At 39.5% G+C, this 288,358-nt stretch overlaps 4 protein-coding genes and 2 long non-coding RNA genes across 7 annotated transcripts; 1 reads left to right on the top strand and 5 right to left on the bottom strand.

Annotated features, from left to right (window-relative positions):
- Positions 1–2,049: 2,049 nt before the first annotated feature.
- Positions 2,050–4,931, top strand: LOC104211244 (RAN GTPase-activating protein 2). The gene is made up of 2 exons (XM_009760273.2): positions 2,050–2,186; positions 2,946–4,931. Exon 2 carries the CDS (start codon positions 2,957–2,959, stop codon positions 4,595–4,597), a length of 1,641 nt encoding a protein of 546 aa, XP_009758575.1. The 5' UTR covers positions 2,050–2,186; positions 2,946–2,956; the 3' UTR covers positions 4,598–4,931.
- A 1,588-nt stretch (positions 4,932–6,519) lies between these two features.
- On the bottom strand, positions 6,520–16,220 carry LOC104211243 (probable ATP-dependent DNA helicase CHR12). The gene is made up of 12 exons (XM_009760272.2): positions 15,766–16,220; positions 14,515–14,671; positions 13,634–13,698; positions 12,365–12,553; positions 11,867–12,016; positions 11,287–11,676; positions 10,071–10,330; positions 9,736–9,954; positions 9,205–9,412; positions 8,934–9,087; positions 7,862–8,467; positions 6,520–7,536 (listed from the first exon to the last, which is right to left on the bottom strand). The coding sequence occupies exons 1-12, from the start codon at positions 16,054–16,056 to the stop codon at positions 6,893–6,895; spliced, it is 3,333 nt and encodes a 1,110-aa protein (XP_009758574.1). The 5' UTR covers positions 16,057–16,220; the 3' UTR covers positions 6,520–6,892.
- Positions 16,221–28,058: 11,838 nt separating this feature from the next.
- LOC104227607 (2-hydroxyisoflavanone dehydratase-like) lies at positions 28,059–205,637 on the bottom strand. Its single transcript, XM_070148610.1, has 3 exons — positions 205,265–205,637; positions 204,856–204,990; positions 28,059–28,643 (listed from the first exon to the last, which is right to left on the bottom strand). Exons 1-3 carry the CDS (start codon positions 205,635–205,637, stop codon positions 28,177–28,179), a joined length of 975 nt encoding a protein of 324 aa, XP_070004711.1. The 3' UTR covers positions 28,059–28,176.
- Positions 205,638–248,763: 43,126 nt separating this feature from the next.
- LOC104214258 (uncharacterized) lies at positions 248,764–250,283 on the bottom strand. Its single transcript, XR_707864.2, has 2 exons — positions 249,576–250,283; positions 248,764–249,112 (listed from the first exon to the last, which is right to left on the bottom strand). It is a non-coding gene; the product is annotated as an uncharacterized lncRNA (long non-coding RNA).
- A 17,250-nt stretch (positions 250,284–267,533) lies between these two features.
- LOC138870785 (uncharacterized) lies at positions 267,534–270,755 on the bottom strand. The gene has a single exon (XM_070148625.1). The coding sequence runs from the start codon at positions 270,753–270,755 to the stop codon at positions 267,534–267,536; it is 3,222 nt and encodes a 1,073-aa protein (XP_070004726.1).
- A 1,993-nt stretch (positions 270,756–272,748) lies between these two features.
- Positions 272,749–274,744, bottom strand: LOC138878661 (uncharacterized). Of its 2 annotated transcripts, none has more exons than XR_011402542.1 (2): positions 273,991–274,744; positions 272,749–273,310 (listed from the first exon to the last, which is right to left on the bottom strand). It is a non-coding gene; the product is annotated as an uncharacterized lncRNA (long non-coding RNA). The 2 variants fall into 2 exon arrangements; XR_011402544.1 differs by having other exon boundaries at positions 273,952–274,739.
- Positions 274,745–288,358: the final 13,614 nt, after the last annotated feature.

Here is a 288,358-nt window from a genome sequence, read left to right on the forward strand (position 1 = left end):
GCCATAGCTCAAGCCGCCCAATTCTAACCAATCTTTAATTAATGTGTATTATTTTTTATAAATTGTTTAATTATCAAATAAGACTTTTTTTTTCTTTTGTTATCATCATATACAACATAACAAATAAAAAAATTATTTTTAAGATATTTTACCAAAAGTTATTCATGGAGCAATTTGAGCTAAAAATTAGTCCAATTTCAAATGGGTTAAAATAAATTGGGTTAAGATAGATGGGTTCAACAAATGGGGCGGGTCACTGAGTAGCCCAACATTGAACGTGTAAGGCGGGTTAAATGGGTTTGACTCAAATTGCCACCCCTAGTTGTGCCAGTGTATTGTGAATTTCTTTAATTGTTAACGAATGTGGAGAAGATGAGATTGGGTTTCAAACATTGTGTGTAGGTAGGAGAAATTAATTAGAAAACTATTATTAATTTCAAAAGAGAACTTAACCAATAGAAAGTTGCTCCTTCTCCTTTCCTCCATGACTTTTTTTATTGTCTTCTCAACTCTTTATTTCTGCAAATCTTATGAAATCTCATATAAAGAAGAAATACTTTATTAAATTAGTTTAATTAAAGTCGCTAATAAAAATAATTATAATTGCTTCAAAACTAATTTTACTTTTATTTTAATTGTAAAGATGTCCTTTGGTAATTTGTCATTTAAAGATACTTTTTAAAAAAAAAATCTTTCAAACACAAAATGTTTTTGTAATATGAAACGCTTCTCACGTCTTTGGCTAAATACAAATTATTATAAGTTAAAATATTTTTTCGAAAAATATCTATATATTATTAAAAGGAGAGGACAAAGCCCTCTCCTCAAGCCAAGTGGCAGCATAAAAAAAAAGTCACATGACATAATTAGTTACTAATTAATTTTTTAGCTAATAATTAGTTATTAGTTATTATTTTTGAATTCAAATATATATAAAAAACGAAAATAAAAAAAATAAAAAACTACCACACACACACACACACACACATATATATATATATATATATATATTAATTGGTTACTTTATTTTAATTAATAAATATAGATATCTTATAATTAGTTATAATAAAAAAATCGAAAATATAAATGGATAAAAATTACTACCCATTCAAATTGGATGGGATTAGTTTCAAGTTGGAGTTTTTAATTATTTTAAAATAAAAAAAATTAACTATAATAAAAATACGAAAAAAGAAGAAAAACTACCCATTCAAACCGGGGAGTAGTTTCAAGTTGGAGTTTTAAAATTGTTTTAAAATAAAAAAACGAAAATAAGCAATACAAAAACTTTTGATTCAAATTATGCAGTAGTTTCTTTCTAATATTCTATATTCTATATATCTTCTATATCTATATATTATTAAAAGGAGAGGACATAGCCCTCTCCTTAAGCCAAGTGGCAGCCTAAAAAAGCCACATGGCATAATTAGTTATTTAGTTAATAATTAGTTATTGGTTATTATTTTTGAATTTAAATATCAATAAATAGAAAATTATATAAATAAACTACTTTTCTAACTATTTTTTTTTTTGAATTAATTGGTTATACTACTTGAATTAATAAATATAGATATCTTATAATTATTTATAAAAACGAAAATACAAAAAAGTATTCTACTCATTAATACCCATTCAAATTGGGTGGGAGTAGTTTCAAGTTGGAGTTTTGAAATTATTTTTTTAAAAAAAATTATACTAAATATTGGATAATATAATAAATAATAATACATAACAAAAAAAGTTATTTAATGACTATATAAGTCCCTTGAATTTAATGGAGATCTTATTCATTAAAATTCAGACAATATCTATTCTATTTATATAGAATATGAGAAGCAAATCATTGTGATAATTTCAAATGTAACATCAAAAAATTAACAAAGTGACAAATATTTTTTTAATATTGACCGCACATCTTGCGAATATGACTACTAGTTTTTTTTAAAAGATTGATTTTTTTATGTTTGGCCAAACATCAAATTATCACCATATCCTTTTGCGCCCAAACAGCGTTTTCCACAAAGCAAATTATTATTACAAAAAGAAACAAAGAGAACAGAATAAAACCTTGTTCCCACACACACATTTGGTCTCACTCCCCCAATTTTCTTCAGTTCCTCTGCAGTTTCCCTCACACCCTCTTCGCCGGCGCGTTCAATTCGTGCCTTCTCTCTCGTAGTTCCCCGGTAAGTCAGAACTTAAACTCAACAAAAGAGAAGTACAAAACGGCAAAAAGGGTTTTGTTTTTTCTCTCATTTCTAGGGTTTCTGCACATACGCTTTACATGTATCTAACTTTTTTTTTTCTTCTGTTCATTACTTAAGTTCATTTTTTTCATAGATCTATGTTGGGTTATTTTTTAATGTGCGTTCATGTGTGGTTTATTGTAGTTTTTACATGTTATTAGTTTTACTGTGGAAAGCTACATCTGCAATTGTTGACTATAAAGATTTTCTGCTTAGTACTACAAGTTTGTAGTTGTGTAGCATCGTTATATCCAAGAAAGTGTTTTTAGTGTGGTTAAATTGAATGCACCTGGAGTGCAACATTTTTTGTTTTGAATGTTATTACATTGTTGAATATGAAACTTAATCTCATTTTTCTTGATGGATGACTGTGGATTATTGGATTCAGTCGTATAAACAACATCATCATAATCTTGGCCTATAAAAGGCTATAATATATCCCGTTTCCTATGAGGAAGAATTTGAACTCTTGAACTTTTGTTTCCTTATGATTTATACTAGTTTGTATTATGTGGAGTAGGTAGGAAAAAACTTGTTCTTGGCCTGTTACTTTGTTTTGATTGTTCTGTCTCTTAAGTGCAAGAGATAATTTCCGAGTCTTGTATAAGTTAGTATTTCTTGAAAGATAATGACGTTATTTTTATATAGAAACTAAGGCATGCTTTCCCGTATATAGACTTATGCTGTCCTTGATTCTAGGTTTTCTTCCAATGGATGCCACAACGCCGAATTCTCAGCGCAGACCATTTTCAATTAAGCTGTGGCCTCCAAGTGAGAACACAAGAAGAATGCTGGTGGAAAGAATGACGAATAATCTTTCTAGTCCAACCATTTTCACCCGCAAGTACCGCAGTCTATCCAAGGAAGATGCTGCCAAAAATGCTGAACAAATTGAAGATGCAGCTTTTACCATTGCAAGTCAACATTATGAGAAGGAGCCTGATGGTGATGGGAGTTCCGCTGTGCAGCTTTATGCCAAGGAGTGCAGCAAGCTTATCCTGGAGATTCTAAAAAAGAGCCCCAAAACAGAGAAAAAGGAGACTTCAATTTCTGAGGTGGTTCCTGCTGTTCAGCAGAATCTTTTCGATATCTCGAAAGGTCAAAGAGCATTTATTGAAGCTGAAGAGGCTGAAGAACTTTTGAAGCCATTAAAAGAGCCTGGAAACCCTTACAGCAAAATTTGTTTCAGCAATAGAAGTTTCGGTCGAGGCGCAGCACGTGTTGCGGGCCCTATCTTGGCATCCTTGAAGGATCAATTGATGGAAGTTGATTTGTCAGATTTTGTTGCTGGAAGAGTTGAGGCAGAAGCACTTGATGTCATGAATATGTTCTCAGAAGCTCTAGAAGGTTCTAGCTTGAAGTTTCTGAATCTCTCTGACAATGCTCTGGGTGAGAAGGGAGTTAGAGCATTTGGAAAGCTCCTTCAGTCTCAAACCAACTTGGAGGAACTATTTTTTATCAACGATGGGATCTCACAGGAAGCTGCAAGGGCTGTTAGCGAGCTAGTTCCTTCCACCGAGAAGCTTAAGGTTCTTCATTTTCATAATAATATGACAGGTGATGAAGGGGCTGTTGCCATTGCTGAAATTGTGAAGCGCTCCCCTTTATTGGAAGATTTCAGGTGCTCTTCTACAAGGGTAGGCTCTGAAGGAGGGAGTGCCTTGTGTGAAGCACTTGGGATGTGCTCCCATTTGAAGAAGCTTGATTTGCGGGACAATATGTTTGGTCCAGAAGCTGGTCTTGTGCTAAGTAAGGCACTCAGCAAACATGAAAATCTTACAGAAGTTTATCTAAGCTACCTTAATTTAGAGGATGAAGGAGCAATTGCAATAGCTAACGCTCTCAAAGATTCAGCCCCTTCACTTGGTGTCTTGGAGATGGCAGGTAATGATATAACTGAGGAAGCTGCTCCAGCAATAGCTTCTTGTATAGCTGCGAAGCAGTTTCTGTCAAAGCTAAGCTTGGGTGAGAATGAACTTATGGATGAAGGTGCAATTCAGATTGGTAAGGCTCTCCGAGGACACAACCATCTGAAGGAAGTTGATATGAACACGAACGCACTAAGAAGGGCTGGGGCTAGAGTGCTGGCTCGAACCGTGCTGCACAAAGATCAGTTTAAATTACTAAATGTTAATGGGAATTTCATCTCAGAAGAAGGTGTTGATGAGTTGAAAGACATCTTTAAGAAATCTCCTGAACTGCTTGCATCCTTGGAAGATAATGACCCGCTGGGAGAAGATGGAGATGACGAGGAAGAGGAGAAGGAATCTGGAGATGAAGGCAAAGACGGTGAGGATGAACTGGAATCCAAACTCAAAAACCTGGACGTCAAGGGAGATGAGGAGTCTTGACGCACCAGATAGCAATTAGAATCCGGTATTTGTTGACTTCTGCATGTTGCAGTTTTGGTTTTGCCATCTTTTGTTTATGCCAAGCTGGCCATATTATGTTCCTCCAGCAGGTGCCAACATATAATTCCATCAGTCATTTAAATTTGGTGGGATGAATTGTTGCTTTATTGGTCAACTTAGGTCTAGCTAAATTATGTAGGCTACCGGAGAAAACAATTATTTATGTTGAACTTTTTGGGGTTATGTAGACTGATAATCTCACCCTTTCTTATTCCTGTATTGCATTTGACTTGTTATTTTATTGCCGAACTAAATACGTGTGCTAGTTTTCCTCCCTTGTGAGTTATGATTTTATCAGACAAGCAAGCACGTTATTGTTGGAGTCTGTAGACTGCCTGTGACATTTTTCAAGAACTTTTTCAGTTGAATTTTGTCAAGTACTAAATTTTCCCAAACCACTCTTATTTTCATTGTTTGTTTCTGATTGTTATTCTTCCCTTATGTGGACAAGGAATTGTGTCGGAAGTAAGGTTACCACTTCTCAACCTAAAAGGAGAAAAAAAAAATTGCCTCCTGGCCACTTAAACTTGCACTCAATTGCCAACCTGGTAAACAAACTTATAATTTTTTCATTTGAACACCTTAACTTGACGGAGTGAATACTAATAAACACATCCAACCGAGCGTGTATATTAATTGCACTGACATGTCAAACGCTAGACCATTTATTGCTTGACATGTGTTATTTGTGGGTCCCACTTTTAAAATTAATTTATCAAAATTTCATTTTATTTTTTACTTTCTTCTCCACTCACCTCCTCCCTCCCCCCCTCAAAAAAAAAAAAAAAACAGTAAGAGAAGCTACTACCGGAAAAGTCTCCGACCAAACCCCAAATCCAGGGAATTAGCGAGCTTCCTTCATCCATATTCTACTTCTCTTCTTATTTCTGTTAAATTCAATTAGGAATAGAATTTTTTACAACCAAAAAACCTTAATGCCTGCCTGGTTCGCCGACGACCAACCACATAACCAAATCTCTTTTTAAAAAGTCCCAAATCATAAGAGATAAGTAAAATCACACATCTTCATATCGAATCTGGCCGGAAAACTCCCAATTGCTCTCTGTCCTCGCTTAAGTTCAAAAGCCATAGCATTTCTTTACTCAAACTACTCACTATATTTGAGAAAGAATGAGAAAACGAGATGAGAAATATTTGAAAGATAATGAAGAAAAAGCTGGATAAAAAATGGAGTGGACTGATGGGAGATAACTGGGGAGGGGTTAATGGTGAAAAGAAAATGAGATGAGAGGTGAGCAGTTTGGGAAATTAGGGTAAGTTACGAAAGAGAGCGCTAAGTGTTTGGAGATAATAGGAAAAAGAAAATGAAGTTTTGAGGAGATGAAAAATGTTGTTTCCCTTTTCTTTTTCATTTTTTAATTTTTAATTTTTCTTTTGATTTTAGTATTTTTTTTAAATCAAATATTGTACTTGCGCGTTTTTTTTGCGTGATTGGCACAATTTTGTCCACATTACTCATGTTACTTCCACATAAGCACAATCAACGGTCCAAGTGGTTTAGTAACATTCATTCCGTCAAGTTAAGGTGTTCAAATGGAAAATTGTAAGTTTATTTACCAGGTTGGCAATTGGATGCAAGTTTAAATGGCCAGGAGGCCATTTTGGCCCCAGAAAAAAATTGTGTTGGAAGCAATCCCAGCTTCCCCCTGAATTAAATTGGTGAAACCATGAAAGTGAGGTGGATCCGCATTCTCAACTGAAGTTCTACAAGTGTTATTGAAGGCCTGAGTTTTTGCCCCAGGACCAATCAAAAGATCATATTACGACCATCTCATGTTCCTTGCTGTATTCAATTGGTAGGCACTACAATGCCACGCACGGGATCGGTTAAAACTCAACAGTAAATAAAGGGACTATGGTCCTTCAAAAATGTAAACTAGATCGTAACATCAACTTGAAAATATACTGTACATCGCTGCCAAGTCGCTGAAACTCGATCCAGCAGAACTCCAAACAAGAATAATAGGGAATTGTGGCAAAAACGATAATGGTACACCAGTTGATCTCCAATTTTCTCACTACTGCACAATCAACTAATAGTAAATAATAAGCTAAGAACTATGAGCTGCTAATTTACATGTAAGACACCGGACAACTTAACCCATAGTTAGCTCTGAAATGCCTGTAGCCAATTCTGCTGTCTTTCAGGGTGTCCCCTACGTCCCACAATGGCTTCACTGGCGAAAATAATTCCTAATTTTTAAAGGAGCAATCTCAAGATACTAAGCTTGATCTCTTCCTCTTGTGTGCCTTCCACGATAATCCGTCCAAACTGCCACCAATCAAGTCGTGATAATCGTTTCTCATGGAACTAGCACTCTCGGATTTGAACCTTTCAGGAGTTATTCCAAAGGTATCTTCACTTGTTGCCTCGCCCACAGACGCAGTTTCAGTCTTCAAGTCCTGTTCTTTCTTCTCCACTTCAGCTTTGTCACTCGGCAATTCACCATTTGAGACTGAGTGATGGTCCCTGTTCCTACCTTTACCTGACTGCTTAAAGAAATCATCTCCATTTTCCACAGCCTTCATCCACTGTAAGTCACTTAAAGTATCGGCATAAATCACTTCTTTTCTACGCCGCTTTCCAGTAAGATTAGCACTTTCATATAGAAACCCTTTTCCCCTTTCCTTAGCCTCAGGTGTAGCATACGCCCAATCCGGCACCTCGTGATCTTCCATGAGACGAGATCTGTAACGTTCTTTTTGCCTTCTCTCCTCATCCATTTTCTCAAACAGCCAAAACTCCTCATCAGAGCGGGCTGCAAGACGATTAATCTCTCTTTCGCTTGGCACATCTGTTCCAAGGGTGCTTGTACCTTTACGCATGATCTCTTCCAACATCTCCCTCCTCTCTTGAGCTGCATGAAGAACAAAGACAGTCAGTCGGAATGGATTATGAAGAGGATCAAGAAGCAAGACCATGAATAAAAGCTTCAGTCAGCATTCCTGAGACTAACGTGTTGACAGTACACAGGCGATTCTTGGTAAAAGCACAATTATTGCAAGTAAACTAAAGTATTAGTAGAATTTTCAGAATCTAGTTTCCATACTTCTACAGAAAAGATAATGCAATTTCTTCTTATAATTCAACCTGATTTGCTTCTTCCCCATAAGAAAAGTAAAGAAGGCAGGGGCTTGGGGTGTGGAGGGTTCTCCAAAACTAGATCTGTGTACAAGACAAACCTGTAGATGTTGTATTGAACAATCCAGCCTGGATGACCTTAGCATCAATGCCCATCTTCTGTTTTGCACGTTCCAATATGACCTCTTCAATTGATCCTACACTGATTAACACAAAAACCCTAACTTCTTTCTTTTGCCCAATCCGATGTGCCCTATCTTCTGCTTGCTGGTCCATTTGAGGGTTCCAGTCACTGTCAAATATTATCACAGTATCTGCTGTTTGCAAATTCAGACCGAGTCCTCCGGCACGAGTACTCAAAAGAAACATAAAGTAAGGTGAGTCAGGAGCATTAAATTGCTTTAGCAAAGTCCCTCTTTCCTCTGTTTTGGTTGAGCCATCAAGTCTAAGATACTTAAAGTCATGAAGCTGCAGATAGACCTCAAGAATGTCCATGAGGCGGGTCATTTGTGAGAAGAGGAGTACCCTGTGCCCTGCTCTGCGGAGTTTGGGTAGTAAACGATCAAGAAGCTCAAATTTTCCAGATGCTCTGACTATCTCCTCCTTACGATAATACGAAGAAGTATCACCCACAAATAGATATGGGTGATTACAACATTTCCTTAGCTGCATGGTGAGATTCTGTAGGCTCTTAGACTTCCCAGTTCCTGCGAAGTCACATTGTCAGCAAATTTATTCTATTTGGCTACAGATTAATTATAGCCTCAGCAATAATTTTACTAAAGCAATATCCTACCAATGTTTTTAGATTCTAGCCATTAATGATAAATTATCAGAACCTATAGATTGCTGCTTTTGCAAAAAGTTCTATCAGGGAAACAAAAAACGGGAAGAAAAAAAACAGAGCACAGGAGCTGTATAAGGCATCATTAAGGATGTTGATTTCAGAGCAATGGATCTGTAGGGGCCCAAGAGAAATAGAGGAAGAGAGGGAGAGAGAGAGAGTATTCAAAGAACAGTTGTTTTCCCTTCCCCTCTCCAGGAATTCATATCCGCCCCACCCAACGCAAAAAAAATAAAAATAAAATAAAATAAAATACAATCTTTAAGTTCAACCATGTCTAAAAGGAATGGATTAAACGCAATTCTTTCTGGACGGCAGCTACTACTCACCAGAATCCAATCCAACCCTCCCGACATCCGTGACCTGCTGGTAGTATACTTTCTGCCAAGCAGACATATCACATTTAAGAACAACTTGTGTTTTCCCAGGAAGAAATTTCTCCACTTCATCTTTCTTCCTCCTCAATATAAATGGCCTTATTACCTAAAAGTAGTCAAAAGCATTAGATCAAGAAAGCATAAAGTGCATTTGATACGGTGCAATAAATTCTAGATAGGCAGGAAAGAAGTGTATATCAGCGAATCATGAACCAAGACGTACATGGTGCAACCGGCGAATAACCAATAACTCCTCTTCGTCAGTTAGAGAGACGTCGCACTTATCAGCAAAGGGGGCATTAAACCACTCCTCGAAATTCTCCACTGAATTAAAGATGTTTGGAAGAAGAAAATTGAGAAGAGACCACAACTCCTGTAAGCTGTTTTGGATCGGGGTACCAGTCAACAGAAGTCTCCGACGAATCCGATAGCTGCAAATATTACGTACCTTATTAGAGGAACGCTTCGCATATCTGAACTTTTATCCTTGAAAATTGAACTGCCAAGAAATGACTTCCCAATTTTTGGCATATTCCCATAATAGTTTTGTTAAGATAAAACTCATTACTCATTCGATTGCGTGCCAGTGCATCAGATTATACCTTTATCAGCAAAGGTGAGTGCTAAAATTTAACTGAGAGGAGCAAATCCATAACTCATAAATAAGAAGATTGTCATAAGCTCTTATTCCTACCCCTTTTTGGTTAACATTCTTATACATTAGCAACTTAACAAAAAACTACATTTCACATACCCTGACACGAGAGTCCGTGCAAGAGCACATTCGTGATTTTTCAATCGGTGCCCTTCATCAATAATCAGATAGTGCCAATGAATTTTTTTCAGAAATGCTTTGTCTCTCATAATAAGATCATAATGCGTGATCAGCACACTGAACCTCCCCTCTCCTGTTAACTCCTCCCTCAGTGCCTTCCTTTCTTCCAGACGACCATCATAAAGAACAGCATCAATGCTGCAAGCGAAAAAATCCCATGAAATGTGATGCACAGTGCACCTTTAAACAGACAAAATCCATGTGTGTTTCCATGCTCCCTGCTGAGAGAGAGGGAGAGAGAGACCCGTGCATACCTGGGAGCCCATGTAGAGAATTCAGTAATCCAATTAGGTAGTACAGCTTTTGGAGCCACAATCAAGTAGGGACCAGTTACACCCTTGTTTTCAATAAGATAAGCAATTAAAGAAATTGTCTGGATAGTTTTGCCGAGTCCCATTTCATCCGCTAAAATTCCATTTAAATTGTTATTAAACAAAGACAACATCCACTGGAGCCCCTCCAGCTGGTATGGTCTTAATTCTCCACCCTGAAGCATAGCTGGTTGCTCCGTAACCTACAAATATGAATACTGCATTAGATTTGCAAAAGCACTAACACAAAACAAGGGATGGAAATACTAATAAGATTTCAGTTGTAAAAGGGAAAACAGCTATATTGCAATTGTCATGGAGTTAGTCATAAACGGTAAGATCCTTGTACATCAGCTTGAAGCCATTCGGCTGAGATTAGAAACAAATAAATAATGGACGTAACATGATATTTTGGGACTGGATAATAGAAATCAAGATTGGATGTGGTATAAAATTAGTACAGATTCTTGGCTTCTTAAGACTTAAAAGAAAATATATCATAAAACCTGAATGGTGAAGCTGGTCTGGAGGCAAAACAGGACGATGACACCAACACAAAGTGCATAACTAAAAAGAGGTAAGACATTCTATGGTTTAGTTAGCTCAGTTCCACAACATAAAGTAGTGGAGCTTAAAAAGAGTCTCACAACATATCCGAATAGTCATTCAATTCAGATAATTTGGCAACATGCTAGGTCTAATATTTCCATAAAACAAAGTAAGAACAGAAACTTAAGGAGCGAATCAGTTTAACCATATATTCACGTTATAGAATACAACTGATCAGAATCTAAATACTTGCACTTAATTAAATTTCATGATTAGATTAAAGATAGATTTTCTTATGTAATAACGAAACAGCAGTCATGAGTAACAAAACGCTGACGAGATCATCTGAAATAATCAACAGCAATAGTTTCTGAATATGGTAACCCTGCTATGAAATGAGAAGACACTCAATCACAACCAATATGAAACTCAAACACATTGACCAAAGAACTAGAAGAAAGGATGAGATTCTAAATCTAGAAAACCTCTGGAAGGTTCAATTTTTGCTACCAACCATGCATTCAATACCTGAAACTTAGGAACAACTTCCAACAAGACTCCCTGGAATATTTAAAGTAAAAGATAACAGAGAAGAGGCATGTCCCTTTACCTTCTCCTGGATTGAATGTACAGCTGAATTGTACTTTCTCTGACCTTCAAGTAAGTCACTAGTCTTTACATCACGGGTGGGCTCATCATCAAGAACATCCTTTTCTTCCTCAGGAAGCGACTGCCCAGGAGTTCCAGTCTTAGAAGGGGCCATTTCAGCATCTGAGCCTTCCATAGGTTCAATACCATCATGGTCAGCATCTTTTTGCCGTTGAACAGCAGCTCCCAGACGACCAAGGAGCTCATTTGTTTTCCCTAGAAGCATTGTTAATCTTTCATTCTTGCTTTCTTCCACCATCTTCATGTAAGCTTCTTGATCATCAGCTTTCAGAGCTTGTAACCTCAGTTTCTCAGCACGAGTAGCCCGTTGCCTTTGCCTTCCATGCCAAGCCTATGAAACAGAGATTGCTTCATTTAGCCAAGATAAAATCCGCCACATTCTAAGAGTATAACAGCTGAAGACTGCATCCGCTCTCTAGGTCACAACTCAATTTTGGTTCATGGCATTTTCAATTATGCACATGGAGTTGAATAAATGAATAGACAGTAGAAAAAATAGGAGAAAGTAAACAATATCATGCCTGAACACCATCGTTCCTTTGTTTCCGCCGTTTCTGAACAGCCTGTACTTGTAATTGGAGTTCACGTGCTGCGTTGAGTACATCCGCAAAGAACTTTCTTTTTGTAGTTTCCACACGGTTTCTCTCCTCTTCTTCTAATCTTGACAACCTCTGCAAAAAAATTATTGTTGTTACCAACAGGCTTCTGACATCAAATTCTGTAAAATTAGTATATAAAAGCTTCCTATCATGGAGTCACAAGAATTAAAGACAGTGGACGGATTCTTAAAATTCCAAATTCTCAGCGTAGCTCTCTTCTCAGCTTTATCAATAGATAGCAGATATGACTAAGACTATCTGTACTTTCCTATATCAAGATCAAACCCCCATCTTTGAAATTGAGAGGAAAAAAGAAAGCATCTACACCCTTTGTGCTTAAAAACATTAACTTGAGTCTGACAACTGTCGCTATCACATATATGGAACAATTGACAGGCTCCAAGGCATATATCACTTTACCTGCGCATCACGCTTCTTCCTCAAAGGATCATCAGATTCCACAGCAAAGGCATCTCCTATACCATATAAAGGGCGTCGCAATCGCGTCATCCCCCAGTCAAACAATTGCTTGTCAGGATTAGCGCAATGCAGGCGAAGCCAGTATTCAGAACTCAGTTCAGACCGAACTTTGCATTGTAAATCTGCTAACTGCAAAGTAGAAATAACAATGAGAAGTAAAACCATTGCCAACCACCTACACCACTTCTACAGCCAAAAAATAGAAGCTCAAATAGGTGGCTAGTCTGTCCACTAGCGCATATGATGCAGAAAACAAAGAATTCCTCCCAGGTTAAGCATAATGGAGATGGATTAGTTTCATAATTTGCTGAGCTACAGATGCTTGGGAGTATGGCAGGTACTAATGGGGATTAGGGCAATGAAGCACTTGAACTAAATTCTGAACTGGGAACCACTTCTGTATCAAAAGAACAAAGTAACCACTTCTGTATCAAAAGAACAAAGTTATATTGTTTTCTGGGCGACAACTGACAAGTTATTCTTATTTTAGGATATCCCAAATTTCGAGTCTATTGGATAATTATGGGCCAAAAGGCAATTATAAAAGGAAGATTTGGGATCATTATTATCATAATAACAAACTTTCTTGCTTAAGCTCAATATTGATAAATTCCTATTGTATTTAATGTTTCAGAAACTTTTTATCATTATATTGATAGGTTTGAGTAGCATGTGTATATTTGCTTCTTACTTTGATTTTGAATAGACATCAATGCTTCTGGAAAAATTCATAAGATTGTAGAACATGATGAAATATATAAAAAATGTGGACATAATCTTGCCCCCAAATTGGTGCATCATATCCCATAATCAAAATTTCTGTATCTTCATATTGTACTCATAGGTCATGCAGAGTATAACACTCGGATCCGTACCCATGCTACATAAGATAAGGGATGTACTACAGAAAATTGTAATACTATTGTTTCACTGACGACATAGTTCCAGTAAGTCATAGTTAGAAGCATACCTTTATGCTTTTTTAAAAATGTAACACAGAAAGGTCAGAAATACTACTGTTTATTTCACCGTACCTTAAAGCGGGGTGGATATCTTACAATTGATTTGCAAGATAACTGGCGTGGTTGAATACAACTTAGACGAAAATGTATATCAAAAAAGAAAACCCTTATAAACCTTTGCAATGGACAGATCATGAATAGCGGTCATATGTCTTATTAAACAACACCATGCCACATGTTCCTTTACCTTTAGTTCATAAAGCTCCAGCAAGCACTTCGATTGCAAGTCCTCGCCTCTGTTGGTTGGCAAGTCTGGTAATAGATGAAAGTATAAGCTATTTGCCACATGTATAAGAAGGGCTGGATAAAGGGCACACAGCATTGCTGAATATAAGTATATCAACAAGATAATCTTATTATCCAAGTTCTGTGCTAACAGAACACTTTGGGTTGGGCTGGGGTGGGGGTTACTTATAACTTGACAAAACCAGTAGAGAGGTGCAATGATATAGTAAGAACAAAGAGCGATGATAGTTACATTGAAAGCCAAAATTTAGCAAACAGCTAGACTCGCAACAACCAAAACCTACATTAAGCCCCAGCACACGCATAACATGCGTCAACAGGTTATGCTCAAACTTGATTATCCATTGTCAAACAGAAAAGATAACGATGCATGTTGTTCTCTCCCAAAAAGAAAAAGATAAAAGATAATGATGAAGATAATGCGGCTTTGGTATCAGGAGCTGCACGGTTGGGCATGTTCAAAGAGAGCATTTCTAAGAACTAATGAATTGGCCAATATAGGCCTTTTTCTCATAATCTAAATAGATTCACTCTGATGAATACTATGACAAAATCAAATTCGTCGAACCACTTATCTGCTAAGGAGGATGCCTACTAAGCATTTCAATAAACCTAATTATGTCACTAGCAAGAGGATGTAGCACCTCAAATTCTATAGCCTCAAAAGTGAAAGGCAAAAACCATTCTAAAAACATATCAACGCAAAAAAAAACTAATGACGCTATGTAAAAATCTCCACATCATGTTTAAAACAGCTCTAAATATATGCAGAACCATGTCAAACGATTCCACGGATATCTATTATTTCTGAGCTACACTTACCTTCAAGTTCAGTTAGGCGATGCTGGATATGGCTTTGAAAACGATCTTCCTTTAACTTTGTCAAACCAGAACCTGATGTACAACTTGACCGTTGCCTCAACAACGAATCCTCAAAATCTGCCATCAGGTCTCCGTAACTTCCCATACCTGAACCATTCTGCATATAAGGAAAAACATATTGGTAGCATTAAAGACTAAAGTAAGAGGCATAATATTTGAAAATGACTTCTTTCTTGGTCCAACTCAATCATGGTTCAGATCCCAAATTAAGCAAATAAACAAATGATAGCTTGACTACTCAGATATGCTTCATCAACAACTTCAAATTACACAAAATTTAAGAACTCATCCTCTAGGAAAAAAGTTTCTCTTAAAAAAAGATACCTATTTCTTCATGCTTAAACATACAAAAACCACATACCAATCAACACAAACTGCATACTGATATACTTCACAACCCAATTTGTTAACTTTTACCCAAATGACCTCTACTGAAACCTCTACTAAAACAACAACAGCAACATAGAGTATTTACAAGAGCGAAAAATCTTGAGGAAAAGGATTAACTTTAATAAGAAGACAAGAAAGGTAAATTGAACAGCAAATAATGTATTAAGCCTTAGTCTTGTTTTAACTTCTTTATAACCTTGAGAAAAGTATACTATGTAGGCAGTGGCGGAGCCACAACCAATGAAGAGGATTCAATTTAATCCCCTTTGTTAGAAAATTATAATGTGTAAATAGGGCAAAAACAAACATTTTTCGTCTATATAATAACTTTTGAATCCCCTTGACATAAAGGAAGTTATCATGTAGTGGCAAAGGTAGTTCAAAATTTGTTTTAGATTGCAAGTTCGCATTTTTTGAATCCCCTTGCTGAAATTCCTAGCTCCATCACTGCCTTTAGTATCTGCATCTAAACATATAGTGCATTGTGCCTGTATGTAGTACATCTAAAAGTATGGAATACCTATACATTATATGTATATATGTGTGTATAACATAAGTATGTTCGGTTCTAATGCACATATGTATGTAATGAAAAGCAAATAACGTATCAAGCCCTAGTATTGCTTTTTTTTCCCTCTAAAGCTGAGAAGATCATATACTCAGTGCCTATATGTGTCAACACCTATCACATAAAAGTATAGCGAAATGTAACAGTATTGAGTATTCTAGCACAATTACTATAATGCGAAATATTCAAAGAGAGAGAGATATTAATCTCAATAAGAATTTCTAACTACTCACTCGCATAGACACACTGTCGCGGCTGTCCACGTCAGCAGCGGCAGAGGCATCATCGTCACCGACATCTATATCATCAGCGCCGCCGTGGTAAATTGAAGAGACGGCATCGAAGACGTCAGGAGGTATTGGGAGATTGCGTGAGAGGAAATTGAGAGCGCAAATCAGCGTCTTCGTTTTCTCTAACTGCTCCTCCTGAGATTCATCAACGGCGATAGGAGAACCTCTAATTCCTCCAATTCCTCCGCCATCGTCGGCGGCAGCGACGGTGGTCTCTACTACCTGAGCCACCATGGCTGGCTCCAGTGAGGCTTAACAACTGCGCGCGAAGAGGACTGTTTTTGTATTTAATTTTTTGAGATTTTGAATTTTTGTTAAAAGTTCTTAAAACTATAAAACGAAAAACTTAAAACGAGCCTTTTCTCTCCTCCTTATCTCTCTTTCTCCAAACCCTTTCTATTCGACTCGGTTTGGGCTTCTCGTTTTGTAAATCGATCAGGTATTAAATTTACTGAAAAACCCCTGTCCAATTTTTAATGACGGTGAGCTCCTTTGTTACGTAATGACTATATTACCCCTTCTTAATTTTGGTTTGTATTATTATTATTATTTCCTTTTCATTTTTCTTGAAAAGAAAATCATATATTCGGCGCTGATTACTTAGTTTATTGATTTAAGGTAAATTTTTGTAATCACCAATTACCTATTCTTTAGGTAAAAATAATCTAATATCTATATCTATATATATATTAAAGCAAGAAAATTATCATATATAATTGACATTATGGTTAAGCCAAGTGGCAAGCTAATAAATATCAATAGTATATGGTAACTTTATTCTATATTTGACTATTTTAGTTAAATACAAATATAATATCTTCACTTGCATCATTATAAAGATAATCATTATACGGAATATATATATATACGGAATTTGAATTAAAAGATAATTTTGAATTTATAGATAAAGTTCTAAAATTCGAATTTACATTAAAAATAAAATTTATCTCTTTTTATCATGTTATCATACTTAATTCGGTTAATGATCATACGCAATCATGTTAGGAACTTTTGTTATTTTTTATAGTTATTTAAATATTACTTCGCCTTTAGCAAAAAAAAAAACTACTTCATATAACTATAAAACTCTTTCATATTTAAAATCCTATAAGTATAGTTCTTTGAAACACTGTAGCTAGATTTGAATAAAACGAAATTCTTTTAAAATAAATATAATATATATGGTACACGTCTATGTTTATCTAAATAACAAAAAGAGTTTACAAAACCAAATAAAAGTTTACTTACATATATAATAAAGTAAACATACATGCTGGAGAAAGAAACATCACAAAATGAGTCAATATTAAAAAAAATATTGTTTCTTTTTTCTTCTTGAAGAATATTTGTTTGAAGGGTCAATTTGCATAAATGGACATCAAACATGTCACGACCCAAACCGAAGGGGCCGCGACGGGCACCCGATGTCTTACTCAACCGAGTACCAACATAACATATCTTTCTTATCATACTATCATGGGTAAATGAGCCAGAAAACCCGTCATGAGATAACAAGAATGAAACATAAGGGAATACTCAACATATGACGACCCAACATGATATGCAAGCTTATACATGTGACATACGGGCCTATAGGGCCGACATGACCATTTGTAAACTCAAAACATAAGCCGACAAGGCCATACAAGTATCCATACACCTGACATCTGTCTACAAGCCTCTAAGAGTACATAATATCATAAAGGCCGGGACAGGGCCCCGCCATACCAATCAATACATATCCAAAGCATACTGACCAAATAGGCAACTCTGAAGCAAGTGGAGTGCACCAACACCTTCCGCTGAGCTGATAGCCTACTAGAAGGAATGTCAACCTGTCTATCGGGACCTGCGGGCATGAAACGCAGCGTTCCTAAGAAAAAGGAACGTCAATACGAATACAGTACTGAGTATGTAAGGCAGAAAGCATAACCAATAATAGTAATGTAAAGAGAGATAGAGGAACTATAACCTGTAACATCTGAGTGCCTCTGGGGAATACTGACATGAAATGCATAATACATATATATACATAAACATTTTTTTTAAAAACATATGCCTCTATAGGCATCATCATCGTCATATCGTACCCTGCCTCAAAGAGGACTCGATAAAAACGTACTCGGCCATCATAACGCTCGGTAGAATTGTACCCGGCCATGTGGAACTCGGTAATCCCAACTGATCAGTGGTTGCACAATAGGTGTCGTACCTGGCCGACTATAGCGCGGCTCGGTAGAGTAAAATAGATACATATATATAATGCATGTAGGACTCATTGGAATTATATTCTGAACCTTTCGGAGTGACGTAAGATCGATATTATCCGTACACCTTATTAGGAATAACTCTTCATCAAGAATCTTATAAGAATCAGGAAGTACCAACAACATTGATAACATATGGATAAGAGAAGCAACCTCAACATCAATTGTTCCATAAGAAGGGAAGCAATGTAAGTACTGCTAGCTTCTAAGAGTATAGTACCTTTGGAAGCTCGTTCATTGCATTATGTACAATCGAAGTCATGCAAAAGAAGGAAAGGGATAGCCTCACATACCTTGTATATGTACTACCCTACCTCAAGCTATGCAAATGTCAAGACTCCTTAGTCTACAATAGGGGAAATGACACTATCATTATCGTTTAAGCGTTGTAGCTATTATGTATCGATCACAGCCTATTTTACGATGAAACGGACAATACCTCCCCTATATATATGACTTCATATAAGTCAAAACAATCACCAAACAGCCCAACATACCCCTATCACTTCATACACAACACGACTACAATAATAGTGTCAAATAATCCGAAAATATTATGACGAACGATTAGCAAACAACCCTGCCATTATGTAGTGTTTCTCCCCACCCTTCCTCCTCTCAACTCCATAAAAAACAGTAGCAAAATAGACAACCCAATAGCAACGCAAAACAGCCCATAAAACAGTCCCATAAGTTCAGCAACTCAAAACTAATTTTTTCAGTTTACTTAAACACGTTTCAGCTTGTCTTTTCTTTCAAATTGATAAACACAACCAAAAGTAAATAATTATACCTATTATCCAATAAACCAGCCATGAATTCAACTTAAAAATAAGTTCACAACCAGCCAACTATGGCACAAGAACAAACAACATACTATTCTTTCGAAACTCGCTAGGTCAAACGCATAGATAATGGAAGGAGAAACATAATCTTACCTTGTACTGAGTATAACCCACAAAACCTGGTCCTTCTTCATCAAAAATCAGTTCCTCAACGCTGTTACAAGAAGGAGAAAGAGAAACTAGCAAGCTGTCCGGACTTTTCAGCACTAGAATCATGTCGTAAAACCCGAAATACCCTAGGGTTTGTGTGGGATTTTTGGGGAGGAGTTGCAGGGGTTCAATTAGGTTTTCAAAGTTTGAAATATAGGTGAAATAAATGAGTTTATAATCCCTTAAAATTCCCCTCTTGGCCGACTTTGGGGCTTTTAATTGAGTCCTCTCATTTTGGCAAGTAGGTGATGCACCTACTTGTCACTTACCAATCTGCGCAGTCCCGCAAAAATGCAAATATCTCTATACTCCGAGATTGTATTGACAAATGGTTTAATGAGTTAGAAACTTGACTCATAGATATTCAATTTGATATGTAGATCATCCTTTGATTCCAAGTATATTGGGAGAAAAGTGCAGCTACATTTGACCTAAATTTCAGCACATTATGAATGCAACTTGTGATGACCTTTGCCAACTTTTTGCTCCACAACTCGCTTGACTTAAAACATAACACATGACTATCATAAGACTAAAATAACTCATAACATAACCTCCTCATCATGTCAATCACCCTAGTCTCACCCCAAAAAGTATATGTTATAACATTCCAAACTCGTCGACTTTCGACAAAACTTATTTTCTTCAATTCGTTTAGCGTCTAAGCTTTCCAACCCTTTTGGTACTTGTTATTCATGATCTTAAAGATTTGTAACCTCCAAGATAACATGATGAACTTATGTTATGTACTTTCAAAATGATCTCATTTCTGAGCTTACATCAATTGGCTTACGACGTACTCTCACGTACGAAAACATGGGATGTAACAAAACAAATAACAAAACTTTTTCTATACAATTGCTATTATTAATTTCAATTTAGCACATTCAAGGAATTGAAGGGTATAATCTGAAACCCCTTCATTTAGCTGTAATCAAGCCAATATTGCAAGAGTATAATATTTTATTCGTTGAAGAATATTAGTTTTGAATCATTTGATTATGTGAAAGGTTTTTTTTTTCAAACTCAACAAGAGATAAATTGGTTTCTAATTGATAATTTCTATAGCGACTTTTAAGTGTAATAAAGAGTATATATAAAGAAAAAATTGGTATGACGTGAAATATTTTTTTAAAAATGTAAACAAATTATTTCGAAAAAACTCTTTACTTTTTTTAATTCAAAGATAATAAAAGATAAGATATTTTTGAACATTAGTAGAGAGTTTTAAAATTATTATAATAGAAGTTACATCATGAATAAACTCAAAAAACTGAAATCTTATGGAATATTTACATAATATCCTGCCATATTTATTGTTTACTTTTTATAGCTAATATAAATATATGATATACCAACAACACACGATTATACACATATTATATATGTGGTCATCACTTTGAGAAATAGAAATTTCTAGAGTTAAAATCTAATTATGGTTGACTTTGGTCAATATTTTGAGCAAACGGACTCGGATCTGTGTTCCGACGATCCCAGGAGATCCGCAGTAAAGTATGGGACTTGGGCGTATGCCCGAAAATGAATTCTGCGGTCCCAAGGCTTAGAAATCAATTTTTGAAAGAAATTATTTTGTTGAATTATTCATGAAATAAAGAAAAGAATTAATGTTTGAAACCATTGGTATAGGGCCCGTATTTTAGTTCCGGAGCCCGGTACAAACTTGTTAAAGTATTTAAATGATAATTGTAAAATTTGGTGAAAATGGAGTTTACTTGACGTGATTTTGACTTCCGGTCGAAGAGTTATGAACTTTAAAGTGTTCTTGGTGAAAATGATAAGTTTTGAGGTTTAATTCATAGTTTTATGTTATTTTCATGATTTGGTTGCATGAGCAAGTTTGCATGATGTTTTTAGGCCGGTGTGCATGTTTGGTTTGGAACCCTGAGGGCTCGGGTGAGTTTTGGATAGGCCATGGAGTGAAGTTTGGACTTAGGAAGTTGTAGATTTTTAGCTGGTGTGTTGCAGGCCTGCAGGCTTTGCATCTCACAAATGCGAGCTCACAAATGCGAAAAACCCATCGCAAATGCGAGAGAAGGCCTGGGCAGGGCTGATCGCAAATGCAAAGTGGCCCAGAAATTTCCCTTTGTTGCAAATGCGACTCCCCCATCGCAAATGCGAGTTCGCAATTGCGAACTATTGTCGCAAATGCAAGAATAGCAGACTTCTGAAGGGTTTGCAATTGCGAACCCTGGTTGCAATTGCGACATCTGCGACCTGCAAATTCATAACTTAGCCGAAAACCTTTCATTTTTCAAACCCTTTCAAAACTAAAACACTCTTAGGCAATTTTTCAAAGACAAGTACTCTTCCAAATCGATTGTAAGTCATTTCTAACTTATTTTTTAATTAATCTTTAACATCTTTTCTCATGATTTCAACTCAAAATCAAAGGTTTTCATGGGAGAAATTGGGTGTTTTGGGTAGAGCCTAGGTTTTTCAAATTTGGGATTTGGACCTCGATTTGAGGTCCGATTTAAAAAAAATTATATATTTGGGTTCGTGGGGGAATGGATAATCGGGTTTTGGTTCGAACCTCGGGTTTTGGTCATGTGGGCCCCGAGGCAATTTTTGACTTTTTGGGAAAAATATTAGAAAACCTATTTTTATGCATTGGAATTGATTCATTTAGCATTTATTGATATAGTATAGTAACTTCTAGCTAGATACGAGTGAATTGATGGTGAAATCAAGAGGTAAAGCAATAGTTGAGACTTGAATTGTGTTCGTGGCATCGAGGTAAGTGTTTGGTCTAACCTTAGCTTGAGGGATATTTGCTATGTGTTATTTGTTGAGTACGACGTATAGGAATGGTGACGAGTATATATACGTTGGTGTCAAGCATGCCTGTGAGTCTTATATTATGACTCTGTTTGTATTGTTCATGACTTATGTGATGGTTTCTATTGTTGAACAAAGATTGTGGAAGTAATAGTGGTATTTGAATATTGAAGAGTGGTGGCTCAAGTTGTATAATTAATTGTGGAAGTATAATTGGCAATTGAACCTTATAGAGCATTGGCTCAAGTTGTGAAGTAAATGTGAAAAAGAGAAGAGGATTATTATATTGTCTCCCTTGCCGGGATGTTGTTGCTTTTAATGTTATCTCCCTTGCCGGGATGTTTATGCCTTTGATATTGTTCCATTGCTGGGATTTGGTTGTTGAAATATTGTTCCCTTATCGGGATTTTATTGTGATTTTATTTATTTCCTTGTCCTTATTGTTTGGGTGAGGAAGAGTGTTAAAACACGAAGGGTGATGCCGTGCCGCACGATGTACAATTCCGTGACAATAATATTGATTTTATGGTGAGAACGAGAGTAAAAGCATGAAGGGTGATGCCGCGCACTTGTTTGATTTCTGATTCTTGTTGATAGTTGAGTTATGGTGGTGTTCCTTATATTTACCTGTTGTCCTTCCATTATCATTTGATGCATCCCCGCAGCATGTTCCCCCTCCCATTCATTACTGTACATTCCTACTTTTATTTTCCGTCGTATATGATTTAACTACACAGGTTTATTTGGTAGTCTGGTCCTAGCCTCGTCACTACTTCTCTGAGGTTAGGCTAGGCACTTACCAACACATGGAGTTGATTGTGCTGATACTACACTCTGCATTGTGTGCAGATCCTGGTGCAGCATCTTTTGGACCTTAGCTTGGGTGGCTGCTTTCAGTCCATACGGAGATCCAAGGTAGTCTTGCAGGCGTCTGCAGGCCCTGGCGTCTCCCTCTATCCTTTCATCCTGTTTCATTTACACATTTCAGAAATAGTGTTGCATTTATTTTTCAGACCTTGATTGTAGTATTCCTAGACCGTCTGTGAAGTTGTGACACAAGTTCTGGGTAGTATTTGTTTAAGAAATTGTATTAGAAATATTGAAATGGTTTTATTTGTTTCTTCCGCTTGTTTAAATTCCGATGTTTATAAACTGTTGGTTCCTAATTGATTAACGATTAAAAATGGAAAAAAGTAAATTGTTCAAATGGTTGGTTGGCCTAGATTTCACTAGTAGGCGCCATCATGACTCCCGTGGGTGAGAATTTCGGGTCGTGACAAGTTGTTATTAGATCTCTAGGTTATATAGGTCTCACAATTCACAAACATCCTTAGTAGAGTCTGAGGGATCGGTACAGAGAAGTTTGTATTTATCCCCTAGAGGCTACAAAGCTAGGAAAAACTTTACATCTATTCTTTCCTGTCGTGAGGTTTGGTTTCTCTATGCTAATTGAATTTCTACTATGTTCTTTCGCAGATGGTGAGAACACGCGCTTCCTCATCCACTGATCAGCAGCCCGTGCCCCCAACAGCAGCTCCCATGAGGGGCAGAGGGCGAGGTTGAGGCTGTGCTAGAGGCCGAGGTAGGGGCAAAGCTCATCCCAGAGCAGCAGCACCAACGGCGGGGTCTCAGGTTGAATTTGATGATGAGGTTCCGACCCAGGCAGTTCCGATAGGCCCAGCTCAAGTCCTAGAGGAGTTCATTGCTACCTAGTACTCCAAGATGCTCTAGACAGTCTAGTGGGCCTTATGGAGAGTGTCACCCGGGCATGCTTGCTTCCTGTAGCACCAACATCTCTCAGGCTGGAGGAGGAGCCCAGACTCCTGCTACTCGCACTCCGAAGTAGATGGCTCCCTAATTTCAGACTCCAGCAGCTCAGCCAGTTGGAGCAGTTCAGTTGGGTGTGGTAGCTCAAACCGGTGATGGAGCAGTTATGTATGCCGATGCCTTGTGGAGATTGGACAAGTTCACCAAGCTATTCACTATCACTTTCAATGGTGCATCTTCTGAGGATCCCCAGGATTATTTAGACAACTGTCATGAGTTTCTCAGGAACATGGGGATAGTGGAGACCAATAGAGTCGACTTTGCTACTTTTCGCTTATCTGGATCAGCCAAGACTTGGTGGAGGGATTATTGTTTGGCTAGACCAGTTGGGTCACTAGCTTTGACTTGGGAGCAATTTTCTCAGCTATTTCTGGAGAAGTTTCTTCCTGTCACTCAGAGAGAGATCTATCGGAGCCAGTTTGAGCGTCTCTAGTAGGGTTCTATGACTGTTACTCAGTATGATACCATGTTTATTGATTTGGCCCATCATGCTCTACTTATACTTCCCACGGAGAGAGAGAGGGTGAGGAGGTTCATTGAGGGACTCATTCAGCCTATTCGACTTCAGATGGACAAGGTGACGGGGAGTGAGATTTCTTTTCAGGAGGCAGCCAATGTGGCCAGGAGAGTTGAGATGGTTCTATCGTAGGGAGGTGGCCAGGGGTCTGACAAGAGGCCTCGTCATTCAGGCAGATTCAGTAGCGCCTCGTCTGCAGGTAAGGATTTGTATGGTAGAGGCCATCATCCTAGGCCTTTTCAGTCAGCACTTCAGGTTTCTCACGACACTTCAGGTGGTCGTGGTTCTCATATGCAGTATTCTGATCAGCAGTCCTACAATGCACCATCAGCTCCTATCAGTGCACCACCGCTCCAAAGTTTTTGGGGTGGTCATTCAGGTCATCAGGGTCAGCAGTCTCAGTAGCCGAGGGCTTGTTATACTTGTGGTGATATGGGTCATATCACTAGATTTTGCCCTCGAGCATCGAGCAGCTCTCAGCATCAGGGTTCCCGTGCCATGGTTCAGGCACCGAGTGTTCCACAACCCACTCAGCCAGCTAGAGGTAGAGGTAGAGGTGCTAGAGGTGGAGGTATAGGTATTAGAGGCGGAGGTCAGGCCACTAGAAGTGGAGGCCAGCCAACAACAGGCCATCCCAGAGATGTAGTTCAGGGTGGTGAGGCCCAGCCCTAATGTTATGCTCTTCCAGCCAGGCCTAAGGCTGAGGCTTCCGATGCAGTTATCACAGGTACGGTTCTGGTTTGTAGTAGAGATGCTTCAGTTCTATTTGATCTAGGATCTACGTCTCCTATGTGTCATCTTATTTTGCACCGTATCTGGTCATGCCTAGTAATTCTTTGAGTGCTCCTGTATATGTGTCTACACCGGTGGGTGATTCTATTATGGTAGATCATGTCCATCATTCATGTATAGTTGTGATTGGAGATCTTGAGACTCGTGTAGATTTGTTACTTCTAGACATGGTTGATTTCGATGTCATATTAGGGATGGACTGGTTATCACCTTACCATGCTATCTTGGACTGTCATGCCAAGACTATGACCTTAACCTTGCCGGGCTTGCCTCGTTTAGAGTGGAGAGGGACTCCTGGTCATTCTACCCATAGTGTTATCTCATATATGAAGCTCGGCGTATGATCGAGAAGGGGTGTTTGGCCTATTTGGCATATGTTCATGATTCTAGTGCCGAGGTTCCTTCTATTGATTCTATGCCTGTTGTTCGTAAGTTTCGTGAGGTATTTCCTTCAAACCTGCTGGATATGCCACCCGACAGGGATATTGACTTCTGCATTGATTTGGCTCGAGGCACTCAGCCAATTTCTATTCCGCCATATCGTATGGCCCCACCTGAGTTGAAAGAGTGTTGATACCCAATTTTTTCTATATATTTTTCATATGCAAAATACTTTTAAAATATCATATGTATGCATATATAAGCATTTCCAAGTGTTTCATTATTTTTTCAATTTTTAAAAGATTTTTAAATCAATTTATCGCCTTATTTTATTAGAAAAAAATCAATAATTATATCCCAAATTATCATTTTTTGGTAACTCCTTTATTGTATTCTCATACTTATACCAAAATATAGTTAAGGTAATTTTTGCACATTTTTTACAAATTTATTGAGTATTTTTAAAATTAAATTGCACATAATTGCAATTTTAGCATATTTTAAGATTTAATTGCGTTTATAATTACAAAATTGATCCCAATATTTTTAATTTAATATTTTTGTATTATTAATTAATTTATTACCTTTAATTTGTTTTCAAAAATTATTTTACTATTTTTATAAAATAAAAGGGAAAAAGTGGCTATTTAAATACTAGCCCTAACTATTTCGATTTTAGCCTAAATCAACCCCCAAATTAACCCCAATTTCAATTTCAAATGGACCAGCCCAATTCCTAAACTACCCGCCCCTGATCCAGTTAAGTTCAACCCGCCCGGGCCCCATTAAATCCAGGCCATTGATCATTTGATCAAAATGATCAATGGCCACAATCCCTCATTTTCTTTTTTAATCCACCAACACCCCTTAACCCTAAATCATTTAACCTAACCAGCCGCCTCTGAACTCTCAAACTCTCTCAAACTCTCTCGAATATTCCCAAACCCTAACCGCCTCTTACCACCACTTCTACCTTGAAACCCACCGGAATCCATGGCTTCTCAGGCTATGGGAGTTTCATACCCACCTCCTCTTGCTCCCACGCACCTGATACCTGAAGATTCAAGGCCTGACCTTGAAGGTTTGCACCCAAACCTCTGCCGACTCGAGGTTCCACGGTCATCTCCGGCCTTGCTCCGGCCTACCATGGTGATTTGAGCCTGATTCTGACCTCTCCGACTCAGAACGGTGACCTTTCAAAGCATATCTCACTTCTAGGGTTCTTCTGAAACCATAACCATTCGAGGTTTTCTCCGATTTCTTTAGATCCGTTGTGTATCTGTGCTCTCATTGAGTTTTCAAATGATTTCCCTAACTTTTCTTTCAAAAATTACTTTCAAAACTGCTTCGTTTCCGATCTAGGGTTTTCTGAAAATGTTTAAGTATTTCTCTGACTTTCTCTCCTTTTTCTTTTGTGTGTATTTGCCTCTACTATGTTCTTATATTTTTCTTTTACCACGTATGTTCTTCTACTGTGTTTTCTATACCCTGTTCTTGTATGTTCTTATACTGTGTTTTCTATACTATGTTCTCGTATGCTCTTCTACTATGTTCTAGTATTTTCTTCTACCATGTTCTATTATGTTCTGCCTACTATATTTTTCTACTGTATTCTTAAGTGTTTTTACTATTTTTTTCTTCTACTGAGCCCAGTTTAAGTTTCTTCTAGAAAACCTCTTAAGTATGCTTCTTCTACTGTTCTTATCAGTATTTTCCATTATGTTCTTTGAATTCTTCTACTGTGTTTGCATGTTATTTTGCTATCATGTTTTCTCATGAGTTTCTGTTGATGAAAGAAGCATACAAGAGGTTTCAGTTCTGAAACCTCTGAGCCTATTTCGACTACTTGCCTTCTCATCTTTGTACTTGATTCAAGGTGGAAACCCTAGAATTTGGGGGTTCCGCCAAGTTTGATTTTACAATTTGCCTGAACTAGGGGTCTTATTTCAAACCCCCCAACTCTTTTAGACCAATTCCTTATTTTCATATGATTCTGACCTTTTTACTAAACTCTTCTACTCTGGATTTTTCTACTAATGTTACAGTGACATGACAATCTTTTCTTTCATGCTTAACATGTTTGTATGCTCCTTATATATGATAGACTTCCCTTTAAATTGGCTTTTAAATTTGTGACTAGTTCATACTTCCCTCTGAATATGGTCTGATTGATTCCCTTTCCATTGTTTGCTGATTTCCCTTAAGTTAAAAACCTTTCCTATCTTTTTGACTCGGTTCATTCATACAAAATCCCTGACTGTTGATTTACTGGCTGTCAATTGATTTCCTGACCTCATTTATACAAATCGTGTATTTCAAAATTCTGTTTTAATAAACTTTTATGTATTCACCCCTAATTGCGTACTTTGCACAAAGTGTTTGGTTAATTTCTTTCCTTAATTGGTTTCATCCGTTTGAATCTGAAGGGATTCTTGTGTAATTGACCCTATAATTCAACCTATTATACTAGGATGTTAGTACTTTATTTCTCGAGTATCCTATTAGGCTTGCCATGAATAGTACTTTATTCTTCTCTATTTAAGCTGATGTTGTAAAAAATCTATAAAAGTATTTAGAGGAAACATGAATGAAAAATCACAAGTGCAGTGTGGGTATTAATTACTACAAACGTACAAAAAGAATGCCGGCAAACGAATGTGCACAAAAAGATTATGAATCAAATTTTGCAAGCTAAAATAGAGATTAAGATGACAGAAGTTAAAACGACCATACAATCAGACAGTAACACAATCTACAACATTATAGTTAAAACTCATTACTTTTGTTTGATAAAAGAAGCAAAGCGCTGTATCAAATCTTTAGCTTTTTCAGTTTCAGGATCCTCTATAAAGAAGCAATGATCTTCTCCTTCAACTTCAACGAACACCAACTCTCCATTCCACCCACTTTTCTTCACACCTTCAACAAACTTAACCATAATTTCTCTTGGAACCAATACATCTTTCTCAGCTATACCCATAAACAATTTCGAGCAGCCTAAACCTAATATACTAGGAGCCTTTTTAGCAAGTGGATTAATCATTGGACTATCAGTTGCTGATAATCCAGATTCCAATTCTGGACAGATGGTCATCCACAAATTATAAGCGTCATTGTCCTGCAAATTGGCGTTGTCGACTGGGATCATAAAGTAAGGACAAGCAAGAATGGAACCCAAGATTTTAATGTCTCCGTTTAAGCTTTCTCTACCAGCTCTCACGGCCATGTGATAAACTATATTGCCTGTTACAAAAATTATACTAACACAAAGTAAGAAGAAATTAGGTATACGAGGCGTGAAAACAACTTCAATAAAAAGATGTTACTCTATGATGATTTAGGAAAAAACAGACAAGTTTCTTCAAGATACTATATACGGTCAAAATCGAGCTTGCCCTTTTTGTATGACTAATCGAGATTGGAACGTGGTAGGCCAAGGTTCGACCTCATGTTATATCTGACCATGATGCGAAGTTAGATTACCGAGCTTGTGACCCAGAGACCGATCTAGATCGAGATCAGCCAAGATCGAGATCGAGCAGGATAGAGGTCGAACAAGATCGAGGGAAGCTTACCGAGCCAAATAGCAGAAAGCCAAAATATCCGCAATCGGGCGAGGATCTCGGCACGTATCAAGAAGATGCCGATTAATTAGCTAATCATGGAATTTCTTACTGTATTTAGAATTGTATCAAGAGTAACTCCCCTACTATATAAAGAGGGTCTGACCATTTGTAAAAAAATCATATTCACGCAATACAAAGCAATATACTGTCTTTCTCTAGTTTTCTTTATCTTGTTACTGTGTTCTTATATCAACTGAAACTTCACTTGGTTCAAGGGTGATAAAACTCGAGGGCCAAGGCCATTCGATTCGTTTGGTTTGCATTTATTTCTTTTATAGTCAATTTCGATATTAATATTTATCTTCTTAGTTTGTGCCAAGTTATATCACATATCCTTAAAACCACGTATAAATTCAATTGTTATCCGATTTTAGGGTAAACAGTTTGGCGCCCACCATGGGGCTAAGGATAATAGTGGTTACTCGGTACAAACTTTCATAACATACACTATTTTTCACTTGTTCTTTGAAGTATCTTTGATTCCAGGATCAGAATGTCGAACTCTCAGTCAGCACCCCTTAATGTTGGCAATGGTTCTGGCCACCATTGCGAGAATGATAACATAGCACCAGGGAACGACGTACCCCTGGTTGGCCTCGATGGAGTTCCGGTTGTATATTCAATCGACATCAGCTCACACATAGCACTCAACGCCAATTTGGCAGTCGACCCCGAGGGCAGCGTCTGCGGGGACAACCGATCAACTCTCAAAGTGTATGCGGCGGCGAGGATGGCAGGGTCAACCTGCAAGTGATCTTCGAAATGTTACTGGCCCAACAGGAAGCCATAGCCCAACTCCAAAATCAGAATCACACGCCAAGCAGGGTCGAGCTCGAGCTGTCCCAGGACATTGTACACATGGTCGAATCAGTTTTAAGGAAATCGAGCGAGAAAGAATCGGAGACGAATCCTGCTATCATGAGGATGCTCGAAGAACTAACAAAGAGGATCGAGTCAGGGGAAAACAAGATCAAGGAAAATGCCAAGAAGGTGGAAACTTATAACTCCAGGGTTGATCAAATCCCGGGAGCACCACCAATATTGAAGGGACTGGATTCCAAAAAGTACTTACAAAAACCTTTCCCACCGAGTGCAGCTTCGAAGCCAATCCCCAAGAAGTTCTACATGCCCGAGATTCTAAAATACAATGGGACGACGATCCGAACGAGCACGTAACCTCTTATACATGCACTATCAAAGGAAATGACCTAGAGGATGACGAGATCGAATCTGTCCAGCTGAAGAAATTCAGAGAGACCCTGTCGAAGGGTGTTATGATATGGTATCATAATTTGCCGCCTAATTATATTGACTCGTTTGCTATGCTTGCAGATTCTTTTGTAAAGGCACACGCCGAGGCCATCAAGGTCGAAACAAGAAAGTCGGACCTTTTCAAGGTAAAACAAAAGTACAACAAGATGCTCAGAGAATTCGTGTCTCGATTCTAAATGGAACGGATGGACTTGCCACCGGTCGCTGACGATTGTGCTGTTCAACCTTTCACTCAATGCCTCAACGTTCGAAGTTCAGTGGCTTTACAACAGTTGAAGTAGAATTTGATAGAATACCCAGCTGTCACTTGGGCCGATGTGCACAATCAGTATCACTAGAAGATCAGGGTCGAGGACAATCAACTTGGGGCCACTTCCGGATCCGTTTATCATATCAGACTTGTCGACAGATTTAAAAGGGATATTAATCGAGAACCAAGATCTAACAGAGATCGATACTAGCCATATAGTGGAGATCGCAGGAACAACGGACCTGGGCGAAATCCCGTACGGATTAAAAGGAGAAGTGATCAAGGTCAGAGCTCTCGAGGGATCATGATCAAGAGCGGTTTTGACAAGCCTATCGGACCCAATGAAGCACCTCGATTATCAGAGTACAACTTTAATGTCGATGACACAGCCATCATGTCAGCTATCAGACACATCAAGGATACCAGATGGCCTCGACCTCTACAGATCGATCCAGCTCGAAGAGATCCCAATCAAAGGTGCGAATATCATGGCACCCATGGCCATAGAACGGAAGATTGTTGGCAATTAAGTGAAGAAGTAGCCCAATTATTCAACAACGGGCATCTTCGGGAGTTCCTGAGCAACCGAGCTATGAATCACTTCAAAAACAAGGACTCCAACAAACAAAGTGAACAAGACGAACCCCAGCATGTCATCTATATGATCATCGGAGGAGTCAATGTTCCCCAAGGTCCAATGCTTAAACACACCAAAGTGCCGACCATGAGGGAAAACGAACTTGGGATTACATGCCAGAAGGGACTTTGTTTTTCAATGACGAGGATGCGGAAGGAATCACACAGCCCTATAATGATGCACTGGTAATATCTGTACTCATGAATAAAACTCGAGTTAAACGTGTGCTAATTGATCCAAGTAGCTCGGGCAATATCATTCGATTGAGGGTCGTAAAACAACTCGGCCTACAGGACCAGATCATACCTGCTGCCTGAGTGCTAAATGGATTCAACATGGCTTGCGAAACTACTAAGAGAGAAATAACGTTGCCGGCGAACGTGGCCGGGACCATTCAGGAGACGAAGTTCTATGTGATCGAGGGCGACATAAGGTATAACACCCTGTTCGGGAGGCCATGGATCCACAACATCAAGGCAGTGCCCTCGACCCTTCACCAGGTATTAAAATTTCCAACATGAGAGGGGGCAAAGATGGTTTACGGGGAACAACCCGCCGCAAAGGAGATGTTCATCAGCCGTTGATGAAGTAATTCCAATATCAACACTCTCATCGACAAAGTACTCTGGTTCAACAGCGAAACAAGAGGCCAAATAGCAATCATCAATGCTAGCCTCGACCCAACAGGACGAACATGGTACTAACGAAGACGATGATTACGGGGGTTCCTTGGCCCTTCATAGTCCCTGATGATTCTGACGCTACCAAATCGACAGTAGAAGAGCTGGAGCAAGTCACACTGATCGAGCATCAGGTCGATAAAAAGGTATACCTAGGCACGGGGTTAACCCCCGAGCTTAGGAAAAAACTTATTCAATTTCTTATGACTAACATGGACCGTTTGCTTGGTCCCATCTCGATATGACAAGAATCCCACTGGAAATCACCACCCATAAATTAAGCTTGAACCGGTGAAGCAGAAAAGAAGACCCTAGTCCGAGATCAAACACGCCTTCATCAAAGATGAGGTAAGCAAGCTTCTTAAAATAGGGTCCATCCGGGAAGTAAAATAACCCGGATGGTCAACATACGTAGTAGTAGTGCCTAAGAAAGGGAAGAAACTTAGAATGTGTGTAGATTACAAGGATTTAAATAAAGCATGCCCCAAGGATTCTTTTCCTTTTCCTAATATCGATCACATGATCGATGCCATGACTGGCTACAAGATCCTCAGTTTTCTCAATGCCTATTCCGGGTACAATTAAATTCAAATGGACCCGGATGATCAGGAAAAGACCACGTTCATCACTAAATATGGTACCTACTACCATAACATTATGCCCTTTGGATTAAAAAAATGTTGGTGCCACTTACCAATGCCTAGTAAATCCGATGTTCGAAGAACAAATAGGGAAATCAATGGAAATTTACATTGATAATATGTTAGTTAAAGTCCCTGTGAGCAGAGGACCATTTGAAGTATTTGCAGGAAACCTTTAGTATATTGAAGAAGTACAACATGAGGCTGAATCCAGAAAAATACGTATTCAGGGTCGGGTCAGGTAAGTTCCTTCGGTTCATGGTATCTAACTGAGGGATTGAGATCAACCCCGACAAGATCAAAGTTATTGAGGAAATCACGATAGTAGACAACATAAATGTTGTGCAGAGGCTAACCGGGCGCATAGAGGCCCTGGGGCGATTCATCTCAAGGTCCTCAGATAAGAGCCACCAATTTTTCTCGTTGCTGAAGAAGAAAAATAATTTTGCATGAACTCCAGAATGTCAATAGGCCTTGGAAGAGCTTAAACGATACTTATCAAGCCAACACTGCTTCATACACCAAGGGCAAACGAATAGTGGTACTTATATTTGGCAGTATCAGAGATAACGGTAAGTGGAGTCTTAGTTCGGGAATAACAAGGTACGGAATTTATTGTTTATTATGTTAATCGAACTTTAGGTGAGGCCGAGACCAGATATCCCCACCTAGAAAAATTGGCGCTCGCTTTGATAACCCATATGTGTTGAAACAACTTATCCACTTTGGAATACTATGCACAAACCCAAACTTTCAGGCGGTTGGCCAAATGGGCCGTAGAAATCAGTAGGTCCCTGAAAAGTCATTAAGTCTCAAATTTTGGTAGACTTCATGGATGACTTCACACCGGCCCTAGTGCCCGAGGTCGAAAGCGAGTTGTTTGTAAGCTCGGGTACATCATCGGGAATCTGGACCCTCTTTACGAACGGTGTTTCGAACGTAAAAGGGTCCAAACTCGGTATTGTTCTAAAACCACCCACAAGCAACGTGGTTAGGCAATCTATTAAAAGTTTGAAATTAACTAACAATGAGGCCAAATAAGAGGCCATAATTGCAGGTCTTGAACTAGCCAACGACTTGGGAGCGGAGGTGATAGAAGCCAAATGCGACTCCCTCCTCGTGGTAAATCAGGTTAACGAGACCTTAGATGTTAGAGAAGAGCGAAAGCAAAGATACCTAGATAAGTTACAAGTAACTCTGCATCGATATAAGGAGTGGACTTTGCAATATGTACCTCGAGATCAGAATAGTGAGGTCGATGCGCTCGCAAACTTAGGGTCATCGGTCGAGGACAACGAGCTCAATTCAGGGGCCGTCGTGCAACTCATGAGGTCAATCATCGAAGAAGGTCATGCCGAGATAAACTCTATGAGTTTGACCTGGGACTGGAGAAATAAATACACAGATTATTTGAAGACTAGAAAGCTTCCTCAGATCCGAAAGAATCGAGGGCCCTACGTATAAAGGCAGCATGATTTACCTTGTCCGAAGATGGAACCTTGTTCAGGAGAATGTTCGATGGTCCACTAGAGATATGTTTGGGACCGGGTGATACCGAGTATTTCTTGAGGGAAGTTCATGAGGGCACTTCCGGAAATCATTCCGGTGCCAAATCATTGATCCAAAAGGTAATCAGAGCCGGCTATTACTGGATCAACATGGAAAAGGATGCGAAAGAGTTTGTTCAAAAATGTGACAAGTGTCAAAGACATGCACTGATGATTCACCAACCCGGGGAACTACTCCATTCGGTCTTGTCTCCATGGCCGTTCATGAAGTGGGGAATGGACATCGTTGACCTTCTTCCATGGGCACCAGGTAAAGCTCAATTCATTTTATTTGTGACTGACTATTTTTCTAAGTGGGTTAAAGCATAAGCCTTCGAGAAAGTTAGGGAAAATGAGGTCATCGACTTCATTTGGGACCACATCATATGTCGATTCGGGATGCCATCCGAAATTATGTATGACAATGGGAATCATCTGCATCAAAGTAACCAAATTTCTTGAAGATCACAAAATCAAAAGAATCCCATCGACACCTTATCATCCTAGCGGGAACAGGCAAGCTGAATCAACCAACAAAAACATCATCCGAAATCTTAAGAAGAGGCTATCCAATGCTAAGGAAAAGTGGAAGGAAATTCTGCCCGAAGTTCTTTGGGCGTACTGCACAACATCGAAATCCTGTAATGGGGCTACCCCATTCTTGTTGGTTTATGGTGTCAAAGCTCTAATATTGGTCGAAGTCGGAGAGCCGAGTATCAGGTTTCGATATGCAACAAAGGAATCAAATGACGAGGCCATGAATACGAGCCTAGAATTATTAAATGAAAGGAGGGAAGCCGCCCTCGTCCGACTGGCTGCCCATAAAACAACAGATCAAAAGGTACTACAATCAAAGGGCCAATCTTCGATATTTCAATGTAGTGGACTTAGTGCTAAGGAAAGTCACCCTTAATACCCAAAATCCAAACGAAGGAAAATTAGGTCTGAATTGGGAAGGACCGTACCAGATCCTCAAGGTCACTAAGAAAGGATCCTATAAACTCAGAATGCTGAACAGGGAACCACTACCGAGCAATGGGAATGTAGCACACCTAAAACGATACTACTGCTAAGGTATGACCCCCTTCCGCTTCCTTTTATCTTTTGACTAACACTTGTAGGTGATCGACAAGATACAACCCGAAGTCTTTAGGTCTGAAAGCATGCGTTGCACTTTTTTTTTCCTTAGACCGGTTTTGTCCCAAATGGGTTTTACGGCAAGGTTTTTAACAAGGCAACGATGGATCGTGCTACCTTAGAATCAAAGGGCCATCATGAATTGGTATCCAAGACTGTGTTTACAGTATCCAAGGTCTCTCTACAATCAAACTCGAATACTAGGGGGGGAGGTTACCCTCGAATGTCGAATTGCTTTAGCAAGGAAGTTATTTCATAATGGATGGGGCTCGATAGGTAGGATTTGTTGTAAGGGCCAAACGGTCGAATGAACCGTGCCCACGTAGATTGTTTCGAGCCCTGGCATAAAACATGTACGCATGTATGAATATTTTTGACAAGAATAAATAGAAGTACTTTCCTTGTAACTATTTTATGTCTTAGAAAAATTTTCACTTTACGATTCCGTACTTTTGACCTCTTAAAGAAACGAACTCAAGGGCCGAGTATAACCAAAGCTCGGATGGTCACTCTCTCACTCGAGGACTACCATCCATAAATGAACTCGGGTAGATCGAGTTATTAAAACATCGGGGATGCAAGACCTATTAGGAAACCCCCAAATTTTAAAGGCCAAGGCCATACCCACTCGAGGTCTGTTATCTTAGGCAAGCCTGGGTAAATCAGGGAAGTAAGCCCATTGGGCCACAACCATATTTATACGGCTCATAGACGTCTAAGAACCGTAACAAAATACGCCTTTGAAATTTTCGTAATCGGTTATAAAGTCAAACCCTCAACAAATTGAATTATTTATTTCAGGAGAAAGTTCCCGATGACACTGAACCCAAAACGCCTCAAAACTAAATAGTGTAAAGGTAGGGTTTGTTCAAACATACACAACTTAAGTTATTTTGTGCTAAGGCACCCCGACCTTTCTAAACATCAGCAATAAAACAAAGGAAAGGTTTAAGAAACTGAAAAGGATAGAAAGCCTTGTATATATTTAAACAATCTTTTTACAAAGGCCAGATCGACCGAATACAAGAATTTACAACGGCCAAAACGACCTCAAAAAAGATACAAAAAAAGCAAAAATATAAAGGCCTAAGCAGCCTGGTCTTCATCGGAGGTAGCATCTCCATCCTCGGGATCTTCCCCGTCTTCGGACTCGCTCAAGCTCTCGGAGTCTTCCTCAAGAAAGGCCAACTTCCGCTTGATCCACCATGCTCCTGGCCTTCGCTTGGAAGGCCTCGACATCAACCTTATATTGGGCCACTTTGGCATCAACTTAGGTGTTGATCACGGCCACCTCAGATTTAGCCGCCTCAAGCTCATTGGCAAAGTTTGCTTTATCCTTGGCCAAGTTTGCTTTATCAAAGATAGCCAAGTCCAGTTGAGACTGAAGCTTCTTGATTTACTTGACCTGCATCAAGGCCTTCTCTTTTGCAGTCCTGAGTTGGGACTCGACCGACTCCAACTGTCACGACCCAAACAGATGGGCTACGACGAGCACTCGGTACCTTACTCAACCGAGTACCAACGTAACGTATTTTTCTTATTACATCATCATATACACATGACATACGGCCTAATAGGACAACATGATCCTTTATAACTCAAAACATAGGCCGATAATGCCGTACAATCTTTTACGTACACGATATATGTCTATAAGCCTCTAAGAGTACATAAATGTCATAAAGGTCGAGACATAGTCCTACCATACCAAACAATACATGTCTAAATCATACTAACTAAACACGCAACTCCGAAGCAAATGGAGTGCACCAACATTTTTTGCTGAGCTGATAGCTTACTTGGAGGGCTCTCGGCCTGTCTAACTAGACCTGCGGGCATGAAACGCAGCGTCCCCAAGCAAAAGGGACGTCAGTACGAAAAATGTACCGAGTATGTAAGGCATATAAATAAGTACATAACAGACATAGAAGAAATATGGAGTACATGACTCAACTTGTAAGTCTTAATAACTTTGTAAATCATGAAATAATTATAGTATCATGCATATGCGTATGAATGTCATGTCGTGCATAAGTACATGTTTCATAACATCATCAGCCTCTGAGAGCATCCCATCATATCATATCGGTCACTGTGGACAAAATCATCAACGTATACCAACTGATCAAGTGGTGGTGTGTATATAATTGCCATAACCTTTTCCATATCCCATATACATACATATATACGCGTATATAATGTCATCTGGTTACGGGTCAATGCATATGAATGCAATGCATGAAAAGTACGTTAATAAAATCTTTCGAATTATCATAAGACCATTTTGCCTTTGAGTAATATCATAAAATAAACTCTTCTCATCTTTCGTATTTTTGTGAGACCCATGAACAGATGATAAAATATTATGACACATGGAAATTCAAGAACATAGATATCTGTAATACTTCTATGAATAGAGTCATTTATTGAATTTGTACATTTCGTTCGTATCGTATGGATCATGCCAAAAGAAAGAATGAATATCCTTAACATACCTGGAGTAGGGAAAACTCTGTATTATATTCTTGGAGAAGATTGCACCGTACTCCTTTAGAACCGCAAAATTTTATGTTTCTACGATTCTAACAATTCTCGTTGGAATTGTTTTGTGCAAGAATTTTCGTTGGATTTCTTCTATTCACGTTTCTGTATAAAGCCTTAAGAATGGCTAATGTTCCATGGCATCTTATAAGTTCGTGAATTAACATTTCTGATAGTGAGAATGGCAAATTGTAAGGATGCTAATTATCTTGATTTTTGGAAAGTTTTATGATTTTCCAATAAAGAGGTCAAGAATTCCTTACATGTAAAATAAAGTGTCACTTAGTCTAGTGACTTATTTGTATAACTTGCCACATGGTATAATAACTTAATGAGTCATTCTTGGGTTTAAGGGGTGCTGCCACGTTGATGTTTTTATAAGGCTTATCCAAAAAATTATCCACTTATTAGTTAACTGGGTAATGTCCTGTTACCCAATAATCAACTAATTACCCGCATAATCGAGAATTATTTCCACTTACTTAAAATACTACTCATTTTTCACATACCTTATATACCTTACTATCATGGTCATGTGGTATCTAGTATGGTACTGGTCCATTAATTCTGGGTATTTTAGCTTGGGCCATATTTTATATACTAAATTTCAATGAAATTCATTTTCTTCGACTTGCTTACCCTCTCACCTTCACGAATTTATTCATCACTTACAGTCTTTATAATCTCCAAATAATCTTTTCCTTGGAATGATGTCAATTACCTTACAACAAATTCAACACACAATACTACAAGGTGCAACATCGTCATAACTTAATACTGCATAGCGTAACATCACTATAATGTAATACTGCTGTGTGCAACACTGTCATAACTTAATACTGTGAAGTGTGACATCACCGTAATTTAATACTGCAAGGCATAACATCATCATAATATAATATTGCAAGACGTAACATCATCGTAATATATTACTGTAGAGGGTAACATCATCATAATATATTACTGTAGAGCATAACATTGTCGTAATATAATATTACTGGACGTAATATCAACGTAATATTTGGGGCGTAACATCATTCACCCCTTTGGAACATTCATCCACGAATGTTGACTGATGCTCTTATCATTTTCGTAACTTATAGCTCTTGTGAATACCCTAATACTCTTCTTGCCATTTAAGCAGTTGCTCTGTGAATAAATCCAAAGTCTAGGGTATTCCCCTCTTTAGTCTTTTGGCTCATATCATGACCTGTGGTCGAAATCTTCCTAATCTTGCAACTGTTGTTACCTCCTGTCATGCAGCCTGTATGACCCTGGCTTTGTAAGTGCACTTATGTGATTCATCTTTCCTTTTTTCTTTTATCTTTTAGTCAATATCTAGGCCTTACTTTGTATATACAAAGCTTAATAGGATGCCTCTCTAGGCCTCTATAGGTATACTGAAGTCCTTTGCTCGATACTTTGTAGAACTTGCGAATATAGCCATATCTTATTTCATAGATCTGTTTATCCATTCATACGACTTTACTGCATTTACATGGGTTATACTATAACATAATTTTTACTTCAATCTATCTTTACCGAGGTATGCTTACCAAGCTCCCTGTTACTTTTGTTGTCTATCCTTTTAGGTATAAATCTCAGTCCTCAATGCTCCTTCATTACCGTTCATCTTAAGAATTATGGCCTACTCTTATGTCATACTTTGTAACTTGTATTTGTCCATTGTCGATTCACCTCAATATTGATCTATAATCCTTTACTTGCAGACTTGAAACTTCTTACGTAATACATTACTGCTAGGGCTTACGTTGCATTGAGGAATATTTGAAGTGATTTCCATAATCATATTTCACAGTGTATCAATGTGATTCACCTTATGGGGGTATCCTAATTTCGTGCTGCCAGCGAAATCTTTTCTCCCTCTTTTTTTTTCAAATCATTGTTCAAACGAAGGACCAAACATCATCCTTTATCTGTCACAATTTCACCCTCATTTTATTATCAGAGTAACATTTCATTCCTTCTAAATGCTATTAATCTTAGACTCATTTGAGTTCATTCAGGCTATACTGAACTTTCAATAACTTAGAGAAACCATCATTTCTCTTATTTCCATGGACTTAATCTTGAGGACTTATCCATTCTCGTCATCTTTCCACTTACCTTTCCTCATCCTTACTCATGTTTCCTTAAAATTTTGTTGCTCTGCCATATTTTAGCTCGCGACTTATACATATCAATTTATACTACTCGCAACATTCCTTCATCTAGCTTGCACCATAGATTTCCTTATGTTATTCTGGAACGTCAAGCGAGACGTCACATCGCCTCCAACTCTACTCTACTCTCTTAACTAGATCTCTCAGTAATTAGAAACCATAGGCTGGAGGACATGCCACTGACGATGCCACTATCATTCCCGGTTATTGGATCCCCGTACTTATAGCCTTCTATCCGAAGTATGGACTATTCACAACTTTCTGCATTTGAGTATCTCGTACGTTGTTCACTTTTACCTTACTTAAAATCTCGTATCATATCTTCTATATATTTCATAACCTCCCTTCCACAGAGGTATGATTCACACCACAACTTGAAGGTCTATTATAATACTTTCACCTCTGGTACATAAACAATCCGGTGGGAGTTTCGTACTGACTTCTTATAAGGCTGGTATTTCTTCTAGCTGGCTTCCTTGTAGAGCCATTATAGATTATGGTTGTTGTGATTTCTCTTGAACATCTGATATTAAGAGTGATTCTGTCATGTTCTCAAGCACAACTTCTATAATTTTTCTAGGTCCAATAATCAGATTCCTGATTTACTTGGGTGATGTAATTTTTTAGTTTCCTCTTCTTTCTGATCAGCCCTTACGTAGGCTTAAGCTATCTCCCGATCTGTGGCTCATGGTATCAGTTATTACCTTAGCCTTTCATGGGTGTTATGGAATATCCATGATACAATCTTCTAACAATTCAATCCTTTGTCTATGCATTGGGCTCAAATCTTTCTTTTAACTTATACCAGAGTCTTCTATGGTTGTATGATTGTCAACAAATATGCTGCCTAGATAATGCTCCAAAATCTTGAGTGTATCCATAACGTACTAATTCTGGATCATTGATCGAATAATTCCTTTTGTTCCATCTCTGCTTTCTTTAAACACATGCAATAACTTTTCCTGGTCTTTCTGCCCCTTGTTGCATGCATACTTAACTCATCCTAGTTCCCATACATGCCAGAATTTTCGTGCAACTCCTATAGTCTCGAATATTACCTTCGATATTTCTCCCCGTTCATTAGCCACGGTAGGTGCCATTTTCTTTTGGAGGGCATACAATTTTTGTTGTGAGACTACTTTTACATGACCATTTCTTCTTCAAGTTACTATGTTTAGGTTGAAGCCTTCTTCCCTATTTCCACAGCTAGTCTTCCATTGTAGTACTTAAGGAGGACTCTCTGACTCTTATAAAGATGCGAGCTTATAACATTGAATACCCGATGTAATTTTTGATGTTTTTCCTCGCCTCTAATTATACGTAGTTACTTACCTCCACGCCCTTGTGCTTGTAGGGTTGCTTCCAAACTAATATTTCGACTGTCTTCCTAGTGACATTCTCTTTTTTTCTTTAGCACTCGTACGTACATTTTTAACTTCCCCATATGAATATATCTCAAGTATTATAATGTCATGCTGTGAGGCTGAATTCCCCATGTTGGGGTTCACTCTATTTATCTTGCATGATCTATTGATTTGTATGTAGCCTCTTGTCTAGTCATGACTAGGCTCTTCCTGAATCAACTACCAATTACTCATCGACCCATTCTCATATCCATATTCTGCGTAATCTTTCTTGGGTTATTTCCTTGGTCTTAACTTACGTCTCGCAGTGGCTCCTTAATTATCAATAACATCTCGGGCAGGAACTCTTACTTCTTCTCCTTGACGTTGCGTTTGCATAATGTTCTGGAATCGTAGCATATCTGTAGGATTTGAATAAGTATACTCTCATCCCTTTCTCATTCATTTTTTATCGTATTCTTCCTTTATCATTCTATATTCCCCCTTTACGAGAGTACTAAGGCTTGGAGCTATGGCGATCTACCTATAGATATTTTAACTCTTCATTTTTGGCATACTTTCACATCATCAACGACCCTTACCTGCCTTGCGGTAATTCTTATGTACCCAGGATAACAATATTCCTCAATCGCAATGGTGGCACTTAGTGTAAGTAGCACATATAGTCCCTTAAGCTTAACTTTTCTCACATTGCTTGCTTTAAGGAAGCGTTTTCCTGAATGACCATCATCTGAATTCGTCATGGATCTCCTTCTGTTGTCCATTCTATTATTGCCGGAACGCAATCTGAAATTCTCATAATGCTGACTATTATCAAATCACTCAGTCCCTAATTCATGTTTAGTTTATCTTGTTCACCAGTCCATATTGATTTCTATTAATCTGGGGTCTAACTTTTCCTCCTGGTAATCGTGCTAGAGTTGCGAACTTATTTCTCGAAATGAGGGCTTGACTGTATGGCCTATCCTCTTTTGTTGTCCTAAGGCTTGTCATCTCTCGTCTCTTCCTTCACTTGACTATAGATTTTGTAATATTGTCATCTTTTGATCTACCATTTTTACCCATGTACCACATCTTACTCATAATGCTTCATTAACTCTTTCTTATTTCCCGCTAACATTTATGCCTATCATTTTATTCTGAAAACTTGAACAAGACATTTTTTTGCTTTTAGCTTCCCTTTGCTCCATTTAGTGGCTCTTCAAGTTGCTTAGCGTTCTCGCTTTACTAGGGATGCGAGCCACACTAAGGTAAATTTATCCCTTCTAGGTTTATAGTGCACGTCTTTGTAGTACTCATATTTGGCCGCACTATTTTAGGGTGCATCATCCGGTAGTATCACAAGGAGATCTATTAGCACATTTATAATATCCTTCGGAAATGTCAACTAACGCAAACAATTCATCCACTATTTGGGTTACTCTAGCCCCAGCTGAATCCTGATATCTCGTCCTTTTCTTAAACCATATCTGTTAGCTCCCATAGTGCATAATCGAGATGGGTGTGGCTGATTATACATACATCTATTATTGTTGAAGGTAACTCAAAAATGCTTATACTTCTCTGCTTGAATTGTAGATAATGTTCATCTCTACTAACTAAGTACCTCGTACCCCTCTTCACCTTGCTTCTTTTACTTGTTGAAACTTGTACCCTCCGATTCTTTCATTACTTTCACCATAGTGGATATGCATTCTTGCCTTAGAGATCCTTATCAAAAAGTTTGCATATCTTAGTACACCCATGATATGCTAAAGAACTCATATTTACTTATCGTAGGCATCATACAAAAATCCAATTCCTCTGACTCAGCTCTTCCATAACTATCTCTCTTTCCAACCTTCATTCCGGATATAGGTATCGTCTTATTACGAATAAAAAAAAGAATTTCGGAATTGAAATTCTTATAAGTGAGCTCTACCACACAATCTAGAGTAAGGAGAAAGAGTGACAATCCTAAATGCCTTGTAACCTCCTGCTTATAAGTGTGGTGCACAACACACCCATAAACAAGACTCTACTAGACACGGCTTGTAGACTCCCTAGTACCAAACTGCTCTGATACCACTTTTTTCACGACCCAAATCAATGGGCCGTGACGAGCACCCGACACCTTGCTCAACTGAGTACCAACGTAACGTATCTTTCTTATTAAATCATCATATACACATGACATACGGCCTAATAGGCCAACATGATCCTTTATAAACTCAAAACATAGGCAACAAGGCCGTACAATCTTTCACGTACATGACATATCTACAAGCCTCTAAAAGTACATAAACATCATAAAGGCCGGGACAGAGTCCCGCCATACCAAACAATACATGTCTAAATCATACTCACCAAACACGCAACTCCGAAGCAAATAAAGCGCACCAACATTTTTCGCTGAGCTGATAGCCTACTTGGAGGGCTCTCGACCTGTCTAACTAGACCTGCAGGCATGAAACGCAGCGTCCCCAAGAAAAAGGGATGTCAGTATGAAAAATGTACCGAGTATGTAAGGCACATAAATAAGTACATAACAGACATGGAAGAAATATGGAGTACATGACTCAATCTATAAGTCTGAATAACTTTGTAAATCATGAAATAATTATAGTATCATGCATATGCGTATGAATGTCATGTCATGCATAAGTACATGTTTCATAATATCATCAGCCTCTGAGGGCATCCCATCATATCATATCGGCCACTATGGGCAAATCATCAACATATACCAGCTGATCAGATGGTGGTGCGTATATAATGCCATAACCTTTCCCATATCCCATATACATACATATATACGCGTATATAACGTCATCTGGTCATGGGTAAATGCACATGAATGCAATGCATAAAAAGTACGTTAATAAAATCTTTCAAATTATCATAAGACCATTTTGTCTTTGAGTAATATCATAAAATAGACTCTTCTCAACTTTCGTATTTTCTGAGAGCCATGAACAGATGATAAAATATTATGACACATGGAAATTCAAGAGCATATATATCTCTAATACTTCTATGAATAGAGTCATTTATGGAATTTGTGCATTTGCACATTTCGTTCGTATCGTATGGATCATGCCAAAAGAAAGAATGGATATCCTTAACATACCTAGAGTAAGGAAAACTCTGTATTATATTCTTGGAGAAGATTGCACCGTACTCCTTTAGAACCGCAAAATTTTACGTTGCTACGATTCTAACAATTCTTGTTGGAATTGTTTTGTGCAAGAATTTTCGTTGGATTTCTTCTATTCACATTTCTGTATAAAGCCTTAAGAATGGCTAATGTTCCATGGCATCTTATAAGTTCATGGTTTAACGTTTCTGATAGTGAGAATGGCAAATGGTTAGGATGCTAATTATCTTGATTTTTGGAAAGTCTTTGCTTTTCCACTAAAGAGGTCAAGAATTCCTTACGTGTAAAATGAATTGTCACTTAGTCTAGTGACTTATTGGTATAACTTGCCACATAGTATAATAACTTAATGAGTCATTCTTGGGTTTAAGGGGTGCTGCCACGTTGAAGTTTTTATAAAGCGTATCCAAAAAATTATCCACTTATTAGTTAACTGAGTGTGCTGTTACCCGGTAATCAACCAATTACCCGCATAATTGAGAATTATTTCTACTTACTTAAAATACTACTCATTTTTCACATACCTTATACACCTTACTATCATGGTCATGTGGTACCTTATATGGTACTAATCCATAAATACTGGGTATTTTAGCTCGGGCCGTATTTTATCCCAAAATACCAAATTTCAACGAAATTAATTTTCTTCAACTTGCTTCCCCTCTCACCTTCACAAATTTATTCATCACTTACAATCCTTATAATCTCCAAATAATCTTTTCCTTGGACTGATGTCAATTACCTTACAACAAATTCAATGCACAATACTACAGGGTGCAACATCATCGTAACTTAATACTACAAAGCGTAACATCACCGTAATATAATACTGCTGGGTGCAACACTGTCATTACTTAATGCTGCGAAGCATGACATCACCGTAATGTAATACTGCAAGGCATAATATCATCGTAATATTATACTGCAGGACATAACATCATCGTGATATATCACTGCAGAGGGTAACATCATCGTAATATATTACTGCAGAGCATAACATCGTCATAATATAATACTGCGGGATGTAATATCGATGTAATATTGCGGGCGTAACACCAACTCTGCTTGAACAACTTCCCTTTTCGAGGCTAAGATGTTCATATTCTTCTTGAGCTCTTCTGCCTCGGTTCGTATGGCATCTATTTGTCTCTGGAGGCCCTTGATTTGTTTGAGCCTCTATCGTACCTGCAGAATTAGGTCGTTAGTCATTATCTCCAATTTATATTACTATCATGAAGCACTCGGAATACCTGCTCAGCCATCTCGGCATGCTCATCGCATGCCGTCACTAAATATGTTTGAAGCTTCTAGAAGCTTGTAGGTCGCTTTTCTTAGTAAGGTCCCGAACCTCTGCCTCGCACTCCTCCCGAATTTGAAGGAAAGCCTCGTGGTGCAACACCGAATCCTACAAGTAAGAAGGAAGATGTTAGAATTACCTACAACTCAAACTTTAAAAGAGATAATGGAATGGACCTCGAAGTTACTCGATTCAGAGCGTCTTGGGCCTCATTGAATAGGGAAGCGGCTCCAACCGCATTCATCATGGCTTGGTCTTCCTCGGTCACCAAGCACCTAAGGTAGCTAGCAATCCCCATGGGGGGGGGGAGAGAAGAACCGGGCATCCTCCGCGATAGAAAGCACTATGTTGCGCCTACAATCGAGGTTAACACTAGGGGCCGGGAATCGATCCACCAATTTTGGGCTCGATGAAGACCCAGTGGCGTCCGATGACGGTGCTTTCTTTGGCACCGATAAGTCACCAAGCCCGGTGACATCTCCCAAAGCGGCAAACTCTACCCCATCCAAGAAGCCGTGAATATCAACTATCTTTAAGGACCCTCGCAAGATCGACCTTCCAAGTTAGCAGCCTCACGGATCGTAGCGTCCAAAAATTGAGGGGACTCAAAGATATCAATCACTCCGAGATCGTCCCTCAAAACATCTTCAGCTATTCGAGAAGCCTCGCCTCCGATTTCTCCCTCGACCATCTTAGTTTGGAACGGAGCGACCTCAACTCTTTCTGGTTCAGGAACTTCGGGCGAAGCTCCCTCGTCAACTTCCTCCAGTTTGGAGGTATGTGTCGAAGCATTGGCCCGAACATGGGCCACCAGCTGGGAGTTGTCTTCTTCCTGTTCTTCTTCGAACTCGTCCCTTAATCGACAGATTGAATCTGAAGGCATAACAATAGCACCCCCGAGCCTCCGATACCTCCTCGCCATTCTTTTCTTCTCCGGACCTGGGGAACCCGGAGACTCTTGCCTCTTCTTCTCTTAGCCCTGATTCGGAACAGGTGGTTGAGGAAGGATTTCTTCATTACCAGATGGCGATCTCATTGCAACATCCTTCCCGAGACGTATAAAAGAAAAAGGATGAGTAAGTTTGAGAAGAAGTGTAGGCGATAGCCATTATAGGGAAGAAAATTACCACGATTACGGGCCTCTCATCAGCCATTCGACAACTCCATCCAGGCACACTCAGAATAGGGTCTCTGTGACACTAGGCCTTCGACCCATTGCTTGAGTTCCGGAATTGGTGTCGGCATCTGGGCCATAGTTGCAACACCAAAACATAGATGAGAAAAGAAGATAGAATGTAAAAACATCAAATTAAACATTCAAGGTGAAATGTACTTACATTTCATGTTCCACTTCTCAGGGAACAACATGTCTTCAGCGAGGATCAGGTCTGAAGTCCTTATTCGGACAAATTGGCCCATCTAGACTCGATCCCAAGACTCGTCTATGCTGGAGAATGGGGCCCTACTGGCGCAGCGGGAAAGCTTAATCAGTCCTCCTCGATAGAGCCCAGGATTGTAAAGGCGCATGAGGTGATCGAGGGTGAAGGGACATCCCTCGATTTTGCTTGTGAAGAAACGAATGAGAATGACTATTCTCCAAAATGAAGGGTAAATTTGGTCGAGGGTAACGTCGTACCTCTAGCAAAAAGCAACGATGATGGGGTCTAAGGGACCCATCATGAAGGGGTAAGTGTAAACACTTAGATACCCCTCCACGTGAGTGGTGATCGATTCCTCAGAAGAAGGAACTACTACATCCTTGTCCACCCAGTTACACTTCTCTTAAACCCTTTTGAGGATGTCTTTGGTGATGATCCATATACGCTTGGGCACCCTATCGGAACAAATTCCTCAAGGTGGGGCTCGTCGGTGCCTCACCACCGGTGGGTCGCGATGAAGAAGCGGTCTCCTTTTGCGATACGGTTTTGAAAGTTTTAGCCATTGATGAACAAGAGAAAAGAGATTTGGCATGATATGTAGTCTGATTTGGGTTCAAGAAATTTGGGTGTGAAAATTGTAAATGAAAGGGATTTGTTGATGAAAAAGCAAGAGTAGGAAGAACTTTGAGTGTAAAAGTTTGAATGAGGAAAGGTTAGGGTTTTATAGGTAGCTGGTAACGATTCAGAATCGGTAGTGGCCGACAACAACTGACAAACATTTAATGCCTCGGTACCCGAACCGACGGGATGTTTCAGTAGCCACTTGTCGCTGACGTCATAGTCGGGTTCTTTGCTTACGTCACAGTCCATCGAGACAGAATGGAAGAGTTCATATTGTTTCTCGTCATCTTCTCTCCGAGAAATGAGTGGACTATCTGTATACGGTCAAAATCGGGCTTGCCCTTTTTGTATGACTAATCGAGACTGGAATGTGGCAGGCCAAGGTTCGACCTCATGTTATATCAGACCATGTTGCGAAGTTAGATTACCGAGCTTATGACCCAGAGACTGATCGAGATTGAGATCATCCAAGATCGAGATCGAGCAAGATAGAGATCGAACAACATCGAGGGAAGCTTACCGAGCCAAATAAGGGAAAGCCAAAATATTTGCAATTGGGCGAGGATCACGGCGGAAATCTTGGCAGTATCAAGAAGAGACCGATTAATTAGTTAATCATGAGAGTTCTTGTCTTTCTCTAGTTTTCATTATCTTGTTACTTTGTTCTTATATCAACTAAAACTTCACTTGGTTTAAGGGTGATCGAACTCGAGGGCCAAGGCTATTCGATTCGTTTGATTTGCATTTATTTTTTTTAAAGCCAATTTCGATATTAATATTTATTTTCTTAATTTGTGCCAAATTATATCACATATCCTTAAAATCGCGTATAATTTCAATTGTTATCTGATTTTAGGGTAAACAATACTATATATACTGTAAATTATTTTGATTACTTCACAAAGAAGGCATGAATTTATAGAGTGAAAAAAATAAGCTATTCAGAATAGCATCTTATTTAGTTTCAAAAAAATGTTTGTTTAAATTTAAACTTAAATACATTTATATTTAAATTTTAGTTTTAAAAATAAAATTAAAAACACCAAATATATTACAATTACAAGAAACTCCTTCTATCAAATTTTACTTGACGAATGAATGGACAGAAAATTCAAGAAATTAAAGCAGACTTTTGACATATAAGTAAAACATATGCAAAGTACAGTGGTAAGAGTTCTACGTGTATTATAATATTACCTCTCGAATGAATTTTTATATCAAGTGAGCCCAACATGTCATGTCATTACAAGTAAAAATGAGGATGAGACAATAAAATAATTTTTGAAGAGAATATTAGGGGCCGTTTGGCCATACAAACATTTTTGCTTTTTTTTCAAAACAAATTCACTTGTTTTCGAAATTAGTATTAGGCCATAAAATTTTAAATTTTTTTAAAAATTTAAAAAACTCCAAAAGATTGTTTTTTCAAAATTTGACTTCAAATCACTCACGAAACTTCAAAGGCATTCCAAGATTGTATTCATGTCCAAATACAACTTTAATTTTCAAATACAATTTTCCTTGAATTTTTTTCTTTTTTTGGAATTTTACAATTCTTATGTCCAAACACCCACTTAGTCTAAAACGAAGTCATGAAATTTTACAACTTTAAGGTACTACATGAAATGTTTTCGTTGAGAGATATGATACTACTCCACTAAATTTTTTTGACCAAGTCAAAAAGAGTAAATTGACATAAGTAATGAGTTTACTGTTTTATTTGCTATTGCAGGTTAACCATTTTTTCGAACTTATTTTTTTCATTTTCCTTAAATTAGGCAATACGGTTACGATGCTGTAAAGAATTCTGTATACTGACAGTGGCAAAAACCTTAAATTCATAAATCATTTACACTTACTACTCGAACGAACGGGAGCTTTGAAATAACAATAAAAACGTATATATTATAGGTCCCAGTCGTAAAATCAACCATCGACTCTTGTGTCAAGGTAAGTTGTCTATATTATGTCTCTTGAGGTGCGACCCTCACTATTAAAAAATGGTTCTATTGGAACAGTTTTTTCGCAACGGTTATAGAACTGTTACAATAGATAGTATTTTGGAACGATTTTAATCGTTCCAATAAAGTGAAAATGCTTTTGGTACACTTCTGAAGCAAAACCGTTCCAATAGGATAGTACCCGTCACCATAAATGAAGCTCTGAGGACGATTTAATAAGGCGATACAATAGGGTTATTTGTGAGAACGATTTTCTGAAATAAAATATTTATTGGGACGGTTTATTTTTCCCTCCCTGATTTTCCTCCTACATATTTATTAAAAAAAATAAAAATAAATGACGACCCCACAAAAAAATAAACGAGGGTTACTAATTAAGCTTTAAAACTTAGAAACCTTCGTCTCTCTCATCAGAACCAAAATCTGACCATCTAAAGCTTTCGTCTCTCTCGTCTTCAAACCTAGACAAATCCGCCATCGACAAACTGTTTTGCCAACGAAGGAATTCCGATGAAGGACAACCATTTCGGCTGATATAAGGAAATCTCAGATGTAGATTATCAGTATTTTTTGTGTTCGATATTTTCTGTGGTTTTTCGCTTTCGCTATTGTTTCGCCGGAAAAGTATTTCACCGCTTCTTCTACTTTCTTTCTCTACTTTCTTTCTCTGATAAGATTTCATATAAACCCATTAATTTACTCTGTCCTTTGTTTGTATTATATAATAAATTTTTTGATTTCTAGTTTGTAAAACTATAATTATCTAGTTAGTGTATGAAAAAACAAGTTAAACTTTGTTTAGGGTTTTTTGAGGTATTTTCAGTTGAAATTTTTGATCTGACTAACGGAAAGGATTTGAGCATCAAAATACATGGTCTGTCGTTTTATACTATCGGCAGACTATACGAACATGGTGTTACATTAAGGGCTTTCTTATTATTTGTTGCTACTTGACTCTTCGTGTTATCGATCATATTTTATCTGTTAGTTTTATGTGTTGTTACTGTTTGCCTGTTGCATTTGCCTAATAAACAAGTGGGTTTTTTCTGGTGGGGCCATACCTTGCCTCTTGCCATTGACAAGTAATTGGATCATTTGTATCGCTGATTACTTTAAGATATTAATTTATTGGACATACCTTATGTAAGATAAGTTATTAACATCCTTGTGGAATGAAGTATCAAGTCAAATTCAGATGATACTTAATTCAGCCTTGTATATAAAGTGTCAGCACCTTTGCATTTATATATATCTTGTGAATTTAGATTTTTTCTGGTAGAAACAGTCAAACAACTTTATTGGTTGGTAGTGATCTCTTTTAAAATTTTGCAGCAATGAAATCCATATATTTTGACAATAAGTGACTTTTTTCTATCTTATTATCTGATTTTTTTTATTAAGAGTATATAAACCAATTTTATACTATTTGTTTTGGTGTCATATAGGATAAAAGTAATTTAATGGATGACGAAGATAAAAGATGGATGGGCCTTCGAAGATCAACTGATGAGTACATACAAGGAGTGAATAAATTTCTTGATAAAGCATTTGAACAAGCTTCCCAAGGAAATCAAATATTATGCCCTTGTAAAGAGTGCGCTAATTGTTTTTGGAATTATAGGAATGTGGTGGAAGACCACTTAATTTTTAATGGTTTTGTTCATGGATACAACAAATGAGTTTTCCATGAGGAAGGATTTTCCTCGAGAAAGACTCCATGCCCAAGCAGTAATGATGATGGTTCTGACATGTATGACGATGTTGATGGATTACTTCATGATACATTTTGAAATATCGAGGATGATTCGGGACATAACGGAGTGAGGGATGGACCATAAGAAAATGCACAAAAATTCTTTAAATTAGTAGAAGAATAGAAGAATTATATCCAGGGTGTGAGAATTTCTCCAAATTAGGTTTTACGATTCGGGTGTACTTGTTTAAATACATTTATGGGATGAGTAATGTGGCATTCATAGACTTATTGCAGTTGTTAAAAGAGGCATTTCCATTTGCTCAGCTACCCGAGTCTTTCTACAAGGCAACAAGCGTGATAAAAGATTTGGGTCTTCATTATGAAAGAATACATGCATGTACTAATGATTGCATATTATTTTGGAATGACAATGTAAATGCAGATAATTATTTTGTTTGTGGGTCTTCTAGATGGAAGAATGTTGTTAATGTCTTGACTAATAAAAAGACCAAAACCCCTGCAAAGGGTTTAAGGTACTTTCCATTAAAGCCTCGGCTTCAGAGGGAAGAATGTTGTTAATGTCCCACTTGTAAGTTGTTGTTTGATATTTCTTTCTGTTTGCAGAGAATGTCTAAAACTAACATTGAGAATCAGAAAAAATTGAAGAATCCTCACACTGTTGGAAAAAAACGTTTTGCTTTAGTTCTCTCTAAGTTGGTGTGTAACTAGCAAATCATGAATTGTTTTTCTCAGTTTTAGCTTTTGTTTTGTTCGTGGCAGATCAGTAGGAATGCTAATTCACTTTTATGTAACTAGAAAAACGACAAGGAAACTTCGGATCCTTTATTAGCAAAGGAAGTTTTTGTAGCTACAAGAAAAAGAAAAGCTGGTCGATTATACAAGTCCTCGGATGAAGATACAACTAGTAAAATTGTGCGAATTATATTTAATAAATGTTATATCGAGATCAATTATTTGTTTCTAATTCTTTACTTTTTATTTACTTGAATTATATTTTTTTGAATTTGCTTTGTAGGCTGAAATGGAGGAAATTGAAGCACAACAAAACGAAAATAGCAACGAGTCCGTATAGGCATTTACATCTGTCATGGGACCTGAACACCCGAGACGTCTGAGATTGTATGGACGGGGGGATTACAAGAACATCTTTGAGAGTAAAAGTAGGATGTTTTGAACCCTCTTCAAATATTTCAAATTCTATACAAAAGTTGGAGGAGAAGATACAAAGAATGGAGGAAAAAATTGAGGAACAAAAGGCAACTATCCGTCAGGAAGTTGTTGCAGATGTCCTTGCACGACTTCAGCGTTCAGGAATTGATATTAATGATAACATTATTCTAGCAGCATTGAGTGATAATTTATTGGGAGAAGCTTCATCTACTCAGCAAACAACATTGCAACCAATTTGTCGTCCATCTACTTGTACCAACAAAAAAGGCCATTTCCAGGTATTAACTCATTGAAAATTTAATAATTTTTGTGAAAGCTACTGTCTTAGGTTGGTACTTTATGTGCTGCACTTAATTATTTAAATGAGGTTGCGACTGCACTAACTGTTACTTGAGCATATTGAATAATTTAGTAGTGATGTTGTTTTGTGATGTAATAGTGTTCGAAGATGTTAAGGCGGATTGTTGCCCTAAAGATAACAGATTGGAGAGTTGTTTGATATGGTTTGAAGAGTTGTTTGATATGGTTTATTTGTTGCTGATTCCGGTTTGTTGTATGTTGTTAAATATCATTGTAACAGTCGGGGGAGTTGAAAATTATTCTTGTGTATAACGTAATGTTGTTTTGAGCCGGTTAAAATTTTATGGATAGTCGTATTCACAAGGGAAACTCTAACGAAAATTTTAAAAATTTAGAGAGTTAGAAATTTTTTGAGTTATCAAATTGGTCATTCAAAACTTTGTTATTCAATTATCTTAAAATCTTCTTTGTTTAATTTTTTTTGATTGAATTTTGTAGGTGCATCGATTGCGGATGAAAGCAGTGAAGACCTTACTTGAGTTTTGTTGATCGTTGTTAGACTTTCTATCATCATGTTTAAGGATATTTTAGTTTAGAGCTTTTTGTATGCAAATTAAAACTCATCTATTTTTGACTTTTGAATTGTTGATCAAATAATGTATTCATATTTTGTTTTTGTATATGGATAATGTGAGTTAAATATTTTAATCTTATTTCGTGGTTTCTATAAGTTATAGTGTATAAAATTTCATTGCATAAGAAAATATTTCTCATTTTGCTTCCATAAATATTAGATATTACGATAATGAATTGTTGCGATAGGCAATATAACCGTTCCAATAGATCTAGCAAAAAGCAATAGTAATCCTCTAATAATCGTTGCAATATGTTGCAATATCCGTTGCAATATGTTGCAATATCCGTTGCAATAGGATACACATATTTGATCCAATATATAACAAAACTGTTACAATATATCATGCAAACCGTCGCCATAGACTAAAAAAATCGTTAGTATAATTATAACACAACGGTTTATAACTGTTCCAATACAATAGAAACCGTTCCCATAGGCTAGTCAATGGTTGCAGTTATAACCATTACAATAGCCATATACGGAGACGGTTTTGAAACCGTTACAAATAACCGTTCCAGTTGACCTATTGTAACGCTGAATCTTGGAACGCATCATAAATCGTCCCATTAGCCCTACAGGGACGGTTTTAGTATCTATAGGTACAGTTTTAAAAGGGTTGCCGTAGGCTTAATTTCTAGTAGTGCCTATCCCAATTTTGCTTGAACACGAAATACTTCATTGTCTTTTTCTTTTTTTTCCAACAGTTATTACTTGAATATCATAAATTCATTCTAGTAGAAAAAAGAGACCAGTCGTATGTTTCATCAATCTCGTTGAACCTTTCACTTTCAACTTTCTTCTTTCTTTCATTAATGTATTTTATCTTCGTTTGATTGTCTTACTAGAAAATTGGGTTCGGCTACACAGGGTTTTGGATGTGACCCCAACGAATATTCTTTAGAAATTTGTGAATTAGCAATTTTAATGCAGAAATAATATTTTAGTTAGTGCTGAAAATGATGAACTATACAAATTATTATTAGTAGGTAAGTCTTTAGTCACTACTGGAATAAACAGGGGAATAAACTTAGTTCTGACAGTCATCGCGATACGTATTAGTCTTTCGGAGACATTGGATTAAAAAAAAGGTTGCCATACATACTAGTGAAAGATATTGGTCGGAAGAGATGATGTTTGGCTTAAAGTATGCATATTTTTACATGTATTGTCTCACATTGTGCTCATGTCTTGTAGATTTTGGATGTATAATATAATGATTTGTGCTAATTTGTGGTATTTCTATGTGTATGAATCGTTCAGATACGATTTGGGATGAAAGCACGCAAATTGGAGCGAAAATGGGAAGAAAAGGCAAAAGTGCATATTTGAGGGCCAGAGGCAGCGCGGGGTGCTACCTGTGGCACTCAAAACAGAATGCTAAAAAGTTGAGCGCCAGGGCCAGCGCCCCACGCTGCCCTGGACGCCCAAAACGTGAACATGTCCTATTTCGATCTGGACTCAATTATTTCGATCCCAAGACGTCCCCAACTCATATATATGACAACCTAAACCTATTTTGAGGGAGGAGGACGTTTTTGAGAGGAAAACACAAGTACAGAGCAAACGTGGAGGCCGGAATTCACCCAGTTCCATCTTTCTTCTACCAAACTTAGTAATTTTTATGTTTCTCTGTATGATTTATTATTTGGCTACCACGTCTATGTGGAGCTAAACTTCATGTTCTAGGGTTGTGGTTCTTGCATAACTATTGTTATTCGAATATTGATTTTGATATCTTGATTAATCATATTGGTTTATTTGTTCAATCCTGCACTTAATTATTTGATTGCTTGATCACCAATTGAATACCATCTAAGAATCTAGAATTGAACTCAGTGGGAATTCTAGATTGCATATGGATTGAGTAGAGCAAGTTTTTGAATCTGGGCATCAGAGAACGGATTCGCGGTTAGGATAGACATATACCTAATTACCTTGCTTGGTTAAATTACCGGAATTATAAATGAGTTCTTGGTAGTTCTAATTCCATGGACATATAGGCGTTAGACTAGTTTGAATAGGCGAGTAAGAACTCGACAGATTCTTATGAGCAATATTAACCCCGTTAGCCAGTAAACTAGATAAATTAGTTAGTCAATTCATTTGAAGAATACAATAGAAATATTAGATAACCCATAACTCTAGATCGTTTTCATTACATTGATATCATAAAAATCTGCTTTTCCTTTATTCAGAGTTCATTATTTATTTTCTCTATTTTAATTAGTTTAGAATCAAATATTTCTAGGTTTAACTATTGCTAGAAACTTAGGATAGTCTAATTTAGTTAATAGTTAATCACACGTCCTCGTGGGTTCGATATCTGACTTTTAATCACTTTATTACTTGACGACTGCGTATACTTGCGTGTCCGTTTGGCCGCAACAAATCTTTGGCGCCGCTTCCGATTTCTATGATGTTTGGTGTTCAAGTCATGAGCGCATTGTGACATTGAGTTGGTTTTTGAGGCTAGGATTGTTATGAACACGTTGTCTTTATTGTGAATATTGTTGAAGAATGACATAAGTAAAGGGAAGTGTAAGTGATTGCATGTTGCTATAAACCATGGTCATTGGTGTAGTGTGCTTCAAATGTGTAAATATGAAGTGCTCAAGAATAGTGTGAATTGTTGGTTGATTCGAGGACGAGCAATGATTAAGTGTGGGGTGGTGATATTTGGCTAAAAATACATTTATTTACTCATTGTTGCCTCACATTGTAGTACTTTTAATCGTTTTTTGAGTATTAATTATAACATTTTGTTCTTAATATTATATTTTATCTGTGTAGGAATAAAGCGGTGTGAAGATGAAGAGATTTGGAGCAAAATTAAATAAAATCCGAAAGGAAAGAAAAAGAAAATATAAGAATGTAACGAAGGAGACATGGTGGGGGGAGGGGACACCATTTGGTGTTTGTCCCCCAAGTGATAGAAAGAAGAATAAGAGATACAAAGCTAAGCAAAAAAATTGAAGGAAACATTACTGTTTTCTGCGCCAGGTCCAGCGGTAGGCGCTGACCTGGACGCTCGAAGCGGAGAATTTTCCTATTTTATTTGGGACAAGGTTATTTTGGTCTTACACAGTCCTAATTTATATAAAATGGGTTTTAAACCTATTTTGAAGAGGGGAGAACATTTTTTAGAGTAACTTTTGATCAAGGGAGAGCACAAAGCCACCATGGAGGCCAGGTTTCATCTTTGTTCCATCAAACTTTGTAATTTTTATGTGTTTTTGTATGATTTATTGTTTGGTTACCATGTCTATGTGAAGCTAAATTTCACGTTCTAGGATTGTGGTTCTTTCATGACTATTATTATTCGGATATTGATTTTGGTTTCTTGATTATCATATTGATTTATTTATTTAATCTTGTACTTAATTATTTGATTGTTTGATCACCAATTGAATACTATCTACGAATCTTAATTGAACTCGAAAGTGTAAATTCTAAATTTCTTATTGAATTGAGTAGAGCAAGTTCTTGAACCTGAGCACCGGAAAACGGATTCGCGGTTAGGATAGACATATACCTAGTTGCCATGCTTGGTTGATTTACAGGAATTATAAATGCATTCGTGTCACGACACAATTTCCCCTCCGTTGGGTTTCATGATGGTACCTAGTATTAAGGACTAGGTAAGCCTAATATTTACGGAATAACAACAATAAATAATAACATCTAAAATTCTTCTGGAATGAATCCTTTATACAATGAACATATTCCTAAAATCCGGTAGTACAAGTCATAAGCTCTACAGAGTTAGCTACTACTTCTAAATATAAATGTTTGGAAAAGAGTGAAAACAGTTGAATACAAGTAAGAAGGTGACTCTGAAGCCTGCTGTTACTCCCCGCAATATTACGTCAATATTACGTCCTGCAGTATTATATTATGACAATGTTATGCTCTCCAGTAATATGTTACGATGATGTCACCCTCTGCAGTAATATATTACGATGATGTTACGTCCAACAGTATTAAGTTACGACAGTATTCTACCCAACAGTATTACATTACGATAATATCACACTTCACAGTATTAAGTTACGATGATGTTGTACCCTGTAGTATTATACGTTGGATTTGTCGTAAGATAATTGACATTAGTCCTAGTAAAAGATTATTTGGAGGTTATAAAGATTATGCTATTTCACAAGTGATGAATAAATTCGTAAAGGTAAAAGGGGAAGCAAGTCAAAGAAAATGAATTTTTCGTCCAAGTTTGGCATATTGGGGTAAAATACAGCCCAAGCTAAAATACCTGGTATTTATGGACTAGTGACATGCAAGGTACTACATGCCCATACTAGAAGAGTATATAAGGTATGTGAAAAGTGAATAATATTTTAAGTAAGTGGGAATAATTCTCAATTTTTCGGGTAATTAGTTAATTACTGTGTAACGGGATATTACCCGATTAATTAATAAGTGGATAAAAACATAATAATAAGATGACTATTAGTCACCTTTAGTTAGGTGGCAACTTAATAGGTACATTATAAGTCATTTTCATGACTAATGTTTTCACTTACTAAAAACACTACGATCAGTACCTTAGCAAGAAGCTCCAACATCACATATGAACGTTCTTGTTTGAAAGCTTTCAACATTCTTGTTTGAAAGCTCACAAAATGTCAAGAATTCCATACCAACATCAAAAAGCTCCAACGTCAAATATAAACATATAGACAGAACATTAGAAATTCCAACAAGCTTCCAATGACCAAATTAATTCCAGCAAGAATTATTAGCACCTTAGCAACGTAAAATTTTGCGCTTCTAAAGGAGTACAATGCAACCTTTTCCAAGAATATCATACAGGTTTTTCCCTACTCCAGGAATGTTAAGGCTATCCCTTCTTTCTTTTGGCATGATCCATATGATATGAACGAAACGTAAAAATGCACAAATTCCATGAATGACTCTATTCATAGAAGTATTAGAGATATCTATGTTCTTGAATTTCTGTGTGTCATAATATTTCTCTTCTGCTCGTGGCTCTCAGAATAATACGCAGTTGAAAAAATTTATCCGGAAGGAATATTGAGATTATTACGTATTTGTCATGCATTTCATACATATGCATTGACCCATTACCAGATGACGTTATATACGCGTATATATGTAAATATATGTATATGGGATACGGGAAAAGGTTACATCGTTATATATGCACCACCACCTGATCAGCTGGTATATGATAATGATGTTGCCCACAGTGGCTGAAATATGACTGAAACGGCGTTATATACGCGTATATATGTATGTATATATATGTATATGGGATATGGAAAAGATTATGGCATTATATACGCACTACCACCTGATCAGATGATATACGATGATGATTTTGCCAACAGTGGCCGATATGATAGGGTGGGATGCCCTCAGAGGCTGATGATGTTATGAAATATGTATGACATGGCATTTATACACATATGCATGACGCTAAAAGTAATTTATGATTTACAAAGTTATTCAGACTTACATGTTGAGTCATGTACTCTATATTTCTTCCATGTACTTATTTATGTGCCTTACATACTCTGTAGATTATTCGTACTGATGTCCCTTTTGCCTGGGGACGCAACGTTTCATGCCCGCAGGTCCCGATAGATAGGTCGAGAGCCCTCCAAGTAGGTTATCAACTCAGCGAAATATGTTTGTGTGCTCCATTTGCTTCGGAGTTGCTTGTTTGGTTAGTATGATTTAGACGTGTATTGTTTGGTATGGCGGGACTCTATCCCGACCTATATGACATTTATGTACTCTTAGAGGCTTGTAGACATATGTCGTATAAGTGAAAGATTGTACGGCCTTGTCGGCCTATGTTTTGAGTTTATAAATGATTATTTTGGCCTATTAGGACCGTATGCCACGTGTATATGATGATCTAATAAGAAAGATACGTTAAGTTGGTACTCAGTCGACTAAGGAACTGGGTGCCCGTCGCGGCCCATCGGTTTAGGTCGTGACAAAAGTGGTATCGGAGCAGTTTTGTCCTAGAGAGTCTACAAGCCGTGTCTAGTAGAGTCTTGTTTATGGGTGTGTCGTGCACCACACTTATAAGCAGGAGGCTACAGGGCATTTAGGACTGTCACTCTTTCTTCTTACTCTAGATCGTGTGGTAGAGCTCAGTTGTGAGAAATCAATTTCTTAAACTCTACCTTATTCATAATACGACGATGACTACATCCAGAAAGATAGGTGGTAAGAGATATAGTTATGGGAGAGTTGATTTAGAGGAACTTGACTTTGCATCATGTTTATGATAAGTAAATGTGAGGTCTCCAGCAGATCATGTGCGTACTAAAAGGTGTAAGCCTCTTGGTAAGGATCTTGAGGCAAGAATACATATCCACCTTAATGGTGAAAGACAATGAGAGATTTAAAAGGTAAATACAAATGTCAACAAGTAAAAGAAGTAAGATGAAGAAAAGTACGAGGCGTCCAGTTAATGAAGGTTAACGGTGTTTATAATTCAGGTAGAGGAATATAAGCTTTTTGAGTTATATTCAATGGTAACAGAGGTTTATATAATTGTTCGTACCCATCTCAGTTATGCCCTATGAGGGCTAACAAACATAGTTTAAGAAAAGGATGAGTTATCAGGATCTGGCTGGGGATATAGTAACCCAAAATAGTAGATGGATTGGTAGATTTAGTTGATGTTTCCGAAGGATAGTGCAAACGTGGTAATGGATCTCCCTGTGAGACACCTCGATGGTGCACCCTAAAATAGTATAGCCATATATGAGTACTACAAAGACATGCACTATAAGCCTTGAAGGGATAAATATTACCTTAGTGTGGCTCGGGTCCCTAGTAAAGCGAGAACGTTAAGCAACTTGAAGATCCACTGGATGGAGTAAAGGAACACTAAAAGCGAAAGAATGCCGTATTGAAGTTTTCACAAGAAAAGGGATATGCAGAAATATTAGCAGAGTAATGAGAAGAGAGATAAGTAAGCATTATGAATAAGGTGTGATACATGGATGAAAACGGTAGAGTGTTACAGAACCTATAGTCAAATGAAGGAAGAGACGAAAAATGATGGGCCTTAAGACAACAAAAGAATATAGGCCATTAGGTTATATCCTCATTTCGAGAAATAAGTTCGTGACTCCAACGCGACTACCAGAGGGGAGAGTTAATCCCTAGAGTAACAAAAATCAGTATGGACTGGTAAACAAGATAAACTAAATATGAATTAAGGACTGAATGATTGGAAAGTACTCGACATCATGGGAATTTCAAATTTTGTTCCGGCAGTAATAGAATGGACCACAGAAGAAGATCCATGATGAATTTAGAGAATGGTCTTCAGGGAGACGCTTCCCTAGAGCAAGAAATGTGAGCAAAGTTAAGCTTAAAAGACTGTATGTTCTAGTTACGCTAAGTGTCACCCTAGCGAGTAAGGGAATTTGTCATCCTTGGTACAGAAGGATTGCCGCAAGGCAAGTAAGGATCATTGATGTTGAGAAATGACATCAAAGATGAAGAGGTAAAACATCTATAGGTAGATCCTCGTGGCTTCAGCTTTTAGTCACCCCTAAAGGGGGGAATATGGAGTGATGTGGAATTAAGTCAGAATTAAGTGGTTCTAGTGACTATGGAGTGGTAAAGGAAGAATGCGATAAATGAAAGAGGAATGAGATGACACTTATCCAAATCTTACAAATACGATACGATTCAAGAATATTATGCAAGCACGACGTCAAGGAAAGGAAGTAAAGGTTCCTGCCTGAGCTGTTATTAATAAATAAGGAGCCAGTGCAAGACGTAAGTTAAAACAAAGTAAATAACCCAAGAAAGATTACTAGAAATATTGATATGAGAATGGGCCAATGAGTAGTTAGTAATTGGTCAGGAAGATCCCAATTATGGCTAAACAGGAGGTTACAAACGAGTCATCAGATCGTGTAAGATAAATATAGTAGGACCCAACATGGGGAGTTCAGCCTCGAAGAATATTATTATAATACTTGACATATATTCAAACAAGAGTCGGGGTAGTTAAAGGTACCGTATGAGTGTTACGAGGATAAAAGAAAGTGCCACTAGGAAGGCAATCAAAATATCAGTTCAGAAGCGACCATACAAGCACAAGGGCATGGAAGTAAGCAACTATGGATGATTATAATCAAGTAAGGACATCAAAAAGGCCTGTAATAAGCTCACAGCTTTACGAGAGTCAAGGGTTCTCCCTAAGTACTACAACGAAATACTAGCTGAGGAGATAAGAAAGAAGGCTTCAACCTAAGCACAACGACCTAAAGAGGAAATGGTCGTGTAACAACAATCTCACAACAACATTGTAAGCATTCCAAAGGAAAGTGGCACCTACCATGACTAATGAACGGGAAGTAAGAATTAAAAGTAATATTCGAGATCATATGAGTTGTATGAAAACTCTGCCATGTGTGGGCACTAAGATAAGCTAAGTATAGATGCAACGAGGGGGCAGAAAGACCAGAAAAAGTAATAGCTTACGTTGAAAGAAAGCTAAGATGGAACGAAAGAATTATTTGATCAATGATCCAGAGTTAGTACGTTATGGATACACTCAAGATTTTGGAGCATTATCCAGGAAACATATTTGTTCACAATCATACAACCATAGAAGACTCTGGTATAAGTTAAAAGAATGAATTGAGCCTAGGGAATAGACAAAAGATTGAATTGTTAGAAGATTGTATCATAGATATTCCATAACGCCCATGAAAGGCTAAGGTAATAACTGATACCATGACCCACAGATCGGAAGGTAGCTTAAGCCTACGTAAAGGATAATCAAAAGGAAGAGGAAACTAAAGAATTACATCACCCAAGTAAATTAGAAGTCTGATTATTGGACCTTGAAAAATTATAGAAATTGTGGATGAGAACATGACAGAATCACTTTTAATATCAGATGTTCAAGAGAAATAACACAACAACTATAATCTATAATGGCTCTACAAGGAAGCCAGTTAGAAGAAGCACCAGCCTCATAAGAAGTCAGTATGAAGCTCCCATCGGATTGTGTATGTACCAGAGGTGCAAGTATTATAATAGAGCTTCAAGTTATGGACGTGAATTACACCTAGGTAGAAGGGAGGTCAGGAAAGAGATAGAAGATACGATGCTAGATTTTAAGTAAGTAAGGTAAAGGTGAACAACGTATGAGATACTCAAAGACAGAAGATCATAAATAGTCCATACTTCGGATAAAAGGGCCAGAGGCACGAGGATTCAATGTCCAAGAATGGTAGCAGCATCTTCACTGGCATATCTTCCAGCCTACGGTTTCTACGTATCGAAAGGTCTAGTTAAGAGAGTAAATAAGAGTTAGAGATGATATGATGTCTCGCTTGATGTTCTAGAATAACACACGAAAATCTATGATACGAGCACATTGAAAGGAGGTTGCGAATAGTATAAATGGATATATGTAAGTGGCAAACTAAAGTATGGTAAAGCGACAAGGTTTTAGGAAGTCAGGAATAAGGATAAGAAAGGGCGACTGAGAATGGATAAGTCCTCACGATTAAGCCTATGAAAACAAGAAGAGATTATGGTTTCTCTAAGGTATACAAAGCTCAGTATAACCTGAATGAACTCAAAGGGGTATAAGACTAATGACATTTAGAAGAAATGGAATACTGCCCTGGTAGTAGAATAAGGGTGTAATTGTGATGGATAAAGAATGACGTTTGGACCTTTGATTGAGTAATGACTTGAAGAGGATTTCACAAATTTTATGGGATTAAGATACCCACGTAAGGTAAGTCACTTAGAATGCTATGAAATATGGTTATGGGAGTATAGTATCAGCCTAGGTTGATCAGAAAAATCACTTCAAATGTTCCACGATCAACACAAGACCTAGTGATTACATAAGAGGTTTCAAGTTATCAACAGTACATTGTAGATCAATATTGAGGTGAATCAACAATGGATGGACAAAAGTTACAAAGTATGAGATAAGATTAGACCGTCATTCTAAATATGCACAGTAATGAGGAAGCATTAAAGGACTTAAATTTATACATATGGAATGAGCAATGAGAGTAAGTTCGAATTTGATAGTAGACCTCAGCAACAATAAATTAAAGCAAAAAGCAAGAGCTATGGCAGTAAATTCATACGGATGGTTAAACGGACCTATGCAATGAGATATAACAATATTCGTGAATTCAACCAAGTACCGAGCGAAGAACTTCAGTATACACATAAATGCCCAAATGGACATCTTATCAAGCTCTACATGTGAAGCCTAAAGATTGGGCACAATTACAAGATCAAAACTATACAGGCTACATGATGAAAGGTAGCAACAATTACGAGATTGGAAGGATTCTGACTACAAGTTGTGGTGTGAGAAGGAGGCCTAAGGGGGATGCCCTAGACTTTGTACTTATTTACAGAACAGTCGCCTAGATGGAAAGGAAAGTTCTAAAGTATTCGGAAGATATAAGTTAAGAAAATGATAAGAACATTAGTCAATATTCGAGGACAAATGTTCCAAAGGGGGGGAATGATGTAACACCCCGCAATATTACGTCAATATTACGTCCCGCAGTATTATATTCCGGTAATGTTATACTCTGCAGTAATATGTTACGATGATGTCACCCTCCGTAATAATATATTACGATGATGTTATGTCCAGCAGTATTAAGTTACACTGTGTTCTACCCAGCAGTATTACATTACAGTAATGTCACACTTCGTAGTATTAAGTTACGACGATGTTATACTTTGTAGTATTGTACGTTGGATTTGTCGTAAGGTAATTGACATCAGTTCAAGTAAAAGATTATTTGGAGATTATAAAGATTATGCTATTTCACAAGTGATGAATAAATTCGTAAAGGTGAAAGGGGAAGCAAGTCAAAGAAAATAAATTTTTCGTCCAAGTTTGGCATATTGGGGTAAAATATGGCTCGAGCTAAAATATCTGGTATTTATGGACTAGTGACATGCAAGGTACTACATGCCAATGCTAGAAAAGTGTATAAGGTATGTGAAAAGTGAATAATATTTTAAGTAAGTGGAAATAATTCTCAATTTTTTAGGTAATTGGTTAATTACAGGGTAACGGGACATTACCCGATTAATTAATAAGTGAATAAAAACTTAATAATTATCCTCCCACCCCGCGTGGCAGCAAGCCACTTTCCATAAGATGAGTATTAGTCACCTTTAGTTAGGTGGCAACTTAATAGGTTCATTATAAGTCATTTTCATGACTAATGTTTTCACCTACTAAAAACACTACAATCAGTACCTTAGCAAGAAAGTTCCAACATCACATATGAACGTTCTTGTTTGAAAGCTTTAAACATTCTTGTTTGAAAGCTCACAAAATGTCAAGAATTCCATACCAACATTAAAAAGCTCCAACGTCAAATATGAACATATAGACAGAATGTTAGAAATTCTAACAAGCTTCCAACGACCAAATCAATTCTAGCAAGAATTATTAGCATCTTAGCAACGTAAAATTTTGCGGTTCTAAAAGAGTACGGTGCAATCTTTTTCAAGAATATCATACGAGTTTTTCCCTACTCCAGGTATATTAAGGATATCCCTTCTTTCTTTTGGCATGATCCATACGATACGAACGAAACATGCAAATGCACAAATTCCATGAATGACTCTATTCATAGAAGTATTAGAGATATATATGTTCTTGAATTTCTGCGTGTCATAATATTTTATCTTCTGCTCATGGGTCTCAGAATAATTCGCAGTTGGAAAAATTTATTCGGAAGGAATATTGAGATTATTATGTATTTTTCATGCATTTCATACATTTCATACATGTGCATTAACCCATGACCAGATGATGTTATATACGCATATATATGTAAATATATGTATATGGGATATGGGAAAAGGTTACGGTGTTATATACGTACCACCACCTGATCAGCTGGTATATGATAATGATGTTGCTCACAGTGACTGAAATATGATTCAAACGGCATTATATACGTGTATATATGGATGTATATATATGTATATGGGATATGGGAAAGGTTATGGCATTATATACGTACCACAACCTGATCAGCTGGTATACGATGATGATTTTGCCCACAGTGGCCGATATGATATGATGGGATGCCCTCAGAGGCTGATGATGTTATGAAACATGTACGTATGTACGACATGACATTCATACGCATATGTATGACGCTAAAAGTAATTTATGATTTACAAAGTTATTCAGACTTACAGGTTGAGTCATGTACTCTATATTTCTTCTATGTCTCTTATGTATTTATTTATGTGCCTTACATACTCGGTACATTATTCGTACTGACGTCCCTTTTGCCTGGGGACGCTGCATTTCATGCCCACAGGTCCCGATAGACAAGCTGAGAGCCCTCCAAGTAGGCTATCAGCTTAGCAGAAGATGTTGGTGCGCTCCATTTCCTTTGGAGTTGCTTGTTTGGTTAGTATGATTTAGACGTGTATTTTTTGGTATGGCGGGACTCTATCCAGACCTTTATGACATGTATGTACTCTTAGAGGCTTGTAGACATATGTCGTATATGTGAAAGATTGTACGACCTATGTTTTGAATTTATAAATGATTATTTTGGCCTATTAGGCCCGTATGTCACGTGTATATGATGATGTAATAAGAAAGATATGTTACGTTGGTACTCGGTCGAGTAAGGTACCGAGTGCCCATCGTGGCCCATCGGTTTGGGTCGTGACACCTACGAACGCAGCAACAGGTTTACCTTGAGTTTCCTCAGCAATGATCCGCATAGCTACTAACGATCAATACCTGGTTCTGCACAAAAAAAGTGCAGAAGAGTAGCATGAGCACACCACAGCGGTGCCCAGTAAGTATCAAGACTAAGCTCGATGGAGTAGTGATGAGGAACAGTCAAGATACCTGCTGGTCTAATAAACTGTACAAATATAAGCATAGGGACAACTAGACATGATGTATATATAAAGACTACATGATATGACTAACAATACAACAATCACAATAAGGGAAGAAAACAACAAGTAATAGCAGAAATACCATAATAATGACATAGAAGAGCGAACGAAAACACAAAGCCAAATCCTAAATCATAAATATAGTAAAGGTAAGCAATAACTCAGAACCAGCGACATTGTTCACATCAGGTCTTAGCCAACGAACTCTACGAAGTACCGAACCTTGGACAAACTTATAGCTCACGAGTCCCAAAGCCTGAACCCTAACACTTGGCATCCTGTGCCCCTATCACGCCTCATGGTCATGTTGACAACTCACTTGCTAACTAGAGCCACTCTCACATGTGTGACAAGTAAACGAGGGTGTACATCTATATTTAGCAATATCAGGAGAACTTCATATCCAATAGGAGTGTTAAACTATGTGCAGGCTTGTGCAAGTGCTCTAACATAGTTCCTACATGCTGATAAGCATACAGAAAAGAACGGATAGTACGTAAGATGTTTTCTCACAACTTCACGAGACAAAACTCATACAGGTTAGCATACCACAACACAATATAAAACTACAAGAATGCCCCCAGTCCATCACAAATCATCACCATCAATCCCTGACATAGCCCACCTGTCTCGCCACGTTTGCAATAATAATATAGTGAATGCCCGCCTTGTTTTGCCACACGTGCACCATAACTTTTCCACCTTGTCTCGCCACATGCACAACCCACATTTAAGCATATATTTATATCCCTCCATGTCACGATGCATGTGTAAAATATCAATAGTAGCAATAGCATGACAGAAACCTTGTACAACCCTATAACAATAACCGCACGGTAGAGATCTCGTGCAACCCTATAAAAACAGCTGCACGGCAGAAACCTCGTGCACCAACACAGCCAGCACAATAACAACAATGACAGTAATACAAAACACAGCGTGAATCCACTCCAAAACTTTAAATCATAAGGAAACAGTAGAACCAGTTCACAAGGAATACCCATAGTAAGGAAATGAAAGGCATAAAGGGAACAGTTCAACGAAAGGGAAAACTAACATGTAGTAACGATCCCACAATATACAAGTCAATAACAAGGAAATCAACCTGAGTCCAATAGTTCCAAATAAAGGCAAGTCAACGAAGATATAGGTATTTAAACTCCTTTTAAGGTTGGAAAGTTACGAGAATATTCGACAATTCGATTAAGGAAAGGTGATCATAGCTTCAGTTAAGACTAGACAATTATAGTAGGGATGATAATAAATCTCAAATAAAACAGGCAATTATGAAAAGGTAGCATGAAAATAAGAGAGACGAAATTCTTCAGTTAAATCAAATAGGATGACAATGAAGCAATAAGCGCGAATCATGAAGAAACTAATTCCAATTAAGCATGTAGAGATGAAACTAATAAGCAGGAACTAAGTCATATCAAGAATAACTCCATACATAGTGAATATAAGAACCTAAGAACACTAAAAGGCCAATTCCCCATAAATAAGTCCGAATACGCGCTCGTCACCTTGCGTAGAGGAACTATAATCAACACAGAAGACTCAAATCCTAAGGGGAAGTCCCCCCACAAGGTTATGCAAGATACTTACCTCAAAGACGACAGAAGGATACTCAAAAAATGCACTTCTCGGGTGAAAAGACCTCTGGACAGCTCAAATCCAACAAAAATAACTTTAAAGCACAAATAAAACACATAAGAAACTATTTCGGATCATAAAGCCTCAATTTTTAACAAAATTCAAAAATTACCCCCGGGCCCGCACCTCGGAACCCGTTAATATTTACAAAATCCATATACCCGTTCCAATATGAGTTCAACCATACAAAATTTATCAAATTCCGATACCATTTGGTCCCTCAAATCATTATTTTTTATTTTAGGAATTTTCTTCAAAATCCAACATTTTTCTCAACCTAAAACACTAATTAAAAGATAAAAATGAAGATAGATTCATGGAATATGTTAGATTCTAGGTTAAGAACACTTACCCCATCAATTTTCTTGAAAAACCCCAAAAGAAGCTCCCAAATCCGAAGTTTAAAACTCAAAATATGAAGAAAATGACTGACCCTCGATATAAAGGATTCTACCAGGACTTCCGCATCTGCGGTCAAGAAACCGCATTTGCGGGACCGCATTTGCGAGAAAGAGACCGCATTTGTGAATTTGAGCTAACTGGCCTCGGATTGCATCTGCGGATATATAGCCGCACCAGTGATGCCGCAGAAGCGAAAGGGAACCGCAAGAGCGTAAATCCTCCACAGGTGCGATCGCTGGACCGCAGAAGCGGCCATCACACCTGCGTGCCAGCCTTCACAGAAGCGTGCAAGCTCCTAGGAATCCATGACCTCAGAAGCGACCGGGCTCACGCAAAAGCGAAGCCGCACCTACGCTCCAAGGTCGCAGGTGCGAAACACCAGAACCAGACTTGTTCCAAAACCGTGCAAACATCTAAAACTCGTCCGAAACACACCCGAGGCCCCCGGGACACCGTCTAAACACACAAACAAGTTCTATAACAAAAGTTGGACTCGCTCGAGGTCTCAAATCATATCGAACAATGCTTTAAATACACCTCGCGCCAAGAATCGAACTATGAACTTCCAAATCTTCCAACTTTGAAAACTTGTGCCGAACCCAATCAAATCAACTCGGAATGATGCCAAATTTTGCAGACAAGTCCAAAATGACATAACAGAGCTGCTCCAACTCTCGGAATTGTATTCCGACCCCGATATCACAAAAGTCAACAATGGGTCAAACTTCTCCATTTTCAAAACTTCAACCTTTTCAACTTTCACCGAAATGCCTCAATTTACCCTACGGACCTCCAAATCCGAATCCGAACGCACTCCTAGTACCCAAATCACAATACGAAGCTGTTGAAATCACCCAAAACTCATTCCAGAGCCGTTTACTCAAAAGTCCAATGCCGATCAAATTCTCACTGCTAAGCTTCCAAGACTAGAGTCCTTTTCCAATTTCGACTCTGAATCATCCGTTATCTGAATTCAACCATGCACGCAAGTCGATACCCATATTATGAAACTATTCCATACTTTACGCCACTGAATGGAGCTTAAATTCTCAAAACAACCGGTCGGGTCATTACATCCTTCCCCTCTTAAAACCAACATTCGTCCTCGCCGTGCCAAGATTCGCCTCGAAGTCCTCAAGTTGTTGAATGCACACTTCCAACATACACACGCGGGTGATCCCACGTCAACTAAATCCACAAAATCCTGACGACACCATCTCAACTAAAGTTTTAGCCTTTCTAGCAATACCAATAAGCCTTAGAGTCAGAATTCTCACCCTCTATTAATTTCCAAAAAACTCTATAATCTATGTCCGGTATCAGTCTCAACCAGCTGCATCAACTCATGCTATCACCCATAGAGTACAATCACACAACATGACACATCACACATAGGCCCACAATAACATTTCTTATCACAAAATCTGCCCGAAATCAAATACAACACCGACCATAAGCCTCATATTCAATAGGAACACATTTCAAACCCTCGCAACACTGACAATGATACAAGGGTTACGAAAATCTCATAACTAACACCCGAATCAACAAGCCACAACTAACACCACTGTACACACACCCCGCAAATGCAATAATTTAAGAAGCACAAAACGAAAATGAATAGATATGTAAAGAGGAACACATAAGAGAACTAACAAACAAGCCCGATTGGCACAATTCTCTATCAGTACTATTCTACGAAACAATATAGCAAGACAAAAATTAAAGCATATGAACAAATCACAAGGACTTCATACTGACATAACTTCTACCGCGGTATATAACCCGGTTCAAACATATCAAATTACATGAAATCACGAGGGTCCCGCCCTCAACTCTAGATCACAAGTAGGGTATACATCAAACCAGCTGGACTAGATCAATTCCATCACAATTTACAACAAGTGCTAGCTTCCACACCGGTGGAGCACAAAAATCATAGCTCATAGCCAAAATACTGAGAAATCACGCCAAACCTACCGTAATGGACAATAGGAATTTACTGCTAGTCTCATAGCTTTCAATAATGAATAAAAACAGACGATAGACACGACTATCACTCATAGAACCTCCCAACAGGGAAACACATATCATAGTGCTAATCATGAAACACACTCATAAGCGGAGCAGCAAATGGGGAAACTCGCCCCGATAAGCAGAATTGCAATGAACTACGGATGGTGCTCCTCTATAACCAACCAAAATCATACCTGAATGACTTCAAGCATAGAGGCCTCGAGCTTACTACATGAAACACATCAACGGGTCGAGCCTCCCCCTCTTGGGCGCCCTCTACTTGCTTGGATACCTCGCTATGACACATTGGCCCGAAGTCTGGGACAATCTCTCACCATATGGCTAGTATTTACACACTCCAAGCAACCTCGCTGCTGATGTGGCTATGGGGACTAGGCGGTATGGGTACTCCGAGACCCATGAACACCTGAATCACTATGCGAAGCCTGTAGTGTGAAATGAACTGGCTAACCCACAAAACCTCCCATGTTGCACCCTGCCTCCAAAATAAGGACCAACAGATCTCCTTGGTCTATAGGGCATCATCGCCTTCTCAAACTCTCTCTCCTGATCTCGTCTGCCCTCTCTCTCTCATGGCCCCGCCTGACCTCACTCTCCTCTCTTACTTGAGCCAGCATGCCCTTTACCCTCCTAGCAATACTCACGGTCTGCTAATACAAAATATCCATCTCCAACTCCCGAGCCATGCTAGTCCTGATGCTAGGATGGCATCCCTCAATAAACCAGCGGACCTTCTCCCGAATAGTAGAAACTAAGGTCGGTGCATGTTTGGCCAAATCACTAAATCTGACGGCGTACTTTGATACTGACATAGGGTCCCGGAAAAGCTGCTCAAACTCCGCACGCCATGCAACCCGAAGGGACAGAGGTACGAACTCTCACAGAAACATCTCTGAAAATAATCCTATGTAAGTGAAACTGACTCGGCCGGGCTACCCAACTCTTATACCCCCCACTACTGATAAGCCGCTTCCTTAAGCTGGAATGTAGTAAAAGCAACCCCACTCAACTTAAAATACCCATAATGCGGAGAATGCGATGACACTCCTCCAGAAAACCCTATGCACTCCCTGAAGCCAAACCAGTGAATGTAGGAGGGTCGTACTTCTTTTACCTCTCAAGCCTAAACTGTTCTTCTTCAGATGTTGCTGCCCTGACTACAGGCTGAGCTGGAACCACAGGCTGCGCCACCATGACGCCTAGAACCTGACCAACATGGACTTGCTGCTCTGGAGTGTGGGTGGAGGGAGTCTGTGAAGTAGCTGGTGCAACCGGAATTAACTCCGCCTAAGCCAATGTACCAAACATGCTCAGGAACTGTGCTAAGGTCTCCTGAAGTCTGGGGGTAACAGTAGGGGCCTCCGGTACCTTCCCTCCAACTGGAGCTACTAGCGGCTCCTCAACAGCTGCTCTAGTAGGTTCTCTAGTTGTGGCACGTACTCATCGTCGGCCTCTGTCTCTACCTTCAGCGACCCCTGCTCCGAGAGTAGCATCATCGATAACTACAGCGCATGTCCTTATGATCTGTGAGAGAATGGAATGATAATAGTTCAGACACCAAGATCAATAAGCTCGCACGATAGGAACAAAAGAAGTGAGATTGTCCTAATAGTTCCATAGCCTCTAAAAGATAAGTACAGACGTCTCTGTACCGATCCGCAAGACTCTGCTAAACTCGCTTATGACACGTAGCACCTATGAACCTAGAGCTCTGATATTAACTTGTCCCGATCCAATTTCCCCTCGGTTGGGTTTTGTGATGGCACCTATCTTTAGGACTAGGTAAGCCTAATAGAATAACAACAATAAATAATAACATCTAAAATTCTTCTGGAATGACTCCTTTATACAATGAACATATTTCCAAAACCCAGTAGTACAAGTCATAAATTCCATAGAGTTAGCTACCACTTCTAAATATAACTATTTGGAAAAGAGTGAAAATAGTTGAATACAAGTAAGAAGGTGACTCCGAAGCCTGTGAACGCAGCAGTAGGTTTACCTTAAGTCTCCTCAACAATGATCCGTACAGCTACTAATGATCAATACCTAGTTTTGGACAAAAACAATGTGCAGAAGAGTAGCATGAGCACACCACAGCGGTGCCCATTAAGTATCAAGACGAAGCTCGGTGGAGTAGTGACGAGGAACAGTCAAGACACCCACTGGTTTAATAAACTATACAAATATAAGCATAAGGACAACAGAACATAATGTATATATAAAGACTACACGATATGGCTAACAATACCACAATCACAATAAGGGAAGAAAACAACAAGTAACAACGGAAATACCATAATAATGACATAGAAGAGCGAACAAAAACACAAACCCAAATTCCAAATCACAAATACAGTAAAGGTAAGCAATAATTCAGAACCTACGACAGTGTTCACATCAGGTCTTAGCCAACGAACTCCACGAAGTACCGAACCTCAGACAAACTTACAGCTCACGGGTCCCAGTGCCTGAACCCTAACACTTGGCATCCTGTGCCCCCATCACACCTCACGGTCATGCTGACAACTCACTTGCTAACTAGAGCCACTCTCACATCTATGACAAGTAAACAAGGGTGCACATCTATATTCAGCAATATCAGGAGAACTTTATATCCAATAAGAGTGTTCAACTACGTGTAGGCTTATGCAAGTGCTCTAATATAGTTCCTACAAGCTAATAAGCATAAGGAAAAGAACAGATAATATGTAAGATATTTTCTCACAACTTCCCCAGGCAATCGCAAATCATCACCATCAATCCCTGACATAGCCCACCTTGTCTCTCCACGTGTGCAATAATAATATAGTGAATGCTCGCCTTGTTTCACCACACATGCATCATAATATTCCCACCTTGTCTCGCCACATGCGCAACACACATATAAGCATATATTATATCCCGCCTTGTCACACCGCATGTGAAATATATCAATAGTAGCAATAGCACGACAGAAACCTCATACAACCCCATAACAACAACCGCACGACAGAGACCTCATGTAACCCTATAACAACAGCCGCATGGCAGAAACCTTGTGCACCAACACAACCAGCACAACAACAACAATGAGAGTAATACAAAATATAGCGTGTGAATCCACTCCAAAACTTTAAATTACAAGGAAACGGTAGAACCAGTTCACAAGGAATACCCACAGTAAGGAAATGAAAGGCATAAAGGGAACAATTCAATGAAAGGGAAAACTAACATGTAGTAATGATCCCACATTATACAAGTCAATAACAACGAAATCAACCGAGTCTAGTATTTCCAAATAAAGGCAAGTTAACAAAGATATAGGTTATTTAAACTGCTTTTAAGGTTGGAAAATTACGAGAATATTCGACAATTCGATTAAGGAAAGGTGATCTTAGCTTCACTTAAGACCAGGCAATTATAGGAGGGATGATAATAAATCTCAAATAACACAGGGAGTTATGAAAAGGTAGCAAGACAGTAAGAGAGACAAAATTCTTCAGTTAAATCAAATAAGATGATAATTAGGCAATAAGAGTTAATTATGAAGCAATTATTTCCAATTAAGCATGTAGAGACAAAGCTAATAAGCAGGAACTCAGTCATATCAAGAATAACTCCATACATAGTGAATATAAGAACCAAAGAACCCTAAAAGGTCAATTCCCTACAAATAATTTCAAGTACGCACTTGTCACCTCACGTACACGAACTACAATCAACACAAAAGACTCAAATCCAAAGGGGAAGTCCCCCCACAAGGTTAGGCAAGATACTTACCTCAAAGACGGTAGGTCGATATCAAAAAATGCACTTCTCGGGTGAAAAGACCTCCGGACAGCTCAAATCCAACCAAAATAACTTCAAAGCACAATTAAAACACATTAGAAACTATTCCGGATCATAAAGCCTCAATTTTTAACAAAATTCAAAAATCGGCCCAAAAGTCGACCCCCAGGCCTACACCTTGGAACCCGACAATTTTTATAAAATCCGAATACCCATTCCAATATGAGTTCAACCATACAAAATTTATCAAATTCCGATACCATTTGGTCCCTCAAATCATGATTTTTCGTTTTAGGAATTTTCTTCAAAAACCAATATTTTTCTCAACCCAAAACACAAATAAATGATAAAAATGAAGATAAATTTATGGAATATATTAGATTCTAGGTAAAGAATACTTACCCAATCAATTTTCTTGAAAACCCCCAAAAGAAGCTCCCAAATGCGAAGTTTAAAACTCAAAATATGAAGAAAATGGCTAACCCTCGATATAAAGGATTCTGCCAGGACTTCCGCATCTGCGGTCAAGAAATCGCATTTGCGAGACCGCATTTTTGAGAAAGATACTGTATTTGCGAATTTGGGCTAATTGGCCTGGGATTGCATCTGCGGATATACACCCGCACCAGCGGCGCCGCAGAAGCGAAAGGGAACTGTAAGAGCATAAATCCTCTGCATGTGCGATCGCTGGACCGCAGAAGTGGCCATCGCACATGCATGCCAGCCTTCGCAGAAGCGTGCAAGCTCTCAGGCCTCCATGACCGCAGAAGCAACCGGGCTCACGCAGAAGCGCATCCGCACCTATGCTCCAAGGTCTCATGTGCAAAAACACCAGAACTAGACCTGTTTCAAAACCATGCGAACATCTAAAACTCGTCCGAAACACACCCGATGCCCCCAGGACCCCGTCTAAACACACAAAAAAGTTCTATAACCTGAAATGGTCTCGCTCGAGGTCTCAAATCATATTGAACAATGCTAGAAATACACCTCGCGCCAAGAATCGAACTATGAACTTCCAAATCTTCCAACTTTGAAAACTTGTGCCTAACCCAATCAAATCAACTCGGAATGACGCCAAATTTTGCAGACAAGTCAAAAATGACATAGCGGAGCTGCTCCAACTCTCGGAATCGCATTCTGACCCCAATATCCGAAAAGTCAACTATGGGTCAAACTTCTCCATTTTCTAATCTTCAACTTTTCCAACTTTCATCGAAATGCCTCAATTTACCCTACGGACGTCCAAATCCAAATCCGGACGCACACCTAAGACCCAAATCACAATATGAAGCTATTGAAATCACCCAAAAACCATTCCGGAGCCATTTACTCAAAAGTCCAATTCCGATCAAATTCTCACCGCTTAAGCTTCCAAAGCTAGATTCATTCTCCCATTTCGACTCTAAATCATCCGTTATTTGAATTCAACCTTGCATGAAAGTCGATACCCATATTATAAAGTTGTTCCAAGCCTTACATTGCTGAACAGAGCTTAAATTCTCAAAGCGCTTGGCCGGAGTCGTTACAGTTCTTGTTAGTTCTAATTCCAAAGACATATAGTCGTTAGGTTAGCTTGAATAGGCGAGTAAGAACTCGACATATTCTTATGAGCAATATTAACCCTGTTAACCAATAAACTAGATAAATTAGTTAGTCAATTCAATTGAAGAATAAAATAGAAATGTTAGATATCCCATAACCCTAGATCGTGTCCATCATATTGATAATATAAAAATATGCTCTTCCTTTGTTTAAAGTTCATTAGTTATTTTCTTTTTAGTTTCATTACTTTAGCATCACTTCTTTTGGGTTTATTCTTTGTTTAGATAATTAGGATTGTCTAATTTAGTTAATAGCTAATCACAAGTCCTTGTGGGTTCAACATACGACTTTTAGTCACTTTATTACTTGACGACCACGTATACTTGCATGTGCGTTTGGCCGCAATAAGTTTTGGCGTTGTTACTGTGAACTTAGAAATTAACTATTTTTCTAGATTAGACATTTTTTTTATCTATTCATTTTTGGTTTGAGTTTAGTTAGTATTTTTTATTTATTTTAACATGGCATCTTGGAATAAAAGTTATTCTAATGATGGTTATTCTTATTTTGACGATCCTTGTCCATATTATGGAGAACCTCACCGGTGAAAAAATTGTCAGAATGTTCCCGGGAACGAGTTGTGCGCACAATCTCAATTCTTTGAGTGAAATATTTGTAATATGTGTGGTTGTCAAGATGGTCATTGGTATGGTTGTCCCAATTTCTTTTCATCCTTATCTGAACCCTTATTATGATCTTTCTAATGATATTTGTGAGTTTAATAGGGGCAATGAAGTGCATGATATGAAATCTGATACATATATTAGGGCTATTTTGAGGCAAGTAGCAGAGTAACATGATGAACTCAAAAAAGATAAGGAAAGAATGAGGGCAACAATCACAAGAATGAAGGCCAATATGGAAGAATTGAATGAAAGGTGCGAGTACCAGCAAGAGGAAAGTTTTTAAAAAGAGGGGATTTCGAGTCAAACTTGGCTAATGGAACAAGCTGAAAGATTAGAAATATATGAGGCTCAACGTGAGAAAATTACAGATGGGATGAAAGACTTAATAGAAGGAAGAGCTGAACTGGGACAAGAGATTGATAAATTTGGCACTGTTATTCACGACTTAGAGGCTCAATCGAATGCAAAGGTTGATGCGTCTAACGCCCAAACAAGGTAGTAATGAGTTGTGTGAAGTTGAAAATGAGCTTATACTCCAAATTGAGGAACTAAAACGAGAATACCAATCACTAGACCATGTTTTTCTTGAGGATGCCAATGTTGTGAAAAGTTCTCTAGAGTCATATGAGAGAATGGATAACATTACTTTGGGAGACTTGAGTGTGTGTATATATGGGGATGTAAATAGTAGTACAATTCATGAGTTAGGGTGTATTAAACCTCATTCCAATTATTTTTCCACACTGTGTTTAGATAGTAAGATAGTAATCGAGCCATTTGAGCCTATGAGGGAGTCAAAGAGTGAGGATGAGAGTGCCTATATTCTTGAATTTGTTATGCCAAAAAGCAAAAATAACATTCCTCATCTAAAGACCAAGAAGTGCAGAGTGAAAAATTTATTACTTGGCCTAACTATCTTTGTAGCCCCACCACTAGAGCATAACAGATGGCTTGAAGCTAAATTAGGGCTCAATTCATAAGTTCGAGGTGGAGGCAAAAAGTGGTTCAAGTTGTGCCGCAACGTTAAATTAGGCGCTTGTTAAGAGGCAACCCAACTTTACTACTTTCTTTTAGTTTTGTTTATTTTCTGTCATTTTTGTAGTATTATTTTATTTTGTAAGATTATGAGCATAGGAAGAAAGCTATTGGAAGTGTGCAAATTTGAGCTAGTCGGTTGGAAATAGTGTAAGGTACCTGCACAAAGGACCATCCTTGGGAGAAGTCTGAGTATCGCGTAAGCTGCTATTGCTTAGGCCTTTGGCTTTTTAGGGAGTTTTTTTATTTACCCTTATTATTTTTGCTTTATTTATGCATTGGGGACACTACACTCTTTTAAGTGTGGGGTGGGAGAATTTCTCTAGATAATTAGTAGTGGTATGTTAGTAAAAGTGTTAACTTCTTATTTTGATTTTAGCTTCTTATTTTTTTATTTTAGCTTATTATTTTTTATTTTGTAGTTGTGTAGTAATTTAGTAGTAGTTTTAGTAGCCTAATTTTTTATTCTTTTTTGAAAATGTGAAACATCAAAAAAATAAAATAATTTTTTTTAGACTTTTCCCAATGATGGATTTCCTAGGCAGTTTTCTTGAGGGATTAAAGTCTAACCAAAAACACAAAAAAGTAGAAAAAATTCAGTTTTTTATTTTGTTTAAGTAGTAATAATCCCCCGTGGTTTTCCTTTGTGCCTCGGTTTTTTTCATGGGATGTAGTTTGAGTCGGGTAGTAGTAGTTTTTTATTTTCACAAATTACATAAGTTACCACTTGACCTATGACCCAAATCCCCCTTACACACTTTATGTGGACGATAATACATTACACACGCAACCTTTCTAAAGTGTATCTAGTACACACCTCCTTTGACTGGGTCTAAGCGTGTGTAAGACAAAATGGTATAAGCGCGTGGACAGTAGAAGTAGATAACTTCTGACTTTAATCAATGGCCATAAACAAATCCCAACGGCCAATTTTAAAATAATAAAAGGGCCTTAACCCATTTCTTCTCAGATTGGACCCATATTCACCTTCTTCTTCCTCCTTGAAAGCTTGAAGTTGCAGAAAATTTCTTCTTCTTGATCTTCTTATGCATTTTTTTGTTGAAAATATTACAATATTCTTTTGCTTCTTCCTTTTCTTAGTAGACATAAGGGTTCAATTTCTAGGGTTCAATTTTAGGGTTAGGGGAAATGCATAATCTGAGAAAATTTTGTTATTATGGTGAAGAAGCTTTGGTGATACAGTCATGGAGTATTGATAATCTAGGTCGTCGATTTTACGGATGTCCATTTTATGAGGTAAATATCAATTGTACTTTCATAATCGATTTTATATTTCTTAATAATTTTTTGTAATGACCCAGCCAGTCGTTTTAAGAATTAATACCCCGATCCCCTATTAACTGCTTTCCCCTTATTTATTTCTACTATTGTGAGTTGCTGGGAGGATTCGTTTGGAGTTTCGGAGTGTTTTGGGACACTTAGTCCATGAATTAGAGCATAAGCTTTAGAATTTGGACTGTAGTCAGAGCAGTGTTAAGACGACCTCAAAATGGAATTCCGTCAGTTCTGTTAGCTCCATTGGGTGATTTTGGGCGTAGGGGCATGTTCAGATTGTGTTTTGGAGGTCCGTAGCTTAATTAGTCTTGAAATACCGAAAGTCAATTTTTTTAGAGTTTCTAGTTCGATAGTGAGATTTTGATATTAGGGTCGGATTGGAATTTTGGAAGTTGGAGTAGGTCTGTTGTATCTTTTGTGACGTGTGTGCAAAATTTCAGGTCATTCGGATGAGGTTTTATAGACTTTCTAATCGAAAGCGGAATTTGGAAGTTTTGGGAATCCTCAGGCTTTGATTGGAGAGCAATTTTGTGGTTTTAGCATTGTTTGACGTGATTCGAGGGTTGGAATAAGTTTGTATGATGTTTTAGGATTGGTTGGCATGTTTGGTTGAGGTCCCGGAGGCCTCGGGTGAGTTTCGGGTGCTTATCGGAAGTAGAATTGGACTTAGGAGAAATTTGAAGGTTGTTGAAGTTCTGTCATAACCGCACCTGGGGTTAGGGGACCGTAGGTGCGTGGTCGAAGAAGCGATTGAGGAGCCGTAGATGCGGCTACGCTCTTGGAAGCCAGATTCTGTAGGTGCGATAATTTGAGAGTACATGAGAGTCCGCAAGTACGGTAGAAGAAGCGCAGGTGCAACCCAGTGCAATTAATGAAATCTCGCAGATGCGCACCTAAGACCATAGGTGATGGTCCGCAGGTGCGGAAACTCTGGGCCAGAACCTATATAAAGGTTCAGTCGCAATTTTTGCCCATTTCTTCACCATTTTCATACGGTTTTTTAGCTTTTTGGGAGGTTTTTGAGAGAGAATTTAAGGGAGCTTTGAGGAGGTAAGATTCTTGGAACCCAATCTCGTTATTATGTTATTATTCTACTGATTTGGGAAGAAATTTATGGAAAATAAGGGTTAAATTTGGGGGTTTAGGGTTTGAACTTGGACACATAGAATTGGGGATTTGAGGGGTTATTTGTGGTCCGATTTTCATGTATTTGGTATGTATAAACTCGTGAGAGTGTGAGGATTCTAGTTTTGCGAATTTTATCCGATTCCGAGACATGGGCCCCGAGGACTTTTTGGGTGATTTTCCTAATTTCACGTGTTAGCTTCGAATTAATTTGTGGAATTGGTTACTTGAAGTTATATTTACATTATGTAATTCATTTAAATAGATTTGGGCCATTTGGAGTTGGGTACTCATGGTAAAAACGTAATATCGAGGTTATTGAGCCGGTTCAAGGTACTTTGGGACTACAGATCGGTATTCCGGTAGATCCCCCAGTACATTTATGATTGGGACTATGGGACAACACCCGGTAAATTCCCTATACTTGATATTTACTTTGGGACTATGGATTTGGTATTCCGGGAGTTTTCCTTGCACATTTATGATTTGGACTATGGGACGATATCTCGGGAGATCCTCTAGACATTTACGTTTGGGACTGCGTGACATTTTCTCGGGAGATCACCTGTTGCTATTTCTGTGTACTAAGTTAGATTCTTTCTGTGTTTTTATTTGTTATAGGCTGTTAACACTTTCATTATATTGTCGTATTCTATACTATTTTACCTTGTTTTTCATCTATAATCAGTAGGGCCTTAACTTTCCTCGTCACTACCCGACCGAGGTTAGGCTTGGCACTTATTGAGTACCGCTATGGTGTACTCATGCCCTTCCTGTGCATGTTTTTCATGTGCAGATCCAGGTTCTTCGGCTCAGCCCTACCATCCTTGAGGTGAGGCGATTCTTCAGAGACTTCGAGGTATATCTGTCGCGTCCGCAAACTGAGGAGTCCCTATCCATTCTCTCTTGTAGTTATAGCTCTTCTGTATTTACTTTAATTTAGACATTCTGGAGTTAGAACACTATGTAATATCCATAGCTTGTATTTCATGAGATTCTGGGTTTTGGGAGATCTTTTCAGTTGAGAGTGTGTTTTTTGTATATGCCGAGCGGCATCTTAAATGTTTTCATTATGGTTATCCACAGTTTCTATTAGTTATTATCTATTATTTCCTTTTTGTGCAAATTGTTAGGCTTACCTAGTCGTAGAGACTAGGTGCCGTCACGATAGTTCACGGACAGTGAAATGGGGTCGTGACAAGTTGGTATCAGAGCTCTAGGTTAATAGGAGTCATGAATCACAAGCTGGTTTATTAGAGTCTCACGGATCACTACGGAGACGTCTGTACTTATCTACAAGAGGCTATGTAACTATTAGGAAATTTTCACTTCATTTGATTTCCTTGTCGTGCGAGATTCTTGATATCACAATTCTAAACTTCTGTCTTCTATTCTCTCACAGATGGTGAGGACACGTGCTACCAGAGATGACCAGGCGCCCGTGCCCCCTACTAGAGCCGTCAGAGGTCGGGTCCGGGGTAGAGGTCGAGGACGCGCTCGTGGTGCAGCCAGAGCACCCACGCAAGCTACCATAGAGGAGCCACCAGCGGACGCATGACATGTAGAGTTTGAGCATTTGCGCCAGTGCACTATGACTATTTCAACATATGCTGTCCATTTCACTGACTTGGCTAGGCATGCACCAGCCTTGGTTGCTACAGTTCGTGAGAGAGTTCACTGGTTTATTAAGGGGCTCATTCCCAGCATCAAGTCTAACATGGCTCGTGAGTTGGAGATGGATATTTCTTATTAGTAGGTGGTGAGCATTGCTAGGAGAGTGGAGGGTATGCATGCTCGGGATAGAGAGGAGAGGGAAGCCAAGAGTTCTCGAGAGTCGGGCCATTATTCTAGTACCCGTGCTTCAGCTGCAGTTCATCATTGTAGGGGTTATATGTGTCGCCCCGTTCATTCAGCTGTTCTAGTATCCAGTAGTATTCCAACTCCTCCTAGACATCAAGAGCATTATTATGCACCTCCGGTATCTAGTGCACCTCCTGTATGGGGTGATTTCAGTGGTCAGTCCAACATACCTGGATCGAGCCAGTCACAGCCACCATGTCCTCCCAAAGCTTATTTTGAGTGTGGTGACACATGCCATATGGTGAGGGATTTCCCCAGACTTAGGAGGGGTGCACCTCCAATGAATCCTAAGCCACAATGTGCCTCGCAGAGTTCCTAGGCTATAGTTCCAGCACCAGTTGTGACCAACCTGCTCATCTAACTAGAGGTGGAGGTCGGGAGGTAGAGGTCACCCTAGAAGGGGAGGCTAGGCCAGATATTATGCCCTTCCTGCCCGTACCGAGGCTATCGCCTTTGATTCTGTCATCACAGGTATCATCCTGGGTTGTCAAAGAGATGCATCAGTTCTATTCGATCTAGGCTCCACTTATTCTTATGTGTCTTCTTATTTTGCCCCACATTTGGGCGTACCTCGAGATTCTTTAAGTTCCCCTATTTATGTTTCTATTCCTGTGGGGATTTTCTTGTTGTGGACCGCATTTATCGGGTATGTTTGGTTGCTCTTAGTGGTTTTGAGACTAGAGTCGATTTATTATTGCTCAGCATGGTAGATTTTGATGTTATCTTGGGCATGGATTGGTTGTCGCCCCATTATGCTATTCTTGATTATCACGCCAAAATCGTGACGCTGGCTATGCCAGGTGTACCGCGAGTAGAGTGGAGGGGTACTTTATATCACACTCCTAGTAGAGTTATTTCTTTCCTTAAAGCTTAGTAAATGGTTGAGAAGGGGTATAACACATATTTGGCCTATATGAGAGATGTTAGTGTTGATACCCCTACAAGTTATTTAGTCCCAGTAGTACGGGACTTCGCTGGTGTGTTTCCAGTTGATCTTCCGGGTATGCCACCTAGCAGAGATATTGATTTTGGCATTGATCTGTTGCCGGGAACTCAGCCCATTTCTATTTCTCCGTATCATATGGGTCCTCCTTAGTTGAAGGAGCAGTTACAAGAATTGCTTGATAAGGGTTTATTTGGCCCAGTGTATCACCTTGGGGTGCTCTTATCTTGTTTGTGAAGAAAAAGGATGGTTCTATGCATATGTGCATTGATTATCGCCAGTTGAATAAAGTTACAGTGAAGAACCATTATCCTTTGCCTCGTATTGATGATTTGTTTGACCAGCTACAGGGTGAACGAGTGTTTTCTAAGATTGACTTGCGTTCAGGTTACCATCAGTTGAAGATTCGGGAGCCAAACATCCTGTAGATTGCTTTCAGGACTCGGTATGGTCATTATGAGTTCCTTGTTATGTCATTTGGGCTGACCCATGCCCCAACAACCTTCATGCATTTGATGCGTAGTGTGTTCCAGCCATATCTTGACTCGTTCATCATTGTCTTTATTGATGATATTCTGGTATACTCCCAGAGTCGGGAGGATCATGAGCAGCACCTGAGGACAGTGCTTCAGACTTTGAGGGAAAAGATGTTTTATGCAAAGTTCTTGAAATGTAAGTTTTGGTTGGATTCCGTGGCATTCTTGGGTCACGTGGTATCGAGTGAGGGTATACAGGGGGGATCAGAAGAAAGTGGAAGTAGTGCAGAGTTGGCCCAGACCATCCTCAGCTACAGAGATTTGCAGTTTTCTTGGCTTGGTGGGTTATCACCGTCAATTTGTTGAGGGGTTTTCATCTATTGCAGCACCTATGACCAGGCTAACCCAGAAGGGTGCTCTGCTCCAGTGGACGAAAGAATGTGAGGCGAGCTTCTAGAAGCTTAAGATAGCTTTGACTACAGCCCTAGTTTTGAAATTGCCTACAGGTTCAAGGTCTTATACTGTCTATTGTGATGCCTGGAGGATTGGCCTTGGAGCGGTATTGATGCAGGACGGTAGGGTGATTGCCTATGTGTCCAGACAGTTGAAGGTATATGAGAAGAATTATCCTGTCCATGACCTCGAGTTAGCTGCTATCGTCCACGCCTTGAAGATCTGGCATCATTATTTATATGGTGTTCCATGTGAGATCTATACTGATCACATGAGTTTAAAGCATCTATTCAAGCAGAAGGACCTTAATTTGCGCCAGAGAAGATTGTTAGAGCTACTGAAAGACTATGATATCACTATCTTGTATCACCCGGGCAAGGCCAATGTAATGACCGATGCTTTGAGTTGCCAGGCGGAGAGTTTGGATTATTTACCAACAGCGGAGAGGCCCATGGCGATGGACATTCAGGCCTTAGCCAGCCAGTTTGTGAGATTGGATCTTTCAGAGCCTACTCGGGTTCTAGCTTGCGTGGTCTCTTGGTCTTCCTTATTTGATCGTATCAGGGAGCGTCAGTATGATAACCTTCATTTGCTCGTCCTTAAGGACAAGGTTTTGCACGATGATGCCATAAATGTACCTATTGGTGATGACGGGGTATTAAGTATGCAAGGCCGGGTATGTGTACCTAATGTTGATGGGCTTTAGGAGCTGATTCTAGAGGAGGCCCATAGTTTGCGGTATTCCATTTATCCGGGTGCCGCGAAAATGTACTAGGATTTGAGACATCACTATTGGTGGAGATGGATGAAGAAGGGCATTGTTGGGTTTGTAGCTCGGTGCCTTAATTCTCAGCAGGTGAAGTATGAGCACTAGAGATCGGGTGCGTTGCTTCAGCAGATAGAGATTCCGAAGTGGAAGTGGGAGAGGATCACCATGGACTTCGTAGTTGGGCTCCTAAATACTTTGAAAAAGTTCGATGCCATTTGGGTAATTATGGATTGGCTGACCAAGTCCACGCACTTCATTCTTGTGTGTACTACCTATCCCTCGGAGCGGTTAGCGGAGATTTATATCCGGAAGATTGTTCGTCTGCATGGTATTCCAGTTTCCATCATTTCAGACAGAGGTACTCAGTTCACATCGCGATTTTGGAGGGTCGTACAACATGAGTTGGGCACTCGGGTGGAGTTGAGGACATCATTTTACCCCAAGATGGACAGACAGTTCGAGCGCAGTATTCAAATTTTTGAGGATATGCTTCGTGCGTGTGTGACGGAGTTTGGAGGTTCTTGGGATCAGTTCTTGCCACTAGCGGAGTTTGCCTACAACATCAACTATCAATCCAACATTTAGATGGCACCGTATGAGGCATTATATGGTAGGCAGTGTAGATCCCCAGTGGGTTGGTGTGAGCCGGGTAAGGCTAGATTATTGGGCATAGACTTGGTTCAGGATGCTTTGGAGAAGGTTAAGGTGATTCAGGATAGACTCCGTACAGCCCAGTCCAGACAGAAGAGTTACGCGGACCGGAAGGTTTGTGATGTTTCCTATATGGTTGGAGAGCGTGTCTTGCTTCGGGTTTCACCTATGAAGGGCATTATGAGATTTGGGAAGAAAGGGAAGTTAAGTCCGAGGTTTATTGGTCCTTTTGAGATATTGCGACATGTTGGGGAAGTGGATTATGAGATTGCCTTACCTCCCAGCTTGGCAGGGGTTCATCCGGTATTTCATGTTTCGATGCTCCGGAAGTATCACGGCGATCCGTCGCACATTTGGATTTCAGTTCAGTCCAGTTAAACAAGGATCTATCTCATGTTAAGGATCCAGTGGAAATATTGGACAGGCAGGTTCGGAAGCTGAGGTCAAAGGACATTGCATCAGTGAAGGTTCAGTGGCGGGGTCAGCCGATCGAGGAGGCAAATTGGGAGACCGAGCAGGGTATGCACAGCCGTTACCCTCATCTTTTCACTACTTTAGGTATGTATCTATGCTCATTGGAGGACGAATGAATGTTTTAAGAAGGGGAGGATGTAACGACCCGGCCGACCGTTTTAAGAATTAAAACCCCGATCCCCTATTAACTACTTTCCCCTGGAGGATTTGTTTGGAGTTTCAGAGTCTTTGAGACACTTAGTCCCTGAATGAGAGCTTAAGCTTTAAAATTTGGACAGTAGTCGGAGCAGTGTGAAGACTGCCTCGAAATGGAATTTTGTCGGTTCCGTTAACTCTGTTGGGTGATTTCGGGCTTAGAGGCATGTTCGGATTGTGTTTTAGAGGTCCTTAGCTTAATTAGGCTTGAAATCTTGAAAGTCGATTTTTTTAGAGTTTCTGGTTCGATAGTGAGATTTTGATATCGGGGTCGGAATGGAATTCCGGAAGTTGGAGTAGGTTCGTTGTGTCTTTTGTGACGTGTGTGCAAAATTTCAGGTCATTCGGGCGAGGTTTGATAGACTTTCTGATGGAAAGTGGAACTTGGACGTTTTGGGAATCCTTAAGCTTGGATTGGAGAGCGATTGTTTAGTTTTAGCGTTGTTCAATGTGATTCGAGGGTTGGAATAAGTTCGTATGATGTTTTAGGATTGGTTGGCATATTTGGTTGAGGTCTCGGGGTCCTCGGGTGAGTTTCGGGTGCTTATCGGAGGTAGAATTGGACTTGGGATAAATCTGAAGGTTGCTGAAGTTCTGTCATAACCGCACCTAAGGTTAGGGGACAGCATGTGCGTGATCATAGAGGCCATTGAGCCCGCAGATGCGGCTATGCTCTTGGAAACCAGATTCCACAGGTGCAATAGTTTGAGTGCAGCTGCGAGACCGCAGGTGCGGTAGAAGAAGCGCAGGTGAGGCCCAGTACAATTAATGAAATCTCGCAGATGCGCACCTAGGACTGCAGGTGTGAGGAAATGGCCGCAAGGGCGGAAACCCTAGGCCAGAACTTATATAAAGATTCAGTTGCGATTTTTGCCCATTTCTTCACCATTTTCATCCGGATTTTTAGCTTTTTGGAAAGTTTTTGAGAGAGAATTCAGGGGATCCTCGATGAGGTAACATTCTTGGAATCCAAACTCGTTATTATGGTATTATTCTACTGATTTGGCATGAAATTTATGGAAAATAAGGATTAATTTGGGGGTTTAGGGTTTGAACTTGGAGACTTGAAATTGGGGATTTGAGGGGTTGTTTGTGGTCCGATTTTCGTGTATTTGGTATGTATGAACTCGTGAGAGTCTGAGGATTCTAGTTTTATGAATTTTATCCGATTCCGAAACGTGGGCATAGGGACTTTTTAGGCGATTTTCCTAATTTCTCTTGTTATTTTCAAATTAAATAGTGGAATTGGTTACTTGAAGTTATATTTACATTATGCAATTTATTTGAATAGATTTGGGCCATTTGGAGTCAGGTACTCGTGGCAAGAACGTGATATCGAGTTGATTGAGCTGGTTCGAGGTCAGTGGCTTGCCTAATGTTGTGTGGAGGAACTCCCCTTAGGATTTGGTATTGTTGATATATGAAATGCCTTGTACGTGAGGTGGCGAGTGTGTACATGTGCTAATTGTTGAAAATTCTGTTTTCATTAAGTAACTATAACTATGTTTTTCTTCCTTGTTGTACATTACTTTCAATTTAAGCCTACTGTTAGTTTAGGGAAGCATATCTAAGTGACTTAATTGCTTTACTTGTTCAAACTGCTTTATTGAATTATGTGCAACATGCTAGGTTAGAAATACTTGTATTACCTTGGTATGGAATTGGTTTGAGGTGAATATTCTTTGTGTTGTAGTTGTGTGTTTACTTTGGGACTACAGGACGATATCCCAGGAGATCCCCCAGCTTATTTATTTTTGGACTATGGATCGGTATTCCGGTAGATCCCCCTACACATTTATGATTGGGACTACGGGAAAACACCCGGTAGATTCCCCGTAATGGATATTTACTTTGGGACTACGGATTTGGTATTTCGGGAGTTTCCCTTACACATTTACGATTTGGAATACGGGACGATATCCCAGGAGATCCTCTGGACATTTACGTTTGGGACTACGGGACGGTATCCTGGAAGATCCCCTGTTGCTATTTCTGTGTACTGAGTTAGATTCTTTCTGTGTTTTTATTCGTTATAGGTTGTTAGCACTTTCATTATATTGTCATATTCTATACTGTTTTACCTTGTTTTTTTATCTATAATCAGTAGGGCCCTGACTTTCCTCGTCACTACCCGGCCGAGGTTAGGCTTGGCACTTACTAAGTACCGCTGTGGTGTACTCATGCCCTTCCTGCGCATGTTTTTCATGTGCAGATCCAGGTACTTCGGCTCAGCCCTACCAACTTTAAGGCGAGGCGATTCTTCAAAGACTTCGAGGTATATTTGCCGTGTACGCAGACCGAGGAGTCCCTCTCCATTCTCTCCTGTAGTTATAGCCCTTCTATATTTACTTTGATTTAGACATTCTGGAGTTAGAGCACTATGTAGTATCCACAGCTTGTGATTTCATGAGATTTCGTGTTTTGGGAGATCTTTTTAGTTGAGAGTGTGTTTTTTGTATATGCCGAGCGGCATCTTAAACATTTTCATTATTGTTATCCGCAGTTTCTATTAGTTTTTATCTGTTGTTTCCTTTTTCTACAAATTGTTAGGCTTATCTAGTCGTAGAGACTAGGTGCCGTCAGTATAGTTCACGGAGGGTGAACTGGGGTCGTGACATTTTTCTGTTTGATTTTTAGAGGGACAGTCGCTCGGCATGTAAATGTTTTGTGTGGTTTGATCCCCCATCTCCAGAACATTTGAAAATTGAGATTTTTGGGGCTGCTTAAGAAGAAGAGGTCATTTGATGCATTAATGAAGGAAAATAGGAATCAAAGAAATTGGAGGAGATTGTATGTGCTGATTTTAATTGTAATTGTATTGAAGTTGATTGTGTTTGGTAGTTCTAAATATTGCTATATAATGTAAGAAAATTAATGATGCTTTTTGGTAGATTTTGGATCCCTTTGTTATAAAATTAAATTTTTTGCAACTTGTAATGTTGTTTTGTTTGTGGTTGTTGCTCTGTGACCTGAAAATGCATATAGTAGACTGCCTGCACAGTTAAATAGTGGCTGAAACTGCTGCCTAAAATACAGCTCAAATGCTGAAATACTAAAGTAAATTTACACTAAAGAGAAGAATCTAGCTAGAAATTTTCAATTTAAAACACATTTCAGCATAGAGTAAAGGTGTTCATTACAGTCACCTAATTGTAACCTTCTTTAACAAAAATATAGGTTGAAATCTTTACAGCATACCAAAATAACAGCAGACTGCCTTAACAAAATAACAACATTCAATACACCACTAAACAACAGTTCCAAAATAACTTAACAATCACAATAACAACATTCGATACACAACTACATATAGTTGTTCTTGGATGGTTGGGATGATGAACTTGCTTGACTTAGATTTGAATGGGATGTAGCAGTTCTGGAATGAGATGCAGCAGTTCTTTCAAGTTGTCTTCTAGTAATGATTGGTCTACCATTCTATTTTACTCCACTTGTTGGTTTGTAGGAACATTCATGAATATCTGCCGAGGACCTCTTTTCACCACCATGAGAAACCTCTCTTAGTTTACCTCCACTAGACTGCCAAAACAGAAAATATTTAGTGAAGTTGTTAAAGCAAACAAGATATAAAGTTAAGTTTGAAGTACTTACAAAAAACTTGTGAACCCACTTCTTGATTGAAACAACCCAAACCAGAACTTCTAGTTCCTCTTCCACTACCTCTACCAATTCCTTTTCCTATTCTAGGGGTAGAAGTAGTTGGAGCTGAAGGAGTATTACTTCCCCTACCTCTACCAGTTCCTCTTCCTCTGCCAGCAACAGTAGGGGCAGTTGATGTTGAAGCTCTAGGAGTAGTTGTTCATGTTCCTCTTCCTCTGCCTCCACATCTTTCTCTATATGAAGCATTTGCAGGAGTAGAATCTGCAGGCCTTGGTTTATTGGGGCAACTCCTTTTGTTGTGTCCATAGGCACTACAGTTTGAACATGTCATCTCCATACCCCTTCTTAAAAGCTTTCCAGAGTTAGGATGTTCAGTTTTTTCTCTTTTTCTCTTCTTTGGTCTGTCAGGCATCTTTTTAATTGGTGGGGGTTCAATTGATGGATTGGTAGATGTTGGCCACATCTGCATGTTTGGCACATGCTGGATAAATGTTGAATATGCCTTCAGATAAGTGGATTTGTGGTACTAGTGAGATATGTAGTTAATTGGCTCAATGTTCTTGAAATGCATAACAGTAATTGCATGAGAACAAGGGATACCCTTCAGCATCCATAACCTGCATGTACAAATCTGAGCTTGCATATTCACACAGTGCTTCAATACCACTCTTAATGAGGTATCCTCAACCTCATAACCATATTCACCATTCCATTTGATTGTACACCTCATAGACTGGGCCATGTTATCCTGGTACACTTTTATAGCAATTGGGGATATATCACATATCCATGTATCTGCAAATTCCCTCAACTTTCCTATTCTCTCCATCATCTTTACTCCGATTTCCTCCAACATTGTGATGACTATCTTGTGTCTGGTAGCAAGTATCCAAGCATTAAAGGTCTCATACATATTATTGTCAATTATATCACATTTCCTGTCACAGTTGAAGTATGTTCTGTACTAGGTTTCCCTGTTATACCTCAATAAGCTCTAACATATCCCATTCCTAAGCATATTCAAGATGTCCAGGCGGTAATTCAATTCAGCCACACATAATGCTCTAGAACACCTCCAAAAGTTGTTTCTCCTCTCTAATCCTCTCCAATCTTTAGACCAGTTTGCTAATATATGTTTGGCACACCACCTATGTTCACTTTTAGGCAACACTTCTGATACAACTCTAAGCAATTCCTTTAACATAAGAAGAATATATTATTTTCCAAGCAATGAAATCACCTTTTGCGTATCAGACATGATAGTGAGATCCTTTCCATCTTGAAGATCTAAGTCACGAGTCACACATTTCAGAAACCACGTCCAAGTGAAACTGTTCTCAACCTCTATGATGGCCTAAGCAATAGGGAACATCTGATTGTTTCCATCCTTTGATACTGCTACAAACAGTTGACCCTTGCAAATGCCTTTCAAAAAGCATCCATCAAGGCCAATTATGATTCTGCAACCTTCAGACCATCCTTTTTTCATAGCATAGAAGCACACATAAAATGAATTGAAGACAATCTTGCTTACCTGGATTTGCCTATAACAGAATGTATCTATAATCATAGAGTCTCTTGAACTCAACATTCACATCACCTATTATCTCCTTTAGAATTTTTGCTCTAGCTATATGGATAGTAAACCTACTAACATACATGTCCAGTTCATTCTTAATGAGTTTCTTCAGCTCCTAAACTTTCATATTTTGTGGAGACACAATCTTATCCATGTAATGATTTGCAAGGTATCTGGAGTTGCAAAGCTTGTTTTTATTTGTTCTATAACAATTGTGGACATGACAATACTTTTTACCTTAAAATTATTGGATCTGCCATCTTTGCTTGCAGCCAACAGCCATGGACATTTTTGGTGCATGCATTTTACCCTCACCCTACCAGGTTCATAAATATACTTTTCAATTCGAACTCTTTACCGAATTGCATAACTAGTAACAGCCAACCTAAAATCATCAACACTCTAAAAAATCAGCCCCAACTCCCAGGTTATTTTCTTGACAGTTGGATCAAATATCAGGGCTTTCTTCCTCCTCTTGGCAGCCATTTTCTCCTTATGTTCTTCATCAAATTCATCTTCAGCATCTGAAGGAAAACTTTCAGCATCAGAAGACCCAAAATAAGGCTCATCTGTCCTTGCTAAACATGTGTACCTATTTTGCTTGCTACCACTTCTTAATTCATCAAAACCAATATCAACTCCTGCATTACCTAGGTTAATATCACCCCTATCTTTTGGCCTTTCACTCCTTTTCCTCCTATATTTCCTCAGTTCATCCCTACACTCAGCAAATTCTTTATGAACATCCGATCTATAATCATTATCATCAGGAACATGTAAATCTACTCCATCACTCTCATCACTATCGGGATTATCAAAGTCTGAATCATTCTTATTGTCATTCTCACCCTCATTATCATCTGATTCACTATCTACTTCACTCTCTTGTTCTCTTGAAGGTGCAGGAGCAGGGGTAGGGGCAGGGGCAGGGTTAGGTGTAGGTGCATCTTCAAGTTCAGGTTCACTATCTTCTAAGACAACTGTGCTTTTAAAAGCTCCACTATTACTCCCACCGACCCCTTGACTAGCCACATTTATGTCAACAACATTTAAAAGGGCAGCATGCGTCACATAAATATCTAAGGTATCCCCATTTTCCAACTCATTACAAATGTCTAATATATCATTGTCTGTGAGAATATTTACCAACTTATTTGTTCTATCCATTGGACAAATATACAGCTCAGCCACATTTTTAAATTCATATAACATAGTATAGTTCATTTATTAAATAAAAGACAGTAAATTCGCATCTACATCTAAAGTCAATGTTTGACTACCACCCACATAACACGCAAAGCTACCTAGAACTAAGACCCATCATGGTACCACTTGAGTGTAATCAATTTAAAAAACATTTTCTGCATAAAACAAGGGGACAAATGAATGGACTGCCACACGCAATAACTGAAAATAAAGAAATACAGATGAAATAGAAAAGTGGAGACAAAGACAAGAGAATATCACATAGTTTAAAGTAATGCTATTATAATAATCACTTAAACCCTAACTTTACACACGGTTTGCAAACACAAAGTAAATCTTTTTATAATAAAACTATCTGTAAAGGCAACAACACGACAACTTCACAATAATATCGACAATGACTTCCCCTTTTAAAAAGACCGAAAACCCTAAAGCCAATATAATAAATTTCAAAAAACAAAACCTAGGTTCAACACACCCACTACTAAAATAAGCGGGTAATGCAAGGAGAAGAAAATTACTAACCTAAAACCGTATAAATCCACCTCCCATACAAGACGAAAACCTTGCTTGAGATAGTCGCCGGAATCGCCTTCACTAGAGCTCCTTCAAGATGTATCGAGAAATGAGAGTTAATTTGGGGTAAATTAGTTTTAACCCTTTTTAACTGATGGGTCGGGTAGGGTCGGGTTGGTTACTATAATATAATGGGTTAAAATTAAGTGGGTCAAGTTTATAAAGTAAAGTCAAACGCGTGAAATACACGGATGAATTTTTTACGGGACCCGATCAAAAGAGGTGTGTACTAGATACACTTTATAAAGGTTGGGTGTGTAATGTTATTATCGTCCACAGAAAGTGTGTAAGGGGGATTTGAGCCAAAGGTTAGGTGGAAACTTATGTATTTAGGTATAGGAAATAAAAGGAGGAAGAATGATGAACCTAGACGCCCTTGACTTGTTTGATATTAGCATATTTTGGCTTTGGCATATGTAGTATCTTCCCTATGATGTGAAATTTTTGATGATGCCTTGCTTAGTTGGATATCATATTTTTTGATGCCTATGTCTCATTTACTTAACTTATGTTCACTTTGTGCTTAGTGATTAATATCTCGTGGCTTTGTGAATACTTGCATTAGTTTGAGATTCGGAATGAGACCATCCTTAGTGTGTCATGTGCCATGTATGGTGTGTTTTTGTGTAGTTCATGTATTGTATTTATGTCTAGAACTTGCTCGGTATGTGAGCTAAAGCGAAATTTTAGGTTATGTTCAATTTAAAAATGATTTTAGGCTTTCTTTGATATTTTTGAGCTTAATTACTTATCACAAATAAAATCTATCCCTAGTTAAACCTTTTGAGCATATAGACTTTTATTTGGCATCCACATTACAAAGCCTATATCCCTTTTGTTCTCAATTGATACTTTTTGATCCTTTTACCTCTTAAAGTACTTTAATTGTGAAATGAGTGCTTAAAAAAGTAAGAAGGGACTAAGTGTGGGATGGCCTTTTAGTGGAACCAATGAAAGGAAGAAAGGTGCACTTGTTTTATAAAAGAATACGCCACTAGCTAAAATTGCAAAAGAGAAAAATTAGTTTAAAAAAAGAGAAAGAGAAAGAGAAAAAAAATATGTATATGATTAAATTGATACCTTGTTCTTTCTAGTGGAGTATAAATGACGATAGTGCTTATAGAACAAGAGAACATGTTTGGGGGTGATTTTGTTTATGAAATTGAAGTTGGGATTAAAGAATTTGCGCTTAAAGTTGATTATGTGATGTGTTAAATTGCTTAGGAGGGTGAACCACTATTCCTAAATATATCCTACCTGTACCTTAGCCCACATTAAAATCGTGAAAAGTCCTTGTTGATTTTAGATCGAGTGATCCTGCATTAGTAGAGATTCACATTAAAGGCAAGCCTATGGTACCAATTGTGTGCATGTGACTTCTTTGTGAGAGTGAGAGAATTTTATATATATAAGTGAGTCCTTAAACTTAATTTGATCATGAGATTCGACTCTCTTGTTCTTGTTGTGAGGGCACATGGTTTTACGAGGGATATGTTACATTATTAGCTTTCTGTATGATGTTGGGTGTTCAAGCCACGAGTACATTGTGACATTGAATCGGTTTGTGAGGCTAGTATTGTATGAGTATGTTGTCTTTGTTTGAATATTTTTGAAGTATGACATAAGTTAAAGGGAAGTGTGTAGTGATTACATATGCTAGAGTTTAGTTGTTGCGATCAACCATGGTCATTGGTGTAGAGTTGTGACGACCCAACCGATAGTTTTGAGCACTTGCACTTTGCTTGCCAGTTCTCAGGCATGACTAGCCCTGTATGATGTATTATGACTAATGTAAATCATTGGTAATGGTTTTCAAGTTAATCAGAATAGATATGGAAGAAAGATCCTCAGTTTGAAGCATTAAATATGAAAGATTTGACCAAGTTTTGACTTTTTAGTATTTGACCTCAGGTTTGAATTTTGATGACTTTATTAGCTCCGTTAGGTGATTTTGGACTTAGAAGCGCGTCCGGTTTATGTTTTGAAGGTCCGTGGTAAAATTAGGCTTGAATTTGACGAAATTGGAAATTTGGCGATTTTTGGTCGACAGTGGAAAATTTGATATCAGAGTCGGAATAGAATTTTGGGAGTTGGAGTAGGCTCTTAACATCATTTGTGAAGTGTGTGCAAAATTTGAGGTCATTCAGACGTGGTTTGATAGGTTTCAGCATCGATTGTGAAAGTTTGAGGCTTCAAGTCCATGAAGCTTGAATTGATGTGTGACTCATGTTTTTGTTATTGTTTGAGGTGATTCGAGAGCTCGAGTGAGTTGGTATGCTATTATAGGGCTTGATGGTACATTTGGTTGAGGTTCCGGAGGACTTGGGTGTGTTTTAAGTGAATTTTGAACGAGTCCGGGCATACGGGAACTCAAGCATGGTTTTGGTGCTTAATTTTCATTGAGGGTGAAGGAATTTTCGCTGAGGGCGGAATTTGGGGCGCTGACAGCGAAAATTGGGTCGTGGAGGTGCTCTAGGGAAGATCTGCAGATTCGCTGGTCCGACTTCAGAAGCCTATATCGTTTGATCTACAAGGAATTATGAAATGATTCAAAAACGAAAGTTATATCCCTTCGTGTCTAGTTTCCAGAAAGATAAAGAAATAATCATTTGGATTTCTGTAGAGAAAGTTATGGCCAAAATACTAAGGCATGTTTGTGCATCCACCAGAAGCGCGAACCACGCTACTTTTTCGCGACCGCGGAGGGGTGAGCGCTGTGGCAGTAATTTTGGTGGTCAGCAGAAATGGGAATCCGAGAAATACACTATAAATATGAGATTTAGAGTTTTATTTCATATTTTGACCTAGAGAGCTCGGATTTAGAGCTTGGACTTTGAAAGCCGATTCGAAGCCGGAATTGAGTGAAACTAGTATGGTTAGTCTCGTAATCACGTGGGTTGTGTGATTTTGTGACTTTGGTCGGATTTCGAGACGTGGGTCTGGGGCCCGACTTTTGAGTTGACTTTTTGACTTTTGACCTTAAGCTTAGTACTTTCTTATGGGATTGGTCCCTTTTGCTCATGTTGATTGTATCGAATTGTTTGTGGCTAGATTTGAGGCATTTGAAGGCCGGTTCATGAGGCAAGGGAATTCCGGAGTAGAGGATTGACCGGGTTGAGGTAATTAATGATTTTAAATCTTGTCCTGAGGGTATGAAGCCCCGAATTTCACATCATTTCACTATTATGAGGTGATGCACATTCTAGGTGATGGGCGTGTGTGCGTGCACCATTGGGAATTGTCACTTGGTCCATCCCGTAGCAATTATATGGTTGTGTATTTGACTGAAACTATTTGATACTTATGTGATTTAGAAAGAACTTCCTACAAATTGAGCTGAATGCCATAATTGGGCCTTGTGCGAGAGCTGTTTGGACCCTTAGGGGTCTTTTCTTATTATTTCCTCACTGTTTTGATTTAAGATCTGTACTCAGCCATGCTATGTTTTACTAATTTCATAACTCAGTCTTTATTACTCCATTTTTATGCATAAAATGATATTTTGGGCTGAGCATGATAGCCCGAGTGGCTTGTGATGTTGATGATTGAGAGAGGCCGAGGGCCTGATTGTGAAGATTACATATCTATGGATCGGGTTGCATGTCGCAGCGATATATATATATATATATATATATATATATATATATATATGTATGTATATATATGTATTTATATATATATATATATATATATATATATATATATATATATATATATATGTATGTATATATGTATGTATGTATATAGATCGAGTTGCACGCCGCAGCGATACAGCGCTTGGGCTGTAGGAGCCCTCCGAAGTCTGCACACCCCAGAGAGCACAGTCGACTATATATATTTATGGATTGGGTTGCATGTCGCATCGGTTATTATAAGATACCTATTGAGAGTGAGTGGTGATTGATGAGAGTTGAGTCATGAGTGACTGAGAGGCTTGCCCGAGGGTCTATATATATATACAAGTGATTCTTTGCCCGAGGGGCTTGTTTTATGAAATTACTGTTTTCACTCCTCTTTATACTGAGCCTTTATTGAAAATGTTTAAACAACTTTTATTGAAACTGGAGTTTTTACGAGATGTTCGAAATTTAGTTACTGCTTTGGCCTTGTTATTTCCTCTGAGATTTTTATGTTATGAGATGTATATGAGTGACTGAGAGGTTTTCCCGAGGGGCTGTTTATGATTCATGTTTTCCCGAGGGGCTGTATACAAACTATGTTTTGCCCGAAGGGGCGAATTATGATTTTCATCACTTTTACTATAGACTGCATTGAACCTCTATTGAAACTGATGGAAATCATCTTCAACTGATTTTTACCAAAAAAATGGATCTTAAATGAGATGATTTGATTCTTATTCTGATTTGAAAGCATGTTGTGCTTACTGAGTTTATCATGATGTGGATTTTAATTGTTTCCTACTGCTCAGTCTCAATTTACCTTTATTACTTTCTGAGTTGGTGTACACACATTACTCCCTGCACCTTATGTGCAGATCCAGGAGTTGCTGGACGCGTCAGTATTGTTGATTTCATCCGTTGCGGATCTGTTGGTGTTAGCAAGGTACCTGCATGGCGATCATAGCCCTGCTCTTCCCCTTCCTATCTTCCTATAGATTATTATTAGTTATCTTCCAGACTGTATATGTCTTAGTATCAACAGACAGTCTTTGATAGATCCTCATGACTAGTGACACCCCAATGCCGACTTTCTTTCCGCACTATTGTTTTGATTTATACACTTTATGAAGGTTTATTGTTAAATAGTTGTGAATTTTATATTAAGAATGAAAATATTGATTGGTTTTGGAAATGTGTTGGCTTGCCTAGTACCATGTTAGGTGCCACCACGACCGGGTTGGTTTTGGGTCGTGACAAGAGTGTTCAAAGATAGAGTTATTTGTTGGTTGACTCGAGGACGACCAACGTTTAAGTGTGGGGTGTTGATGTTTGGCTTAAAGTATGCATATTTTTACATATATTACCTCACATTGTGCTCATGTCTCATAGAGTTCAGTTGTAATATAATGATTTGTGCTAATTTGTGGTATTTCTGTCACGACCCCAAACCGGACCCAGTCGTGATGGCGCCTCTCGTTAAGACAAGGCCAGCTGACACAATTCCCAAATTCAGTTTTTAACAATTTAATAAGTCAATTTAAGTCATTTATTAGGATAAATCCCAACAAGTATAGATGCGAAATAAACAAGTGCAGAAATAAATACAGCCCGACATCGGGGTGTCACAAGTCACGAGCATCTACTAGGGTCTAAATACAACGGAAAAGTCTGAAATATACTAAACACAGTCTAATGAAATCAAGAGGGAGAAAAGCAGTGCTGCGAACGCCGACAACTACCTTGCTAAACTCCGATGACTCTGCCTCCGATTAACCAATACCCGCTACCGGGTTTAGAAATACCTGAATCTGCACACAAGGTGCAGGGAGTAAAATGAGTACTCTGACTCAGTGAGTGATAATCATAACTAAAGACTGAGTGATCAGAAATCACGAAAAATACATCAACATGTTGTATAGAGTAGTACAAACCATTAAGAAAGCAATGAAGCTATGAAATCTCTTAAAGCATCTTTGCTCAGCTTAAACTTCTTTAAAATGACTTTTCAACAGTTAAGCAATTGAATGCAAGCAATTAGAACAGATAAGCACAGAAAATCTGCCCCTCGGGCATAATTACACAATTAAACAGGTAAATGATAGGCAATAAGGAAAATAAACACATAAAGGTTCACCTCTCGGGCACAGTATCAACAAATCCGCCCCTCAGGCAATATCTGAGAACAATACCATCCCCTCGGGCAATATCTCAGAACAATACCAGCCCCTCAGGCAATATCTCAGAACAATACCAGCCCCTCGAGCAATATCTCAGAATAATACCAGCCCCTCGGGCAATATCTCAAAATAATACCAGCCCCTCGGGCTATATCACACATCACAATGGGTACCCGCGCTCACTTGGGGTGTGCCGACTCCTGGAGGGGCCCCTTCCGGCCCAAGCACAATATCAATCCATCTCGTGGCATCATCACTGGGATCTCGACCTCATATCAATCAAGCCACCTCATGACATACACATCTCAGGCCCTCGGCCTCATAATCATAATCAGTGTATCATCGCTGCGGCGTTCAGCCTGACCCAAAAGTATCCTCACAACATAGGACCTTGGCCTTACTCAGTCAAAATCACATATGCCACTCGGGCAACAGTAAAACATGATGCTCAACCCAAAATATTATTTGAAATATCATTTGATATATTAAAACAGATTAAACATGGCTGAGTTATGAAAACAATAAAATATAGCATGACTGAGTACAAGTTTAAAGTCAAAACAATGAGGAAATATCAATAAAAATCCCCGAAGGGTTCAAATAGTTGGCACGAGGCCCAAATGTGGCATTCAGCCCAAAACATGATGATAGCAAATAGTTTCCAATCAAATACGCAGTAAAACAGCCATTCGGGATGGACTAAGTCACAATCCCCAATAATGCACAACCCCACGCTCGTCAACCAGCATGTACGTCACCTTAGTATAGCACAATGATGTACAATCAGAGTTTTATACCTTCAGAACATCATTTACAATCATTGCTCAGCTCGATCCAGTCCAAAATCTTGCCCGCAATATGTTTGCTCACACGAATCGACCTCCGGATGCTCCAAAATCTAGCCACAATCAGTACATAATCATTAAAATATGCTAAGGGAAAAAAGCCCCCTCGAAAATATCTAATTTACATCAAAAATACCGAAATTGCTCAAACCCGGCCCCCGGGCTCACGTCTTAGAATCCAATAAAATTTACATCAATAGAATCCTCGTCCTCTCATGAGTCTATACATACTAATAATATCAAAATCGAACCTTAATTGCCCCTTCAAATTCCCAATTTACACTCTCCAAAGTCAAGCCCTAATTTCCCAATTTTAGGCTTTAATTTCCACACATTTCGTGATTAAACAAGTAAGAATCAACATAAGATTGAGTATTGAGTTCACAAATCTTACCTCTAGGTGTTATATTTTCAATCCCTCTTCGAATCCTCTTAAAAAGTTCCAAAATCGCCCAAAAATGGTGAGAGATAGCCCCAAAATCGCGGACAATGGCTCTATAAATAGTTTGCCCAAGCATCAAAAACCTTCTTCGCGAACGCGGGATAACCATCGCGTTCGCGATGAAAAAAAACACTAGCCATCAAAAATGCTCTATACGTTCGCGGCACCAGCCTCGCGAACGCGATACACACTAGATACCGAGCTATGTGAACGCGTCCCAAGACTCGCGAACGCGATGAAGAAAGGTCCTCCAACCCAGCTCTTAGCCCGACTCTGTGCGAACATGATATGCCATATGCGAATGCGAAGAAGTCCTCCCCTAACATTATACGAAAGCGGGACACACTTCGCGATTGCGAAGAGCAATTTGCTGCTGCCATGAGAATACACTACGCGTTCGCGACACGTGCCTCGCAAACGCGATGAAGGACTGAGGAACCAGATATCAGCAAAACACAACAGTGAAACATGAAGGAAAAATACCCCGGAATCAATCTGAAAACACGCCCGTGCCCCTCGGGACCCCAACCAAACATGCCAACATATCCCATAACCTCTTTCGAACTTGTTCCAACATTCGGAACACTCAAAACAACATCAAAACACCAAAATCACATTGGATTCAAGCCGAAGAATTCCAAGAACTTCCAAATTCCTCTTTCGATCAAAAAGTATCAAACCTCGTCCGAATGACCTGACATTTTGCACACACCTGTGACGACCCGGCCAGTCGTCTCATGAGTTACCACTCTGTTTCCCCCATTTCAAGTTCTAATTTCTTTGTAATGGTTCTATATGTGATTGGGTTGATTGGTTAGGGTTCGAAAAGGATTTGGTAAGGTTTGAGACACTTAGTCTCTTTTAAGGAAGTTTAAGTTGAAAAAGTCAACAAGATGTTGACTTATCTGTTAGAGGGCTCAGATGTGAGATCCGATGGTTTAGTTAGCTTTGGAAGGTGATTTATGACTTAGGAGCGTGATCGGAATGAGTTTTGGAGGTTCGGAGTAGATTTGGGCTTGAATTGGCGAAGTAGATAATTTGGTGATTTCCAGTTGGTAGGTGAGATTTTGATATAGGGGTCGGAATGGAATTCAGAGAGTTGCAGTAGATTCGTTGTGTCATTTGGGATGTGTTTGCAAAATTTCAGGTCAGTCGGACGTGGTTTGGTTGGGTTTTTGATCAAAAGCGGAATTTGGAAGATTTTAGAAAATTTGGCTTAAATCTGATGTGTTTTGGGTGATTTGATGTTGTTTGAGGTGTTTTGATGATTGGAACAAGTTTGAATAAGGTATTAGGATATGTTTGTGCTTTTAGTTGAGGTCCCGGGGGCCTCAGAGTGATTTTGGATGGCTAACGGGAAGTTTAGATTGTTGTTGCAGCTGCTAAATTGCTGCTTCTGGTATTTTAGCACATGTAGATTAAGGATCGCAGGTGCGACACCGCATATGCGAGAGAGTGGCCGCAGAAGCAAATTTTGGGGATTTGTCAGGGAGCGCAGAAGTGGCTAAGAGGACCGCATATGCGGAGTCACAGATGCGGAAGGATGATCGCAAATGCGGATGTGGCCAGTTTAGTAATTTCCGCAAAAGTGGAGTAATAACCGCAAATGTGGTACTGCAGAAGTGGGTATTGTGCCGCAGATGCGAAAAGGTCTGGGTAGAACATATAAGTTATTTCATTTCGCGAATTTGAGCAATTTCATCATTTTTGACTTTCGCTTGGGAGCTTTTTGGGCGATTTGAAAGAGGGATTTCAAGGAAACTTCATTGAGGTAAGGGATTAGGACTTAAAACTTATTCATATGCTATTATTTCACGTATTAAAGCTAGAAATTATGGAAATTTAGGGTGAAATTTGGGGAAACCTAGGGTTTAGTATTGGAGACTTATGATTGAGGATTTGATGGACCATTTGAGGTTGGATTTCTGAACTTTTGATATGTATGAACTCGTGGGGAGATGAAGAATCTATTGGTGTGAAATTTATTGAATTTCGAGACGTGGCCCAGGGGGTCGGGTTTTGGTAATTTCAGGATTTGTGCTCTTTATTGATTGTTTTCGCTTGGGCTTTGTTCCCTTAGCATATTTTGACGTCCTTGTTCTGATTTTGGATAGATTAGACGCTAGTGGAGGCCGATTCAAGGGGCAAAGGCATCGTGAGCTGGAGATTTAGCCGGTTCGAGGTGAGTAATGATTGTAAATGATGTTTTGAGGGTTTGAAACCCAGGATTTGCACATCGTAGTGCTATATTGAGGTGAGACACACGCTTGATGACGAGTGTGGGGTCGTGCACTATTGGGGATTGTGACTTGGTCCATCCCTATTGATGATTTTACCGCGTATTTGACTGAAATCTATTTGCTATCATCATTATTTGGGCTGCCATATTTGGGCTTCATGCCAACTATTCGAACCCTTCGGGGATTTTTCTTGATATTTCCTCACTGTTTTGGCTTTATACTTGAACTCAGTCATGTTATTTTCCGCCATTTTCATACTCAGCCATGTTTACTCAGTTTTAATTACTTAAATAATATTTTAAATGATGTTTGGGTTGAGAAACTCTGTTTTACTATTGCCCGAGGGGCTTGTGAGTATTTTTGACTGAGTAAGGCCGAGGACCTATGTTGTGAAGAAACACTAATACTGATCTGAGGACGAGGGTTTGAGATATGTATGCCACGAGGTGGCTTGACTGATATGAGGCTGAGTGCCTAGTTTTGATGCCACGAGATGACTTGTTATTGCGCTTGGGCCGTAAGGGGCCTCTCTAGAAGTCTGCACACCCCCAGTGAGCGCGAGAACCCATTGTGATGTGATATTGAGCCCGAGGTGCTGGTACTGTTCTGAGATGTTGCCCGAGGGGTGGATTTGTTGACACTGTGCCCGAGGGGCGAACTTCTATTTGTTTACTTTACCTTAACTACTTGTCAATTACCTGTTTACTTGTTGAAAAAGGATTTTTACTAAACTTTTCACTGGCTTAGTGCTTTTAAATGGTTTTACTGCTTCATTATAAAATGCCTTGTGCCTTAGGTGTGTTCTTACTTTTAGTCGTTATTTACATTTGTTATTCACTAAGTTAGAGTACTCACTTTACTTCCTGCTCCCTGTGTGCAGATTCAGGCGTAGTTGGTCCCGTTCCCGAGTGCTGATTCATTCCAGCTTGAGGCGGATCTCGAGGAGTTTTTAGGTAGCTGTTGGCATTCGCAGCCCGGAGCTCCTCCCTATCTTTTTTCCTTTGTGTCCTTAGTTCAGTATTAAACTCTATAGATACATTTGAGTATTCAGTTTTGTAAGATGCTCGTGACTTGTGACACCCCAGTTATGGCTTTGTTGGGTTGTACTTCCGCATTTTATTGTTATTATCCGCTACTTCGCATTAACTATTTATGTCTTAGACTGTTTTATGTTGCTTAACTATTTTAAAAAGTGAATTGGGTTTAATTGGCTGGGCTTGTCTTCACGAGAGGCGCCATCATGACTGGGTTTGGGTTTAGGGTTGTGACAAGTTGGTATCAGAGCCTAGGTTACATAGGTCTTACAAGTCATGATCAAGTTTAGTAGAGTCTCGCGGATCGGTACAGAGATGTTTGTATTTATCCTCGAGAGGTTGTAGAACCTTTAGGAAAAACTTCATATTCTTGAAATTCTTGTCGTGCGAACTTGTTGATCCGAGTACTATACTTCTGTCATTCTATTCTCTCACAGATGGTGAGGACACGCGCTATCGGATAGGATGGACGACCACCAGTGCCACCAACTGTGGTCACTAGAGGCCGAGGATGCGGTTGTGGTCGTGGTAGGGGCAGAGCAGCTAGGGCAACACCCACAGATCTACCAGCTACCCTAGTTGAGGACAAGGTCCCAGCTATGGATGCTCCAACAACACCAGCTCAGGCAGCAATTGTGCCCATCGTGATTTCGGGTCTTCAGGAGGCCTGGGCTCAGATCTTATTAGTTTGCACTGGCTTAGCTCAGGTAGTTTCAGCCACTACAACCGCAGCTACTTCAGAGGCCGGGGGAGGCAATCAGACTCCCGCCGCTCGCACACCTGAGTAGGTCGTGCAGGGACTTCAGATGCTGGGGGCGCATCCAGCCCAACTAGTTGCAGCTGCTCAGGACTATGTAGTTCCTATCATGCCGTAGGATGAGCAGTGTAAGTTGGAGAGGTTTGGTAGATTGTAGCCTCCGACCTTCAGTGGCGCAGAGGGCGAGGATGCCTAGGGCTGTTTGGACAAGTGTCAGAAGATGCTTCGTACTGTAGGTATTCTGGAGACCAGCAGGGTCGCTTTCACCACTTGTCAGTTTTCAGGAGCTGCTTTCACTTAGTGGGAGGATTTTGAGAGGTGTAGGCCTGTTGTTGCAACACCCCTTTCATGGCAGCAGTTCTCTGTTCTATTTCTGGAGAAGTATATGCCGCAGTCTCACAGAGAGGAGCTGCGTAGGCAGTTTGAGTGGTTGCGTCAGGGGGAGATGACCGTGTCACAGTATGAGTTGAGGTTCTCTGAGTTGGCTCGCCATGCCATTTGGTTGGTTCCGACAGATCGGGAGAGGATTAAGAGGTTTGTTGATGGTCTCACTTATTAGCTCCGTATTCTCATGACCAGGGAGAGGGTATCTGGTGCTATGTTCGAGGAGGTTATGGATATTGCCCGGGATATTGAGTCTGTTCGTTGCCAGGAGCGAGAGGAGAGGGAGGCCAAGAGGCCTCGAGGATCTGGTAGCTATAGTGGTGCTCCTTCGAGGGGTCAATTTCAGCATGGCAGAGACCGTCCATTCAGGCCTGCTCAGTCAGTTCGCCCAGGTTATCGTGGGGCATCATTGGGGCATGGACCCCACAGTTCACATCAGGGCCAGTCATCACTCAGTGCTCTTCCATCTTATAGTTCATCCCGTACTCTACCTGTCCAGGGATCTTCTATGCCGAGTGCATCTTCTAGTCACTCCGGTGTGAGGGATTCCCTTCAGTCTCCTTCTCCAGCACCTAGGATTTGTTATGAGTGTGGTGAGATGGGTCACATGTGGAGGCAGTGTCCTCATCGTTTTGCTAGTTTGTCCCAGCAGGGGGGGTTAGTCATCGGCTTCAGCGCCAGTTTCTTCACCACCACCTACCCAGCCAGCTAGGGGTGGAGGTCAGTCAGCTAGAGGTCGCCCTAGAGGGGGAGGTCGATCAGGGGGCGGTCAAGCCCGTTTCTATGCACTCCCAGGCAAACCCGATACTATTATTTCAGATGCTGTCATTACGGGTATTATTTTAGTTTACCACAGAGATGCCTCTGTATTATTTGATCTTGGTTCCACCTTTTCTTATGTGTCATCATACTTTTCTCATTATTTGGGTATGTCCCGTGAGTTTCTTGCTTTACCTGTTCATGTATCTACCCCGATGGGTGATATTGTTGTTGTAGACAGTGTGTATCGATCGTGTGTAGTGACTATTGGGGGTCTGGAGACCCGAGTGGAACTATTATTATAGGGCATGGTGGATTTCGATATCATTTTGGGCATGGATTGGTTATCTCCGTGTCGTGCTATTCTTACTATCATGCTAAGACAGTCACATTGGCTATGCCGGGTGTGCCACAGATCGAGTGGCGAGGTGTGACTGATTATGTTCCTAGTCGAGTGATCTCTTTCTTGAAGGCCCAGTGTATGGTCGGTAAGGGTTATCTTTCTTATCTAGCATTTGTGAGGGATGTCGGAGCTTAGACTCCTAGTATTGATTCTATTCCAGTTGTGAGGGATTTCGCGATGTGTTTCTTGCAGAACTGCCGGGCCTGCCACTGGATAGGGATATTTATTTTGGTATTGACCTGGTGTCGGGCACTCAGCCCATTTCTATTCCGCCGTATCGTATGGCACCAGAGTTGAAGGAGCAGCTTCAGGAACTCCTTAATAAAGGATTCATTCGGCCTAGTGTGTCACCTTGGGGTGCGCCGGTTCTATTTATGAAGAAGAAGGACAACACAATGAGAATGTGCACTAATTATAGGCAATTGAACAAGGTAACAATTAAGAACAAGTATCCCTTGCCTCGCATTGATGATTTATTCGACCAACTTTAGGGGGTGAGGGTGTTCTCCAAGATTGATCTCCGTTCAGGTTATCACCAGTTGAAGATCAGGGATTCAGATACTCTTAAGACAGCTTTTAGGACCCGATATGGTCATTATGAGTTCTTGGTGATGTCTTTTGGGCTGACCAATGCCCCAGCAGTGTTCATGCATTTGATGAACAGTGTGTTTCGGCCTTATCTCGATTCGTTTATCATAGTCTTCATTGATGATATTCTGGTGTACTCGCGTAGTCAGGAGAAGCACGCAGAACATTTTAGAGTTGTGTTACGGAGATTGAGGGAGGAGAAACTTTATGCAAAATTCTCCAAGTGTGAGTTTTGGCTCAGTTTAGTGGCTTTCTTGGGGCATGTGGTTCCCAGTGAGGGTATTCAGGTTGATCCGAAGAAGATAGAGGCGGTTCAGAGTTGGCACAGACCATCCTCAGCTATAGAGATTAGCAGCTTTCTTGGTTTGGCAGGCTATTATTGCAGTTTGTTCAGGGATTCTCATCCATCGCATCGCCCTTGACCAAGTTGACTCAGAAGGGTGCTTCATTTGTATGGTCGGACGAGTGTGAGGAGAGCTTTCAAAAGCTCAAGACAGCTTTGACCACAGCTCCAGTGTTGGTTTTGCCATCAGCTTCAAGTTCATATACCGTGTATTGTGATGCTTCGAGAGTTGGGATTGGTTGTGTGTTAATGCATAAGGGTAGAGTTATTGCTTATGCTTCTCGTCAGTTGAAGCCCCTGAGAAGAACTACCCCGTTCATGATTTGGAGTTGGTTGCCATAGTTCATGCATTGAAGATTTGGAGGCATTATCTGTATGGCGTATCTTGTGAGGTGTTCACTAATCATCGCAGTCTTCAACATTTGTTCAAGCAAAAGGATCTTAATTTGAGGCAGCAGAGATGGTTGGATTTACTTAAGGATTATGATATCACTATAATGTACCATCCAGTAAAGGCCAATGTGGTGGCCGATACTTAAGGATTATGATATCACTATATTGTACCATCCAGTAAAGGCCAATGTGGTGGCCGATGCTTTGAGCCGAAAGGCAGTGAGTATGGGGAGTTTGGCATAAATTCTAGTTGGGGAGAGACCTCTTGCAGTTGATGTTCAGGACCTGGCCAATCGGTTCGTGAGGTTAGATATCTCGGAGCCTAGTCGGGTATTGGCTTGTGTGGTTTCTCGATCTTCCTTATAAGATCGCATCAGAGAGCGCCAATATGATGATCCGCATTTGCTTGTCCTTAAGTATAGAGTTCAGCATGATGATGCTAGAGATGTGACAATTGGTGATGATGGGGTGTTGAGGATGCAGGGCCGGATTTGTGTGCCCAATGTGGATGGGCTTCGAGAGTTGATTCTAGAGGAGGCCCATCGCTCGCGGTATTCCATGCATCTGGGTGCCGCGAATATGTATCAGGATTTGAGGCAACACTATTGGTGGAGAAAAATGAAGAAAGATATTATAGGATTTGTAGCTCTGTGTCTCAATTGTCAGCAGGTGAAATATGAGCATCATAGACCGGGTGGTTTGCTTCAGTAGATGGATATTCCAGAGTGGAAGTGGGAGAGGATCATTATGGACTTTGTTGTTGGACTTCCACAGACTTTGAAGAAGTTCAATGCTATTTGGGTGATTGTGGATTGGCTGACCAAGTCCGCGCACTTCATTCCTGTGTGTACTACCTATTCTTCAGAGCGTTGGCAGGGATCTATATTCGGGAGATTGTTCGTTTGCATGGTGTTCCTATTTCCATCATTTCAGATAGGGCACTCAGTTTACTTCGCAGTTTTGGAGGGCCGTGCAGAGAGAGTTGGGTACTTAGGTGGAGTTGAGTACAACTTTTCATCCTCAGACAGACAGGCAGTCCGAGCGCACTATTCATATATTGGAGGACATGTTACGTGCTTGTGTCATTGATTTCGGAAGGTCATGGGATGCGTTTCTACCGCTTGTAGAGTTTTCTTATAACAACAGTTACCAGTCAAGTATTCAGATGGCTCCATATGAGGCTTTGTATGGGAGGCAGTGTAGATCTCCAGTGGGTTAGTTCGAGCCTGGTGAGACTAGGCTGTTGGGGAGTGATTTGGTGCAGGATGATTTGGAGAAGGTGAAGGTGATTCAGGAAAGGCTTCGTACAGCGCAATCGAGGCAAAAGAGTTATACTGATAGGAAGGTTCGAGAGTTGGCGAGAAGGTTCTGTTGAATGTTTCGCCCATGAAGGGTGTTATGAGATTTGGGAAGAAAGGGAAATTGAGTTCACGGTTCATTGGACCTTTTGAGGTGCTTCGGAGGATTAGGGAGGTGACTTATGAGCTTGCTTTGCCACCCAGCTTGTCGAGTGTGCATCTGATATTTCATATTTCTATGCTCCGAAAGTATATTGGGGATCCGTCTCATGTTCTGGATTTCAGCACAATTCAGTTGGATGATGATTTGACATATGATGTGGAGCCAGTAGCTATTTTGGGTCGTCAGGTTCGGAAGTTGAGGTCAAAGGATATAGCTTCAGTGAAGGTGCAGTGGAGAGGTCGGCCTGTGGAGGAGGCTACCTGGGAAACCGAGTGGGAGATGCAGAGCATTTATCCTCACTTGTTTGAGGCTTCAGGTATGTTTCTTGACTCGTTCGAGGATGAGCGTTTGTTTAAGTTGGGAACGATGTGACGACCCGGCTAGTCGTCTCATGAGTTACCGCTCTTTTTCCCCCATTTCTGCTTCTAATTGCTTTGTAATGGTTCTATATGTTATTGGGTTGATTGGTTAGGATTCGAAAAGGATTTGGTAAGCTTTGAGACACTTAGTCTCTTTTAAGGAAGTTTAAGTTGAAAAAGTCAACCGAATGTTGACTTATGTGTTAGAGGGATCGAATGTGAGATCCGATGGTTCGGTTAGCTTCGGGAGGTGATTTATGACTTCGAAGCATGATTAGAATGAGTATTGGAGGTTCGGAGTAGATTTAGGCTTGAATTGGCGAAGTTGATATTTTTGTGATTTCCGGTTGGTAGGTGAGATTTTGATATAGGGGTCGGAATGGAATTCTGAGAGTTGCAATAGCTCTATTGTGTCATCTGGGATGTGTGTGCAAAATTTCATGTCATTCGGATGTGGTTTGGTTTGGTTTTTGATCAAAAGCAGAATTTGGAAGATTTTAGAAAGTTTGGCTTGAATCCGATGTGTTTTGGGTGATTTTTTGTTTGAGGTGTTTTGATGATTGGAACAAGTTTGAATAAGGTATTATGATATGTTTGTGCTTTTGGTTGAGGTTCTAGGGGTCTCGGGGTGATTTTGCAGGGCTAACGGGAAGTTTGGATTGTTGTTGCAGCTGCTGAATTGCTGCTTCTGGTATTTTCGCACTTGCGGATTGGGGACCGTAGGTGCGGCGCCACATATGCGAGAGAGTGGCGCAAAAGCGGATTATGGGGATTTGTCAGGGAGTGAGAAACGGCTAAGAGGACTGCATCTGCGGAGTCGCAAATGCGGAAGGATGATCGCAGATGCGGATGTGGCCGGTTTAGTAATTTCCGCAGAAGCAGAGTAATAATCGCAAATGCGGTACCGCAGAAGCGGGTATTGTGCCGCAGATGCGAAATGGTCTGGGTAGAACATATAAGTTATTTCATTTCCTGAATTTGAGCTATTTCACCATTTTTGACTTCGGCTTGGGAGCTTTTTGGGCGATTTGAATGAGGGATTTCAAGGAAACTTCATTGAGGTAAGGGATTTGGACTTAAAACTCATTCCTATGCTATTATTTCACGGATTAAAGTTAGAAATTATGGAAATTTAGGGTGAAATTTAGGGAAACCAAGGGTTTAGTATTGGAGACCTATGATTAAGGATTTGATGGACCATTTGAGGTCGGATTTCTGAACTTATGATATGGATGAACTCATGGGGAGATGAGGAATCTATTGGTATGAAAATTATTGAATTCCGAGACGTGGCCCTAGGGGTCGAGTTTTGGTAATTTCGGGATTTGTGCCCTTTATTGATTGTTTTTGCTTGGGCTTCGTTTCCTTAGCATATTTTGACGTGCTCGTTCTGATTTTGGATGGATTTGACCTGAGTGGAGGCCGATTCGAGGGGCAAAGGCGTCGCGAGCTAGAGATTTAGCCGGTTCGAGGTGAGTAATGATTGTAAATGATGTTCTGAGGGTTTGAAACCCCGGTTTCGCACATCGTAGTGCTATATTGAGGTGAGACACACACTTGATGACGAGCGTGGGGTCGTGCACTATTGGGGATTGTGACTTAGTCTGTCCCGATTGATGATTTTACCGTGTATTTGACTGAAATCTATTTGTTATCATCATTATTTTGGCTGAATGCCATATTTGGACTTCGTGCCAACTATTTGAACCCTTCGAGGATTTTTCTTGATATTTCCTCACTGTTTTGGCTTTATACTTGAACTCAGTCATGCTATTTTCCGCTATTTTCATACTCAGCCATGTTTACTCAGTTTTAATTACTTAAATGATATTTTAAATGATGTTTGGGCTGAGAAACACTGTTTTACTATTGTCCGAGGGGCTTGTGAGTATTTTTGACTGAGTAAGCCTGAGGGCCTATGTCGTGAGGAAACACTAATACTGATTTGAGGCCGAGGGCCTGAGATATGTACGCCACGAGGTGGCTTGACTGATATGAGGCCGAGGGACTAGTTTTGATGCCACGAGATGGCTTGTTATTTCGCTTAGGCCGTAAGGGGCCCCTCTAGGAGTCTGCACACAACCAGTAAGCGCGGGTACCCATTGTGATGTGAGATTGAGCCCGAGGGGCTGGTATTGTTCTGAGATGTTGCCCGAGGGGAAGATTTGTTGACATTGTGCCCGAGGGTCGAACTTCTATTTGTTTACTTTACCTTAACTACTTGTCAATTACCTATTTACTTGTTGAAGAAGGATTTTTACTAAACTTTTCACTGGTTTACTGCTTTTGAATGGTTTTACTGCTTCATTATAGAATGCCTTGTGCCTTACGTGTGTTCTTACTTTCAGTCGTTATTTACATTTGTTACTGACTGAGTTGGAGTACTCACTTTACTCCCTGCACCCTGTGTGCAGATTCAGGCGTAGCTGGTCCCGCTCCCCAGTGCTGATTCATTCTAGCTTCAGGTGGATCTCAAAGAGTCTTTAGGTAGATGTTGGCGTTCGCAACTTCTCCCTATCTCTTTTCCTTTGTGTCCTTAGTTCAGTATTAAACTTTGTAGCTACATTTGAGTATTCAGTGTTGTTAGATGCTCGTGACTTGTGACACCCCGGTTAGGGCTATGTTGGGTTGTACTTCCGCGTTTTATTGTTATTATCCGCTACTTCGTATTAACTATTTATGTCTTAGACTATTTTATGTTGTTTAACTGTTTTAAAAAGTGAATTGGGTTTAATTGGCTGTTCTTGTCTTCATGAGAAGCGCCATCACGACCGAGTTTGGGTTTAGGGTCGTGACAACTCGTCACAAATGACACAACGGAACTATTGCAACTCCTTGAATTCCATTCTGACCCCTATATCAAAATCTCACCTATCAACTGGAAAACGCCAAAAATCTCATTTTCGCCAATTCAAGCCTCAACCTTCCACGGACTTTCAAAATGCATTCTGATCATGCTCCTAAGTCCCAAATCACCTAACGAAGCTAACCAAATCATAAAAATTCCGATCCGAGATCATATACCAACAAGTCAAATCTTGGTCAAACTTTTCAAATTTCAAGCTTCAAACTGAGAACTATTCTTCCAAATTCATTTCGATTACCCTGAAAACCAAAACCAACGATTTACATAAGTCATAATCCAACACACGGGGCAAGTCATGCTCGAAAACTGACGAGCAAAGCGCAAAACCTCAAAATGACTCGTCGGATCGTTATATCCTCCCCCACTTAAACTACGTTCGTCCGCGAACGTGCCCAGAGTTGTTCCGAAAATCATCGAATTGCTATGTAACCTTACCATGCACATACCCGGGGGTGATCCCACATCACCCTGTCTCACATAGGTCTAATAACACAATGTAACTGAAATTTTCACAATCCAACCTAGCCCATAAACCTTAGAACCACATTTCTACTTCTGAAATCATCCACAAGATCCGAATCTCACATCTATACTCTGAATAAGCCCGAACAAGTAGTAGTAACCCATACCTGTAACCTCAGGTGCAATTACATGATACACTACATAATTCAAATACGTGTAGTGATAACTTCTAATCATAGTAGCTGCACAAAACAACTGAATACCGATAGAAAACCTCTTATCAACTAAAGTTTTATTCCAACACTTTCATATACTGCCAATGATAAATGAAACACGTAGTAAGCCATAACCATTTCTCAGAACAACCATTCATGAAGCCACTTCTCTTTTTGGCAAAGACTATGACAAATATTTCAGCCGAACCTCGATATTATCCTTCCAACATGCTGAAATCGAATCTGTTCGTATTTATCAATGATCCCAACGACCTCATCTAATCCAACACAATACTCTAGTGACATGACATATCAATACAAGCTAAACCCTCAACTTATGAAATTCGCGCACCAATAAGCAACAATCCGAACATACTCGAATCATAAAAATGACTCAAATGAAAGAGTTGTATCGTAAGCTCACCAGTGCCACCACAACACAAGGCTGAGAACCCGTCTCACATCATAGAAACAGAACACGCGAATCTAACCCGCAAGGTCATACCTCCACATAACTTCGCTGCAATGCGCGACCCTATCCAGACACTGGTCCACATGAAACACCTCGAGTCACTATGCTTAAAATCGATAACCATGCGCAATATAATGTCTAAAACCAAAGAAATCATCATGACCACTGCGAAGCAATTGACATAACATTACACAACCCTAAAGGACATAACCGATACGCCATCCACCGAGCAATACCCAATACTCTTCTTGCTCGAATTCCACTACAACACTCCAATAGAACCGCACCACATATACCCATAACCAACAAATTCCAATGCCTTGCAGCACGTAAAGGTAACTTATAGATCCTCTCAGAACACTAATAGCTCAATAACAATTGAATCAACACATCCCTAAAAAATGGCAACTCGAAGTCAAGAAAGCCATCTCGATGCAGAACATACATCCATATAGGTCCACTAATGAACCCTTATCAAGGAGTTCCTGAAGTTGATCCTTCAACTCCTTTAACCCCCGCCGGTGCCATGTGCCTCGGAGCCTGGCAACAAATCAATACCAAAATCAACAACCTTGCATGGCGACATGCCCGGCCACAAGAACACATCCGAAAAAGTCCCTCACCACCGGAACTGAATCAATGGTAGGAGTCTCTGCACTGACATCCATAACGAAGGCCAAATAGGTAAGACAACCCTTCCTAGCCCTCCGTTGGGTCTTCAAAATATAAAATCGCCCTACTAAGAACATAATCCATCGAACATCTCCACTTAATCCGTCGCATTCCCGACATATCCAACATCGCCGCCTTAACGCATAGTTCAGAATAACACGACACGAAGACAACCAGTCTATACCCAATATTACATCATAATCTAACCTACCAAGCAACAAAAGATCCACTCGAGTCTCCAAACCCCGATAGTCACTAAACAGTGCCGATACACACTACCCACAACCAGAACATAGCCTGAATGTGAGAGCTCCCAGTCTCTAACTCCATATAACACACGAATTACCATACCTGATCCCAGTTACGCTACCAGAATACATACCACACCTCTAATACCCAATCCTTCCATGAGAGATACTCTAAAATTCTTCTGTGCCACTAAACAAACTCGAATATCAGCAGCCGACCTAACAAGAGAGTGCCACAATACTACCGAAGTACCATCAACTTAGTCACATTGCCTTTTTCTGAAACATATACCCTCGTCAAATCACCCCAATCAGCAATACCATTTCCTTAATAATGTAAAGATCATTCCCATAATCATCTGAAGCTCATTTCTCTAATTATCTAAAGCTCAATTCTCTAATTATCTGAAACTGCCCATGTTGCCTAAGAATTGTGACCTTCCTTTCAGAACTGATCCGTGACCTTACACCTGCAAATCTAAGTCTTGCACAACATACTGCATATACCATACCATCCTAAGGTAAATATGAGAACTTCATATCCATTCCGAGCCACACACAACTACGTACGCAACTAGCTAAGAACATTTCCATTGGACCTCATTTGGGAGAAAATCACTATACATCCCATGCTCCTCATGCCCGTGGAAAATATACACCTCTAATCATGGTACTAATAATCAAGAACTTTCCGAATTCCATTCGTACAAAACTAAACCGTCAGAACTAAATCCTTCTAACTCAACCAAGCTACGCAAGCCACTAAAAACCCAAGAGAATTGCCGTGAAACACATGCAAAAACTCATTACCTGGTAATCACCCAAAGGACTAATCATAACTTTACTATGCCGATCCGGCCTACTACCAAGCTATCCTATTGATCCTAGTTCTAAATTACCTTCAAATTGATACTTCTCCTTGCCGTAACACCACAATTCCTCAACCCAGACTCACCACATGAGACCCAAGCATAAAACCACACCGTCTAAGGCTCACTAGCCTCCGAACTCTCTCTTAAATATTCCCAACAACACCACGTTCAAAATGCTTACCCTGAAGCGACTTCCTACGAATCCAAAGCCATTACCTTCACGTTTCTGATACTGATATATAGAATCCAATAATTAATATAGAAAACACCACAATTCCTGACATCTTCCAATGAAAACTCAGTTTCTAGCCACATATACAACTTGAAAATACCCAATTGTTACATGTAAAATCTTGAACACATTAGAACCATTCTCGAGAGTCATTCACTCTATTTGAACTGCAATTAGCCTGATCAAATGAACATGACCACCCGTGCCTCAATAGCACTCCGACACTACAGAGTATAACCTCATCCTAGAGCAACCAAGCAACTTCCTGCTCTATGCACCGAGCATCCATTACCAACAATAACTCAAGACAATCCGTGATTCTTATACACCTATGAAGCATGACATAACCTTTATCAAAATTTTCCTTTACTCGATCCATCCTCGGTCTCAATCTCCATAAGCCATAACTGATTCACCCACATGCCTCAAACTGGAGCCAACATAGCACATAACCGTGTAATCGACTAATTAATAGTGGACTCCCCCACTTGGCTCGAAGCCATGGACCAAAACATACACAATAACTCATAACGCATATACTTTATTGTGCCATAATACCATAGTGAGATTAAACTCAATCCTTCATAAGCTCGTGGAATACAGAACATCTGGTACTTTATATCTTCTGCAAATCTCGCATTCACTCTCGTAGTAGTCAAGCCTACTCTCTTGAGCAACCCAAATTCAAATTGTAAAACATATATTTCCCTGGTAACAAAGATCTTCCAATAAACGACACAAGGGAGCACAAACTTCAGATCAATCCGCAAGAGATAACCCCACCTGCTTTGCCTCAAACTAACATTTCTGTATACCTTCAACCGTCATAAACATTACGTAGTCACTTAATCTTCCTAAGTCTGAACTCATACCGCAACATGAAATTCATTTCACTCCCAACTAGAACACATGAAAAGATTCTTCACGCACCCATAACTCGGGGCTGTACCTTAAATCGAGATGAAAATCAAGTACCTAATAGTTCTTCTATCCTCCAGTAAACCCTTCTCATCGTTCCCAAATCAAATGGATACACCTCGCAGTCATAACCTACTCATCACGTAGCTATCCAGTCATTATTCCCCTTAATAGGGACACAACAGAACATATAGATCCAGAAGCACGCGCTCACGAAATCAACAGCTCAGGGCTCGAGCTATAGGCAAAAAATCCAGCCTCAAGTCTTCCCGACTGGCCCAACATCAACACACAGAGATCATATCTCTCTCCTTGATCGGGGAATCACAAGCCATCGAGGCATATCTAATTCTGAGTGCTCATGCACACATACGAATGCGTGGGAGGAATTCAAAGAGTTACTTTCAAGCTGACTCAAGGACACACGATAAGAATTCAAGAATGTGAAGTTTTTCCTAAAGGTTCTGCAGCCTTTCGAGGATAAATACAGACTTCTCCGTACTGATTAGCGAGACTCTACTAAACCTGCTCATGAATTGTTAGACCTATGTAACCTAGGCTCTGATACCAACTTGTCACAACCCCAAACCGGACACGATCATGATGGTGCCTCTCATGAAGACAAGGCCAGCCGACTTTCCAAATTCAGTTTTTAACAGTTTAATAAGTCAATTTAAGTCATTTATAAGGATAAATCCCCAACAAGTATAGATTTAGCAAAATAAACAAGTGCGAAAATAAATATATCCCGACATCAGGGTGTCACAAGTCACGAGCATCTACTATGGTATAAATACAATGGAAAAGTCTAAAATATACTAAATACAGTCTAATGAAATCAAGAGGGAGAAAAGCAGTGCTACAAACGCCGGCAACTACCTTACTAAACTCTGATGACTCTGCCTTCGATCAACCAATACCCGCTACCGGGTTCAGAAATACCTGAATCTACACAGAAGGTGCAGGGAGTAAAGTGAGTACTCTGACTCAGTGAGTAATAATCATAACTAAAGACTGAGTGATAGGAAATCACAAAAAATACATCAACATGCTGTATTGAGTAGTACAAACCATTAAGAAAGCAATGAAGCTTTGAAATCTCTTAAAGCATCTTCGCTTAGTTTAAACTTCTTTAAGATGACTTTTCAACAGTTAAGCAATTGAATGCAAGCAATTAGAATAGATAAGCATAGAAAATTCACCCCTCGGGCAATGTTACACAATTAAACAGGTAAATGACAGGCAATTAAGGAAAATAAACACATGAAGGTTCGCCCCTCGGGCACAGTATCAATAAATCCGCCCCTCAGGCAATATCTTAGAATAATACCAGCCCCTCGGGCAATATCTCAGAACAATACCAGCCCCTCGGGCAATATCTCAAAATAATACCAGCCCATCGGGCAATATCTCAGAATAATACTAGTCCCTTGAGCAATATCTCAGAATAATACCAGCCCCTCGGGCTATATCTCACATCACAATGGGTACCCGCGCTCACCGAGGGTGTGTAGACTCTTGGAGGGGCCCTTTACGGCTCAAGCGCAATATCAAGCCATCTCGTGGCATCATCACTATGCTCTCGGCCTCATATCAATCAAGCCACCTCGTGGCATACATATCTCAGGCCCTCGGCCTCATAATCATAATTAGTGTATCATCGCTGTGCCGTGCAGCCCGACCCAAAAGTATCCTCACAACATAGGCCCTCGACCTTACTCAGTCAAAATCACATAAGCCACTCGGGCAATCGTAAAACATGATGCTCAGCCCAAAATATTATTTGAAATATCATTTGATATATTAAATCAGAGTAAACATGGCTGAGTTATGAAAACAGTAAAATATAGCATGACTAAGTACAAGTTTAAAGTCAAAACAATGAGGAAATATCAATAAAATCCCCGAAGGGTTCAAATAGTTGGCACGAGGCCCAACTATGGCATTCAGCCCAAAACATGATGATAGCAAATAGTTTCCAATCAAATACGAAGTAAACCAGTCATTCGAGATGTACTAAGTCACAATTTCCAACAGTGCAAGTCCCCACGCTCGACAACCAGCATGTGCGTCACCTCAATATAGCACAATGATGTGCAATCCGGGGGTTCATACCCTCAGAACATCGTTTACAATCATTACTCACCTCGATCCGATCCAAACTCTAGCCCGCGATGCCTTTGCTCACACGAATCGACTTCCGGATGCTCCGAAATCTAGCCATAATCATTAAAATATGCTAAAGGGAACAAAGCCCATTGAAAATATCCAATTTACATCAAAAATTCCAAAATTGCTCAAACCCGGCCCCCGGGCCCATGTCTCAGAATCCGATAAAAGTTACATCAATAGAATCCCCGTCCTCTCACGAGTCTATGCATACCAAGAACATCAAAATCAGACCTCAATTGCCCTTTCAAATTCCAAATTTACGCTCTCCAAAGTCAAGCCCTAATTTCCCAATTTTAGGCTTTAATTTCCACATATTTCATGATTAAACAAGTAAGAATCAACATAGGATCGAGTATTGAGGTCACAAATCTTATCTCCAGGTGTTATATCTTGAATCCCTCTTCAAATCCTCTCAAAAAGCTCCAAAATCACCCAGAAATGGTGAAAGATAGCCCCAAAATCGCGGACAAAGGTTATTTAAACATTCTGACCAGGTATCAAAAACCTTCTTCGCGAACGCGGGATAACCATCGAGTTCGCGATGAACAAAAACACCAGCCATCAAAAATGCTCTATGCGTTTGCGGTACCATCCTCGCGAATGCGATACACACTGGATACAGAGCTATGCGAACGCGTCCCAAGACTCGCGAACACAATGAAGAAAGATCCTCCAGCTCCTAGTCCGACTCTATGCGAACGCGATATGCCATACACGAATGCGAAAAAGTCCTCCCCTAACACTATGCGAACGTGGGACACACTTCGCGTTCGCGAAGAGAAATTTGCTGCTGCCATGAGAATACACTACGCATTCACGACATGTGCCTCGCGAACACAATGAAGGACTGACGCACCAGATATCAACAGAACACAGTAGTGAAACATGAAGGAAAAATAACCCGGAATCAATCCGAAAACACGCCTGAGTCCCTCGGGATCCCAACCAAACATGACAACATATCACATCACCTTATTCAAAATTGTTTCAACCTTCAGAACACTCAAAACATCATCAAAACACCAAAATCGCATCGGATTCAAGCCTAAGAATTCCAAGAACTTCCAAATTCCGCTTTCGATCAAAAACTTTATCAAACCTCATCCGAATGACCTGAAATTTTACACACACATCACAAATAACACAACGGAACTACTACAACTCTCATAATTCCATTCCGACCCCTATATCAAAATCTCACCTATCAACCGGAAAATGCCAAAAATCTCATTTTTGCCAATTCAAGCCAAAACCTTCCACGGACTTTCAAAATGCATTCTGATAACTCTCCTAAGTCCCAAATCGCCTAACAAAGCTAACCAAATCATAAAAATTCTGATCCGAGATCATATACCAACAAGTCAAATCTTGTTCAAATTTTTAAAATTTCAAGCTTCAAACTAAAAACTGTTCTTCCAAATTCATTCTGATTACCCTAAAAACCATAACCAATAATTTACATAAGTCATAATCCATTACACAGGACAAGTCATGCCCGAGAAATGACGAGCAAAGCACAAAAGCTCAAAATGACCGGTCGGGTCGTTACAATTTCTATGTGTAGGAATCATTCGGATGCGATTTGGGACGAAAGCGTACGAATTTGAGCGAAAATGGGAAAAAGGTAAAAGTGCACATTTGAGGGCCATAGGCAGCGTGAGGCGCTACCTGTGACGCTCAAAATAGAATGCTAAAAAGTGGAGCACCAGGGCCAGCGCCCCACGCTACCCTGGATGCTCAAAACTTGAACAGGTCCTATTTCGATCTGGACTCAATTATTTCGACCCCAGGACGTTCCCAACTCATATAAAAGCCAACCTAAACCTATTTTGAGGGAGGAGGATGTTTTTGAGAGGATAACACAAACACAAAGCCGTCGTGGCGGCCGAAATTCATCAAGTTCCATCTTTCTTCCACCAAACTTAGTAATTTTTATGTTTCTCTGTATAATTTATTGTTTGGCTACCACGTCTATGAGGATCTAAACTTCATATTCTAGGGTTGTGGTTCTTGCATGACTACTGTTATTCAAATATTGATTTTGATACCTTGATTTATCATATTGGTTTATTTATTCAATCCCGCACTTAGTTTTTTCATTGCTTGAACGCCAATTGAATACTATTTAAGAATCTAGAATTAAACTCAGTGGGAATTCTAGATTGCATATGGGATTGAGTAGAGCAAGTTCTTGAATCTGAGCATCAGGGAGCGAATTCGCGGTTAGGATAGGCATATACCTAATTGCCTTGCTTGGTTGAATTACATGAATTATAAATGCCTTCTTGTTGGTTCTAATTCCATAGATATATAGGCGTTTGGATAGTTTGAATAGGTGAGTAAGAAGTTGACAGATTCTTATGAGTAATATTAACCCCGTTAGCCAATAAACTAGATAAATTAGTTAGTCAATTCAATTGAAGAATACAATAGGAATGTTAGATAGCCCATAACCCTAGATCGTTTTCATTACATTATCATAAAAATCTGCTTTTTCTTTATTCAGAGTTCATTATTTATTTTCTCTATTTTAATTAGTTTAGAATCAAATGTTTCTAGGTTTAACTATTGCTAGATACTTAGGATAGTCTAATTTAGTTAATAGTTAATCACAAGTCCTCGTGGGTTCGACATCCGACTTTAGTCACTTTATTACTTGACGACTGTGTATACTTGCGTATTTGTCCAACAAGAGATGAACTAATTTGATAAAAGAATAGGAAGTAAGATAGGGCAAGTTGGATATATGATTCCTTTCCAAACTTAAATTGCCAGTTAACCTTCAAGTTTTAATTATTATTATTTAAAAGACTTTCTTGTTTAATTAGTATTATTGTGTGATTTGGGTTAATAAGAAGATAAAGGTACAAGTTCAGACAGCAGCGCCAAAGTTTTACTTATTACAAATTGACCTAACCTATATTAATTTGTTATTACCAAAAGCAGTAAAAACCCCAAAATCCACCTAGGTTTGCTGCCGCCCTAAACCACTTCTTTTTCCCATTCCGGTGCGAACTTCATTTTCTCTCTTTTGGCTCGCATTCTCGTCTGTTTAACGCATACAGCTCAACAGTAACTTCTTCCTTCTTCTCCCTTTCAACTCAAAGCCACATTCATAGTGAACAATTAGATTTGAAGACAAAGCTCAAATTTGTTGTTTTATCTATTTGGACATAGAATTGGCAGGATATTGCATTGAGCATTATTTTTAAGGGTTATATTGTGTGAATTGTTCATCTGATAAGCGGTTCCATCTCATCTTCTTCGTCATTGTGCATTATGGGTTCTATAGATTTGAGCTGTACTGCTCTAATTGGTTTAGTCACTCGACCACTTACACAGAATAAACCATAATTCATAGACCACTGGTTCACAGTAAACTGATGGAAGACTATATATTAGCACGCAGTCTTTATTTTGTGTGAATCAGTCGAAGGTTAAAATAATTGGACTTAAAATTTTGATATAAAAGCAACAATACCTATCGTATGCGTACCAATGGTACTCATAATGATTCTGTTGATATTGTCATTAAATGTGGCCAATTAACATGTTCGCTGAGGCACCTAAATATTAGGTACATGCTTAGCTTTGCATCAACGAGGGACATGATTCCTCCTTCGTTTATAAAAATGATGAGGATTTATGTTCGTATCTTCTTGATATTACAAAGAATGGTATGAGACCATGCTTAAAGATATTTGTGACTGAAGAAGAGATTGAAGAAGCGGTTGAAGTTCCATTTGACAAGTCTCATCAAGCTTCAAATATCGCAGCTGCACCACTACCACTACCACCACTACCACCTCCACATCCACCAATTTTAAAATTAAATAGGGAAAAATGGTGAAGAATGAGTGCAGTGGATCAGCAATGGATTGGATGTTATTGGTGAAAATAAAATAAACTTGTACGCTCCAGAAGATATAGACGGAGCATACGATGGAGTAATTATCCAATCTCATTGGAAGGACGGCCGCCTGGATTAATTAAGTCGGCAAAAGTACTTCCACCCGACATCGAGATAAAAAAAGAAGGAAAGGTAGACTAAGCACTCGCTAGGTGTTTCGGGATCTTGTGTGATCTGGAAAAAAGGAAAATATAAATGTTCCGTTGTCACAATCCAAAACCCATCATAGATCGTAATGAAGCCCAACACTACCGTTAGGCAAGCAACCAATTAAATCAATACATCAATAGTTAATCCAAATGCATTTCGAAACAATTAAAGAAATAAAGGTTAGAAATTGTTCGTTTTTGAGGAACTAATAGATGTTATGATTTTAAATATTCAAATGTGGTCTAAATTAAACAAAAAAATCATAACAGAATACAACCATAAATAAAATCTAAATTCTCAAAACCTGATGTCTCATGTGCTTGAGCATCCAATATTACTACATCAACTGGCTAGAACAAAAAGTAGACAAAATACAGTAAATGGATATGACAGGGACTCCGTATGCTGCGGATCGTAACATAGAGGGCAACTCACCACAAAGTCTCCTCAGCAGTTACGCCTATGCGCCAAGGTGACCACCAAATGTACCTATCACATTACCTGTATAATTGGTACAAAACTGTAGTATGAGTATATAAATCAGTGTGTACCTAGTACGTATCTAGCCTAACCTCGAAGAAGTAGTGATGGGGGTCTACATAGACACTTACTAGTGGTCCAATAAATAAAGTACAATAAAAGTAGATAAAATGGAGCATGGAAAGTAAAATAGTGAAGATAAATATAAGTACATAAAAACGATCCTCAACAAATGATTAAAATAAAATCCCCGAGTAACGAATATTACCGCGAATGGAATATATGTCACGTCGATATCCACTAAAATATCATATCTCCGATCATATAAAATCATAGATACGCTAACTCCTTATAGAATATTACGCACGATTTTGCCGAGGTGAACAACCCGATCCTCTAAGAATATGTACTCTTCCGAGGCGAACGACCCTATACCGTAGGAGTGTGTTACATGATACTGTCGAGGCGAACGACCTGATACCATAAGAGTCTATTACATAACACCGGCGAGGCAAACAACAGGATCCTATAAGAGTAATTCTGAGGCATTCAGCCCGATCCCATTAGAATATGAAACTTTGATGGGTCACTGGCTCTGCTCACGAATATATGTCTGAGCTATAAAATCAAGAAAACAGATTGACAAATACGCACAACGTAGAAGAAATCCATAAAAAGGAAGTATAATGTCCACCACAAATTAAGTAGCTCGTCAAGTATTCTAAAATAACAAGTCTGATACTTACGCAAGTCTAGTATCAGGCCAAAATATAATTAAGTCATTTAAATATCACGACCCGAATTTCTAACCTTGGGACCGTGATGGCGCCTAATATCCGCTTGCTAGGCAACACGACGTGACTAAAATAATTAACCAATTTTTAATAGTTAAAACAAAGTAACGATATTTAATGAGAAATAAATTTCAAATTTAATGCAGTGTGAATATAAGCAACGTGATACTAACTACTCCCAGAAATTCGGAGTCACAAGTACACACTAGAATACTACATATATGGTCTGGAGCAAATACAACTATTCGAAACTAGATAAACCGTATAGATAGGAAATGGAAGGGGACTTCAGGTCTGCGAATGCCGGCAGATCTACCACATGTTTATGAAGTGAAAGCGATCTGAGCCGACGCACCTCTAAGCACCGTTAGGACCAATACCAGTATCTACACAAGAAGTGCAGAACTGTAGTATGAGTACAACCACCCAATATACTCCCTATTTGTCAAACCTAAGCTTGACGAGGTGGTGACGAGACTATGACAAGACACCCATATAAAAACCCCGTACATGTATATATAAATATATGTATATTTATATAAAGCAACAAAATAACAAGAAGAATGATAAAATATTAACCGGGAGAGGACATGTGAAAGGGGAGATATCATAGAAACTACAAGTACGAAATCACCAAATAACATCCTCTGAAATAAACAACAATGTAACCAAGTAAATCACAAAATTGGAAACAAAACAAGGCAGTGAAATAAGGATGAATGGCACGATATCACCCTTTGTGCTGATAATCTCGTCCTCACCATGTAATATCATGAATATAATGACACGACATCACACTTCGTACTTTTACTTACCGCACGACATCACCCTTCATAGTTTTACTCTCAATTCTCTGAATATATGATAACGAATGCAAATAAGGTACGTCAACACCTTTCGTGTTTTTCTCTCTTCCTCACCAAACAACAGTACAAATATGAATAATAAAAATAATGACAGGAAACAATTTCACTTCAATTATAGTACCACGATATCAAACTCAACTTTCAAAATATACATCTTTTAAATAAACAATAAATACGAAACGAATAATTAAAAAGAGTAATAATCTAACCTATGCATGGATAAAATAATAAACGAAACAATTTAAATCAAAGGAACAATTTCCACCAACATGCTTTAACCGAATGACAATGCATAGATACTCGTTACCTCACATATACGTCGTCTCCACACATACAACACGTAGCAAATAGACCGATAAGTCCTAGTCCCTCAAGTCAAGGTTAACCACGATACTTACCTCACTCTACAACCAAATCAATGCTCAACCGCGACTTTTCCTCTAGATTTAGTCTCCAAAGCAATCAAATCTAACCAAATATAGTTCAAATAACTCAAAATAAGCTTTAGAAACTACCCACGAGTGAAAAAGATTCAATCTTTAATGACTTCGGTAAAAGTCAACCCCGGGCCAGCTTGGTCAAAACCCAAGATTTGGACAAAAACCCAAATACCCATTTACCTCGAGCCCGGTTATATGATTAGATTCGAAATCCGACCTTAATATGAGGTCTAAATCTCAATTTTTCAAAATCCCCAATTTCTAATTAAATCCTTAATTTCTACCGTGAAAAATCATAGACTAAAGGTTAAAACCAATGGGTGCTTGTGGAAATATAAGGAAACAAATTAAAATATACTAACCTATAAAGTTGGGATGAAAAATCTCTCCAAAATCGCCTTTATGTCGAGCTCAAACTTGAAGATGGTGAAAACTGAGAAGATATTCCAATTTTGAAAATTTAATTCACCAGGCATCAGGTGTTCTTTGCGTTCGCGAGACACCTAAAGTGATTGTGAAGCATTAGAGGCCTGAAGGCCTTCGCATTCGTGAAGCTTGCTCCCCCTGCCTTCGCATTCTCGAGCCAACGCCCGCATTCGCGTAGGGTAATCACCTGCCTTCCTCAGAATCCCCTTAAGCCTCCATGTTCGCGTGTGAACGCTTGTGTTCGCGAAAGGTAATCCCTCCACTGTTTCGCGTTCGCGACTGGTTCTCCGCACTCGTGACTAGTTATCTACATTTCCATAGAAGAACTCCACCACTTTCCCAATTTCCCATTCGCAATCGTGAAGCACGTTGCACTAGACATCGGCAGATAGATGAACCATCAATTATTTACTAAGTTCAAATGGTTCGTAGCTTATCCGAAACTCACTCGAGACCCTCGGGATATAAACCAAATATGCACATAAGTGTAATAATATCATACGAATGCGCTCGCATGATCAAAAGACCAAAATAACTCCTAGAACTACGAATCACACAACAAAATGCATGAAATTGTCGAAGAAACTGAAGAACATCCAAATTCACAACCGAGCGTCCAGATCCTATCAAACCAACTCCACTTTGCACCAAATTTTCCAGACAAGTTTTAAATAGCAAAATGAACATGTTTCAAGTTTCGGAACCAAAATACGAACCCGGTAGCAATAAAGTCAACCAACGGTCAAACCTACAAAATCTTTAAACCTTTAAGTTACTAGTTTTCAACAAATCATGTCAAATCAAGTTAGTGACTTCCAAATTCAATTTCGGGCATATGCCCAAGTCCAAAATTATGATATGGACTCAACGGAATCGTAAAAATACCGATCCGGGATTGTTTACACAAAATGTTGACTTTAGACAACTCAAGTCATTTTTAAAGTTAAAAATCATATTTTCTTTAAATTTTCACATGAATCTATCCGAAAAAAGACATGGCGTGCACACACAAAGTGAGAATCATGAAACAGAGCTAATCGAGTCCTTGAAACATGAAAATAAGGGTTAGAACTCAAAATGACCTATCAGGTCGTCCCATTCTCTACCTCTAAAAGATACGTTCGTCTTCGAATAGAAATAGAAAAGTACCTAGACTATTGAAAAGGTGGGGGTATCTTCTCCGTATATCAGACTGCCACGACCTAAAATCCCACCATATGCATCGTGATGGAACCTAGTCTCTAAGACTAGGTAAGCCGATTGCTTACAACAGTTAAACCAATTAGATATGATATATATATATATATATCTCATATATCATGTCTACATGGTGATACAAGCCTACATGGCGATAATCACAATAACCTCCCAAGACTAGTAATACAGAGTCACGAACTCTAGCTGAATACATAGAAAGATCTCAAAAATCAAAATACAATACTATTCGGATAAAAAACTGTCAGTACATTAAAAGGGAAAGGACCCCAAGGGACTGCGACGACCAAGCAACTCTATCTTGAATCCTCGCGATCAAGAAGCTAACTCTTCCTAAGTCTGATATCTCAAATACCTGGATCTGCACAAAAATGTGCAGAAGTGTAGTATGAGTTTACCACGGTCGGTAACCAGTAAGTATCAAGACTAATCTCGGTAGAGTAGTGACAAGGTACAAGTCAAGACACCTACTAGTCAAAATAGCATGTGCAGTATAGAAGTACAAAGCCAATAATGAAAGTAAGAGTCAGTAAATGGCAATAAGAATCAACATATGATATAAATAGTAAAGTAATAAAAACTTCGTTGAAGTACTAATGAAACTAAATAAGGAAAACAAATTACAACTAATTTATCATGCCATTCTAACACAAGTGTCACGACGAAACTACTCCGAGATACCTAATCTCCTAATCACAAATCACGAGTCTCAAACCACAAATCATATGCTCACGGCATCTTATGCCCACATTATTAATCACAACCGCATGGACAACTCATGCGCTAATACCAAAATCCACCTAACATGATCACAAGCTCAATACCAAAATATGCCTGGCATGGTGATATGCTCACTATCACAAAGGAAGCAGATAATACAAGAACGCATAGGCATGATCAATGAATATCAAGTTTCATACTCCTGAACTGGTATAAGTGTCATGCTACGATGTATGCTTATGCAAGTTACTATCATAGTTCAAGAAAACCAGTAATATCAAAGACATCGAGTAGCTCATGAAAGCAACACAATAAGTCACGTAAGGTGCATGACATACACAAGGAAAAATCACACCATCACATGAATATCATCAACTTAATACCCCTGAGGCCATCACAGATCATCCCTAACATAGCCACCCTTATCTCTCCATATTGATAACATCATAATAGCCACCCTTATCGCTCTGCCTAGACATTAACACAATAGCCACCCTCTTCTCTACGATAGCCACCCATATCACTCTTTATAATAGCCACCCTTATCGCTCTGCCTGGATAATAACACAATAACCACCCGTATCACTCCACACAATCAACAACAGTGAAATGTCACCCTTATGCTCTGTGTAACAACAATAGCGATATGCCACTCTTATGCTCCATATAACAACAATCAATCTATACAATAAATTCACATGTGCTCACATCAGAACAACACAACATATCAAATCATACCACAAGTTCCCGTAGGCCACAACCTTTCCAAAACAACAATACAAATATCACTACAACACATAGACCACGGGTCAAACACGATGTGTACACAATCTCAATGAACAATACCCCATTAAGAAACAAATTCAACAATAGTGGGTCAATAACTTTTAATAAGTTCAACTTCAATTAATTGCTTAAGCATAAACTCAATAATGAAGGGTTTTCCATGAAATGACAAACTTCAAATTCTACTCTATGAATTAAGTTAACAATGAAAGAGATGACATGAACTAGAAACTATATCTAAATGCATGAAAATAACCTGACAACGAAAGAATATCATGTAACTACAATATCAATTAAGAATAACTCAATAAATAAGGAGATTACATTACAATAAAAGAGGTAACAACTTCAAATAAAGTATATGAGAGTAAACTTGACAAGTAGAGGATATGGCATGTGCTAATAACTTCAAATAAAGTATGTGAGAGTAAGCATGTCAAATAAAATATATAACATGTGCTAACAATTTCAAATAAATATATGAAAGAAGCCTAAGAGTTTAAACTGGTCAATTTCGACATATAAGCCTGAGTATGCACTCGTCACCTCGCGTACATGTCTTTCACATAATTCAAATAACACAATCAACCCAAATCCTAAGGGCCAGTTTTCCCACACAAAGTTAGGCAAGATACTTACCCCAAAGAAGCTATATCAATACTCTAACAAGCCCTTCCTATGTGAAACAACCTCTAGATGGCTCGAATCTTGACAAAATAATTTAATATCATAAATAAAAGCCGTAGCAAATAATTTCGGATAATAAAGCTTCGATACTTAATGAAAACCAAAAAGTTAACCCCAGGCTAATACCTCAAAACCCGACAAAACGTACAAATTCCGAACACTCATTCCGATACAAGTCCAATCATACCAAAATCATTCAATTCCAACATGAAATCGACTTCAAACCATCAATTTATGTTTTAGAAAGTTTTTACTAAAATTTAAATTATTAATCAAACACTAAATCGAGGTTGGATTCATAAAATAGTAACAGATCTGAATAAAATATACTTACCCCAATCCAAGTAGTAAAATTCCCTTCCAAAATCGCCTAAAACCGAACTCCAAAATCTTGTGAGAAAAAGTAACTAAATTCCAAAACAAAAAATATATAGCACCTGTCCCAGCTCGATTTAACTCCTAGTCCTAAAAACTCAAGTTTGATAAGCCCAACATGATCCTTATGATATTACACCCAAGATAGCCTCTTAAATCACTCAATTTGGCATTAAAATGAGGGAGAGATAATATTTTGAAGTTTTAAAAGATATTTGAAAATTTCAATGTCATGTTCGTATTTATTTACACCAGAAAAAAATCAGCAGTAGAAAATCTTCTTTTTAGAACCCAAAACTCATTCGGAACGTCCCAGACACATACGATATATGCATTTCAATCATAAAATATGCTACGAACCTGCTTGCGCATTTAAAACACCGAAAAGAGATCATCTTAATCCGATATTGACCATGGTCAAACTTCAAATCCTTAACTTAATTAGTTTGTCAACCAAAGGTCCAAAATACACTTGAGACCCTCAGAATTATCATTGTTGTAGATTAAGGTGCGAAGAGGCGAGTTCAACTTGGTGATTGAAAAAATTGTGATAAGGTATGTTAAGGCTAAACCCTTCCTTCATTTTGGCATGATCTCCTAACTACATGTGTTTGATAACGAGACATAAGGAGAAGTCCCTACTCCTGAATTTATGTACATTATCCTAGTCTCATAAGTTACAGTATTCTCCCTTATCGGGTATTTATATTCAGTTAATTATTGCTTTCTTCTAGTTAAGAGAGCAGATGGTCTCTCTCTCTCTCTCTCTCTCTCTCTCTCTCTCTCTTATATATATATATATATATATATATATATATATATATATATATATATATATATATATTTATAGTACTATAATATTTTCACCGCCATCGAGCTATAATTGGCGGGCAGGTCCCTATTGGTCAACCTCAGATCAGATGGTAAGTTATATGGTGAGTCTACTATGGCCGAGTGCCTATGAGCGAGCCTAGGATGGGCGAGATACCTAGCCTACTATGGTCGAGTGCCTATGAGCGAGCCTACTATGACCGAACAGTTACATGTACCGAGCTTATAGGCCCGAACATTTATTTTACTTACTATATTGAGAGAGTTAAATCAGTATCCGCTGGTAAGTATATCTCTAGATCATTTTTGACTTCCAGTTACTTTTAGTTATTATATTATCAATTCAGTTTCTGCTTTCAATTATTTTATTGCCTTACATACTCGGTACATTATTTCGTACTAACGTCCTTTTTCTGAGAACACTGCATTTCATGCGTGCAGGTTCAGATAGACGGACGGGTAGACCTCCTTAGTAGATGTTGCTCGAGTTCAGCTTGATCGGTAAGCTCCACATCCTTCAGAGTTGCCAAGTCTAAGGTTTTATGTACATATTGTGTATATATGTTACGGGTACGTCGGGACCCTGTTCCGATCATAGTACATCCATCAGTTAGGCTTGTATATATATCATATCAGTTAGTGCAGTATGTTGTGCTTGTAGGCCTTGTATGTATATTTTGTTGGTTTGTCAGCTGTAGTAGTTATGACGGCCTTGTCGGCCCAACTTTTTATTGATGTTAGTCAAAGCTAGTTACCGTTCAATTTTATATTTTGCTTTGCAAATTGTCTTGCAATGTGGCCCCATGGCCAAAGTATGATATGTTAACTAAGGCACCGAGTGCCGGTTTCGCCCCCAGGTTTGAGGCGAAAGCCTCAAAATACCCACGAAAATATCACAACAAAGAATCGAGGCTCAACCGAATAGAATTTCTCCTAAACACTTCGGATTACTTTCAAACTTTACACATAAGTTCAATTCAACTATATAGACCTATCCAAAATCTCAGAACGCCAATTGGAATCCAATAACGTCAAAGTCAACTCTTGGTCAAACTTATGAACTCTTAAGTTCTTCAAATTGCTAACTTTCGATAAATAATGTTGAATTCTTCTAGGAACCTTCGAAACCAAATCCGAACATACGTACAAGTCCAAAATCATCATATAAACTTGTAGGAATCATCAAAACCCGATTTCGAGTCTGTTTACCAAAATGCAAACTTTGGTTAACTCTTCCAACTTAAAAGCTTTTAAAACGATAATCATTCTTCCAAATCAATCTCGAACCGCTCGAAAAATGACACGCAAGTAATAATACATAATATGAAGCTACTCAAAGTATCAAACCACCGAATGGAGCGCTAAAGCTCAAAACGAGCGATCAAGTTGTTACACGGACTCAGACTCCCACGTAACTGCCTCGATCGACTTACCTCTCAACTGCACTCTAGCAGAAGGATAACTCTTAGGCCTCAACTTCCGGACCTCCATGCTATAATAACCACCGTCTCCTCCTCATAAGTAAAATCCTTGTCCAATTTGACTGAGCTGAAATCTAATACATGGGACAGATCATCGTGATACTTCCGAAGCATGAAAACATGGAACACCGGGTGTTGATACCCAATTTTGTCCTCATATTTTATGAAGCATCACTTTGCACTATCACCCAATTTACAGGGGTTATGTAAATATTTGTTATAATTTTTAAAGCTTTAAAATTAATTTTTTTGCATTTAAATTACTCAAATATTTATTAATTATCCCTTCAAATTATTTTTGGATGATTTAATAATTTAAATTTATTATTTATACCCACACATGTATTTTATAATATTTTACTTCACTTCATATAATTACATTTGTATTTTTGAACTATTTACGTATTTTTGCAAAAATAGCCTATACTTTACAATTAATTTCATTTTTAACATTTTATTCAGTGTCAAAATAATTTTTTTATTTATATAATCCTCTACTTTTATTTTAAAATATTAAGTTACATAAATATTACTTTTTTTGTACTTATTTAGCTATTTTATTAAATTATTTTTCCCTTAATTTCTTTTATTTAAAATCTGGCCCAAAACAAGCCAAATTTTGGACGCAATCCACCAGACCACACCCTAAACTCTAGCCCAATACTAGAGACCCACTACGCCATACCTATCCACTAACCAGATCCGCCTCACATTAAATACTGACCATTAATCTCTCAAGATCAACGATCCACAAGCCATCTCCTATCTTTAAACTACCCAACCCCCCAAACCCCAACCCATTTCCTTTGAGACGCCACCCCAAAACAGTTCTTATCCTCTTCTTATCCTCTCTTGTAAAATCTAACAACCGCCTTCCTTATCCTCTCCAACTCCGACCCTAATATGGAATTTCTCCGCGATTTTCCTTTCATATATGCTATATCTCTTCTTTACCTACATGGTTATGGTATCACTTTACTTGCCTATTTTTGGCAAGTACCACGTCTTGAATCAAGTACAACCATCCTCAATATTCAAGATCTGGATGGTTTTTCATCTTTATGCATTCATAGCAAGGTTATATGGGTTTGATTTAGTGAGATTCTTTGACTATTTTCTTCTACGTCTGGCCCTAGGGTTTGCCCAATTTTTCTCCTAAACTGATTTTAAATCAATTTTGCATGGTTTTCTTTCCTTGTTTATATTCGATTGACTATATTTCCTTATTTGTTGATTATTTTTACTACGATATAAACCCCCCTTTTCTAGTTTCCCTTTGAAGACTTAACAACAATTGTTATCACTACTGTTCTCTCACTCATGCACTTTCTATACTATCCTACACTCTTGATTGTGGCCGGCTAAAAGCGAATGCCACCAGAGTCTTTTCTATCGACCTCCCTACTGCAAGCACTGCTTAGGGCTCATTTGAAGCTCCTATGAACTCTGACACACTAGGATTTGGGTCTTTTGGTTGTTCTCTCTGCTGCTGTTATTTAAGCTATTTCTGACTCTTGCAATTCTAGATTATTTTGCTTGTGCTCAATGTTCTACTTATCCATGTCGTTTGAATTTTGTGAATTAACAAGACTTCAACATTGTGTTATTTTCATTGGCAATTTTACTTGCTTTGAAGCTATTCTGTAGTTCTGAATCTTCTGGTGTCACAACCTGCCTAGATTTTTAAACTTCAATATATGCTCAGTTTGATTAATTTTCTATATCTTTAAGTCTGCTCTATTATTCTATTTGTTTATTGTGAGTTTTAGTCATGCCTTGTCTTGGATTCCCTCACTGAAATTCTTAGGGAATCATCTCCTACCCAGAACATGCTTTAACTAACTTCTCTTGGTAAATTATTTATGTGGACTCTACTTCTTACATGAACCCTATTATTGTCATAGTGTTTTAACCGACCTTGTTGCTTTGCTGAGAAATGTAATGTGGTGTTTGGTCAATCTTGCATTCTTTGGTATTGCTTATGCTTCTAGTTTAATTCCAATACATTTAGATCCTATGATCATGCTTAGTCGACTGGCTTATGTTTTGAGTCTGGCTATTTTTTTAACCTTATGATAATATGTCTTCCTACCATGACACCTTTGGACTTGGGGATCTTTGTTTTATACTCAGCATGATTAGGCTTCTTATTGATTGCTTGCTTGCATGTTTTTTATGTGTATTTTTTATTCCCTGACTATGACTCTATTTGACCTCATAACTTAGACTCCTAGGTTCAAAATCCTTTTTAGGCTAACTATAGATCATGCTTTATTCTGAACTCACTTTAGAAAGCTTAGCATGTTCATCTCGTATGTGTCTAATATGTTTACCCTGTTAACTCCAAATGGCATATCTCCCTACCTCTCTTAATGTGTTGTTTATGCTCAACATGGTATCACCTGCTGAATGATTGGACTTGTAGTTTGCCATATCAAATTTACCATGTTGAAACTAAGCGCTACCCATTCTCCGAGTTTTTATTTTAAATCAATCTTGTCACTCTTGCTTCTAAAATGTAAATACACTTTCCTGTAGATCCTGTCATCTAGTCTCTATGGGAGTTGCTGTTAGTAGGTTCCAGAATCATTTAAGTACTTGCTATGTGTGGTTTGTTAGTTTATGTAGGTAAGTTGTTAATCTGCAATTGCTGGGTAAGTGGGACTTCCATCTGGGCTTTATATAGGTCCAAGTATGGGCCTGAGCTATGTAATCGATACAATCCAATGCTGGAGCTGAGTTTGGGTTTGGGTCTGCTACTTATGTGAGGAATGATCCTTTTGAACGCCCAAGCAGTACTGGGTTATCTCCTCTTGGGCCTGCTCTATTTATTGGCTTGTAATCATCTCGATTATGTAATATTTGAGCTTGTTTTATCTTTGGGCATGTAATAATTTGTAAACAAACACTTGGGGAGTTTTTGAAATAGAGAAAGCGGGTATACTTTAGTTTCCACCTAAATTGGTAGAAAACCTATCCATAGGACTTCTGTGCTTCGTCTTCTATTTGTTTAACGATTTTTAATTGTGTACAATAATAGAAATAATGCCTATAGAAAATCACACACTTCACTTAACATGTCTAATACTTGTACACTATCTAAAAGCATGTCGCTAGAGTAATTGCTTTACCTGCTTCCATGTCTACTTCTACGCGCCATTAGACAACATACCTATAGGAATCGAATGTCAATAACTACATGCATAGTTGTGTGATTGCAATATGATTATTAGATAGCATGCCTATATAGTGCAATAATACATGCCTTTGCTAATGCTCATCTAGATACCATGTCTATAAGGCTTTAATTAATTAATCAACTGCTTCTATTGATCTCATTACACTGTCCACCTAGATAATATGCATATAGGAACAAACATGATAAAATGCAGTTCAAATACCAACTATTAGAGATTATGCTTATAGAATACTGTTACTCGCCTAGAAAACATGCCTATATGATCAAATACAAATAATTCTGAGTTTTGTAATAGCTTTCACTACCCCATGACACAAACAACTTAGAGATCATGCCTATAGGATTTATTATACCTGTAATCTGCAACCAGTAGCACTGTTTGTAGGACGTTTAAAACTAATATCACATAGAAGTCATGTCTATAGGAAATCACACACTTCACTTAACCTGTCTAATACCCATACACTATCCAAAAGCGTGTCGGTTAGTAATTGCTTTACCTGCTTCTATGTCTACATCTATGCGTTATTAGACAACATGTCCATAAGAATCGAATGTCAATATCTACTTGCTTAGTTGTGTGATTGCAATATGGTTATTAGATAGCAAGCCTTAGGATGTAATAATACATGCATTTGCTAATGCTCATCTAGATACCATGTCTATAGGGCTTTAATTAACTAATTAACCGACTGCTTCTGTTGCTTTCATTATACTATCCGCCCAGATAATATGCCTATTGGAACGAGCATGATAAAACGGAGTTCAAATACGAACTATTACTGATCCTGCCTATAGGATATTGTTGCTCACCTAGAAAGCATGTCTATAGGATCAAACACAAATAATTCCGAGTTTTCTAATAGCTTTCACTGCCCCATGGTACAATCAACATAGAGATCATGCCTATAGGCTTTATAATACTTGTAATCTGCAACTAGTAGCACTGCTTGTAGGATGTTTAAAACTAATATCACATAGAAGTCATGTCTATAGGACTGAACGACTTTAAAATTCCTCAATTTTGAAATCGTTTGCTGCCTAATATAAAAGATTTGCCCGTGTGCATTTATTGCTTATTTGTGGAGGTTAACTTGAAGCATCTACTGTCCTTATGTGTACTCCTACATGTTTTGAATGTGCGACTAGTTTTATCATTTTTGAGAATCCTAAGTAAGTCTAGAACCATTCAAATAGTAGGTCCAAAGCCTCCTGGACCATAGGTATGGAACAGGTAGTGCACGCATAGAACACAGTTTAGAATTGAATTAGCGCGCTTTAGGTAAACAACTTTAACATAGTAATTGGGTAGCAAGAGATGATAGTCTGTGTCTGCTAAATAATATGAGCAACCCCTACCCTAAGAGAGTACGAAGTATTATTTATGTTGCACGAGGTGATCCTTTAGGCTAAAAAACTTAGGACCCCCCTCCTTTATATGTTTATTATTCGCACTTTGTCTCTTGAACTTAGAACAATTGAGTTGTATCCTGTAGCCTCTAAAGACTTGTACTGATTTTTTTTTCAACATAAAAATGGTGGATCTTGGGTTCGAATATACGACCATTTGCAGAGTTGACCCCGCTTGAACCATCTGACCAAGCACTGCTTTGTTGTACTAATTATTCAGTTAATTCATGTGCGTTGTTCTTCACACTTGTTTATGTCATAGTAGAACTTATAAACTCCCTGTCTTCCCTCACTTACATGATCACATAGGACAATTATAATCCAATAATCCCACATAGCGTAAATTTTAGCTAGGACACATAGTTGTAGAACTTGAAGAGTGCCTAACACTTTCTCTTTGAGGCAACTTGAGCACTTGCCCAATCTTTTGTGACATAGACTAGTTAAATAGAGTTATTTGTGAATAGGTTCCCTAACGCACTTTAAAATCGTTAGGTGGCGACTCTTCTCTTTTAAAACCCATCAAAAAGAGTTGGCACATGTCGAAACCCGCTTTCGCGAGAAAAAGGAATGTGACAGCATGGCGACTCTGCTAGGGATATACTTAGGCTCTTACCATATGAAGTTGGCTTATGTGGATTAATGGATTATTTGATGACATGGACATCCCTTCCCTATTTCCCTTACTGGCTTAAATTGCTATATCATGTACATCATCTTCCTATTTCCTATATTTGCTTACTCTACTATGACACTTACGTCCCTTCCATATTTCCTTTATCTTTGTTTAAAACAACCATATCATGTCTCTCCTTCCCCTATCTCCTCTTTTTCTTCATTTAATTATGTTCTCACAGATTTTCATGAGTTAAACTAACTTCTCTCTTTTTTCTTTCCATTTCTTATTTTCTTTAATCTTTTCATATTATTTACTGTTTTTACGCATTTTCATAATGAAAATATATGGCAACGTGTTATTGTTTTTGCATAAAGCATGCTTTCAACATCATACTCCACTCATGGTTATTATAAACATAGCGACTCTTGATGAGTGTCCGTGCTTTCTTGAAAACCCCCCTTTTAAATTGGAAAGGCTTATTAGCGGTAGACTAGTTGATCAGCGGTGTAGTCGATGGTCCTGTGCCTTTCCCTCTCAAGTTGTCCACTTGGGAGTACCAGTCTAGACCCTTCTAGAAACCACACTCTGATTTGAAATGTACATGCATCATGCTAAACCAAGTATGGATTGAGACATCATTGACGCATCACCGCTTAGATAAACGTTGTCCAAAGTCCAAAGGGATTTCCATAAACCCAAAGACACCATAATATTATGTGCATTACTTGGAGAAAGCATACCAAAATGTTGATCATTACTGTGCAAATAGTTGAATCTGGAGGGGGGAAATTGCTAACTTTATTTGTTTGTAGAAAATGAAGCACGAAATCCCTAGATTTGGTATGGTCAAGAATATCCCACCTCTGCTAATTGACTGGTGGAAAGACCTTGCACTATGTGATAAAAAACATGTGAGGAGAGTACTGGGTAACTTGCCATCTTTGTTGAATATTAAGCTCAACAGGGGACTAATCTAATCGAGGAAGCTACAATGTTCTGGGATGAAAAGAGAGTTGTTTTCCGATTTGTCAATATAGAAATGACTCCTCTCCTAGAAGAAATATGGGGCTTCGCCAAGTTACCATGCGATAGTTCATGTCTATTGGCATAAGAAAATCACACCCTACGCGATTTTCTAAAGATGCTGGATTTTAAGAAGCACGATGAACTTCTCTGCCTGAATAAATTATTTATCCCCTTTGAATTTCTCTACGAGTGGTATGGGCATAGCAAATCATATCTCCTACATCATGAGGAGCTAGCCATTACCTTTTTGGGATGGGTGCATCGCCGGGTCTATATTCATAGTCTATTTCTTGGGTTTATTGATCTTTCTAATGCAAGGGGGAAAAATTCACACTCGCTTAGACATGGTCGTCAGGACCTTAATGGAGGGCATCTAGGGGCAGAAATACACTATCATCCCAATGATCTTAGTTGAGATGTACTGTGCTTTGGATCGGTGCAAGCATGGGTTCGGACACTTCGAGAGTTGTAATCTCTTACTTCAAATTTGGCTGCTGGAACACTTTCAGAGGGGTGATTATCGCTAGGAGCTTCTGTGCAGGCTATTGAATGACTACATAGCCAATCATCATCCAAAGAAGATGACATTCCTTCCAAACAGGTTCACAAAGCTTGAAAATGGTGGCTGGGTGTGTTTCTTCAGCAATTTGACAAACGAGCAAGTGCACTGGATGTTTGAGTGGTTTCCTAGTAGAGAGTTCATCATCAAGTCCAAAGAGACCACCCAGTTAGTACTAATTGAGCTGCAAGGCATCTACCCTTATGCTCATATAAGGGTAATGACGCAAGCTGGAAGGAAACAAGTCATACCTTGGGTTTCCAACATGGTTCAATATAAAGAAGATTTCAAAGGAGATGTCATCCCATTCATGTTTGAAGCTCAACACATGTGGAATCAAAAGATCATTGTGGAGGGCGAGACTATTGAGGCAAACATGTATCACATTAATCATATGTACTACTATCTCTCATGGTTGGAAGACGACATAGTCGGGGACATCAAACTGGGGGTCAATTTGAAAGATAGGATCATAGATGAAGTGGCTGAGGCACAGGTGAAGTACAAGAGGCTATGTAAAAGAGTGTTTGAGTCTGAAGCTAAGCATATGGGAAATGTGATTGATGGAGTCAAAAGAGCCAAGCACGGAGAAGGTCCTTCAGGGACCAAGTAGACTAGGATATAATGTTATTTATTGCTTTCTAGATTAAATTTCACTAGATTTCGATGTAATAAGGCTTAATGACATTAGTGACTTTATAATTATTATTTCGATTTAGTGAAAGATTGATTTGGCGTATTTTTGCACTAATGGAATGAGACAACGTTGGCATGAATTTTCTCTAAGTCTATGTGTCTCTTAGGCCTACTTCAGGCATAATGAGGTCCCCAAATTAGGACACAAATTATTGCATGACCTTACTTGATACCTTTTTAAATATTGCAAATACTCTTTCACTTCGTCTTACTGACTTGGTTACCTTTTGCTTTTCTTTCTTTTGATTACTCTCATTCCCAAAGGTTGGTTCGTGCATTCTGGCATCATCAGCATACCACACCAGATCCGAAGGTCCTCCACCTAGTGACCCGGAAAGCAAAGGAAAAGGCAAAGGGAAGATGGATGATCTAAGGGGTAATCGAAAAGACAATGTTACCATGGCAAAGAATGTTAAAACCTCATATGGAAGAAGTATCCTAGGACAAAATGAGTTGGTCCTATGAGAGTCTAGAGTGCTGAAGGCAGGAAGGGTGCTGAAGGTTTGAACTATGAAGACTTGTGTATCTAGCCAGATGTGGAACTGCCGAAGGGTTACAAACCTCCTAAGTTTGTGATATTTGATAGCACCGGTGATCCTAAGGTGCATTTGAGAACCTACTGTGGAAAGCTTGTAGGAGTGGGCAAGAGCGAACAAATCCACATGAAACTATTCATGCGAAGTCCCTTATCTAGGTATATTAGCCATAATCCAAAGAAGTGGGGGGACTAGTTAAGCATGGCATCCGATTTCATGGATAGATTTAGGTTCAACATAAAGAATGCGCTAGACATTTTCTATATCTAGAACCTTAAGAAGAAGCCAACGGAAACCTTCTGCGAATATGCTACTCGTTGGAGATCAAAGGCCGCCAAGGTGAGGCAGCCATTTGAAGAAGAACAAATGAACAAGTTCTTTGTCAGAGCTCAGGATCAGAAATATTATGAATGATTGATGGTAATAGAGAATTTAGACATTACGCCAGACTGATATGATTTAGGGATCCGAGGAAGATGAGATTTTTTCCATCATAAGGAAGCTTTTTTGGACGAGGAAAATATGGACTGCAGTTCAATCTTAGAGGAAGAGGAGGAAGACCTTACCATTCAGATAGTGGGAGAACGAGTTGTTCTCAAGAATTGGACTGTTGCACTATCCCGAGCTCACCGAGTACTTGGGTAGCCCTGGAAGAATTAACATGAATTATTTTTAAATTGTTTTTGGCATTTAAGACATTTTCCGTATTTTGTTTTGATATAATTACTCGTCGAGTCGTACTTGTTGACCATTTTAAGTTTTATTAATGCATTGTCACTTTTCATTTATTTATTATTATCTTTCTACATTCTTTTTATACATAATTATTACATATCATAATGAACCTATGACTGTGATGTGTAATGACACAATGCAATATAATGAAAGCGATTCAGAATATTTGGAAAATGATATAATACCTGAGGAAATTGGCAAAGAGATAGAGAATCTTGAGAATAAACTAAAGTCCAATTTGGAAGAAACTGAGGTATTTAACATAGGGGATTCTGAAATAGCCAAAGAAACTCTCATTAGCGTTCATCTATTGTAATCAGAGAAGGAAGAGTACATCAGATTTCTAAAAGAATGTGAGGATATCTTCGCATGGTTCTATGATAACATGATCGGGTTAAGCACATCCATAGTGGCTCACAAGTTACCTACTAACCCCATGTGTCCGCTGGTAAAGCAGAAGCTCAGGAAATTCAAGCCAGATATGAGTCTGAAAATAAAGGAAGAGTTTAGCAAGCAGATCAAAGCCAAAATCCTTTGAATGGTCGAGTATCTAACTTGGTTAACCAACATCGTACCAGTTCTGAAGAGGGATGGAAAGCTCAGGGTGTGCATTGACTATCGAGACCTGAATAGAGCAAGTCCCAAAGATGATTTCATATTGACCAACATACATATATCGATCGACAACTACGCCAAGCATGAACTCCAATCCTTTGTGGATTGCTTCACAGGATATCACCAGATTTAGATGGATAGAAGACGCCGAGAAGACAGCCTTATCCTCTCAAACACTGACCCTTGTATGGAATCTCTCTGTGATTTTCCTTCCATATACGCTATATCTCTTTGTTACTACATGGTTATGGTAACATCTATTACTTGCCAATTTTGGCAAGTACCAGGTCATGAATCAAGCACAATCGTACTCGAATCTCCAATATCTAGATGGTGTTTCGTCTATATGCATTCATGGATAGGTTATATGGGTCCGATTTAGGGAGATACTTTGACTATTTTGTTTTCCTTCTAGAACTGGGGATTACTTGATTTTTCTCCTAAGTTGATTCTAAATCGATTTTTCATGCTTTTCTTTCCTTGTTTATGTTCGATTAACTGTATTGCCTTATTTGTGTGATGATATTTACTACTATATAAACCCCCTTTCCTAGTTTCTCCTAGAAGACTTAACAACTACTATTACTACTACTATTCTCTCACTCTTACACTTTCCATACTATCCTTCACTCTTGATTGTGGTTGGATGAAAGCCAAGGCCACCAGAATCATTTCTACTGACCACACCAGTGTGAGCACTGCTAGGGGCTCATTTGAAGCTCCTATGAACTCTAACGCACTAGGATTTGGGTCTTTTGGTTGTTCTCTCTGCCGATAATATTCAAGCTACTGCTGGCACTTAGTCTTCTCTTCTATTTTGTTTGTTGAATCTGCAAACTGGTGAGTATCTCGACTCTTGAAATTCTATCTTCTTTTGTTTGTGTTCAGTGCTATGCATATACATGTCATTTGAATTTTATAAACCAATATGACTTCAACATTATGTTATTTTCATTGGCAATTTTACTTGCTTTGAAGCTATTATGCAGTTCTAAATATTCTGGTTTCACACCCTACATAGATTTTTAAACTTCGATATATGCTCAACTTGAATGATTTTGTATATCCTTTACTTTGCTCTGTTGTTCTGATTGTTTATTGTAAGTTTTTCTCATGCCTTGTATGATTCCCGCACAGAATGTCTTAGGGAATCATCTCCTACCCAGGATCTGCTTTAATAAACTTCTCCTGATAAATCCTTTATATGGGCTCTACCTTTTACCTACTTACATGAACCATATTGTTGTCACAATATTTTAACTGAACCTGTTGCTTTGTTAAGAATTGTAATGTGGTGTTTGGTCATTCTTGCATTCTTTGGTATTGCTTATGATTCTATCTGAATCTCAATACATTTATTTCATATGATCATGCATAGTCGAGTGGCTTAAGTTCTGAGTTTACCTATTCTATTTAACCTTAAGATAATATGTCTTCCTGCTATTTCACCTTTGGATTTTGGGATCTTTGTGTTATACTCAGCATGATTAGGCTTCTTATTGATTGCTTGTTTGTATGTTTGTTAGGTGTAATTGGCATTCCCTAACTATGACTCTGTTTGATCTTCATTACTTAGACTCCTAGGTTCAAAATCCTTTTTAGGCTAACCATGGATCATGCTTTATTCTGAAGTCACTCTGGAAAGCTTTGCATTTTTATCTCGTATGTGTCTAGTATATTTATCCTATTAACCCCAAATGGCATTTCTCCTTAACCCTCTTAATGTGTTTCTCATACTCGACATGTTATCACCTGATGAATGATTGGACTTGTAGTTTGCCATGTCAAACTTACCATGTTGAAACTAAGCCCCACTGATTCTCCTAGTTTTCATGTGTAATCAATTCCTTCAGTCTTTCTCTAAAATGCAAATACACTTTCCTATACATGTCCTCTAGTCTCTATGGGAGTTGGTGTTAGTAGATTCCAGAATCATTTATGTCCTTGCTACGTGTGGTTCGTTAGTTATGTAGTTAAGTTGTTAATATGTAATTACTGGTCAAGTGGGACTTCCACCTGGGCTCTATATGGGTCCAAGTGTGGGACTGGGTTGTGCAATCAATTTACTCCAATGCTTGAGCTGAGTTTGGGTCTGGGTCTGCTACTTGTGTAAGGAATGAGCCTGTTGAAAGCCCACACAATACTGGTTATCTCCTCTTAGGTCTGCTATATTTATTGGGCCTGTAGTCATCTCGATTCAGTAATATTTGAGCTTGTTTTATCTTTGGGCCTATAATAATTTGTAAACAAACAATTGGAGAGTTAGTGAAATAGGGAAGTAGGTATACTTTTGTTTCTACCTAAATAGGTGGAAAACCTGTCCATAAGACTTCTGTGTTTCACCTACTATTTATTTAACATGCTTTAATATTGTACACTAATAGAAATCATGTTTATAGGAAATGACACACTTCACTTAACCTATCTAATACCCATACACTATCCAAAAGTGTGTCGGTTAGTAATTGCTTTACCTACTTCTATGTCTACATCTATGCGCTATTAGACAACATGTCCATAAGAATCGAATGTCAATATCTACTTTCTTAGTTGTGTTATTGCAATATGGTTATTAGATATCATGCCTTAGGATGCAATAATACATGCCTTTGCTAATGCTCATCTAGATACCATGTCTATAGGGCTTTAATTAATTAATTAACCGACTGCTTTTGTTGCTCTCATTATACTATCCGCCCAGATAATATGCCTATTGGAACGAGCATGATAAAACGGAGTTCAAATACGAACTATTACTGATCCTGCCTATAGGATATTGTTACTCACATAGAAAGCATGTCTATAGGATCAAACACAAATAATTCCGAGTTTTCATAGCTTTCACTGCCCCATGGTACAATCAACATAGAGATCATGCCTATAGGCTTTATAATACCTGGAATCTGCAAACAACAGCACTGCCTATAGTACGCTTGTTTACCGTGAAAATGGTAAGAACAATTAAATTTGATTTAGTGGTTCTAAAAATACGTGATCTATTTTTATGCTAGTTGTTAGGCAATTGATGCTATGTGAAAGACTTAGAAATGAGGTAAGAGCTTAGAGACTAGATGTTAATCAACCGAATCGCTGCCAATCGGGGGCTCGAGCTTACCTATTCGAGGGTCGAGTCTAGTGCTCGACTGGAAGTTATCGAAAATGATTGATGGAGACTAATAGTTATAAATAAATCAAAGACGGATCTTTATGGACAATAATAAGCAATAAATGAATACAATATATAGAACAGAATAAATATGAGCAATAAATGAGATAACGAGGCCAAGAGAATATGTTAGAGAGCTGGGAAAATATTCTAGTATATTTAGTATGGAGCAGCAGATGTTTACAAAATGACAAGGATTTCCTTTATATAAGAGGGGGAATCCCAACATAGTACAAGTACATTTATTACAAAGATATGGAGATGGGACACCTAGTTAATTCCACGATACGGGCTCAGACTAGCCTGACAGGTTTTGTCGGCTCTAGCTTCATGCCTTGGGAACTCCTCATTTTCTTCCTGTAATTGTCGGTCTCATACTGTCTCGAGGTCGAGCGTCGATGGCCCTTGAGGGATGAAACTCGACCATGATTTCAAGCCTTTGAGGCATCATAATGATGGAAAATTAGACCCTCCGATTTTATCGTATACAGATAGTCCCTGCGTTTCATAGAGTAGAATGACAAGAAATGACCTTGATAACCATCTTTTCGAATTTCCCGCAATAAAGTCATACTAATGACGTCATACTGATGACACAACTCTCCATGATAACCGTGATGTCCCATCGTTTCACCTCCCTAGAATCATTCAAATCATTGTCGTTTCTTATTCTTCACGGCAATAATATCGCTGCCGGTCCATCTCCCAAGGATGTATTGAATGTTCCTGTCAATACGTATTTCGAAGACAATAATGGTGTCGTTGATTATGCTGCCTCCTTTTCTATAAATGGGAGCCTCCTCGAACAAACTTTCTATCCAAGTGTCTTCCAATATCTTTCCATCCTTTTTTCTCACCATCCTCATCCATTGCTATCCAGCATGTTTAAGGCCCATGGCCTTAAAATTACATGGAGGCGTTCTCATCGGCCACACCATGGCTTTTTTCCTGGGTTTTTCCCTACCGAGCGAGATCACATCAACTCGTTGATGTTGTTGTTGTTGCTGTTACTGCTATCATCATTGGCTCGAGACAAGGAGATAGGGAGGCCGATTTCCTCTAACTCAGGGAAATGTTTGGACTCTACACTGCTACTTACCTCCCCCATCTACCCGATGCGGCGCCTCACTCCTTTTGCTTTCCGTGGAGTGAGTTGATACTATCTACTAACTTTTGCATACTGCAGTGGTGTGACGCCTCAAGAAGTGGCTTTAAAATAGTGGTTCTGGCGAGATTCATACTAGCCAGATTTTTCACCCAACCACTTCTTCATACCCTTCTGCGTCACTTTCCTCTTCTCCATCACTTTCCTCTTCTTCATCTTCATCTTCAAGGATATCATTCTAGATGATCGAGGTGGGACCCCCGAGGAGGTGGCGGTCCAAGACACTGCCGCAAAGGAAGCATACCCGAGGGGATGGTCCTCAAAGATATTATCGCCGAGGATGAACCCTCGAGCATAGATTAGACTCTAGGCTTTTCTTGCATATGTACCTTTTTTGCTTCTTTGTTTTTGTGTAAGGACACCTCGTGGGCTTTTGTAATTGAATGTTTATGAATGAAAAATGTTTCTTTAATTTGTCTCTAATGCATACTATTTTCCCTTTATCTATGCTTGTGTAGAATCTAAGTGCATGATCCCCTCGGTTGATGCAAATATCGAGCCCGGGTTGGACTGATAAACTTAGGTCGTCGGGACCCTAACTTCGAGTTGAATGAGAGTAGGGCTTCGAACACCCAAATTGATACATAGCCTTTAGACCCTATGATAATCTTCGAGGGGGGATTTGCTTGGAAGATTGAGAATGGAAACTGCCTTTAGGCTTTCGAGAGCAGTCCTCGAGTGGGGGTTTGTTCGGGCCGCCTGGAAACTTGTCTTGAACTTAGTGTAGATAGACTTAAGGCATTGTAGATAGATCCCAGATGAGGGACTGCCCAGGTTTAGATGGTACCCTGAGGCCAAGCCCATATAAATAGAGTTTTAAATGCTTATTTTTCTCCTTGAGAGGAGCCTTCGAAACTAGGTACCATCTCGAGTCTTGTAATGATGTCGATGGCCCCTTGGAGAGATCCCCGAGATCGGGTCCCATCTTGGGTCTGGCGATGATGCCAAAGGCTTCCTGGAGCCTAACTTCTTTTTGATGGAGGTCTTCGAGATCGAGTACCATCTCGGGACTTGTAGTGATATTAATGGCTTCTTGGAGCCTTTCTTCTTTTTGGTGCAGGTCATCGAGATCTGGTACCATCTCGGGACTTGTAGTGATATTAATGGCTTCTTGGAACCTTTCTTATTTTTGGTGGAGGTCCTCAAGATTGGGTACCATCTCGAGACTTGTTTTGTGTGGGGGTCTCCAACCCCAAAACATCATACGACGTTCGTCAAATTGACGACATAGCTACAAAGTGACCGAGGCAATCCTGCTGGCAAATCTTCCCAAAGTGATTTCGGCCAGCATTTTAATCGGCCTCTGAGGTAGGTGGATTGTCGCATCTTTCTCCATATATACGGTCGTTTCTACCTTTTTGGAGATTCCACCATTCTGAGTAGTCACACTTGTTTTTCCTTCATTAGGCCTTTCACTATTTCAACATTATCGCCCTTGTCTAAATTCATGCTCCAGTTCTCTAATTTAGTTTTAGCCATGACTGCTACATCAGCACCCGTTCGGTAGGGAGGAAAGAGTTCCGCTTCCGGTTTTAGCCATGCTGGCTCGGGGCGTTTTGCTTCGAGAGGGGACTTTTTGCCAGAAAAGTGCCCCAATCCTCAGGACCAACGGGAGCGTACCTTGAAATTTACTTCTTCGATAGGAGAGGGACATCTTGAGTCTGTGAGGAAAGACTGTGGATGGGGGAAAAGGTAGTACTGCAGGTACCTTCCCCGGATGAGAGTATTATGGACCGTGCCGAGGGGTTTCTAAATGTGTTCACGTATCCTTTCACACTGGGCCCCCTTGATAGGGTTGTGCTTGAATTCTGTCAAAAGTATCAGGTTACCTTGGCCCAGATCCATCCGTCATTTTTGCGGATAGTGTTGATGGTAAGGTTTTTTGCGGAGAGGGTAGGGCTTGAATTTACGCTTAGCCATCTTATCAGGGTATACTAGCCCTTTCATCATCGAGGTCTGCTAACCTTACGATGCAAGTCAACCACGCCTTTCATTGTAGATGATGAAGAAGACAAAGGTCGGGAGTGGATGAGTCGATTCGTCCGAGTACGAACTGTTGATATTATCCCCATGGATTTTGTGCCATTCCTTGAGGAATAGAATTATACACGTAAGTGGTACACTCGTGCCCTCGCAGTTTTTCAATTATGGTGAAGGGGTGTTATGTAAATGTGCCTTCTTTTCTTTTTCTGCAGTGACTTCGTGGATGCTAGGCGAGGTTCCCGATCTGCCGGATTAGGTTCGGAAGTTGGCGAACCCACTCGACTAACAATGAGCGTAAGTGGCGAGCTTTATCTAAGGATAGGTGGGAGGCAAAATACCATGGTATGTGCTGTGAGATCTGTTCCCTTCTCTTCTTTTAGTTGGAAAAACACTTTCTCTTTCTGCGTACTAACCCTGTTATTGTAGGCATTTGGGAGCCTTCTGAGGCGAGGTTGTGCCCCATGGGGGCGAAAGAGGATCGCTAGCTTCTGGGCCAAAGAATGATAATAATAAGCAAGAGATACCTTTGTAGGGTGATGGTGCTCGAAGTAAGGCGAACCTGAACTGGGGGCCCGGAGTGGAAGTATTGACTGAGCCTGCGGCGCCCATGATTTTTGGTTTTGGTGAGGTGGTTTATCCTCCGTTATCGTCTTCTTTTTTCCGTTGGAGGTACTTTGAGGGATACTCGAAACCCAGGATCATATGCACCGAGCGACCATGTCTTGGTCGGGGTCGACTCTGTCGGAACTGAGGTATCTAGGTTAGCAGATGTGCACTCGACCTTTGAGGAAGCACAACGGATTCACTCTGTGCTGAGTTTTTGGCACATGCCTTTTGAGTTTGGCGCCTTCCCTTCCTTGTTGAGTTTTCTTTTGCAGGCCTTCGACAAGCTTAAGTCTGAGCTGCTTCACCGTGAGTCTGAGCTGCAAAAAGCTCTGGATTAGGAGAAATCCCTTAGGATCCTTTGCGATGAAAGGGATGTCGAGTTGGCATATTTACGGTATGAGGCGAGTCAGAGCTTGAATTATGAGAGCTACTTGAAGGAGAAGGTAGTTTTTGTTCCGAGCGAGTGTGTGTTCCTCCTTCCAACTCCTGAAGCTAATGTTTTGTTTATTTCAGTTGCAAAAAAAGGCGGAGGGCTTGGAGCGCCGTCGGGATGAGGTTGGTTGAGCCAAGCGCAAGTATGATAAGCTAAAGGCTTAGGCGGACGCTCAGCCTTCGATGGAGAAAGGTGATTTGGCTAAAGCTTCCACCCTTGAGGTTTAACTTTGCTTTGCTCGCAATAACAACTTGGCTTGAATAGATATGATTAGGAAGCTTGAAACTGAGCTCTCGAAGATGAAGGACGAGGTTTTGGATGTCCGAGCTGAAGCTGTAATGAGCCGAACTAAGGTTGACCAGAAAGTGGCGGTCTATTTGAAGTACACTTCTGATGCTCAAGCAAAGTTGAGAAAGATCCTTGACCGCAAAGATAGGAGCAAAGAATATGCTCGGTTTATATCTCAGAGGAAAACCCTTAAGGAGATCCGCGATAGGGGATTTAACCACTCAGAAAAGTTGACACAAGCGAGGGCGGATGAGCGTGATGCTCGATTGCTTCTATCCGGCACCGAGGATAGCGAAGGTGAGGCCAACAGGCCATATCCCTTAGGGGGAATGTAGATTTTCATTCTGATTTTGCATATAGTATTCTCAAAGCACGTTTGTAAATAGAGCTTGTATTTTGCGCATGTATGTATAAAGAAGAAAACTTGCGGTTTTGTTTCTCCCGCCTTTCTTTTTGCCTTGATTTTAGCCAGATGAAATGGTCTTTGAGCTGAGGGGAATCCTTAGATTCACGGTATGGCCTTGAGGCTGATTGCGCTGGCTCGTAGTCTCTTACGCGCTTTTGCTCTTAGGCATATTTAGGCTATCTGTTTTGGGATCAAGTCCCCGAGTCGGGCATCGACTCGAGCTTATTTTTCCCTCAAGTTGTCGAATTTTAGTCTGGCGACAATGGCTCTTATGCTTTTGGTCGATGCAACTTTTTAGTGTATGTGGGCTGGCAACCATGGCTCTTACGCTTTTTCCCTTAGGCATATTCAGTTAACTCTTTTGGGTTCAGTCTCCAAATCGGGTTACGACTCGAGCTCATTCAACCTTCAAGTTTTTGAATTACAAGCTGGCCCTTAGGCTCTTATGCGTTGGGTCGGTACGACCTTTTATTTATGTGGGCTGGCGACAGTGGCTCTTACGCCTTGGGTTGATGCAACCTTTTATGTTGGATTTATTTTTCCCACGATAAGGATTTTTTGAAATAGTGATTGCCTGACTCTTCGATGGTTTAATAAAAGCCCTCGATTATGAGTCGTTATATGGCGATGATCGAGTACCTAGGGAGGTTTGGCTCGAAGGCTAAGTATCTCGAAGCCAGTGTGAAAGATAACTTGTGTTTGTGTAATGAAACCAACAATAAAATAATCACTATTATGTTTAGCCCCACGGTGGGCGCCAAACTGTTTACCGTAAAAATGGTAACAACAATTAAATTTGTAAATGGGATTCTAAAAATACGTGATCTATTTTTATGCTAGTTGTTAGAGCAGTTGATGCTAATGATGTAAAGTTTAATGATGAAATACAAGCTAAAACATGGCAGTAATCAAACCGAGGGGCTTGCTGCCCGGGCTTTGGACTGATTCGATGAATGGCCTCGGGGTAGTTATCCGGCTCGAGCTCGAGCTATGGGGGGTAACCGGGAGAGGGATAACAGTTAGAATATAATTAAAAAAAGTCTCTTTATGGCCAATATCAAGCAATAAATGAAGAACAAATATGAAAGCAATCAATGCTAAGAGTGGCCTCGAGCAAGTGAGAGCGAGTAGGTTAGAGAGAAGAAAGAGAGAGATATTATTGATCTTGTGGAGAATAGTTGGAGCAACATCAGCCCCTTACAAGGTGGTGAGAGTTCCCTTTATTTAGGAGGAGAAACTATTTATAGTACAACATACATTAATTATAAAAGTATGGAGGTGGGACGGCTAGACGTAACGCCTCGACACAGGCTTTGGGTAGGCCGAGTCTACCAGACTTAGCCGCGTGCCTTGGGAATTCCCTTTTTTGTTCCAGCCTCGATCTTCATCTTCTTTAAGTCGAGCCTCGACGAGCCCCAATAAAGGGGACTCGGTCGCTACTCCACGTTATCAAGGTCTCGAGGTGTTTTCTGAAGCAGTTTGATAGCAAGAAATTAAGCCCTCTGATTTCGCCGCATACAGATAGTCTCTGCATTTCCCAGAACGAAGCGATGGGAAATGATTCTGACACCTAACTCTACGAGTTTCTCGCTGTGACTTCATATCAATGATGCAACCTATGGTGCAAGCTTTTGCGACAAGCGAGATGTCCCACAAACCTATGTATTTGACATCATTCAATGCACTATCCATTCTCGTTCTCCAAAGTAAAAGTACCGCCATCGATTCGGCTCCTCAAGAAAGTGGTAATTGCATCCGCCGGTCAGTCTTCCAAAGCCTCGATGATCGCATTGCTTCCCCTATAAATGGGGGTGCTTTGGTGTTGTTTTTCTTATCCAAGTACCTTCATCTGCTCATTCGCCCATTTCCTCTTATCATCTTCCTTTATCATTGATCATCATGTTTGGGGCTCGTGGACTCAAGTCCGTTTGGTAGAGCTCCCGTAGGCTGTGCTGCGGCCCTTTGCCAGAGCTCGACTATGTTGTTTTGTTGCTACTGCGATTGTTATTGCGTCTGTTGTCGCTGTCTGTATTGGCCCGAGACAACGATAGACGGGGAATCAATTTTCCCTTTTGTAGATAGTCATTCGGACTATGCATCGCTGCTCACTCTCCTACGGAGTCCTAGTATGGCACTTCATCCCTTAGGTTTTTCCTTTCCCAAGGGATAAAGTGGTACCCCCGGTCGTTGAGGCTGGGGCCCGCCGAATCTTCAACCTTTGGCTTCGGCGGGCTATGTCTCTTTTCTCTACCTCCTCTGCATCCCCTCCTTTTCCTCTTCTTAATTTTTTCTCTCGGCGAAGCCCTTCCGCAGGATTGAGCTGGGAACCTAGAGGAGATGGTGGCCGAAGGAATTGCCTTCGAGGATGCGAGCTCGAGGGGGCGGTGCTCGAGGATGTTGATACCAGAGATGAACCTTCGAGGATGGGCTGGGTTCTTGGGCTTTAATCACATGTACATCCTCCTGCTTCTCCGGTTTTGTGTAGAGGTCCTCTATAGGCTTTTGTAATCATATGAGAGGGCCCCTTGAAGTCTGTTGTATATGTATATTCATGAATATATAGATACTTCCTTGATTCCTGTTTTTGATACTTGCCCTGTTATTGTATGCTCTTGTATGCCATGAGGCTTTTGAATGTTTTCCTTTGCTTCTGCCTTTGATTTTTGTCGTGTTCTCGTATACTCTTATGCGTTCGCGAAGATTTTGAATGTATGCCTCTATTCACGATTGCCGATATTTTTCTGGCCTTTGGTCGACAGAAATGGCTCATTTATGAGCTTATCACTGTTCCCGGAATCAAGCCCGAAGCGATATGATAAACCTAGATCATCGGGGCCCTTGAACCCAATAGAGATAGAGCACCGAAGCAAAAGTCAACTTCAGGCGCTTGAAGCTTTTACTTTGAGCTTGGCGTAGATAACCTTTTGTGATGTTGTAGGCAGGATTCTGAGGAAGGGGATATTCATATTTAGATGATTTTATGCGGTCGAGCCCCCGTGGGCGTAGCTTGAAGTGCTTATTTTCATTTTTAGAAAGGAAAACCACAAGACCGAATACTGCCTCGAGCTCTATGATGGCGTTGAAGGCTTTCCGAAGCTTGATTTCTTTTTTTTGGAGGTCCTCGAGGTCGGGCACCACCTCGAGACTTGGAGATGATGCAGTTGGCTCATTGAAGCCTAAATTCTTGCCAATGAAGGTCTCTAGGGTCGGGTACCACCTCGAGATCTGTACCGTGACTGTTGGCCTCCTGAGGCTCATCTTGGATAGGCGAATCATCGCTGCTTCCCGTATATATGTGGGGTGGCTCTTGCTTCTTTGGAAAATCTCATTATTTTAGATAGCTATCCTTCCACCTTTGCATCAGGTTCTTCGTTTCCTTAAGCGCAAAAGTGTTGGTATAGGCCCCTGCTTCAGTCTGCCAATTCTACCGTAGCCATGGCAGCTACTTCAGGGCCGACCCGGCAAGGAGGGGAGAGTTCCACTCCCAGTGCTCAAGATCCACGGGAGTTTACTCTGAAGACCATATCTTTGATAAGATAGGAACATCTGGAGATGGCGAGGAGATACTGTGGATGGGGTGAGGGGGTAGCGTTGCAGACGCTTTCCCTGGATGAGAGTATTACGGACTCTGCTGATGGATTCTGAACATATACTTATACACTTTCGCACTAAGCCCCCTTGATAGGGTTGTGCTTGATTTCTTCCTGAAGTATCATGTTACATTGGCACAGATACACCCATCGTTTTAACGAATAGTGCTGATAATGAGATTCTTTGCGGTGACGGATGGGCTTGAATTCACGCTTAGCCACCTCGTCAGGATGTTCCTGCCCTTTCATCATCGAGGCCTGCTAACCTTGCGGTGTCATTCGTCCACGCCCTTTATTGCTAACGATGAGGAAGCTGAGGATCAACAGTGGGTCAGTCAATTCATCTGGGTTCGGACGACTGACATTATCCCCCTGGAGCTTATGCCATTTCCCAAGGGATGGAATTACGCGCGTGAGTGGAGTGTCTCATGCTTTCTTATATTTTCTTATTGCGAAAACCAGTTGAGTGATTACATTTCCTCCTTTTTTGCAGCAACTTCATGGATGCCAGGCGAAGTTCCCGATCTACCCGGCTGGGTCCAGAGCTTGGTGATCCATTCGACTTGCGACGAGTATAGGTGGCGAGATGTGCCCCGTGGCAGATGGGAAGCAAAATACCAAGGTACGCGCGTACGCTGCTTTTACCTTGGTCTTCATATATTTGAGATGACATTTTCCAATTTCTTTTTGTACTGGCTTTGCCGTTGCAGGTATCGGACGGTCCCTTGGGGCGAGGCTATGTTCCTCTAGATAGGGGGAGGAGTCGTCTACCTCTGAGCCAAGGGATGATTATGGTAAAAGAAACTTACACTCGCAGTGCCATGGAGCTTTTACCGGGCTAAACGGGCTCAAGTCTTTGGGGAGAGAACATCGCCCGAGCTTGTTGTTCCTGAAGTCTTTGCTTCCGGAGCGGTGGTTCCTCCGAGTGATTATGCCTCGACTGAGGTTGGTTCTTCCAGGGATGTAGGGGCTGGGCCAACAGGAGTATGCTCGGCCTACGAGGAAGTATACTGGCTTCACTTCGCGGTGAGTTTTGGCGTATTCCTTATGCATTTCGCGTCTTCCTTTACTTATGGAGTTTTTCTTTTGCAAGCCTTTGATAGGCTCTGGTCTGAGCTGCTCCGTCATGGGGTTAGGCTTCGGAAAGCTCTGGATGAGGGTGAGTCCCTTAGGCTCCTCATGAGGAGGCGGAGGTTGAGTTGATGCACTGGCGATATGAGGCGTACCAGAGCTCGAATTTCAAGAGCTATTTGATGGAGCGAGTAACCTTTCATCGTACGCATTTTGCCATTTTGACCCTTAATGTTAATCCTTTTGCCTATCTTAGTTGCAGAAAAAGACGGAGGCTCTGGAGTACCTTAGGGGAGAAGCCGACCGAGTTAACAATGCTTGTGGTGAACTGATGGCTCAGGTGCAGGCTCAAGCTTTAGAGGAGAAAGGTGCCTTGGCTAGAGTTCCCGCCTTCGAGGCCCAACTCCGCTTGGCTCGTGACAATGCTTCAGTTCAAGTGGATATGATTGCGAAGCTCGAGTCCGATCTCTCGAAGGTTAGGGCTGAGATAATCGATGCTCGGGCTAAAGTAGCATTGAGTCGGACTAAGGCTGATCAGGAGATGGCGATTCATTTGAAGGATGCTACTAATGCCCAAGCCGAGTTGAAGCGGGCCCTCGATCGTGAAAAGAGGATCGAGGAATATGTTCGTTGCAGATCCCGGAGAGAGGTACTCAAAGAGATTGGTGTTAGGGGCTTCGTTCTCTTAGAGAAATTGGCTCAAGCGGAGTGGATGAGCGTGATGCTCAGTCACTTATTGCTACCATCACTGAGAGCGAAGCTAGGGCTGGTAGGCCGTAGCCTTCTGAGGCAGAGCGTAGATTTCATCATTTTGACATTTTTTATTTGACATTCGCAGAGCATGTTTGTAGATGGAGAACACACCTTTTTTGTATGTAAATAAAAGAAAGATTAAAGCTTTATCTCTTTTGTATCTCTTTCTGCATTGCTTTCGAGCAGGCGGGCTGGTTCCAGCGATGGGCGGGCCCTTATGGATCCGGAGCTCATTAGATAGGCCCAAAGGCTCTTTCATGCTCGGTCAAGTGTGACTTTTAACACAAGTATGCATTTAGAGCTTTTGTTCTTTGCCCAGTTGTTTTGGGTGTAGTCTCCGAGTCAGGCTTCGACTCGAACTTACCTAACCTTCAATCCCCTGTGCCTGCATGGGCGGATGATAAGGGCTCTTGCACCTTGCCCTTGGTCATTTGTATTTTAACTATTTTGGGTTCAGTCTTCGAGTCGCGTTGTGACTCGATCTTTAATTGACCCTCAAGTTTTTTGTGCATGCAAGGCTCTTTATGGCCAATATCAAGCAATACATGAAGAACAAGTATGAAAGCAATCATTTCTAAGAGTGGCCTCGAGCGAGTGAGAGCGACTAAGTTGGAGAGAAGAAAGAGAGAGAGATATTATTAATCTTGTGGAGAATATTTGGAGCAACATCAGCCCCTTACAAGGTGGTGAGATTTCCCTTTATATAGGAGGAGAAACCGTTTATAGTACAACATACATTAATTATAAAAGTATGGAGATGGGACGGTTAGATGTAACGTCTCAACACAGGCTTTTGGTAGGCCGGCTCTGTCAGACTTAGTTGCGTGCCTTGGGAATTCCCCTTTTTGTTCCATCCTCGATCTTCATCTTCTTTGAGTCAAGCCTCGATGAGCCCTGAGGGAGGGGACTTGGTCGCAACTCCATGTCCTCGAGGTCTCGAGGTATTTTTCCAAAGCGGCTTGATAGCAAGAAATTAAGCCCTCTGATCCCCCCGTTTGGTGTATCATGGCTTCTCCGAGTAGGTGACCTTCCGGGGGGATGGCCCCCAATATTTGAGGCTGGTTGCAAAAGAAGCCTTGAATACTTGTTAGATCTTACTTAGGTAACATATAGATGTTTCCTCGTTAAAAACCTTGCCGGTAAAGCCTTTTTTGGGATAAAAACCCGGTCGAATGAAAAGAGTGCAACGTATGCTTCTTGAAACCTAAGGCCTTCGAGTTGGAGAGTGCTTTGGATACCTGCACTCAAATTAGCATAGAATATAATATAAAGAGAGAGGATATGGCCATACCTTAGCGTAGAGTGTGCCGACAATGTTTTGGGCCCTGATACGTTTCAGTTGCCCATGATGAGGATGCGGTATGGTTCCCCGTTTTGCTTAGTCGGGGACAGCCGAGAGCGTAGTTTGTTATTGTTATTTTACTGTTTGTTTATACTTTGACTTCTTCGAAGGTGGAGGTACCGGTGCCGGGGCCACATCGTGTACCGCAAACATTTCTTTCGCCGCATGGTAATCACTGTAGATGGTCTTAATCCCATCCTTTGTGGGGAATTTAATCATTTGATGGAGGGTGGATGGTAATGCTCTCATGTAGTATATCCACGGCCTTTTCAGAAAGGCGTTGTACCTCATTTCTCCCTTGATGACATGGAATTTGGCATTTTGGATTATGCCAGCCACGTTGACTGGAAGGGTGATTTCCCCTTTTGTTGTTTCGCTCGCCATGTTGAATCTGTTGAGGACTCGAGAGGCTAGTACGATTTGGTCAAGCAGTCTGAGCTGCTCTACCACCCTCAACCTGATAATGTTGGCCGAGCTACCTGGATCCACAAGTACACATTTAATCTGCAATGTATTTACAAGAAAAGAGATTACTAGTGCACCGTTATGGGGTTGAGACAAGGTCTCGATGTCCTCATCGGTAAATATGAGGGCATCCTTGGGTATGTAATCCCGAGTTTGCTTTTCTCTGGTGATGGATATTTTTGTTCTTCTCATCATGGGCTCTTGTGGGGCATCGATGCCTCCCAAGATCATGTGGATGACATGTTGGGCTCATTTGTTTCATTCTTCTTGGCCGCCTCTCTTTCCTAGAACTGGTTTTTGGCCTAATCGCTAAGGAATTCTCAGAGGTGATCTTTACTGAGCAGTCTGGCCACTTTCTCTCGGAGCTGGTTGCAATCATCGGTCCTGTGGTCGTGCGTGTTGTGAAACTCACAAACTAAGTTATGATTTCTTTACGAAGGATCTGATTGCATAGGCCTGGGCCACCTGGCGTCTCTGATTTTACTGATGGCGAACACGATGTCTGATACATCTACGTTGAAGTTGTACTCTGACAAGCGAGGTGCCTATATTGGCCCCATGTTCCTGTTGAATCCGGCTCTATTGATGAATCCCCGGGGATTTTGGCCTCAGTCCATCCTTCAGTCATTGCGGGGTATGTTATGCCTCGGGGCGTTTCTCCTATCATTGGTGTATGGCTGGTACCTTTCCTTGTTTGGCTTTGGCTCTTTCGGCAAAAGCCTGCTTGGGTATATCGAGCCTGAGGGGGCTCCTAGTTGGTCGTCCTTGGCCCTGATTTTTGATTGATATCGATTGTGAATGTCCGACCAGGTCACGGCGGGATATTCGACCAACACTATTTCAGTTACTTCAAAGTCATCGAGCTTCACTCATTCAGACCATGAGTGAAGGCCTGTAGTGCCCAGTCATAGGAGATTGGTGGTAGTTCCATCGGTTCCATTTAAAAGCGAGATACAAACTCTCGCAGCTTCTTGGTCTCCCTCTACTTGATTTTAAAGGTGTCAGACTTCCTTGTTGCTACTTTGATGGCACTAGCAACTTCTTCGAATCCACACCTTTCAGGATTGGGGGTGCGCCCGGAATTTGGTCGACCCTGGAGTTGTAGGTCTCGACCATTTTATCGTTGGCTTCTATTTTCTTCTCGCCCGATTCGATCCTCTTTGTAAGGTCCTAGAGCATCTTTACGATGGCAAGGTCGGCTACCAGCCCATTGTTGCTTGACCTCTCCAGTACCTGCTCTGCCCGGGGAGTCGTCCCTGGCACTACCCTGCTGGGAGTATTTTGGTGACTTTGCAGCTGAGCAATCGCTAGCTACCTGCAACATTTCAAAAATAATATGAAGTCTAACCTCACGTTCTTCCCTAGCTGGGGTTTCCTGGGCTTCTTGTTGGACTCCTTGGTGCACGCTCCTATTAGTGTGGGAGCTTACATCGGCATATTGAGCATCACGTGAGACCGCGTCGACAAAAATCGATTCTGGTGCGTTCTCAGGGTTTCGTGGTTGTACACTAGAACCTGGAACATCTACACCATTTTTTCCATAGTTCTCAAGATTTTTGTTTACTGAGTCAGACATTTTGACCTGAAATCAAAGATCTTGGGCAAGAAAAAGTGTGAAAGATAGCTTGCGTTATGTAGTTAAACCAACAATAAAATAATCACTATTATTTTTAGCCCCACGGTGGGTGCCAAACTATTTACCGTGAAAATGGTAATAACAATTAAATTTGATTTGTGGTTCTAGAAATATGTAATATATTTTATGCTAGTTTTTAGGCAGTTGATGCTATGTGAAAGACTTAAAAACGAGGTAAGAGCTTAGAAACGAGATGTTAATTAAACCGAATCGCTGCCAATCGAGGCCTCGAGCTTGCCTTTTTGAGGGCCTCGGGGTCGAGTCTGGGGCTCGGCTGGGAGTTATCAAAGATGATCGATCGATGCTAACAGTTATAAATGAATAACAATAGATAGAACATAATAAATATGAGCAATAAATAAGATAACGAGACCAAGAGAATGTGTAAGAGAGCAGAGAAAATGTTCTAGTATATTTAGTATGGAGCAAGAGATGTTTACAAAATGACAAGGATCCCCTTTATATAAGAGGGGGAATTCCAACATAGTACAAGTGCATTTATTACAAAGATATGGAGATGGGACACCTAGTTAATGCCACGATACGGGCTCAGACTAGCCTGATAGATTTTGTCGGCTCTAGCTTCACGACTTGGGAACTCCCCATTTTCTTCATGTAACCGTCAGTCTCAAACTGTACCGAGGTCGAGCGTCGATGGCCCTCGAGGGATGAAATTTGACCGTAATTTTGAGCCTTCGAGGCATCATAACGATGGAAATTTGTACCCTCCGATTTTACCGTATACAACATTTAAAACTAAGATCACATAGAAGTCATGTCTGTAGGATCGAATGGCTTTAAAATGCCTCAATTCTGAAACTGTATGCTGCCTAATATAAAAAATCTGCCCTCGTGTATTTGTTGCTTATGTGTAGAGACTAACTTGAGCCATCTATTGTCTTTATGTGTAGTCTTACATGTTTTATAATATGCGGTTAGTTTTATCATTTTTGAGCATCCTAAGTAAAGTCTAGAACCACCCAAATAGTAGGTCCAAAGCCTCCTAGACCATAGGCATGTGACGGATAGTGCACGCATAGAACACAATTTTGAATTGAATTAGACGCTTTAGGTAAACAACTTTAACATAGTAATTGGGTAGCAGGAGATGATAGTCTGTGCCCGCTGAATAATATGAGTAACACCTATCCTAAGTCAATTGCGAAGTAATTATTTATGTTGCACAGGGTGATCCTTTAGGCTAAAATACTTAGGACCCCCTCCTTTATATGTTTATTGTTCGCACTGTGTCTCTTGAACTTAGAACAATTAAGTTGTATCCTGTAGCCCCTAAAGACTTGTACTGATTGTTTATGTATAGGTAATTCTTCTGCGATCTTCTCTACACTTGTTTACATCGTAGTAGAACTTTTAAATTCCCTATCTTCCCTCACTTACATGATCACATAGGACAATTATAATCCAATTATCCCACATAGTGTAAATGTCACCCGGTACCCAAAGTTATGGACCTCGAAGAGTTCCTAAGACCTTCTCTTTAAGGTAATTTGAGCCCTTGCCCGATCTTTGGTGACACTGACTAATTAAATAGAGTTATTTTCAAATGGGTGCCGTAACAAACCTTAAAATCGTTAGGTGGCGACTCTTCTCTTTTAATACCCATCTGAAAGAGTTGTCACATGTCGAAACCCGCTTTTACGAGAAGAAGGGGCACAACACTGGGTGAAATGCTGATAAGCTAGGTGGCAATACAAGCTTGTAGGCCACCTTACAAACTCTCTTAGGGATCTCAAAAGGTCCAATATAATAGGGCTCAACTTGCCCTTCTTCCCGAACCTCATCACACCCTTTATGGGTGAAACGCGAAGCAAAACTCTCTCTCCTACCATGAATGAAACATCACGAACTCTCTGATTGGCATAACTCTTCTGCCTAGACGATGTCGTACAAAGCCGATCCTAAATCATCTTGACCTTTTCCAAGGCATCCTAAACTAAGTTAGTACCCAATAATCGAGCCTCTCCCAACTCAAACAAACTAACTGGCGAACGACACTACCTCTTATATAAGGCCTCATAAGGAGCCATCTAAATACTCGATTGGTATCTATTGTCGTAGACAAACTCTGCAAGAGACAAAAACTAATTCCAAGAATGCCCTAAATCCATAACACTAGCGTGAAGTATAACCTCCAAGATCTGAATGTTGCGATCGAATTGCCCGTCCGTCTGGGGGTAAATGATGTACTCAACTCAACCCGGGTGCCTAAATCACGTTGTATGGATATCTAGAAATGTGATTGACTTTTGTGCCTTGATCACAAATAATGGACACCGACACACCGTGAAGATGAACAATCTCATGGATATAGAGCTTAGCCAGTCGCTCTGAAGAATAGGTAGTTTCCATCGGAATGAAATGCACCGACTTGGTCAATCTATTCACAATGACCCATACTACATCAAATTTGTTTGACGCCTATAGGAAAATCTATGGTAATGCGCTCCCACTTCAACTCGGGAATCTCAAGTCTCTGAAGCAAACAGCTAGGTCTCTGATGCTCGTACTTCACCTATTGGCAATGCAAACACCGAGCCACATACTAAACTATATCTTTCTTCCTTCTTCTCCCCCATAATGATGCCTCAAATCCTGATACATCTTTGTAGCACCCAGATGAATGGAATGCTGCGAACTATGGGCCTCCTCAAGAATCAACTCACGAAGCCCATCCATATTGGGAACTCAAATCCCACCCTACATCTACAACACCCCATCATGTCCATTAGAAACCTCCTTGGCATCACCGTGCTGCACCGTGTCCTTAAGGACAAGCAAAAGGGGTTCATCATACTGACGCTCTCTGATGAGCTCATACAAAGAAGACCGAGAGACCGTGCAAGTAAGAGCCCGACTAGGCTCCGAAACATCTAACCTCACGAACTGATTGGCCAAGTCCTGAACATATGATGCTAGTGATCACTCACTAACTGGAATATATGCAAGGCTACCCATACTCACAGCCTTTCTACTCAAGGCATCGGTCACCATATTAGCCTCCCGGGGAAGTTACAAAATGGTAATATCATAGTCTTTTAACAGCTCTAACCACCTCCGCTGCCTCATAGTTAAATCTTTTTGCTTGAACAAGTGATATAGACTCTGATGATCTATGAATACCTCACACGAAATGCCGTAAAGGTAATGCCTCCAAATCTTCTATACATGAACAATAGCTGCCAACTCTACATCATGAATAAGGTAATTCTTCTAATAAACCTTCAACTGACGAGACCCGTATGGAATCACCCTACCATCATGCATCAATACTGTACCAAGACCAATACGTGATGCATCATAATACACAGTGTAGGATCCTGAACCCGTAGGCAACACCAACACTGGAGCTGTAGTCAAAGCATCGTTGAGCTTCTGTAAGCTCAACTCACACTCATCGGACCACTTGAATGGGGCACCCTTGTGGGTCAATCTAGTCAATTGGGCTATGATACACTAAAATCCCTCCATGAACCGGCAATAATAACTCTCCAAACCTAGAAAGCTCTGAATCTTTGTAGCTGAAGTAGGTCTAGTCCAGTTATGAAGTGCCTCAATATTCTTAGGATCCACCTTTATACCTTTGGACGATAGAACATGGCCCAAAAAAGGCAACTGAATCCAACCAAAACTCACACTTTGAAAACGTAGCATATAATTGACTACCTCTCAAGGTCTGAAGTACAATCCTAAGATGCTTCTCATGCTCCTCTAGATTGCGGGTGTATACCAAAATATCATCAATGAAGACAATCACAAAAGAATCTAGATAGGGCTTGAATACCATGTTCATCAAATCTATAAATGATGCTGGGGAATTTGTTAAGCCAAATGACATCACTAGAAACTCATAATGGCCATACCGAGTTTGAAAAGTTGTCTTAAGGACATTCGATGCCTTAATATTCACTAATGGTAGCCAAATCTCAAATCAATATTTAAAAACACTTTGGCACCCTGAAGCTGATCAAATAAGTCATCAATCCTCGACAAAGGATACTTGTTCTTGATAGTGAATTTGTTCAACTGCTGATAATCAATACACATCCTCATCGTACCATCCTTCTTCTTCACGAACAACACTGGTGCACCCATGGTGAGACACTAGATCTAATAAATCCCTTATCATGCAAATCATGCAACTGTTCCTTCAGTTTCTTCAACTTAGCTGGGGTTATACAATATGATAGAGTAGAAATGGGCTGAGTGCCCGAAGCCAAGTCAGTACAGAATTCAATATCTCTATCGGGTGGCATCCTCGGCAAATCTACAGGAAACACCTCAAGAAACTCATGCACAACTGGTACTTAATCCATGGAAGGAATCACCGCACTAGGATCACGAATATAAGCCAAATATGCTAGACATCCCTTCTCGACCATATACCAAGCCTTCACATAAAAAATAACCTTGCTAGTAGAATGGCAAGAAGTCCCTCTCCACTCTAATCAAGGCAACCCCGACATGGCTAAGGTCACCATCTTGGCATGATAGTCCAATATAGCGTGATAAGGTGACAATCAATTTATGCCTAAGGTAACATCAAAGTCCGCCATATCAAGAAGTATGAGATCTACACTAGTCTCAAGGCTCCCGATAGAAATCACACACGAGCGATAAGCATGGTCTACAATAATAGAATCCCCCATAGGCAGTGAAACATATATAGGAGCACTCAAAGAATAATGAGGCATAACCAGATATGAAACAAAATAGGATGACACCTAGGAATAAGTATAGTCAGGATCAAATATAACTGAGACATCTCTATGGCAAACTGGAACAATACATGTGATGATGGTGTCAGATGACTCTTCCTCAGGTCTTGCTAGAAATGCATAAAAATGGGGTTGGGCCCTACCACTATGAACTCTACCTCTCGGACGACCTCTAGCTGGTTGGCCTCCACATCTAACGACCTGCCTGACCTCCACCTCTAGCATCCTGACCCCCAGCTCTAGTTGGATAAGCAGGTGGTGAAGCAATCAGTGCTGAAACAATAGCACAAGAACTCTGATGTGGCATGCCGCCCTATGACCTAGGACAAAAGCTAGCAACGTGCCTCGGATCTCCACAAGTAAAACAAGTCGTCAGCTGTTGTGACTGCTAACCATGGAACTGGCCCTACCAACCTGGATAACCAACCTGATAACTCTAGATCGGAGGTGCACTAATAGGAGTTGATTGTACACTGTAGGCTAGCTTCTCAAGATAAGACACATAAGAACCATGACTACCCGAATCACCGTGAGGTGCCTGAAGAGTTGACTGAAATGGCATGGGTGGATAGCCCCTATTGCCTTAAGATGAGGCACCACTGAAACTACCAAAATGATGAGGCCTCTTCTTAGATACTGCCTCCCTACTTTGGCCACGAATCATCTCGATCTGTCTAGCAATATCTATGACCCTCTAAAAATAAATATCATTCCTAGTCTCCTTGGCCATGTATATCCTAATACAAAAAGTAAGTTTGTAAATGAATCTCTTCACTTTCTCCCTATCAGTAGGAAGATTGATAACTGCATGGCGAGCTAGGTCCACAAATCAGATCCATTACTGAGTAACACTTCATGCTACCCTACTGAAGGCGCTCAAACTACATGTGGTACTCCTCTCTCAAAGTGAAAGTAATAAACTTCTCTAGAAAAAACTGCAAAAACTGCTCCCAAGTGTGTGGCAGTGAGCTAGCTGGTCTACTCCGCACATGATCCTACCACCATCTCTTGGCCAAACCAGTCATCTAAAACACTATAAATTCTACTCTATTGGCCTCAACAATACCCATTTTGCTCAGCACCTCGAAGCAAGGGTGAAAATAATCTTGTGGGTCCTCAGAATATGCACCACTGAAGTGAATAGGGAAGAGCTTCGTGAACTTATACAACCTCATCAATCCCTTAGAAGGCATCGCATGCCTCTCCCCGGGTTTTTAGCAACAACAGGAGGAACTACCCCATCTGGCTGGACTACTAGGGTCTGATATATGGAAGCTATCTGCTACGGAGTGTGAGTAGCAGGAGTCTATGGTCCTCCCCCATCTTGAGAGATAGCTGGTGCCACTAAACATGCACCGATCTGGGCCATACTCTCCATAAGGCCCATTGAGCGGACTAGAGCATCCTACAGTAATACTCGGCTATAAATACCTCTGGGACCTGAGTGGGTTCGACTGGTGCAATCTGAGCTAGGATTTCCTCCTCATGATCAATCTGAGGTCCACAATGGGTGCTACTACACGAGCTCTAGGCTCAGCTCTGCCTCTTCCTGAACCTCTAGCTCAACCTTAGCCTTAGCCTCGACCCTTGGTAGTGGCTGCATCAATAGAAGTACCTACTACCAACTTGCCAAACGAGCGGACATCTGAGCTAAGCAGCGCATTTACTATTTGGAGATGGATGGCGCCAGACAGGGTAAAAAGAAAGATTTTTTTCATTAGCCAAGGAAAAAAGTAGCAATGGAATACCACTATTGTGGGAAAAAAAGAAAAACGTAGGATAGGAAGCTTTATTTGATTGAATGGATTATTAGGCCCAGAAAAATTTTGCTAAGTAATTTAGGGTTTTGTGGTGCCAAGGTAGGCTAATTATATTATTTTGTGTGCAGAGGAGGACTACTAATATGATGTATATCAATTGGATATGGTAATAAGTGTACGAGGCATACTATAGGTGATTTGGGGTCTAAGGAGAGGTCTAAGTCTAAGTCAAGTTGAAAAGTTACATAATAGACTAAAATTCCAAATAAGTACGCATAAGACTAAACTTTGGAGGACCATATCTACATTTATATAAGGTGTTAAGTGATTCAGAACCTATAAAATGAAAGATCTTCAAGTCTATTCTTTAAAGTTTCAAATTGCTTATCATTTGGACACTCTACAAAAGGTTATGACCACATTACCAAAAGCTGGCAAAATTCGATTTTGTGTCCGCAGAATCATTCTGCGAACCGCAAAATGGTCGCAGACCTTCCCAGTGCAGACCACTTCTGAGCACCAGTTTTATGATCCATTCTGTGACCGCTGACCTAATTTCAGAGGCTTCATTTTCCTATTTTCATAACCTGGTCCCATTTTGATAAATAGCCTTTGGGGCTTATTTTGGGACATTTCCCTAATATTTTTAGAGAGAGGTAAGAGCAATTTAGAAAGAGAAGGGGGAAACCTAGAATTCCAATATTCCAATTTTTCTCAAATCTTCAAGAATCAAGGGAGCTGGCCACTAGATTATTATCTATCTGGGTAAGTCCTACTCCTAAGCTTTCATGCAAGAGGTTAAGAGTTCAAATATATTGTAGGGTTGGGAATAGGCCATGCATGTGACCCTAAGTTGTAGTATGTGGGATTAATGAACCCTTGTGGGTAGTTTCTTGTTGAAATATGTTGAGGGAGGAAGGGATCCCCATTTAAGATCCTTGTAGTCTATTTTTCATGATAGGTCCTTGACAAAATACCTAAGAGAGTTACACCGTTAGAATACTTCTAAATACTAACCGATTTTTGCTATCTTCCTATAGATTGTTATTGCTAGAAGTAATGGTATATTGTAGTAACATAAGGAAAGCTCAAACAAGATATATTAGCTAAACTTTCTCTCTTAGAATCGAATTTCATAAATGTTTCCATAATTCAAGTATGGTTGGCTCAAAATTCCTAATTTCTATATTCCGGGTTATTACCTATAAATTTGACTATTCTGAAATGAGCCTTATGACCAAAGATTTATATTCAAAGTATTGGTTGCGTATTAAAATGTTATGGCTTGAGCCATATTTCAAATGAAAGCTAGTAATCCAACTTGTGTGAGAAAAACTCGATATGTTTAAGACTTATAATTGCTCCTATGTGTACCAAAATCTTGATTGAAAATGTCTTGGTTGATAATCTATAAAGATGCTCGAAAATGAAATAACTGAATTGGGGATATAGGGTGGGGCCAACGTGCCAAGAATTTAAGTTATGATCGTGGCTAGTAGTATCAATGAGATGAGGGAATGTGATGAAGAATATAAAATGAGCCTCAACTCAACTGTTTAAAAAAAATGATCTCAAAGATAGAATTGCCTAAACGTTTTTATACTCAATTCATGCCCATAAGTGGATTTTTACAACTAATGCTTTGCTTTATAAATATATCCGGGGTGATTTGAGATCTTACATACTCATGTATTTAAATTGTACATTGTCATTTCTGGGAAGGAATATTGCAAGACTAAATGGTGTATTATTTGTCTATGATTTTGATATGAGTTTTTATTGATTGTTGGTGTGCCACATTCCTTGGGAAGAAACCTTTTATGTTTAGAGTTTTCATTATAAATGAATTTGAGGTATGTTGGCTAAACCCCCTTCTGCTTAGAATCGAATCTCCCGGTGTCATGTAATTGGTATAAGTCTCAAATTTATCATCATAGAATGGGCTATTTCGAATGAGTTTGTGTTGAAGAACACATGTTCAATATTTATTTTAATGCTTGATCATGTCATTTTGCCATTTGAAGATGTGTTCAAAATGTGGAATGTTTGTTGAGAAATGTTAAGACTTCATGTCAAGATGAATTAAGGTTGTTATGCCAAAGTGTATGAAAAAACACTATGTGCTTAGGATTCCCAAATTGCTCATATGTGTGCTAATGCCTTAATTGATAGGCCTTAGTGTTATTGATGATGATGATAATGTTGAATGTAAAAAGAGAAACTGGGATTGTGAAATTCTGCCATGGGTTTTCGACTTCCACTAAGAGCCCGGTTAGAGAATTATCGTCCTCGCTTCGCTTACCGCCTTTAGTGCCAAGAATGACTTTATAAATGAGGCTACCCTTGCCAATGTATTGAATATATAGGAATGAAACATGAAGTGAGATGATTGATTGAAAGGATTATGTCTCAAATGAGATGGCCTATCTGATCGAGCCATGATTGGATGCCATGCCGTACACATGGTGGTAACTCTATTGGAAATTGGAATTGGAATTGCAACTGTTGTTGATGTCTCTTATGAGATGGCCTAGCCGATCGAGCCTGATCGGATGTCATGCCGTACACATGGTGGTAACTGTGCAAAAATGGTAATTGGGATTGTGGATATGTTTAATGTCTCTTATCAGATGGCCTAGCCGATCGGGCCGTGATCGAACGACATGCCATACACATGGTGGTAACTGTGTTGGAAATGGTAATTGGAATTGTGGATATGGTTGATTTCTCAAATAAGATGGCCTAGCCGACCGGGTCAAGATCGGACTCCATGTAAGAACCAGGCAATATTGTGGATTGTGCCATATAAACACTAAAGATCACCCAACCTAATAACGTGGAAATTGAATTGAAAATCTATGTGATCCTTAACTTGACGTTTTAGTGTTATTTGAAGCTCATATTACATTCTTGATTGTTACCCTTGTATTACTATTCATTCTATTGAGATGGTTTTTAGTTTACATACTAGTTCTATTCGACGGCACTAACATCCCTTATGACGGGGGTGCTGTATCTTTAGATGATATAGGTGGTTCCACAGCAAGCGACATCGATCTGTGATAGCGGTATACTCTTTTCAGCTGACTTGGAGAGCCCACTTCATCTCGGGGTCCTGTATCTTTTATTTCTCATGTACTTTGTATTTTGAGGTATAGCCGAAGCATTGTTGTCAGTATTTTCATATTACTCTTCAGTTGTACTTAGATGCTCCGTAGACAGGTTGTGGGTGGTGGTTTATGTGGGGAGTCAAAACTAAAAATGTTGGTATTTGACAAACACGTTTTTCATCTTATCTATAAACTTGAAATATTTTGGAAATTGTGAATGAAGTTGCTAATGAAAATGAAATGGAAGTTGTTAATGAAATATTTTCAGAATTTGATCAATGGAGTACATCTCCTCTTTATTCATGAATTAGTTTGTGTATAAGGGAATCTAACAGGCTTGCTCGGCCGGGTTCACTCGATTTAGCATTGGTTGCGCTCCCCAAGTTTGGGGCGTGACAAACTTGGTATCAAAGCTTAAGGTTTTAAAGTATCCTAGGATGTCTCATAGCCGTGTCTGGTAGAGTCCTTATCGGTGTGTTGTCGACCACATCTATAATGACGAGGCTACTTGGATATTTAGGAATTTCTCACTTCTTTGATACTCCTGATCATGCATTAGAGCTCAAGATAGGAAGCTAATTCCTCATCATGTCTCATTTTCCATACGAGAAACCTACGGGTTCAAGTCAGCGAGGGAATGAAAGAACCAGTTATTAAGAGAAGTGTCATTGTCCCTATTAATGTTATCGTGCCATTAGATCATGTGGTAAGAGCCCCTATGAAACGAATGAGGGTTGTTTGTACCAATAAGCTGGAATGTTTGATTTGTAAGAAAAACCACTTGGGGATGTATTGAATGACTCTTAAAATACGTTATGGTTGTGGAGTCGAGGGGCATCAAGTAAGGTACTGCCCTGTCAATCTAAAGTTACCAAGTAAGTCACTCCTTGCTATATCGATTTTTCCTTGTTTTATATGTACACCCATATTGAAGAGTTCTCATAAACACGGTCTTAACAAGATTTTGAATCACAAAATATTTCATGTACCTACTCTTTGAACGAGATGCATTATTCGTGAATCCACTCTATCACAAATTCTCTTATTTACAACCTCTTATTGAATTGAGCTCTATAATTATGTCCTTGAATTGAGTTATAACTCTAGGATTAATACTTCCCACTTGCTTTTCTAAATTCTCAACAAGGGACTATACTTGATGAATTTCTTAAAGAACCTTTTTATTTAAATGGATAACATCTGCTCACTTGTGTGTATGCATGCACCATCGTAAAGTTTACCTATTGTCACGACCACAAACCCGGAGTAGGTCGTGATGTCGCCTCTCGTGAAGACAAGGACAACCGACACAATTCCCAAATTCAGTTTTAACAGCTTAATAAGTCAATCTAAGTCATTTATAAGGATGAATCCCCCAACAAGTATAGAATTAGCAAAATAAAACAAGTGCAAAAGTAAATACAGCCCGACATCGGGGTGTCACTAGTAGGCACCTTGGGCAAAACATAGTTCGTATACAACCCCTCGAGCAAAAACAGAAATTTATACCCATTTCATAAAAAAAACTTTAGTTTGAATGGAAGTTGTTTAAAGCATTTGTTCAACATTTTCAATAGAGGCTCGATCTAAAGATGAGAGAGAGCAGTAATTAAATCAACATAATTAATAAAAACTCACTTTAAGGAGGAGTGAAAAATAGTAAGTTCATAAACTATCCCCTCAAGCAAAGCATTACTCAAGTACATGTATGTCTATAGCCCCTCGGGTAAGCCTCTCAGTCACTCGAGACTGAACTCTCATCAATCAGCGCTCAGACTCAGCACTCACACTCCATAAGTACCATATAGTAACTGTTGTGGCATGCAACCCGATCCATATAGCGCTGCAGCGTGAAGCCTGATCCATATATATATATATATATATATATATATATTTGTGGCGTGCATCCCGATCCATAGATATATAATTCTCACAACCAGGCCCTTTGCCTATCTTAGTCATTAACCTCACAATCATACCCTCGGTCTATCTCAGTCATCAACCTCACAAACAGACCCTCTATCTATCTCAGTCAGCAACCTCACAATCACCCGGACCATCAGTAAAATAGGGAACTCAGCCCAAACAATTTTCACATTTTAAAGAAATAAAGTGATAAAACCAGATTTAAACAATAAACAGGTAAAACATGACTGAGGATATGCTTTAAAAACAAATAGAGTGAGGAAAAAATAGTGAAAGTGCCCCTAAGGGTCTCAACTGGTCGGCACAAGGCCCCAAACATGTCATACAACCCAAAATATAATATAAATCTCTAGAACATGTAATATCATAAGATTTCAAATCAAATACGTGACTTAACAGTCGTACGGGACGGACCAAGTCACAATCCCCAATGGTGCACCACTCCACGCTCGTCATTTAGCATGTGCGTCACCTCAAAGTAACACAACGATGTGTAATCCGGGGTTTCAAACCCTCAGGATAGTATTTACAATCATTACTTACCTCGATCTGGTCCAAACTCTAGCCTGCGATGTCTTTTCCCTCACGAATCGACCTCCGGATGCTCCAAATCTAGCTTGAATCAGAACATAAATATGAAAATATGCTAAGAGAACAAAGCCCACTCGAAAATATCCAATTTGCACCAAAAATCACGAAATTGCTCTAACCCGGCCTCTGGGCCCACATCTCGGAATCTGACAAAATTAACATCAATGGAATCCTCATCCTTTCACGAGTCTATACATACCAAGAACATCAAAGTCGGACCTCAAATGGCCCCTCAAATCCCCAATTTAACTTTCTAATTTCAAGCCCTAATTTCCCCAATTTTGCTACTGATTTTCCATAGATTTCAAGCTAAAAAATGTTAAAATTCATCTTAGAAACAAGTTTGGGGTCCAAAAATCTTACCTCCACGAAATCCTCTTGAATTCCCTCTTCAATTAGCCCTCCCAAGCTTTCTCCCGAATGAAATATGGTGAAAACCCTCTCTAAATCGCGAAGGGTGAAATATATACATTCTAACCCAGACATTTTTCGCACCTGCGGTCAATCCACTGCATTTGCGGTCAATTACCCGCTTCTGCGGCTTTCACTTAAACTCCAAAAATCGCATCTGCGACCACGTAGCCGCACCTGCGCCATTGCAGGTGCGGTCAGCCAACCGCATCTGCGGCTCCTGCACTTCTCTTCCTTGACCGCTTTTGCGGTCATTTCCTCGCATCTACGGCATCACACCTGCGGTCCCCAATCTGCAGGTGCGAAAATACCATAACAGAAAAATCTGCAGCTTCTCAAATTTCCCAAACTCTCTGACAACCATCCGAAATCACCCTGAGGCCCCCGAGACCTCAACCAAAAGCATAAACATATCCCATAACCTTATTCAAACTCGTCCCCACCTTCGGAATGCTAAAAACAGCATTGAAACACCAAAATCACATCAAATTCAAGCCTAAGATTCCAAAATCTTCCGAATTTTGCTTTTGATCAAAAACCCAACCAAACCACGTCCGAATGACCTGAAATTTTGCACACACATCACAAATGACACAACGGAGCTACGGCAACTTCCAGAATTCCACTCCGACCCCTATATCAAAATCTCACCTATCAATTAGAAAACGCCAAAATCTCAATTTCGCCAATTTAAGCCTAAACCTTCCACGTACTTCCAAAATGCATTCTGATCACGGTCCTAAGTCTCAAATCACCTAACGGAGCTAACCAAATCATAAAAGTTCTAATCCGAGATCATATACCGACAAGTCAAATCTTGGTCAAACTTTTTAAATTTCAAATTTCAAGCTTCAAACTGAGAACTGTTCTTCCAAATTCGTTCCGATTACCCTGAAAACCAAAACCAACGGTTTACATAAGTTATAATCCATCACACGGGGCAAGATACCATGTCCAAAAGCCAACCAATTGTTGAATAACCATACCATGCATATACCCGGGGGTGATCCCATGTCACCCTATCTCACATAGGTCCGATAACACAATATAACTGAAATTTCACAATCCATCCTAACCCATAAACCTTATAACCACATTTCCACTACCAAAATCATCCACAAGATCCAAATCTCACATCTATACTCTGACTAAGCCTGAACAAGCTGTAATAACTCGTACCCTCAACCTCGGTGCGATTACATGATATACCACATAACTCAAACGCTTGCAGCAATAACTTCTAATCAATGCAGCTGCACACAATAACCGAATATCGATAGGAAATATTTTTATCAACTAAAGTCTCATTCCAACACTTTTATATACTGCCAATGATCATGAAACATGCAGTAAGCCATAACCGTTTCCTCAGATCAACCATTTATGAAGCCACTTCTCCTTTGGCAAAAACCATAGCAAATTTATGCACCGAATCTCGATGTTATCCTTCCAACATGCTGAAATCAAATCTGTTTGCAGTCATTAAAGATCCCGACAATCTCGTCTAATCCAATACAACTACTCTGGTGACATTGATACATCAATTTAGACTAAAGCCATGACTTGTGCAATCCATGCACCAATAAGCCACAATCCGAACTTAATCAAATCATGAAAATGACTCGAATGAAAGCGATGTACCACAAACTCACTAGTACCAACACAACACAAGGCTGAGAACCCGCTACACATGGTAGAAATAGAACACACAAATCTAACCCGCAGGATCATACTTCCACATAGCTTCGCTCCAATGTGCGACCTCATCCAAACACTGGTCCACATGAGACGCCTTAAGTCACTATGCTCAAAATCGACAACCATGCGCAATATGATGTCTAACACCAAAGCAATTATCATAACCACCGCGAGGCAATTACATAACACCACACAACTCGAATGGACATAATCGATACGCCATCCACCGAGCAATACCCAGTGCTCTTCCCACTTGAATTCCACTGAGAGGCCCTAATAACACCGCACCACATGTGCCTATAATCAATAAATCCTAACTACTCGAAACACGAAAAGGTAACTCATAGATCCCCTTGATTACTAATAGCTCAATAATAACCAAATGAACACATCCCTCACCAATGGCAACTCAAAGTCAACAAAGCCATCACAATACAGAACACACATCCATATAGGTCTACCAATGAACCACACATCAACTCTAGTCACCCACAACAGATAAATGACCCTCCGAAGGTTCACAATGACTGAATCATAGCACACACTATCATCTGACTAACTTACCCACATCTTTGTCGTCCACAACCATGAGCTAACCTGTATATGAGAACTTCTAGTCTCCAAGTCCATAAAGCACACGAATTACCATATCAGATCCCAATTCCGCCGCTCGCATATATTACACACCTCTAGTACTCAATCATCTCATGAGAGGTAACATCTATAATTCTTCTAAGCCACCAAGCAAACTCGAATATCATCCGTCGATCAGACAAGATAGTGCCGCAATACCAAATAAGCATCCGTAACTCGAACACATCGCCCTTTCTGAATGTTATACCCTCATCAAGCCACACCAATCAGTGATCTCATTTATCTAGTCACCTGAAGTTGCCATGATATCTAAGAATTTGTGACCATCCTTTCAAATCTGAACTGCGTCCTTACACATGCAAATCTTAATCCTACACAACATACCGCATATCGTACCATCCTAGGATAACCACGAGAACTTCATATCCTTTTCGGGCCACAAGAAGCTACGTATTCAATTAGCCAAGAACTTTCCATTGAACCCATCTAGAAGAAAATCACTACACCTCCCATGCTCCTCATGCTAGTAGAAAACGTACACCTCCAAACCGTGGTAGAAAGCCATCAAGAACTCTCCGAATTTTATTTACACAACTAAACCGTCAGGACAGAATCCTTTTAACTCAACCAAGCTACGCAGGTCACTAGAACCTAATAACATTGTCGCTAAACACTTGTATAAACTAATTACCTCACAAGCATCCAAAGAACTAATCATATCCTTACCACACTGATCCGGGCCATGTTGATACCCAATTTTTACCTGTATATTTTAATATTCAAAATACTTTCAAAATAGCATATGTATGCATATATAAGTATGTCCAAATGTTTTATTATTTTTTCTAACTTTTAAAGAGTTTTAAATCGATTTATTGCCCTATTTTATCCATAAAACCCCAATAATTATTCCCAAAATTATCATTTTGGTGATTCATTTATTGGATTCTCATATTTATGTTAAAATATAGGAAATAAAATTTTTGCATATTTTTACAAAGTCATTTAGTATTTTTAAAGTTAAATTGTATATAATTACAACATTAGCCTCTTTTAATATTAATTACGTTTATATTTATAAAAATTAGGTCTGGTATTTTTAAATAGTTAATTATGTGCTATAAATAATTTTGGTACCTTTAATTTATTTACAGAGATTAATTTATTATTTGTTATAAATTAAATAGGGAAAATTGGTTATTTAAATGTTAACCCAATTTCATTTCAATTATAGCGCAATTCTGACCCCAATTGAACTGAATTGAAACCATTTGAACCCCCGACCTAATTTTGATTTAATCCGACCAAACCCATCTTTATAACCCGCCCACTCGCCCGTTTTGATCCAGGCCGTTGATCATTCAGATCAATGGCCAACAACCATCCTTGCCTTTTTAATTCAAACGACCCCTAACCCTAGCCTCATTTCCAAATTCTGCTGCCTCTGAATCCCCATCTCTCTCAACTCTCTCTCAAATGCTCTCAAACCCTAGCCGTCGCCATCAACTACAACCCTAATACCTCCCCAAATCTATGGTTCCCAAAGTCATCAGAGATCTATATCCACCTCACATGGCTTCTACGTGCTTGATTATTATGGTCTCGAGGCTAGATCTCGAAAGAGCTTGGTCCAGGATTGTTCGATTGCAGTTCATGACTGTTCTCCGGTCATCTCCGACTTTTTCTCCGGTCAACCATGGCTATTCGAGTCAGACTCTTGACTCTCCTGCTTAGATCATTGGTTTTCAAAGCCTTTCTCACCACTTGGGGTTCTTCTGAAACCTTAGCCTTTGAGGCTCCTTCGATTTCTTTTTAGATCTATTTCAGATCTGTGTTTGCTTTGAACTTCTATGTGTTTTTCTCAAATTTTCTTTTAAGACTCTGCTTTCAAAACCCCTTATCTTTCCGATTAGGGTTCCTGTTAAGTTATTTCAAAATGTTTCTCTGATTCTTTGACATGTTTGGCTATGTTTGCTTATATCGTTCTTCTACCTGAGTTTGCATGTTAAAACCCCCAATTTCTTTTAACTATTTACTAAACGAATGTTTGTTTGCCTGAGTTTTGTCTGATTTGTTTCCTTATTCTCTTTTAAAACTCTCCTATTGTTGAAAATCCTAGGGTTTTGGGTCTGAGACTATTCGTTTAAGTGCATGACTCGATATGAAGTTCTTTATTTCGAAATCATTTGCTCCCTTTGTGTGGTTCTTTTGATTGCTGGGTTTCTATATTTTCTAAAACTCAAATATGCTCGAAACCCTAATTTTTCTAAAGGATTTTTCCTCACCTGCTACTGTGAGACCTTCGCATGCTTTTGATATTCTATGTTTTCTTCACTACTTGACCTACTGGACTATCATGCTTCGAATGTTGCTATCTACTGAATCTTTGTGCTACTATTGTATGCTATTTCTTCTTGCCAACAGGCCTAATCTCGCATGTATAATGTTTACGCACCCTATTTATATGCTGAGTCTCCTTCTTTGACTAATTTTCAAACTCGTGACTAAGTTTAAACTTTTCCTTTGTGAGATTCTGATTTCACTCACCTATTAAGGTTAATTGATTTCTTTCCTGTTTTGCCTTACTGAGTCCTTTCCAAAATTAGAGTATCTTTGTACCTAGACTCGAATTGCTTGCTTGTTATTTACTACTTCTTTTATGGCAACTTTCAGCCTACTTTTTAATTGATTGCTTTCCTTATTTTGAACCCGACACTTCCTGTTAAGCAAGTGACCCCTTAATTAAGGGAAATCACTTGTATAATTGATTCTGAATCATGATTGTTTCCATGTTTGTAGCTTATTGCCTCTTTCTTACTCGTTTTCAAAAAACTATAAATACCCGTTACTTCTTCTCTTTCAAAAACACGAACACTTTTAGTGCTGAACTCACACTTACACTCAAACACTATCTCATGCTTTACTACTACTTGTGCTACTACCTGTTTAGTCGGCTGAAAGACAAGGCTATATTTCGAAGTCCTGCTACTTTTCTTTACTGCACTTTGCTTCTTTGACTGGTATGTTCTAATTAAGCTTTTCAGCACCAACAACAAAATGCTTACTTACTAATTTTGCATTCTTGTCTGCCTACTGCGTATTTAAATCAGTACCATTATTTAGCATGCTGTAATTTTCTTTCTCCTATTCTGAATCAATATATTATGAATCCTAAATCCCTACCCCAATGTGATTAATACTTGTGGTTAGTTTGGGGCATGACAGCATTGAATATTGCTGAGCATGACCCAAACTTGATCCTCCTAAGATCATAACGTCCATGTTACCCTTATATGTTGTGTGTTTTGGTTGATTTACAAGCATGACATCACTCTCTATTGTTGTGCATGCCCAAAATTAACCCATGCCTAAGTATATAGGCCCCCTTGCAATGGATTCCCAATCCCCTGCCCCTTTGCGTGAAGTTATCAATTCTTTAAAGTGTTAATGGTTGACTCCGCTCACCCTTTCCCTCTTTTTTATTCCCTCAGTTCTTAGAACTCAGTTTCTCACTTTTCACTCTCTTCTAAGACTTAAGTTCTGCCCCCCTCATGTGAGTCTTGCCTTGGGACACATGAGCTCCCTCTGAACTGGACACATGAGGGCTGGCATTTTCTACACTGCACTTGTCCCTATTCTGGTTATGAAACTTGGGTATGAGCACTGCCCGGGGTCCTATTGAGGCCCTTAGGGAACTCTGACATACTCAAGACTGAGAAAGGCTTTGGATCAATGGTATTTTGAGTTGGTGTATATCATAACTCAGAGAGGAAGTCAAGAATCAGGTTTCCTCTGGTTGTAACTTTTCTTTGTACTTTTTCTGATGTAATTTATTATTCCTGGTTTGTAATAATTCGTAATGAACATTTAGGGTTGGCTAGTGAAAAAGGGGTTGGGAAATTATGCATGCCCAAGGGTAGAAAACATGCACATAGGACTGGATTCTCTATTGGTTCAAATCGCATTTAGAAAACATGCCTATAGGACTGCTCCAATTTTGCATATTCACATTACATTTAGAAACCATGTCTATAGGACTTACTTGTTCAACATCACATCTAGATAACCTGCCTATAGGGATTGTCTAAAATTCTGCACATTTGTCACCGTTTAGATATCATGTTTTTTTTAGGGCCCAATTGGTTATAACCTAGTAGCATGCTGAAATCAGTAATACATAGAGATCATGCCTATAGGGGTTTTTAAATAAATTTGAGTCGTTCCATTCACATTCAATGTTAGATATCATGCCCATGCGGATTAGAGTCAGTAATAGTATATACCACTATCTGCAGAATTTGGAACTAGTCTAATTCGTCTATTCTGAACCTCTATTTAATAATTACTTTAGTTTCAACAAGGTTTAGCAAGCATGCCTATAGGATTTCAAGCAGTACATTTTAAGTTATCACTATTTCACCACCTTCTAAATTAAGTAGATATAATGCCTATAGGACCTCATCTAAACACTTAGGCAAAATTTAGAGTAATAATTATAAAATTGAATCTGCCTTTATTAATTGTTACAACCAGCAGGCAGGCCTGATTCGGACTTCTTATCTGAGTTATGTAATAAACTAATCTGCCTCAACAATTAACTTCCCTCATCTATATGTTCTTTAAATTAGACCTAAAAAGTATGTGCAAGTCATGCTAGTTATGTGCTTTTGTTTTGAGGAGGTATACATGAGCCTTTTGTCTGTTTACCCCTTTATATGCCATATTATCTATTTTTGTATGTCGCCTTAGATTTTTATCCTTTGAAACCAATCAGCCTAGTATCCCCTTCCTTTAGGAATAGTAGTCCTAAGTGCCTCCGGGACTGATATGAATGGGACGGGTAATAGCATGCAATAGTAATCGAGACCAATCCGCATTGTAATACCTTAACGGGGTGGGAAGGGTAGATATGGATATGATGACCAGTGCGCTAATGCCACGTGTAACCCCTCTTTTGAGGAGTGATTACGGGGTATTGCATTGATGTGATCCATATTTTTTGTAAACCTAGGACCCCCTTTCTTTATTTCCCCCTTCTTTTTTTTAAGCATTTCCTTATTTAAAATCAGCTCTTTTAATTGCTCTTTCAAACTTTGTTTACTTTCAAACTATTGTGCATTGAAATCCCCTCTTATTTGAGCCTTATCTGCTTATATGTTAATTGCACCCCAAAATCACAATAACTGTCTGGCCGGGAACCACACTAGTGGATCCTGAGGGATGCCTAACACCTTTCCCTTGGGATAATTTCAAGCCCTTACCCAATCTCTGGTTACCTAAACAAACTTAGAATTGAATCTCTATTAGTGTTCTAATGCACCTTAATCAATAGGTGGCGACTCTTCAAATGCAAAAATCCAGTTCCTAAAAGGAACGAGTTGTCCTTCCAAATGTCATAAACCCGATTTCGCGAGAAAAAGAGGGCGCGACAGGCCACTACCAAGATATCCCATCTATCCGAGTTTCCTTCTTACTTACCTTCAACTTGATACTGCTTCTTGCTATAACATCACAGTTTCTCAACCCAGACTTACCACACGAGACCCAAGCACAAAACCACACCGTCTAAGACTCATAAGTCGCTGAATACTCTCTTAAATATTCCCAAAAGCACCACCTTCAAAATACTTTACTCTGAAGAGATTTCCTACGAATTTAAATCTGTTACCTTTACCTTCTTGATGTTGATACATAGAATCCCATAATTAATATAAAAAAACCACAAGTCTTGACATCTTCCAATGAAAACTCAATTTCTAGCCACATATACAACTTGAAAGTACCCAATTGTTACATGTAAATCTTGAATACATTAGAACCATTCTCGAGAGTCATTCACTATATTTAAACTGCAATTAGCCTGATCAAACGAACAAAACCACGCGTGCCTCAATAGCACTCTGATACCCCAGAGTGTAACCTCATCCTAGAACAACCAGACAACTTCCTGCTCTATGCACCGAGCATCCATTACCAACAACAACTCAACACATTCCGTGATTCTCATACATCTATGAAGCATGACATAACCTTTGTGAAAATTTTCCTTTACTCGAGCCATCCTTGGTCTCAATCTCCGTAAGCCATAACTGATTCACCAGTACGCCTCACACTAGAACCAACATAGCATATAACCATGCAATCAACTCATCAATAGCAGACTCCCCCACTTGGCTCGAAGTTGTAGACCAAAACATACACAATAACTTGTAATGCATATACTTTATTGCTGCCCTAATACCATAGTGAGATTTAAACTCAATCCTTCATAAGCTCGTGAAACACAGACCATCTGGTACTTTGAATCTTCTGCAAATCTTGCATTCCTCCTCGCAATAGTCAAGCCCACTTTCTTAAGCGGCCCAAATTTAAATTTTTCAACACTTATATTTCACTTGTAAATGAGATCTTCTAACAGACAACATGAGGATCACACAACCTTAGAACACTCCGCAGGAGATAACCCACATGCTTTACCTCCAACTAGCATTCTTGTATACATTCCACTATCATAAACATTACGCAGTCACTTAGTCCTCCTGAGTCTGAACTCATACCGCAACATGAAATTTACTTCACTCCCAACTAGGAAACATGAAAAGATTCTTCACACGCCCATATCTCGGGGCTATACCTCAAATCGAGATGAAAATCAAGCACCCAATAGTTCTTCTATCCTCCCGCATACCTTTCTCGTCGCTTCCAAATCATATAAATACATCTCGCAGTCACATCACACTCATCACGTAACTATCCAGTCATTACCTTTACCAATAGGGCACTACCGAATATATAAGTTCAAGAACACTTGCTCACACAACCAGCACCTCGATGCTCAAGCTATAGGCAATATCTGGCCTCGAGTCCTCCAAACTGGCCTAACATCAACACATAGAGATCACATCTCGCCCCTCGATCAGGTAATCACAAGCCATCGATGCACATATGATACTGAGTGCTCATGCGCACATGCGAATGTGTGGAAGGAATTCCAAGAGTTACTTTCCAAGCTGAATCAAGGACGCACAATAAGAATTCAAGAATGTGAAGTTTTTCCTAAAGGTTCTGTAGCCTCTCAAAGATAAGTACAGATGTCTCCCTACCAATCCGCGAGACTCTACTAAACCTGCTCATAACTCATGAGACCTATGTAACCTAGGCTCTGATAAAAACTTGTCACTGCCCCAAACCCGGACCCGATCGTGATGGCTCCTCTCATGAAGACAAGGCCAGCCGACACAATTCCCAAATTCAGTTTTAACAGCTTAATAAATCAATCTAAGTCATTTATAAGGATGAATCCCCCAACAAGTATAGATTTAGCGAAATAAAACAAGTGCGGAAGTAAATACAGCCCGACATCGGGGTGTCACTAGTCATGAGCATCTATTAAGGTCTGAATACAACTAGAGTCTAAAAATGTACTAAATACAGTAATGAAAATGAGAGGAAGGAAGCAGTGTTGCGAATGTCATGCAACCACCTTGCTAACTCCGATGACTCCGCGTCTGTGCAATCAACACCCGCTATCGGGTTCCAAAATACCTGAATTTGCACACGAGGTGTAGGGAGTAATGTGAGTACTCCAACCCAGTAAGTAATAAGAGTAAATAAAGACTGAGCAGTAGAAAAAAATGAATTCACAATTATGATAAACTCAATAAGCACAACAGGCTTTCAAATAAGAATATGAGTCAATCGTCTCATTTAAAATCCAGCTTTTGGTAAAAATCATTTGAAAATGCTTTCTAACAGTTTCAGTAGGGGTTCAATATCATTTATAATAAAATAAATGAAAACCATAATAGGCCCCTCGGGCAAAACATAGTTCGTCTACAGCCCCTCGGGCAAAAATAAAAATTTATACCCATTTCATAACAAAAAAACTTCAGTTTGAATGGAAGTTGTTTAAAGCATTTGTTCAACATTTTCAATAGAGGCTTGATCTAAAGATGAGTGAGAGCAGTAATTAAATCAACATAATCAATAAAAACTCACTTTAAGGAGGAGTGAAAAATAGTAAGTTCATAAACAGGCCCTTCAGGCAAAGCATCACTCAAGTAGATGTATGTCTATAGCCCCTCGGGCAAGCCTCTCAGTCACTCGTGACTCAACTCTCATCAATCAGCGCTCACACTCAGCACTCACACTCCATAAGTACCATATAGTAACCACTGCGGCGTGTAACCCGATCCATATATATAGTCGACTGTGGTCACTGGGGGTGTGTAGAATCCGGACGGGCTCCTACAACCCAAGCGCTATATCGCTGCGGCGTGCAGCCCGATCCAATATATATATCGTTGCGGCATGCAATCCGATCCATATATATATATATATATTGTTGTGGCGTGCAGCCCAATCCATAGATATATAATCCTCACAACCAGGCCCTCGGCCTCTCTCAGTCATTAACCTCACAATCAGACCCTCGGTCTATCTCAGTCATCAACCTCACAATCAGACCCTCGGTCTATCTCAGTCATCAACCTCACGATCACCCGGACCATCAGTAAAACAAGGAACTCAGCCCAAACAATTTTCACATTTTTATGAAATAAAGTGATAAAACCAGATTTAAACAATAAATAGGTAAAACATGACTGGGGTTATGCTTTCAAAACAAATAGAGTGAGGAAAAAATAGTGAAATTGCCCCTAAGAGTCTCAGCAGGTCGGCACAAGGCCCCAAACATGGCATGCAGCCCAAAATATAATATAAATCTCTAGAACATGGAATATCATAAGATTTCAAATCAAATACGCGACTTAACAGTCATACGGGACGGACCAAATCATAATCCCCTACGGTGTACCACTCCACGCTCGTCTTTTAGCGTGTGTGTCACCTCAAAGTAACACAACGATGTGTAATCCGGGGTTTCAAACCCTCAGGATGATGGCCTTTGCATCGAGGGATGCCTCTTTGAGGTATTATAAATTCGAGTTTACATACTCGAATGTGTTGACTGTCGATGACGGTCCCTGAATATTCGAGGTGTATTTGCATTTTGGCCCTTGAGCCATTTCTCGTGGAACCACAAGTATGATGTTTGTATAGTAGCAAGTTTCTTTGATACACAAAGTGTTTTGATATAGAAAGAATACTTCTTTGGATAATTGATACATGCATACATTCTTTGCCATGGGGGCTCGACTATTCTATACGGACGCGGTTCATCTGACTGTTAGGCCCATTACAAAATTTCCCATCGAGAACCGATGTCCTGAAGTGATTTCATTGCAACAAAGTAGACATTCGAGGGTAATGCCCTTCAGTTGTCGAGGCTTATTGTAGGGAACCTCGGATACCGTTGAATTGCTCTAAGTTAACACGACAATGGTTTCCTCATTAAAACCTCACAGGAAAAACCCATTTGGGACAAAAACTGGTCTAAGGGAAAAAAGAGTGCAACGCGTGCTTTAAGGTCCAAAGCTTCGTGTCGATCCTTGTCGAAAACCTGCAAGTGTTAGTCAGAAAAATAGAAAGGATTGGACTGGGGTCGTACCTTTATTAGGACGTTGGATATCTAATGTGTTCTTCTTCGGCATCAAGCCCCTGTGAATTTTGACCTCGATCATTTTTCCTCTCATTTTGTGTGAAGCTTTACCCAGACCCACTGTCTCTGTGATCTCCATTATATGGTTGATATCGATCACTATTCGACCTCGGCTCTCGATCGATGTCATTTTTGATCCTATCCATAGGCCTGCTAGGGTAAACGAACCCCGAAGGAGTCCCTAATTGATCATCCTTGACCCTAATCTTCGACTGATACCGGTTATGTATGTTGGTTCAAGTGACAGCCGGGTACTCGAGTAAACTTTGCTTCAACTGCATTGAAGCTATAGAACTCTGAGTGTTGAGACCTTGAGTGAAAGCTTGATCAGCCCAGTCATCATGGACCGGAGGCAAATCCATTCTCTCCGCTTGGAACAGAGATACAAACTCCCTGAGCATCTCGTTATCTTTCTGCCTTACCTTGAAAATGTCCGACTTTCTCGTTGCAATTTTAATGGCTCCGGCATGTGCTTTTACAAAATATTCTGCAAGTATAGCAAATGAATCAATAGAATTATGGGGTAAGTTATGATACCATATTAAGACACCCTTGGATAGAGTCTACCCGAACTTCTTTAGCAGTACGGATTCAATTTTGTCATCTTCCACGTCATTTCTTTTGATGGTGCACATATACGAGGTGACGTGTTCATTTAGATCGGTCACCCCGTTATACTTGGGAATCTCGGGCATATGGAACTTCTTGGGCTTCGGAGTCACAATAGGGGGGGAAGGGTCTTTGCACGAACTTTTTAGAGTCTAATCCTTCAATATCGGCAGTGCCACTGGTATTTGGTCAACCCGGGAGTTGTATATTTTCACTTTTTTGTCGTTATTCTCAATCCTTTTCTCCCCGGACTCAATCCCCTTGGTGAGTTCCTCGAGCATCCTTATAATCGTGAGGTCAGTTCCCGAGCCATTACCATTTGATCTCTCTGGCACTGGCTCAGTACGTTGAGTGTTCCCTGGTTCGACCACACGACATTGAAGTTGAGTGATGGCAATCTATTGAGCTTGTATCAACTCGAATATTGTTTGGAGGCTGATTCCCCCGTCTCCTTTACCCTGTGTTCCTTAGCCACCAGATCTAACTTTCCTGCGACACTTCCCCTTGGGTCTGCGCCTAAATTCGCATTTAAAGCAATGTGTGAACTAACATCGACTAGTCTACATTTGTCACTTCTCCAGGGTTAATCGGTGGTACACCGGCTCCCAGAGCAGCTACATTGTCATTTTCCCCATTAAATCCAAGACCGTCATCACCGTGCACGGGCGCGTTTTGCGAGTTTGACATGTTTTAACCTGAAAACAAAGAACCTTTGACAAGAACAAGTGTGAAAATAGCGTGTGTTATGAGAATCAGTAATGAAATAATCACTATTATCTTTAGCCCCACAATTGGCGCCAAACTGTTTACCTCGAAAATACGAGTAACAATTAAATTTGATTTGTGATTTTAAAGATATGTGATTTAGTTCAATACCAATTAATAATCAAGAAATATGAAGTAGAAATGAAAGAAATAAGTGAACCAAACCAATGTTACTCAATAGTGGTGACCTCGAGCTTAGTAGCCTCTAGATGAACTAAGAGCAATAAAGTAAGAACAATAAATGTAAAGGACAATTCTGATGAGCAGTAAGAGAGAAAAGTAAGATAGTATATTCTTTGCCAATGATTAGATGATGTTACAAATGATTGGGGTCCCCCTTATATAATGGGGGAACCTTAAATAAGGTATATTTTCATTTACAGTAAAGAATCTTATTGGTACAACTGTCTAACCCCCTAGTACAGAATCATACAAATATATTCCGGAATTTACGCTATGATCTTGGGGACGTGGCGGGAATCTTGTCCTTCTTTAACAAACACATAACGGCACTATTTCGGAGTCGGTCGTACTTGGCTCCGATGTTCCTCGAGCACTTAGGTCTTCGAGCCTCTTATGCTACCTTCGAGCCTGAGCTTTGTCTATATCAAACTTTTGACCTCGATGCGACTTCTCAAGCCTACAAAATCGGAGGCATAGGATTTTAACCGTATACATTGGGCTCGCTCCTAGTCTATTTCAATCTCGCTCTTGAAGTGACCCTCGAGCCCACGAAATTGGGTAGCCCCAACTTCTACCATGTACGAAATGATTGTTAACACTATGTATATTTGAAAACTTAGATGTGTCCTTGTTGACATGTGCTTTACTGCCTTTGCCTAAATGATATAAGTGAATTTTGAATATCCGATGATTTTAAAAAAAACTTGATATGCAAGCATGTTTTTCTATTCAAATCCCAGCTCAATTTTGCTCAATAGGCCATCTCTGTGTGTGTCTTTCTTTGTTGAAATCAACCCAATATATTGGCAAGTTGGAGCTGGCAGCGAAAACGTCAAATCCAACATGCTTCCCTGACCCTACATATCACATTGCCCGACTAATTTGTCATCCCTGCTTCATAAACCATATAAAATTTTTGACATGTCTTCTTGAGTTCCCTCAATGAGTTGCATGAAGTATTTCACACATAATGATCATAAATGTCAATTTTCTTTGATCTAAAACCTCAATTTTTAATTGGTACCCATTAATCTGAGTAACACAGAATTGTGCTGCCTAAGATTCATTAAAAGGAAAGTTTTTCCTAATAGGAATTTATCTAGTCTCAAAACTAAAAAATGAAAGTTACAGTATTGGGTGGAGGGATCCATCTATCTACCACACTCCTTAGTAATTCGATCTAAAATTTCACACAATCACGCTGAAATTTCCTACAATTAGATGCTTCCTAAGAAATTTTGTAATTGTGGAAGTGAACACTTAAATAGAGGAAAGGGAAGAGAAATAGAAAGAAAAAAACACTTGAGTAGCTATTAATAAGATCACTTTTAGACAATTTTTTTTGTTAATTTGGTGATTGTTTGCATCCTCAAAAGAAAATATTACCAACTGAACAATCAACTTGCAAAAAAAGGAGTTAGTTGGAATTTGATAAAAGCATTGTGAACTATGAAGTAAATGAGGAATTCTCGGAGAAATTTTACCAACTTTTTTTAGAGTCCGGAACTTAAATATTTTTTTTTTTTTTACTCAAATTACATTAATAGATGTTAAAAAAAATACATATCTATATATAGCGTGCAATTACAAAACGCTATACCTTAATGATAACGTCTGCCGTTAAGGTATAGCGTCTAAAAAAAAGACTATACCCTGATTATGGACCCACCAATAATTGACCGACATAACAATAATTTAACTGTGTATAACGTGTAATAAAAGAACGCTATACGTCAAAAAAATTCCATATTCCGGGCTAGCCATTTTCTATATAAAGTGGTTAGAATTTTAGGAAAATTCGTTCACATAAAATTCTAACTCCCGTTCAATTTTTTCTTATTGTTAAATTCTGAAGCATTTTTTCGTAATGTTTGAAGAGCGTAGAATAAGAGTTTCATTATATTGAGGGGGTGAGGTTATGATGGAGAATAACTCTGTGAGGTATAGTTTATCTCCATAGGATCATGTTAAATTACCACTTACAATAGAGTACGATAAATTGATATCAATTTTATGCAAAAAAAATGGGTGTGAGGAAACGTTCAGTGATACTTAAAGTAACCGAAAGATATCCGTATTCCGTCACTCCGCAAGGGCTGCTTTTTACTCGAAGTTAAACATCTACGATGATGAAACTTTGAGGAATTTTCTGATGACTTCGAATAAATACTGGGAATATCTTGTAATCAAAATGTTGGATATGTACGTCAAGCTCAAAGATGTTACAAACAATGAGGTTGCCATATAGGTTTCGGATAACCCCCAGTCATCGGGTGGCTATTCTACAGGAGTTTTTGCCGGACAGGTTCCGGATGAAAGAGTTCTCCTTGATTTAAAATTATCCCTGCCTGCTTTACATAATTCACAAGACGAGTGGTAAGCTTCAATTGTCCTTTATGTTACGATGTACATTATTGTTGTATTGAATTTGTATTAACGCTCATATATTTAACAGGGGGTACAGGCCGGATATGAATTTTACAAATTCTGAACCCAAGCATAGTTTTGGTGTGTTGGATCATAGTGGTCCATTTGGGAGCCATCACCTAAATGAAAATGTCCATCATGGAATTTCATCATATTACGACTTGTAAGTGAAGTGATACAGCTATATGGAAAGTATTTATTAAATCCATTATCTTATTATTTTGTTGATTGTGCAGTGAAAACGAGCAAGTTGAACCAAATGTACTCACTCAATTGCCCGAAGATGACGTATTAAATCGGGATCTGGCAGATGCACAGAGTGAGGAAGAGAATAGTGATTACGACAACAATGCTGATGAATCTGGAGACGAGACACCCTTTCCTCGTGAGGATGGTGATGAGGAGGATGAGAAGGAAGGACCAGATTTGACGAGAGAGTATACTTTCCGCCCTAGATGAAGCGTGTACGAGTCCCAAGTGTCGTTTCATTCAAGGGAGATTCCTTACCTTAATAACTTGCCAAGCATGCTGGATGTGGAAGTTCTCACAAGGGATTTTGATGAAATTCAGACATCAATGTAGGATGAGTCTAGACCAATGGTGCTGGCAAAAGGCATGCTTTGTCCTGATAAAGCGCGCCTAAGCAGGGCTTGTAAAATGCACAACATAAAAGAGTGTCGTGAGATGACTGTATGGGAGTCAAGTCCGGTTGTATACAAGGTTGTTTGTCGCAGGTGGTTTTGGCCATGTCATTGGATGTTGCATGCGAGCAAGAAGACGACAGGTATGTGGAAAGTGGGTAAATACATTCCTACCCACACATGCGAAATGGACATATTCAACAGGAATCACTTCAACTTGGATATTGACTTGATTTCTCTTGTTCTTATTCCACACATCGAAGTGTCCATAAGGTATAAAATCAAAGAGTACATTACAACAGTCTACCAGGAACATGGCCATACCATTACTAAAAGAAAGGCATATCTCGGGCGCAAACAAGCGTTTGAAATAGTCTATGGTAATTGGGATAAGTCATTTGCATATCAGCCTAGGTACATGGTTGCACTGCAATAGTTTAATCCCGGGATAGTTGTTGAATGGAAGCTATAGCAGATTCCGGGTAAAGCAGAATATATATTCAATTACGTGTTTTGGGCTTTTAAACCAGCAATTGATGGTTTTTCGCATTGTCGGCCTGTAATATCCATAGACGGCACTCATGTCTATGGAAAGTACGATATCAAGCTATTGATAGCCGTGTCAGTAGATGCTAATGGACAAATATTTCCTCTAGCTTTTGCTATTTGTGCCAATGAAAGCCAAGAGATGTGGACGCTGTTTTTGAACCGCTTGAAAGAGCACGTTGTCAAACAGCGTTCCGGTATTTGTCTAATATCTTATCTGCACGGTGGTATCTTATGTTCTGTGGAGAACTTGCCTAAATGGCAAGAACCTTATGCCTACCATCGTTACTGTGTTAGGCACCTTAAAGCCAATTTCCAGAAGGCATATCTCAACAAGGATCTACATGATTTGATGTGGATGGAAGCAACAGACCACCAACAACATAAATTTCGGAGGCACATAGAATATATCAGGCAAGAAGACGAGGCAGCCTATCGTTGGTTAATGCGACATGACCCTGAAAATTGGACTTTACATGCGGATGGTAGGAGACGATGGGGAACTCTGACTACAAATGTGTCAGAGTCTTTCAACGGGTTATTGAAGTCGGCAAGAGAATTGACTGTCACAACCATGGTGTGGATGTCATTCAAGCAGATAGCGGAGAAGTTTGTTGAAAAGTCTGCAGCTGCAACGTCACTAATGGAAAGGGGTGTTGAATTTATGCCAGTGCCGATACAGAGATTTGAGAAATACAGACGGCGAGCGCATTGGCATTCATTTTTGTAGTATGATAACAAAAGAAATGTTTTTGAAGTTCGCACCGCTATCTACCAAAATTGAGGTAATAATGTACATACTGTAAATGAATCTACAAGGTTATGCTCTTATGGGAAATGGTCCATCTACCACATGCCTTGCTCACATGCCATCAAGTGCTTTCAACAAGTTGGTTTAGGTGTAACCAACTATGTTGATCAACAATATAGTGTTGCGAAGTACCTAAACACATATAGTGGGCAGTTGCAGCCAGTGGGTGCTGAGCATTATTGGCCGCCTAAACCATTTAAAATGGTATATAACAAGTCCTATTTGCGTCGAATACAGGTGAAGAAGATAACGCGTATATGGAACCAAATGGATGTTAGTGATACCGTTTATGCGCGCAGATGTGGTATATGCTCGCAAACAGGACACGACCGTCAAAAATGACCTTTGGGTGGCAATAGTAATCAAGCTCGTGGTGGGTGTTCTTCTATTGTGCCTAACTATCAATGAGTTTGTGTTGTAATATTTAGTTGTTTTGTTTATATTGCAAGATTTATAAAATAAAATTATGTTTGTTAATTATGAGTTGAATTTCTCCATTTCAGTTTTTAATGATAATAAAAAAAATTATATATTTGGAAGAACTGGAAACAACATTGAAATTTCATAAATCTGATTAATTTATGTGTGTGTGTTGTCTTGTCGATTTGATAGAGCTGCCCAATTGACATAAAGCTGTTTTGTACCCGTCGGAATATTTAACACGCAAGGCATATCGCGGGTAAATACTACGTTATGTCTATGTATAGCGCGGTTAAATAGTACGTTATGTGTGCGTGTGTTGTCTTGTCGATCTGATAAAGCTGCCCAACTGACATAAAGTTGTTTCGTACCCGTCAAAACATTTAACACGCAAGGCATATCGCGGGTAAATACTACGTTATGTCTATGTATAGCGCGGTTAAATAGTATGTTATGTGTGTGTGTTGTCTTGTCGATCTAATAAAGGTTCCCAACTGACATAAAGTTGTTTCGTACCCGTCAGAACATTTAACACGCAAGGCATAGCGCGAGTAAATACTATGTTATGTCTATATATAGTGCAGTTAAATAGTACGTTATGTGTGTTGTCTTGCCTATAAATGACGAGCTCATTCTACATATTTTCTGCGCTCAAAAATAACTAATAGCAAATCTTTCAAGAAAAGCAAGTTTTTTTAACAGAAAAATGTCTCAACCTCTTTATGTACCAAGGTGCAAGTGCGGAAAAAAATGCCAGATGCAAAGTTGTTGGGATAATGGTGAAGCTGGACGCCGCTTCTAGGAATATTTGAACAAGTTTTGTAAGGTTCCTGGCGAACCTATTTGCGATTTTGAGGTATGGATTGATGAACCCTGTCATCAGGAATACTACAAAGAATTGTTGAACGATCTTAATGATTTGTGTTTAAAATAGTAGGAACGTGAAAAACAACTTAAAAAAGAGGTTATGGAGTTGAAAGCGAAACTTAAAGAGGTAGGAGAAGAAAAAAAAGTTGTTAGAACAATTTAAGTGGTTGGAGCAGAGAGTAGGGACGGTAGTGACTAAATGTATGTGTTTAGTGTATCAATTTATCTTTATGTTTCCTGTGTCGTGTTTTTTTAAAGTTGTGCTGAATTTTAATTATGTTAAGTTGCTATGTTTGTGTTCGTATTGTAGTATTAAACTAAATTTGTTGTAATGAACTTTATTTTCATTCATTGTAATGGAATTTAGGTTTTTACGACTTGTGTTTGTGTTGTAGTACGAAACTAGCTAATTAATAGAGAAATAAAAAAAGTAATGCACATATTATATAAAAGTTGTTCTTAATGTATATACAAAAATATTATTTACATATAATACAAAAAAAAAAGAATAAAATCAATGTGTCCCGCATCCAATGTGCTTCAACGTAGCCACTGGCCTGAGGCGCATCGCATCCCGCGTGGGTATGCTATCGGGATCGTCATCATCAAGTCGCCTCCTTATAGCCGAATGCGCCGCTGCATGATAATCAGTGGTGCTGATAGGAATAGTAGAAGGGGTCGTCAGTCCAGTAGAAACCTACATAAAAATAAAAAGCTCAGTATAGCAAAGTATATAATAAGTCACAACAATTTAAATTGTCGTACCACTATCTCGTCGAGCTCCTAAATGTAATCATCTGTCGCAGCCATGTCAACATCGCGTTCAGCCTTAAAAAGGAAATTAACAAAGTTATGGAAAATAAAGACAAATTCTAATTCAATACTATGAAAACCATACCTGCGCCTGTGATGATGAACCATAACTCAGCCGGCGCCCACTATGTAAATCTCGGGTCGGCCGATCCTCAGCAACAGTAGACAAACCTAGAAAGTATGTCACGACCTAAACTGGAGGGCCATGACTAGCACCCACCACACTTGTCGAGCACCAACGTACATTTCATCTAACCTTCATTATTATCTTTTAGGGCTAACGAGATCAATATAAATGGTAGACCTGGATCATGGACAACCAACAATAAAATATGACGGCATGAACATACATAGCATGGGATGACCAGACAATCAAGAAACTACATATAAGGTATGAGCTACCACGCTACTATGAAAGACTATACAACAAAAACTAGCCGATAAGGCATACCAAACTATACAAGAGTCGACACCTGTCTGTGAGCCTCTAAAGGAACATAAGTGCGGCAACATAGCCGGAACAGGGCCCCAACATACCCATAATGTCTATAACAAATATGCATACCAAGACCAAGGCAAGTCCGGAAAAGGGATCTCGCCAATCACCGCTGAACTAGACAGCCTACTGTGGTGGGGGAGTTGTACCTGCCTGTCTATCAGGACCTACAGCACGACATGCAGCGTCCACAAATAAAAGGACGTCAGTACGAATAAAGTACTGAGTATGTAAAGCAGGGAACCATAAATACGATCAGTAATGTAAGCAAGGATAGAGAATATACAACCTGTAACATCTTAGTACCACTAAGGGCTACTTACATGAAATGCATGATACATATGTATAAATACATAAACACTTAAAACATTCGCCTCTGTAGGCATCGTCATTATCATATCGTACCCGGCCATAATAGGCTCGGTAAAAAAAATGTACCCGGACATCATAAGGCTCGGTAGGATCGTACCCGTCCACGTGGAGCTCGGTAAAACCCAACTGATCAGTGGTTGCACAATAGGTGCCATACCCGGCCAACTATAGTGTGGCTCGATAGAGTAAAATAGATACATATATATAATGCATGCTCGACTCATGGAATCACATTCTAAACCTTTCGGAGTGACGTAAGGTCGGTATCCTATGTACATGTTATTAGGACTAACTCTTTACTATGAACCTTATAAGAATTAGGAAGTACCAACAACATTGATAACATAAGAATAAGAGAAGCAACATTAACATCAATCGTTCCATAAGAGGGAAAACAATGTAGGTACTGCTAGCTTCTAAGAGTAGAGTATCTTGGAAGCTCGTTCATTACATTATGTACAATCGGAGTCGTGCAAAAGAAGGAAAGGGATAGCCTCACATACCTTGTATATACTGCCCCAATCTCAAGCTATGCAATTGTCAAAACTCCTTAGTCTACAATAAGAGAAACGATACTATCATTATCATTTAAGCGTCATAACTATTATGTATCGACCACAACCTATTTTACGATGAAACGGACAGCACCTCCCCTATATATATGACCTCACACCATTCAAAACAGTCACCAAACAGCCCAAACAACATCAATAATAAATATATTGAGCCTCCCAAAATAGTCCACACACATCCTAATCACTCCATACATACGACGACCACCGTAGTCGTGTCAAATAACCTGGAAATGTTATGAATAACTATCAGCCCATAACCCTACATATATATGGTGTTTCTCCACACCCTTCCTCCTCCAAAACTCCACAAAACAGTAGTAAAATACGCAGCCCAACAGCAACGCAAAACAGTCCACAAAACAATAACATTACTACCAAGCCTTTCGATATATATTTCACAAGTTCTAGCTTCAATGGCTTAGCCGCAACTTGGATAATCTTAAATACATATAGAGTAAGAGGTTCCTTACCTTTATACAGAAATAAAAACTCCAATTTGACCTTAAATTTCCATGAAATATCCCTCCAATGCTGCCACAACAACAAAAAAGCGAAACTAGCGATCAATTAGTGTTTTTCGGCACTAGAATCACTTTAGAAGGCTTGAAATCACCTAGGATTGATATTAAGAACATGAGGGAGTATTTAAAGAACATAAACCCTTTAAAACAACCTCCCACACGAGCTGGAACGACACAAAAATGAGCAACAACAAGAAGAACAAGAGACTTACTAGCGCCACGGAATTCCCGACACTTGATTTGTGTTGTTTGCCCTTTTTTGGGTCTTGAATCTTGAGAGAACCTTGAGAGGATGTTCCTAGGGTTCTAAGGTCTGAAAATAGTGAGAAGAAATGACTTAAAACGGGTTGGAGGCATCCTATATAGGTCCAAATATCTTAAACTGCCTTAGTGGGCCCCATAGAGAGGTGCTTAACGCAGTCTCGCAAAAATGCGAATATATCTCTACTCCGAGATCGTATCGATGAACGGTTTAATGCATTGGAAACTAGACTCCTATATATTTAATTTGGTTGGTAGATCACCCCATAATTCCTTGTAAATAAAGATAAAAGATTAGAAACATTTGACCTAATGTTTAAGTAAAATTATGAACCTAAGTTGCGACAACTATTGTCGACTTTTGTTTCATAACTCGTTTGACTTCAAGACTTATGATACGGATATTATATGATTAAAATACCTTAATAAATGACCTCTTGAGTGTATTAAGCACCGCTAGATTACCTGAAAATACGAGTTACAACATCCTTGATTCGTTTAACTTCTAATACTGGTTAATCACCCTTATACACTCTTGTATCACTTAAGACCAATAGGATTGACTTCTTATCATCTCAAAGATAATTCCTTCTTGGATTTATGTTAACTAATATATGGCATGAACTAACACATGTGGATATGGGTTGTAACACCCTCCCCCCCTTAGGAACATTCGTCCTCGAATGTAAGGGTTTATGGGGAGTTTAAATCATCGTGGATTCCAATGGAAATTTCCGATCAATTTTCCCCTATAAAATGGTCACTAGCAAAACTTGCAAGTAATTAAGCCCAACATATGGCTTCACAAGGCTACACAAAGCATTATGCGTATTTACATTATCTACATATCACCATTTTGTATTAAGGAGGAGTATTCTCAAATTATTGCTTACCTCATAGAGCCGTTTCACCTTCCAATGTATCCTGTCTTCCACCAGCATCCTTGTTATCTTCATTCTGGAATAAGTAAGGGTATTTAGACTTCATCTCCTCTTCTGCTTCCCATGTCATTTCTTCCATATTTTTGTTCCTCCACAATACTTTGACGGAAGCTACATCTTTTGTTCTCAGCTTGCGGACTTGCCGATCTAATATCGCCACTGGCACTTCTTCATATGATAGGTCCTCTGTAACTTGTACATCTTTGATAGGGATGACTCGAGAAGGGTCTCCAATACATTTTCTCAACATAGATACATGGAATACCGGGTGGACAAATTCCAATTCGGATGGCAATTCTAACTCATAAGCAACCTGTCCAATCCGTCGAAGAATTTTATACGGCCCGATATACCTTGGACTCAGCTTACCTTTCTTCCCAAAACGCATAATACCCTTCATTGGTGAGATCCTCAGGAAAACCCAATCACCAACCTCAAACTCTAGATCACGACGTCGGACATCAGAATAAGATTTTTGCCTGCTTTGTGCCGTCCTCAATCGCTCCTGTATCACTTTCACCTTCTCAATAGCTTGGTGAATCAAATCTGGCCCATATAATTCTGTTTCACCGACTTCGAACCATCCAACTGGTGATCTACATCTCCTCCCGTATAGTGCCTCGTATGGGGCCATTTTAATACTGGAATGGTAGCTATTGTTATAGGCGAATTCTATGAGTGGAAGATGATCATCCCAATTCCCCTTAAAATCTAGAACACATGCTCGTAGCATATCTTCCAGTGTCTGAATGGTACGTTCAGCCTGTCCGTCAGTCTGCGGATGAAATGCAGTGCTGAGATTTACTTGTGTGCCTAAACCCTTCTGGAAAGACCTCCAAAAGTTAGCCGTAAATTGAGCTCCTCGGTCTGATATAATAGATATGGGCACACCATGAAGCCTAACAATCTCCTTGATATACAACTTCGCATAATCTTCAGCCGTGTAAGTTGTCTTTACTGGCAGAAAATGGGCACATTTTGTAAGTCGATCAATTATCACCCAGATGGAGTCAAACTTATGATAAGAGCGAGGTAATCCAATAATGAAGTCCATATTAATCACCTCCCACTTCCAGGTCGGAATCTCTATATTTTGAAGCAATCCACCGGGTTTCTGATGTTCTATCTTTACTTGTTGACAATTGGGACACTGGGCTACAAATTCTGCAATAGACTTCTTCATATTATCCCACCAATACTGCTCCTTGACATCATGATACATCTTTGTCGAGCCGGGATGGATGGAATATCGGGATTGATGAATCTCATTCATAATCTTCTCTCGCAACCCTGCCACATTAGGCACACACAATCGGCTCTGGTATCTCAGTGCCCCGTCTTTTCCGATCCCAAAAGCCATACTTTTACACTGTTGAATGCTTTCTCTTAATCGTACTAAGATAGGATCTTCATATTGTCGTGCTTTTACCTCGGCTACCAAAGATGATTCTGATGTATTCTGTACAGTAACACCTCCGTCATCAGAGTCTAACAATCTGATTCTCATATTGGCTAGCTGATGAAGCTCTTTAATCAACCCCCATCTACCTGCCTCAATATGTACTAAGCTTCCCATTGATTTACGGCTGAGAGCGTCTGCCACAACATTGGCTTTACCGGGATGATACAATATCTCGACGTCGTAGTCTTTCAATAATTCAAGCCACCTACGCTGCCTCAAATTCAACTCTTTCTGCTTGAAGATGTATTGTAAACTCTTGTGATCTGTGTAGATGTCAACATGGACGCCGTATAAGTAGTGCCGCCATATCTTCAAAGCATATATTACTGCAGCCAATTCCAAATCATGGGTTGGATAATTCTTTTCATGCTTCTTCAATTGTCTTGATGCATAAGCAATCACATTCCCACGCTGCATCAATACGCACCCCAAACCTATACCTGAGGCATCACAATATACCACATAACCTTCTGTTCCTTCAGGAAGAGTGAGCACTGGTGCAGATGTCAATCGATTCTTCAACTCCTGAAAACTACGTTCACAAGTGTCAGACCACTGGAATTTGGTAGCTTTTTGTGTTAACTTAGTCAATGGTGATGATATAGAGGAAAATCCTTCTACAAACCGCCTATAATATCCTGCTAGCCCTAGGAAGCTGCGGACTTCTGATGGTGTTGTAGGTCTCGGCCAATTCTTTACTGCATCGATCTTCTGAGTGTCGACACTAATACCCTCATCAGATATCACATGGCCAAGGAATGCTACTGAGTTCAGCCAGAATTCACATTTGGAGAGCTTAGCATATAACTTACGATCCTGAAGCATCTGTAATACTATCCGCAAGTGGCCCGCATGTTCCGCCTCCGAACGAGAATACACTAGAATGTCATCAATGAATACAATCACGAACACATCAAGATAGGGCCTGAATATAGTATTCATGAGATCCATAAAAGCTGTTGGGGCATTTGTTAGCCCGAACGACATCACCAAGAACTCAAAGTGCCCATATCTTGTCCGGAAGGCCGTCTTTGGAATATCCTTCTCCCTAACCCTCACCTGATGATACCCTGAACGTAAATCAATCTTGGAGAAATACTTGGCACCCTGGAGTTGGTCAAACAGGTCATCAATTCTTGGAAGTGGATACTTGTTCTTTATAGTAGACTTATTCAACTGTCGATAGTCGATACACATCCGTAACGACCCGTCTTTCTTCCGCACGAATAGGACTGGTGCACCCCAAGGTGAAGTGCTAGGCCTAATAAAGCCCTTATCTAGCAAGTCCTTCAACTGCACCTTCAACTCTCGCAACTCTGCCGGGGCCATTCTGTATGGAGGAATAGAGATCGGTTGAGTGTCAGGCAACACATCAATGCTAAACTCAATCTCCCTTTCAGGAGGAAGGCCTGGGAGTTCATCTGGGAAAACATCTGGGAATTCGTTGACCACAGGGATTGATTGTAAAGTAGGCGGTTTCGCCTCCGCATCCCTAACGCGAACGAGATGATAAATGTAACCTTTTGAGATCATTTTCCTTGCCTTAAGATAGGAAATAAACCTACCTTTCGGTGTAGCAATGTTCCCTTTCCATTCAATGACGGGTTCACCCGGAAATTGGAACCTAACCATCTTCGTACGACAGTCAACATTTGCATAGCATGAGGCCAACCAGTCCATTCCCATTATCACATCAAAATCAACCATTTCTAACTCAAATAAATTTGCCGAGGTTTGACGACTACAAATCATCACAGTGCAACCTCTATATACCCTTCTAGCAATCACAGAATCTCCTATCGGAGTAGATACCGCAAGGGGTTTACTTATCAATTCAGGTTCAATGCCAAACTTATTAGCCACAAAGGGTGTAACATATGATAATGTAGATCCCGGATCAATCAGCGCATATACATCATAAGAAAACACAGATATAATACCTGTAACAACATCTGGAGACGACTCGAGATCCTGTCGACCTACTAGAGCATAGGTTCGATTTTGAGCACCACTCGAACTCGGCACTGCACCTCTACCCCTACCACGACCTGTCGACTGCTGAAAACCCCGTGCTGGAGGTCGAACTGATGAGGAAGAACCAGACACAGATCCAGTCGGCTGAGCCATACCATCACCTCCTCTATTAGGACAATCCCGCATCATATGGCCAGGCTGCCCGCACGAATAGCATGCATCAGAACCTCGACGACACAGTCCAAAGTGGGCCTTGCCGCACTGATCACAATGTGGTGTTGGGGGTCTCATCTGACTAGTATCCCTGTGATGTTGCGAGCCAGATGCCCGCGAACTCTGACCTGGACCAGAATAGGATCGATCATATCGAGGCCTCTGAAACTGTGGAGGAGCACTAGCTACAGGTGGCGCCGAACTCCTCGAAAACTGTGGCCTGATGCGGCCTCTGAAGTCATCAGAATACCCTGCAAATCTCGCCCTCTTATGCTGGCCCCTATCCTGCTCCCTAACTGCCCTCTGCTGGCGCTTACGATCCTCTAGGGTCTGGGCATAAGCTTGAATACGGGAAATATCCATGCCCTCCACCAAGGAGGCTGTCGTACACTCATTTATCAGATGTGGTCCCAACCCATTCACGAACATATGCACCCTATCACTCATCTCGGCCACCATATGGGGAGCATACCTTGCCAAAGAATCAAACTGCATATTGTACTCTCGCACACTCATATTACCTTGTCTAAGGTTCAAGAACTTATCAGCTCTAGCTCGTCGTATCTCAACTGGCAAGTAGTGACGAAGAAAGGCCTCAGAAAAATTCCTTCCACACAGCTGGAGGAGGGTTCGGACCCCTGGATCTCTCCCAACTATCATACCAGAGAACCGCTAAATCCCGTAGCCGATAAGAAGCCAACTCTACTGCCTCTGTATCACTAACATGCATAACCCGAAGTGTACGATGAACCTGGTCAATAAAAGTCTGTGGGTCCTCCTTGGGGTCTGATCCGGTAAACACTGGAGGGTCTAAATTAATAAAATCACGAACTCTTGTACTAACTGGTTTCTCAGCAGCACCTGTATTCTGCCTCTGAGCCTGAGCAGCTACCAAGCTAGTCAATAACTGCAAAGCACTCCGCATATCCTGGTCTGGAGTGCCAGACGGAGGAACTGGAGGCGCTGGGTGCCTTCTAATATCCTCTGGAGGAGATGGAGTAGATGAGGTATGAGAGGGCATCTCACTCTGAGCCTCACTTTGTCCTGCTCTGACTTGGGGCACCTGACTGGTACCCTCTCCCGCTGCTGTATCAAGCCGTCTACTAATCGTTTGCTTCCTAGTCGAAGGCATCACTGAAAAAAACAAGGTGAATATTAGAGACGAACACTTACGACTCAACTCTACGCACGATCTAGATTCAGGAAGAAGGTAACAACCCTAGATGTCATGTAGCCTCCTGATTATAAATGTGGCGCGCTACACATCCATAATCAAGAATCTACTAGACACGGCTCATAGACAACCCCTAGGACAGACTTGCTCTGATACCAAGTTTGTCACGACCCAAACTGGAGGGCCATGACTAGCACCCGACCACACTTGCCGAGCACCAACGTACATTTCATCTAACCTTCATTATTATCTTTTAGGGCTGACGAGATCAATATAAATGGTAGACCTGGATCATGGACAACCAGCAATAAAATATGACGGCATGAACATACATAGCAGGGGATGACCAGACAATCAAGAAACTACATATAAGGTATGAGCTACCACGCTACTATGAAAGACTATACAACAAAAACTAGCCGACAAGGCATACCAAACTATACATGAGCCGACACCTGTCTATGAGCCTCTAAAAGAACATAAGTGTTGCAACATAGCCGGAACAGGGCCCCGACATACCCATAATGTCTATAACAAAAATTGCATACCAAGACCAAGGCAAGTCCGGAGAAGGGATCTCGCCAATCACCGCTGAACTGGACAGTCTACTGTGGTGGGGGAGCTGCACCTGCCTGTCTATCAGGACCTGCAGCACGACATGCAGCGTCCACAAATAAAAGGACGTCAGTACGAATAAAGTACTGAGTATGTAAGGCAAGGAACCATAAATACGATCAGTAATGTAAACAAGGATAGAGAATATACAACATGTAACATCTTAGTACCTCTGAGGGCTACTTACATGAAATGCATGATACATATGTATAAATACATAAACCCTTAAAAAATTCGCCTCTGTGGGCATCATCATCATCATATCGTACCCGGCCATAATAGGCTCGGTAAAAAAATGTACCCGACCATCATAAGGCTCGGTAGAATCGTACCCGGCCACGTGGAGCTCGGTAAAACCCAACTGATCAGTGGTTGCACAATAGGTGCCGTACCCGGCCAACTATAGCATGGCTCGGTAGAGTAAAATAGATACATATATATAATGCATGCTCGACTCATGGAATCACATTCTAAACCTTTCGGAGTGACGTAAGGTCGGTATCCTCTGTACACGTTATTAGGACTAACTCTTCACTATGAACCTTATAAGAATTAGGAAGTACCAACAACATTGATAACATAAGAATAAGAGAAGCAACATTAACATCAATCGTTCCATAAGAGGGAAAACAATGTAAGTACTGCTAGCTTCTAAGAGTAGAGTATCTTGGAAGCTCGTTCATTACATTATGTACAATCGGAGTCGTGCAAAAGAAGGAAAGGGATAGCCTCACATACCTTGTATATACTGCCCCAATCTCAAGCTATGCAATTGTCAAAACTCCTTAGTCTACAATAAGAGAAACGATACTATCGTTATCATTTAAGCGTCATAACTATTATGTATCGACCACAACCTATTTTACGATGAAACGGACAGCACCTCCCCTATATATATGACCTCACACCATTCAAAACAATCACCAAACAGCCCAAACAACATCAATAATAAACATATTGAGCCTCCCAAAATAGTCCACACACAGCCTAATCACTCCATACATACGACGACCACCGTAGTCGTGTCAAACAACCTGGAAATGTTACGAATAACTATCAGCCCATAACCCTACATATATATGGTGTTTCTCCACACCCTTCCTCCTCCAAAACTCCACAAAACAGTAGTAAAATACGCAGCCCAACAGCAACGCAAAACAGTCCACAAAACAATAACATTACTACCAAGCCTTTCGATATATATTTCACAAGTTCTAGCTTCAATGGCTTAGCCGCAACTTGGATAATCTTAAATACATATAGAGTAAGAGGTTACTTACCTTTATACAGAAATAACAACTCCAATTTGACCTTAAATTTCCATGAAATATCCCTCCAATGCTGCCACAACAACAAAAAAGCGAAACTAGCGATCAATTAGTGTTTTTCGGCACTAGAATCACTTTAGAAGGCTTGAAATCACCTAGGATTGATATTAAGAACATGAGGGAGTATTTACAGAACATAAACCCTTTAAAACAACCTCCCACACGAGCTGGAACGACACAAAAATGAGCAACAACAAGAAGAACAAGAGACTTACTAGCGCCACGGAATTCCCGACACTTGATTTGTGTTGTTTGCCCCTTTTTTGGGTCTTGAATCTTGAGAGAACCTTGAGAGGATGTTCCTAGGGTTCTAAGGTCTGAAAATAGTGAGAAGAAATGACTTAAAACGGGTTGGAGGCATCCTATATAGGTCCAAATATCTTAAACCGCCTTAGTGGGCCCCATAGAGAGGTGCTTGGCGCAGTCTCGCGAAAACGCGAATATCTCTCTACTCCGAGATCGTATCGATGAACGGTTTAATGATTTGGAAATATACTCTTAGATCTTTAATTTGGTTGGTATATCACCCCGTAATTCCTTGTAAATTAGGAGAAAAGATTAGAAACATATGACCTAATGTTTAAGTAAAATTATGAACCTAAGTTGCGACAACTTTTGTCGACTTTTGTTTCATAACTCGTTTGACTTCAAGACTTATAATACGGATATTATATGATTAAAATACCTTAATAAATGAACTCTTGAGTGTATTAAGCACTGCTAGATTACTTGAAAATACGAGTTACAACATCCTTGATTCATTTAACTTCTAATACTTGTTAATCACTCTTATACACTCTTGTATCACTTAAGACCAATAGGATTGACTTCTTATCATCTCAAAGATAATTTCTTCTTGGATTTATGTTAACTAATATATGGCATGAACTAACACATGTGGATATGGGTTGTAACAAAGTATGTATCCCAATCCACTCCAGAAAGATCCGTGCCCGTGATCAATAATTTACCTGACGGGGTCACCTGCGAAGTCCCTAGAGTGAGATATATCCCAAGGTTGTATGACGGAATGTCCATCTCATATAGGCCACCCGGCAGATCAGCAGCAACATAATCAGCAGGGGCCTCAACGCCCCGTTGCAGGGGACCACCTCCTCTCTGCCCACCGCCACGTCGTTCGGCACCCCTGCCTCATCAGGCACTACCACCTCGTCGGGCACCTCCACCTCGTCGGGCACCACCACCTTGTGCCATACCAGGGCCTTACTCATACTTTTTTGGCTCTACATAATCAGGCATATGTGACAAACGTTGATTCTCCTGAGTTCGCTACAGTGTCCGGGTTGCCAACTCTACAAATTGACGGTTGTAATCCTGCAAGGCATCCGCAGGATCGCCGACATAATCCTACATCTGCAGTCCTATTTGATACACTATATGTAGTCCAATAGCCTGCACAACGTATAAAATATAAACTACATATACTGCACTAAAATAAAACATATTATAATGAATAATAATAGGACATACCAGCGCCTCATGTCGCCCGGCGTATGGAATGTACCGACCGCCAGCCTGATAAATAAGGTTCCCGAAAAAAATTTGGGTGATGTGCCGGTACCAGGAAATATACCTCTGAATAGCTACCTCCTAGATCTATGTAGGTGGGGGCGGAATCATTTGATCTCGATGGTCCCAGATATGGATCTGTGCCGCTAACCATGCCATAAATGCGTCGTCCGCCCTGCAACGATCATCCCTCTAATAATGTGTAGGCTCCCATATAGGCCCACTCGGTATATATTGTGGGGAAGAAGTGCTCCAAATCAATCGGTCGGCCGAGCAATAAGCTGGTAAGGAAGCTATCAAATTGTCGCTGTATGGCATCCAGATGAACTATCAAATAAGAACATGAAACGTGAGTATGCGCAACACTAAATTAATCTACACCAGGTAAGCTTAGGTACATATTTACCAGTGCGCCCTCTAGCAGATCCAACACATCCCTGCAGATGGAGAGATTATGATGAGCATCATACTCTCGTGAAAGTGTACGTCGGAGAACCCACCTCCTGGCTAGAGGGAGAAACAAAGGTGCTACATTAGGAGTTAATTGTGCTCGAGGTGGCTGAAACTGCAAGAACCGCTCCCAGGCCCAAACCTAACATACAAAGTTAATGTAAGGTTTAAGATAAATTCTAACTAGGTAGAGTTGGAACTGATGAAAAGATTATTTGAATATGTTGTCACCTGTAGAAGCAGCATAAAACCATAAAACATCTCTCTGAGTGCCCATGCTCGCCGGACACATCTGCCTATACATGTAGCCGAGAACAGCAGCACCCCAGCTATAATAGGATAACTCATCTAGCAGCTGAAGATGATGCAAAAATCTCAGGCTGACTAGGTTCCCCAAAGTGTTCGGGAACAAGACCCCTCCAAATAGAAGAAGCAACAACAACCTCGTATACATGGTGATATGTACCTCCTCTGTATCGTCGGTGATATCGAGGTGGAGTACCTCCAGGTACTGTCTAATAGGGGTCAAAGTCAACCGACTAGCACCCGACGATGCAGTCTCGTCCTGTGGCCTGAACCCCTTGAGCTGATGTAGCATGTCCAAACAAGCATCACGCGACATATATCTCATAGCAATAGGCAGTGAATCGGCCATGCCATCAACGGGCAAGCCATATAAAACCTCTATGTCCTGCAGCGTGATGGTAGCCTCGCCAATGGGCAGGTGAAAAGTGTGTGTCTCCAGTCGCCACCGCTTAATCAACGCCATGATCAAAGCCCAATCAACCTGTATCCGCCCGATCTCAATAATCCTATAGAATCCCGTATCCTGGAGGCGATGGACTACACGCTCATGGAGATCGCTGTGCCTCAGAAAATCCCATAGGTCGTCCACTCTCCTAGCGCGGAGAGTCTGGGACAGTAACTCTCCCTCCCATATATGGGCGGACCTATGATCGCCTTGAATCACTAATAGCTCACGAGAGTAAGGGATGGGATCTATAGGCGCGTCCATGTCGTCAACTGTAAATTAAACAACATTAATTGTATTTTTAATTATTTGATTGTACAAAGTATATATAACAATTGGGTTCTAGGCTCAATATTTGAGGCCCAGTAGCACCAAACTATCATTAATATTTATGTGTGTCAAATTCAATTTTTTGATTATTTTGTATGTGTTTGTTTTATAATTTAAATTCTTAATTTTTAACTATTTGATTGCACAAAATATATATAACTATTGGGTTCCAGGCTCGATATTTGAGGCCTAGTAGCACCAAACTATCATTAATATTTATGCGTGTCAAATTCATTTTTTTGATAATTTTGTGTGTGTTTATTTTATAATTTAAATTCTTAATTTTTAATTATTTGATTGTACAAAGTATATATAACTATTGGGTTCCAGGCTCGATATTTGAGGCCCAGTAGCACCAAACTATCATTAATATTTACGCGTGTCAAATTCAATTTTTTGATTATTTTGTGTGTGTTTGTTTTATAATTTAAATTCTTTATTTTAATTATTTGATTGTACAAAGTATATATAGCAATTGAGTTCGAGGCTCGATATTTGAGGCCCAGTAGCACAAAACTATCATTAATATTTATGCGTGTCAAATTCAATTTTTTGATTAGTTTGTGTATGTTGTTTTATAATTTAAATTCTTATTTTTTTAATTATTTGATTGTACATAGTATATATAACTATTGGGTTCCAGGCTCGATATTTGAGGCCCAGTAGCACAAAACTATCATGAATAATTATGTGTGTCAAATTTAATATTTTGATTATTTAGTTGTACAAAGTATATATTTTCATCTACCAGTATAAGAAGTACTTAAACTACAGGGATTCTACGCTAAAATACTATACAGTTTACTATGCTAAAAGTTTCTACATTTTACTACGCTAAAAGTTTCCGCATTTTACTACGCTAAAAGTTTCTACATTTTACTACGCTAATAAATAAACTAAATATAAACAACAAATACATTTTAATCACATAACATTCAAAAAAAATACATATAACATACTAGTTTCGCAAATAAAACACAAAACAACATGGAAACACTAATATCTAAATTCGGATATTAACATAAAAAATTAAATCTCAATTTTACATTTTTTAAGAACACTAATATCTAAGTCTGGATAAATATAACATACTAGTTTCGCAAACAAAACACAAAACGATATGAAAACACATTCAATAGGCAGTGATATAGATTATTATACAAGTTTGGACATAAAATAAATCGAAATACCTCGATGTAGTGAGTGTTTTGTGTGAAAATTTAAAGACGAAGGAGTTAAACCACAATAATATAATGCTCTACTACGATGTGGGACCTACGTTCTTAACCTTTTGTGTGTGGGGGGGGGGCACAATTTTTTTTTTAAGATCGAGCAGTGGGGGGGACCAGAAGTAGGGGGTTTTAAAAAAAATGGGGGAAAGGGTTCTAGTCGGAGAAGAAGACGAAGGGCAGTATTTAAATGGGGGTATAGCGTATGAAAAGAAAACGCTATATATAGCGTACAATAACAAGACGCTATATATGACAGTCAAATCATCATGCGATATAGCGTATGAATACAAGACGCTATACCTTAACGGCAAACGTTAACGTTAAGGTATAGCGTTTTGTAATTGCACACTATATATAAATATGTATTTTTTTTAACACCTATTAACGTAATTTGAGTAAAAAAAATAGTATTTAGGTTCCGGACTCCTTTTTTATTACTCATTAAAAATTAAAACTAAAAGAAATAAAAAGGATGGACAACAAGTGGAATTAAGAAGATAAAAACATCATACAAAGAGTCACACACAGGAGAGTTTGACAAAATCAGCAATTCCTTTAATCAAATCTTTGGCCTTTTCAGTTTCAGGATCAAAGACCTGAAAGCAATGATCTTCTCCTTGCACATCAATCAACTTTATTTCCCCTTTCCACCCACTTTTCTTCACAGCTTCAACATACTGAATCCCTATATTTCTCATCTCATCCTTCTCTGCAACACACACCAAAATGTTGGACACCCCAATCCTGATAAACTGTGAGCTTTTTCTACAAAAGGATTAATTCTTGGATCATCAACTCCATCTTCAGCTGATGGATTCACAAAAGCCCAAATCCTACCAGGCAAACTATCTTCCTTAAATTCACTAGATGACAAAAAGTAAGGAAAACAGAGAATAGAACCCAAGATTTTAACTCCCCCATTCAAGCTTTCAAGACCAGGCCTGAGAGATATATTGTGAACTATGTTACCTCCAGCACTATCACCCCCAATGAGTACCTTCTCAAAATCACCATGGTTAACTAACCATGGTTCCTTTTCGAATCCGGGTTTGTCAAGAACATGTGACGCAACCCATTGAAGTGCAGTCCAAGAATCCTCGTAACCTGGCAAAAACATAATTAAGTAAATAAAAATATACTCTTTCTAGTATTTTAAAATTTTAAATGAGATACAGTCGCACAACTCAACATAGTATGAGTATAATAGAAGTCATGGATTCATGTTATGCTATCACTGATTCCTAAAAAAATATTTACTTCTTTGGCTCATAAAAAAAAAAATTAATCCCACCATACTCAAAGTAAATAAAAGTGTACAGTTTCTATTAATTCAAACTTCTATATGAGAGGATCTCGCTGTTCAAGGTAACCTACTTACCTACAGGAAGAGGATGTTCTGGAGCAAGACGGTATTCTACTGAAATAGCAACAACATTGGATTCGGAGACTATAAGGTTAAGGTAACGTTGGTCGAGGAAAGAGAAAGCAGATTCGAGACAAAATCCACCGCCGTGATAATAGACTAAGATGGGGAATCTTTGGTCGGTGTTTTTTGTTCTGAGCTTTGGGAGGTAAATTCTGGCTCTGATTTCTGGTGAAATTTCTATGTCTTTTGAGGCAACGCCGGTGGCAGGATCTTCCGGGATCGGCGGAACGATAGGTGAGCCGAAAATACGCTCAACACGGCCATTCTTGTAGACACGGAGGAGTGGGGAGAAATCAACTATCACCTCATTGTCGCCGGAATCCATGGTCTATAAGTGATTCAATGGTTTTGGAGGTGCAAAGGAGATATATATAAACAGGAAGTGTTGAACATGGACAAGAATGAAAACACGAGATGAAAATTTATACTAATGGTAAAGAAATATATTTCTTATTATTTAATTGGATAGTAGAAATATCATTTTCCATGTGTTGGGGAGGTTGAAGCTAAATGCATATGGAGAAAGGTGGTCCCGCCGGTCATAACTTCTTTATAGTTTCTTCTTAATATGAATATATTCTTTTATATTTAGAAATAAATTAACTTTTATTTTTATTTTATTAATGTGTGAAGGTAAAATAGGGGATAAAGTTACCCCAGATTTTTCGGTAAAGAAACAAGAGGACATCACGACCCGATATGGTCTCGGGTAAAGCCGAGGGCTCCCACAGATCAGTCCGGGGAGGACGAATGGTGCACCAAGAATCGGACACGGCCAAGCATGAGAAGAATTGAGCTCGAGCAAAGTAAAGAACCGAGGCTAAGGGAAGACGGTTAGACAGGACAAACGAGGGGCTGAAATATCCGCTATTAACCAAATATTATGGCACAAATGTCGCTCGATATTAACTGTGTATCACTATTTACTAGAAGAGAAAGCTTTTTACCTTATTAGACTTGTACTAGGATTAAAACTACTCTACTATATAAAGGGGAGAACCATTTATTTATAAGATCACCGCTGGTACGTATACAAAAGCTATACAGTTTATTTTTGTTCTTTGATTACTGTTCAAAGTGTTCTTCAGCTGATTGTATATTCAATTGCAACTGGGCCCATTCGAGGGCTTGATCGGAATCAACTTTCAGTATTCATCATAAAACCATGTCTAATCATATGTCGTGTTTGGTTTGATTGTTTGGTTTTCCTTCAATTCAATTATTTGGTGTTCTTAGATCATTCGTGTTAAAATTAAATTATGTATCCTTTAAATCATGTATAAATTCAATTGTTACTCGTTTTAAGGGTAAACAATTTGGCGCCCACCGTGGAGCTAAGGATAATAATGGTGATTTAATATGAATCTCCATAACACACCCTATTTTATAATTGCTCTTTGAAGTTTGATTTCAGTTTTACTTAAAATATCAAATTCTAAGTCTGCTCACTTGAACGTTGACGCGGAGTCAGGCCACCACGTTGAAAACAATAATGTGCTACCAAGCAATGACGTACCCCCCATTGATCCTAATGGTGTTCGAATCGCTGACTCATTCGATGCCAACTCACAAATTGCCATCAATATCAACCTGCAGACTGTTCCTGAAAATAACATTCACGTGTCACCCCAGCCATCATCTCGAGAAGCGGCCGAAGGGGAAGGTGATAGAGTTAGTTTCCAATTGGTTTTTGAAATGCTATAAGCTTAGCAAGTGGAAAAGCACAACTCCAGAGTCAAAATCCCACACAGAACACAGTCGAACCCAAGCGGGTTAGAGAAGACGCTCGGAGAGACGAACGGATTGTCGCAAAACTAGATGAGTTCAGACCCGAAGAGACTTCCAAGGTAATGAAAATGCTCAAAGCACTAACAAAATGGGTGGAGTCTGGCGAAAAGAAGAAGAGGCAAATCACTAGAAGGTGGAAACTTACAATTCAAGTGTCGATAAGATCCCGAGAGCGCCTCCAATATTGAAAGGACCGGATTCCAAAAAGTTTATTCAAAAACCTTTTCCCCCAAGCACGACACCAAAGCCAATTCCAAAGAGGTTTCAAATACCCGATATTCCAAAATATAATGGGACCACAGATTCGAACGAGCATGTGAACTCCTACACGTGTGCAATAAAAGGCAATGAACTAGAGGATGGCAAGATCAAGTAGATGTTGTTGAAAAAAAATTTTGAAACCTTATCTAAAGGGGAAATGATATGGTACAAAAACATACCTCCATATTCTATTAATTTATTTGCTATGCTTGCAGATGCCTTCAGTAAAGCCTATGTCGATGCTATCAAGGTCGAGACGAGGAATCTTCAAAGTCAAGCAAAGGGACAACGAGATTCTTATGGAGTTCGTTTCGAGGTTCCGGATGGAACGGATGGACCTACCCCCAGTTGCAGATGATTAGGCCATTTAGGCATTTACTCAAGGGCTCAACCCCCTAAGTTTCATTGCTTCTCAACAATTGAAGCAAAAATTAGTAGAGTACCCGGTGGTTACTTGGGCCGATGTTCATAACAGGTACCAGTCAATGATCAGGGTCAAGGACAACCAACTAGGGGCCCATCGGGGTCTTTTTATCCCAATAAAGTGAATTACATGTATAAACGAATTATGGACTAGGAGCCAATGTCGATCCGAGATCAGTATCAACCATACATCTCGGATAAAATGGGAAACAGACCTAGTCACCACCTAGCCAGGAATGACAGGAGAAGAGACCAAGGTCCTAGCAACCAAGGTCTGATGAGTAAGAATGGTTTCGATAGATTACTTGGGGTCACAGAAGCCCTGATACTACTGGAATATAACCTCAACATGGATGCTGCGAGTATAGTGTCAGCCATTGGTCTCATCAAGAAAAGCAAATGTCGAAGGCCACTTCAGTCCGATCCCGCACAAAAGGGATCATATCTAGATACGTAAATACCATGGTACTCATGGTCATAGGACCGAAGATTGTCGATAGCTAAGGGAATAAATAGCTTATCTATTCAAGAATAGGCATCTTCGGGAATTCCTAAGTGAGCGAGCCAAAAATCATTTCAAAAGCAGGGACGCCAACATACAAATTGAGCAAGACAAGCCTCACCACGTGATCAACATGATCATTAGGGGATTAGATGTCCCACAAAGGACAATGATAAAGTGCACCAAAGTTTCTACCACAAGGGAAAATGCACTCGGGACTACATCCCAAAGGGGTCCATCCCGTTCAATGATGAGGATGCCGAGTGCATTATTCAACATCACAACGATGCGTTGGTAATATCCGTACTTATTAATAAATCTGGAAATAAACATGTGATAATTGATCCAGGTTGCTCAACCAACATCATCTGATGGAGAGTCGATGAACAATTAGGATTATTGGACCAAATCATAACAAAAGTACGAGTATTGAACGGGTTCAACATGGCATGTGAGACAATAAAAGGTGAAATAACCCTACCGGTAAACACTGTTCGGACCACTCAGGAAACAAAATTTAATGTAATAGAGGGAGACATGAGATACAATGCCTTGTTCGGGAGGCCATAGGTCCACAGCATGATAGTGATGCCTTCGGCCTTACAACTGGCGCTGAAGTTTCCCAGCCCAGGCAGAATCAAAACTGTCTACGGGAAATATTCGATCGTAAAGGAGATCTTCGTTGTCAAGAAGGTGATCCCGATGCCATATATCACAACATCAAAAGGCGAGGGATTGGTTAAAGATAAAGCCACCAAATATCAATCACCGCTCCCGACCCTAACAGGGCAGATAAACAGGGAGAACACCCAATGAATGACGACAATGATTTCGAGATCTCGAGATCCTTTATAGCACCCAATGATACCGATGCCACCAAATCAACGATCGAAGAATTGGAACGGGTCGTGCTGATCAAGTATCTACCAAATAGAAAGGTATACCTGGGCACAGGGTTAACCCCCGAGCTTAGGAAAAAATCTTATTGATTTTATTAAATCTAATGATGATTCTTTTGCCTGGTCCCACTTAGATATAATAGGGATACTACTAGAGGTGACAACTCACAAATTAAGCTTAGATCCAGAATTTCCCTCAGTCAAGCAGAAGAGGAGGCCACAATCCGAAATCAACCCGCATTCATCAAAGACAAGTTATTTAAACTCTTGAAAATATGTTCCATTCGGAAAGTTAAATGCCCGGATTGGCTAGCTAACATAGAGGTCATACCTAAAAAGGGAAACAAACTTAGAATGTGTGTAGATTATAAGGACCAGAACAAAGCATGCCTGAAAGATTCATTTCCTTTGCCTAACATCGATCGAATAATCATTGCTACGACCGGGCATGAGATGCTGAGTTTTCTCAATGCCTATTTCGGGTACAACCAAATACGGATGGACTCGGGTGCCCAAGAGAAGACTTCTTTTATAACTAAATTCAGTACCTATTGTTATAACATAATGTTGTTTAGGTTAAAAAATGTCGGTGCCATGTATCAACGCCTAGTTAACAAAATGTTCGAGGAACAAATAGGAAAATCAATGGATGTATATATCAATGATATGTTAGTTAAGTCACTGCAAGCAGAGGACCATTTAAAGAATTTGCAGGAAACCTTCGACATACTGAGGAAGTAAAACATAAAGTTGAATCCGGAGAAGTGTGCCTTTGGAGTCGGCTCGAGTAAATTCCTCGGTTTCATGGTGTCTAACTGGGAATAGAGATCAATAGACAAGATAAAATCCATAGACAATATCACCATAGTTGATAACATCAAGGTAGTATAGAGACTGACCGGGGAATTGCCGCATTAGGCCGATTCATTTCGGGGTCATCTGACAAAAGTCATCGATTATTCTCATTATTGAAGAAGAATGACTTCTCTTTGACCTCAGAATGTCAGCAGGCTTTAGAAGAATTCAAACGATACCTATTAAGACCTCATTTGTTGTACACCCCGAAGGCAAACGAGTAGTTATACCTCTACTTGGTAGTCTCCGAGGTAGCAGTAAATGGTGTCTTGGTCCAGGAAGAAGAAGGTACGCAGTTTCCTATCTATTATGTTAGTAGAACCCTAGGTGTCGCGCCCCTTTTTTTACTCCGTGGAGAAAGTCTGGGTTTCGACATTCATGGGGGTAATCACTCATTTTCTTTTAGGAATTGGGTATTTTGAAGAGTCGCCACCTAACGGATTATGGTACGTTAGGGCACCTAGAGCGATTAACTCTTGGATTGGTTTGAATTACCAGAGATTATGGTAAGGGCTCGAAATAACCTTGAAGGGAAGGTGTTAGGAACCCCTCTCGGTCCACAATGGTGGGTCCCGACCGAACTTATATTTATGAATTAGTCCATTAACAATTAAGTAGTTGAATTAAATAATTTGCAAGTAAAACACGTTGGATATTGTATAACTCAAATAATAAGACAAAGGTTTTGATCAAGTTGTTTACAAAATTTTAAACAGAAGGGATTTCGGAAAGGGGGAGTCCTAGGTTGGTTAGCCTATAGGATCACCCCACAAAATGTCTGGTAAATACTCTTCAATGAGGGGCTACACGTGACATTAGTGCATAGTCATCATATCCCATATCTATCCTTCCCACCCCCTTAGTGGTCATTAAAACGAGTGTTGATAGCGATCTCAATTGCGTGCAGTTACCCATCACTTCTTAATGGTCCTGGAGGAAATTTAGGACCTCTACCTATCAAAAGTTCTAGACAGACCATTAAGGTTTAAAGGAGAAATACTAAGGTGACAGGCAAGCACAGTTAGGACCTTAGCACATAAGGCAGAAAATAAGCAATTAGAGGCTCAAGTTTATCTCCACAAACAACACACATAAGCAGCACGACTCAAACACAAATAAAGGCCTTATTGTTAAACAGTATCCTAAGACATGATGTTTAAGTGAATATCAAGACATAGAACATAGGCAGCTTATTCAATAAACTCAGCAGTAATGACCTTATCAGTTTGCCTACTGATTTTAAGCCTATTAAATCAGAACAACATTAAGTAGCAGAAACAGTTTCAGAGTTACAGGATTTGAAAACGCCCTATAGGCTTACCTACACGCGGAATAGTGGTGCCCTAAGAGCATAATAACTATATAGTAAAATAGTGGGCAGAATTTAAAACTGACTCTTAAGTCCCTATAGGCATGCTGTCTAGTGATTGATTAGGGCAGTATTTGAAAGAATTCATTTCAGGGAAAACAAACCAATAATTTGACTAGTTTCAAAGTGAACTAATCGTAAACTGGATTGGCTTATTTAAACTAAACTGATTTTTAGATCTATAGGCAAAATTTTTGATGTTTTTCCCTATTGTCATGATATCTAATTGTTAATAACTGATGTTATAAACTTGTAGGCATGATACCAAATAAAAACACATATAATTACCCGTTATAACAAAAGTTGAACTGGATCATATTCTATAGGTATGGTATCTACCTGTGAGGATGATTTTAAGACCTATAAACATGATTTTTATTATTGGAGCCACTTGAGACCTATAGGCATGGTTTCTAACATGGTAAGGCAAACATATCAAATATAACATCCTATAGGCATGGTTCCTACCCATATTACCCCACAAATATGTAACTACCCACCCTTTTCACTAATCCCCCAATATTTGTTTACAAATTATTACAAACCAGATGAATAAATTACATAAATAAAAATAAAAAGAAGAAGCTACACCATAGGGAGCCTAAAGCAGGCCCAAGTGATTTCCCATGACCTCCATGTGACAATCCGGCCAGTCGACTCATGAGTTACCGCTCCATTTCTCTCTTTTCTTATTGTTACTGATTTGTATAAAGGTTCTATATGTGATCGGGATGATTGGTTAGGGTTCGGAAAGGATTTGGTAAGGTTTGACACACTTAGTCTCTTTTGAATAAGCTTAAGTTGGAAAAGTCAACCGGATGTTGACTTATGTGTTAGAGGACTCGGATGTGAGTTTCGATGGTTTGGTTAGCTTCAGAAGTTGATTTGGGACTTAGGAGCATGATCGTAATGAGTTTTCGAGGTTCGAAGTAGATTTAGGCTTGAATTAGCGAAAGCGGATTTTTGGCAATTTCCGAGTGGTAGGTGAGATTTTGATATAGGGGTCGGAATGGCATTCCGAGAGTTTCAATAGTTCCGTTGTGTCATTTGGGATATGTTTGCAAAATTTCAGGTCATTCGGACGTGCTTTGTTTGGGTTTTTTATCAAAAGCGTAATTTAGAAGATTTTGGAAATTTTAGGCTTGAATCCGATGCGAATTTGGTGTTTCGCTGTTGTTTTGAGCATTCTGAAGGTTGGAAAAAGTTTGAATAAGGTTATGGGATATGTTTGTGCTTTTGGTTGAGGTCCCACGGGCCTCGGGGTGATTTCGGATGGTTGACGGAGGAGTTTGAGACTTGGTGAAATTGCAGATTTTTGCTGCTTCTGGTATTTCCTCACCTGTAGATTGGGTACCGCAGGTGCAACGCCGCATGTGCGGAAAAGTGATCGCAAAAGCAGAAGCTGGGAAGATGGCAGGAACCACGGGTGCGGTTGTGGGACCGGACCTGCAAAGGCGCAGGTGCGGAGTGCTGACCGCAGATACAGAGTTGGCCGTTTAAGTGATTTCCACAGAAGTAGTTCAAGGACCGCAGAAGCGGGTATATGGTCGCAGATGCGAAAATGCCTGGGCAGAAGGTATAAATTGTGTCCTTCGCAATTTTGAGCTATTTTCACCATTTCTAATTCGGCTTGGGAGCATTTTGGACGATTTTGAAGAGGGATTTTAGGGGAACTTCAATGAGGTAAGGATTTTGGACCTAAAACTCATTTCCATGGTATTATTTCGCGGATTAGGCTTGTAATTTATGGAATTTAAGGATCAAAGTTTGGATAAACTAGGGCTTTGAAACTTAGACTTTTGATTGAGGATTTGAAGGACCATTTTAGGTCGGATTTCAGAACTTTTGATATGTATGAACTCGTAGGGGGATAAGGAATCTATTGATGTGAATTTTATCAAATTTCGAGACGTGGTCCAGGGGTCAGGTTTTGGTAATTTCGGGATTTGTGTCGTATGTTGATTATTTTCGCTTGGGCTTCATTCCCTTAGCAAATTTTGACGCAGTTATTCTGATTTTGAATAGATTCGATGCGAGTGGAGTCCGATTCGAGGGGAAAAGGCATCGCGAGCTAGAGATTTCACCGGATTGAGGTGAGTAATGATTGTAAATGATGTTCTGAGGGTGTGAAACCTCGGATTCACACATCGTTGTGCTATATTGAAGTGACGCACATGCTAGATGATGAGCGTGGAATCATGTATTGTTGGGGGATTGTGACTTAGTCCATCCCGAATGACTATTTTACCGCGTATTTGACTGAAATCTATTTGCTATCATCATTATTTGGGTTGAATATCATATTTGGGCTTCGTGCCAACTATTTGAACCTTTAGGGGACTTTTATTGATATTTTCTCACTGTTTTAACTTTATACCTGAACTCAGTCATGTTATATTTCACTATTTTCGTACTCAGCCATGTTTACTCTGTTTTAACACTTAAATGATCTTTTAAATGATATTTTGGGCTGAGAATCATATTTTATTATTGCCCGAGTGGCTTGTGAGGATTTTGACAGAGTAAGGACGAGGGCCTATGTTGTGAGGAAACATTTGATATTGGTTATGAGGCCAAGGGCCTGAGATATGTACGCCATGAGGTGGCTTGTTTGGTATGAGGCCGAGAGCCTAGTGATGATGCCACGACATAGCTTGATATTGTGCTTGGGCTGTAAGAGGCCCCTCTAGGAGTCTGCATACTCCCAGCGAGCGCGGGTACCCATTGTGATGTGAGATATAGCCCGAGGGGTTGGTATTGTTCTGAGATATTGCCCGAGGGGCGGATTTGTTGATACTGTGCCCGACGGGCGAACCTTTATGTGTTTATTTTCCTTAATTGCCCGTCAATTACCTGTTTAATTGTTGAAAAAGTCTCTTTCATGAAGTTTAATTTGAGTTAAAGGATTTTTACCTATCTTTCATTGAATTACTGTTTTTACTGGTTTTACTGCTTCATTATAGCATGCTTTATGCCTTACGTGATTTCCTACTTTCAGTCTTTATTTATGATTATTACTCACTGAGTTGGAGTACTCACTTTACTCCATGCACCCTGTGTGCAGATTCAGGCGTATCTGGTCCCGCTCCCGAGTGCTGATCATTTCCAGCTCAAGCGGATCCGAGAAGTCTCTAGGTAGCTATCGGCGTTCGCAGCCCCGAGCTCTTCCCTATCTTATTACTTCATGTTCTTAGTTCTGTATTAAACTCTGTAGTTTTCTCTGAGTATTCCGGATTTGGTTAGATGCTCATGACTAGTGACACCCTGGTATCGGGCTGTGTTGGGTTGTATTCCGCAAATCATGTTATTAACTACTTAAACTTTGGTTTATTTTATCATGCTTTAGACTGTTTATTACAGTTTAACTGTTAAATAGTATAACGGGAAGTGTCAGCTGGCCTTGTCTTCACGAGAGGCACCATCATGACCGAGTCCAGGTTTAGGGTCGTGACATTCCAATAGCTTTAAATGCCACTTTCATAGATAATATCATTGTCTAGGTGCGTCAGAGTTCCCTAAGGATCTCAAGGATCCCAGGCAGTGCTCACACCTAGACTTTGTAACCAAATTGAGTAAATGCAGTGTGGAAGGGCCAGCCTCAATGTGCCGGAGTTAAGAAGGTTCTCCAGAGGATCCCAAGGCAGTACACACACTGGAGGGGGCAGAACCTAGGGACTTAGGAGTAGAGTGAGAGTGCTTGACAGAGTTTGAAAAGGTTTTAGTAGGAAAACAGTGTTAAAAGAGATTTGCTTGAAATAGTTTTGTAAGAAAGAGGGTTGTTTAGTAAAACAGCTTTTGAGAACAGTCATGCAACTAAACAAACAGCAGGTCAGTCAAGCAAGTTCAGCAAACACTCAGGGAACAAATCTCCACACAGGGTCAATTAGGGTTGGGGACAAATAGGGCAGGTATGATGAACACATAACCGGCAGAAGTCCTTTACACTTAGTGTAGGTAGTAAGGCATAGATTCAGGAGTGTTAATTAGAACACAGTTACAGAACCAGAGATGCCTAGGGGGATTCATGGGAGTTGGGAGATAGTAGAGTATAGGATTATACTAAACATGGCTGAGCATAATATTAAAAAAACTTGGGGCAATAGCCCAATAAGTGCATACTAGAACTAGTAGACAAGCATTAAACAGAGCAGAGTCAAGTTACTAGTTCATGAGAGCATACTGAAGCAAAGAGATTAACTACATGTTGAACATCAAAACCATAGGTAAAACAAATCAAGAACATGATGAACTGAAGTAGTAAAAGAAACATATTATTTTTGGGGCTTGAATTGAAATCAGAGCATACCAGTATAGAGATAGTAAACACAAGGTGAAGAATATGAGAGCACAACAGTTAGCCTTGGCTTGCATCCGGTTAACTCAGAATAACCGCCAGTAACCAAAGAGATAGTAGAAAGTTTTTGAGTGTGAAAGAGCTTTTCGAACCAAAAATGTTCGTGTGTTTGTGTTAGTGGGAGAGTATGTATATATAGTAGTTCGAAACTAGGTAAAATAAGGCAAGAATCACAATAGTATAGTAATTATGAAACTCAGAACCAATTAGAGAAAAATCAGTACAAGTACTTCCTTAACTTAAGGGAATCAATTCAAACAGTAAGAACAAGTAACAAATAAGGAAAGATTTCAAATTCAGTAAGTATAGGGTAAAAAATTAGGGCAAAGTTCAGAAAACTCTAAGTGAGGAGATAGTCAGTAAGAATAAAGTACCAATGCAGACAAGGTAGGCGAATCAATCAATTTGAATAAAAAGGGTAGGAATCGAGCGTTTAAAGGAAGGTCTTTCAATCAAACCATGAAATAGGGAATCTAGAACCAATCAAAGAAAAAGTCATGAGTCAATGTTCTAGCATATAAATAGAGTGAGATAAGAATAACCAGACACAACAAACATAAAGGTTAAACAATACTAATAGAAAAGGCAAGTTTTGAACATCCAAGATGAATACAAGCATATACAGTTGATATAATTTATGCTAAGAAACTTAATAGAAACATATTCGAGGCAAGATAGTCACATAAATTCAAACAAGAACTTATCAGTTATGCTAATACACAAAACCAAACGAAGAAACCTAAAAAATTAGGGCTTTCAACATAGACGAGTTGATGAGCTAGTAAATCATAGAATCAATCAAAAATATGCAAGAAATAGAAGTTTAAACACAAAGAATCAGTTGAACAAAATTTTAAAAGAAGTTCTGAAACCCTAATTTTTAGAAGAAGGTGAAAAACACTTTAAACCAACGATTCTTGTAAAAGAGTTCCAAGGATAGTGTAAAACATTATAGAGACAAACTCAAATCACCCTAGATCTGTACAAATCTAGGAGATATAGGCAGAAATTAGGGTTTCAGAAGAAACCCACATAGAGATGAAAGAACCTGTCTAAAATCCCAAGGATCGTAACAAATACAACATGATTTTGCTCGAAATCACACTGGAGTAGCCAAGAACAGACAAGTGACGAACCCTAGATGCAAGTCGGCATGGCCCTGAGCCCTTGAAGACCTTAGAGAAGCATACATGGCATGGGAGAAGCCATTGGAGGCTTAGGAGACGATGAGAAGTCATGGGAGATGACCGAAAAAGAGAAGTCGACAGTTGAAGGGCTAGGGTTAGGTTGAGAGTGTTTTGAGAGAGGAGAGGATCTTAGGGCGGCGGATGTGGGAAAATGGTTAGGGTTGGGGGTCGTTTGGAATAAAAAAGGCAAGAATGAATGAGGGACGTTGATCTTTTAGATCAACGGCCAGGATTTGATAAGTTTTGGGTCTGGTAGGGGTAATTAGGACCTGGGTCGGGTTATTTAATCCGAAATTGGACTGGGGTGTTGGGTTCAATTGGGGCTAAAATTGAAATTCAACTTGGCTAGATTTTAAATAGCCAATTTATCACCATATAATTTATAATAAATAATAGATAATTCCTAGAAAATAATATTGTGTACTAAAATGATTTAAAATATATATTTAACATTTAAAAAATATAGAAAATCAATTTTATGCATATAAATGTAATTATACATTAACAAGACTAATATTGCAATTATATGCATTTAGCTTTAAAAATACAAAATACAATTATAAAAATTCACTAAAAATATTTTAACAATATTTTGGCATAAATATTGAATTTAAATGACTAAATTACCACAAAAATAATTTTAGGGATAACTACTGAGGATTTTATGAGTAAAAAGGAGAGTAAATAAATCATTTAAAATCTTTAAAATTATAGAAAAAATTATAAAAATCTTGTGCATGCTTATATATGCATGTATATGCTATTTTAAAGTATTTATGCATATTAAAAATATATAGGAAAAAATTGGGTCTGAACACTAGGTGATGCCGAAACAAGGTATCCATACTTAGAGAAATTAACACTCGTCTTATTAAGCGCATTTAAGAAACTAAAACCGTACTTTCAATGTCACCCCTTATGTGTCGTGACTTCTTATCCGCTAAGGAATGTCATGCATAAACTCGAGTTCTCAGGTCGACTGGCCAAGTGGGCTATAGAGGTTAGTGGGTATGATATCTAGTACAAACCCTAAACTACTATAAAGTCTCAGATTTTGGTAGACTTCGTGGTCGACGTTACGCCCGCCATGAGGACTAGCTTAGCAGTTTGGACCCTATTCACCGACATTTTTTCTAACGTGAAAGGGTCCGAGTTGGGAATCATATTTAAACTACTTACAGGAAACATAATAAGGCAATCTATTAGAACTACGAAATTGACTAACAAGAAAGCCGGATATGAGGCTATGATTTTAGGTCTAGAACTAGCTAGGAGCCTAGGGGCTGATGTGATCGAAGCCAAGTGCGACTCCCTCCTCGTTGTTAACCAAGCAATATGGACGTTTGAAGTAAAAGAGGGTCAAATGTGGAGATACTTGGATAAGTTGCAAATGACATTGCATCAGTTAAAAGAATGGACATTATAGCAAGTACCCTAAGATCAAAATAATGAAGCGGATGCGTTGGCTAATCTAGGGTCATCAGTCAACTCCGATGAATTCAATTCTGGATCGATGGTGCAGTTAATGAACTCGGTGATAGAAGAAGGACATACCTAGTTAAACACAACAAGCTTGACTTGGAATTGGTGAAACAAATACATAGACTACCTTCAGAAAGGAAAATCGCCGCTAGATTCAAAGAATTGAAGGCCATATGAACTAAGGCTGGTAGATTTTTCTTGGTTGGAGGAAAATTATACCGAAGATCATTTTTCGGGTCGTTACCAAGGTGCTTGGGTCCCGGGGAGACCAACTACGTGATGAGGGAAGTACATGAGGGTACATGTGGAAACCATTCGGGAGTAGAATCCTTGGCCCAAAAAATGATCAGAGCCGGTTATTGCTGGAACGAGATGGAAAAGGATGCGAAATACTTTGCTCAAAAGTGTAACGAATGTCCGAGGCACACCACGATGATCTACCAACTAGAGGAGATACTCCACCCGGTCCTTTCCCCTTGGTCGTTCATGAAATGGGGAATAGACAGCGTCGATCCCTTGTCATGGGCACCCGGCAAAGCCACTACATATTACTTATGACTGATTACTTCTCTAAGTGGTCGAAGCATAGACGTTCAAGAAAGTTAAGGAAAAGGAGGTCATAGATTTCATCTGGGATCATATTATATGCCGGTTTGGGGTATCGGTCGAGATCACATGTGACACTTGGTGACAATTCATTGATAGCAAGATCAATAAGTTTCTTGAAGATCACAAAATCAAAAAGATTTTATTGACACCATACCAGCCAAGTGGGAACTGTCAAGCGAAGTCAAATAAACAAACATATACAGGGGAATCTGAAGAATAGATTGATCGACTCAAAACGAAAATGGAAAGAAATTTTGCTCGAGGTCCTATGGGCGTATTGAACAACTTCGAAGTTGAGTACCGATGAAACACCATTCTCTCTAGTCTATGGCGCAAAAGCTTTGATACCGGCCAAGGTTGAAGAACCGAGCCTAAGGTTCCAATATGTTATGGAGGCGTCAAACAATGAGGTCATGGACAAAAGTTTGAATTTAGTAGATGAAAGGCGAGAAGCCGCCTAGTCCGGTTAGCGGCCCAAAAATAACTAATGGGGAGATACTACAACCGAAGGTCAAACCTTCAACACTTCCAAGTCAGGGACTTGGTATTGAGGAAAGTTACGTTGCATACAAAGAAACCAAATGATGTGAAATTAGGCCCGAACTGCGAAAGATCGTACAGAGTCACTGGTATTACTGGGAAAAGCTCATACCACCTCGAGTCCGAAAATGGTGTGCGACTACCCAACATTTGGAATGTGGCACACTTAAAATGGTACTACTGCTAAGGTATAGACACTATCACGCCCCAAGCCAGGGGCGAGACCGGCACCTAGTGCCTCATCTATCCTTGCGTACCACTTGCAACTAAGAGACTCTGAACATGTAATGTCATACTTTGGCTATAGGTCACATTACAAGATAATGTGAGATACAAAAGATAAACTTAAATGGAGACTAACGCTGACAAATGTCAACATAAAGCTGGGCCGGCGAGGCCATCATAATTACTACAACTGACAAGCCAATAAAATATACGTACAGGGCCTACAAGCCCAACAAACTGCACTAACCGACAGGATATGTCTACAAGCCTCTGATGATATATGTACTCTGATCGGAATAGGGCCCTGGCCTACCCATAACCTATCTACAAATATACACAAGATATACACCACATTTCTAGACTCGACAACTCCGAAAGAAGGGGAGCTTACCGATAAAGCTGAACTCGAGCAACACCTACTGAGGAGGTCTACCCGTTTGTCTGTCTGAACCTGCATGCATGAAATGCAGCGCCCCCAGAAAGGGATGTCAGTATGAAATAATGTACCGAGTATGTAAGGTAATATACTGAAGCTGAAACTGAAATGATAATCTAATAACTGAAAACAACTGGGGGTCAAAGAAAATCTGAAGATATGCTCACCTGCTGATACTGACTCAACTCTCTCAATAAAGTGAGTAAATAGCTGTCCGGCCCTATAAGGCTCGGTATGCATATATATTTTCTCTATGTAGTAGGGTCGCTCATAAGCACTCGACCAGACTAAGCTCTATATATCGACCAACAGGGCTCACTCATAGGTGTTCGGCCACAGCAGGCTCGGTATATAACTTACCATCTGATCAGAGGTTGCCCAATAGAGGCCTACCCATCGATTATAGCTCGATGGTAATGAAAATACTTTTAATACTGTATATATGTAAACTATCTACTCTTTTAACCGGAAGAAGGAAATACTCATCTGAATATGCAGTCTTAATAAGAAGAATATGGTAACTTACAAAATTAGAAAAATATATATAATTTGCGAGACTAAAAAAATATGCGCAAATTCCGGAATACGAATTTTTCTTTATACCTCGTTATCAAACTTGTGTAATTATGATATCATGCTAAAATGAAGGAAAAACTTAGCCTTAACATACCTTATTTTGCGAAATGTGAACGAAATTACACCTGAATTCCTTAACGAATTTGTTCTGCCTTGACGATTTTGAACCAAAGAACGGATTTTAAATTTTTAAGCTTGTTCCAACATTTTAAAGCTTCTATTTCCTAGTGCTTGGTTTCAAACCAAAATAATGAAATGAAGCTTAAAGGCTTTTAAATGATGTTGAGGGCAGATTCTTGGAATAGACTTTTCTAAGTCTTTATAAGACTTTAACCTAAAGGCTTACGTTTCTGATTCTTGCTTTTGGAAAGAATGACATCTTTAAGTCATTTTTCTGGCTCACATTTAGACTTAGGCAAATAATTTAGTTAGTTAGCCAATTTTGTTTATGCCTAGGTGGCAAATAAGTGACTACTTAGTCACTTCTTAACTTAGTGGCTTCTTGCCACGTGGTTGGGGGATAACTATTAAGTTTTTATCTGCTTATTAGTTAATCGGGTAATGTCATGTTGTCCTATAATTAACCAATTACCCGCATAATTTAAAAATTATTTGAATTTACTTAAAATTCTACTTTTCTTAATATACTTTATACATTATACTACCGTGGTCACATGGTACCTTGTATGGTACTAGTTCATAAATATTGGGTATTATGCTCAACCCGTATTTTATCCCAAATCAACAACCTTCAACAAAAATCTTTTTTTTTTAATTTGTGTACCCTTTATCCTTCATGACGCTTACTTATTGATTGTTATAAATAGCATAAATATGCTAACTTCGAGATAATCTCATCCCCGAGTCTATGCCAATTAACTGAAGAAGAAATTTTAACGTACGAAAAATGCGAGATGTAACATCCTTCCCCTCTTAGAAACATTCGTCCTCGAATGTCTATTCTAATACTTTGGGAAAATTTTGCCGGAGCCTCTTTCGTACATTAGACTAAAACCAACCTGTACGTAGCCAGAAAACTTACTATACATGCTACACATGGCCATTGTCTATAAATAGCAACACTTGGCTCCACATAACTGTCCATTATAAATCTTGAGAGTTAAAAATGAGCTTACCTGATGACCTACTGGCCTGAGAGTTTATACCCTCGAGTCATATCTTCAGTTTGAAATAGGTGGGGGTATTTAGACTTCATTTCTTCCTTTGCTTCCCACATCATCTCTTCAACCTTCTTACTTCTCCAGAAAACCTTCACGGATGCTATCTCCTTATTTTGTAGCTTGCGGATTTGTCGGTCTAGGAATCAGAATTTCCTCATATGACAAGTCCTCTGTAATCTGTACATCATCTATGGGTACCACTTGGGTAGGATCGTCAATGCACTTTCGTAACATAGATGCGTGAAAAACGGATGAATAGACTCCAATTTCGAGGGCAATTCTAATTCATAAGCTACTTGGCCCACTCTCTGAATGATCCTATAAGGTCCAATATACCGTGGGCTAAGCTTGTCTTTCTTGCCAAATCTCATCACATCTTTCATAGGCGACACCTTTAAGAATACCCAGTCATTAACCTTGAATTCTAAATGTCGTTGCCGCATGTCAGAATTTGACTTCTGACGACTTTGAGCTATCAACAGTCACTCCCAAATAAGCTTTACTTTTTCTATGGCCTGCTGAAGCAGGTCTGGCCCATGTAACCCATATTCTCCAACATCAAACCACCATATGGCAGATCCGCACCTGCGCCCATACAAAACCTCATACAGAGCCATCTGGATACTTGAGTGGTAACTGTTATTACATGAAAACTCGATAAGAGGTAGATGTTTATCCCAACTTCTTTTAAAATCCAGCACACATGCTCGTAACATATCCTCGAGCGTCTAAATCGTGCGCTCGGCTTGTCCATCCGTTTGTGGATGAAAAGTTGTGCTGAGATTCACCTGAGTTCCTAGACCTTTCTGAAATGACCTCCAAAAATGTGCTATAAACTGGGCCCCACGATCAGATATAATAGATACAGGCACTCATGTAGTTGCACTATCTCTTTAATATATAATTTTGCATAATCCCATGTTGTATATATAGATCTGACCGGTAGGAAATGAGTTGATTTCATGAGCATGTCGACTATCATCCATATGAAATCAAACTTACGATGGGAACGAGGTAAACCTGTGATAAAGTCCATATTTATCGCCTCCCATTTCCATGTCGGGATCTCTATAGTTTGCATTATCCCTCCGGGCTTCTGGTGCTCTATTTTCACTTGCTGGAAACTAGGGCATTGAGCGACATACTCAGCAATGTTCTTTTTCATATCGTTCCACCAATACACCTCCTTAATGTGATGATACATCTTCGTCGACCCAGGGTGAATGGAGTACCATGAATAATGTGCCTCTTATATAATCTTGTCTCGTAGCCATGCTACATATGGAACACATAAACGACCCCTGTATCTGAGAACCCCATCTCCTTTGAGTTCTAACAATGGCTTCTTCTGTTGTGGAACCCTCTCTCTCAACTTGACTAACTTTGGATCCTCGTACTGCCTCTCCTTTACCTCAGCCATGAGAGATAATTTTGTTGTATTTTGGAGTACAACTCCTCCATTGCTAGAGTCTACTAATCGAACCCCCAAACAAGCCAATTGATGAATATCTCTAGTTAATTATCTTTTTTGGCCTCTACATGTACTAAGCTACCCATAGATCGGCGACTTAAGGCATCTGCTACAAGATTAGCTTTCTGTAGATGGTAGATAATGTCAACATCGTAGTCTTTTAATAACTCAAGCCATCGCCTCTGTCGCAAATTCAACTCTTTTTGCTTGAAGATATATTGCAGGATTTTATGATCTGTGAACACATCAACATAAACACCATATAAATAATGCTGCCATATCTTAAGTGCATGGACAACCGTAACTAATTCGAGGTTGTGGGTCGGATAATTCTGCTCATGCTTCTTTAATTGTCGTGAAGCATATACAATTACTTTCCCATGTTGTATCAGGACACATCCTAACCCGACACCTGAGGCATCACAATACATGGCATAACCATCTAGACCTTCTGGAAGTGCTAGAACTGGCGCTGAGGTCAACCTATTCTTAAGCTCTTGGAAACTCTGTTCACAGGCCTCTGTCCACTGAAACTTAGTAGCATTCTACGTCAGCTTTGTTAATGATGCTGAAAGAGAAGAAAAACCCTCTACAAACCTCCGGTAATATCTTGTTAAGCCTAGAAAGCTACGAATATCTATTGGAGTGGTAGGTCTAGGCCAGGGACTCACAGCCTCTGATACCACTTTGTCACGTCTCGAGTCCGGGGGCGAGAACGGCACCTAATGCCTCATCTATCCTTGCGTACCATTTGCGACTAAAAGACTCTGAACGTGTAATGTCATACTTTGGCTATAGGCCACATTACAAGATGATGTGCGATACAAAATATAAAACTAAATGGAGACTAATGCTGACTAATGTCAACATAAAGCTGGGCCGGCAAGGCCATCATAATTACTACAACTGACAAGCCCACAAAATATACGTACAGGGACTACAAGCCCAACATACTGCACTAACCGACATGATATGTCTACAAGCCTCTACTGATAGATGTACTATGATCGGAATAGGCCCCGACCTACCCATAACCTATCTACATATATACACAAGATATACACCATACTGCTAGAGCCGACAACTCCAAAAGAAGGGGAGCTTATGGATAAAGCTGAATTAGGGCAATACCTACTGAGGAGGTCTACCCATTTGTCTGTCTAAACCTGCATGCGTGAAATGCAGCGCCCCCAGAAAGGGATGTCAGTATGAAATAATGTACCGAGTATGTAAGGTAATATACTGAAGCTGAAACTGAAATGATAATATAATAACTGAAAACAACTAGGGGTCAAAGAAAATCTGAAGATATGCTCACCTGCTGATACTGACTCAACTCTCTCAATAAAGTGAGTAAATAGCTGTCTGGCCCTATAAGGCTCGGTATGCATATATATTTGCTCTGCGTAGTAGGGTCGCTCATAAGAGCTCGACCAGACTAGGCTCTATATATCGACCAACAGGGCTCACTCATAGGTGTTCGGTCATAGCAGGCTCGGTATATAACTTACCATCTGATCAAAGGTTGCCCAATAGAGGCCTGACCATCGATTATAGCTCGATGGTAATGAAAATACTTTTAATACTGTATATATGTAAACTATCTACTCTTTTGATCGGAAGAAGAAAATACTCAACTGAATATGCAGTCCCGATAAGAAGAACATGGTAACTTACCGAACTAGGAAGATATATATAATTTGCGAGACTAGCAAATTATACGCAAATTCCGGAATACGAATTTTTCTTTATGCCTCATTATCGAACTTGTATAATTACGATATCATGCTTAAATGAAGAAAAAGCTTAGTCTTAACATACCTGTTTCTGCAAAATGTGAACGAAATTACACCTGAATTCCTTAACGAATCTCTTCTGCCTTGAACAATTTTGAACCAAAGAACGGATTTTAAATTTTTAAGCTTGCTCCAACGTTTTAAAGATTTTGTTTCCTAGTGCTTGGTTTCAAATCAAAATAATGAAATTGATGCTTAAAGGTTTTTAAATGATGTTGAGGGCAGATTCTTGGAATAGACTTTTCTAATTCTTTCTAAGACTTTAACCTAAAGACTTACGTTTCTGATTCTCGCTTTTGGAAAGAATGACATCTTTAAGTCATTTTTTTGGCTCACATTTAGACTTAGGCAGATAATTTAGTTAGTTAGCCAAATTTTTATGCCTAGGTGATGACGTCCAAATCCACAGCTAAAAACTAAATGGACACGGTCGCATGCAATATAATTTACCCAACTATGAGTCGGGGTCGAATCCCACAGAGAACAATATGTAGGCGATTAGGAATGTAAGAGAATTATCATTTGTTATGCAATGCCAAACACTTAGAATTGATTTGAGAAAATAATTTTACCTAAATGCGGAAATGTAAACTAACCTAGAAAGTAAGTGAAATGATCAATGGCTACAAGGATGGATGCATCGGGCATTACACTCAAGTAACGATCCAATGCATTTTACGATTTTACTAATATAAGCGAGTTTATGTTAATTAGCCACAGATAATAATTCTTAATTAGCTTCTTCCAAAGACTAATAAGACTTCATAATTGAATTATCCCTAAAATAATTAAGAGATTAAGCACATCCGGAATGGCTACAAGTAGTTCAATCATATCCCTAGGTAGAATCTATAAAATGAGGGTTAAAACCTCAAGTTCTTGTTAATTAATCTTTTCCAACCCCAAATTATCTTTTCCAAAATTAATTCGGAGTTAATGGGAGAGTCCGAGGGTTAGCTAATCCCTTTGGAAACATTAAAAAACAAGAATAATTAAAGTAACAATACTCACTTCATAAATGGATAAAAATCATTCAATACATAAGCACAACAAGGTATTTAATCCACACTTTAAACATAAATATTTCCATAAACAAGATTCAAGTGTTCAATAAAATACTACACACTTAGATTTACAATACGAAGCAAGGAAATGAAGAAATAAACATAAATGGGTAAGAAATCCTTAACAACAAGTTTCAAATCTTCAAGACCAAAGTGTGTGTGAAAAACCCTAGCTTCAAGACATGTTCTCTCTAGTCTCTTGGAACTGAAAATAAGCCAAAGATTAGCCAAAGATCTTTTACAAATGAGCCTAGTCGGGTATCAAATGGTTTGGGCCAAAAATGTGAAATTCCAGAATTGCCCAGGTCTGAAGCTCGAATTTCGCATTTGCAAACAAAGGTTCGCAATTGCGAAGTATGGCTATATTGTGCATTTTCGCGTTTGCGAAGAGGACTTCACATTTGTGAAGTTTGACTCCCCTGGTTGACTTCGCATTTGCGAAGTCTTTTTTGTATTTGTGATGACTGCTTAGATCATATTCCTTCACAATTCCCATTCTTTCCTCGCAATACCCAAACATGTAATCTTTGCAATTCCCAGGCTTATGTCGCAATTGCGACCACTGAAGGCATTGCCCAGATTTTCCTCTTTTTAGCTTCTTTTTGACTTGTTTCACTTGGTTTCTTCAGCATCACTTCTAAATCAGATAGAACCTGTAATATAGAAGTAAATGGCATTAAACACATGATTTAATCACATCAATCATAGAAAAAATATAAGCTTAAAGACAAGATAAGTTGGTAAAATACCAACTTATCAAACCCCCAAACTTAAACTATTGTTTGTCCTCAAGCAATGAAAGCGACAAAATCTCTTCCCAAGTGTTTAACTCAATATTGTATCCTTATCATGCCAAGCCAAAAAGGTCTACTATAAGCACAAATGCATGACTTCGATTGGTACCAACAGTTAAACCAATGCATATGAATTGCCGAACACTTTTCATGACTTTTGTTACATTTCAAATGCTCAAGCATTATACAAATCAAAGTAGCAAATCAAGTCATGACACTAAAGCTTCAAAATTTGCCTATCTATCATAGTTATCTTTCTTTGGTAATTTCTTCCAATTGAAAATGGGATTAAATTCACAACTCAAATTTCATGTGGCCTCACATTTAAGAGAGGATCCCACACTCATAAATCTTAATTCAAAACAAAAATGGGATATCAAATGGAAAGAATTAACTATCTCTCTCTCTCACCAAGGTATTGAAATGCATACAAGTAGTACCATAGGCTTGCCCTTCATGTATCTCTCCACTAATGTAGACAACTTGGTTCAAAATTAATTAGAACTTAAAGGGTTGTAGTTTAGGCCTTTGGTTAAGGTAGGGCACAATGTTGGTTAGAGTGACTCAAAACCTCCCCAAGCACTACAACATTTACAATCAAAGTCCACTTCCTTCGAAAACATTCTCCATCTTTTTTCACTTTTCATTCCACACCTAGTCTTCCCTTTATTCACAACTATTATCATTTTATTCTATTTTTTTTTCTTTTTTCTTTCCTTTTCAAAATCAAGGAAGGTTTCACTTTTTTTTCTCTACCTTCCACATTTTTAAACAACTTCCATATCACAACTTTTCCAACCTTCACCCCCAAACTTAGGCTTTTAGCCTATATTTACACTTTTAAAGTACTTAGGGAGGTAGGGTACCAAAAGGTATATCAATAAAGAACAAAGGATTAAAGCTTGTAATATGGTTGCTAAAGAATACGATTAAAGGCTCAAAATGGGTTGACTAGAGAAAATATTCAAGGATAGGAAATTTAAGGTACAAGCGGTCCAAGGAAGGCCTAATATCATTTTTCAAACCAAGTTAGTCTATGATTTCGCCTTGAGGCACATTCCGGGCAAGTTCTAGACTACAAGTAGTTCAAAAGAACGCATAATAAATTTCATCACACATGGCACATGAACACTCAAGTGGAATACAAATCCAAAATCCAATTGAAACCAATGACTCAAAGAGGTTACATATAGCATAGGAAGCTATTTATTGAATCAAAGAGCCAAAATTTGAGTCTAAAAGTCATGACATCTCTACATCAAGTATTTTTCTTTTTCAACAACCAAAAATTTATATGCCGAGGTTTAAATCATGTTGGTACCAAGCAAACCACAACTTGGTCAATGGGCACAAACTCCAACTCAAACCATTTATTCTTCCTAATATTAACATAGCTATATCTAAACTACAAAACTAATTCCCTTAAGAAAGTTGTCTATCTATCCATCATCGGAAAAAGTTGACAAAAATTTACTAACATTTACCCGGTTCAAGAAGAAAATTGGCATCCTTGGAGAAAGAACCGTGGTATAAAGAAAACCAAGGATATTGCCACTAACATAAAAATTCTATATATAAAAAAATTTTAAGAAGTTAATAAACATCAAGGAACTAAAACATATATATATATATATATATATATATATATATATATATATATATATATATATATATATATATATATATATATATATATAACGACAAGAAATTAAGAAGCTACTAAACATAATAATATCACACATCATATGAAAATATACTAACAACAAAATGAAAGCAACTACAGTACCAATCTTCCAGAACAATAGTTATACAAGAAGCCACTCCAACGAAAGATGTTGCAATGTCCCCAATGCAACAAAACATGATAGAGTAAAATGGTGGAAAGTGCTCCCTGAATACTGCATCAAGTGCTCTCCTTGCTGTCTGAGTCAGAATCATCCTCCTCTCTTTCTTCCTCGGACCAATGAATAGGAACATCATCATCATCTACCGGCCTAGTCGATGGAATTGGGTCCTGAGGCTTTAGGACTTTCCACAACCCCTTCACACCCTTCCACATGCGAGTAAAGAATATGTCTATTTTCTACTCCCTTTTCTTCATTTGAGTGTGTGCCTTTTCTAGATTGCCATGTGAACTGCTCAACTCACCATGCTTCTTGGCCAGATCAGTGTATGCCTTCTCCAGTGCCGTAAGGTGATCCCCCTACTTCCTCTGATCCTCAAGGTATTTTTGTAAATCTTTCTTTGAAATGTAAGTGGGTCCCTCAGATGTCTCCCCAAGTCCCTGTGGAAGGCCAACTACTAGCTCACGAATCACTCGCATCTCCTCACTAAGCATAGCCAATCATCCTCCTATAGAGGATGATGGCTGACTACTCAGATCAACCTGATAAGAAGAACCCATCTTTCTCTTTTTGCTCTTCACCACCCTCTCCTCTCTTCTTCAATGGATTTAGAGGCTTTCCCGGTTCTATCCAATTGTCCCCCGGAGCCTCTTCCACCCCAGCAAGCTGGCATAGCTCAGTGATAAGCGATGGGAATATCAATGATGGACTATTCTGCATCCAATACTCTCTCAGTTCATTGATGAAGATTTCACCAACATTAAGCGAAATACCATCAAGGATGCAGGCTATCATCTGATCTCTTGTGACCGGGACGTTCCATATGTTCGACACAGGGAGATACGACTGCATATGATGTCCAGTCATATCTTTGCTTCGACAGTGAACTCTTTGGATGCGATCCCTCTCTTTTCAGCTCCCCATGGAACATCTGCACCTGGGCATAATTTGGACACCAACCACTCCCCTAAAGCACAGTCTTTTGCCCTGAATGGGGCCATGTCGTGGTCTGGCAAATGATAGAAGTGATTCACAGTTTCAACCCCAAAGTGCACCATTTTGCCTCGAATTCTCATTTTGGGCTTTTTTAGCCTGATAGCTGGGAGGTTGGCAAAAAATTCCCTCACCCATTGCTCATTTACTCGGCAAGGTTGAGGGGAAAAACAGTTCCATCCCATGGCTATTAGCCTTTTATAGAACTTGGGAAGACGTTCCTAGACGTTGTCTAGCAGTATACCACTTTCCAGGAGCACCTTCTTCGAGATCAGGTTTTCAAAGTACCGTTCTTGACATTCTAATGACAAGAACCGGTGTTGGTCAAAGTGCTGCTCAGCTCCCAAGGGGTTGTCACTTGTTGATCCTTCAGAGTTAGAGCTCATTTTCCAATTATAGTGCCTGTCAACAAATGATAAGAGTGAAAACATGGTATGGCTATGAAGAATAGTGAAAAATGAAACAAATATGCCAAAGGAATGATCGGACAGTTAAAACTTAGCCTTAGAAAAATTTCAGGATTTTCAGATTTTCAAATGTCTACTCTCTGATATGGCAATTCCCAAAAAGTCATCGCAATTGCGATGTTATCAGAGATGGAAATTGCGATATATTTCTCGCAATTGCAAAGAACACATACTTCTGATAAGCTCGCATTTGCGATGAAAGTTTCACAATTGTGAAGGTTGCTGGAACTTGGGTTTTTCGCAATTGCGACAGCTTTTTCGCAAATGCGGAAGCGCAAATGCGAAAAGGCCTTCGCAATTATGATTTCATCGTCCCCAGCCTCACCTTTTTTAGAGAACAATTTTTAAGCCCTACCATTTTGGAATCTAAGCCATTTTCAATTAACCCAACTACTTTTTAAACATAAATCATGCATTAAACTTCATAGATAACCATGAATTAACAAAAATATCGATGTTTCGGCCAAGAATCTCATTCGGGCCTTTCGTCGATCACACAAAAAGAACAAAAATTTCACTTCTATTTGACAAGCTTTGGGTACTCAGACTTTCCCAAATTTTTAGCAAAGAACAAACAAACACTCTCAACCAACCTCACCCGGAAATCGACATAAGTTTTGAACAAATTTTTGAACACTTTCAGGCAGAGAATGATACCCATTTCAAATTAGGTTTCAGAGAATCGAAGAGAAAAAGAAAATGAAGAAGAAGAAGAATGAATGATTAAGCTTTCATACCTGAATCCTTGAAATTAGGAGTGAGAGTTAGTGGAGTTTTACAGTTGTGAGAGTGAGAGAGACGATGGTTTGAGAGCCTTAGACTTTTTCTTCAATTTTTGTTCAAAATGAGTAAATGACTATTTTTACCTCTCTGATGTCGCAATTGCGACACAGCCTTTGCAATTGCGAAGGTCAATGAACCTGATGTTGTCGCAATTGCGACAAAAATTTGGGAATTGTGATGGGAAAGTTTCGCAAATGCGAAGCCTGTCCCTGCACGTTTCAACAGCTACTAACGTTCATGCTCTCCATCTCCCCGACCTACTCAAATTAGCTCCAAAAACTATGAAACTTGGCAGATTGGTTAGAAACAATATAATAAGCTATTCTAAAAAAGAAAATTTCAAAAATGACTAAAAATTTTGAAAAACGATGGGTTGCCTCCCACCAAGCGCCGCATTTAACATCGTGGCACGATGCAACTCAACTTTACCACTTTTCTCGCCACTTGGATGTTATGAACTGGGCACCTAGCTTGGAATCAAGCTTGTGACCACGAGCGATGGGGGTGGTAAATTGAAGATCAAGCCAAGCCTTAAATTCTTCATTTTACACTTCTTGGCTCTCATGTGAGGAATGTCATTTTGTTTTCTTGTTCCCTCAAATTGTAGGATGTATGGTATGAGTTTTTCCTCCTCGCACTCGTTCATTGATTCATATAGTTCAACTTCCATATCACCACACAATTCTAATGTTGAAAAATGCTTGTCATGTGACTTCAAACCTCCAAATTGCAATGCTTCCCGGATTTTGACATCCTCTTTTTCCCCCGAACTAGAGTCAATATGAACCATATTTTCATTTACACTGGTTGACTCTAATTCCATATTTTTCTCGGCATCATTAACACTTATGGAGTCGGTTGGCGGATATTCAATTCTTGATTCCTCAAAGTATAGCTCACTTTTTTCCTCGAAATCGGACTCTTCTTGACTTCCTTCCACACTCTCACGTTGGTGGGCATAGTGAGCCTCAACCAATATTTTCATTTGCTCTTCCAAAGTGTGGATATGTTCATCATTGTGAGTCAAGCCTTGATTTAAGTCCTCGAGTGCAAAGTTATGCTTCTCCTCATTTTCAAGAATGGTTTCCAACATGAGCATCATCTTCTCATTTTGAACTTTTGAGAGTTCTTCTTGGTTTTGATCAAGTGCCAAGGGAGGATTTCCGGCTTCCACATCTAAGGAAAATTCTTGGCTATCATTAACTTCCGAGGATTTTTGGACCTCTAAAGCTTCGAGCATTTCCCCCATTTGTGAGTGCAACCTTTCAAGTGCCAAGTCATTTTGGAGACTATTTTCCAAAATCTCCTCCAAGGCACTTTGCTCTTTGTTTCCTCCTTCAAGTAGGCACTCTAACATGAGCTTGAACTCTCCATTTCGGCCATGCTAAATTTCTTCCACTTCCATAGCCCTATAATTTTCATCAAAAAAAGTAGAATCATCATAGCGGGGGCTTGGGGAAGAGAAGGACAAATAAGTGTAACACGTGATTTTTGCCCTATGAAAGAATCACTCCCAAAAAAAAAATTCCTTTGTGTGCAATTTTGAGAATTTTTGTGGCATTTTAGGATAATTATTTGTATCTGTCCATGCATGATTATTTGTTAAGTTAATAAAAAATACAAAAATATGTCGCATTTGCATTTAGGATTTAATCCTACAATTAGGAGTAATTAAGTTTGTTTTACAAGAATAAAAATTACAAAAATATGCATCATTTGCATTTTTAGCATTCAATGTCAAATTGTGCAATTTTGTTTTAATTGGTGTTTAATTATGTATGATAAATGTTTCTAGGAATTAGTTAGTATTTTTGATTAGTTAATTTAGTTTATAACTTAATTTAGAATTTTAATTTTAGAAAAGTAAAAGAAAAGAAAGCAAAAAATAAAGGAAATCGGAATTGGGCCACCCTAGTTGGACCCAAATCCAGGCCCAAAACAACCCCCTCAGATCCGGTCCAATTTGGTCAAGCTTTGAGGCACCTCAAACGGCGTCGTATTGGCCCTTTTAATCGGAGCCGTTGGATTAAATCAATCCAACGGCCAGGATTTCATCTCCCTACCCATTCCAAACCCGACTCATTACCCGGTTCGAACCGACCCCCCAACCAAGGCCAAACGGCACCGTTCCATTAAGTGAATGATCCTGGCCATCGATCTCACTTCATCCAACGGCCAGGATCAAACCACCCCCTTACGTATATAAGCGTAACCCTTTCACCCCACGCCCCCAAACCAAACCCCCCCCCACCTACTGTTCACCATCCTCTCAGAGACGAACCTAACATCCCGTTCCAAACCCTAGCCGCCACCCTGCACTCTCACCGTAAACACGGCAACCACGACGCCGGTGACCACCAAAATAACACCCCTGATGCACCCAACCACCCTGAACACGAATCTGTTAGCATCTTGCCTCGAATCATTCCCCATCGTCTCGATCTTCGTTTGAAGGTTCGAGCAAAACCCCGATCTACACCAACCCACCCCAAATTCACACCGGTCACTGCCCTGGCCTCACTCGTGACAAAACCAAGTTTGGTTTGGTCCGAATCTACCCAGAAACCCTCAAGCCCCAAATCAGACCATGTAAACCCTAGAACACAAAGCTTTGGGAATCCGGCCAGTTTAAACGGAGGGTTGTGGTCTAATAGACCTTAATCGAGGTGTTCTCGGTTGAGAACACTTCGATTAAAGTCCGTTCGACCTCAAATGGTCAAATCCAGTTCAAGCCTAGGTCGTTTGTTGTTGAGCTTACAAAGTAAGTTTTCTTTTTCCTTTATGTCTTTGTTTGAATGCGGTTTGTGTTTGTTAACATGTTTAGTTGGTTTGTTGATTTTACTGATATTTTCTTTCAATCTTCTCCATCTTCGTAAGACCTTTTTATCTGGTCGACTATTCTTCTGTCCATTGTCAAATACGTGTGGTAAGATACGTACTCGATTTGATTAATATCGTCGAGTGTTTCATTCATGTTGTTCCCCTGTTTTGTGCAAAGCTGCTTGAAGTCATTTGATGCCCTGTTCATTTTATTTGTTTATCGACTGATTGTTCTATGTTATAGCTAGTATAGTCTATTGGATAAACGTCGTCGATTAGTTTTATAGGTTTGAATGTTCTGATAGCCTCACATGATTGATCGAACCATTGTAATTTAGCTGATTGTTTGAATTTATCTGTGAATGGTTTGTAGCTGCAGTGCAATTAGGAAAATAGCTAGAACTCAGTCTGGGGCAGTTGTTGAGTATGAACTTCCATAAGTTCAAATTTCAGTCTGCTGAAGCTTAGGGTAAAACAGTAGTACACAGGGGTTAAAGGGGTAGTTTGGGGTTTGAAAAGATCAGAAAGTGGTTAGTTTAAGTGGGCTGACAGTAGGGTATTAAAATACCATCAAACTAATATATTGTTTAAGGATAGTGGGGAACAAGATTTAATGGCATGGGGAGGTTGATTAAAATAAGTTAAAACACCCATAACTTTGATTAAAAAGAGAAAAGCATGCGGTATGGGGAGTCTGTCACGAATGTCATAGGCATTTCTATATAGTTTTAAGGGGGTATGGGCAAAGGGAAAAAAGGCAGCGGGTGCTTGCCCTTTTTTGGCTATAAATAGGCTCATTTAGAACAATAGATGGGACGGACTTTGAAGGATAGAATAGATTTTTTGAGGTGAGGACTGGTTTGGAGGTTAGGAACTGATCTTTGAGGTTAGAAAAAGGGGAACTGATTTTGAGTTTAGGAGACTAAGATTTCAGATTTGGGAGAAGAGCAAAAACTGGGCTGTTATTTTTGATCCGGAGAGAAAAAAGGCAAGAGTATTAAGGTTGGTTGATCCTAAATGCTGGCTAAGCTCTACATCAAAGAGTTTCAGCTCGTCTTCGCCCTTTGAGTGTTTGACAAAAATTAGAAATCACTGTTTTTCTTGCATCTCTCTGTGCCCTGTTGGTACTGCTAGATTTTCAGTTTGTTAATTCTTAGTTTTCTATTGGTTTGAGCATTGTTCTATTGGGTTACTGCTGGATTTCTGTTTTGGTTTTAAGAATCTGTCGTAGGTTCCTTTGGTTGCCCCCTACTGGATATTATTACTGGTTTCCCTGGGTACTGTTGTGTTATTGGATCTGTTGTTGTGTTACTGCCACTACTGCTGACCCCTCTTCTACTGTATCTCTGTTCTTCTACCAGGTACACAACTTTATCATGGCTGGTGTAACTCTGAAAATTTGAAGCATGAATATGAGCTGAAGAACTGAAATTTTAACGTTTAGCTTTGTATATTCTGAAATTTTAAGTTGTGCAAAAAGGGTAGTTATTTTCATTTGTTAGAAGCATGTAGTAGCTTGGCTATGTACAATTGAGTATCGAGCAGCAATATTGGATAGAATGCCTTGCATGTTATTCTACAAGAACCAATAATGTAATGATAGCATTCTGTTATTTCATTTTACTTCTTCGCAAAGCACGTTTCAAATACGTATAAAGGCTTTAGGCTAATTAGTCAAGTAGTTTAAACTGTTTTAGTTAGCATGTTTATTTAGAGTCATAAAAGGAGTTTTTTTAGTTGTTGATTCCATTTCCGCCTTATTGTGAAAACCAAAAGGGTAAAAGTAAATAGCAGGCCGGACGTAAAAACAAAATGGCCCAGGTCCAGTTCCGCGCACGGTATGCTGGGCCTGGGCCTACACTGTGCTGCCTCATGTTCCCGCCTATCTTCGGTGACGATTATGTAGGTTCGAAATTTTTTATAACAACTCGCAAGCATGTAAATAAATTAGGTATTTTTCTTCTTTTATTCTAGAGACAAACGAAATAGAAAACGTAGTCACTTTAGGATACCTTTTAAAAAACAAATGAGTTGCGCCTCTCCAAATAAATCATAAATTGTGGGGCCCTCAATAAATGTACATTTTAACTACTCAGACTTCGGGAGGAGCCGTTTAGCAAAACTTCACGGCCGTCCCAAAAATAAGAACGCGATAGGCTCTTTAGGCGCGTATTTAATAATCTCACCTTCTTAAATTTGGGTGTGCATTTCATGCAACCCAAATCCAAATCCCAAAACGTCGAATCAGATGTGTTTAGGATTGCGGGTTCATTTCATGCGACGCAATCCAAAGACATGTTTTTAAACGATGTTCACATTCTTTAAAAATATAATAATAAAAGCGGTAAAAAGTTAAAACTTGCACATGAGCTTATAATTGTATAAAATCAGATAAACAAGCCGAATATGACAGTTGAGCGACCGTGCTAGAACCACAGAACTCAGGAATGCCTAACACCTTCTCCCGGGTTAACAGAATTCCTTATCCGGATTTCTGGTTCGCGGACTGTAATACAGAGTCATTCTTTTCCTCGATTCGGGATTAAATTGGTGACTTGGGACACCCTAAACCTCCCAAGTGGCGACTCTGAAATAAATAAACAAATCCCGTTTCGATTGTCCTTTAATTGGAAAAAACTCCTTCACCCCTTATGGCGGAAAAAGGAGGTGTGACAATAAGTACAATAATCCCAATGACCATTTTGAAAACCACATTTATCACAAATACTCCACTCAAGGGTTTGAGATTGTGCGCACAATCCACCCCCGGGAGAATTTAAACAATTTTGCCACGAGTGTGGTCCTCCACAATAAGGACAAGGGTCATCAAAGTATGAACAACTACCATCCGATCAATTTTCATTCTATGATGCCATTTTTCAAAAATAAGAAAATAAACAAGAAAAATAGATCAAGGTAAGAAAAATAATTACACAAATATTCACAAGTTTGGACCAAAGCACTTACGCTTATTTCTCAACCAACGAAAATTACGCCAAGTTGTGGCAATGGCGCCAATTTTGATGACGTCCAAATTCACTACTAAAAAGTAAATGGACACGGTCACATGCAATATAATTTACTCAACTATGAGTCGGGGTCGAATCCCACAGAGAACAATATGTAGGCGATTAGGAATGTAAGAGAATTATCACTTGTTATGCAATGTCAAACACTTAGAATTGATTTGAGAAAATATTTTTACCTAAATGCGGAAATGTAAACTAACCTAGAAAGTAAGTAAAATGATCAATGGCTACAAGGATGGATGCATCGGGAATTACACTCAAGTAACGATTCAATGTATTTTACGATTTTACTAACATGAGCGAGTTTATGTTAATTAGCCACAGATAATAATTCATAATTAGCCTCTTCCGAAGACTAACAAGACTTCCTAATTGGATTATCCCTAAAACAATTAAGAGATTAAGCACATTCGGAATGGCTACAAGTAGTTCAATCATATCCCTAGGTAGAATCTATAAAATAAGGGTTAAAACCTCAAGTTCTTGTTAATTAATCTTTCCCAACCCCAAATTATCTTTTCCAAAATTAATTCGGAGTTAATGGGCGAGTCATAGGGTTAGCTAATCCATTTGGAAACATTAAAGAACAAGAATAATTACAGTAACAATACTCACTTCATAAAAGGATAAAAATCATTTAATACAAAAGCACAACAAGGTATTTAATCCACACTTTAAACATGAATATTTCCATAAACAAGATTCAAGTGTTGAATAAAATACTACACACTTAGATTTACAATACAAAGCAAGGAAATGAAGAAATAAACATAAATGGGTAAGAAATCCTTAACCACAAGCTTCAAATCATCAATACCAAAGTGTGTGTGCAAAATCCTAGTTTCAAGACTTGTTCTCTCTAGTCTCTTGGAACTGAAAATAAGCCAAAGATTAGCCAAAGATCTTTCACAAAGGAGCCTAGTCGGGCATAAAATGGTTTGGGGCCAAAAATGTGAAATACCAGAATTGCCCAAGTCTGAAGCTCGATTTTCGCATTTGCGAACAAAGGTTCGCAATTGCGAAGTATGGCTATACTGTGCACTTTCGCATTTGCGAAGAGGACTTCGCATTTGCGAAGTTTGACTCCCCTGGTTGACTTCGCATTTGCGATGTCTTTTTTGCATTTGAGATGATTCCTTAGATCATATTCCTTCGCAATTCCCATTCTTTCCTCGGAATACCCAAGCCTGTAATTTTCGCAATTCCTAGGCTTATGTCGCAATTGCGACCACTGAGGGCATTGCCCAGATTTTCCTCTTTTAGCTTCTTTTTGACTTGTTTCACTTGGTTTCTTCAACATCACTTCTAAATCACATAGACCCTATAATTTAGAAGTAAATTGCATTATATACATGATTTTATCACATCAATCATAGCAAAAATATAAGCTTAAAGACAAGATAAGTTGGTAAAATACCAACTTATCACTAGGTGGCAAATAAGTGACTGCTTAGTCACTTCTTAACTTAGTGGCTTCTTGCCACGTGGTTGGGGGATAACTATTAAGTTTTTATCCGCTTATTAGTTAATCGGGTAATGTCCTTTTACCCGGTAATTAACAAATTACCCGCATAATTTAAAAATTGTCTCAAATTACTTAAAATTCTACTTTTTTAATATACTTTATACATCATACTACCGTGGTCACATGGTACCTTATATGGTACTAGTCCATAAATATCGGGTATTATCGCTCAGCCCGTATTTTATCCCAAATCGACAACCTTCAACGAAACTTATTTTCTTTTATTCGTGTACCCTTTATTCTTCATGGCACTTACTTATTGATTGTTATAAATAGCATAAATATGCTAACCTCGAGATAATCTCATCCCCGAGTCTATGTCAATTAACTGAAGATGAGATTTTAACGTACAAAAAATGCGAGATGTAACAGACACAATATTCTTTTGTGGTTTATTATGCTATGAACTAACCCGTACAGGTACACAGCCGGAATCATATCTAAAGATTAGGTCTGAAAGCACGTATTGCACTTTTTTTTCCTTTGACAGTTTTTTTTCCGAAGTGGGTTTTACGTCAAGGTTTTTAACGAGGCAACAGTAAGCGTGCTACGCTAGTTTTAAGGAAAGGTCTAAGACCGGGGATTGCAGATCATCCATATCAGATCGATAGTATTCGAACCCTCAAAATTAAGTCTCGAATACTAAGGGGCTATCACACCCTAATTCACGAACCAAAGTCCTAAGTTTGGGAATTTAGAAGTGTCATGACCCAAATCTCCCTCCGTAAGATATCGTGACGACACCTAGTCTCTAAGACTAGGTAAGTCTAACAGTTGCGGAAAACTTGAACAACGGCAGACATAACTACTAAACATTAACAATAATTGGTGTGTGTGTGTATGTATATATATATATATAAAAAGCTGGAAAACAGTCACTCGACATATGCAAGTGAAACCAACAATTTTTGAGCATAAACAACTCCCTAACGACCCGATAATTACAAGTCACAAGCTCTAAGGAAAACTTTAACTGTCTTTATACATCAGTGTTTTGGAAAAATTAAGAAGACACAACATAAAGGATAGAGGGCGACTCCAAGGTCTGCGGACCCTGGCAGATATACCTTGAAGTTTCCGAAAGCCGCAATAATACTCTCGACTAATAGCAGGGCTGGTAGGAGGTACCTAGGTCTGCACACAAAATATGTGCAGAAGAGTAGCATGAGTACACCACAATGATACCCAGTAAGTGCCAAGACTAACCTCGGTAGAGTAGTGACGAGGTCAGGTCAATGTCCTACTGGAATATAATAATTTAAGGCAGAAAATATAGCAATGCAATAAGATACTGGAAATTAACAAGGAGAAATTACAGAAGATAACAACACGACATATAGGGATAAACAACAGGGGTGCTCCCGAGATACTGTCTCGTAGTCCCAAAACTAAATGCTCAACAGGGGATCTCCCGAGATACCGCCTCGTAGTCCCAAAAGTAAATATGCAACGGGGATATCCCGAAATATCATCTCGTAGTCCCAAAAGTAAATATGCCACAAGGGATATCCCAAGGTACCGCCTCGTAGTCCCAAAAGTAAATATGCAACAGGGGATCTCTTGAGGTACCGCCTCGTAGTCCCAAAAATAAACACACAGCTCGAACCTATGGAAACAACAATTATAGCATGAAATTCTATATTTTAATACTAAATACAAGTCATGGAAAAACAGGAAAATCAACTAAGCATGTTGTAGAGGTTTCAAATAAGCAATTAAGATACCTGGACATGCGACATTAGGCTAAATAGGATAACTACACATGCTGGTATAACTCAATTAAGATGTAACATGTTACTGCTCAGTAAAACCCGGATTTTACAACAATTAGCCCGTGTATGCACTCGTCACCTCACGTACATGACACTCCCATATCACAAAATTATCACAACAGTACCGAATCCTAAGGGAATTTCTCCCACACAAGGTTAGGCAATCCACTTACCTCAAACCAAGCTCAATCAATCAACAAGAATGCCTTTTCCTTGACTTTCCAACTCCGAATGTACCAAATCTAGTTAAAAGCAATTACATACTATAAATATAACTATAGAAAACCAACATATTTAATGAAATCAAGAATTTAACAAAAAATTAGAAAATTGCCCCAAAAAGTTGACCCGGGACCACATCTCAAAATCGGGTAAAAGTCAAAAAATACGAACACTCATTCAACCGTGAGTTCACTAATACCAAAATTACTCAAATCCAATACCAAAATCTCAATCAAAACCCAAAAATTTGGTTGAAGAACTTTCTCACTTTTTCCCCAAATCTTAAATTAGAAGATGAAATTAACGATAGATTAGTGAGATATAACTAAAAACAAGTCAAGAATCATTACCCAATCGATGCCTCTAAAAATCCCTCCAAATCTTGCCCAAATCGGAGATCTCTATCTCAAGTTATGATGAAAATGGCAAAACCCTCGATTTGAATTATTTTATCTGCCCAGGTAATTCCTTCTTCGGGAACGCGATTTCACTCTCGCGTTCGTGTAGCAAAAATAGCTACTGACCAAAAACTCCTTCTACACAGACGCGACAACCCTCTTGTGAACGCGATTCATGACTGACCCACCTCTTCGCGAGCGCGACCCCTACTATGTGAACGCGTAGAACAAATGCTTTGGAGTCCCAGCTGCCTCTACTTCCTCTGTGCGAACGCGATACCCCTCATGCGTTCGCGATGCACCACTGCTCAGACCTTCGGGAACGCGGCTCCCTCTTTGCGAACGTGAAGCACAAATCATCACCTGCCACCAGCACCCCTTCGCGAACGCGGAACTCCCCTCGCGAATGCGAAAAAGGAAATCAGCAACTGACATACCAGATTTTCTGCAATTCCAACAAGTCCAACTCTAGTCCGTTAACCACCCGGAATCCACCTGAGACTAGTGTTGTATTCTGGGTCGGGCCCGGGCTTAAATGGGCCAAACAGGCCGGGCTTAACGGGCCTGGGCTTGGCGGGCCTGGGCTCTGGCGGTCCCGGGCTTCGTGGGCTCAACGGGTGGAACCAACCCGTGACGGGCCTAAGCCCATATGGTCCTGGGCTAAACGGGCCGGGCTCGTGGGCTTAGCGGGCCTAACGAGCTTTTTTATTTCCGGGTTTTTATTTTTTTATTTTTTTTGTTTAAGGCAATTTCTTGTAAACCATACCATGGCTATATAAAAAATATATATGTAGAAATCTAATTATTAAAGTGCTTGACGAAAAAGTAAAATAACAAAACAATAGTAAAACTAAATTGCCATGCATAATAAATTAATAAGAAAGTACAACATGAAGCATAAATACGTCTAATAATTTTAAAATAACACAAATTGTTGAAATATCTTAAAGACGAATTTGCGGATAAATACCATCAACACAATACGTTATATGCCTCCTTAAAATGTCTGTGGTACACCCTGAACGAAAATTTAAGACTCTTCCACAGTTCTTGCATTTTAATATTTGGCCTTCTTCATTTTCTTCAAGCAGTTCATAGTAGTGCGAAACAAATAAGCGCACTCTTTCCGAACGAGGCATGATGTAACTTGAAAATTAAGATTGAGACTTGAAGTCTTGAAAATTGGAGATTGAGAGATTGAGAGAAATTTAGATTGAGAAATGAGTATTGAGTATTGAAATGAAGAAGAGGGAGGGGGTATTTATAGTGTTAGAGAAGGTTAGTTTTGTAAATAAAAAAAATGGCTATTTGTGCAATATGACCGTTGGTGGTCATTGGGGGTGGGGCCCTCATTTTGAATTTTGAAAAATCTTGTTTTGTAGTATATATAGTATACTAGTATAGTATAATATATATATATATATAGTATACTATATATAGTATGTTATGTATATATATTTCCAAATATAATTTCTTATAATGTTTTGTAATATATATATATATATATATATATATATATATATATATATATAGAGAGAGAGAGAGAGAGATTTTCTTGTAGTATATATTGTATGTTATGTATATATATATATATATATATATATATATATATAGATTTTCTTGTAGTATATATTGTATGTTATGTATATATATTACCTTATATATTTTCTTGTAGTATATATTGTATGTTATGTATATATATTATAGTCTATAAATAATTGCAAGTTAAAGACAAAAAAATATGCAAAAAGATATTCAAGGGCATGTATTATAATTTTTATTACCAAAAATGGCATATCTTTCTTAGTCTTCCTCCCCCAATGGAATGAGCACAACAAGGTACTAATACCACCATTAAAAGGGAAAAAAACTAAAAGAAGATATGCCAAAGTACAAGTTACTCCATAATCTACATTGTATCTCTAACAAATTTTATAAATCCTTCAAGGTTCGGAGGCGGTTGCGTTGGTGGTGGTGGAAAAGAAGCTTGTTCATCACCACTTCCGGGCGAAGCAGCATCCTCCGCAAGTTCTGCCATCATTTCTTCATAAGCTTCATCTATCGCCGGTTGTGATTCCGCAATTCCAAAGTTTCTTCTTTCCGAGCAGATCCAATCTCTGAACAGTACAGATTTTTCCAAGCTCTCCCTCATTGACGCTCTATGATCACCTATTTGAAGTCTTGCTTGACTGAAAGCACTCTCTGATGCAACAGTTGAAGCTTGAATAGATAAAATATCCCGAGTCATCCTTGCAAGAACCGGAAAATATTTTTCCCTTGCCTTCCACCATTCCAAAAGATCAAAAGTGTCGTCTTGATTTTCCTTTTCAAGTCCCTGCGACAAATAAACTTGAAGCTCATTTAGATGTGAAGTTTCATCATAATTATCACCTTGAGAACCCCTGAACTCCGTCCAAGATTTAAGTGCTTTTAAGCCCGCAGCTCTTTTAGACGATTGTGAACTAGACGAAGTAGGGGTTGGAACATTTGGCCTAGCATGCTCTAAGGCAAGTTGATAATCATTATAAATTGTTTGAGCATTAATTTTAATTGAGGCTTTTGCATCTGCAAGTGTAGCAAATTCCTCATTTGAAAGATCTAAAGCCTTATAAATATTTGAGTACCAAAAATGAGGACCTCCTAATTTCATTGTAGGATTTAACATTGCAGCAACACCATAAATAGGAGGGATAGGGAAAAAATATTTTTTAAACTTTTCTTTCATTGCATTTATAGCAAGTTGATAAATTTCCCCACCCTCCGAAAATTCAACAAACAAATCACATAGTGCTGCAATATAAACTAAATAGTTTGAAATAGTAGGATAATATTGCCCAGAAAATGCATTTGTAGCAATTTGAAAATGTTCTAAAAAATCTATAAGAATTTTAACATTCGTCCAATCTTGAGTAGTAAGCATTTCATCATCATCCTCACCACCTACCCGAGCATTAAACGTTGCATTAATTGGGTTTCTATATTCATATGCAACTACTAATTACCCTTACCACCAAAAATATTTTTCAAAGAAAATGTCATATTAATTATAATTATACTAAATAAAACTAACAAAACTATAATATTAAAACTTAAGAGTTGGAACGCGTTTACCGAATTGCCGAACAACTTCTTGAAAATTGAAAATCGTTGAAGACTTGAATACTTCAATTCACCAACTTCACAATTTTTTACGAAATTTCAACAATAAAATAAGCAATTATAGTAGAGAGATTGAGAGAGATTGATGAATTGGTGAGTAAAAATGAAAGAATGAGGGGGTATTTATAGTTGAGAATTGAGAAAAAGTATAATTATATAAAGTTTGGGGGCCAAATGGCTATTTTCTAAACATTCAAACGGTCAAAATTGCAGCCCAAACGGCTACTTTTTAAATTTTGACCGTTGGAATTTTTTTTTAAAAAAAAAAAATTTTAAATAAAAACTAGCCGTTAGGCCCGGCCCAGGCCCTCCAGCCGGTCCCGGGCTCGTGTGCTTTCTAGGAAGAACCGGCCCGCCACGGGCTTTAAAGAACCGTTAGGACCGCGGGCCCGGTCCAGTCCGGTTCAGGCCTGGCCCACAGTGCACCATTACCTGAGACCCCCGAGACCTCAACCAAACCAACCAACAAGTCCTAAAATATCATACAAACTTAGTCAAGCCCTCAAAACACATCAAACAACAATAAAAACATGAATCACACTCCATTTGAAACTTAATGAACTTTGAAACTTTAAACTTCTACAACCGATGCCGAAACCTATAAAATCACGTCCGATTGACCTCAAATTTTTCACACAAGTCATAATTGATATTACAGACCTACTCCAACTTCCGAAATCGGAATCCGACCCCGATATCAAAAAGTAGACTCCCGGTCAAACTTCCCAAAAATTCAACTTTCGCCATTTCAAGCCTAATTTAGCTACGGACCTCCAAATCACAATCCGGACATGCTCCTAAGTCCAAAATGACCCAACGGAGCTAATGGAACCGACAAAACTCCATTCTAGAGTCGTCTTCACACAATTCCAACTACGGTCAATTCCCTAGAACTTGAGCTTCCATTTTAGGGACTAAGTGTCCCATTTTACTCCAAAAGGAAAGATAAAACCTCCCGACAAGTCACATAAGAATAAAATGATACAGGTGAAGCAGTAAATAGGGGATCAGGAATAATACTCTCAAAACAACTAGCTGGGTACATCCTCCCCCTCTTAAATAATCATTCGTCCTTGAATGAGCATAGAGACATACCTGAAGTGGTGAAAAGATGAGGATAACAGCGGCACATATCATGCTCGGTCTCCCAAGTCGCCTCCTCGACTACTGACCTCTCCACTGAACCATCACGGAAGCAATGTTCTTTGACCTCAGCTTTCGAACCTGCATGTCCAAAATAGCCGTCGACTCTTCAATATAAGATAAATCCTTGTCCAACTGGACTGAGCTGAAATCCAACACATGAGACGGATCGTCGTGGTACTTCCAGAGCATAGAAACATTGAATACTGGATGAACTCCTACTAGACTGGGAGGCAAGGAAAGCTCATAAGCAACCTCCCCAACTCGTAGCAACATCTCGAATTGGCTAGTAAACCTTAGGCTCAGCTTGCCCTTTTTTTAGAACCTCATGACACCCTTCATGGGCAAAACCCGGAGCAAGATCCGCTCCCTAACCATGAATGCAACATCGCGAATCTTCCGATCCGCATAACTCTTCTGTCTGGACTGGGCTATGCGAAGTCGATCCTAAATCACCTTAACCTTCTCCCAGGCATCCTGAACCAAGTCTGTACCCAATAGCCTAGCCTCGCCCGGCTCGAACCAACCTACTGGAGACCGACACTGTCTACCATACAAAGCCTCATTTGTGCCATCTGAATGCTCGACTGACAACTCCGCAAGTGGCAAGAACTGATCCCAAGAACCCCCAAACTCCATCACACATTCCTAGAGCATATCCTCCAGTATCTGAATAGTACGCTCAGACTCTCCGTCCATCTGAGGATGAAATGTTGTGCTCAACTCAACCTGAATAACTAACTCATGTTGTACGACCCTCCAGATCCGTGATGTAAATTGTGTACCCTGATTAGGGATGATAGTTATCGGTATACCATGAAGCCTAACGTTCTCGCGGATATAAACTCAAGCTAGCTACTCATAAGAATAAGTAGTCATCACAAGAATGAAATGAGCTGACTTGGTCAACCTATCCACAATCACCCAAACAGCATCAAACTTTCGCTGAGTCCGTGGAAGCTCAAAAATGAAATCCATAGTGATCCGCTCCCATTTCCAATATGGAATCTCTAGCTTCTAAAGCAATCCACCCGGCCGTTGATGCTCATACTTCACCTGCTGCCAACTTAGACAGTGAGTTGCATACTCTACTTTGTCCTTCTTTATTCTCCTCCACCAATAATGATGCCTCAAGTCCTGATACATTTTTGCGGCACCTGGATGGATAGAGTACCGCGAACTGTGAGCCTCCTGGAGAATCAACTCACGCAAACCATCTACATTGGGCACACATAGCCTGTTCTGCATCCTCAATGCACAATGATCTCCAATAGTTACCTACTTAGCATCACCATGTTGAACCATGTCCTTAAGGACAAACATATGGAGGCCGTCATACTGACGCTCCCTGATATGATCATAAAGAGAAGACTGAAAGACCACACAAGACAAAACTCGACTCGGCTCCAAAATATCCAATCTAACAAACTGGTTGGCCAAGGCCTGAACATCTAATGCCAATGGCCTCTTTGCTGTTAGTAGATATGCTAAGCTCCCCAAACTCTCCGCCCTGTGACTTAAGGCATCGACCACCATATTAGCCTTCCCGGGACGGTATAGAATAGTGATATCATAATCCTTAAGCAGATCTAACCACCTCCACTGACATAAGTTAATATCCTTCTATTTGAACAAATGCTGCAAACTCTGGTGATCGGTGTAGATCTCACAAGGGGCACCGTACAAATAGTGCCGCCAAATCTTTAAGGCATGAATAATAGCTGCTAATTCAAGGTCGTGGACATGATAGTTCTTTTCATGTACCTTCAGTTGTCTAGACGCGTAGGCAATCACCCTACAATTCAGCATCAACACCGTACTGAGACCAATACGCGACGCATCACAATACACAGTATAAGACCCCAAACCTGTAGGCAATACCATTACTGGGGCCATAGTCAAAGTTGTCTTGAGCTTTTGAAAGCTTTCCTCACACTCTTGTGTCCATTGGAATGGAGCACTCTTCTGGGTCAGCCTGGTCATAGGTGCTGTAATAGATAAGAAACCCTCTACAAATCGCCGATAATACTCCACCAAACCAAGAAAACTCTTTATCTCCATCGCTAAGGACGGTCTAGGCCAACTCTGCTCTGCCTCAACCTTCTTTGGATCCAACTTAATCCCCTCACTCGACACTTTGAGAATTTTGTATAACTTCTTTTCTCTGAAGGTCTAAGCACAGTCTCAAGTATTGCTCATGATCCTCCCGACTCCGGGAGTACACTAGAATGTCGCCAATAAATACAATGATGAATGAGTCAAGATAGGGCCGTAATACGATGTGCAACAAATGCATGAATGCTGCTGGAGTGTTGGTTAGTGTCACACCTCCTTTAGGGAGTTTTTTTTCCAATTTAAGTGACAATCGAAACGGGATTATTTATATCAAATTCAGAGTCGCCACTTAGGATATTTTATGGTGTCCCAAGTCACCGGTTCAAATCCCAAATCGAGGAAAGATTGACTCTATTTTACAGTCCAGCGAACACAGAAATCCAGGTAAGAAATTCTGTTAACCCGAGAAAAGGTGTTAAGCATTCTCGAGTTCCATGGTTCTAGCACGGTCGCTCAACTGTTATTATTGGCCTAATCATCTGATTTTAAAACACTTTTAAGCCTATGTGCATTTTTAAATAAAACTGCTTTTAATATTTCAGGAAAATTCAAGGTTATTTAAAACACATCGTAAGCCACGCTACATGAAATGCACCCGCAGTTCACGACACGTTCTATTTAACCTTGTTGAAAATTAGAATCGGGTCACATGAAATGCACACCCGAATTTATAACAATTACAAATCACAACTACGTCACAGGAACCGTACCTGTAGCCATGATAATCATTAAACGCGCCTAAAGCAAACTACGAGTATATATTGTTTGATTGTCTTAAAGTTCAGGGTTGCATGTGAGGTATTAATACTATGGAATTCTACGGGATTCGACCAACTTTTTTAATTTAACAAAAGCTATTGAGAAAGAAGAAAAATTAATTTAACAAAGCTATTGAGAAGGAAGAAAAATATAAAGTTGGAAGTAGATATTTCTCCATTAAGGATTTCAAGTTTGTCCAGTTATAGCTCAATCAAACTAGGGAAAATAGCTGAAAGAAGCAAATGAAATATAGACATAGAACGAAACAATCCAGATTGCAATCTACACCGACTAAACTCGTGCACATCGATGCTTACTGCTCAAGTGGTATTTTGATGACGAACTTGATTTCAAATTGCTACATGTGTATTTAGAATAAGAGTACAACTTTTGGAAGATGTCACAAACTTACACCAACAGTTGGTGCGCCAAATTAGTACACAATTCGCTTGATCAAATTGCCTTCCACAATCAAACACCAAATACATGTCGAGCATTTATTTAGAAGGAAAATAGATGCGGGATTCCAGAAGACGTGGACAATGGAAATACGAATAAATGCAACATCGCGCACTCGGTTCTTTCACAAACACTCGCAATGAACACAGAATGGTACGAAAAATCAGCCACTAAATCAATCAAAACTAGAACAGGGAGGTTAATTACACAGATTCCATATTCATATGTAAAATTCCAAGCAAACCTAATACCAATGTTCAAACTTAACAAGGTAAACAAAACCAATTTCATGAAATCGAAAACTAAGGCATTGCCGTCTCGAACCTCGACATACACAGAACGCAACTTCTTCAATGTTTTATCACAAAAGTATAGATCGATCTGTACATCGCCAAACATACAATCGACAGGGACTCAAGATCATTTCTCAAGTCAAGCTAACAGAAACAACCTCCAAATATTCCAAGAAGATCACGAACAATGACATCGATATTTCGTACCTAAAATGACGACAATGATCAACCAAACTGATTTAAGCACAACGAGACATGCTTCAAAATGTTGGAATGACTAAACTAGTTCAACAAACACATAAAGAATATCTAGTGACAGTCTAACAACTTAAAGTTGACACGAACATGCCGAAACACTTATGAAAATTGCAAGCAAGTCATCACTGATTTCATGATCCCTCCAATAACTACGTTGCCATGCCGAGCTCGAATCGATCATATAAAACATAAGCGTTCAGATCTGAAGCAATATATTAAAACACACAAAAAAAAGTCATGTAAGGCACAACAACAAACTCATATCCAACCTTAGTTAATCCATACACTTCAAAATTCAAATACTTCTCAAATCAAATTTCAATTAGCTCAAATGCTCTCCAAATTGATTTAATCCTAACACTTATCATCCTTCAATTCACTGGAAAAATAGAGGAAAAGATAGAATATGGACCTGAAAGTGAGATTTCAATTTATTTCTGCTCGGAATCACCTCAAGTGAATACAACAGCGAAAAGTCGAGAGAAATCAACAATAAAGCCAAAGAATGAAGCTGAGACCGTGAACCAGTTGGCGAAACTCGATTTGGCAATGGAACTCTCCAATCGGTGAACGAACTCAGAACCAAACCTCAATCGAAGTCCGTCTAGAACTTTTCTCCTCTCCCTCTATCCCGATTTTCTGTCTCTCTCGTGAGTATATGTGTGACTGTTTTGTGAAGAAGGTGTGGGCTTGGAGCAGTGTTCCACTGAGTTTTTCCGGTGGGTTTCGGAAGGGTGGCGTGGCTGAAGATGATGACAGGGGTGGTCGCCGGTTTTGTTCTTTCAAAATTAGGAAAAGAGATCCTTCATCTCTATTCAAAGAAGAGATGACTGTGACATTTGATTTTTGAGAAGGAGATGGTTCTGATGTTTCTAGGAAAATGAAAGCTCTCTAGGTTAGAATCAAACGAATGGTGCTTGTCTTTCATTGAAGAAGAAGAAGAAGCTCGGTGGGGGAGGGGTCTTTGTGTATTAGCGGCGGTCCTAAGATTTTGCTTTAGAGATCTCTTTTGTTGTTCTTTTGTTTTCAAAGAATAGGAAGAAGATGAAGAGTTTTTGTCCCCTCCTAAAATCAAGAAACCACCGATCTCTTAGGTTCTCCCATTTTTGTGTATTTTTGCTCTTAGGTCTTAGGCTCTCATTTTTTGTATTCTCTTTAGTTGATCTTTTTCAGAGGAAACGGCGCTAATTGTCCTTGTCTGTATATCTCCCCATTAGGTCTAGGTATGAGGTATTTGTAGGATTTTTTAGGTTAAGGGGTATGAGCCTAGAAATTATGGGCTGGGTCCAAAATTAGTTCTAGAAATGGTTTGCTCGAGCCCAAATTTTATTCTTTCTCCACGAACGAAACTAAAATACGACCTTATTTATTAATTAGTCCTACTTAAGTAAAATAATTATTAAAATAAGACTGGTCGTTAACACAAAACTATTTTTGGTATTTTTCAAGATTAAAAATGACTACAAAATATTAATAAAACTATTTTTTGTACTTTTTATTTTCTTGTAATAAAATAAAGTAAAAGAGCCAAAATTAGTTGAAATAGCGATATTAAGCCTAAATTAAATATTTTGATGGTAAAATATAAAAAATCTTGGGGAGGGTCAAAAATCACATGTCTACAGCTGCTCCTCTTTGACTGGAAACACGCAGAGTTTTCGGACAAAGAACGACTAGACAGATTTTTTGACCCGACCCTTATTTAAGGAGACGAAAACTAAGAGAAAAAGAGAATGTGACCGAGCCCTGGTATCTGAGATGCCTACATATCCTTGGATATAAAGGAATCAGGCCACGTGTAGTTTAGAGTTAAATGAGATGATGGAGTATACCGAGGTGGAGAGCCGGTCGAGGTGCCGTTCCGTCGAGGTTCCGGTCCGCGGTCTTGATGTTACATCAAAATTTAAAAAAATGAAAAAGACTAAGTCTGTCAACTATGAGTTACAAGATTCCTATCTATAAGTCTTCTGAAGCTTGATCTTGAGTTTTGAATGATTCTTCATGCAGACTTTGGATTTGAACCTTGATGCTTGCTAGTTGCAGGTGCTAGTTCATTCTTCTTTAGCTTTTCGGATCAAAGCCAGACACACCATGCTTGTGACTTCAGTCATGTCTTGAGTAGCTCACATCTTTCATCAACTTCTGCATGTGGATTCACTTTTTGCCTTTCTTCTACTTCTTTCTTTTTAATTCTGGATTGTGACTAACTTCCATTGATCATCTCGGACTGTTGACTCGCATTCTTGCCACGAGCTTCTTTCGTTGTTGACTCGAATTGCATTCTGAAGTGAATTCTCTTATTCTCCAGGTAGGCAACTGATTGCCAATATTCGAACTGTCTTCCTTTGAACCTTGTTGTTTTCCCTTTGTTCTCCAGGTGAGCTCCTGATTACCAACATTTGCACTGCTTTTTCCCTTGAGACTTGAAGTGCTTCCCTTTGTTCTTAGGTGGGCTCCTGATTTCCATCACTTGTACTGTTTCTCCTCGAAACTTGAACTGTTTCCCTTTGTTCTTCAGGTGGGCTCCTGATTGTTGAACTCCTTTGAACCTTGCTGTTTTTCCTTTGTTCTCCAGGCGGGCTCCTGATTGCTGAACACTTGAATTGCTTCTCCCTTTGTTCTCCAGGTGGGCTCCCGATTACTGAACTCCTTTGAACCTTGCTGCTTTCCCTTAGTTCTCTAGGTGGGCTCCTGATTGCTGAACACTTGAATTGTTTCTTCCTTTGTTCTCCAGGTGGGCTCCTGATTACTGAACCTTGATGTTTTCCCTTTGTTCTCTAGGTGGGCTCCTGATTGCTGAACACTTGCACTGTTGTTAATTGAAACTTGAACTGCTTCCCTTTGTTCTCAAGGTGGGCTTTTGATTGCTAAACTCCTTTGAACATGTTGTTTTCCTTTTGTTCTCCAGGCGGGCTCCTGATTGTTGTCTTCCCTTGAACACTGCTGCCTTCCCTTTGTTCTCCAGGTAGGCTCCTGGTTGCCGTCTTCCTTTGAACACTACTGCGTTCCCTTTGTTCTCCTGGTGGGCTCCTGATTGTTGTCTTCCTTTGAACATTGCTGCTTCCCTTTGTTCTCCAGGTAGACTCCTGATTACCGACACTTGAACTGTTTTTCCTTTGTTCTCCAGGTGGGCTCCTGATTACCGACACTTGAACTGCTTTTCCTTTGTTCTCCAAGTGGGCTCCTGATTTCCAACACTTGAACTGACTCCACTGAAACTGCTGCCTTTGAACCTGATTACAACAACAGACAAAACAAAAGAAATTTTTCTGCCCCAGTTTGATAGTTGAGTCATGCTCTCTTCCTAGAGGATCTCTGTAGAACGAACAAAATTCCTTGCCCCTGAACCATGCTTTTCCTCATGGAGGGTTCCTGTAGATCGAACAAATTTTACTTTCCCCTTCTCAAATCGCTTTTGTGTTGACAAAATTTGGGCACGACACTTGAAAAAAATTCAAACCTCCAAGCTTTGATTTGGACACAATTTTCGTCCTTGTTTCAAACAAAAAAACTTGTGAGTTTATAAATATGGTATTTGGTTTGTAGCCTTGCCTTTGAGGGCGATTGCTCCTTCACTTCCCATGATAACCTCGATTTCAACTCGAAAGACCTTGCCTGTTTATTGACTGACCACTTTCTCTGTTACCCTTATCACGAAAAATACCTCTAATCCGTTCAAACCCAATACCATTCATCTATTGCATTGTGCTCAGGCATTGACATATACTGAGCCTTTGTGTTTCACATGAATCCCAAAGCACGTCAATTGTCACCCACTCAATGTGCATGTTATTCTTTCCTGACTTAACCCACTAGCCTTGGCCTTGAGATCTATTGCCCCTTCACTTGCCATGATAACTTTGATTTCTGCTTGGGAGACCTTGCTTGTCATTGGTTAACCATTTTCTCTGTCAACCTTATCACAGAAAGTACCTCTGATCCGTTCAAACCCAATACCCTCTATCTGTTGCATTGCTCATGAATTGACCCATATCGAACCTTTGTATTTTACATGAATCCCAAAACACATTGAGTGTTGCCAACTCAGTGCGTCTACTATTATTTCTTTGACTTATGCCACTTTAATGTGCCAAACATATTCCGTTTATGCAATTAGAAAGCTGGTAGCAAATTTTGTAGTCATTTATCACTTGTTCCGACCAAACAGACTCAGGAAAAGGAAGCAAACAAGACAAAAGGAACAGAGTAAAGGACAATGGAAGGAGATGATTCCTAAAAAGAAAACTACAAAGTAGAAACTTATCGGATATGGATACCAACTCTAACGACCATGACATGTATTTTTGGATTAATGACCTAATCTGTCAAGAGAGTTTAATGTTCAACTCTTGTTGTACCTTTTCGCCGTGAATCTGGGCTTCAATGATCTGATTATTCTATCTGATTCACGATCCCTATTCGACTTGTGGTGCCCAAAGAGTTTTCACCATCAAGCCTCTCTCATTGTGTTCCTTCTCTCAACTCACCATCGCCCTATGGTACCTGTGAAGGTTTTCACCAATAACACTCTCTCATTTTGTTCTTTTCTTCTTATTTTCTCTGATTCTGCAGATGACAAGGCATTAACCATGGTAAAAACATCATATACTCTTGGCATGTCTAAACTCAGCACTCTCAAAGATTATCTGAGAGGTCTTTTTTGGACTGCAATATGGTCTTTGGACAGGGTTAGAAAGAAAAGATATCATAAAGGCTCAAAATAATTAAGACAATAGGGTTAATTTATCTACAACTTTTTGAATCCATTATAAAAATTTTGCCCCAATTTCTAAAACAGGGAAATTTGAATATATTTTTCCCTCTTTTGTTTTTTAATTTCCCACTCTCGACTTCGTGGGATTATGAAATATTTTATTTGGTATGACCGAACCCTAAGGCCGCCTACATATCTTGTGGTGACAAGAATCAGGTCAAACGTAGTTCACAAAACTACCTTTTGTTACTATTTGCCTTTTCTTTTCCTTTTCTTTCTTTTCTCTTTTTTTCCTTTTTCCTTCTTTTTTTTCTTTTTCCTTCTTTTTTCTTCTTCTTCTTTATCTCTATTTTTATCTCCTTTTTTTTTGAATTTGCCTTTTGGAATGAACTTTGTAAAATAAACCTATGAGGACATGAGTTCTTCCCTTTTTTTTTCGTATGACTCTAACTAGATTCCAAAAGAGGGGAGGTCAAAGAAATGAGTACAGACTCAAAAGGGTATCAAATGGTATAAGTGTTTGGGTAGCTGAAAGAGGGCCTCCAAATCCCTAAAAATGCCAAGTACAACACATGCAACTTAAAATGAAAATTGAAGATCATGCACAATATTTCTTTTGCGGCTTCGGCATTGATATTACTGATATGCCTTCCACTCTTCTTTAGCGCCTTGTCAAGTACAAAACTCTCGTTGGGTGATTCCCTTTTCACAATGGATATCCTCCGTCAATTCGGAAAAAACTTCCTTGACTTTATTTTTGAAACTTGAGATGCATTTGAACTCAAAGTTGCTTGCTTCAAATCGTCCGGGATGCACTCTCCTTTAACGAATTATTGTCACCTTATTAACTTCCCAAATTATCTGCCCCAATTTCACATGGTTCGGGCTTCAAATGATCTCAAAATGTCAAATTTGTACTTATTTCCGTCAAATGTCCATATCATCTTCAAAATTGTTTCATTGCTTCATGATTAAACTAACTTTAAAACCAGGCTTAGAATTATGCGTGCATGTCATGTCACTAGAGCCAGCATGAGGAAAAAAACTATAAAAGGAGAAGAGAACTAAACAAAAAATGACCAGAAATAACAGAAAACAGGAAATTGCATTAGACAGACGGTGAAAGGGTTTGAACAACAAGACAAGCAAAATAAACTGGGGCACAACCCTGGAACAAAACCAGACAACACTAAACGAGCTACTACGACTAAACAAACTAGGCAAAATAAAAGGATAGAAGGGTTTGAGTCACAAGACAATATCCGGATTACAACCCTAAAACTAATCCGGACAACAGAAATGACAACGAAATAAACCACCACAACTCCTCCCCGGGCTAACCAAGAATGGAGCGTCTTTCCAATTACCAAGCACGGCATCTTGGCCACTAGGTTTCGCATCACCATTACTAGGACCTTCACAAGTCTTCATCATATTAACTTTAGCGAATTGTGTTTGGGTCCCTTTTGCCGGCTCGTTTTTAAGATCAAACTCTGATAACGCTGAAAGCTTCGCAGCATGTGGACCTCCGAGGACCTCAGAAGAATTCTCATATTCCTTTTCAAAACAAATCATACCCACCATATGCGTCTCATTATGAACAGGTGATGGACTTTGGCTAGTGTCCACTGCATCTAGATTTTGCATGACAATGTCACATGTATCAATAAGCTTCTGAATTGCTTTTTTCAGGTGCCAACACTTTTCTGTGCTGTGACCCGGGGCATCGGAGAAATATGCGCACCTTTGAGAAAAATCAAACTTCTTTGGCAGAGGGTTTGACATTTTTTATCTGAATCGGCTTCAACATGTCCAATTGCCTCAACCTTTGGAACAAACTGACATATGATTCTCCAATAGGAGTGAAAGCCTTTTCTTTTTTCTGTTGTCTTTTCAGTTTGTATTCTAACCTCGGTTGGAACCTTTTGCGGGCAGGTGGCTGATATGCTTGAAGGGGCGGGTAAGACATTTGGGGAAGTGGTGTGGGCCATCACAGGCCTTGCGGGTGTGGAGCATATGGTGGTGCATTGTGGATAGGGTACTGGGAAAGTGATGTACGACTTTGGGGTTTCTGTGGAGAGAAGTAGCATTGGGAAGGATCATCTGGTGCACAAGGATATCCATGGGGTTGATGTCGAGGCTGAAAGCGTTGAGTAGGAATGCCCAGCGGATCATCTTTTCTATTTCTCTTTCTTCCACCCAAACTTACTAGGATGTTCTGAATGTCTTCCGTAGTATCTTTCAATGCCGAATAACATGATTTGCCTGACTTGATTCCCTCTTCTACTATATCCCCCATTTTTACCACATCATTGAAAGGTTTACCCAAGGTCAGAATCAAATTACTGAAGTAGGTGGGCCCCTAGGCTTGTAGGAAAAGCTCAACTATTTCTTCTTCACTAATCGGAGGGTTGACTCGAGTAGCTTGCTCTCTCCATCTGAGCCCAAACTCCCTAAAGCTTTCCTCCAGTTTCTTTTCCATCTTAGAGAGGGAGGAGCGGTCTGGGTAATGTCTAATTTGTATTGAAAGTATCGAACAAAATCTTGAGCGATGTCGCCTAATGTATGCCACTTACCGACATCTTGATGATTATGCCATTCCAAAGCTTCCCCAGTCAAGCTCTCACTGAAATACGCCATCATCAAATCATCTTTCTCGCCAACACTTCTCATTTCCCTGCAATAACCCCTCAGATAGGCTACCGGATCTCCACGCCCCTCATACAAATTGAACTTTGGCACTTTAAACCTCGTAGGCAGATGAACATGAGGGAACATATGAATCTGATTTCTCATCTCTTGCATGCTCCTTAAGGACTGTTCTTTACCTTTCAGCTTCCTCGATATTTCATCTCGCTCTTCTTTTCCTGTGACCTTTTCATTTTCAGTATGAGGCTCATTCCGAGGGCTCTTCTTGTATGAGTCAAGAACCTTGTGGGCAACCTCTGAGGGGTAGTATTGGGCATCATGAACTTTGAGTGGGTATTCATTGTTGGGGATAGTAGATATGACAGGAGGGCAATTTTGGGGAAAGGTAATTGGAGGACGAGTGATAGAGCTATTAGGGTGGTTGGGAAAGCTGTGATAAGCGGGAAAATCTGGAGATTATGGGGAATCAGCACTATGACCGGAGTTTGGGTAAGGGTAGCATCTAGGAAGGTAAGTGGTGGCGGGGGTGGTGCATTCCCAGTCATCCAAGCCCGATACATGTCCGCCATGTGTTGTCTTAACATCCTCACCTCTTCGACCAACCCATTGTCCTATTCAACCAATTGCTTTTGGGCACCCGTATCAACCAACTCAGTTCTGTTGTCATCTGCCATTGCCTTTCAACTGTATGTTGTAGAGAAGAATTACCACTTTAAGAACCACAAACCAACCACCTTGCTATAATGAAGATAACAAAAGGAACAAAATGAAGTCATCACGTTAGCGTTAGGGAATTTAACGTAAGATAATCCCATTTTATCTGCAATGCACCTAGCCACAGTTATCGGTTCTAAAATGACTTCGAGGGTACGAAGGTCAGGTGGCATCATCCCAATTTGTTCATCTCAATCCTCTCTTTTCTTTCCTTTTCTAGCACTTGCTTGCTCATTTTCCTTCCTCTTTTTTTTTGGCTAATTATCACTCTCTTCTTTCCTCTCATTTCTCACGTCCCACAACTTCATCCCTTTTTTTGTCTTTTCTCTTTTTTCTTTTTTTTTATTTTCGTTCTTTTTCTCTTTTTTCTTTTTTAATAAAAATTATTCGATCGAACCTTATGTAGGTTGCCTACGTATCGTGACGCCGCATGAATCAGATATTTGCGTAGTTCGGGAAGATCGGGAATAAAGTAACAAACTAACGTTCTCAATTTTTTCTTTTTTTTCTTTCTTACCTTAATGACTACTCTAACGAGAAAAAGGAAATAAAAGAAACAAATCTCTTCTTTTTTTGAGTTTTTTAGACTTAATGTTCTATAACATATTCTAAACTCAAGCTTAATGGATTTTTTTTCTTTTTGAAACAAACACTCTACGGGAAATTATTAAGGAAAAAACCCTACAAGGAAAAAATATTTTTTTTATTTTTTTTTCTTTTTAGGAAGGAAATCTAAATAATAAACCAAAGAAAATATTTTGAATTTTCATTTGATATCCCTGAAGAAAGATTTCAAACGAGAAATGAACAAGATAAATTTCTTTTTTGGATTTCAGTGTTTGATTACCTAAAGAAGAAACTCTAAAAATAAACCAAAGAAAAAGTATATTTTTTTCTTCTATGTACAATATTCTAATGTTCTAACGAAAATAAGAAAAAGTTTTTTTTTTCATTTTTCATTAATTTCCCAAAGAAGCACATTGAAAGAAAATCTTTTTGGATTTTGGAATTAATACCTTAAAGAAAACTTTTTTAAAGAGTTACTAAAAAAAGTTCTTTTTTTTTGAATTTTTAGTCTTAATGTACCGAGAGGGAATATAAAAGCAATTTTTATTCTGAGTTCTAAATATCAACTTCGTAAGGAAAATCACCTCAAAATTTTTATTTTTTAATTTCTAGAATTAGTATTCTAAAGAAAACATCTAACAGAAATATAAAAACGCAAAATCTCTTCTTTTTTTTGATTTATTACACATCTTTTTAAAAAAAATATAAAATAGGAAATACAATAACAAAAGACTCGACATTACTGTACAAAACTAGAATGTAAAAGATGACGTAAAAAAGAAAAACATACTCAAAATATAAAATAAAAAAAATCTCCTTAAGCCACTTCTGATCGAGCGATCCTAACTAGATGGTCTTGGGGCGTCTCATGCTCAAACCCCGGTAAGTAAATCCACACCTGTATGAGAAAAAATTAAAACCAAATAAGTTAAAGACCAAAAATGCTATGTGAGACAATAACCCTTCCTGTTGGACATATGCAAGGCATGACTGAGGCTATTTTTGCAAAACGGCTTATTTGGCCAAAAGGTGGCTAGAAGTGCAAAATTTGGCTAAGACCCCGCAAAGTCAAGAACCTAAGATTTACTAGGAAGACTGGACTTTATGTGGGTTGTCTACGTATCATGCCCCGAAAGACGAGAATCAGGTATGCGTAGTTTGGGCCAATTGGGTACGGGCGAGAAATAAAAAAAATAACTAATTTAGAGAAAATATATTTTTTTTTGTCTTTTTTTTTTTGAAAAATGATGAAACATGTAAAATCTTTTTGGATTTTCTTTTCTCATTTTTTTTTGATTTTTTTGAAAAAAAATGATGGGGAAAGTGCAAAATCTTTTTGGATTATTCATACTTTTTTTCTTTTTCTTAAAAAAAAGTGTGAGAGAAAAACATAAATGGGCTTTACTTGCTTTATTTTCACACTTTACACTCTTTTTTTCTCATTTACCCCCAGCCATCATTGGTCTGCCAAATGACCCTTTTACCCTTGAAGAAATGCAACATGTAGCACATATGATGCATCAGGATGATCTTTTATTTTTTGGGTACACCCGTCCTAGACGGACCCAACCCCTGTGTTGAGTCCCCAAAGGCAAATGCACATTATGCAAATAAGCATTCCTACTAGGGATCCAGCATGAGGCTGAGTTATTCTAAGTTTAAAACCTGGGTGCATTATTCTATCCCTGGATTACCCGATCGGACAACTCGAGCTGGAGGGGGGGGGGGACAGCGTACCGGTAACCAAAAGATCATCCGGCTTTACAACTTGTCCGATCCTCGTTCTAAATTGGGATATGAAACTAACAGAAAGAAGTCACGCCAGCGTGCACTCCTCAGAAGATAGAAGAGAGGGGTCTCATAGCAGTTTATATATACAGTTCAGATAATATCAAAGCGGTAAAAAGCAACATTTAGCACATTAGGCCCAAACATGTAAATAAAACCAGATAATAAATCAAGTCAAACTAACAATTATTCTAAGCTCGAATTCTTTAACCCTGAACTAGAAGTTCTGGGTTTTGGTCCCCAGCAAAGTCACCAGAGCTGTCACGCCTCCTTTTTCTACCCCGAAAAGGGTATAGGGAGTTTTTTCCAATTTAAGTGACAATCGAAACATGATTATTTATATTAAATTCAGAGTCGCCACTTGGGATATTTTATGGTGTCCCAAGACACCGGTTCAAATCCCGAATCAAGGAAAGATTGATTCTGTTTTATAGTCCGCGAACACAGAAATCCGGGTAAGGAATTCTGTTAACCAGGGAGAAGGTGTTAGGCATTCCCGAGTTCCGTGGTTCTAGCACGGTCGCTCAACTGTTATTATTGGCCTAATCATCTGATTTTAAAACACTTTTAAGCCTATGTGCATTTTTAAACTTTAAAACCGCTTTTAATATTTCAGAAAAATTTAAGGTTATTTAAAGCACATCGTAAGCCACGCTACATGAAATGCACCCGCGGTTCACGACACGTTTTATTTAACCTTGTTGGAAATTAGAATCGGGTCACATAAAATGTACACCTGAATTTATAACAATTATAAATCACAATTACGTCATGGGAACCGTACCCATAGCCATGATAATCATTAAACGCGCCTAAAGCAACTACGAGTATATAATGTTTGATTGTCTTAAAGTTCAGGGTTGCATGTGAGGTTCTAATATTATGGAATTCTACGGGATTCAACTAACTTTTTAATTTAACAAAAGCTATTGAGAAAGAAGAAAAATTAATTTAACAAAGCTATTGAGAAGGAAGAAAAATATGAAGTTGGAAGAAGATATTTCTCCATTAAGGATTTCAAGTTTGTCCGGTTATAGCTCAATCAAACTAGGGAAACTAGCTGAAAGAAGCAAATGAAATATAGACATAGAACGAAACAATCCAGATTGCAATCTACACCGACTAAACTCGTGCACATCAATGCTTACTGCTCAAGTGGTATTTTGATGACGAACTTGATTTCAAATTGCTACATGTGTATTTAGAAATAAGAGCACAACTTTTGGAAGATGTCACAAACTTACACCAACAGTTGGTGCGCCAAATTAGTACACAATTCGCTTGATCAAATTGCCTTCCACAATCAAACACCAAATACATGTCGAGCATTTATTTAGAAAAAAAACAGATGGGGGATTCCAGAAGACGTGGACAATGGAAATACGAATAAATGCAACATCGCGCACTCGGTTCTTTCACAAACACTCGCAATGAACACAGAATGGTACGAAAAATCAGCCTCTAAATCAATCAAAACTGGAACAGGGAGGTTAATTACACATATTCAATATTCATATGTAAAATTCCAAGCAAACCTAATACCAATGTTCAAACTTAACAAGGTAAACAAAACCAATTTCATGAAATCGAAAACTATGGCATTGCCGTCTCAAACCTCGACATACACAGAACACAACTTCTTGAATGTTTTTCCATAAAAGTGTAGATGGATCTGTACATCGCCAAACATACAATCAATACGGACTCAAGAGCATTTCTCATGTCAAGTGATCACGCCCAACTATGCCTTATAAAAAGGGCAATGCGGACGTTGCAAATATAACCTGAGTATTACGCTCAGGGTCGAATCCACAGAGAGTTAACCTATCAATCACTATCTTTAGACCCACTAAACTCTTCAGAACCAGCTTCCCAAATATTTGAATCACAAGTTGATGGTTTCTACAGTAACTAAAATTGCAAGTAAATAAACAGCTGTAAACTAAGGATGCTAAGGTTGTAAACAAAGGTGAAAAAAAGCTAAGGTAAAGATTTCTCCTATTGATGGAATCCCTTATGTTTATGCGTCATACAAATTTACCAACACACCTCTATCAATCATGAACACTTTTCTTACCGTAAATCTCTCCCGAGTAATCACAGTAATATACTATTGCACTCTCCCGAGATACACTAGCTAGCTTTAATTAACACAGTTCACTTAAGATTGCACCCAAGGCTTCGTTATCCCTAATCCCGCCTTTAAACCCGCAGTTATAGATTCCTCTTATACTTTAGGAGTGGTGTTATTCAACAATAACCTAAATATGCACTCTCTCCCGAGTTATGCACACTAAATAGGCACAGCTAATTGAGGATCCTGTCAATTAACTACAACAAGAACATAGTTGAATAAATAAAGATTGAAACTAGCAATTTGTATTCACATAAACAAGAAGTTCATCCCCCAATAGGTTCCATCAAAACCTTAGACAAAAGATTTAGCTACTCATAACTATGGGTAAATAAACTAAAACAATGTTCATCATAAAACTTGCAAGAAACATAAAGAGAAGAAGAAACCAAGATGTTTTGGGTGATCTCTCACACTTGTTCTTCTTCCAAAACTACTCTCCAAAACAATACATGCCTCTCTTGGGCGGAGTCTAGTGTTTAAAATAGGGTTTGAGGCTGAAAATCCCGTGTTTTGCACTTTAGTCCCTGAACTTTCCGCCTCTTGCCGCGGTTCTGCCGCAGTCGCGGTAGAACCGCGACCAAACATGGCCTCTGATCTTCCTTCTATCCGCGAACATCCTTCACCGCGGTTCTACCGCGGTCGCGGTGGAACCGCGGTAGACTCAGTTTTCTGATTCTTCAGCCTGTTTTTGCGTGGTTCACTTGGGATATTTCATGGTTGGCCTTTCTTTCTTCATTTTTCACTCCAAAAGTGCTCCCCAACCTTCCTTAGTCATATATAACCTGCAAATCATTAAAAGCACTAATAAGAGCATTTTGTTATCACTTTTATTATCAAAACTATGCCAGAAGGCGGTTATTTAGGGTCTGAATAAAGTTAAATTCACCTATTATCAACACCCCACACTTAAACCTTTGCTCGTCCTCGAGCAAGCTAAACCACACTTCTAGGCCTACCCATTTGACGCATTACCCCATGTATGTCACACCTTCCATTTTGACAGAACAGCCTAAGAAATGTGCCGGTCACACCCCAGTTGTAGACTCTACTGCCATGACACACTTGCGCTCACTCTAGTTACTCTAACAGAGGTGAAGACTTACTTTTTCTTCCTGAGTCACATTCCCTCACATTAAAAAAAATCTGAGAGCATTTCCACATGCATAAAATTTAAACACAAGGAATCGAAGATATCAAGAATTCACTCACTCTCAAAAATAACATTCATATGCCACAAAAGATGCACCATAAGCTTGCTCGTAGTGTATTACTCTACTAATGGAGCTCATTCATTCTAGGATCAATTAGGACTTTATTTGGTTGTAATGTAGGCTGAGGGACGGTTAGGATACATTTAGATATAAGAGTGACTACACCTCCCCAAGCACTTTAATACATACACTTTAATATTTAAAACCACACTTATGTCAAACCAAAACTCCACCTTCATATCAATGTATATTAACTCCATATTTCTTTAAGCACAATTACATCAAAAGTCACCGCCACAAGAAATATTCTTCACAACAATACAACTTTTTTTTTTCTTTTTCAATTCAAGTGGCTCTTACATTTTTTTTAAGAAATAGTGCACCTTTCTCCTTATTTCATTAGTTCCGCTCAAAAGCCAAACCAACCACCCCACACTTTAACTTTTATAAAGTTCATAACAATTCAAGTGCTCATGAGAGGTGAAAAGGTTCAAAAGATGGTTAATTCAAACAAATGGGTAAGGCTTGTAATGTGGTTGCCAAAGAAACAGGATTACAGGCTCAAAGGGGTTAACTACGATACATAACAATTAGGCGGGTAAAATATAGATATCTGGCTCAACAAAGAAAATGCCTATATCACTTCCAAGACTGAACAAAACTACTATTTCGCTTTGCAAACACACGGGGCAAGTTCTAGGCATCAAATGCAATGCACAGAATACAACAAACCTCACACACACATGACACATAACTCATTCTGAATCAGTTTATCAACACACTCATACAAGCGTTCGAGCAAGGCAAGATGTGCAATATTAAGGCATAGATTTATAAGTCCACAACTGAGCCCAGACTTCACACTCTCAAGTTCGTTTTAGTTGTTTGCAGGTGTGTGCATCACGGGTAGAATTCTAGCCTTTACCTATCTCAGTTCTAACTACAAACGGAAAATCTACCTAACCCGGTTCAAGCAAAACCCTTGGAAAAGAACCGTGGCCAAAAGAAAAACCAAGGGGGACTTGCTACACTACCTAACTAGAGCAATACACAATGCTTATGTACAGTACACATATAACTAGAGCAAGTCTCCCACCCCACACTTAAAAATAATGGCATGTCCTCATGTCATATCAAGAAAGTAAAGAGCAGAAGGGTAAGAAGACTTCCCTGAGACTCAATCAGAGTCGGAGACGGTGTGGGGATCCACATGGCAAGCTCTCCCCAGAGCACGGAACCAGGCCATGAACTTGTTCTAAGAGAGGGCCTGCCTCTGAGACATTGCATCCATTCGTGTGTGTAGGCCATCCACTGAGGCGTGGAGATTCGCGACCTCTTCCTCCATGGAACGCAGCATAGGCCTGGTAGACTGAGATCTGGCGAAGCCTTCCCCAGTATGGGGGCGCCGAGAGGGTCCCGCACTGTCAGTCGATCTCCTGGACGGTGCACTCGGAAATGGGTCAGCATCCTCATCATCTATCACAATTGTAGCACGTGTACCCCTGCCCACTCTGATGCGTGAAGCGCGGAATGGTGTTTCAGGTGCCAACTCTCCATCGGCAGGACCTGTGGGGACCCCCCTCCGCAAGCACAGTGCAGTCACCAAGGAAGGGAAGTAAAACCCCTTTGACAGCAGCGGTCCCCGCAGTACCATTTCGTCACTAATTACCCGGGCTGCATCAAAGTCCTTCTTCGTCACGAAACACCATGTCAATAATGCTCTGTTGAAGTTCACATCAGTGGTGTTGCTGGATGGCATGAACCGGCTGCAGATGATAGTCAACCAACACTTAGCCAAATGCGTGAAAGAATTGGAATTCAGGGTGCTTTGGTCTTTGATCCAGGTGGGGTGCCCCCCAGCACAAAGTACATCCGTCATAGACTCCCACGTGACACCTGGTCTGTCATGGTAGAAATCAACGTCGCCCATGAACTGGGGCAGCTGCAATACCTGTTGGACAGTCACAATAGAGGCATCCACCACTATGCCTCGCACAATCACCTCCCGCAGCATATGTGCAGGGCAGTTCGCGTAAAACTCCCTAACAATCATCCGGTTCACCGGGCCGAGCGGATCAAAGAGGAATTCCATTTCCCTCCTCCGAATTTCTTCATACATGTCCTCTTATTCCACTCGGAGGGCTTCCCGGTCAATTTGAATCTCGTGAATGAAGTTCTTTCCAGCCTTCGCATTAAAATCATCCTCAGCTCGTTCCGATTCAAACCGGGACTCGTCAAATGTCGGCTGGAGGGATGTGCCCGCCCCTCTCCTTTGCCTTTTACGTGCCATAGTACCTGCAGGGAGTCAGAAAAAAAATCAACTTCATCGTAATTAGTGCCAGTCAGATGGGTACGCAGACATCGCCACCGTATGGCACCAAAACAATGCCCCCATATAATTTTTCATGACAACTAGCCGCACAAGCGGGGTAGTGAAGGTCATAACCTCCATAGGCTTCACAACAGAACTACTTACCACATTCTGCCAACACCACCCCACACTTACTCCCGTGCATATCTTTCCAAACATAAACAACACCCCCTATCCTTGAGTACAACACTCCCCAATTAGGGGTGGGTAGAACCCGCTCCGCAATATCACAACAACTCCAAAATTGTGGCCCACATGGTGCCTAACAACAACTATTCCCAAAAGATTAGATTTTTTTTTTTGACTAAATAAATCACAAACACCATGAAGCCTCAAGCACCTTAACACCGACCAAGTTCATGACATTATCATTCAACAACGAAAATCAAGAACAAAGCGAAAATTGACAAAAATTATATGAAGCCTACCTAGGTTAAAACTAAGTAAAAGTATTCTAGATTACACAAAAATAGAAGATTAAGTAGAGAGAGAAAAATAAAAACTTACTAGTGTGGTTGAGTAGAAGTGGGTGATGAAGGTGGATGGCAAGGGAGGGTGATAATGGGGTTTTGGGAGGAGAAGAGTGGAAGAGAGAAGATAGAGAGAAGATGGAGAAGAAGAGAATGAGAAAAGAAAAGGGGGGGTTGTGTTTTATTGTGCTGGGCAGATGGGGGGATTAGTGGTAGGTGGGTGTGTGTTATTTTTGGGTAAAAGGGTTTATTTTTTTATTTTTATTTTTTTTTTAAAAAATCGGACCTGGACCCGATCTGTGTCCGCCGCGGTTCTACCGCTATAGCGGTGGAAACGCGGTAGACCAAGTTCAGAGGGTCGTACTTACCGCGACCGCGGTGGAAACGCGATAACTTGGGTTCCAGAGAGGGGTCAGTACCGCGGTTTGACCGCGATCGCGGTAGAACCGCGGTCTGACCGCGTCTCTGATTCAGACACCTTTTTTTTTATTTTTTTTATTTTTATGTTTATGTTATGCTTACAACAATTTCGTGAGTTGCCTCCCACGGAGCGCCTGATTTAACGTCGCGGCATAACGCAGGATGAGCGCATTTAAGGCTCGCTCGACCTCTGTGGTTCAGTCAAGTGTAGTTCAGACCCTTCCTTAAGCTCGCTCATACCCACATACAACTTCAATCTCTGACCATTGACCCTAAATGTACGAGAATCATTCTCAGTGGCAACTTCAACCGCTCCTGACGGGAAAACTTCAACTACTCGAAATGGTCCCGACCATCATGACTTCAGCTTGCCCGGGAACAACCTTAGTCTTGAGTTGTATAGCAATACCATGTCCCCAGGTTTGAAATTTTGCTCGACAATGTTTTGATCGTGTAGTTTCTTCATTCTCTCTTTGTACAGCCTTGTACTCTCAAAAGCAAGATACCTGAATTCCTCGAGCTCATGCAATTCTGTGACTCTTGATGTGCCCGCAACTTCCATATCTAAGTTTAGTTGCTTTAGTGCCCACCACGCTTTATGCTCAAGTTCTATAGGTAGGTGACATGCCTTCCCAAACGCTAACTTGTATGGTGACATACCAATTGGTGTCTTGAAAGCTGTTCTGTAAGCCTAGAGTGCATCATCTAGCTTCCTTGCCCAATCAGTTCTTGTGGTGTTTACAGTTTTTGTTAACACACTCTTGATTTCCCTGTTGGATACCTCAACCTGTCCGCTAGTCTGCGGGTGGTAAGGAGTAGCTACCTTGTGGCGCACATCGTATTTCATAAGCAACTTCTCGAAGGCTCTATTGCAGAAGTGAGTGCCTCCGTCGCTAATAATCGCCCGTGGTGTCCCAAAGCGGGTGAATATGTTCTTCTTTAGAAATCCCACCACCACTTTCGCATCATTTGTGGGCAATGCTACAGCTTCCACCCACTTGGACACATAGTCTACAGCAACAAGGATGTATTTATTGCCATAGGAGCTGACGAAGGGACCCATGAAATCAATCCCCCAGACGTTGAACACTTCTATCTCCTGAATTGGGTTCATGGGCATTTCGTGGCGCCGGGAAATGTTCCCTGTGCGTTGACATTCATTACAACCTTTCACCCATGAGTGCGCATCTTTAAATACAGTCGGCCAGAAAAATCCGGCCTCTAGCACCTTCGCTGTTGTCCTGATCCCTCCAAAGTGTCCACCATAAGCCAATGCATGACAAGCCTGCAAAATAGAAGATTGTTCTATCTCGGAGACGCATCTCCGGATCATGTATCCAGGCATATTCTAAAGAGATAGGGCTCATCCCAATAGTACAAGCGGCTTTCGCGAAAAAATTGTTTCCTCTGGACCGATGAAAGGTCGTGAGGGACTATACCACTGGCTAGGTAATTGGCCAAGTCTGCATACCATGGCGCTTCCTGATGAGTGGTGGCGAGCAGTTGCTCGTCTGGAAAAGTTTCCAGAATTTCCTCAACTTCAATTGCATTTTCAGATCCCTCCAGTCGTGATAGGTGATCAGCGACTTGATTCTCAGTGCCCTTGCGGTCACGTATTTCAAGATCAAACTCTTGCAGAAGCAGCACCCAACGAATCAGGCATGGCTTAGAGTCTTTCTTTTCTATTATTAAGTATCTGAGAGCAGCATGGTCAGTGTATACAATTACCTTTGATCCTATCAGGTAGGACCGGAACTTGTCGAATGCGAACACCACAGCTAGCATTTCCTTTTCAGTCACCGTATAGTTCAACTGGGCTCCACTCAGCGTTCTACTACCATAGTAGATTGGGTGCATCAATTTATCTTTTCGCTGGCCCAGCACTGCCCCCACTGCGTAGTCACTAGCGTCACACATTAGTTCGAACGGTTGCTCCCAGTTGGGGGCAACAATGATGGGTGATGTGACCAGCCTCTGCTTCAGCTTCTCAAACGATACCCTGCAATCATCAGAAAATACAAACGGGTGATCTTTCTCTAATAACTTACAGAGAGGATTGGCGATTTTGGAGAAGTCTTTTATGAACCGCCGATAGAAACCGGCATGTCCAAGGAAACTCTTAATTGCTTTGACCGAAGTTGGTGGAGGCAGCTTTGCTATTACATCAACCTTTGCTCGATCTACCTCTATTCCCTTGCTTGACACACGGTGCCCCAGAACTATGCCTTCTTGTACCATGAAATGGCACTTTTCCCAATTCAGCACCAGATTTGTCTCGATACACCTTTTCAGCACACGCGTTAGATTCACCAGGCACTCATCAAATGAATTCCCCACCACTGAGAAGTCATCTATGAACACCTCCATTATATCCTCAACCATGTCAGTGAATATGGCCATCATGCACCGTTGGAATGTGGCGGGTGCATTGCATAGGCCAAAGGGCATCCTCCTAAAGGCATAGATGCCATAAGGGCATGTGAAAGAGGTCTTCTCTCGATCCTCAGGTGCAATGGAAATCTGATTGTACCCTGAGTACCCGTCCAGAAAACAAAAGTGTGACCTCCCTGCTAATCTATCCAGCATTTGATCAATGAAGGGAAGTGGGAAGTGGTATTTCCGGGTGGCTAGATTCAACTTTCGATAATCCATGAAAATTCTCCAGCCTGTGACGGTTCTCGTTGAGATTAGTTCATTGTTGTCATTCTTCACAACCGTCATGCCACCCTTCTTAGGCACAGATTGAACTGGGCTAACCCAGCTGCTGTCAGAGATTGGGAAAATAATTCCCGCATCTAGCCACTTTATCACTTCCTTCTTCACCACCTCCTTCATATTCGGGTTCAGCCTCCTCTGATGTTCCCTGGAAGGTTTGTGCCCCTCTTCCAGCAGAATCTTATGCATGCAGTACGCGGGGCTGATCCCCTTGATATCTGCCATGGTCCACCCAATGGCAGTTTTGCATTCCTTCAATACCTGTAGAAGCTGTTGAACCTGCACATCTAACAAACCAGATGAGATAATAACAGGTAGAGTGGAGTTAGGTCCCAGAAATTCATACCTGAGGTGGCCTGGCAATGGCTTTAGTTCCAGCTTCGGTGGTTCTTCAATGGATGGCTTAGCTGGAGGAGTCTCCCTCTTTTCTAAGTGTAGGGGCTCAAACTCTAGATTTCTTTCCCAAAACCCTCTACCTTCTAATGTCAACACCCATTCTGCCAAGTCCTCACCGTTCACTTCCTCCAAATTCGTCAAACATGCAGCGAGGGGATCCTCAATCGTCAACACTTCATCATCAGACTGAACGATTACATCCACGGCATCAATAAGAGAGCAACTTGCGAACTCACTTGGGCGCCTCATAGATTTCTGCACATTGAATATAATCTCTTCGTCATTGAGCCTCATCTTAAGCTCTCCGGTCTCACAATCAATAAGAGCTCTCCCTGTGGCTAAGAATGGTCTTCCTAAGATGATAGGAATTCCTTCATCTACTTTGCAATCCAATATCACAAAGTCAGCAGGGAACACGAACTTCCCCACCTGAATAAGTACATCATCAAGGATCCCAAATGGACGCTTCACAGTCCTGTCAGCCAGCTGCAACAACATAGAGGTGGGTCTAGCTCTCCCAATGCCCAACCTCTTGTAAATGACCAGGGGCATAAGATTAATGCTGGCCCCTAAATCACAGAGTGCTTTCGCAAAAGCAAAGTTTCCAATAGTACATGGAATAGTAAAACTCCCGGGATCTGAGAGCTTTTCAGCAACAGGTCTAGTTACCACTGCACTGCACGTCTGAGTAAGTGTCACCGTAGCCAAGTCTTGGAAGTCAAATTTTCGGGACATTAAGTCTTTCATCATTTTTGCGTATCCAGGCATCTCCTTTGAAGCTTCGATCAATGGAATATTTACCTGAATTTGCTTGAGCATCTCAAAGAACTTTTTGTATTGCTCCTCCTTTTGGTGTTTAGCCAGCCTCTGCGGAAATGGTGCAAGAGGTCTTTTCTTCCCAATCACTTGGGACTTTTCTTTCTCAGCTACTATCTCTACTACTGGATCTTCATCTGCTTCAGCAACTTTCTCGGTCTTCTGCTGAGTATTCTTTTCTTCCTGAGCAGGCTGGACTGTCACTTCTATCAGCCTTATGGATTCATCCAGCTCAATGGGTACTTGAATAAGTGTCTCAGCCTGTATATTGTCACGAACTCTCTCCTGCTCTTCATCGAGATCCCTGCCATTACGGAGACTCACCGCCATCAGCTGCTTCGGGCCCTGATCTTTAGGATTGATTTGGGTATCTGCAGGTAGCGTTCCTTGAGGACGATTATTCAGAGACATTGAAATTTGGCCCACCTGCACTTCAATATTTTTGATAGCTGCGTCATGTGCATCTACTCTCTCATTTATCTTCGCAGTGGACCCAATAACCTGCTGCATCATTGCTTCCAGTCTTGCAAACCCGTCGTCCTGTCTTCCACCATGCTGTTGCTGAGGCGGGTGGTACCCCTGCTGCTGATTGTTGTACCCCTGGGATCTAGGATACGGAGCCATGTTGTTGGGGGGGTCTCATACCTCCCATGTTTCCGGCGTTATATTGTGGCGGAGGTGGTCTGTACTGTTGTTGAGTTTGCTGACCCCAGTTCTGATTTCCCTGTCTCTGACCCCCATAGTTAGCTACATAGTTCATATCTTCAGGGTGATGATGATGATGATCAAGCTCTGTATTCCAAGGATTACCAACTGGTTGACTAATGCAAGATGTGCACAAGCCCCCATTGGTAGTGTCTACTATGTGTACCTGCTGCTTCTGTCCTGATTCCTCCACTTTTTTGGTGAGGATGCTCATTTGTGTCAGGAGGGTCGCCATATTTTTAGCCATAGCGTTCGAAGGATCAAGGGGCACTGAGTGTACTACTGGAGTGATGGGTGCATTCCTGGATGTTCATCCCGAATTTTGTGCCATTTTATCAAGTAAACTCTGACCTTCTCTCCATGTCTTGCTCAAGAATGCCCCACCAGCTGAAGCATCCACAATATTCTTCAAGCCATCCGACAGTCCCATATAAAATCGTTGTCCCAACATCTGTTCTGGAATACCATGATGTGGACACATAACCAACATTCCTTTGAACCTGCTCCATGTTTCATGCAGTGTCTCCATTGGTTTCTGCTTGAAGCTCACGATCTCATCAATTTGTTGGGCAGTTTTGTTGGGTGGATGAAACTTGTTATGAAACTGCTTGACTAACTCATCCCACGTTGCTATAGAATTTATGGGGAGTGAGTTTAGCCAAACCTGTGCAGCTCCTGTCACCGAGAATGGGAACAATAATAACCTGATAGCCTCTGGAGTGACATTGGGATGCCTTTGGGTCTTGCAGATCGACAGGAAGTTCTTCAAGTGTTGCTGAGGATCTTCAAGTTGTGTCCCAGAAAAAAGTCCCTTGTTTTGCAATAAGTGCAGCATATTATTTGTGATCTGGAACGACTCAGCTTGTATTGCAGGCACAACTATGGCAGTAGCTAAATTGTCAGCTGTGGGTTGTGCCCAGTCATACAGTGCACCCTCGGGCACCAGAGGTGCTGCGTCTCTGACATTCAAGTTGATTTGCTCATGCCTGCCGTTTCCGTTAGGGTCGATTGCGTCTCTCATGTCAGTTTTCGAATTTGTCTGTTTGTTGAGGTGGTTGAAGTCTTCTGTTGGCACGGTTAAATGCCCTAAATATTTTCTCAGGGTCTGCGAGTCCTTCAAGTAGTTCTCCAGTCCTCGTAGAGTTTCTAGGCATACACCTGTGCAACCAACTCAACAACCGTCAAAAATTAGGTGTAGAGAAACTGCCTACGCGAAGAATTTTTGTATTTCTAGCAATGGTAATTGATAATTCCGTTAACTCCCCGGCAACAGCGCCAAAATTTGATCACGCCCAACTATGCCTTATAAAAAGGGCAATGCGGACGTTGCAAATATAACCCGAGTATTACGCCCAGGGTCGAATCCACAGAGAGTTAACCTATCAATCACTATCTTTAGACCCATTAAACTCTTCAGAACCAGCTTCCCAAATATTTGAATCACAAGTTGATGGTTTCTATAGTAACTAAAATTGCAAATAAATAAACAGCTGTAAACTAAGGATGCTAAGGTTGTAAACAAAGGTGAGAAAAAGCTAAGGTAAAGATTTCCCCTATTGATGGAATCCCTTCTGTTTATGCGTCATATAAATTTACCAACACACCTCTATCAATCATGAACACTTTTCTTACCGTAAATCTCTCTCGAGTAATCACAATAATATACTATTGCACTCTCCCGAGATACACTAGCTAGCTTTAATTAACACAGTTCACTTAAGATTGCACCTAAGGCTTCGTTATCCCTAATCTCGCCTTTAAACCCGCAGTTATAGATTCCTCTTATACTTTAGGAGTGGTGTTATTCAACAATAACCTAAATATGCACTCTCTCCCGAGTTATGCACACTAAATAGGCACAGCTAATTGAGGATCCTGTCAATTAACTACAACAAGAACATAGTTGAATAAATAAAGATTGAAACTAGCAATTTGTATTCACATAAACAAGAAGTTCATCCCCCAATAGGTTCCATCAAAACCTTAGACAAAAGATTTAGCTACTCATAACTATGGGTAAATAAACTAAAACAATGTTCATCATAAAACTTGCAAGAAACATAAAGAGAAGAAGAAACCAAGATGTTTTGGGTGATCTCTCACACTTGTTCTTCTTCCAAAACTACTCTCCAAAACAATACATGCCTCTCTTGGGCGGAGTCTAGTGTTTAAAATAGGGTTTGAGGCTGAAAATCCCGTGTTTTGCACTTTAGTCCCTGAACTTTCCGCCTCTTGCCGCGGTTCTGCCGCAGTCGCGGTAGAACCGCGACCAAACATGGCCTCTGATCTTCCTTCTATCCGCGAACATCCTTCACCGCGGTTCTACCGCGGTCGCGGTGGAACCGCGGTAGACTCAGTTTTCTGATTCTTCAGCCTGTTTTTGCGTGGTTCACTTGGGATATTTCATGGTTGGCCTTTCTTTCTTCATTTTTCACTCCAAAAGTGCTCCCCAACCTTCCTTAGTCATATATAACCTGCAAATCATTAAAAGCACTAAAGCATTTTGTTATCACTTTTATTATCAAAACTATGCCAGAAGGCGGTTATTTAGGGTCTGAATAAAGTTAAATTTACCTATTATCATCAAGTTAACAGAAACAACCTCCAAATATTCCAAGAAGATCACAAACAATGACATCAATATTTCGTGCCTAAAATGACTACAAAGATCAACCAAACTGATTTAAGCACAATGAGACATGCTTCAAAATGTTAGGAACGACTAAACTGGTTCAATAAACACATAAAGAACATCTAGTGAGAGTCTAACAACTTAAAGTTGACACGAACATGCCAAAACACTTATGAAAATTGCAAGCAAGTCGTCACTGATTTCATGATCCCTCCAATAACTACGTTGCCATGCCGAGCTCGAATCGATCATATAAAACATAAGCGTTCAGATCTGAAGCAATATATTAAAACACACAAAAAAAAGTCATGTAAGGCACAACAACAAACTCATATCCAACCTTAGTTAATCCATACACTTCAAAATTCAAATACTTCTCAAATCAAATTTCAATTAGCTCAAATGCTCCCCAAATTGATTTAATCCTAACACTTATCATACTTCAATTCACGGGAAAAACAGAAGAAAAGATAGAATATGGACCTGAAAGTGAGATTTCAATTTATTTCTGCTCGGAATTACCTCAAGTGAATACAACAGCGAAAAGTCGAGAGAAATCACAATAAAGCCACAGAACGAAGCTAAGACTGCGAACCAGTTGGCGAAACTCGATTTGGCAACAGAACTCTCCAATCGGCGAACGAACTCAAAACCAAACCACAATCGAAGTCCGTCTAGAACTTTTCTCCTCTCCCTCTATCCCGATTTTCTGTCTCTCTCGTGAGTATATGTGTGACTGTTTTGTGAAGAAGATGTGGGCTTGGAGCAGTGTTCTACTGAGTTTTTCCGGTGGGTTTCGGAAGGGTGGCGTGGCTGAAGATGATGACGGGGGTGGTCGCCGGTTTTGTTCTTTCAAAATTAGGAAAAGAGATCCTTCATCTCTATTCAAAGAAGAGAAGACAATGTCATTTGATTTTTGAGAAGGAGATGGTTCTGATTTTTCTAGGAAAATGAAGTCTCTCTAGGTTAGAATCAAACGGCTGGTACTTGTCTTTCGTTAAAGAAGAAGAATCTCGGCGGGGAAGGGGTCTTTGTGTATTAGTGGCGCTCCTCAGATTTTGCTTTAGGGATCTCTTTAGTTGTTCTTTTGTTTTCAAAGAATAGGAAGAAGCTGAAGAGTTTTTGTCCCTTCCTAAAATCAAGAAACGACCGATCTCTTAGGTTCTCCCATTTTTGTGTATTTTTGCTCTTACGTCTTAAGCTCTCATTTTTTGTATTCTCTTTAGTTGATCTTTTTCAGAGGAAACGACACTAATTGTCCTTGTCTGTATACCTCTCCGTTAGGTCTAGGGTATTAGGTATTTATAGGAATTTTTTAGATTAAGGGGTACGAGCCTAGGAATTATAGGCTAGGTCTAAAATTAGGCCTAGAAATGGGTTGCTCGAGCACAAGTTTTATTCTTTTTCCGCGAACGAGACTAAAATACAACCTCATTTATTAATTAGTCCTATTTAAGTAAAATAAATATTAAAATAAGACTGACCATTAATACAAAACTATTTTTGGTATTTTTTAAGATTAAAAATTACTACAAAATATTAATGAAACTATTGTTTTGTAATTTTCATTTTTTTCTAATAAAATAAAGTAAAAGATTCAAAATTAGTTGAAATAGCGATATTATGCCTAAATTAAATATTTACATGCTAAAATATAAAAAATCTTGGGGAGGGTCAAAAATCACATGGCTACAGTCAGCACAAATGACATCACAAGAAACTCGTAGTGACCATACCGAGTCCTGAAAGTCGTCTTCGGGATATCTGGTTCCCGAATCTTCAACTGATAATAGCTTGAACGCAAGTCAATTTTGGAAAACACTCTGGCACCCTGTAACTGATCAAATAGTTCATCAATACGAGGCAATGGGTGCATGTTCTTCACTGTAACTTTGTTCAACTAGCGATAATCAATGCACATACGCATATAACCATCCTTCTTCTGATAGAAACAAGACTGGTGCACCCCGAGGTAACACACTAGGCCAAATGAAGCTCTTATCAAGCAATTCTTATAACTACTCCTTCAACTCCTTCAACTCAGAAGGAGCTATATGATATGGAGGAATATAGATGGGTTGAGTACCTAGCAACAAATCAATATCAAAATCGATATCCCTGTCGGGCGGCATGCCCGCAAGATCAGCTTGAAATACATCTGGATAATCCCTCCTTACTGGGATTGACTCAACTATAGGGGTATCAATACCAACATCTCTCACATAAGCTAGATACGCGTCACACCCCTTCTCAACCATTCGTTGAGCTTTAAGGAATGAAATAACTCTGCTGGGAGTATAATCTAAGGTACCTCTCCACTCTAATCGTGGTAATTCTGGCATAGCTAGTGTCACGTTTTGGCGTGACAATCAAGAATAACATAATGGGGCGGCAACTAGTCCATGCCCAAAATAATATCAAAGTTTATCATATTGAGCAATAATAAACTGCCTCTAGTCTCAAAACCACTAAGAACAACCAAACATGACCGTTACACACGGTCAATAATAATAGAATCTCCCACAGATGTAAACACATAAACAGGAGAACTCAAAGAATCACGGGATATGCCTAAATATGGAGCAAAATAAGACGACATATAAGAATAAGTGGAGCCTAGATCAAATAAGACTGGCGGATCTCTATGACAATCCGGAACAATACTTGTAATGACAGAGTCAGATGCAACTGCCTCTATACGAGCAGGAAGGGCATAATACCTAGTCTGGCCTCCCCCTCTAGGATGATCTCTACCTTCCCGACCTCCACCTCGAGATGGCTGAGAAGGTGGAGTGGTAGCATGTGCTGTAATCATAGCTTGAGGACCAGGTGGAGCAAGCAATGCTTGAGAAGTCGGCAGAGGTGCACCCCTCCTAAATCTCGGGCAATCCCTTACCACATGGCGAGTGTCACCACACTCGAAACAAGCTCTCGGAGGGCGTTGCTACTGCGACTGGCTCGGGCCAGGTCGAGTGGACTAACCGCTGAAAGCATCCCGTGCAGGAAGTGCACTAGACACTCACAGTGCATAATAAGGTTTCTAGGGCCTAGGAGTGGCCGGAAAACCACTGGCGACTAGAAGTGATGAGTGAATAGGGCCACTCACATAGCCCCTACCATGACGAGCAGTTGCTGGGGCACGAGTACCACTATAAGTGGCAGACTCTCGTGACCTCTTGGCCTCCCTCTCCTCTCTCTCCCGAGCAAGCATACCCTTCAACCTCCTAGCAATCCCCACAACCTACTGGTATGCAATATCCATCTCCCACTCCCGGGCCATGCTAAGCCTAATACTGGGGTTGAGCCCCTCGATAAACCGATGAACCCTTTCTCGAGCTGTAGCAACCAAGACTGGTGCATGCCTAGCCAAATCATTGAAGCGAACCGCATACTCTGACACAGTCATAGAACCCTGGCACAACTGCTCAAACTCTGCGCGCTATGCATCTTTGAAACTTTGGGGAACATACTCCCTCAAGAACATATCCGAGAATTGAGTCCAATTGAGTGAAGCTGCCTCAGCCGGATATACTCCCGCTATTCCAATTTATGTAAATATGTTTGATAGGACATGAAATTTAAGAAAAAATATAGACCTTTGGAATTTGTGGTGTTAAACAAGCCAAAAAGGGTTTCAGAGTATTTGTGTGGTTATAAAAGCTTCTCATTAAGGGTAGAATCGAAAGTTTAAACTAAATTGTTTTTAAATTTAGAAAAGGGTCATTCTTTTTGGAACAGACCAAAAAAGAAATTAGTTCACATAAACTAAAATGGAGGAAGTATTCGAAATCGTAATTGGTTAGTTCAACCTGCATATTCTGAACGGGTAATTTAGAGTGAAACCAGCGAGTAGTATTAAGGATATCAAGATTTTTTTTTGTTTAAATTGTACTCTCACTGTTCCAATTTACGTGAACCTATTTTCTTTTTGGTCCGTCCAAAAAGAATGACCCTTTTTTAAATTTGGTAATAATTTAGCTTAAACTTATAATTATACCCTTAATGAGAAGCTTTTATATCTACACAGATACACTTGGCCCCTTTTTTATTTGTTTAGGACTATAAATTTTAATTTTTTTATTTTTTTAAACTTTGTACCCAATTAAATAGAATCACATAAATTGAAACGAAAGGAGCAGTAGATAAAACGAATGTGATGATAAACATGATACGTACCAACTGTCAACTAAAAATGATTTCTGTGTCGGTAGGCTTTGGGGTTCACTTCCCGAGAGCCCAAATGTGGATGACCTTTAACTTTGAAAACTAAAGCATTGAGAAAACATCTAAAAATGATACGTACCGGATGATGTCAACGTATGTCTAATTTTTATGAATATATTTTATTTTTGGTCCGTTCAAAAAAGAATAATTTTTTTTTAAATTTAAAAATAATTTAGTTTAAATTTTTAATTTTATCCTTAATGAAATACTTTTATAACCAGACAAATACTCTGAATCCCTTTTGACTTGTTTATGATTATAAATTTCAAAACTTTTTATTTTTTCTTATACTCCGTATCCAATCAAATATATTCACATAAACTAGAACGGACGGAGTAATACACTTCAACCTATTTCTAAAGTATCCTCTAAGTTTCATCCAAAATGTTATAGCTCCTCATCCAATGAAAGGACTAATCACAAACAAACAGGTCTTTTCTTTTATACTCTTGCCAATATATAGTTAGTCACATAAGTTATATGAAGTACTTTAATACTTATACGTGATTTTCATGATATTTTAATTTGGCAGAATAGAAAATTTTATGTTAATTGGAGTTCGCTGTTAAATTAGGCAGTTGTCAATCATTTCGCTACATTATTACTTGGGAATAGGGAAAAAAAGAAGAAGGGAGTTTATACAAAAATTTAAGATGGAGGAAATATATTCTTACGATGAATTTATAGACATTCAGTATTAATCCAAGAATCAACTCTCTATATTTTATTTAACTACTAGTCTTAGGGTACACGCGCAATCATTGAGTATAAACTTTTTAAAATAACATTTTCTAATATTATATTAAAATATATTTGAGTTTTAAAATAACATTTAAGGAATAAAGATTCAAGTTTTTAAAAATAATGAATGTTAAACTCAAAAGAAGTCCTCGGATCAGTAGTAACAAAGTCCATCCATCATGTATTATATCATAATTTATCATTAGTTACATCACATTGTGCATGAATTTCTTTATCTTATTTTGTGTCATACTCCTCCATATATCTATTGGATCGAAATATTACAAATTTTAGGTTATTTGTTCTATCAAATTCGACAACACAAAAAAGATAAAAGAAAAATACATATGTTGTCACGATCCAAATCTACCATTTCGTGATGGCGCTTATCGTAGAACTAGGCAAGCCGACTCTTTTACAAAACATTCCGATATTTCAATTTAAAGAGTACTTCAAACTATTTAAATAATAAAACTTTATAAGATAAATCTGAATAACAAAGTGCGAAAAGAAAAGTTCGACATCGGGGTGTTACTAGTCATGAACATCTACTAAGAACTGTCCTATATTACTAAGACTAATATAGTCTGGAAACTAACGAATAACATCTATATGAAGATAGGAGGGAGAAGAGTAGGGCTGCGATCGCCATGCAGCTACCTTGCTAACCCCAACAGATCCGCGACGGATGAAATCAACACTCACTAGCATGTCCAACAATCCCTGGATCTGCACATAAGGTGAAAGGAGTAATGTGAATATGCCAACTTAGTAAGTAATAAAAGTAAATAAATACTGAGCAGTAGTGGCGAGCAATAACACATATACAGTTCATATTATGAAATCTCAGTAGAATACAGCAGGTTTTTAAAACCAATGTTTTGAATCAACTTAGCTCATTTAAATCCAGTTTCAGTAAAACCGTTTAAAACATCTTTCAACAATTTTCAAACAAAGTGATGAAATAGTGAGTAAAAATGATGAAAACATAAACAGCCCCTCGGGCAAAACATCACTCGTGAACAGCCCTCGGGAAAACATAAATCATAAACAACCCCTCGGGCAAACCTCACAGTCACTCATATACTGCCCCTCGGTCATACCTCACAATCACTCGTAAATAGACCCTCGGGCACAACATGAATCAAGAACAGCCCAGCCGGAAAAATATCATATCACTTAGGGTACCCGCGCTCACTGGGGGTGTGCAGACTCCGAAGGGTCTTCTACAGCCCAAGCGCTATAACAAGCCATCTCGTGGGAAAAATCAATCAGGCCCTCGGCCTCAATAATCATGAATCAGTAACAACATGTTGCGATGCGCAGACCGATCCCATAATATCCTTACAAAAACAGGCCCTCGACCTCACTTAGTCATAAATGACTCAAGCCACTCGGGCTATCAGTAAAAACAGGGTGCTCAGCCCAAAATAACCTTTTATATGCATAAAAACAGGGTAATAAAGACTGAGTTATGAAATCAGTAAACATAAAATGACTGAGTATGGATTTTCAATCAAAATAGTGAGAGGATAATAAGAAAAGGCCCCTAAGGGTTCAAACAACTCTGATACAAGGCTCAAATATGGCATTTAACCCAATTTATAGAAATTCTTTATAAAACACATAAGTATCATATAGTTTCAGTCAAATACGCAACTTTATAATTGCTGCGGGACGGACCAAGTCACAATCCCTAAAGGTGCACACCCACATGCCTGTCACCTAGCATGTGCGTCACCTCAAAGTAGTAAAATGATGCGGAATCCGGGGTTTCATACCCTCAAGACTAGATTTACAATCATTACTTACCTCAAACCTATCAAACTTCTACTCTGCGATGCTCTTGCCCCTCGACTCGGCCTCCAACTGCTCCAAATCTATTGACAACCAGAACAATACCATCAATATACGCTAATGGAATGAATTCCACAAGAAAAACTATCAAATTAGGCACAAATCCCGAAATTCACTCAAACCCAGCCCCCGACGCACTTCTTGGAATCCGACAAAAAATTACAAAACCAGAAAGCTCTTTCACTCACGAGTCCATCCATATGAAATTTATCAAAATCCGACTCCATTTGACCCCTCAAATCCTCAATCAAACTCTCAAAAATCCTAAGCCCTAATCACTCATTTTCACCCTTAATCACCACTAATTACATGATTAAACCACGAGAAATTAACATAAACACGAGTATTAGGGCTCAAATTACTTACCTCAATGAAAACTCCCTTGAATCCCTCTTCAAATTGCTCCCAAAAGCTCCAAAACCAGATAAAATGGTGAAGAATGAACCAAAATTCACGAAGCTCTCTATTTGTACTTTCTGCCCAGCAAAACCGCACTTGCAGTACCAATTTTCACATCTACGGTCTACACCTGCGGACAAATCTTCGCTTCTACGGATTATCATTAACCAGCCAAACTCCACTTCTGCGATCGCCTAACCGTACCTGTGGTCACGCAGATGCGAGGACCAAGCCGCATCTGTGGTTCCTCTGTGCACCTGTGCCTCAAGACCGCTCCTGCGAAGTTCGCACCTGCGGTTCCCTCTCCGCAGGTGCGGAAACACCAGCAACAGCAGCTTTAGCTGCACTTACCAAATTCCAAACTTCTCGACGACCATCCGGAATCATCCCGAACCCCTCGAGACACCAACCAAACATACTAAGAAGTCATATAAAAACATACGAACTTAATCGAACCTTCAAAACACTCAAAATAACATCAAAACACCAAATTACCCTCAGATTCAAACCTAAGAACTTCTAAACTTCTTAATTCCGCAAATGACGCCGAAACCCACCAAATCACCTCCGAATGACCTCAAATTTTGCACAAACGTCAAAAATGATACCACAAACCTACTTCAACTTCTGAAATTCTATTGCGACATCGATATCAAAATTTTCACTGGCGGCCGAAAATCGCCAAATTTCTAATTTCGCCAATTTAAGCCTAATTTCACCACGGACCTCCAAATCACATTCCGGATACCCTCCCAAGTCCAAAATCACCTAACAGAGCTAACAAAATCATAAAAATCCAAATCCGAGATCGAATACTAAAAGTTCAAAACTTGGTCAAACCTTTCAAATTTAAAGCTTTAAGTTGAGAATTATTTTTTCATATCTGTTCCGCTTAACCTGAAAACCAAACCGATGATTTACATAAGTCAAAATAAATCATACGGGGCTAGTCATACCCGAGAACTAGCGATTAAAGTGCAAATGCTCAAAACGACCAATCAGGTCGTTACATCCTCCCCCACTTAAATATATGTTCGTCCTCGAACATGTCCAGAGTTATTTCAGAAGCCATCAAATCGATGTATTGTAACGACCCGACCGGTCGTTTTAAGAATTTACGCCCCAATCCCCTATTAACTGCTTTCCCCATGTGTCGACGCCCCCTCTTTCATTGGACGTAGGGTCCGGAAATCGGGTGCACGACATTATGGGAGGACAACTCTTATTCCCTTGCGAGAATTGGGTTATGGAGTTTTGGAGAGTCGCCACATAATGATTATAGTGCATTAGGACACTTTAAGAAGGGTTTGAGGATGAAGAGACCAGAGATTAGGGTAAGGGCTAGAAATTATCCCGAGGGGAAGGTGTTAGGCACCCCTCAAGATCCATTAGTGTGGTTCCCGGCCATGTTACAATTGTGACTTTACAAGTAAACAATTAAGGCTCAAATAAGTATTCGCACATAACATTGCGACCAAGTTGAAAATTTTCCAAGGTAAGTAGAGAGGGCAGAAATTTATGAAAAAGAGATTTGAACAGTTTTACAAGAAGAGATGAAAGCAAATAAAGGGAGGGGAGTCCTAAGTTTATAATTAATATGGATCACTTCAATGCAATACCCAGCGATCACTTCTTAGAAGAGGGGTCGCACGTGATATTAGCGCATCGATCATCATATCCATATCTACCCTTCCCACCCCGTTAAGGTGTTAAAGCGCGAAATGGTATCGTTACTTATTGCATGCTATTACCCGTCCCAATCCTATCAGTCCCGGAGGCATATGATACTACTAATCCTAAAGGGGAGGGAGTTGAGGGCTTTTGCGGAGTTTCAAAAGGATAAAAATCTAGGCGACAAGCAATAACAGATAGCAATTAAAAGGGATACAAATAGCAGTTAAGGCTCAAGTCGGCCTCCTTATCAAACAAACACTTAGTTTAGCATGTCTTGGCACATACTGATTTGGTCTTTAAATTAAACTTAAACAGCGAACGGACTGGTTAAACCCATATGTTTAGATAGAAAGTCTGCATTAGGAAACTTGGATCCAATTGTCAGAAATTAAGGTATTTCAAGCGAGTGATTTAAAAGGTAATGGTTTCAGGAAAAAGTAGTCTAATACAGAGGAGTTTTGAAAAGAAAGTATAGACTGCAGTAAAAATAAAACACAGAAATGGTTGTGAAAGAGTTTCAGAGATAGAAATATCTAAGGAAAGAGTAAGTTGCAACTGTTTTAAAAGACAATTTCAGGGTCTGAGTAAAACGTTTAGGCAGAATGTTTAGAAAGAAACTGTTTTAGAAAAAGATGCCGATTTGAAGTATTTAAAAGCATACTGAGTCAAGAGAGTTTTTGTCAAAGAATTAAGACTTCTAAAATCATTGCTATATTAAGACGTTAAGGACCACTTAATAGATCATTATTACTTTAAGCGAATCAGACGAGTTTGATGCAAATCCTATAGGCATGATTTCTATTTTGATTTTTAAAACCTGTTATTGAACTTGTAAAAGATGATTGCGTTAATTAACCCTACAGTTTGCCTAATGCATATGCATTCCTTATAGGCATGATCTCTATATGCATTGATTACATGAACGTTAAGTCATATAGGCATGATTTCTATGTGATTTGTAGCATAATGAAGCGTTGACCCTATAGGCATGGTCTCTAAGTGATGTGGAATCAAAAACATTGAACAATCCTATAGGCAAGATTTCTAAAAAAAATTAAAATCCTAAAGCATGGTTTCTACCCTTACTGATGCAAGAATGTAAAACCCCTCCCACACCCTTTTACTATATTCCCCAAATTCTTTATACAAATTATTACAGACCAAAAGAAAGAAAATAAATACATTAAAAACTAACAGCTAGATCCGAGCAGCCTAATTCAATCTTAATGTCCAATAACATGTGATTAACCAATTCCGGATTTCCAAAGCCTTCTCTTTATCCAAAGTGTTTCAAAGTTCCAAGGAATCTCAAGGATTCCCGGCATTGCTTACACTCAGGATACCATTTAGAATTAGAATAGTGCAGTGCAGAATAGCCAGTCCTCAGGCATCCAAGTTCAGTGGGAGCTCAAGGGTCCCAAAGCATGGCTTGCAAGAGAGGGACAGAACTTAGAGCTAGGAGTAAGTGCAAAGTGAAAAGGAATTGGGGAGCCATAACAAATGGTGGTCATACCCAGCCACAGGTGCAGACTGGCACACCCCTGACCATTTGTTTGGTCAAACAAGTTAGGAGCAGACCCTTGAGGGTCAAACCTAGGTCTGGATGGTGATTAGGACACCACCAGACTCAGGTCCAGGCTCAAGCACATAAAGGGGAGAAGGGAGTGGGAATTGATTGAGTTAGGAGGTTCAAAGAACCCAGTTCAGAGTCATAGACAACAATATCAAAGTGCTGTTATGGCTGGAACTATACTCACATACAAAGGGGAAAAGGGAAGGGGAGTTCGCATAAGAAAAGCACAACAGAGTTGCAGAAACATAGAACATAACAGACTAGGAAGTAAACACATAATAAAGAAGCATTATTCAACTAAGAATAACGTACCAGTTGTAAAGTAAGAACAAGCAGAACAATAGAGCAATCGCAGCAAGTAAACACAGTAGGAGCAGACTTAAGTTCAGCAGAACACTTGAGAGTTTTAGAGAGAGAGCTCAAAATTGTTTCAGAAAGCACAAAGTAGAAGAAGAGAGTAGAATTTTTTTGTGTGAAAGAACTCAGTATTCGAATGTGTAAAAGCCTGTGTTTTTGTGCAGAAAAGTCTGTGAAAGCATGTGAAAACCCCTTGCTTTAGTGCAAAAGAGCAGTCCCTTTTATAGTGCAGAAAGTGAGTAAAAAAAGGTAAGAGAATAGTTTTGAAACCAATCACAAGCTGTTTCCCTTTGGTTAAGGAATTTGATTCAAACGGGCAAAATAAATAAGGAAAGGATTTGTTTTAAACAATCTTTTCTGAGGCATTATAACAGGGGCAAATACACAGAAACCTATTTAAGGAAACAGTTTAGTAGTACACAGTTTAGGTCAAACAAGGAAAGACAATCTATCAACCAGCCAGTAAAATCAGGATTCGAATCTTAGTCTGAATGAATCCAACCAGAAAAAGGTGAGAAGGGTTTAATTTAAAGAAAATCAACAACACACAATCAAACCTTTTAAAAAAGGAACTCGGAATCAATCACAAGCTGGCCAAATGCCTTTTGAAAGAAGAGAATTTGTCATATAAAAAGCATACAGACATGCGAGACAAGAGAGAGTTGTTGTAAAACTAGCAAGAAATCAGAGTACCCAAGAAGGTTAGGTTCACAAACTCAGAATGAGTCTGAAAGAGAGTCAGGGTTCTGAATGGAACCGTAGTCCAAACACAAAGTCAAGCTTGCCAAAACCCCCCAAATACTAGGGTTTCTGACTCGAATAAGATGCATAGATGAGAAAATAACAAATAGAACAGGCTCAATAGTCTCTTTCAAAGACTTATGAGAAACAAACACAGAGAACAACAAGTTTGAAACACAGGGAATACATTTAGGCAAAGCTTTTCACTCAAACAAGTTCAGAAAAGAAAAAGCGATACAAGTTTAGGAAAATAGTAGATGAAACATGCTTAGGGTTCAAACAAAGTCCAGTAAAGGTAAGCAAAGAGCAAAAGCTCAGTAAAAAATACAGTAGAGGAACATACGAGATAGACATGTAAAGCATGCTTATAGAACCCAGTAAAGGGAAGAATAGAACACAAAAATAGAAGAACATGCATCGTATGGCAAACATAAGAACACAAGAGAAAAACTCATAAGAATGTGGTACAGACAGATTCACACAAAGAAAAGAAGAAGAAGAAGAGTCAGAAGTTATTTTGAGATTTTTTCGAAAACCTTAAATTGAAAACGAACTAATTTTGAAAAGAAAATTGGGGAAAAGCTTTAAAACGTTGAATATAGCACGAATTCACCACAAATCTAAGTAAATAAAAGAGGAAGGAACCTCGAATAGCTTTAGGGTTTCTCTGAAACCCTAGAAATGAGAAGGCTTGGAAGAGGTCTGGTCTTGAGTCAGAGATGGCCATGGCTAGGCTTCTAAAGCTCGAATACATCGGAGCAAGGCCGGAGAGGCCATAGAACTACAGATCTGAGAAGATCTGAATGAACGCCGTTGAGGTCAAACCTCGAAATCTCAAACATCCATGGCTTAGGAGTGAAGGAAGGTGAGCACAGGTCGTCCATGGCCTGAAAAGCCAAGGACTCCGGCGAGATAATGGTCGGAGAAGACGAGGGAGGCGATTAGGGTTTTGAGTGCTTGAGAGCGTTTTGAGAGAGAAGAGGTTTCAGAGGCGGCTGCCTAAGAGAAATGAGGGTTAGGGTTGGGGGTTGGTAGAATTAAAAAGGAAAGGGTCGTTTGTGGCCGTTGATCAAAATGATCAACGGCCTGGATTAAAAGGATTTTCGGGCGGGTTGGATTTAACGGGTCAAGGGGCTGGGTTTGAATGAATTGGGCTGGTCTAATTGAGTTCGAAATTGGGCTGATTTCAGGCTGAAATTGAAATGGAATTTGGGTTATAATTGAAATGAATTGAGGCTACAATTGAAATAGCCAATTTTTCCTTTTATTATTTTATAAAAATAGTAAAAATGTTTTAAAAGCAAATTAAAGGTACTGGGTCAACTAATAATATATAAATATGAATTCGAAAATATTGGGATCAATATTGTAATTATAAAATGCTATTAAATCTTAAAGAGGCTAGTATTGCAATTATATGCAATTTGGCTTTAAAAATACCAAACGAATTTGTAAAAAATGTGAAAAAATCATGTTGGATATATTTTGGTGTAAATATGAGAATAAAATAAATTATTCTCCAAAATGGCAAGCTTTGGGAATAATTATTGGATTTTATGGTATAAAAATAGGCCATAAATTGGTTTAAAAATCATTAAAATGCCAAAACCTTTTGGTGTGCTTATATGCACATATATGTTATTTTGGAAATGTTTTGGGTATAAAAATACATAGGAAAAAATTGGATATCAACACCATGTTTATTTCTGCTATTTTGATTTGCTGGGATGTTCAGTTTTGAGTTTGGGAGAGTTTTGGGATACTTAGTCCCTAAATGAGAGTTTAAGTTCTAAAAATTGGACAGTATTCGGGGCAGTGTAAAGACGACCTCGGAATGGAATTCTGTCAGTTCTGTTAGCTCCGTTGAGTGATTTTAGACTTAGGGGCATGATCGGATTGTGATTTGGAGGCCCGTAGCTAATTTAGGCTTGAAATGCCTAAAGTCGAATTTTTGAAGTTTCCGGTTCGATAGTGAGATTTTGATCCGAGGGTCGGAATGGAATTCCAGAAGTTGGAGTAGCTCCGTAGGGTTGAATGTGACGTGTGTGCAAAATTTTAGGTCATTTAGATGAGGTTTGATAGACTTTTTGATCAAAAGCGTATTTTTAGAGTTTTGGAGTTCTTAGGCTTAAATCCGCGGTTGATTCATTGTTTCGATGTTGTTTTAGGTGTTTTAAGGATTGGTATAAGTTTGGGCAGTGGTATTAGACTTGCTGGTGCCTTTGGTTGAGGTCCCAGGGGCCTCGGAATGATTTCAGATGGTTGTTGGAAGAATTGGAAGTGGTTTGAAGCAGGTGAAGCTGCCGATATCTGTCATAACCACACCTGTGGGTCCCATAGGTGTGGAGCAGAAGAAGTGGCAGAGAAATTGCAGAAGTGGAATTGGGGAGGTCCAGTAGGAGCCGTAGGTGCGAGAAAGGTATCTCGCAAGTGCAGAAGGTCTATCACAGAAGCGGAAAAGGGGAATTAATGAGAAGTCACAAATGCGATCTTGGCTCCGCATAAGCAGGAGCGCAAGTGCTGTCCCAAGGCCGCATATGCGGTTTAACTGGGCAGAACATATAAAAACTTGCCTTCGCGAATTTGAGTTATTTTCACCTCTTTTCAAATGGGAAGAAGCCTTGGGGAGCATTTTTCAAGGGAGATTTCAGAGGAGTTCATTGGGGTAAGGTCTTTGGTCCCTAAACTCATTGGGGTGATTTTTATCATTATAAACATGAAAATTTAAGGAAAATCAGTGGTAATTTGGGGGTTAGGGCTTGACTAATTAGAGAACTTTAAGTGATGATTTGAGGGACCATTTGAGGTCCGATTTTGGTACTTTTGGTATGACTGAACTCGTGAGAGTGTGAGGATTTTAGAAATGAAAATTTTACCTAATTCCGAGACGTGGGCCCGGGGGGCGTTTTGGTCATTTTACCTAATTTTGCGTATTAGCTTAGAATTTAATTATAGAATCAATTACTTGAAGTGTTATTTACATTATGAAATTGAATTGAATAGATTCGCGCCATTTGGAGTACAATACTCGTGGCAAGATCATGGTTTCAGATTGATTGAGCTGGTTCGAAGTAAGTGGCTTGCCTAACCTTGTGTGAGGGACTTTCCCCTTAGGATTGGTATTGTGATAATTGAAATGCCTTGTACGAGAAGTGACGAGTGCATACTTGTACAAATTGTTAAAAATCTTATTTTTATTAAGTAACTTTAATCGTGTTTTCCCTTTCTATTTATTCTACTTGCACTTATAAACCTATCGTTAGCTTAGAGAAGCATGTCTAATTGACTTAATTACTTTATTTGCTTTAACTACCTTATTTGTAT

Source organism: Nicotiana sylvestris, chromosome 1, assembly GCF_000393655.2.
Source record: "Nicotiana sylvestris chromosome 1, ASM39365v2, whole genome shotgun sequence".
Taxonomy (NCBI): Eukaryota; Viridiplantae; Streptophyta; class Magnoliopsida; order Solanales; family Solanaceae; genus Nicotiana; species Nicotiana sylvestris.

Coding starts and splice junctions, on each gene's coding strand:
- LOC138870785 (XM_070148625.1), bottom strand. CDS start 270,755: ATGGCTCCGTATCCTAGATCCCAGGGGTACAACAATCAGCAGCAGGGG.
- LOC104211243 (XM_009760272.2), bottom strand. CDS start 16,056: ATGGTGGCTCAGGTAGTAGAGACCACCGTCGCTGCCGCCGACGATGGC. Junction 14,672..15,765: donor GCGACAGTGTGTCTATGCGA/GTGAGTAGTTAG, acceptor CCTTATATGCAG/AATGGTTCAGGTATGGGAAG. Junction 13,699..14,514: donor TCGCCTAACTGAACTTGAAG/GTAAGTGTAGCT, acceptor ATCTATTACCAG/ACTTGCCAACCAACAGAGGC.
- LOC104211244 (XM_009760273.2), top strand. CDS start 2,957: ATGGATGCCACAACGCCGAATTCTCAGCGCAGACCATTTTCAATTAAG.
- LOC104227607 (XM_070148610.1), bottom strand. CDS start 205,637: ATGGATTCCGGCGACAATGAGGTGATAGTTGATTTCTCCCCACTCCTC. Junction 204,991..205,264: donor AGAACATCCTCTTCCTGTAG/GTAAGTAGGTTA, acceptor TGTTTTTGCCAG/GTTACGAGGATTCTTGGACT. Junction 28,644..204,855: donor TGGGGGTGATAGTGCTGGAG/GTAACATAGTTC, acceptor TTTTTGTAACAG/GCAATATAGTTTATCACATG.